We start from the raw sequence: 288358 nt of genomic DNA on the forward strand, positions 1-288358 counted from the left end.
TGAGGAAAATACTGTCTGTCCAATAAGAGTTGCTATATAAGAATTAAACAAGATAATGTGGATAAAATGCCAAGCACAATGTCTCCTCACTCAGAGTAGGCTCTCCAAAATTATGAGCTGGGTTCTCCACTTTATATCATACCTAATATCTAAGGCAAGTTTTTGTGAATAGCAGTCTGTTAAAATTTTTTCTTGTGTAAACCCCTCCCACATTGTACCAGGGTTGGTATGTATGACAGAAGTAATATGCCACTTCCAGATTAGGTTATAAAAGACACTGGGGGGAAATTTTTGTAAATAAAGGATACTTGCCCTGGCTATTGTGGCTCAGTTGGTTGGGTGCAGTTCCATGCACTGAAGGGTTGGTTCAATTCCAGGTCAAGTACAGGCCTGGGTTGCAGGCTTGATCCCTGGGAGGCATGCAGGAGGCAGCCAATCTATATTCTGCTTTCACATCAATATCTCTCTCTCTCTCTCAAAATCATCATCAACAACAAAAAACTTTAAATAAATAGATACTGGGGCTTTCATCTTGGGTATGTTTTTTGTGTATGTTCTGTCTCTCCCTCTCTTGGATCACTTGTCCTGGGGAAATCAGTTGCTGTGTTGTTAGCAGCCCTATGGAGAGCCCACATGGCAAGAAACCACAAGTGAATTTGAAAGCAAATCCTCCAGTCCATCAAGCCTCAGATGATTGTGGCCCAGCTGAGACTTTAATTACAGCCTAGTAAGACTCTGGGCCAAAATCACTCAGCTAAGCTACTCCTGGATTCCTGGCCCACAGACTGTAATGTAATGAATATTATTTTATTGCATTAATTTTAGGGTAATTTGTTAACCAGGAGTAGATATCTAACATAGTCTGAATCTCTTTATTTGCCAATTAGAGGCCCGGTGCACGAAATTCATGCACTGGGGGGTGTCCCTCAGCCCAGCCTGCACCCTCTCCAATCTGGGATCCCTCTTACAAACGGGCAATCGGACATCCCTCTCACAATCCAGGACTGCTGGCTCCCAACCATTCGCCTGCATGCCTGCCTGATTGCCCCTAACTGCTTCTGCCTGCCAGCCTGATCACCCCCTAACCACTCCCCTGCCAGCCTGATTGATGCCTAACTGTTCCCCTGACGACCCGAATGCCCCCAACTGTCCTCCCCTGCAGGCCTGGTCGCCCCTAACTGCCCTCCCCTGCTGGTCTGATTCCTCCCAACTGCCCTCCCCTGCCAGCCATCTTGTGTCCACATGGGGTCGGCCATCTTGTTAGAGTGACGGTCAATTTGCATATTACCTCTTTATTATATAGGATACTAGAAGCCACATATGTCTGGGGATGCTTTTGCATTACAATGGCAGAGTTGAATGATTGTTATGTTTTGTAGAAAATGTTTGTTGACTGTTGCTCTAAACTGAGGCCATAATGATCATTTTAATATTGCAATCTGAACACTCACTGCCCTACTTAATCTCTTACAATGACTTCCTGTTGCCCTTAGGACAAAGATCAAAATCCATAACATGGCTCAAGGACATGCATGATCTGATTCGAGCCTATCTTTCCTGCATCATATCCTGCCACAACCACCACACCCTTCCACTTTCAATTCTTCAACTGTACTGTACTTCTTTCAGTTTCTTTCTTTTTCTTTATTGGGGCAACACTGGGTAATAACATTATGTAATTTTCAGGTACACAATATTATAATTTGACATCTGTGTACTCTATCGCACGCTCCCCATCTGAAGTCGTTACCTTGTTAACATATACACTGAGTGGCCAGATTATTATGATCTCTGAACGCATAATAATCTGGCCACTTAGTGTGTGTGTGTGAGTGTGAGTGTGAGTGTGTGTGTGTGTGTGTGTGTGTATTAGAGGCCCGGTGCATGAATTCATGCATGGGTGGGGTCTGGCCAGCCCTGGCCAGGGGGAAGGAACATGGGTGGTTGGCCAGCCTGCCTACTGGCCGAACTCCTGGTCGAGGGGACAATTTGCATATTAGCCTTTTATTATATAGGATATACACAGAGTGGCCAGATTATTATGCATTCAGAGATCATAATAATCTGGCCACTCAGTGTATTTGACCCACTTAACCCACTTTGCCCTTCCCCACCCTCTTTTCCCTCTGTAACCACCAATCTGTTGTATCTATGAATTTGTTCTTGTCACTTTTTTTATATTCCATGAGTGAAAACATATGGTTTTGCCCTTTTCCATCTGACTTACTTCATTTAGCGTGATATTCTAAAGATCCATTCAGTTTCTGGAGTGTATCCTGCCTGCCCATTGGTTCCCATAGCCCTCTGCCTAATTTGCTGATAACATCCATTTACCTATAGAGTGCTGTTTTCCACTAGACTGCAGGGAGAAACACTAACATTCTGTCTTGTTCATTGTGGTATCCTCAGCATTTAGCTTAGCATCTGGCACACAGTAGGCACTTAATATTCCTTGCTCTCCCTTACCCTATTGAATTCTGTCAATTCTCTTCTGCTATTGTCCGCTGCTTTCTGTCTCCACCACAACTCCCCTAGTTGAGCCAACTATTATGTTGTGTCTGGATTCTTTCAATAGATACCGAGGCAAGTCTTCCCACTCTGGATTTTTCTCCACAGTGCAGCTGGACTAACTTTACTAAAATGCAAATGATCTAAAGAGTCTAAAACTCTTGGAAGACTTACAAAATCCTTTGTAATTTAGATTTTACTTCTCTCTCAAAAGCACCAATATTAGAGTCAAAATGATTCCCTTTCAGGTCTTTAACTACAGATTCTCTCACAACTCTGAATCTTACAAATGACTCTCTTCACCTGCCTAAAACAGTATTCCCCACATCTTCCCTTTCACCCAGGCATCTCCTACACAGTATTTGGGGAATATCTTTAGACATCTCTACCCCTGAAAGCCTCCTCACACTCCCAAGTCTGGTTAGAGGTGGCTTCTTTAGTACCCTATATTCATTCCATTGCCCCCAACACCCCCTACACACACCACTTGTAGAATTACACAAAAAGCTCTGTGAGAGAAGGGACTGTCTGGCTTCTTTTCCATTGTATTTCCAGTATTTACACAAGGCATGGCACACAGGAGACAAAAAAAAATTTACTAAATAAGTGAATTTTAATGCTGCAACACTAAAGCAATTTTCATAATTTTGAAAGAAAACTTTGAAAGCTTACATTAAATCTTGTGATTTATATTATACCCTTCAATTTATCCCACATGGACTCTACACTCCTTTCAACTAGCACCCCCAAATTTCTTACTACCTTACATTGTACCCACCTCTCAAATCCCCAAAACATGAATTTAGCAGTCTAATTTCTACCCTTTGGGTCCTAGACTGCTGGGCTCAGGGGCTTCATAAAGTCACAAAACCTTTCTAATTGGCTCCATTAAAATATGGCTTCTAACCCTACTGGACCCTCAATATGACTTCTGTGGTGCTTCTCCTTATTCCCAGCCTATTCTCTCCTACCATATGTCTAAACTTTTACCACTTACCTCAAGTCCCCAAATTATTCTACACTTGCTCACTCTCAACAGATGATCCTTACTCTGTCACCGAGGTAAGAGGGAAATGGATAAGATTCCTTTCCTTCCTCTAAACTTCCTTTTCTTTCTCTTGTCCCTATTCCTTCCTCTCAAGCTGAAGCATTTATCTGTGCTCTTGAACCTACTTCTCTGGCCTGCTCTTGAGCTCTGCCACATCAATCTTGGTATTGTCATATTTCATATTAACTTAACTCACTCGCGGTATCACTATGCTTCTTCATTGTGTTGCATCAGCTTGAGTGGAATCCACTCCACTGCTAGATTACTGCACACTAAGATGGTACAGCTCTTCAATACTTGATATACCTCATTATCAGGGGAGCCTAAAGTTGACAAATCGAGAAGTGATGATGTTGCCATCCTTCTGCCCACTCCAGCTCACCCCTGATGAGCTTGATCAAATCAGATCACAAAGATAAAAGAAAGGACTATGTGCTGTGAATGGGACTGAGACAGTAACAAGTCTTCTGCTCTCCCACTAATTCTCAAGTGTCAGGCATAACCCCAAGCTACAATAAATGTATCTTGTCTTGGTGATTCTAGTGGTTAAAACTATGTTGCATTGTTTTGGGTTTTGTTGTTGTCAACGTGACCTGAAATATGAGCCAAAAATGGGAACTTGAGAATTAGCAATGACAATTCTGGAGAGGACTCAAGAGACTCCTGGGCCACATCTCCTCTCGTGCTGTTGTTCCCTCCAAGCTTTCAGTGCTTCTATCAGCTTTTTTTCTAGATCAAAGAAATCAATAAATATCAAAACACATAAAGCAGAAAGGTTTGTAAACATAAATGGATTCCTAACTGGCTGGTGATGATTGGCTGGTGAGCTCCAAGATGGAGGGGTAGGGATGAGGACTGTCAATTCAAACAACACCACAGACCATTCAAAAAGACCATTATCACAAATCACTTCAGATTTCTGAAGTCCAGCTGGGAATTTTCAGAAAGCAAGGACCATAGCAGTGTTCCTCAGATCTGCACAACCATTTTCTTCTCCCCACTCCTTTCCAAAACACATACACTTAGCAAAGGCTTTGCATTAATTTTAACACAAGGATAGCAGAAATAGGAACTAGCTCTCAAAATAAAAAAGAAAAAAAAAAAACCTTTACACTTAAACTCTACCTTAAAGCAATTATTAGTTGTTATGCTTTCATCTTTTGAGCCGTGCTCACTTACATACATTATTGTCAATATCTTTGAAAAAACATGTAAACATTAAACATTTTAAGGACCTTTCACAAACCAAATGACAGTAGGTTTTTATTAACATATCTTACAATGTTGATTATTCCTAGGTTTATAATTTCTGCTTAATTATAAAGATTGATTTAGCTTCTACAGTAATGTACTGTATTTAAATGATCATTCATACAAGGTATCACACCAGTACATTTTTTGAATAATATACACACAGCACTCTAACTTGGACCTGTTATTTTTAAAAGTGAATTTATAAATGGTACTTAAAAAAGTTATGGGGGGGAAATTAAAGTTCTAGTTTAGCAGCATGCATGTATGAATTCAAGTACAATTTTCAACCAAGTGCTTTTTAAAAATTTATTGGTGACTAATTCACCAATATCAAAATAAACACTATCAAACCAAAATTTTAATGTTAAGGCTAATATTTTCACTTCACATCCATATGCACAACCATAAAACATTCCATTTTAAATATGTAGTAATCAAAGTCTGAATACATTATACCATGTATATATAGCATCAGAGTTTCAAACTGTAGAATTATTCAAGTTCATGAATCCTGAAACAGTATTTACTAGATGTAAATTAGCAGTTTTCTCTTCAACCACACTTACAAATGGTCTGGTATTCATAATGACTGATGCGAAAAAATATGACAGGCTGAACTTATGATACATTATTGTAAAAAGTAGCAATGAGTTGGAAAGGACAGCTATTTAGTTAAACAGAATCATTCTAATCTTTCAGAAAGTTATCTTAATATTTTGGAAATGTATATAAAAATAGCAAGCTATTTCCATGTATTTTATTGTAGAGCTATAGGTAATTTTTTGACTTTTTGAACACATTTGAGTATGTACTGTTCTGCTCTCTCTATTTTAACCAAGGCCATCATTTAATGTCCACTTGCATATTCTGTAATATCATGTCATTCATGATTTTTAGAAGCTAGGTCTGACTTTATTTTTATATTTTATCACTAGATTTTTTTTTAGGTTATTTTTATATGTAAAAATGTAATTGTATATAACAAGCCATGTTCAGTCCAAAGTATCTGGAATTGCTTGATAGCACTAAGTATGAAATAATCATCAACTTAATTATTTGGAAGAAAAAAAATGGCAGCAATATATAACATGCTTTTCTGTAACCTTCCATCTGTTCTAATAGAGTTTAGCTCAATCATTCCCATTCTGACTTAAAAACCCTACAAACATAAATTGCTTTTCACAACAGCATTTGAGAAGAATGCAGATGTGAGGCTCATTCATGAGGGTCCTCACCACTGAGCCCTTTCCTCCCCTTTTAGGAAACCAAGCAGAAATAGCAGTGATTACATTGCACAAATATATAGATGAACCGCTCGAGCTGAAAGGAAAGTTCCAAAACTATGCTTCATTTGTGGGGAAGTCTGAGCATTTCCAATCCAGTCATTTAAAAAAAAGTGTGGTTGGTAATAAAAGACGGGCATGAGCAGATTCAAAATCTGCCATGTGTATGCTCTTAAAACTGAATTTTATAGTCAAATCTATTTGTTACTACCTCCAGTAATTCAACCAACTGAAATGGAAAATTTTGATTTTAAGGACTCCCTCCCCCAAGCACTCATGTATCTCCCAAAATGTACTGTATTATATTAACAGCAGCTACCTACTTATTTTACAATTATTTCAATTATTTACCTGGGGAGAATATTTATGAAATTCCTGAGAATGAATTAAGTTTTCAGCAAAGCCTTAAACTTGAACAGATTCCTCACAATAAGAAAACATTTTAAAGTTCTACTATTAAACCAACTTTTACTATACAATATTTCACATAAATCATGTTTTACATTTTTTTTCTAATTACATACAGCAAAAATCTCAAATCAACACAAGAATGGTGAGGGGAAAAGATGCATTATGTTTAGCAGATGCAAATGAACACACAAATATAAAGAAGCAGTAAAACTTTAAATAAATCACACCCACTCTAAGTATCAATGAATCATTGATATGCATTGCTGGGAGAATCAGTTTTAAATAATTTTGTCAAATTGTGCTTCTTATTAATTGTAGATTTTTTAAATGACCACTAAAGAATGATTTAACTTGTAACTTATGTTCTCCAGATACTTTTTAAAATTATTATACCATTAATGTGATTACCAAGCACCTAATTTTGGAAAGGCTTCATAACGTATGTTTTCTTTATTTCCCTCAGCAAAAGCGTTAATCCCCCAAATTAAGTTAAAGCTTATTGTTGATAAATTCTTAATGAAAATGATAATATAATGCAGTGCTGAGGTGGTGAGTCAGAGCCCATTGTAGTGTGGACCCCATCTTTTATTGATGTGATCAAAAGTATGAGAGATCCACTGTTGTTCAAGAACTTTGTATCTTTCCTTACAAATGTAGAGAGGCTTGCCTCGCCTAGGGAAAAAAAGGGGAAAAGGTATTAAAAGTAATAAAATACAATAAAGATTTCATATGTATTTTTAAAAACAGAATTTTCATGGCAAAAATTTCACATAGTAATTTGGTTTATTTCATGTTTCCTTAGCAGGTTGATGAGGAAAATATCTCAAAAACTAGAAATAGCTCTAAATTAATGACTGTCAGAATTTCTTAATATAAAACTTCTATTATTACAAATCTAGAAATGGCACATTGTTCTTACCGGACCAAATGTCAGTGACACACCTGTGACACCCACACACTCACCTAAGATCCCGGTCTTCCTCTCCATGCGCGTCCAGGTACACTGAGCCCCACAGGCAGAAGCGGTGCCCACGGATGATGATGATCACCGACGCGTTGACCAGGAGGAAAATTCCCGTGCCAGCACCGCAGTTCTGAGAATGCTAAAAGATTAAAAATATATCAATAACTTCATAATCAAATGGACTTTACATAAGAAAATCAAGAATTCCTTAAGTAAATTTCTTCTAAATAAAACAGGCATGTTTTTAAATTTTTTAATAAGATTTTATCTAAGTTAAATTTACAATCTCATTTCTAACACTTCATTAATAATACATTAGGAGTAAGGATTATCTAGAAAAGCAATTAAAAGTCAATGCAGGGGTGGGGGGGACAATGGGGCAATTAGGACACATATGAAATTCCTTAATCAATAAAGAAAAAAAAATTAAAAAGTAAGCAGGCACACACACAAAAAAAAGCCAATGCAAACCTAATTCAGAGGTTAGCATCTACATTAGCATATATGACTGTGGTTTTGTTGCACAACATTCAAAAGTATGTATCAGTAAAGGATGGTAGGAGTAGGAAGAGGACGAAAATTGTACTTGTGAAAGGTTTTACTCAAAGCCTCAGGTGTTTTGTTTTGCTTTACCTTTTTACTGGGTTAAAAAGAAGAAAAACAAACAATAACAAAAAAGAACGAAATCTTTACATGTATTATTTCACTCAAAGCCTAAATTTTTAGAGCTGGCTTGACCATATATATGTATCTATATAGCACATATCCATGTGATATGAAATTTTGAGTTTTCATAAAATAGCTATTATTTACTAATGCTTACCAATACACATTCACAGTAACTTTGTTGCTTGCAGCAAAGTCCTTTCAGGCATACAAAAGTGCCACAAACAAGGCAAACAGCAGGATCTTTAGGAACCTTGGTGCAGACACTGCAGGTCTTTCTGTGGTAGTACTGAAAAATGGTATTATAATTCTCAGGCAACTGTAGTAGATGTGGTAACTTCCATCTTGACTCTTGGATAAGCAAGGCCTAAAACATTATCCAAAAATATTCATTAGTCCTATGTATTTAAGTCATTAACACAAAATACTTATTTTTTAAAATGATTTTTTTAAAGAATGGAAAATCTGTCTCCAAAAATGTGACTTATTTTCTTTATTAACACTCTTCTCATTTCCATTTTACAAATGACCAAAATAGTATTTCAAAAATTACCATTCTCTATTTTTAATGTTGTTTCTATTTAAAATATGATGCAAGGTTTAGATTAAGCACCCTAAAACACTTAAACTTGTTACTATTTTAAAAGAAAAATAGTAAATATAACTAAGCATGCATGAAAAGTATATCTAGATATACTTGTTTTATATATGCTTTTAAACAGTTATACATTTCTTAAAACCAAGTTTTGACCTTTCTTAGCTAAATAATTCATTGGCTTTTTCTTTAGGGAAAGTCACTCATTTCTATTTCAATACTTTTTAACCTAGAGCGGGGGGGGGGGGGGGGGAGAGAGAAAGATACCTTTTTTCTGTCAAGGCCATTTGGATATTTATAACATCATTCTCGGGCCATACCAAGCTATCAACTTAAAAATTAGCCTGCTATATTCTGTCAAACATTTAAGTAACTCACCCCTAATGCCTTGGCAGGGCCAGACCACCTGACTACTCTGGCCTTATACAGCCCAAGGGTCTGATGTTCCCCATCCCTGATCTAGATTATAAAGTACTGATCTCCTTCAAAGATGTAAAATCTTCTTATACCTCAAGCTAAGATATTTTGTATTCATAAGTGCTAGGGCTACAACTCTTCATAAATTTGCTTACTTTTTTTTTAAATGACAAATTAGTTCAATTTTCCTGCAGGATATACTTTATTGATTGTTTGCAGGGATATAAAAATATTGGTAACAGCACTCATTTTTTCTAGATGCTACTTCATTAACACAAATAAAATGTAGTATGAATCTATTACCTTAAGAAACCGTAAAGATGGCAGGCAACTCTTACGTTGATCATCTCACTTTATCTACAGCCATAATCCATCTAACTCAATGCAGTGGCTAAGTAGCTAATCTGGTGTTTATCAATAAGTTCATGGATAAAGTGACCATGGAAGCAAGAATAAGGACAATATATGGGCCTACATTATGCTATTTGCCTATACTCAGTGTCCAACCCTGGACTCCAAAAATTGTTATTCCATAATGGGCTGATTATATTGGAACTCTTCCATCAGTGGAAGGAGTGGCAGTTTGTCCTCACTGAACTTGATACTTAGCTAGATTAGGCTGTGAACTACCCAGTAACTCACACCACATGGCCTCTAATAAAAGAATCTTCTTCTATATAAGAGTGACTGTTCTCTCACAGCTGGAAATGCACAGATTAGGAAACCAGGGTTTCAAGGTGGTTGTGGCATCTTACATGATTTCATCTAAGAATTTGGTCTTTAATTTCTGCTTTCCTAAGGAAGCTGTGTACTATTCTCCATCAGATTCCACTGAATTAGAAAGTAAATGTCATCTAACCATTCTAGGTTACCCACACCACTAGGAGAAGAAAAAGAATGGCTCACAACACTGTCTGGAGGGACTGACCCTGACTTGCGGCTATCAAGAGCAGCCGAGATGCTAGTCAAAGGAGGTGAAAGAAGAAAGTCATGTATTTAACTATATATTAACTACAGATTTATGACTGGTTGTAACTTTTGCTTTCTGTGGCATACATTTTTGCAACAATTTTCATTCTTTTTCCCTTTCTCTTACTATTGAATTCAGGGTGAGTAGATGCTAATTAAAATTTTCTATTATTTTTTTTTAGGTTTAACAAATCTTTATTGTTCAGATTATTACAATTGTTTCTCTCCCCCCCCCCCACAGCTCCCCTCCACACGGTTCCCACCCCACCCTCTGTCCTTACACACACACCCCGCCACTGTCTTCATCCATAGGTGTACGATTTTTGTCCAGTCTCTTCCCACACCCCCCATACACCTTCCCCCGCCGAGAATTGTCAGTCCACTCCCTTTCTATGTCCCTGATTCTATTATATTCACCAGTTTATTCTGTTCATCAGATTTCTTATTCACTTGATTTTTAGATTCACTTGTTGATAGATATGTATTTGTTGTTCATAATTTTTATCTTTACCTTTTTCTTCTTCTTCCTCTTCTTAAAGAATAAATACCCTTCAGCATTTCATATAATACTGGTTTGGCGGTGATGAACTCCTTTAGCTTTTTCTTATCTGTGAAGCTCTTTACCTGACCTTCAATTCTGAATGATAGCTTTGCTGGGTAGAGAATTCTTGGTTGTAGGTTCTTACTATTCATCACTTTGAATATTTCTTGCCACTCCCTTCTCGCCTGCATAGTTTCTGTTGAGAAATCAGCTGACAATCATATGGGTGCTCCTTTGTAGGTAACTAACTGTTTTTCTCTTGCTGCTTTTAATATTCTCTCTTTATCTTTTGCTCTTGGCATTTTAATTATGAGGTGTCTTGATGTGGTCCTCTTTGGATTCCTCTTGTTTGGGGTTCTCTGCGCTTCCTGGACTTGTAAGTCTATTTCACCAGGTGGGGGAAGTTTTCTGTCATTATTTCTTCTAATAGGTTTTTAGTATCTTGCTCTCTCTCTTCTTCTGGCACCCCCATAATTTAGATGTTGGTATGCTTGAAGTTGTCCCAGAGGCTCCTTACACTATCTTCATATTTTTGGATTCTTTTTTCTTTTTGCTTTTCCAGTTGGGTGTTTTTTACTTCTTTGTATTTCAAATCTTTGACTTGATTCTTGCAATCCTCTAGTTCAGTGGTTGGCAAACTGTAGCTCGCGAGCCACATGCAGCTCGCGAGCCGCGGTTTGCCGCTTTGTTTACTAATGAGTTTGCTGACCACTGCTAGACTAAATGTTACCATGTAGTTGGAAGCTGTGAAGATTAGGCGATTGTGGCATATTGTGTGCAAAGAGGTAAAGGGTAGTATATGACAGTGGTCGGCAAACTCATTAGTCAACAGAATGGCAAACGGCAGCTTGCAAGCCGCATGTGGCTCACGAGCCGCAGTTTGCCGACCACTGCTCTAGTCTGCTGTTGGATCTCTGTATATTATTTTTTATTTCAGTCAGTGTACACTTAATTTCTAGTTGGTCCTTTTTCATATCCTCGAGGGTCTCACTAAATTTATCGGCCTTTTCTAGAAAATTCTTGAAAAACCTTGTAACTGTGGTTTTAAACTCTATATCCAGTCGTTTGCTTTCCTCCATTTCTTTCATTTGTGACCTGTTTTTTTGTCTCCACATTTTGGCTGCTTCCCTGAGTTGATAAGAGTGGCTTTGTGTGCTAGGTGCCCTATAGGGCCAGTGGCTCAGCCTCCCCAGTTACCTGAGGTGGACACTCTTGGTGCACCCCTTTGTGGAATGTGTGCACAGTCTTGTTGTAGTTAAGTCTTGATTGTTGTTGGTATCACTGGGAGGAATTGACCTCCAGGCTAATTGGCTGTGAGGATCAGCTGTGTCTACACTGGGAGAACTTCTGTGCTGGAGACACCCTTATGAGACAAGACTTGCAAAAGCCTCTGTGCTCAGCTTGGATGGGGCGGAGTCTCAGGGCAGAGCAGACAGCAATGGCTGACTGTCAGCTCTGCCCTAAGAGGCCCCTGGGTCTCAGTGTCCCATGGTAATCGCTGCAAGCACCTCTGAGAGAAAGCCGTACTTGAGTTTCGCCCGTTGCCAGACAGTCTAGTTTCTCCCCGAATGAGTCTGGGCCCCCAGAGTCTCGCCCGGAACTGGAGTTCAGAGCCATCAGGAGCTTTTGTCTCCCTTCCAGTTGAGAAAGCCAGCCACGTACTCAGTTGCCAGCCCTCTCCGCACATGCGCTTCAGTACCTCTGCCTTCTGAAGCTCCTCTGAGTCTCAGTGTGCTTTTCTCTTTCCTTCTAGTTGTAGAATTTCCACTCAGCCAGCCTTCCTGTGGTTCTGGATGATGTCCGTTTTGTCTTTTAGTTGTAGTTTTGAAATTGTTGTGCGAGGCAGCAGTTTAAGTGTTTACCTATGCCGCCATCTTGGTTTCTCTCCTAAAATTTTCTAGATGACTGGGGCATGAGTACAAAAAAATATCACAAAAGAAATGAACATTTGCCAGAGCCTCTAGATTCAGGGAGGCTGATGATATAACTATTGGATGTGATTTCAGGTTGCATATTTTGAGAAATGGTACATGCACCTGTGGTTGTATAGGTGATGCGACTGTTACTTCATTTTGAACACAGAAAGAGGTGAAACTCTAAGAATGAGAAGAAAGATGTCTATGTGCTGGGCAAGTAAGATGTGGAGGTAATGGGCTACCAGTGTTTTTTATTTCCATTTTTCTAACATCTTTATCTGCATTCTTATATTAATGTCATTACAAGTTCTTTTGGAACAAAAATAACCTCTTTTCCTGCTACAAACAAGTCTCATAGGGTTGCCCTCTCACAAGATACTGCCCAACACAGGGGAGTGCATATGATGCAAATTAGGCTAACCCAGGTCTCTCTCCCAGGAATCTGAATCTTCAGTGCACATGGAGGGAAGGAAAATGGTTGAGGCTGAGTCATCCAGAGGTAGAACTTCAGAGAAAACAGACCACAGGTTTGCAATCAAACTGTCTGTTTGAACTAAAGAATCTTAGGTGATGCATATTAGAAGCACTAACTCAGGCTATCTTTCTAGGGTACTGTTGTTGGACTATTTAGCTTCATTCACTGTTTATCTTTCTAAGTCCCTTTATTCAAATTTAAAATTCCTGGCAAAGAAAATCTGGTTGCCCTAGGGTCCCAGCCAGGGTTAGAGATAGAACAGAGTGAAGCAGGAACAGGAGGAGGGGTGCAGGTCAGATGGTGATGCATTCAAATAACCAGTAAAAATTCTGCATGAATAAGTACAGTCAGTCGACTGTTCTGACTCTAAAACAAATAATTACCACTATATTTTACAAAAAGATAAAGTATTTTTAAATGATAAATTCTTATTCTTCATCAATATCCACACCAATAATCATTCATCTAAAATGCAGGCCTGCTCTTATACTATCAAATAAGTTATTTTTATCTGTTGCTTAACCCATGGCTCATATGAAAACAAAAATTTTAAGTATGCTCATTACTTTTTCTCCTGTCCTGGTTGTACAATTAGACCCATCTCTTATTCCAAGTCATGCCTCATGGGTTTTCAGACATCAAAATATAACTTCAGATTCTAGCTACAAACTATGAATAAAAAAACTACTAGACAGAAAAAAAAAGATTTTTATATGTAAGATTTCAATTAACTTCATGAATTTCCCATTCCTTTAAAAAAAAAGGTATAAAATGATATATTATCTCTTCAAGGACTTTGACAAAAAATAGAAATGAGTAAAAGAGACATTTATTATTTATTATTCACTTCAATGTTTTAAAAATTAAGTATAATCAGACACTTCTATCTGAAATATTAACCTTTTTATTTTCCCTTTGATGTTAAAATTAAAATTCTAATTTTCCCTGAAATTTGGTTCCCTTTCATCAGTTCTATTTCAGCCAATGACATCCTACCACCACTTAATTGTTCCACAAATATTTATTAGGTCACTAGTCTATAGCAGGCACTTTATAGGAACTAGGGATTCAAGGATATACAAATAAATTTTGCTTTGTGGAGCCAAAATCAGACATAAAAGTTTTAAATTCTTCATTAGCCTCTTAAATATTAGCATATCACCTCTATGGCAAGTGAGCACTATTCCTTTTACATACCTTTCCTTGTTCTGCATGTCTTTCAGTAAATGAATTTATCTCAGAACACCACTGAGCTATAATATCAAATGCTGGAACTGGCCAATCCAGACAGGAGGCACTGATGAAGGGATGTTCTGTTTGGTAAAATGTTGGCAGAAGTCCCAGGCAGCTGGAAAGAACTGAAAATTCTTCTTCTTCCTTTTAGACATGGAATAGAAAATTCTCAAGACATTTCATCATGAACATTTCCCATCTTACCTTATAATAGAGAAACATGCAAATTGACCGCACCTCCGCTATGCCCACGATTGGCCGGCAGGAGGCTGGGGGCGGGACTCCGGGTGGCATATCCGCCATTGAGAAGTTCAAGATGGCAGTGCCAAGTGGCCAGGCCCATGCCGCTGCTCCCGGGGGTGCCTGGGGCGATCGGCACCCCGGGGGGGCGTGTCCGGGCCCCTCCCGCCCCTCCCAGGGGTCCCGGGGTTGATCATCCACCTGGGAGGGCGTGGCCCTGCCCCTCCCGCCCCTTCCAGGGGTCCCGGGGGGCGATCGGCCACCCGGGGGGGCGTGTCTGGGCCCCTCCCGTCCCTCCCTCCCCTCCCGTCCCTCCCTCCCCTCCCGGGGTCCTGGGGTTGATCGTCCACCTGGGAGGGCGTGGTCCTGCCCCTCCCGCCCCTCCCGGAGGTCCGGGGGTCGATCGGCCACCTGGGGGGGGCGTGGCCCGGCCCCTCCCACCCCTCCCGGGGGTCCCAGAGGCCGAGGCTTTCCGGGCCTTGGGCACCAGCGGGGAGCCTGCACCAATCGCAGGAAACCACTGGGGGTCGGCTCCTGTGATCAGTAGCAGGGACGCTGGGTGCGGCGAGCCCAAGGCCAGGAAAGCCTGGGGCGGAGGCTTTCCCGGCCTTGGGCACCAGTGGGCAGCCTGCACAGATCGCAGGAAACCACTGGGGGTCGGCTCCTGCGATCCTTAGCAAGGATGTTGGGTGCCGCCGAGCCCAAGGCCACCGCCCGGGGCCAAGCCCCAACCCTGAAAAAGGCAGAAGGCGGTGGCCACAGCCAAGGCCTGGGTCCCTGGTGCCGGCAGAAAACTGGTGCAGGCAGCCAGGTGAATGAAGGTCTATTGCACGAATCTTCGTGCAAACGGGCTACTAGTTATAGATATTTTAAGTGTCATTCTCATCAATTACTTTTGGATAGTAAGAAAACTTTCTTAACTAAAGAAAAGTACAGGGAGTAAAAGAAAAGAGAGAAAGGTCCCTGGCTGTTATATCCAAATATACTCTTAACTAGAGGCCTGGTGCATGAAATTCGTTCACAGGGGGAGGGTCCCCTCAGCCCAGCCTGCACCCTCTCCAATCTGGGACCCTGAGGGGGATGTCCGACTGCCGGTTTAGGCCCGATCCCCCTCTCACAATCCTGGACTGCTGGCTCCTAATTGCTCACCTGCCTGCCTGCCTGGTCACCCCTAACTGCCCCCCGCTGCCGGCCAGGTCGCCCCCAACTGCCCCCCCTGCCGGCCTGGGCACCCCTAACTGCCCCCCTCTGCCAGCCTAGTCGTACCCAACTGCCCCCCCCACCGGCCTAGTTGCCCCTCATTGCCCCCCCTGCCAGCCTAGTCACCCCCAACTGCCCCCCTGCTGGCCTGGTTGCCCCCAACTGCACCCCCACCACCGGCCTGGTTGCCCCTAACTGCCCCCCCGCCACAGGCCTGGTCGCCCCTCACAAACCCCCCTGCTGGCCTGGTCGCCCCACGTAGCCTGATGTTCAGTCATTTGGAGGTCCCTCACTAACCCCCCCTGCCAGCCTGGTCATAGGCAGCAATCTTCTGAGGGTGTGAGGGTTAATTTGCATATTACCTCTTTATTATATAGGATATTTCTCTCTGAAATTTAACTCCTAAGCACATAGCATCTGCTTCTTTTATACATTTATTTTCTAAACTAGAGGCCTGGTGCATGAAATTTGTGCACTGGAGTGTGGGGTCCCTCAGCCCGGTCTGTGCCCTCTCACAGTCCGGGACCTCTCGGGGGATGTCCACCTGCTGGCTTAGGCCTGATCCCCCAGCAGTCAGACATCCCTCTCACACTCTGGGGCTCTTGCAGTCCGGGACTCCTCGCTCATTACTGCCGTGAGCCCAGCTTCTGGCTGAGCAGTGCTCCCCCTATGGGAGCGCACTGACCACCAGGGGGCATCTCCTGCATCGAGTGTCTGCCCCCTAGTGGTCAGTGCACATCATAGCGACCGGTCGTTTTGCTGGTGGTTCTGCCATTCGGTCAATTTGCATATTAGGGTTTTATTATATAGGAATAGTATTGTCACATAACTGATGAGTACAGTTTATAGACCCGTATTTACTCTGAAAGCAAATGTTAATTTAGGACAAAAGCAAAGTGACTTTCAGTGTGGGGTGACCAGGCCGGCAGGGGGGCCATGTCAGTGTGGATGAAGAATAAGAGAAAAAGCATGGAATACACAAGAGGCAATGCTAAATAATTTGCATGTGAAACAAAGACAGTTTTAAAAGAAGGGAGGCCCTTGCTAGTGTTGCTCAATGGCTGAAGTGTTGACCCCCTGCACTGAAGGGTCTCAGGTTTGATCCTGTGCATGTGAGAGGCAACCAATTGATGTCTCTCTCTCTGTCTCTCTCTCTGTCTCTGTCTCTCTCTCTCTCTCTGTCTCTCTCTCTCTCTCTCTGTCTCTCTCTCTCTCCCTCTCTCATCCTCCCACCCTTCCACTCTCTCTAAAAAATCAACTGAAAAAATATTCTCTGGTGAAGATTAAGAAAAATAAATAAATAAATAAATAAATCTGCCAAAAACATTTTAATAAATAAATAAATAAAAATAGAAGTGAGTTTTAAAAAACTTCCGAGATCCAAGTGTCTGGCGATCTTGAAGCTCCACTCAGTAATAACAGAACCAGAGAAACAAGCCATCCAAGCACTCACATTTTGAAAGTTTATTTTTAAGGAGTTTGTTAGTCTTGTGAAAACCAAAGTATACTCCCTAATCCCTTTTTATTTAACTGAAAAAAACATTTCTGAGGCTAGTGTGTCTACTTTTCTCTGTCCATTGGATCAATTCCTATCATCCTTCAAATCCCCCAGCTCCCCAGAGAAGCCTCCCCTGACCCTTATTACTGAGACTTTACATTACCCAGTCCCATTCAGATAAAATTAATCCTTCCACACCTTGTAAACACTTCTCTTCTTGGATATTTGCTATTAGTTTAAAAATAAATTAGCCTTTCCTATAAAACTGTGGGAGTGGTTCCTGGGTGTAGGAGCTCTGTCTTGCCAGGGCTTGGCACATAATAGAAATTCAACCAGCATCTTTTTGCAAAAATGAACTAATTATCTAGATTAGGTACAAATTTGAAATATGGTACAAAGATAAAAAAAAAAAAAGCAAAATGATAAGCTAAAAAATGTTAATTTTTTAAATCTCTAGCAATAAGGCCACAAATCTCCCATTTATATAGCTATGCAAAGAGGGCATTTTAAAAAACTACTTTATTGAGGTATAACTTCTATAACCATAAAATGGACCAACCTTAAGTGTAGTTTGATGAATTTTAGTAAAAGTATAGTCATGCAACTACTGCTACCATAAAATTTTAGAACAATTCCACCCCCAAAAAATATTCCTTCTACCCCTATGCAATCAATTCCAGCCCCTTCTTTTGTGCCCGGCCTCTTTCAGCATAATATTTTGAGATTCATTTATGTTATAGCATGTATCAGTAGTCCATTCTTTCTTATTACTGAGTAGTATTCCACTATATGAGCATACCACATTTTGTTCACATGTTCACTTGTTGAAGGACTTCTGGGTTATTTTCAGTTTTTGACTACTATAAATTTGGCTGCTATGAACATTCATTTACAAGTATTTATGTGAACATATGCTTTCATATCTTTTGGTAGATAACTAGGAATAGAATCATTGTGTTATACAATTAAGTGAATGCTTAATATTTTAAAGAAACTGCCAGAATTTGACTATACCACTTTGCATTCCTACCAGCAATGAACGAGAGTTTCATGGAACTCTATCCAACTCCTTACCAACACTTGTAACATTAATTTGAACTCCTCTAATCAACAATGATGTTGAACACTTTGTCATGTACATATGGTCATTCATATATATTCTTATAAGAACAAATTTTGAGAACTTATACTGTATGATTTCAAGTCTTACTATTTTAAGTCTTTTTTCAAGATCATATCTGAAAGAAAGGTTCTTCTGCTAAAGTATGTGTGAAAACTCCTGCTGCAGTGTCATGGGACTGAAGGGAGGGGAGAGATTAAAGGAAGGTGTGATGAGGCATATCAAATTGTGCTGTAATCAGATGGTCCTTAGTAACATTTGAGGCTGCAGGATAGTATTGGTAGGCAGAAAAAGTAGATTTTGTGGGGTTAAGGAGTGAGTGAAGAGTAATGTAGGCAGCTGGTAATAGACCACAATTAGAAAGAGAAAGAACGAATGCAGATAAATGTCCTGGTTGGGCAGCCCCTTCCTCGTGCCCATGCTCACTAACATTAGTGCTAGGGATAACTTAAGTTAAAGGTATTTTGAGTAAAGCTGTACTTTTCAAGTGAGTTACTTGATTTGACAAGACCAAGACTCCACAGGTCTCTCACTCTATCCACTCTTTTAGTGACTACAAAATCGGTCTCAGACAACCCTGATGTATGGCTGGTTAAATCATCACCGTTTATTTTAGAAATATTTGTATTTTTGAAGTCACTTTGGCGACCCAGTGCCTGGATTGCTGTTAAAAAAGAAAAACCCCATAGCTTAATCCCTACTTTTTGTTTAAGGAAATTCTCCTAGATTATTGGTGCAATACAGTGATGTGAAGAATTTTTGAATATTTTTAATTTGTTCAATATCTTATAATCCTAAATACAAAGTTTTGGGGACAAATGTGTAGAGTTTAATCTCAAATCACTTCATAAAAACCAAAGCACACAAACTATGCAATGGCCAATTACATAGAAGAAAAGGAATAATTGACTTTTAAATTCTGATATATTTCAGGCTTCAAAGACCATAAATATAATAAATATCTTAATGGCCACATCAAATTCACTGAAAATGAATGGCAGATAATGCTAGAAACATAATCCTAAAAGCTAATTTGGTTTACTTACCTTCTGCTTTCCTATCCTGTCACTTTCTTGCCTACTCACATTGACTAACAGTTCTAAGAAATATATTAAACTAGTGATAACTCATTCATCCAAGTTTTAATATAAGTAGCTATAAATCGAACATTTTGTTGTTCTAAAATTACATAAACACTATCTTATCTTCAGATAACCAGCTTTCTGATCAACGTAACTTTTAAAGGATATTAAAAGCAATTAGTGATAAATATATCAATAGAGATAGTGATAACTATATCAATATGAAAACTATGATCCTGTTAAAGTATTGGGCATTTATTATCACTGATCTAATCCAAAACTACTCAAATATCAAATATTAGTAACATTATCATAAAAATGAATGATGGTAACAAATACAAAATACAATAACAATAAATATTCTAAATACTTATTCCTTTCAGTTAGACTAAAACAATGCACCCTGATCTCTATCCCAAATTATACCTGGCAGCTAGGTAAATCTTCCCCAAAAAGGTGATGCTGAAGAAGGCTGGTGATTCTGAGGAAAGGTAAGCAGAAGTCCTGTAAGTATTTTTCCATGGATTCAGAAGACCAAGCAGTAGGACTAACCTAAAGTTAAAAAAAGAAAACCTGAATAATTCATCCTATAATAGATATAGCTTTAAAAATTATATTCATAATGGCAACAAAATCTAAATTTTTAACTAAATAACCACTACATCTAACCTTAGAGAAAACATACCATTGCACACTCCTGAGCTCCTTCTTCATGGTATAACTTTCCTTTAGATAGTTCACTTATCACAAAGCTCAACAGCACTTTATAAGACTTTTCTGCATCACACGTATTCTAGAAAAAATTAAAATATTAGTTATCTCAGTTACTAAATTTACAAAAGGTTAACATTAAAAAGAACACTTTTTAAAGAGTGCAGCATAATTATGATTACACTAGAGGCCCAGTGGATGAATTCATGCACACTGAAAGGAAATTAATTAAAAGAAATATTTTAATATTGCTATTCACCCTTTCTCTATAATAGAAGTATCAACCAAATTCACGATTGACAATGACAGGTGGAAACACACATGTGCGATTGGCACCAGCGAGAGCTGTATCACGCATGCACAAGTCAACTTAGCCTTTTATAGATACAGAATAAACTTGCTTAATTAGACCTGCTTTCTGATGTTGCTAAACCTTTTCCAGCCCAGTGAAACACCCCAACTTCTCTTTCAGGTAATTGTCAGCAACATAGCAGTAAATATCAACACAAAGCAGATTATTATTGTAGATCACGCAGAGAGAACAAAGGGTAATATATTTAACTGCAGCCGTGTCTGACTATATTCTGCACAGTGAGAAAACCTGAAGTCATTTTCAAGGTCCACCATTCTTTACTTCTTTTCAGTTGGGTCAAGTTTCTAAGCTTTCTATATCTCCATTTCCAGGCTAATGAAAAGAAAATAGGATTCCACCGAGTCTCCTATCTACCTACTCCAGGATTTCTGTAAGGATCAAATGAGATGAGGCATGGGAAAACGCTTCACAGACATTTGGTTAAATTGTAAATGTTTCCACCTGGCTATAAAGCAAGTCGTGTTCCTGGGCTGAAGAAACTGCAAGGAGGCTAGTCACTAGGAAGAAAAAACCGGCGTTGCTATGTGACGTCATTACCCAGACGTCATTACCTATACATTTACACAATGGAGTACTACTCTGCTATAAAAAGGAAGAAAATTTTATGTTTTGCAACAGCATGGATAGACCTGGAGAACACTATACTAAGTAAAGTAGGCCAGACAAGTCAGAGAAAGACAAGTACCATGTCATTTCATTCATATGTGGAATTTAATGAACCAACTGAACAGACAAGCAAAATAGAGACAAAATTATAGAGAGCAAGCAGACAGCTCTGGTGTGTGTGGAAGGATGTTGGAGGCCGGGTGGAAGGACTGAGCAAAAAAAGAAAAAGAACTCATGAACATGGATAATAGTGTGATGACTCCGGGGGGAGCAAAAAGGGATAGAGGTGGAAGAGGACATGAGGGGAGGATAAATAGTGATGGGGGGAGCAAAGAAATCCTGGTATAAAATCTCTTTTAACAGATATTCCAAAGAAGAAAAGAAATATACTAACTGTAATGACCATTTTTCCAACACAACTGAACTTCCTTATCAAATTATCTCTATAATATTCTTTTGAAAAATATATATATTTATTGCTCTAGGGTAGATTCGATCTGCCAAAAATCTGTTTTCACTGGAATTATCATACCTGAGGATAAAGAATTATAGGGTGGGTTGAAATAAAAGAGGTTTAATGAAGAAAGAAAAGAAGGAAAGGGATGAGAAGAAAAGAAGTAAAGGAAGAAGGAAATGAAAAAAAAAAAAAGAAGGAATGAATGACACAGAAATCTAAGTAGGTACAGAAGTCACAATGATACATTTCATTACTTATACAGTTGTTGCTCTTATTTACTAGAGGCCTGGTGCACAAAATTCATGCACTTGGGGGGGTCACTCAGCCCACCCTGCTCCCTCTTGCAGTCCGGAAGCCCTTGGGGGATGTCCGACTGACAGCTTAGGCCCGCTCCCTATGGACATCCTTAGTGCTGCCAGGGAGGCAGGAGAGGCTCCCACCACCACCACTGCACTCGCCAGCCATGAGCCCAGCTTCTGGTTCAGCAGTGTTCCCCCTGTGGGAGCACACTGACCACCAGGGGGAAGCTCTTGCATTGGTCAGGATTGGGCCAAAACCGGCTCTCCAACATCCCCCAAGGGGTCCCGGATTGTGAGAGGACACAGGCCAGGCTAAGGGACCCCACCAGTGCACAATAGGGAACGGGGAGGGACGCGGGAAGTTGGCCAGCCTGGGAGGGACCACGGAAGGGTTCCAGGGCTTGTTGGCCCATCTTGCTCAGTCCTGATCAGTCGGACCCCAGCAGCGAGCTCACCTACCGGTCAGAGTGTCTGCCCTGGTGGTCAGTGCACGTCATAGGGGGTGGTTGAGTGGCCTTAGCACATAATTAGCATATTACACTTTGATTGGTTGAATGGACAATCGGACAACCAGCCACTAAGAATATTAGGCTTTTATTATATAGGATACTAGAGGCCTAGCGTGCAAAATCACACACAGTAGGCTGCCACTGCTCACAGCCCCACCCACCCACCCGCCACCCTGCCACACTCACAGCCCCGCCTACTCGCCCGTTGCTGCTCACCACCCCGCCCACCCACCCACCGCTGCTCGTCGCATTCACCGCCCCGTCCACCCGCCTGCCGCTGCTCACTGTACTTGCTGCCCCGCCCGCCCATCATCCGCTCCATCGCCCGCCTTGCTGCGATCGGAGCCTGTGGGCCACGGGGGAGGGACCGAGAGGTGCTCAATGTACCTCATTGTAACTAGTCATTTGGTCATCACAGACACTGGTTTTTTATATATATAGGTGCTACATATCTAAATGTTTAGATCAACTGCAGAAAAAGCTAATAACATAGCAAAACAACCTACAGAATAATTATAATGTTTGCTTTCATTCACTAAAGCCATTTATGTGGGTATAAACTTCTAATCTATATCTGATAAGAATCTAACTCATGTTAAAGGTTTTATTAAGTATTTTTAAATAGCTAATAATTATCAAGTCAAGAAAGAAAATTAATAGAAGTTACCTAAATTAGCTCATGTTCCTCCCATCATAGATTTACAATTGTCTAATGTTCTGTCATTAAGTTCTTATTTTTGCAGTTAGATTAATAGATTTAGACCCAAATTATATCAGAAAATGTTTTAAATACACAATTTTTCATTATTAGACAGTTTACTAAGAAAATATAGTTAAACAATGACATAGCATAAAAACTTAATATACTTGATTTGAATACTAACAATACAAATATCAGATTTGAGTGCATTCAGAAAACTGAAAGAATATTTAGAAAAAAAAGAAAGATAATTGCAGAATAAAAATTATCTAAGAATCAACTAAGAACAAGGAGAAAAAAATCATTGCAAGAAAAGACAAAAATCAATTTTGATAACTTGGAATAACAGAATTTTATAAAGAAAGGCACCGTTATAAATCATATATTCCAAATTCTCATTTACCTCTAAGAAAATTGAGATTCATTGAGTTATGTCTTGACTGAAAAAGTAATATATATCTCTATTTAGTGGTAGAAGCTTGGCCTAGTACTTAGGTTCAATGGCCATCCACCCATATCCCTAATTAAGACTAAAGAACTGTGTGATGATACTATACTAAATTTTTGTACACATAATCATGATTTGAGAGTAAACTGTGATAAAAGTGAAAGTTATGTTGAGTATATTTCATGTGTTTATAAATAGTCTTCTCTCCCCTTTGATATAAGTAGTTTAATCCTCACCTGAGGATATTTTTTCCATTGATTTTTTTAGAGAGAATGGGAGGTAGAGGAGGGGGAGAGAGAAGGAGGAAAGGAGGAAAGGAGGGAGGGAGGGAGGGAGGGAGGGAGGGAGGGAGGGAGGGAGGGAGGGAGGGAGGGAAGGAGGGAGAGAGAAGAGAGAGAGAGAGAGAGAGAGAGAGAGAGAGAGAGAGAGAGAGAGAGAGAGAGAGAGAAACATAAGAGAGACACAGCAACTGGTTGCCTCCCACTCAAGCCCCAACTGGAGCCTGGGATCGAATCTGCAACCAAGGTATGTGCCCTTGGCCGGGAATCGAATCCACAACCCTCAGCCCATAGGCCAATGCTCTAACCACTTAGCAACCAGCCAGGGCAAATAGATATGATTTTAACAGAAACTTTTCAATGAGGTATAAAAACCTTTTTAAGAGTTTATAAGCCTAACAAAGGTTTAATTTATACACCTATTCTTTTCTACTAATTTTCCTAAATAAATACTGAAGTAACTTTCTTATTTTAAACTATTTGTAAGCCAAACCACTCATTAACAGAGCACTTTGATTCTACAGTATTCTATTTGTTCTCAAGCCACTGAAATACTTTAATTAAATACATTTAACTAAATGTGCACAATTGTTCTAAATTGTTTACATAATTTTAACTAAAGAGATCTCCTTTAAATTTGCTAAGAACCTGTATATTCCAACATGGGGGGAAAAAGCAGTACTTAAAGAAGTATCATTAAGAAAAGGTTAGGATTATTTTTTAGGTTTAGTATATTTTATTTTTAAGCATATAAAGTATCTGAGAGGCAAACTTACAATCCCAATAGAACTAGAAAAAAAAAGCCTCAAACAAACTAGTAAGTACAGTAATTGAGTTACCTCAAATATAACAGTAGTATTTATATGCAATACATTTCCAATACACCTTTCACCTTAGGATTTTTAAGTTTAGAAATGATAAGTGAAAAGCCATCTTTGGATTGTGACTGGGGATAGGGATAAGAAGAAGAAAGATGACATAGAGTAAAATAGGTAAGTCTGCAGACATTGTGTTACTTCCTCACTGTGTTAACAAAATTTTTGTAACTTCTGTAAGTTTAAGGCTTATAGCAAAAGCAAAACAAAACTGCCCAAATATAAAGGGATAAAGGCCAAGGTTTAGAAACAGATGCAAAAGACCTCATTGTACAAGGGAAACATTTTCAACGTTTTTAGCCTGAATGTGTTACATTTCCAATTAAAATACTTTGTTAATAACTCATTTTGTCTTTAAAATATCTAATCTCATTCATTCATACCTCCAACATAAATGAGTTTTGTACTAAATGACAAATTCAGATAAGACACTAACCTTTTTGAGAGCTCCTGTATGTTTCCAGGCTGACCTATCTTCCTCATTGCATTTGACTGAAAGTGCCGCAAGAGCTTGTGTGTACAGTAGGGCAAAAAGCACCTTCACAATGCAGGTGAAATGGTCTACAAGAGAAAGAGAAGATTGTTATTTCTTTGGAATCTAGACATTTTATACTCAAGACTAGAGGCCCGGTGCACGAAATTCATGCACTTGGGCGGGTGGGGGGTGGTCCCTCAGCCCACATTGCAAGAGGGCGCAGGCCAGGTCGAGGGACCCCACCAGTGCATGATCGGGGCCGGGGAGGGATGCGGGAGGTTGGCCAGCAGGGGAAGGACTGCAGGAGGGCTCCAGGGCGTGTCCGGCCCATCTTGCTCAGCTGGACCCCATAGTGGACATCATAGTGAGCAATTGAGCGGCCTTAGCATATAATTAGCATATTACGCTTTGATTGGTTGACCGGACAACCAAATTACCGGACACTTAGCATATTGGGCTTTTATTATATAGGATAATTTCACAAATATATGCCTTTCCTTGCTGGTCCCGATCAGCTGGACCCCAGCAGCAAGCTAGCCTACTGGTCAGAGTGTTTGCCCCCTGGTGGTCAGTGCACATCATAGTGAGCAGTCGAGCGGCCTTAGCATATCATTAGCATATTACACTTTGATTGGTTGACCGGACAACCAGATGACCCAACACTTAGCACATTGAGCTTTTATTATATAGGATAATTTCACAAATATATGCCTTTCCTTGCATGTGTAATTGATTTTTGTTCAACATTTAAGTAGTTAATAAAATGAGATTATAATGTGGTGATATATTTTCTACTCAACAGATCTGAAATTATGCAATCAAAGTTCCTTTATTTATCCACTGAATATGTAAATGAAAGGCATTTAGCATAGTGGAAGGTGTGCTGTGTTTTAGAAGACCAGAGTGCTAATGCCACTCAACCTCAGAATAGCCGTGTAACCTTGGCAAATCCCCTACTAGACATCATGTACTTAACAATGTCTGGTAGTCTGAGTGCTTAAAACCAATACTTCATCTACTTCTAATATAATATAGATCTTGTAAAACCAATACTTCATCTACTTCTAATGTGATATAGATCTTGTAAATAATAACATAATATAATACAATATAGAACTTCTAAAATAAAAAAAAAAGAAATACCAATATTTTAGGTACTCTGAGTCTTAAAATTCAATGAAAACTATAACAATGCAAAAACAAGAGTAACCATAATGCAAGATGCTTGGTACATATTAGGTACTTAATAAATGGTAGCTTAATAATCATAATTAATACTTATAAACACCTAATAACAGAAAATTTCCTCAAATGTCTCATTCAATCCTCAGAACAGTCTCAACTGGACAACTAAGCTTCAAAAGGATGTGCCAGTGGTAACCAAGCTAATAAGCACACAGATCTGAACTTGAATCCACACACATCAATCAGATTCACTGTTCCTTCTATTATTTTATGCTGTTCAGTTGGTTGGGCATCATCCCATGCACCAAAAAGTTGCTGATTCGATTCCCCATCAGGTCACATGCCTGGTATTGTGGGCTGGATCTTCGTAGGGGGCATGCAAGAGAAAGCCAATAGATGTTCTGCTCTCATATCAGTTTCTCTTTCTCCCTTTCCCTTCCTCTCTAAAAATTAATAAAAATATTTTTTTTAAATCCCTAGCTGGTGTGACTCAGTTGATTGAGTGTCATTCCACACTTTCAGAGTGATTTCCCATGTCTTTACCTCATTATGGACTAAAAAGCTAAAAAGAATAGACCTAAAAGGGAAAAAGCAATTTTATTTCATTGTCATTTTCTTTATATATATATGATTTCTATTTACTAAAAATAAAAAAAACGTTATTTACCTCTAAATAATTCCACCAGATGAATGCTATATTTGTTGCTACAATTAGTAGAATATTCATTATATATACTATGTAATCTAAGAATCTGAATTATAAAGATATACCTTTGCGTAAGGGTTGTGGCATCATTAAAATCTGGATGAGCAAAAGGGATGTAACATCATGATAAAGAATTGGAACCTCAGGCTGTTGTTCTTCATTTCCCAGCCTAAAAGAAAATGCATAATCACTTTAGACAGTATTGTACATCTTTTCTTTCTAATTCATTTTCTATTTTACACATATGTCTATGGAACAGAAATCAAACTTTCATAAGCAACTGAGAAATCTCAAAAGAAAAAGCTAGGGGCCATAATTTTTGCCTAAAAAATAATCTTTTTTATCTTTTTTAGTCCTCACCCAAAGATAGGTTTCATTGACTTTAGAGAAAGGAGAGGGTGGGAATGGGGGGGGAGAGAGAGACAGAGACAGAGACAGAGAGAGAGAGAGACTGATAGGCTAGAGAAACATCAATAATCATTCAGAAATATTTAAAGAATAAGATACCAACAGAAAAAATGTACAGATGTCCTGAATATGTAATTCACAGATTATACACAAATGGCTAATAAATATGAAATATTTATATAAAGTTAACTTCACCAGAAGTTATATAAATTTCTATTACTTTGCGATTCCAATTTTTTTTTTTTTTAATTTCAGAAAGAGAAAGGGAGAGGAAGAGAGACAGAAACATCAATGATGAGAGAGACTCATTAATCAGTTACCTCCTGCATGCCCCCTACTGGGGACTGAGCCCAAAACCCCGAATGTGCCCTGACTAGGAATCAAATGCTCAACCACTGAGCCACACCAGTCGGGCATGAGGTCCCAATTTTTGTCTCTCAAATTATCCCCCAAGCCCTAGCCGGCTTGGCTCAGTGGATAGAGCATCAGCCTGCGGACCGAAGGGACCCAGGTTCAATTCCAGCCGAGGGCACATGCCTGGGTTGCAGGCTTGATCCCCAGTGGGGAGGGTGCAGGAGGCAGCCCATCAATGATTCTCTCTCATCATTGATGTTTCTATCACTCTCTTCTTCTCCCTTCCTCTCTGAAATCAAATTATCCCCCAAAATATTTTTAAGCACTAATATTCAAGATTGACAGAAATGATGACATTCTTAGATTAACAATTTAAGTTTATATAGGTACAATCTTCCTGAGAAGCAATGTTGCTCTGTACAACACAGTTCCTAACACTCGGTGAATATTTATCAAATAAATTACTTAAATAATCTAAAACATGTTATTTTATAGTTTCATGTTATTCTATAGTTCTAGGTTACATCTAACATGTCAAGAACTGCTTAACACATCATCTGATATTATGGTGGAAAGAGAAAAATTAAATAATTAACAATAGAAATGAATAAATAAATTAGGTACATCATTTAAAGAATTTTTAATGATAAGGGAATTTGGTTGTTATATATTAATTTTAAATTCTAAAACGGATATAGTATGAATCAAATAGTATTCTAAAATTTATAATACCCTATATAATAATGAGGTAATATGCAAATTGGCCGTCACTCCAACATACAAGATGGCTACCCCCATGTGGTCAAAGATGGCCCGCCCCCATGTGAACACAAGATGGCCACCACAAGATGGCCAGCAGGGAAGGGCAGTTGGGAGGAACCAGGCCTGCAAGGGAGGGCAGTTGGGGGCGATCAGGCCTGCAGGGGAGGGCAGTTGGGGGTATCAGGCCTGCAGAGGAGGGCAGTTGGGGGAAACCAGGCCTGAAGGGGAGGGCAGTTGGGGGGGACCCAGGCCTGCAGGGAAGGGCAGTTGGGGGGGACCAGGCCTGCAGGGGAGGGCAGATGGGGAGGGCCAGGCCAGCAGGGGAGGGCAGTTAGGGGTGACCAGGCTGGCAAGGGAGGGAAGTTAGGGGTGACCGGGCCAACAGGGAAGGTTAGTTGGGGGCAACCAGGCCTGCAGAGAGGGCAGTTGGGGGGCGACCAGGCTGGCAGGGGAGTGCATTAGGGGTACTGGGCCAGTAGGGGAGGTCAGTTAGGGGCGACCAGGCCGGCAGGGGAGGGCAGTTGGGGGCAACCAGGCCTGCAGGGGAGGACAGTTAGGGGCAACCAGGCTGGCAGGGGAGGGCAATTTGGGGTGACCAGGCCAGCAGGGGAGGGCAGTTAGGGGCAATCGGGCCAGCAGGGGAGCAGTTAGGCGTCAATCAGGCTGGCAGGGGAGTGGTTAGGGAGTGATCAAGGCAGGCAGGCGAGCGGTTGGGAGCCAGCAGTCCTGGATTGTGAGAGGGATCTCAGATTGGAGAGGGTGCAGGCTGGGCTGAGGGACACCCCCCACCACCACCGTGCACCAATTTCGTGCACCGGGCCTCTAATATATACATATAAAAAAAGAAAAGAAAAAATATCTCATAATGTTAATAGTATAAGAGGATATCTCAGAAAATATGATTGATTTATCCCTCTATTTGCTCTCATTTTTATGGTTGATGAGTTCATTAAACTGTAATAAACTATGTATAACACATAGTATATAAGATTCTAGATCATTTCATCCTCATCCTCAATATTTTTGTATGTTCTAAGTATTGTACAATAAATATAATTTTTATAATCAGAAAAAAATGTAAAAATAATAAACTGAAGCTTGTTGGCTACTAAGATAAAAACAATCATTCTGAGAACATAGAAATGGATCTTTCCTGGCACACAGTAGGCACATACTAAAAATGAATGAATGAATGAATGAATGAATGAATGAATTCACCCCACTGTCGAAAGAGAAGCATAGATTTTGACTGTGGTGTTTAATAATATCATTGTGATAACTATCCTTTAAATGCTTAATATTTTAAAATACATAATTATTTCTAATGGCCAAGAGACATATGAAAAATGCTCAAAGTCACTAATCATCAGGGAGATGTAAATTAAAACCATAATGAGGTATGACCTCACACCTGCCAGAATGGCTACCATCAACAAATCACAAACAAGTACTGTCAAGGATATAGAGCAAAGGGAACTCCAATACACTGCTGGTAGGAATGCAGATTGGTACAGCCACTGTGGAAAACAGTATGGAGTTTCCTTAAAAAATTAAAAGTGGAACTCCCATTTGACCCAGTGATCCCACTTCTAAGAATATATCCTAAGAATCCTGAAACACTAATCAGAAAGAATATATGCACCCTTATGTTCATAGCAGTACTATCTATAATAGCTAAGATCTGGCAATAGCCCAAGTGCCCATCAGTAGATGAGTGGATAAAAAAGCTGTGGTACATCTACACCAGGGAATACTATGCAGCAGTAGAAAATAAGGTGCTCTTACCCTTTGAGACAGTATGGAAGGACCTGGAGAATATTATGCTAAGCGAAATAAGCCAGTCAGAGAAAGACAAGTATCACGTAATCTCACTTATATGTGGAATCTAATGAACAAAATAAAACTCACGAACAAAATAGACCCAGAGACATGGAAGCATGCAACAGACTGACAAATCTCAGAGTGAAGAGGGGGAGGGGGTAAGAGATTAACTAAAGAACTTATATGAACATATGTATAACTCATAGACACACACAATTGTGCAGTGAAGACCTGGGGAGGGGAGGGGAGTGGGATGTAGGGGGACATCTGTAATACTTTCAACAAGAAAGATAATTTTTAAAAATATATAATTGTTTCTAACTCCTAAAGTTTTTAGCTAATCTTTAAAAAATCTAGATTATAAAAACTGTACACCACTATTAACTCTATAGATGATAAAAGAAAATGGGTGGGTTAGTGTTAATAGGCCTAATTTTCCCATTATTTTTTCTTAAACCAAATGATTGTCAATACAATAAAATTAAAAGGAAATAAGAAAATAATTTTCATGAGGATTACAGAAAAAGCATATATGAAATCTATATCATTAGACATAGAATTTGATGTTGAAGAAGTATTAAAAGTGAGAAAATAGGAAAAGATACTTCAATTCTTAAAAATCTAATATTATAGATATAAAACAGATGACATTATTAGTATTAAAACTTAGTGAACTAATGAACCATACTGGAAATTCCTCAGATCTGTAGGGTAACAAACAGTTAAGAAGTTAGGCCTCCAAAATCAGAAAGTTTTGGATTCAAATACCAGCTCTATTCCTTAAAAGCTGTATATCCCAAAAGAGTATGTTACTTAACTTTTCTAAGCCTCAGGTTCATCGTATGTAAAAACTGGGATAACAATGGTACCTAGTGTATAGCATTATGGTGATGATAAAATGAGATTATACACGCCACGTACAAAAATGCCTTACCATGAAATAAGCACTAGATAAGTGTTCACAGCATTTACTACTATCCTAATGGATGGGTATTTATCTTAGGGCTTAAAAAGAACACAACCCAGCAATCAATATTATGGAAAGCATAGTACCAATGTCTGTTCTTTCAATATATTTTTTAAAATCCTCATCTGAGGATATCCTTTCCATTAGTTTCTAGACAAATCAACAGCATGTGCCTCCTGATACAACACAGTAAAAAGAACACATTACTTCTGTGGTATTTCTGCCTAAAGTTTATAGCCTGAATCTAACTACAAGGAAATATTAGACAAAAAAATTGAGAAATTCTACAAAATAATTGGCCTAAGCCCTTCAAAAAAGAAGTCAGTGTCATAAAATACAAAGAAAAAGTCAGGAACAATTTCAGATTAAAGGAAACTAAAGAGACATGACAACTAAATACAAGCATGATTTTTGAATTGTCTTTGCATTGCATTTGCATTTCCCAGGATATTACTGAAACAACTAGCAAAATCTGAATAGGTTCTTTATGCGGTAAGGGTCAACATTGTTTCTCATATAGATAGTCAATTAACCAGCATCATTCACCATAAAGACTACGCTTCCCCCTCCTCAGAGCCATCTAGACTATAAATCCAATATCTAGTACAACAGAAGAAAGGTTTTTTAATATCACTATTTTGCAGCATCTAATGAAATATCAGATTTAGGCAAGAATCATCAGGGATTGCAAAAATCATTAGATGAAAGGCTGATGGGGAACTTTACAATGGAGGGATCAGACTTAGGCTACCTGAACCCACTGATCAATTCTGACATAAAAAGAGGCACAACCAACTATTGTGTGCGTCCATTTGAATGTTTTATCTGTATTTTTCAAAAACAATTTTAATTAACTTAATCTTTCAATAATACTTACTGCGAATTCATCTCTTCTAACTGAGTAAGCTTTCTCCAGGGATTAAACTCAGAATCAATGCTATAAAGCCGCATGTGCAAGGCTAATACATGGAACAGTTGATCTAAATAAATTAGAGAAAAGAGTTGATCTAAATAAATTAGAAAGTTTACAAAATTCTTCCAGAACAAAATTCAGACAAAATGTCTAATTCACAAAGAAATGTTTCCTATTCTTATAATTATAATTCACTAGGTTTAAGTACCAACTATTTCATGCTGTCTTTTAAGCTAAACTCTGAAATATATCTAAAATAATTTCAATTAGTGTCTGGACTGTCCTTATACTCAATCTTAGCAGGAATGGTTCCTTTTCCTCATCTGTCATAGACCTACTTTTCCTGGGCTTTATGCTACAGCTTTACAACATGTACTTCTCACTATTGTGGTCTCCTCCTAACCAAAATTTACTATTATCTTCATTACCCTACCCTGAATAATATGGACAATACAGCCATATAAATCAGTTAGGTGAAGTTTTTTCTTTACCTAATATTTTCCTCAAAGTCTTTTTTAGGTTGAATTTTGACTTTATCAATCATCTTTTGATTCAACCTAAAGAAAAAAATAACAATCCTGGTAGGTGTGGCTCAGTTGGTTGGAGCATCTTCCCATGCACTGATGGGTCTTGGGTTCGATTTCCAGTCAGGGCACATACCCAGGTTTCAAGTTCATGTTCATGAAAAATCTACTTAAAGTTCCCAATGACACTTCTCTCAACTATACCCTTACAAAAAGTATTAAAGAATCATGCCACTTTACAATATAAAGTATATTCATAAATAAAAGCAAACATATATAACTTTAATAGGTTTTAACACATATATCAAAATACAACATAAATGCCTTCCTTAATTAACAGTAGCTATATACTAGAGGAATCTATAGGCAATACTAATTGTCATTATGAAAAGATTTTCTTAAATGTACACAATGAAAAAATTATTTTAAAGAATTCAGTTCAAGAACAATTTTTTATAGCTGAGAATAACATTGTTTTAGAACCAATGTAAATCTGGTCAATTAGTATGACATTTATTTATTGAGTAATCACAGTACAGAAAGAGCTAAATATTCATATGATTTTTTTCTAAGTACAAGATTAATGATTTAAAGCATATAATCACTATTAAAATTGATTATATACAATATAAAAAGAATCTAAAAATACACCAAAAGATTACTTTGTCTGTATATGCTTTCAAAAAAGACATAAATAGAAAATTTTAGCATCATTTAATACTTACTTAAACAAGACCTTTTGCCAGCTGTGCTTGCACCCCCTGAACACAAATTGCCTCCTCGATGTATTAATTCAAGTTCCAAATTGGTTCTGTAAATAAAGCATTATAATATATCTCAGTCATTAGGCTGAAGCAATCTTTCTTAGTTTGTCTTATTAATATGACTGAGTCAACCTAAACAATAAAGTTCAACTTTATTACTTGCAAAAGTATAATCTATGCAATATCAGGTACAATTTTATTTCTGAAATAAAAAAGGGACAGCTTATTGTCCTTACTTATACAGTATATTCATATTTATAACTGCAAACCCGCACGTCACAGTATAATTGTTCAAAATTCCAAATGTTGGCAAATACTTAAAACTAGTCCATAAGGAAAATAAATACAAATGAATCTAAAGAAAGAATTTGTATTCCAACTGTTAGTCACTGAGTAGGTGGTTACTATCACACAACACACAAGGGCATACCAATTTTTCTATCAGAGAAATGGTTATCACTCATTGGAGCTTAGATGGTTCTAGAAATCAATACTAAGAAACAAAATCACTAACATAAAAGTGACTAGGAACAACATAATTAACAGCAGTCTCTTCTGTGGACATCTACAATTAGTTTTATTAAAATATATTGTGTAACTATTGATACTGCTAAACATCAGTAGTATTATTCATATAGACCTGAAATTATAAAATACTTAGCAATTATCAGCTTACAAAATAGCAATAATTAGTAAATTGACATTTCAAAAATCAAACTGATGCAGAATCTAAAGAGTCACTCAAAAATAGTAACAGTAAAATAGCAATTTTTGCCAAAATAATAAATAAAAATTCTGAGTCATAAACTATGTATTTTTACTTCAACAGTATTAATAATCTTAAATATACCTTTATTTGCCACAACTAAAACTGAATGAAGTTGTTTATATCCTAGACATGCATTTGACTCTAATAGTGAGCTATCCCCAGTCTTAAAAAAATAAAAAAAATTAGGCGGCCAAGTATCAAGCTTACTCTTTGCAAATGAATTCAAGAAAAAATATTATGCTATTTTATTTAAAACAAACCATTTTGAACTAGTTCTGATTGTATTTTTGAACACGAATGTTTTGAAATGTTATTTTCATATATTTACTTAGAAATGCAAACTTTAAAATATTAATATTCCTAAGTCTGTACATTTGCCACCCATTTCTAAAGGAATGCTTTAATCCTCTCTACTTGTTTAGGGTGAGGGGGCAAACGGGGGAAGGAAAGCAATTTAACATTGATAATGTTCCTGCTCAGAGCTCCATCTGGTTGCTGCTGATAAGGGAATCTGTGTGACAAGGAAATTTTCCACCCTTCAGGCGATTTGCATTGCTCACTGAACTTCTAAAAACCTACCAGCAAGGAAGCAGGGACAAGGATTTCATATTAGTGGACAGAAAGCGAGCGGAGACCAGCATGTTTTCCTTCATCAAGGGAACATAAATGAGATCAATACATTTTGTTTTCACAAATCTTCTGTTGCCTAATCTGTAGGAAAAAATTAATGGCTATATTCTCTTATAAAAACTAAGATTTCCTAGACAGTACTTTTAAAGAGCTAACCAGAAACATGAGCAATTCTTACATTTGAATGTCAGAACTAGAATGTCAACTTTGATTTCAGTGTAATTTGCAAAAATATTCATTAAAATATAAATACAGGAACAATTATGTTTATTCAACCATCAAATAAGATACTTTAAAAAATGACAAACATGTTACTAGGAATTTTATTTTAATGAATACTTGACAGAAAACTACTAAATGTAATTAATTATTTCAGATTATGGTAGGACAATCTCCTACACAACATTCTTTCTGAATTAAAAAAAACCCACAACAAATACTACCTACCTACCCAAAGGGTTAGTATCATGTAATAATTTGTAAAATTTAAAAATCAAAGTCAGAGGCCCTAATCATCAGCTTTTCCTTATTTCATTTATAACAAAATTTATCCTTTAATTTCAGACTTGTAAGAAAAGAGACACAAATGCATTTTGTTCCCCATGTCTAATCTTCCCTCACTGTTGAAAATCACCACACAATAGGGCTGGTAGCAGGAGTTTTCTGACCATTCCAACAATTTCTTCTTTGCTGCCCTCAGAAAATCTCCCAAGGCTTCACCATACAAATAAAATTAAAAACAAAAAGATACTCATTGTCCTATTAAAAAAAAATTTCTAAAACAATGATTAAGGGAAACAGTTTTACAGGCTAGTTACCCTCTAGAAATATTTTGTTTCTAAACATCAAAAAATTTAAGTTCCCCAAGAGCAAACAAAATTACATAATCAGCAGGAAGAAATTCAGTTCTGGAAAACAGGTTGTAGTCCATTCAAAATTACTAATGTCAAATAAATAAACTTGTAAGTTCTAATAAACTCTACATTTAAGAATCACAATGTTTGATTCAAAAGTAATTCAAATTAAGCTTACTTCTAAATATTTTACTTAAATATCTAAGCATTTTAGATATTAATATGTTAATGCCTACTTTATAGGCATAAAAATAATCATAATCTATAATCATAAGTATTTATGACATAAGGTTATATGCTAGGCATAAGATAATTATGAACAATCTGGTTGGTTTCCTACCTTGATAAAATTATATCCTATTCAAATAGGATATAAAATACTTTTTTCTTTCAATTCATGTTTTTGTTTTCTGAGTCATTTTGGTTTTTGTTTGGTTGGTTGTTTTCTTTTTAATGACTAAATAAAACTTTAGAGAAGGCATGCAATTTTTCTGTGAAAACTTGACAATGAACTAGGTAATTTTAACCAAAGGAAAATGAGGTTTTTAAGGATTATATACTTTCTCTTTCAGAATCTTTATTTTGCAGCTTTAGAGTTTATCATTAAAGATCAGAGAAGGGTGGGAAGAGGGAAGAGTATATTTTCTCTACATATATACCCTTATTAGTAAATAACATTTGACATTTGTTCCTGCTTCTCTATAAAAGAGAAAAACTGAAACTTGTGTATTTTAAAAGTCTCCTGAATTAGCAAGCTTTATTCTGTAAGTTATTTATATATTTAATATTTAAACCACAAATAGGAATCTAAAATTTCCACTAAACTAAATGTAAATCAAATTATTGGATTTATCATACTATAGAAAAATTCCATATAGATGGAATTTTCATGCCCATTCAAACAGGATTTTCTTATAAGTCAAATCAAAGGCATAATAATCAACATGTGTGTGTGTGTGTGTGTGTGTGTGTGTGTGTGTGTGTGAGAGAGAGAGAGAGAGAGAGAGAGAGAGAGAGAGAGAGAGAGAGAATATGTATGTTTGCATAATGACAATTCGGTCAACACATATACCAACCACCGTAATACCATAACGTTATAATGGAGCTAAAAGAAATTCCTATCACCTAGTGATGTCATAGTCCTCCTAACATCATAGCACAACACATTACTCACATGTTTGTGGTGATGCTAGTGTGAACAAATCTGCCGAGTTGCCAATCGTATAAAAGCATAACACATACAATTATGGATAGTACATAATACTTGACAATGATAAATGACTATGTTACTAGTTTATGTATTTACTACATTTTTATCATTATTTTAGAGTGTACTCTTTATAAAATGTGTTACACTGGTAGCCACCTCATATATCTCATGTTCATCGCATCTGTTTATTGCATTATTTTCCTGTGATTGATTTAATCTTGTGTTTGTTTGTACAGTAACATGCTGTACAGGCTTATAGCCTGGAAGCAATAGCTATATCAAGGAGTCTCGGTGTGTAGAGGAGGCTATGCCATCTAGGTTTGTTAAGTACATTCTATAATCTTTGCACAACAACAAAATTGCCTATCAACACATTTTTCAGAACATATGCCTATCATTAAGTAGCACAGGACTACCTATGTGTACACACACACACACACACACACCATAACTGAGTTGGTCTACATTCATCCCAATCTTCTATAGCATTATTACCACAATATAGTACAGGAGTTTTATAAAACCTTGAAACCATGGAAAATTAAATTATATTCAATTTAGTTTTCACATAAAGCATATTTTACTGCAAGTATGCAATTGGTTACTCTCCAGAGACAAATGTTAAATTAACTATTATAGCTTCCCCCAAAGCATTCTGGATAAATAATAATAGTCAGGAATGTGCAGGCTAGAAAGTTACTTCCCAGTCCATTAGATCCTTTTACATCAATCTGTGTCCAGCATTTGCATTCTTAAACCAAAGACTAACGTTTCCTTATCTTGAGCTCTAACTTGCTTGCAGCAATTTTCCTGAATCTGGTTCCATTTTTCCTGGGTTCTAAAGACTACATATAATTCATTTATCCTTTTGTTATCTTCTGGTCCAGGAATGGGTCAAAGACAATGGCCATGATAAACTGCATGCATGTATGACCTAAAAAAAGCTGAATGTAGGACAAGAAAAAGGAGGATTGGAACCGAAAGAACACTAGACCGAGACTCAAGAGACCAGAGTTCTAGTCCTACTCCTGCCACTAATTTGCTGCATGACTTCCAGTCACATTTTCTCTCTAAATGTTGCCTATGACAACACTACTTGGACAAAATATGAAGCTTCTAGAGATATCCAGGGGTCTACAAATCAGTTCTGGCAAAGCGAGTTTACAAGTTCCTAATTTGCCCAGTTTCTTCCCTATTTCCTTCTTTTATGGTTCTCTGTTTTCATTCTATTAAGTTTTCTAAAATTCCTATTTGGAACTATTTCTTAGGCAATGAACATCTACTCAGTCGATTAGACTAATCCTACCTAATCTGAAAGATGAGAGTTATTTGCCTCTGTTTTCTTAAGACCGCTGCTAGCTACTAATAGAGACTTAGGATCTGCCTGATCTCATGCTTCTCTCCCTCACCTGTTTTTCAAAACCAACCATTGTCTTCTAGGATATTATTAGATCTTCCACTAGTTTAGAACAAACAAAATAAGTTTTTCTTACTGTTCTTATTTTTTTAAATAAATACTGTTCAACATGTTACAATGTTTTAATTCTCAATATTTTAACAACTTGAATAGTGATTTCTTAACACCACCTTTTATATATAATACTCATATGCGTTGAGGTAGATATCTGCCTCAAAATGTTAACATATCCCACATATCCTATAATGCTTAATAACACTTATCTCAATATTTCACTAAAATAAACTCTTCAGAAAATGAAGGAAAAGTATACGTTTATAGTCCTTCTAGGAGATTCTAAAATTAGCCATAATTTCAACAAGCATTAAAAAAAATCCTTTCTTCAAATAAATATGACAAAAAATGAAATAAATCCAACTAAAAATAATAAGTAAATATAAAAGTATATATTGCATATACCTACCTAGCAACAGAATACATAAAGAGAAAATCATTGTCTGGTGAGCCTGGGGTCTTGCTATAGTCTCTATATTTCTTCTGAGTAGTATTTTTTATATCTTTCATTACAGATTCCATTTCTTTACTTAAGTTAGTTTCAGACTGTAAAAAATACAAACAAAAATATAAAGTTTATTTATATTCATTTTCTCTAATAATAGTCTAATACTATTATTTATTATATGAACACACTAGAAAATTAAAGTTAAAAAGTACATTAACTATCTATTATAAATGTATGTAGTATACAAAGATAAAACAGATCAAGAAATATTTTCTCTTATTTTAGGGATATTTTATCCTAATTCTATGTTGTGACTGGTAACCCAACCACACAAACTATATTCTAAACAAATGAGTGGATGTCATTAAAATAATATTTTAGAACAGTTCCCATGTTTATCAAAAACCTGATTTTCATTTTCAAAGACTAATATTGATGCCCCTTACTTTAAGCATACTATAAACACACACAAATTTAGAAGTACCAAAGGAAAAAATCACAAAGACTCTAAAATTAGTCTTCAACTGAGAAAAGGAACTGCTAGGAGATGATTCTGAGTAGCTTTAAACTATGAATTTCTGTTTCAAAAGTTTTCATAAGTTTACTGCAAAAACCAGCCATAGCTGTCACTTCTCTCAAGAACTATGTAATAGCCCAGGCCAATGTGGCCCAGTTGGTTGGAGCGTCATCCTGTTCACCAAAAGGTTGCAGGTTCAATTCCCAATGCGGGCACATACTTAGGTTGCAGGTTCGATCCTGGTGGGGCGCGCACGGAAGGCAACTGATCGATGTTTCTCCCTCTCTCTCCCACATATCCTAAAATCAATAAAAACATATCCTCAGCTGAGGATTAACTTTTTTTAAAAAGAACCATATCACAAACCTATAATAAGGTGAAATATTTAAGAGTTTAAATCAAATAAATAAATCCTACTGGATAGGATAAAAGATGGTTCACTTAGAACAAATCACACAGTAAAATAGATCTGACTTATGGTGAATTCAATCAAGTATACAATATTTCATCTCTTTAATATGCATACACACACAAGTGTCTATGTAAATCTATAATTACACATATATAAAGTGTGTGTGTATGTGTGTGTGTGTGTGTGTGTGTGTCTACATATATCTTAATCCTAAAATACCTAATGGGCATAATTTTAAATGATTAGACTGTGCTTAACATTGCAAGATACATAGACATAATTTACTTATTTGGGTGGCTTTGTTTTTAAATATTTCAATATCTTAAAAAAGTTTAACCGTATCTAAGCTTATAGGATTTCATGATCTGGAAGACATATATTAAAACTATAACAATTTAGACTAAGGAAAAGTATAGCCTTTGCTAATAACTTGTTCTATTATTCTCATTTTTATTTTTAATAACTACAAATAAGAGAAAAACTTCTAAAAGCAATTTCTATTAAATATATAAAGGCTCAGAATAATTTAAAAACAAAACAAATATAAAAGCTAAAAAGCAGAGCTGAGTTAACCAGGATATTTCTGCCTTACACTGATGCTTACTGGGAAAGCTCCCGGCCGTCCCTGCAGCTCCTCCACTTCCTTTATGAGATCTTGTATGCTTTTGTTACTAGGACGTTGCCAAAGGTTATTTTCCATATTGCTTCCAGGATAACAAGGAAGAACACTGTTCGCAAACTGCCTGCAGAGAGGACAGGTGAATTCTCCTTTGTCCACTGAGAACCCCTGAAGAACCTGGTCATTCTAAAAGATGAAATAAACATACAAATGTATGATGCACACCTTTATATAAAACAAAATTACACCACTACATTTTATAGTAAATAAATGAAACATACAAAATAAGACTTCTCTAATATATGCCATAAAAACATCAACAAAAATCTCTCATTTAACTGTTGAAGCTTATCAAATCACCTCTCACATCATGGCAATCATGCAATAGTTGCCATTACCAATAAACTCCTTAAGTACCCTACTCTTCTCTCAGATTTGAAACATTTAAATAATGACAAAAATTACTCTGAAATGTGGATTTAAGATAAAGAATAACTGAAAAAGCAGGCCACATTAAAGTGGATCACCTTCTTCTTACTCCTTGCCCTGCTTTCATAATCTGTAACTGACTACTGAGAAGATTTTCCAAGTGCCATGTAGGTAAGATAGACAGCTTTTGAGCATAAATTCAGCCAAAAAAAATGTGATGTGTCTTGTGTCTTAACTGCTGAAGACAACTGACTGGACTTTACACAGTAGATCTGTTTAGGTTTCATGGATAGGAAAAAGATCTAGAGTATTCAGAACGTAAGTGTGATAGGAGGGGAATTAACTCCTTCCTTCGGATGTTTCTGATAGAAAGAGGAGGGAAAAATAGAATTTTTGAAGCAAAGACACATAATGCACATATGCCTAGGAGGAAGCTCTTGCTCGAGAGACTGCAATACATGCTAACTAACCAGAGGACTTAGGACAGAAATTCAGGCTGATATATTCGTTCCTTTCTTTTGCCTGACACCATCCCACTTCTATTTTGTTCTTGTAGGCCATTGCTGTTGTGTAGTCCTAACTGTTATATATCTTTTCCCAGTAGTCTCTCTCTTATTCTGTTAACTAGCATAATGCTTTATCTCAAAATATGTTTTTAATACATCATGTATATGTATGAATACTACAATATGACCATTATTACTAATAAGACAAAAATAATGAGAAAACAGGATTAAGAAAAACAAAATAAATTTATTTGCCTATAGTTAATAAGGTAGTTAATGACAATGTCAGGATGAACTTAGATTTCCCCACTCTTAATTTAGTGCTAATTTCACTACACTAGGTTCTATCATGTGTCAAGTGATGGCATAAAGAGTTAAGATACATCTTCACTTAAGATACAAACAATTTAAAAGCAAACAGAAACAGCTAGATTATAATAATAATGTGATAAATGCAACAAAGAAGGCTTTCCAGAGAAGACTTGTGAGCTAAGTTTTAAAGATACAAAAAAGAGTATACTACAAGGTTGGGGCAAGGGACCTGATCACTGAAGGACATTCTGTGATAAGCTTCCCTATATCCTTAATTTTAAAAAATGGTAGGTCTACCTCCTTACCATGACTGAAACTCAATTCTTTCCTAAAGCCTCCCCAGAAGTCCTCTTAATTAGGCCCTGCTCATTCTCCTACATCCCTCACATCTCAGAATCCTTCTCATCTCGTGATGGCTCGAGATAATTATTCTTGCATTCTCCTGTCTTTGTGGCTCATGTCATTTAACAATACCATTCTTTCCTTCCCTTTTACTGGTCTCCATTGCCTTCATTAACATGAGGATTTTGGTACCTAGATCAGCTTTCCTCATCACTCCAAGTCCTACCATCCTCCTATGCAACTTCATTGTGTGTATGTGGACAACCCATCTTACTTATATCTGAGTCCTTCAACTACTTGGCCTAATCGGCTCCTATGGCTTTGACCTCCACTCTAACACCAGTACCTGTTACCATGACCACATCCTTGTTCTGTAATGGCCCAAAATTATCCATATCTGAAAATACTAAATTCATACGTCTTACTTTCTGACTGCCAACTCCTGTCTCCTTTAGTTCCTCTTTTTTTGTTCCAGTTTATCAGGCCATTCCTATCCTGCCCATCACACCATGATCTGCCACTTCAAAAACTCTCAAGTCAATACTCCTCATTCCCTCCATATGTCTTTTCATCACACATACCTAACACAACATTCATACAAAATTAATTCAATGTATGACTTCTCTAATTCTGCATCAAACTAAATGCTGTTAGGGAAAACTGAAATAATTTCTTCCACAATTTCCAATTTCAGCAGAACCCTGAATACTGCATGGCAATCTTGCTCCAACATCCTATGAAGCACTCTCTCACCCAATTCCAAAGTGGTTTTTCAAAACCACCTCTTCACTTGTAACGTCCCTTCACCTACCCCAGCTTTGTCCCCTGTACTCTAGGCACATAAAGCCATACCTCCTGACTTAGAAAGAAGAGAGTTATGGCAGCTTCTTCAGCTTCCTGACTTCTCCCACCCCAAATATGGAACTAATGAATCCTATCAGTCCTTCCATCCACTTTCTTCCTTTATCCTCTTTGCTAATATCTCCTAATCACACTACTGTCAGTATGATCTACCTAATGTGAGATTATTCCCAATCACAATCTTTCAATTATCACCATTATCTTTCACCTTGATTCCTTACTCTCTTATGCTGCACATGCAATCTCTCAGAAGACCATATATATTCTTTCTATATATATCTATTATATATTCTATATATATTTCAAATATCTAACCTCTTCTCCATCTCAACTGCCATGACCAAGCCCAAGCAGCCATCATTTCTTGCCTCCTAAATGATATCACCACATATTTTCTAACTCTCCTGCAATCCTACAACAATCCTCTGCAAACACAACTACCACAATAAACTTTCTGAGCATGTCATATCTCTGCTTAAGAGTCTTTAATGGCTTTAATGTATCTCTGGAAGGAATCTGTCTAGAGTCCAAAATCCTTACATGGACCTTTACTATATGACCCCTGACTACTTCTCCCATCTTATCTCTCATCACTCAAGAACCTTACTTCATCAAATGTTCTAGCACTTTGGCAGATGTTCCAATAAGACCCTATATACACTTCATAATACTTAGCACATATATTGCAACTGTTTATTTCTGTCTCACACAATGTATAGTAAACTCCTTGAGAGAAACTGTGTCTTATTCACTGTTGCATCCCAAAAATCTATCACAGTATCTGGAACACTACAGGCTTTGAATAAATATTTGTTGAATGAACAATTGAATAAAGAGGTATGAAAAAGGCATAATGTACTTACAGAGCTATTAATTAGCTTATTAGTGCTGAATTAATGGAAGATAAAGCTAAAGCAAAAGGCAAGCCTAGATCATGGAGTGCCTTGAATGCCATTCAGAGAAGAATAAACTTTATCCCATCAAGAATAAGTCAGTAAAGGATCTTTAAGCCATATGTCATCAAATTTACATTTTAGAAAGATCAATATAGTGATTAAAGTAGACTTGGAGTAAGGAAATTGATAAGAAAGCAAATGCAATAGTCACTAGATGAAGGCATATACAAAAAAGTAGAAGTGGGAACAATAAAGACAGAATAAAGTCAAATGAGATTTTAGAAGGCAGAATCAACAGAAATTGGTAATGACTGAATGTGAGAGATAAGGAATATGAAAGGAAAAAAAGAAATCCACTGCTTCTGAGTTAGGAATCTGGGAATAGACCTATCTAGCTTTTAAGAAGTTAAGCTGAGAGAAAGATAAAGACTACAGCGACATGCCCAGCCGGTGTGGCTCAGTGGTTGAGCATTGACCTATGAACCAGGAGGTCATGGTTCATTTCCTGGTCAGGACACATGCCCAGGTTGCGGGCTCGATCCCCAGGAGGGGGCGTGCAGGAGGCAGCCAATCAATGATTCTCTCTCATCATTGATGTTTCTTTCTCTCTCTCCTTCTCCCTTCCTCTCTGAAATCAATAAAAATTTTAAAAAGACTACAGCTACAGGAAAATACAAGGTCAAGGGAAGAAATTTTAAATAGCAGACTTTGGTGTCCTTATTAACTGAAAAGAAGGGACAGACCAGGCAAAAAAACTAAAGATACAGAAGAAAAAGAGAATACTTACTGATAAACCAAAGCCCCTGTGGTAAAGGGGAGAAAGGAATACTACAGCATAAAAAGAAAGATTATTCCTGAACAGAAGGAGAAATACTACCTCAAAGAGTAGAAAAGAAAGAATTGGTTGGGATGCAATTCATTCATCAAGGAATATACCTAAAAGCAAGGTAGGAAGCTAAAGTAGTATGTGACAGAGAACCACTGTTTTTGGTGAGAGGAAGAGACAGTTTAATGAAGGGAAAGGGACCTTGGGACTTAAGTGGGATAAGGGAGGCAAAGGTTTGGAATAGCTGCTGAGGAAACCAGGAGAGGAAACTGATTAAAGACAAGTAAATGAAGTGTAAGTGGTATTTACAGTCCATGACTTTAGTCCAGCAATTTTTAACCTTTTTCATCTTATGGCACACATAAACTAATTACTGAAATTCTGAGGCACACCAAAAAATATATTGTTGTTTTTGTGCCAATCTGACAGGAAAAAAAAAAAATAGTTATACTTTTGATTCATTCATACCAGACGGCTATTGTTGTGTTGGGTGTTGTCACTTTTTTATTTGATAACTAAGGGAAAAGAGGTGCCCTGACTAAAATTTTTATGGCACACCAGTTGAAATTCACTGCTCTAGTCTAAGGCACTATTATAGAAAACCACAAATTTATGGAGATGCCAGTTTACTTAGCTTTATTACTTTTCTAGCAGGGCTAGTTGCCTGGGTCTATGATCAAAGGAGGCAGATTAAACAACGGCTATTAAGAGTAGAACAGGCAAAGTATAAGTAAGTGAGGGTAGGTAAGAGCTAATGCACCAGGAAAAAATGCACAAGGGTTAAAGGACTAGAGATCTTGATGCCAAAAGCAAAACATAATAGTAAGAGTGAAAATAAGAGAATTTGAAAAATAATCAAATGATATGGTGGGATAATAAAGCTTAATATTTCAGAACTAGAATAGCAAAGTCTAAAATTACAGCCATGTCCTGGCCTGTGTGGCTCAGTGGTTGAGCGTCAACCTAGGAACCAGGAAGTCATGGTTCGATTCCCAATCAAGGCACATGCCCAGGTTGTGGCCTCGATCCCCAGCAGGGGATGTGCAGGAGGCAGCCAATCGATGATTCTCTCTCATCATTGGTGTTTCTCCTTCTTCCTTCCTTTCTCTCTAAAATGAATAACATTTTTAAAAAATAAAATAAAATTACAGCCTTGGACGTCAGCTACTAAAAAAAAATCCCTAAAGTGAAAATGAAGAAACTGTGAGTATAGATTGTTCACATGATGATCAAAATCACCCCAGATGAATTGGGATGTATATGCTGTAAAGATATTTAATATGGGGAAAGATACATACACCTTTAAAATTTATTCAATTAACTTACCCGTAATGATTCCATATAAGATTTATGACAATCTATATGTAATGTGTGTCCACAGGTTTGTACATAAACACCTCCTTCCCAGCCAATTGATACTGCCAAGAGACAAGAACTCTTAAAAAAAGAAAGACAAAATACAATTAATTTTAAAGAAGTATAGACATATTTAAATATATCCACAGAAACCTCTGAATGATTTCATATTCGAACTTAGCATTCTGATTTGGTGACTAAATAGATTGTGGAGCTTTTAAACCCAGAGGAAAAGGAAGAATAACTTTGTATTTTTGTGATAAAGCAATACCAGACTTGACAGCCCGAAGGCAATATCTTTAAACTAGAAACACCATAAAGATTTAGCTTCCACTAGATCCCGGGTCCGGGCGAGGCCATGTGCCCCTGGATCCGGGTGAGGCTGGGTCCCAGGCCCGGGAGAGGCCATGTGCCCCTGGGTCCGGGTGAGGCCACACGACCCTGGGTCTGGGAGAGGCCCTGCGCCCCTGGGTCCGGGCGAGGCCGTGTGCCCCTGGATCCGGGTGAGGCTGGGTCCTGGGTCCGGGTGAGGCCATGGGCCCCTGGATCCGGGTGAGGCCACGCGACCCTGGGTCTGGGAGAGGCCCCGCGCCCCTGGGTCCGGGTGAGGCCACGTGCCCCTGGGTCCAGGGGAAGCTAGATCCCGGGTCCGGGTGAGGCCACGTGCCCCTGGGTCCAGGGGAAGCTAGATCCCGGGTCCGGGCGAGGCCGTGTGCCCCTGGATCCGGGTGAGGCTGGGTCCCAGGCCCGGGAAAGGCCATGCGCCCCTGGGTCCGGGTGAGGCCATGAGCCCCTGGGTCCAGGTGAAGCTGAATCCTGGGTCTGGGCGAGGCCGTGTGCCCCTGGATCCGGGTGAGGCTGGGTCCTGGGTCCGGGTGAGGCCGTGGGCCCCTGGATCCGGGTGAGCCTGGGTCCCGGGTCCGGGTGAGGCCGTGGGCCCCTGGATCCTGGTGAGGCCACGCGACCCTGGGTCTGGGAGAGGCCACGCGCCCCTGGGTCCGGGTGAGGCCACGTGCCCCTGGGTCCGGGGGAAGCTAGATCCCGGGTCCGGGCGAGGCTGTGTGCCCCTGGATCTGGGTGAGGCTGGGTCCCAGGCCCGGGAGAGGCCACACACCCCTGGGTCCGGGTGAGGCCATGCGCCCCTGGGTCCAGGTGAAGCTGAATCCTGGGTCTGGGCGAGGCCGTGTGCCCCTGGATCCGGGTGAGGCTGGGTCCTGGGTCCGGGTGAGGCCGTGGGCCCCTGGATCCGGGTGAGGCCACGCGACCCTGGGTCCGGGTGAGGCCACATGCCCCTGGGTCTGGGTGAAGCCGTGCCCCTGGGTCCGGCCGAGGCCAAACCAGAGGGAGTCGGACCTGCATTACCACCATTTGTCCACCATCCAGAGCTGAGGGGTCAGTGCCGACATGTACTCATAAGGAATGGTGGACATTGATATTGGGTCTCAAAAGAACTGTTGGTCCAGAAAGAAACTCACTATAGACTGATTGATTTGCCTGTCAGCATAACTATTATTGCTCGTCTCACATTCAGTTCTTATAAGTATATCTCTAGTGACACATGATTTCGCTCATCTAGGGGAAATGATGAACAACATAGACTGATGAACAACAACAGAACCAGAAACAAGGAGGCATCGATCGGACTATCGGGCCTCAGAGGGAGGATAGGGAAGGGTGGGGGGAGGGGGGAGAGATCAACCAAAGGTCTTGTGTGCATGCATATGAGCCTAACCAATGGTTAAGTTCAACAGGGGGTTGGGGCATCCGTGGGGAGGGGTGTGGGATGGGAATGGGGGGATGAGGACAAATATGTGACACCTTAATCAATGAAGAAATTAAAAAAAAAACACTTTAAAGAAATAAAGGATGTGTGTTAAAAAAAAAAAAGATTTAGCTTCCAAATATCTATGCTCATATGAAAAATAATGATCAATTAGCCTTTCTCCACCCCATAAAATATAAGCTCTCACTATTATATTATAGTTCAGTGTAAACTATACTACTATTGATGATCTTAATCGTTTTATATGGTACTTAATCTGTGATTGCCATTAACAACTTCGCTCTTAAAGGGTCTACTTCCCTCTGACTTCCATAATGTGACTCTCTTGGTTTTTACTCCCAATCCTTTAACCATTTGGTTTAGGTTCCTTTAAGTCTCTTCTTTCTTCCCCTGCCCCTTCAAAGTTTATATTCCTCAAGATTCTATTCTTAGTGCTTACTCTCTACTCATTACAACTATTCTCCCTAAGTGATTTAATCAGTAAATTCACCTACCCTCCAAGCTAAATCTCTTGCCTGACTGACAGATACAAATAGTTAGCTGCCAACCAGAAATCTCCAGTTTGACATCCCTCATATAACATAAAATTAATGTGTCAAAAACTTGTCATTTTCTCAATTACTCTTCCTTTTCCTGTGGGTTTAAAAGCTCCACAATCTATTTAGTCACCAAATCAGAAAGCTAAAGAGTTACTCTACATCACACCCTTTCCTTCACACCACAGTTTTAATTCCCAAATCATATGAATTCTGTCTTCTAAATAACTCATGACTTCGACCTGACTTCTTCATTCTCACTGTAACATTCAAGTCTGTGCATTTGTTGGGGGGGGGGGGGGGGCGGTATTCTTATATAAAGTTTTCTTATATAAAGTTTTGTAATTGGTCTTCTTGACTCCGATTTCTTCTCTCCATGATGCATCCCCCACATATCTCTCCAAAGTACAAATATGGTCATAAGAATAACCCCAAAAAAGTGTCTTAATATTTACAAGGGTTTAATATAATACACAATAAAGAAGGCAAACCGATTATATAAGCCAACTACATACTCATTTGAAATTTGTTTTTAAAGTTAATTGCTTCTATCTCCTTTTTCTCTTACATCTTCAACTTCTTCTCTGCTAATTCCTTCCATTCAACCTATAAACAGGCTTAGACTTTTCCACCTAAAATAATTTTGAGTTTTCATTTCCCCTCTGACAAATGGTACTTACTGGACAATGAACTTGAGTTCACCCCTCTACAGTCTGTAGTAAATAGATGGCCAAGCCAGAGCAATATAAGATCTAACATGAGTTACAGCATATGATGAAAGCTTTGAGACCCATAAAAACTCTTTTTATATTAGAAATTTATACATTATAATGTAAGATGACCAAATAAACTTTAACAACAGTAAACAAAGTTCCAATATTAAATCGAGACTCTTCATGAGCATCTGAAAGTGGAAAATTACAGTGCAAAATGTCTTCACAGCCAATTTAAATATATGTGCAGCAGCACAAATCAAATACTATTCACAGCAGGTGAGCTGGCTTCTACTGTTACAAATCAGAAAAATAGCCGGAGATCTGTTCATCTCTGTTTTATTATTTGGAGCCACTTGAAGTAGAAGCAGATTTTGATATTAGATCCTTTTAGAACTAGAGGCCCGGTGCACGGATTCGTGCACCGGTGGGGTGGTCCCTCAGCCTGGCCTGTGGGAATCGGGCTGAAACCAGCTCTCTGGCATCCCCAGAGGGGTCCCAGATTGTGAGAGGGCGCAGGCCAGGCGGAAGGACCCCACCAGTGCACAATCGGGCCTGAGGAAGGAACTGTGGGAGGGTTCCAGGGCGTGTCCAGCCTGTCTTGCCCAGTCCTGATCAGGGCCAATCAGGGCCGTCTCACCCAGTCCCAATTGGGGCCAATCGGACCGGCCAGTCGGGGAGGGACCATGGGAGGTTGGCCAGCCAGGGAGGGACCACAGGAGGGCTCAAGGGCATGTCCGGACCATCTCGCTCAGTCCCAATCGGCTGGACCCAAGCAGCAAACTAACCTAGTCGGAGTGTCTGCCCCCTGGTGGTCAGTGCACATCATAGTGACTGGTCAAATGGTAGAACAGTTGGACACTTAGCATATTAGGCTTTTATTATATAGGACTAGAGGCCCAGTGCACGAATTCGTGCACTGGTGGGGTCCAGCTGGCCCGCCCCCGATGGCCCATCGGGGGCGGGCCGGCTGGGGTGGGGGGCCGATCAGGGGCGGGCCCGGCCAGGGCGAGGGGCTGCCGGCCCGGCCCCACCCCAATCGTGATTGGAATGCCCGCTGTGGGACGGGGGTGGCTAGGGTGAGGAGCCGCAGGCATTCCAGTCGTTCTGCTGTTCAGTCAACTTGCATATTACCCTTTTATTATATAGGACAATTGATAGTCAGTTAATAAACAAGCTGCTTCTTTGACCATGTATTATAAAAATATAATTAATCTTCCTTTTTAATAAAAGCAATTGGCTGAAAATACTAAGTCATTTGTTAATGTAACTGTTAGTTGTCTTATTTGAATCTGCTATAGTGTGGAAAAAAGGCAGGAAAACATTTACTAATATGAGATTAATATTTTAGGAAGACTTCAATGATGTGTCCACCACTGTGGTAAGTGCTTATCATTCAATTTTCATGACCTCAATATTTATTAAAACCTCCCACAGTAAGTGGTAGTATCTTTTTACAAATAAGGAATACAAAAGTTACTAAGATCACTCAGTTATAAATGGTAGTAGAGCCCGAGTTCAAACCCAAGTATATCTGACTCCAAAGCTCAGGTTCTTCCCCTATATAAACACTTCCAATTTCAACACTTCAGTTTCAATAGTAATTGTACTGTCTTACATGACCAAAATTCTACACATCAACTCTATAAACTGCATGCATTTGATCTGAAGAGAGCAGACTCTACACAGTTTAATTCTATAATCAATATCAATGCCCACTGATAGTAACTCTTCTCTTCTACCAAAATCTGATACTCTGCTGAAATAATACAGTAAGAAATCCAGTAAGCATCTACAACACACATAGCATGTGCTAGCCCCTCAGGAAACTATAAAACTAATATAAGAAATGGCCCTAGCCCTAGCTGGTTTGGCTCAGTGGATAGAGCATCGGCCTGTGGACTGAGGGGTCCCAGGTTCGATTCCGGCCAAGGACACATGCCTGGGTTGTGGGCTCCATCCCCAGTGTGGGGTGTGCAGGAGTCAGCCAATCAATGATTCTCTCTCATCATTGATGTTTCTATCTCTCTCTCCCTCTCCCTTCCTCTCTGAAATCAATAAAAATATATTAAAAAAAGAAAAAGAAATGGCCCTAGACCTCCAGAGGCATGGTCGAGGGATCATGCCATATACACATAAAATAACCATTGTATAAGTACACAAAAGTATTAACATAGGAATAAAATCTCACAGTCACTAACAGAAACATAACAGATATTCAGTCCAGTTCATATTTCAGAACCTATTCGTTAAAAATTTTTTTTTGCCCTGGCCAGGTAGCTCTGTTGGCTGGAGCTTTGTCCCAAAGTGCTAAGGTTGTGTTTTTGCTCTCTGGTCAGGGCACATACAAGAAACAACCAATGAATGCATAAATAAGTGGAACAACAAATTGATATTTCTCTCTCCCTTCTCCTTTCTCTCTAAAATCAATAAAAATTGTTATATAATTTTAAAAATTTAAAAAATAGTTTTTTTTCTGGAAATGAAGTAACTATTCTGGCTGCAAAAAGGAGATACCCTACTTTTTCTCTTCTTTATTAGATCTCCCCTTCCCTCAAAATTATTTTGCTATTAGGTCTGGATTGTATTTTGAGTAAATCAAGTCATTTTTCTGTTTGGCTTTAGGATATATCTGCAACCATTTACTCTAAAGTGATTCAAAATTATAAAACCAAAACCAAGATAATGTCAAGAAAATAAAATCTAAATAAAGGTGGTAGTAAATTTCTGCAACAGCAGAACTTAGCACAATTTCATCATTTTCTTCAAAAAAAAAGATACGTATTCATCTGTGATTAATAAAGTTATATGTTTATATACACATGGTAAAAATTTCAAAGAATAAAGAAAAAATGTGTGAAAGTGTGTGTTTATATCTTTTTCCAAATAATGATAATTTCATTTTAAAGCCTCAAAACACAGTCCCCATTACCTAATCCAAACTACCTTGTAAAGCTTAACACATGAGACCTCCTAAATGGGCTAGTTTGAGTATTAAAAACACTTTATATTTATACTGACCTTTATTATTTGTAAAGTGATCTAAAGTATTTTCTAACCTGGTGAGTTAAAAATTGCTGCATAAACGATCATTATGAGCCCTATTTTACAGATGAGAAAACTGAGTGTTTATTTGGCCAAGTTCACATTAAGAAATGGCAGAATCAGGACCAAACCCATTTTTCTGATCTGGGACTCATTCTACACTAGACAAGATCTCCCTAATTAGAGCCATCTGCTTCTCCAGAATCCACCAGAAACCTTCTCCTCAGACCAGACCATTGAACCACACTCTACTCTGACTCTTATCATTAGGTCAGTTACTATTTATTCTCATTAAGCATTTTGTGTTCTACCCATCCTACTAGTTTCTTCCATTTAATCCAGTGCATTATGGACCGACAAGAAAAAATTATATTTGGAAATCTATTAAGATAATCATCTCATATAGTTAAATAAAAATAATGCTTCACTTCACATTTTAAGCAATTTATTATCATATATGTACTTAAATCAAGAAGCAATATCCAAAACACAACAGGTGAAAGGAAACCCCATTTGGTAATCCAGTCAGGAAATGCTAAAAATGGTACCAAAAATGAAATTTTATAAAGAAATTAATGCTGTTGCTATTAAATAAATAAAGCTGGTCTTCCAAGGCTTGTGACAGCTGAGTGCTATAGCATCTATGTGCAAAGAGCTAGAAAAAAAATCTACCAAGTTCACGAGAAACCATAGAAACCATCTATTAACCCTGCCCCTACTTTACATTTAAACAGCATCATAATGGGATTTTATTGTATACTAGAGGCCCAGTGCATGAAATTCGTGCACGGGTGGGGTCCCTAGCAACAGCCGGCAGGGACACCTCCCTTCCCCCAGCCGCCTGCCACCACCACCACCAGCCCCACCCCTGGTCGAACTCCCAGTCAAGGGGACAATTTGCATATTAGGCTTTTATTATATAGGATCTTTAAGTGAAAGTAAAAAAGGAGACAAAAACCTTCATAAAAATATTCATGCCATATCTAAAAGTTTTTATAGTTAATACTTATGATTCCATTGTATTAAATTTGTACAACTCCCAATAAATAACATTTAAAACAAAGATATAACATTTATAACCTAAAATATTCACTTATTAACAGATTTCCATTTCTTTACTATTCACATATTAATTTTTTCTAATAAAGTTCCAGATTCTAAATCAGAATGACGTGTTAGAAAAATATACATAAAACTCTGGAGTGAAATAACTATGAATTTTGCAGACAAAAATACTAGTAGATTAAAAGGGTACTCACATCCTTAAAATAACGCTGTAATAATGAAAGCCTCACATCATGAACAGCTGCACATGTATCCCAAGGGTAAATCTGTTCCTCTTCAGTGATAGGCAACTTTTTTGGCTCAGTGTTGTCATGGCATTGCCCCAAAACTATATTAACAACAGAGATAAGAGCTCATTAAATGACCAATATATAGAGCTGATTCACCATAAGAGCCAAGTTATTTACAACCAGCTGACTAATTTTTGCACTATTATACCCTTAAAAAAATATTCTAGTGTTCTTCTAGAGAGTAAATAAAACTCCAAATATGCCAATATTTAATTTTTAAATTAGCAGTGAAATATGGGTATGAACTCTGGATGGATGAATGGACCAATGGATTGATCGAAGGATCAATAGATGAATGGACTGATAGAGGATGAATGGTTTCCAAAGTCTGTCCATTGAAAAAGTCTAGAAATTATGACACTCCAGTAACAAACTTTATTTCTAAATACACTATCTCTCATGAAAAGGAAACAGAGACCCTTGGAGAAAAACCTGAGTCCAAGGTTGGGAAAAAGTTCAAGAAAAGCCTGGAATTTTGTGTAATAAAGAGCAAGGGTTAGCACTGACCAAGCAGCTCAGTTGGTTGAGTGTCATCCTGTACACCAAAAAATTGCAAGTTAGATTCCCAGTCAGAGCACATACCTAGGTTGTGAGTTCGATCCCTGATTGGGGCACATACGTGAGGTAAATGATTGATGTTTCCCTCTCACATCGATGTTTTTCTCTCTTTCATTCTCTCTCTTTCATTCTCTCTCTCTCTCTCTCTCTCTCTCTCTCTTTCAAATCAATGAAAACATATCCTCGGGTGAGGATTAAAAAAAAAAAAAGAGCAAGGAGTAATTCAAACAATGAGGGGGCAGTCATGAGGATCTAAAGGAGTTCTGACTGGTCAAATTTGAGAAAAATTTAAGTACTGAAAAGAATAATAATGGAAACAGATAACACACTCATTGATTCAGATGAGGAATCAAGTAAAAGGGTAAATTACTAGTGCCTCATCATATAGATTACCGACCACCTTAACCAAGTGATTCAACTTCACTGGCATCACCAATAATAGGACAAGCTGTCGCTATGAGCCTCATTCTATAGAACTAATTAGATTCATCAAAACTTTTTAAAGGTTTGGAGAAACTGTCCTAGATTAAAGTAGACTAACAGGAAATGACAATGAAATGCAATGCATAATCTTGGTTCTTGGATCAAGAAAAAGACTTTGCTCTAAAAATATTACTGGGACAATTGAGAGAATTTTAACATAGAATATTAGATGTTATTAATATCAAATTTCTTGGATGTGATGATACTGTGGTTATAGTAAAAATATCCTTGTTCTTAGGAGATACTGTCTGAAGTATTTAGGAATGAAATGTCATGATCTATGCCATTTTCTTCTGAAGAGAGAAAGAGGAAAAGAGAGTAAATAAGAGAGGGAAAGAAGGAAAGAAAAATAAATATGACAATATGTTAATTACTGGTGAGTATAAGTAAAAGGTATCCAACTTTTTTGTAGATATAAAACTTTTCAAAATGCAAACTTGGGAAGAGGTATATGGCAAAAGGAGAAAAACAAATACTAGGATTTTATAATTGTAAAAGCACAAAAAAGGGGAGTGGGGATATAAACATACAGTGCCATACATTATAAGACTGATAAGCATGGGAAGAGCCATTCTTAGGGAAGGTAAATTAGCCATAACACTCACTGTGGGCCCCAAGTTTTGGAGAGTAGTGGCAAAAAGAAGAGACAGAAGCAAGTAAATGCTAACAACTAAAATATGGTTATCCATGATGTGTGCACTACGGTATTGGTTTGCTAGGATTTTACTTTTGTGTCAGAGTAATGCTGGGCTCCTAGAATAAGTTAGGAAGTGTTCCCTCCTTTTTTTTCTTTTTCTTTTGACAAGTTTGAGAAGAATTGGTGTTATTTAAATATTTGGTAGAACAACCACAGAATCTATCAGGTCCTGGGCTTTTATTTGTTGAGATGTTATTGATTATAGATTCAATCTCATATTTAAGGTCTGTCAAATTTTCTATTTCTTCTTTTTTTAACTATTTTTTTTAATTGTCTAAAAGTTTTACATATGTCTCCTTTTTCCCCAATTGACCCCCTCCCCCACCTTCTATTTCTTCTTGAATCAGTTTTGGTAGTTTGAACTTATTCATTTCATAGGACATCAAATTTATTAACAAAATTATTCATAATATTCTCTTATAGTCTTTTTTATTTGTGTGTCCTTTTTTTCTTGGTCACTCTGGCTACAAAATTTGTCAATTTTGATATTTTCAAGAATGATTCTCTCTAGTGTTTTCCTTTTCTCTATTTCATTTATCTTTGCTCTAGTCTTTATTTATTCCTATCTGCTAGCTTTGCAGTCAGCTTGTTCCTATTTTTCTAGTTCCTAAAGTGTAAAGTTACGTTACTGATTTGAGATCTTTTTTTGATGGAAGCATTTGCAGCTAAAAATTTCCCTCTGTGCACTGTTTTCACCGCCCACATAAGTTTTGGTATGTTGTGTTTTCATTTTCATTTGTTTCAAAGTACCTTCTAATTCTTCTTTGGCCCACTGGTTGTTTAAGAATGTGTTATTTAATTTACACATATTTGTAAACTTTCCAATTTTCCTGCTGTTATTGATTTCTACTTTCATTCCATGTGGTCAGAGATGATACTTTGGATGATTTCAACCTTTTTAAATGTATTGAGACTGTTTCATGGCTAACCCATGGTCTATCTTGGAGAATGTTCCATGTACAATTGAGAAAACTGTATTCTACTATTGTTAGAAAGAGTATTCCATACAAGTGGGTGTTTTTTTGTTTGTTTGTTTGTTTAATTGTTTTATAGTGTTGCTTAAGTGTTTTATTTCTTTTATGATATTCTGTCTAGCTGTTCTATCTATTATTGAAAATGGGAGATTAAAATCTCCAACTATCATTACAAAACTACTAGTGGCCTGGTGCACAGATTCGTGCACATTGAAAGGAAATTAATTAGAAGAAATATTTTAATATTGCTATTCGCCCTTTCTCTATAAGAGAAGTGTCAACCAAATTCACGATTGACAATGACAGATCGAAACACACACGTGCAATTGGCACCAGTGATAGCTTTATATGTATCACGCATGTGCAAGTAAACTTGGCCTTTTATATATATAGAATAAACTTGCTTAATTAGACCTGCTTTCTGATGTAGCTAAACCTTTCCCAGCCCAGCAAAGCACCCCAACTTCTCTTTCAGGTAATTGTCAGCAACACAGCAATAAATATCAACATGAAGCAGATTATTATTGTAGATCATGCAGGGAGAACAAAGGGTAAAATATTTAACTGCAGCAGTGTTTGACTATATTCTGCACAGTGAGAAAACCTGAGGTCATTTTCAAGATCCATAATTTCTTATTTCTTTTCAGTCGGGTCAAGTTTCTAAACTTTCTAAATCTCCATTTTCCGGCTAATGAAAAGAAAATAGGATTCCACTAAGTCTCCTATCTACCTACTCTAGGACTTCTGTGAGGATCAAATGAGATGAGGCATGGGAAAACGCTTCACAAACATTTAGTTAAAGTGTAAAATATTTGCACCTGGCTATAAAGCAAGTTGTGTTCCTGGGCTGAAGAAACTGCAAGGAGGCTAGTCACTAGGGAGAGGAAGCCGGGCGTTGCTACGTGATGTCATTACCCGGCATCCACAGCCACCGTTTCCGGGCTAGGCTGGGCTGTGGGCCGCATTTTACACCATGGGGTCCCAGCAGCGTTGGCTGTGATTTGGTGGGCTATCGCTCCAGGGTGGTGACAGGGCCTGTATCCCACTTGAGAAAAGCTGAGTGTTGCTTTGTCGGCGCCAGGACCAGGCTGACATTTCTCTGTAAATGGCCAGTGTGTATCTTGGCAGCTCCTGCGTTGAGCATCTGCCCCATGGTGGTCAGTGCGCGTCATAGTGACTGGTTGGATGGTGGGAGGGACACTTAGCATATTAGCCTTTTATATATATAGATTTCTCCCTCTAATTCTATATTTGCTTCATATATTTTGAGCCTCTACTATTTGATGTATATATATTTATAAATGTTTTATCTTCTAACCCTAACCATAACCCTACCTCAAAATACTTCATTATGGGAGAGAATAGAGAACATTCAGACAAATCCTTAAAAAATACAAAATTTGTTTTGTTAACTATAGATTGGCAAACATATCTGTCAGTGGCTGTTTCAAAAATGACACCTTCTAGTAGCTCAAGATATAAGGGCAAAGCTACCTGAATATGCCTTATGCAATTAAAATAATTAAGCTGACAGCCTGGACAGTGTGGCTCAGTTGGTTGGAGCATCATCCCGTGCACCAGAAGGTCAAGGATTTGATTCCAGTTGGGGTGCATATGGGAGGCAGCCAATTGATCTATCTCTTACATCGATGTTTCTCTCCCTCACTCTCTTTCTTTTTCTCTCTTCTCCTTCCTTCCTCTCTTAAAAAAAATCAATATATAAGTTGACAATATTTCTGGTGTTAAAATGCTTCCAGATTTTAGAAAAATTAACTTGCCAAGAACACTAAACTCAGCTATTAGCCACCTAGCATTGGTAATACACCATATCATTTTAAGGAAAAAGACTGTAACATATAAAGAGATCTCTCTGTTAAAAAGTTCTTCCAACACTCACGTCCAGCAAGGTCAGATAAAACCAGATTAAGAATCTTTGCTATACAATTCTAAATCGACCCTTGCTATGTAGATCTATAATTATATCTAGACAAAGGTATAACTTCCATTCAATACAGATATTTATTAATCTGTTGTATATACTTTATCTCTAAAATATTCCCACGGAAAAAGTACTTTGATTTTACCTGAGGATGCTTGTAACAGAACAACCAATCCTGTAGGTCGGTCTTCAGAGGAAGGGCCACTCTGTCCACAAATAACACAGTCATATACTGCCTCAGAAACTTGTGGTTCTGCTGTGGCGATCTCCATAGGAATATCATTCTCAGGAGAATCTGAAAAGAAAAATCTCTCTTCAATGAAAATGTGGGGAAAAACTTAGTTGAAATGATTTTGAGCTTCAATACCAATAGAGGTATATTGTAATAAAATTATGGAAAAATACCTTGCTAAAATAAAATGTTTACTCAGAAAAAGACAAAATATTACAAGAGTTGATATAATGAAAGACTTTAAATAATATGTGATTAAATACTTCTGAAAATGTATCATTCATAAACAAAATTGAAAGGAAAAACACAGAGGCAAAGACATTTATATTAAAAACACCTTTAAGATATTATAATTTAAGAAAATTGTTTTAATTTTCTTTGAGGCACCTCAGTAAGAAAATTTATTGACATCTCAGCTCTTGGGGAAAAATGGCAATATTTACTAGGAGATAAAAGAGAAACCAACTATTCCTCCTTTATTTTAAATTCTAGTGATTATATCTTGGCAATAATAATTATCAATATGTTTATTTACGTACGGAAATCATTTAGATATGACCATACATATTAATAAAGCAGAACTACTATAAAAAATAACAGTAATCCTTTGGTGATATGATGTTAACAACAAGAAATAAAATACTGATTATAATTTTCCAATAAACTCTTAAATTCACAAAGATCAGTGATATTGGCAAAAAATAATGAGTAGAGGGGATTGGAAAGACCAGGAAAGCAGAAGTGATTTATGACTTCTTTAAAAGATGAAGGTATATCTAAATAAATATGTAAAAATTCATGACAGAAATAGAAAAGGAAAGATATCAAGCCCTAACTGGTTTGGCTCAGTGGATAGAGCGTCGGCCTACAGACTGAAAGGTCCCAAGTTTGATTCCAGTCAAGGCATGTACCTTGGTTGCGGGCACATCCCCAGTGGGGGGTGTGCAGGAGGCAGCTGATCGATGTTTCTTTCTCATTGATGTTTCTAACTCTCTATCCCTCTCCCTTCCTCTCTGTAAAAATCAATGAAATATATTTTTTTAAAAAAGAAATATATCAAGTTCAGGTAGGTTTAATAAGAATTCATGCAGATAAACATGTATCTGATAGTTATTGAAAGTAACTGAGAAGAAAAGGGCCAAAATAAAGCTTTGAATAATGCCCAGTATTAGTGAAAAATAAAAAAGAAGCCAATAAAGAAATCAGAGAAAAAACAATAATACATAAATAGAATGAAAATGGCAGCGTAGTTAAACACTGGTACTCACTGCCTCCCACAACCACATCAAAATTACAACTAAAATACAGAACAACCATCATTCAGAACCATCTGAAATCTGGCTGAAGGGAAGTCCTATAACTGGAGAAGTAAAGAAGAAAGCACATTGAGACTGGGGGGGGGGGGGGGGGCAGAGGCACAGAATGGGCTAGTCCGACACCCATACCTGGCATTTCTTTAGTCAGGAGGGATATCTCTAAGGCTTCCTGTGAGAAGCAGGGGTCCTGACCCTACACCAGACCCCCAGCCCAGGTTCCAGAACTGGGAAGAAAAGTCCCCATAACTTTGGATTGTAAAAGCCAGTGACAATTGTGGCTAAGTGACACGGAGGCTGTTGGAGTCCCAGGTGTTCCTCTTGAAGGGAATGCACACAAAATTACATGGTCCCACTTCCTCTGAGCTCCAGCGCTGGGTAGCAGCATTGGGGGAATCCAGGAACATACAGGGAAGAACTGGACTGTTTGGCATCAGGGCAGGAACCCAGGGATGGTTTTCTCCCAGAGAGGAGTGCTCACAGGGGTCAATGTTCCTGTGCTTTGATCTCCACAGTCACAGAGCTAACTGGCAGCCATATCTGAGTTTTCATCAGCATGGTCCCCACTGTTCCCTCTGCCCTGGTGATTCTCTGAGACCCCGACCCATTCAATTGCAGCCCCACTCAAGCTGTTTGCAGCTGTTTTTCCATATGAATGGCCTGTCCTGGCATAGGCTTCAGACTTTCCTAAACAAGCAGCAGCTTGCCCCAGCATGCCCCAAACCTAATCAATAAGAGGTCCAATACCGGGCACTAGCACCAGTCTGCCTTGCTTCACAGCTGGGCTTTGCCTGGGAACTTTTTAGCCCAATACAAATAGCACCCATCTGCAGAGATCTTTGTAGCTCCTGTTGGGTGGCCCCAGAGTCAGTGCACCCAGTAGACAGCTTCAGAACATACCAGATTACAACTATACACATCCACAAGTGACACGCTCAAGGGGCAGACTCAGTGAGACCCAAAGCCCCACTGAAGCAAGTCCTACTCCATAGAGATGTCTCCTGCACAGCAGAACTTCCATTGTAGACACAGTTGGTCTTTACAGCCAACTGACCTAGAGGTCATTCCTCCCAGTGATGACAACAGCAATCAAGGCTCAACTACAATAAGACTGTGCACACAGTCCACACAGGAGTGCACCTAGAGTGCCCAGCTCAGGTAACAAGGAAGACTAAGCCACTCGGTCCTACAGGACACCTATTACACAATGCCACTTTACCAATTCCAGGAGACATAACAACTCTACCTAATACACAGAAACAAACACAGGGAAGCAGCTAAAATGTGGAAACAAAGAAATATGTTACAAATGAAAGAAATGGAAGCAAGCAAACTACTGGATACAGAGTTCAAAACAATGGTTATAAGGTTATTCAAGGATCTTAAAGAGGGCTTCAAGGGACTTAATGAGAACTTCAAGGAACTTAGTGAGACTTTAAAGGATCTTAGTGAGAATGTCAAAAACATGAAAAAGGACCTGTCAGAAATTAAGCATACTACACTAACTGAAATAATGAATAATTTACAGGGATTCAACAACAGAGTAGAGGATTCAGAGAATCAAATCAATGATTTGGAAAATGAGGAAACAAAAAGCCCAATCAGAAGAGCAAAGAGAAAAAAGAGTCCAAAAAATTGAAGATGATGTAAGGAACCTCTGGGACAACTTCAAGCATACCAACATTCGCATTATAGGGGTGCCAAAAGGAGAAGAGAGAGACCAAGATATTGAAAACCCATTTGAAGAAATAATGACTGAAAACTTCCCCTACCTGGTGAAAGAAATAGACTTACAAGTCCAGGAAGTACAGAGAACCCCAAACAAGAGGAACCCAAAGAGGACTACAACAAGACACATCATAATTAAAATGCCAAAGGCAAAAGACAAAGAGAGAATCTTAAAAGCAGCAAGAGAAAAACAGTTAGTTACCTACAAGGAAACACCCATATGGCTGTCAGTTGATATCTCAACAGAAACTTTGCAGGACAGTAGGGAGTGGCAAGAAATATTCAAAGTGATGAATAGCAAGGACCTACAACCAAGATTACTCTACCCAGCAAAGCTATCATTTAGAATTGAAGGTCAGATATAGAGCTTCACAGATAAGAAAAAGCTAAAGGAGCTAATCACCACCAAACCCGTATTATATGAAATGCTGAAGGGTATTCTTTAAGAAGAGAGAAGAGAGAGAAAGAAGGACATTGAAAAAATGGCGGCAGAGTAGGAGGATGCTGCACGGACATGCTCCCAGGAACAAGCTGGAATTACAACTGAAATATGGAAAGGCTTCTTAAATAATCAATGGAAAACTCACAGGAGAGAATCCTGATACCCGAGGACCGAAGGTGGAGACCACATAGAGACTGGTAGGAGGGGCAGAGGAGCAAAAGGGCTGGCCAGGCACCCACAGACGGCAACTGAATCCCGGAGAGATATCTTAGCTGTTCGGGGGTGCCACTAAGAACTCTGGGATCTAATCCTGAAGTTGGGCTCCCCAGCAGAGAGCACCAAACTGAGAAAAGTACCCACATAATATCTAGATGTGAAAAGCAGTGGGGTGCTGTCTGCCAGGGAGTGGCAGCTGAAAGTTTGGGCACCCTTTTAAAGGGCCAACACACAAAAATGCCCTTGTGCTCTGGCAGAGGGAGGGTGAAGTAGAGTGGAGCTGTGAGAGCAGAACCCAGGACTGGGGACTTGGGGGCTAGAACTCAGAAGGCAGACACCCCAAGTTTCCTGGGATGAGTTATTCCCTCACACAGCAGAGGACATCTTTCCCACACAGACATCTGCCTTGCCTGGAGGGAAGACAGTCGACACACCCTATTGGAAAACACCTTACCCTGAGGCCAATTAAGAGATTAAAAGTAATAATTAGCCTCCAGGCAGAAGCAACCACCCCACACTGTTGAAAAAACTCTCGCCACACATGAGGAGGATTGCCTGGTGGCAATTCAAGTCAGAATCCTATTCATCTGTAGACAGAGGCAGTCTCTGGAGGCTTTGAGTCTTTGCCTGATCCAATTTGTCAGAAACAGCCTTTAACACTGTTCTGCACTAAAGATTGAGAGGTGTAGAGCAGGCATCCTCAAACTACAGCCCGCGGGCCACATACGGGTGTTTTTGCTGTTTTTTTACTTCAAAATAAGATATGTGCAGTGTGCATAGGAATTTGTTCGTAGTTTTTTTTAAACTATAGTCTGGCCCTCCAACGGTCTGAGGTACAGTGAACTGGCCCCTGTTTAAAAAGTTTGAGGACCCCTGGTGTAGAGGATCTACCTAATACATAGTCACAAACCCAAAATAAGGAAACAAAGAAACAACCCCCAAATGAAAGAACTAGCAAATTCTCCAGAAGAAGCAAAGGTAAGAAATTATCCGAAACAGAGTTCAGAGTAATGATGTTAAAAATGCTCAACAGCATAAAAAAATATATAGTAACTATGAAAAAAGAACAGTGAGATAAAGAATGACATAACACAAATAAAGAACACATTGGAAGGAATACACAGCAGATTGGGGAAGCTGAGGATCAAATCAGTGAATATGAAGACAGAGTTGAAAATATCACTCAATTAGAGAACCAAAAAGAAAAAAACAATTAAAAAACAGAAGGACAGCTTAAGGGAGCTGTGGGACAATGTGAAACGTAACAATATTAGAATAGCAGGTGTGCCAGAAGAGGCAGAAAGGGAGAAAGGAATAGAGAAGGTGTTTGAAGAAATAATGGTAGAAAACTTCCCTAACTTGGTAAAGGAAAAAGTCACACAAGTTCAGGAGGCACAGAGAACCCCAAGCAAGAAGAACCCAAACAGGCCCACGCCCAGACACATCATAATTAAAATGCCAAAAATTAAAGACAAAGAGAATTTTAAAGGCAGCAAGAGAAAAGAAAACTGTTACCTACAAAGGAGTTCCCATAAGGCTGACACCTGATTTCTCATCAGAAACTCTACAGGCCAGAAGGGAATGGCATGAAGTACTCACGGTAAAGGAAAGGAAGGATCTGAGACCAAGATTACTATATCCAGCAAGGCTATCATTCAAAATAGACAGTCAAATAAAGAGCTTCTCAGACAAAAAAAAAAAAAAAAAAAAAGGCCAAAGGAGTTCTTTTTTTTTTTTTAAATATATTTTATTGATTTTTTTTACAGAGAGGAAGAGAGAGGGATAGAGAGTTAGAAACATCGATGAGAGAGAAACATCGATCAGCTGCCTCTTGCACACCCCCTACTGGGGATGTGCCCGCAACCAAGGTACATGCCCTTGACCGGAATCGAACCTGGGACCCTTGAGTCCGCAGGCCGACGCTCTATCCACTGAGCCAAACCAGTTTCAGCCAAAGGAGTTCTTTACCACCAAGCCAGCATTACAAGAAATACTAAAGGGGCTGCTAAGGGATTGCTGAAAAGAAGAAACAGAGAGAGAAACCTAGCCATACAGAATTTAAATGGCTATAAATAAGTACCTCTCAATAATAACCCTAAATGTAAATGGATTAAATGCTCCAATCAAAATGTGCAGCGTAGCTGAATGGATACAAAAACATGACCCAACTATATGCTGTCTACAAGAGACCCACCTCAAAACAAAAGACACACACAGGATGAAAGTGAAGGGATAGAAAAAAAATTTTCCATGCAAATGCAAAAGAAAAAAAAGCTGGAGTAGCAATACTCACATACGACAAATCAGACTTTAAAAGCATCATGCTAAGCAAAATAAGCCAGTTGGAGAAAGATAACTTTCAATGATCTCACTCATTTGTGGAATATAATGAACAACATAAACTGATGAACAAAAATAGAGCCAGAGGGATAAAAATATTCTAGAATATAGAAGTAATCCTGTTCTTTGCAGATTTTTAATATTTCCTACAACTTTTGTGATATCATACAATGTTAGTACAGTTTTGGTAATATATTTATACTTAAAAATCCTTTTTTTCTGAAATAGTAATGTTTATTGCATGTAATATTATTATATGTAAGATCATTTTTCTTGAATAATTGGTGTTTATTGTATGTAACATTTAAAATCATTTTTCTTGAGCTATTAATGTTTACTGCATGTAACATTATTATATTTAAGATCATTTTTCTTGAAATATTAAGATTTATTGCATGTAACATTATATTTAAAATTGTTTTTCTTGAAATAAAAAAACTGAAAAAAGAAAAATATGAACAATAAAATGGCAATAAATACATATCTATCAACAATTGATTCTAAAAATCAAAATAAATGAACAAGGTATCCAATGAACAAAATAAACTGATGAATAAAATAGAATCAGAGGCAGAAACATGGAACAGACTGACAAATCTCAGAGGAAAGGGGTGAGAGGGTGCGGGAAAAAAATTAACCAAAGATCTTATATGCATGCTAGAGGCCTGATGCACGAAATTCGTGCAAGAGTAGGCCTTCCATCCCCCGGCTGCTGGCACCGGCTTCCCTCTGGCAACCGGGGCCCAGGCTTCCCTCGCAGCCCCGACTTCATCCAGAAGGACGTCCAGAAGGACATCTGGTCTAATTACCATATTACATTTGTATTATTATAGATATGCATTACCTGTGGACACAGACAATAGGTTGGTGAATGCTAGGGATAGGGCAGGAACCGGGTGGAGGGGGGCAATAAGGGAAAAAGGGGAAACATCTGTAATACTCTCAACAATAAAGATTTTTAAAAATACATAAATAGAACCAGAGAGCTCAATGTCTATGAAAATGAGATTAATGAATCACAATAAAGAGATTTTAAAAGAAAGTACCAAAGGCCATTAAGCTTTGACATGTGATTACTGTTTCTTAGGAAGAACTTTTTAGCACAGAAAAGAGGGGATGTGTTTGACTGTTCTCAAGTTCAAAGGAGAATAAGAAATACCTGACTTAAAGTGACATGAAATAATTCAGTCTCGCATTAAGTGCCAAAGAAATAGAATTTCTTGAACTCTACCTCACACACAAAGATAGCTTTCCTTTTTTTTTCTTTTCTTTTTTTTATGTTGTGGTATAATCCAGTTGGACCTTCAAATAAGTCCTAATACCAAAATGCTATATCAAAGAAGCTGCTACATTTCATTTTATAAACTTTTAAAAAGTAGGGCTTCACTTTGCTAAATGCATGAAAATAAAACATATGACCATCACTTTCATGCATAGTAATTTTTATTTTAATTCTGACATTAATAATTACAGATACTAATGTCCTTTTTTATTTTTCTTCAAGAAAATAAAAAGATCCTGTTTTATTTCTTTAAAAAAGAGGAAAATCACTACTTCTGTTTATTATTGGTAATTTATTATTGACTAGAGGCCCAGTGCACGAAATTCATGCACTGGTAGGGTCTCTAGAGGCCGCTGGCCACCTGCTGCCTCCGCCAGCTGGGACCTCCCTCCCTTTCCCTGGCCAGCCTCGCCCCCTGGTCAAACTCCAGTCGAACTCCCCGTGGAGGGGACGATTTGCATACTACTCTTTTATTATATAGGATTCTCTCATTCTGATACATTTGTAACACAGATTCTCTTCTACATTCTGAATTCTATCCTGGAACAATGACTTTAAATTTGCATACATTTAGAGTCACTCTGTTGTTAAGTTCTATAGGTTTTGACAAATGCATAGTGTTATGTATCCAACTTTTTATAGCATCATTCAGAATAATTTCACTACTCTAAAAAAATACCCTGTGTTTCACCTATTTAGCCCACCACCACACCCAACCCTGGCAACCACTGATTTGTTTACTGTCTCTATGGTTTTGCCTTTTCCAAAATGTTACATAATTAGAAACATACAGTAGGTAGCCAGGCTAGTTTCACTAAGCAATATGTATTTAAGATTCATCCATGTCTTGCATGGTTTGGTAGCTAATTCCCTTTTATTGCTGAATAGTATTCTATTGCATGAATGTACCACAGTTTGTTTATTCATCTACTGAAGAATATCTTGGCTACTTCCAATTTTGAGTAATTATGAATAAAGCTTCTATAATCATTCATGTGTAGATTTTTTTACAGACATAAATTTTTACATTAGTTGGGAGCATACCTAGGAGCATAATGGCTGAATCATATCATAAAACTAAGTTTAGCCTTGTAGGAAAATGTCAAATCCTAAACCAAAAAATTTCAAGAGAAAGAACTTTTTGTACTTTTAACTGGCAACACATGGGGGGAAAACCTGAGTTAATGTCAGATTGATATCCCTTTCACTGGATCTTTTTAAATTAACAGTTAATAGGTATTGAAAGTATATAAACACTTATCTTCACAGAGTGGCTATGAATGAAAGAGTAGATATACAGGGTGGGGCAAAAGTAGGTTTACAGTTGTTCATATGAAAAATAATACAATAATTAATAAATAACAATACTAGAATAAACTGTGAAATGACATATAAGGAAACCAATTTTTACCATAGGCCAATCGATATAAACAGGTGTTAAGGTCCTATAGAATCTCATCAATGTTATAATGAAATGACACTGAACAAAATGAGTTATTTGAGGACCTGCTGTATAATAATCCCTTTTAACTGTGTGAAAATCAATGTAGAAAGAGGTTAATTAAATTACTCCAGGCAACTGAGGAGCTGAAATATGAAAGTAGGCAACAAGTTCCAGAGTCCATACTCATAACCACTGCACTATGCTACCTCTCCAATGAAGTACAGCCTTTAAAAATTATAGTTGCTAAGAGTTTAAAAAATAATATAGATATTTTTACACTAAAATGTTGAGTAAAAAGGCATGATACAAAATTGTTACTATACAGTATCACCAGTAATATACATGTTTTTTAGATGGTAGGATTAAGGATAATGTTTGTCCTTTCTTTATGCTTAAAATGAATTATGTCTAGGGTCAGAAAATAATTTTCAAAATAAATTCTTTATATTTGGAACTCAATTCAGTTGCATTTCAATCATCTCTATCTGATAAAACTTTAATGGATCAAGGTTATAATTTAATATCTTGTATCTTAATAATTTTACACCTTGATAGCTAGTCAAAATAAATAAGGAGGGGTCCTAGCCATTTTTTCTCAATGGTTAGAGTGTCAGCCCACAGACTGAAGGCTCTCAGGTTCGATTTTGGTCAAGGGCACGTACTTTGGTTACAAGCTTCATCCCCCGCCCAGTAAGAGCACGTGTGGGAGGCAACCAATCAATTTCTCTCTCTCACATCTATGTTTCTCTCTCTCTATGTCTGGGTCTCTCCCCGTCCCTTCCACTCTCTCTAAAAATCAATGGAAAAAAATATCCTGGGATGAGGATTAACAAAAAACAAACAAACAAACAAATAAGGGGCATTAGTGAGCAGGAGAAAAAAGTGGAAGGAAATGCAGAGGTGAGTCTCTTCATACAGGAAACTTGATAACTTACAGAAAGGCATTAAACATCAAACTAGTTAAGAGTAGTAATCACAGAGCAGAAATCTGTTGCATTCAGAGAGAAAAGCTTTTGTCCTTAACTTTTTATCAAATAAAATTACTTGATTAGAGGATTTGAAAAGTACTGTGTCTTATAAATTTGAAATATTCTGTATGCTGTGTTACTAGACTAAAAATCTTAGGAAAACATTCCTCATACACAAAGATAAAGGCAAAATAAGAAAGAAGCAACCACAGAATGTTTAAATTCCTGCAACATGGATAGGAAATAAGGCAAGAAGACGAAAGGAATTCTGACAAATGAAGCAGAGGATTGGACTAAGACTAAACTGTATCTGTACTACTGCCAGGTAGTAATTCAGGTGGAGAAATGCAACTTGGCAATTTTTATCTTGGGCAATGGATGAAAACAGAGTCTCAAATGGGTTTTCGGGGTCAAAGAGATCTCTATGGGAAGGAAGTGAATTCTAAATCAAAGGAATATACAAATCTGAATGGTCCAGGATCCCACTGGCATGGCACTGAACAACATAAATAAACCAAGTGCTCAGGAATCTTTATTACCTCACCTGTCGCCACTGCAGCATGCAAGAACCGGGACTGGGATCATTATCCTGATGACTTCTGTGAATTGCCTTTGTTTGCTAGCAATCATGTCTGCCTGATCCCTCAATTGTTCTTCCTGTGCCCTGGCTACTGCCAAAAAAGGTCATACCTTCCAAAAAGTAGTAAGATTTAGGAGAGCGAGTCAATAATTTGCAGACTAACAACAAGTCAAAGTTATGATCTTGATTATAACTGGTCCCTAAGCATTGTTTATCAATCTTTATACTTAGCCTTGGTGAGCAACATCTTCCACTCTCCTCCAACTATTCCAAACTTCTGGTGGCATTCTTTCTACTCAGCAGATCCCACATTTTATTTAACCCTGAAAACTAAAGCAACCAAGTGATCACCTAAACTTCCCATTTCCTTTACCCCAATGAAACTTACCTCTAACTCCATCCAACCTTTCCTCCTTTCCTCCAGTCTCCTCAGAAAATGAGGTGGCCATTCTCCTATTCAACACTACCTAACTGCCTCTGGGTGCTTTGCTTAATCAATTCCTCAGAAAACTGTTTTTGCTTTATCTCACTTGAGACTGGGAAGCAATAGATAAAAATAATTTCTAAAAATATTATTAACATTCCTTAGTTCTTAAACTTGCAGACAAATAAACCAAACCGCACATCAAATTGGTTATAGGACTGCTCTCAAGTGACTTCAGAACACAGAACTTTGACTCTACAACCTTAGAGGAATATATTGAAAGACAAGATGAGCCTGGCCGGCATGGCTCAGTGGTTGAGCATCGACCTATGAACCAAGAGGTCACAGTTCGATTCCTGGTCAGGGCACATGCCCAGGTTGCGGGCTCAATTTCCAGTGTGGGGCGTGCAGGAGGCAGCCAGTCAATGATTCTCTCTCATCATTGATGTTGCTATCTCTCTCTCCCTCTCCCTTCCTCTCTGAAATCAATAAAAATATGTTTAAAAAAATGATATGTAAATAAATTTTTTAAGCTTTATTCAAATAATTTCATTATTTAACATAATATCGAGGTTTTTATTTTGAAGTCATTGTCTTTGTAGGAAAAAGTAATTTTCTTATATATAATATGTTGTGGTTGAGTAGGAGAATATGCTTAATCCTAGGGCATGCATGCTGTAATATTTAGGAGTAAAGTGATATGATATCTAGAATTTACTTCATTAATAGAGAGACAGAAAACAAGGAGGTGCAAGAAGAAAGAAAAATGTTAACTAAATGAAGGTTACATTGGAATTTATAATAGTATTTCTGTATGTTGAAATTTATCTTAGGAAAAAACTGCAGATGCAAATTATCTCATTTTGGTTTAAAAACAAACAAAAAAAAAAACCTGTACTAGTAAGGATACAGCTAAGTTAGGAAATCTGGTAGCAAAAAAATGTATTATTTTCTTAATTTTAATTATATGTGTTTTCTAAGATTCTATAACAATTCAATGCTTTTATATCAGAAATTTTAACTTCATACTAATTACAATAATTAGTAAGTATCTAATTCAAGATTGCAAACTAAACATAGTCTTTTGTTGTTCATTCCTTCTAAAAGAACACTGAAATAAAAGTAAAGAAGAAATATTCCTACAAGAATATAGAAAAAGGATAGAGTTGTGAAAGAGAATTAAACCAACCAACAAATAAGAGATGTCAATAAAATTTCTGAACAATTGGAGGAGATGGAGAACTGCTGACAGGTGAAAGAAAGCTATAAAAGCTGCAACCACTTGTGCATTATGAGAAAGTTACAGAAATGATCTATCCCTTAAAAAGTCCATCTAGGCTTAGAATCAGCCGGTGATCTGACAATAAGGATCGTAAGTATGAAGTGATTATGAAAATATTATAATTAATTGAAAGACTATATACAGAACTCACTACTCAGCACTCAAATCCCTCCTCAACCTTGACTGAACAGAGCATTCAGGTGTCTTGGCATTTATCTCAGAAGAAAAAAAAGGGAAGGAGGGAAGGAGGGAGAGACTATCTTTCTCTAAAGAAACTGAACAAGTTGCTTGGAGAACAATGGAGTTTCTAGTGAGTGGCCAGATTATTAAGATCTCTGAACACATAATAATCAGGCCACTCAGTGTGTGTGTGTGTGTGTGTGTGTGTGTGTGTGTGTGTGTGTGTGTGTGTTAGAGGCCCGGTGCATAAATTCGTGCATGGGTGGGGTCCGGCCAGCCTGGCCAGGGGGAGGGCACATGGGCGGTTGGCCGGCCTGCCTGCTGGTCAAATTCCTGGTTGAGGGGACAATTTGCATATTAGCCTTTTATTATATAGGATATACACTGAGGGGCCAGATTATTATGCATTCAGAGATCATAATAATCTGGCCACTCAGTGTATGTGGACCCAAACCAACCAGTGTGCCATCCTCCCACTCAAATCTAAGTCTGACAGTCAACACATCTCACCCACATACACAAACTAGACAGAATAATAAGGATCAGCCCTAGCCAGTTTGGCTCAGTGAATAGAGCATCAGCCTGTGGACTGAAGGGTCCTAGGTTCAATTCCGATCAAGAGCACGTACTTCGGTTGCAGGCTCAATCCCTGGCCCTGGTCAGGAAGCGCATACTGAGGCAACCAATCAATGTGTCTTTCTCACATTGATGTTTCTCTCTCTGTGTCTCTCCCTCTCCTTTCCACTCTCTAAAAATCAATGGAAAAATATCCTAGGGTGAGGATTAAAAAAAAAAAAAAAAAAAAAGCAAACAAACAAACAAACAAAAAAAATTAGCTACCTAGACCATCTTTCCAGGACAAGCAAGTAATATCAGGCAAGTGAGGAAAATTAGCAACATGAAAGACTAACAAATATTTTAAGTAATTCAGAGAGAAGAGAGACATCTAATACATTTAGAAAAATATGAGAAAAAATATCTATAGACAAAATAAGAACAAGATGCTAGAAAGAAGAAATCTCTAAGCATGTAAAGCAAAAGAACGCATGAGATAAAAGATAAAATATTAAAAGATCCAATATCCAACTAGTAGGACTCCCACAAAAAGAGAAGAAAGAAAATATGAGGAAAAAAATATTGTAATAGTTCCCTATTGCTGTTTAACAAATTACCCCAATATTCAGTGGCTTACACCAATATTTATTATCTCACACAGTTTCTGAGGATCAGGAATCTAGGAGCAGCTTAGCAAGATGGTTCTGCCTTGAGTTCTGTCATAAGAATGTTATCCAAAAAAAACAGCTAGGCTGTACCCATCTCAAGGCTTAACTGGGGCTGGAAGTTCCACATCTAAGCTCACTCACATGACTATTGGCCAGAGGCCTCAGTCACTCACCACACAGTCCTCTCCATAGAGTTGTTCACAATATGGCAGCTGGCTTTCCCCAGAATGAGTAATCCAAAAGAGAAAGCGATCAAGACAGAAGTCACAGTGTCTTTTAAAACCTAACCTCAGAAATGACATATCATCACTTCTAGCATAGTCCAATGGTCAAGTATACCAATTCTGGTGCAATTTGGGAGAAGAGTGCACAGGGCATAAATATCAGGAGGCATGGATCATTGAGGGTCACTTTGGAGGATGACTGTTAAACTACTTATCAAGAAAATAATAGGAAAAATTTTTCTCAGGGCTTCAGAGATAAAAATCTTCAGATTAAAAGGCCATTAAGTACTAAAGAGAATAAAAAAAGATCTACCTAGATACAAATCATAAAATCTCATATCTCTAAGAATCAGACAATTGTAAAAGTGTCACAAAAAAGGGGGGGGGGTCGGAATGTTCAACTACAAAAAAAATAAAAACAAAACTACCACCAGACTTCTCATCAAATACTATCTAGTAAAGAGGAAATATGCAAATTGACTGTCATACCATAACAAGATGTCTGCGCCCACAGTGGAGGCCGAGTTCCCGTAATGAGCCTTAATGAGAAATCAGCAGGGACCTGAGACTACATGGCGCTGGGCTGGGGCAGAGGACCTGAGGCTGTGCCCCCTGCCTGATGCCAGGCCGGGGAACCTCAGGCCATGCCCCCCGCCCCGGTGCCAGGCTGGGGGACCTCAGGCTGCACCCACCACCTGGCAGGGCTTGATGGGGGACCCCAGGCCGTGCCCCCACCCAGCAGGGTTTGACGGGGGACCTCAGGCTCCGTTTCCTGCCCAGCGGAGCTTGATGGGGGACCTCAGGCTGCATCCCCCGCCCGGCGGAGCTTGATGGGGGACTTCAGGCTGTGCCCCCTGCCTGGCAGGGCTTGACGGGGGACCTCAGGCCATGCCCCCTGCCCCTGCTCCAGGCTGGGGGACCTCAGGCCGCAACCCCCACCTGGCAGGGCTTGACGGGGGACCTCAGGCCGCAACCCCCACCTGGCAGGGCTTGACGGGGGACCTCAGGCCATGCCCCTTGCCCCTGCTCCAGGCTGGGGGACCTCAGGCCGCAACCCCCACCTGGCAGGGCTTGACAGGGGACCTCAGGCCGCATCCCCCACCTGGCGGAGCTTGATGGGGGACCTCAAGGTGCACCCCCCACCCCCCGCCCCGGCCCGGGCCGGGGGACCTCAGGCCATGCTCCCCCCTGGCGGGACTTGACGGGGGACTTCAAGGCACCCCCCCTCACCAGGGCCGGGGGACCTCAGGCCACACCCCCCACCCGGCAGGGCTTGATGGGGGTGTGGCCGGCTGGGTCTGGATCTAGCCCAATGGGGATGGGGCCAGCCAAGTCTGGGTCTCATTGGATTTCGAGGTGCACATGGGTGGGCAGGGACTTGACTCTGGGTCCTGCAGCACACCCCAGACTCTGACAGGAGGAAGACTTTCATATACATTTTACTAATTGTATCTTTCATCTCTGACACTTCTATTATAGAGAAAGGGCAAATAGCAATATTAAAATATTTCCTCTAATTAATTCCCTTTTAACGTGCATGAATTTCATGCACTGGGTCACTGGTTAATAATAAAAAGACACGGGAGTATTGCCTTAACAGTTGTGACAGAAAATGTGTATCAACCTAGAACTCTACATTCATCCAAGTGAATAATCAAGCATGAGAGCAAATTCAGGTCCCATCCAGAAATATAAAGAATTAGAAAGAATAGTCTCCACACAAGCATTATTAGGAATATACTTGAGGCTACACTCCAATAAAACAAGACCAAAATAAGAGATAAGTAAGGTAAGATGCAGGAAACTCTAGATCAACCCTACAAGAGGAAAATTCCAAGGCAATGGCTATACAGGATGCCTACAAAGCAAATGGACCAGACTGGAACAGAATAACAGAAAAAGGACAATATCACTGAGTAGTAGAATAATATAGATGTCATAAAGATACATTAATTAAGAAAAAAGTGTAGTTCAAAACCTCACGAAAAACAAAAAACAATGTAACAAAGTAATAGCCCAAATAGAAATGAGTAAAAGGTGGTATGGTTTTAGCCAGGGGTCCTCAAACTTTTTAAACAGGGAGCCAGTTCACTGTCCCTCAGACCGTTGGAGGGCCGGACTATAGTTAAAAAAAAACTATGAACAAATTCCTATGCACACTGCACATATCTTATTTTGAAGTAAAAAAACAAAATGGCAAAAACACCCGCATGTGGCCCGCGGGCCATAGTTTGAGGACGCCTGGTTTTAGCAGTTGAGAGAGCTATAAGAAAAGAGGCTATATACTAAACACAGTTTCCTTAAAGTGGTCCAGGTGTCAGACCACTGGACTCAAAAAAAGTAAATGTATCCTAGCACACTACTTAGTTAGCCCTGTACTCAACAACATTCAAAAAGCCATATTAATTGATTTTAGCTTTTAGAGTCAAGCTTTAGATGAAAGACTTGATTGCAAATGTAAAACAAAATTTCAGCAACCTTGACAATTTAAAGGTAAACAAGTAACTACCCTGGCCGGTGTGGTTCAGTTGGTTGGGCATCATCCCATGCACCAGAAGGTCGCAGGTTCAATTTCCAGTAAGGGCACATGCCAGGGTTGCAGACTAGATCCCCAGTAGGGGGCATGCAGGAGGCAGCCGATCCATGTTTCTCTCACATGGATGTTTATCTTTCTCCCTCTCCCTTCCTCTCTCTCTAATAATCAATTTTTTAAAATATTTTTTTAAAAAGTAAACAAGTAACTGTTAAAAGGTGGAAGACAGAGATGAGAAAAATAAAGATAGGGGTGCTTATTAGTTCATTTTATATAAAGGAGTATGAAGAAACTGGTTATAGATATAATAATTAATAGGTATTATAATTATATTTAATATGTAAAAAACATAAAATATAATTATCAATATTTGGAAAGAAATAAAAGAAGAGCTGGAGAAAGGGAATGTAGTGTCAATAAACTAAATTCTTATCTATCATGTAAGGAAGCCAACAAATATTAAGTTAATCCAAAATACAGAATTTAAATATTCTTTACATCAAAGTTATATCCTGAACATAAACTCCACTATTGGTGGTTTAGAAGATACTATGCTACATCTGGACTGACCCCCTCTCCACACCTTTTCATGACTATGTATACTTTTGTGCACAAAAGTGCATGAGAATGTATATGCACATGTGACTGCACATATGTATATGCATTTCAACTAAATGCCTGACCTATTTTCTTTCAGCATTTTTGTCTAAAAACATCACTGGAATGCAAGAAGTAGTCAGGGAAGGAAATATCCAGGTTAATGAAAGACTGAGATTAATTGAGATATAATATATTTCTCCAATGTTTGTAAAAGATTACTCCAACCAACCTATCATCATACAGGAAAATGGCATTGACTCTCATTGTAAAAATGCAAATGAAGTGAGAGGTGTACCTAATTTCAAGTAATGCTGAAGGGTGGCAGAAGGAGGAAGCACTACATGTATCTAAAACTGTTTTAAGGATCTTGGGATAATTTCACTCACACACACACACACACAAAAAAAATCAGAATAACTAAATGCATTATGGTGAACCTCACAAATCTAAAAGAAAATTTAACAGAAGAGAACAGTGGGAAGAAACTATTGCTACCATCAGGAAGAACTTTCTAATTGCAGCTATTCAACAACAGAATGTACTTCCTATAATAAAAGTCTGATCTTCCATCACTCCATTTTTAAGTAAAGAAAAGAAATAATCTCTCTATAATGTTTAAAACTTATGGAAGATTAGACTAAATAGTCCCCAAAATAATAACTGTAATTATGAAGTTCTAAATTAATAAATTTTGACTTACCAACATCCATTGCAGTTTCCATAAAGCTTTTTTGTCGTGAAGCAAACTCTGCAAGCAATTTTTGCTGCCTCTCTCTAGCCTTTTGTCGCCTAGATTAAACAGAAATAAAGTGATAAGTACCAGACATGCTAAGACTTATTTGCTATCTTTCAGGAGTATATAATGTATGAAAAGGCCTTTGTACAGTTAACAGCAACATGAACTTGGGATCTAATGATTTTTAACTCAAACAAAATGTTAATTTTCTTATTTGAAAAGCTGTATTGTGATTATATAAGAACAAGAGGCCCGGTGCACGAAATTGGTGCACACGGGGTGGAGGGGTGTCCCTCAACCCAGCCTGCACCCTCTCCAATCTGGGACCGCTCGAGGGATGTCCGACTGCCCGTTTAGGCCCGATCCAGGTCTGCTGGCTCCCAACTGCTTGCCGCCTGCCTTCCTGATTGCCCCTAACCGCTTCTGCCTGCCAGCCTGATCACCCCCTAACCACTCCCCTGTCAGCCTGATTGATGCCTAACTGCTCCCTGGCCAGCCTGTTTGCCACTAACTGCCCTCCCCTGCATGCCTGGTCACCCCTAACTGCCCTCACCTGCAGGCCTGGTCACCCCTAACTGCCCTCCCCTGCAGGCCTGGTCTCCCCCAACTGCTCTCCCCTGCAGGCCTGGGTCCCCCAACTGCCCTTCCCTGCAGGCCCAGTCACCCCCAACTTCCCTCCTCTGCCCACCTGGTCACCCCTAACTGCCCTCCCCTGCAGGCTTGATCACCCCCAACTGTCCTCCCCTGCAGGCCTGGTCCCTCCCAACTGCCCTCCCCTGCTGGCCTGATCACCCACAACTGCCCTCCCTTGCAGACCTGGTCCCTCCAAACTGCCCTCCCCTGCTGGCCATCTTGTGGCAGCCATCTTGTGTCCACATGGGGGCAGTCATCTTTGACCACATGGGGGCAGCCAGCTTGTGTGTTGGAGTGATGGTCAATTTACATATTATTCTTTTATTAGATAGGATAGAGGCCTGGTGCACGGATGGGGGCCGGCTGGTTTGCCCTGAAGGGTGTCCCGGATCAGGGTGGGGGTTCCCTTGGGGCATGGGGTGGCCTGGGTGAGAGGCCTGTGGTGGTTTGCAGGCTGGCCACGCCCCCCCAGCGACCCAAGCGGAGGCCCTGGTATCTGGGATTTATTTACTTCTATAATTGAAACTTTGTAGCCTTGAGTGGAGCCAAGTCTCTTGCTCGCTCCGTGGCCGCAGCCATTTTTGTTGGGATTTATCTTCTATAATTGAAACTTTGTAGCCTTGAGTAGAGTCCAAGGTGTGCGGAAAGCTTGGCTTCCTCCATTGCCGGGGAAACCCAAGCCTCCTGTTTGCTCCGTGGCTGCAGCCATCTTGGTTGGGTTAATTTGCATACTCACTCCTGATTGGCTGGTGGGTGTGGCTTGTGGGTATAGCAGAGGTACAGTCAATTTGCATATTACTCTTTTATTAGATAGAAAATGCCCTTATGTCTAGAAAATACACACTAAAGTATTTCAGGGTAAAGCAATTTACTCTGAAATAGTCCAGGAAGTTCTTGTATTTCTGTAAGTTTAAGATTTCTTTAAAATAAAAAGGTTTGAAAAATTAAATCCATCCTCAAAAGACAAAAATTTGTCACCACAGAACAAGTGGAAACAAACAAAAATATGCTATAGTTGCTCACAGCATTCTAAGAGACCTCCACAAGTGCTATAGGTAACAATAGCCTTGACAGGATACATGCTTAGTCTTGTATAGCACTATTTTGTAAATTTATAAGTTTTAGTATGTTTTTTTAATTAAAACAGTTATTGCACTTTACAGCTCACCTTTAAACATGTACATGTACATTTAGAATATATTCCATAAGAGAATATTTCAAAAAACAAATCCATATATCAAACATAAGAAAGCCTCAAATGTAACTGCTTGGCACTAGAATTAAAATGCATTTCTATTCTGCCACAATCACATGCGCCTGGAAGACTAAGCTCTACATAATTATTGCTGTCACCTTGATTTTAGCCTTGTTAAACTGAGCTGAGAACCCAGTCACACTATGTCTAGACTTGGACATACAGAAACAGTGAGTAAATAAATGGGTATTTGCTAAAAAAAAAAAAAAGCATATCTATACTAGCTTCCTATAATTTCCGGGGGTGGGGTCATTGTTATTTTTCCCTTTCATTGTTAGTTTTTCTTAATGTAGGTTATTCTTTTCTAAAATTGGGCACAGATATGAATAAAGACATAAACAAGTTCTGGCAGATTCAGTACAACTCAAGCATTTTCCATTATTACCCCAGAGGTGGAGACAATGAGATTGCATAATGTTACCACCATCTAAGGTTTCCTATTAACTCCTGTTTTCTATGGAGTTAATCTATTATGAAAGTGATGCCAAATTTGTCTATAGATCAGGTACTTGGGAATGGATCATCATTAAATGCTTGTGAACTATTCTGCCCTTATTATGAAACTTAATCCCAAAGCCAAAATAAACTGAGAAAAGATAATGTGAGAAGCATAGTGAGATTCAAATAGATTCATCTTAATTCTTAGCTGTCTGCTATAGAAATAGTTTCAAGTCTTTATCAATACCATCACCACTCAAAGGAAATAAAGCCCATTACAAAGAAAGTCTTAGAATTTTTTTAGAATATCATTTATTACAACAGTATTAGAGCTTTTGTAAAAATAGCATCTGAACTATGTACTCCAGTATCATGTCTATTGAGTAATAATCACAAAATCTTTTTAACCAAATAAAACAAACTTTGACTCACTGGATGTTTATCTTCCTTTAAAAAAAAAAAAAAAAAAAACACACATTATGCTATAACCAAATAAAAAAATCATCAATTTAGAAGAGAATAACAAAAATAAAAATTTAACTCATTTTGACCTTATGATTTTATCAGATCTATTAAATTCTAGGAAGTTACTAATTCAAAATTAATGAACTGTCATCTAAATTGTTATTTATAACGATCTATAATAATAAAAGCATAATATGCTAATTAGACCACATGTCCTTCCGGACGAAGCTGGGGCTGCAAGGGAAGCCCAGGTCCTGGGTGCCAGAAAGGAAGCTGGTGCCAGCAGCTGGGGGAAGGAAGACCTACTCTTGCATGAATTTCGTGCATCAGGCCTCTAGTTCCTATTATAAAGTACTAATAGAGGCCAGGTGCACGATTCGTGCATGGAGGTGTGTGTCCCTCAGCCCAGCCTGCAACCTCTCCAATCTGGGATCCCTCAAGGGATGTCCGACTGCCAGTTTAGGCCCGCTCCCAATGCTCACCTGCCTGCCTTCCTGATTACCCCTAACCACTTCTGCCTGCCAGCCTGATCACCCACTAACCACTCCCCTGCCAGCCTGATTGATGCCTAACTGCTCCCCTGCCAGCCCAATTGCCCCTAACTGCCCTCCCCTGCCGACCTGGTCACCCCTAACTGCCCTCCCCTGCCGGCCTGGTCCCCCAAACTGCCCTCCCCTGCAGGCCTGGTCCCCCCAACTGCCCTCCCCTGCAGGCCTGGGTCCCCCCAAACTGTCCTCCCCTGCAGGCCTGTGTCCCCCCCCAACTGCCCTTCCCTGCAGGCCCGGTCGCCCCCAACTTCCCTACTCTGCTGGCCTGGTCACCCCTAACTGCCCTCCCCTGCAGGCTTGATCACCCCCAACTTCCCTCCCTTGCAGGCCTGGTCCCCCCCAACTGCTCTCCCCTGCAGGCCTGGGTCCTCCCCAACTGCCCTTCCCTGCAGGCCCGGTCACCCCCAACTGCCCTCCTCTGCAGGCCTGGTCACCCCTAACTGCCCTCCCCTGCAGGCTTGATCGCCCCCAACTGCCCTCACTTGCAGGCCTGGTCCCTCCCAACTGTCCTCCCCTGCTGGCCATATTGTGGCGGCCATCTTGTGTCCGCATAGGGGCAGCCATCTTGTGTCTTGAAGTGATGGTCAATTTGCATATTACTCTTTTATTAGATAGGATGAGAAATCTGGACTTTCCTAAATTCATAATATACCAAAACCTTTTATGTATACTTATAACAAATTATCTGTAATGAAATCATATCAGCAATAAAGTACAACTACATATGTGACTAAAATTGCTCCTGATACAGTTACCCAAGATGACTTCCTAACTATAAGGTCAAATGGAACAGTCAATCTTCTCTGAACTTTTGCAGCACTTAACAATATTGAGAAGTTTCTTCCTTCCTGAACCTCCTCATGCCTTCTCTAATGCCACTCTCTGAAGTTCTCCTCCTATTCTACTCTAGCCATCCCTTTTCAGTTTTGTGGATACTCCTTCCTCAGTCACTCCCTTTAATGTTTTCTCCTTGAGTCCTATATTAAGTGTTCTCTTACTGTACACACTCTTCCATATATAAGGCTTTAATTATTACTATGTGCCCAAATCTGTAGCTATAACTCAGAATTCTCCCCTACATGTCAAATTTACTTGACTAGACATCTTCACCTGGATGTCCCCCTTAAACTCAGTAATGGACAAAACTGAGCACATCAATTTTACTGTTAAGCCTGAGCCTCCTCCTATCCTCCCTTATCTTGGTAAAAAGGAAAATCATCCAAGAAAGATTTTTTTAAATTTTATAAATATCAGGATTTAACAGCAAATTAAAAGCAATCTAAAGTTCCAAAAGCTAGAGCCATAAGTATGTTTTAAAACATTCCTTGTTTAATAATCAGTGATCACACATTGAAAAGAGTGGAAAGGACCAAAAGGAACTAAAATAGTCCGATTTTTATTTTGAGATATATTTAAAATATATTTTTTAAATTTTCTGTTCTCATTTAAAGTTAAATTGATAAAAGTTTTTGAAAACAGCAGGAGAATTATTAGATTCCCATGGTAATTACAGCAGTAGCAATTTTCCACAGGGGCCTACAAGTTTAAGGCAGTAATTTAATGCTGGGGTCAGAAACCTTGTTTTCTCAACACCAACTAACTCAAGCATACTACACACACAAGCACCAACTACGTTTGGTTCCATTTATCTTACAAAGCATTAAGCTATGATTATAGATACTAAACACCCAGGTCCTCAGATAGCCAATAAGGGAAGCTATATCAAATCTTGAACTGTGCCATTCATGTTAAAAACAGTAAAAATAATAAATTACCTTTCTTCTTTGTCCAATGTTTTCTTCTCTGCTGCAGTGACTTTTCTGGGTGGTACAGGAGGGGTCACTTTTCTACATATCTCTTCAATGATACGTTTGTTCATTCTGCTTTGCAATGCAGCTTTTAGTAAAATTCTTTCTACTGCAGTTATACCATCTCCATGACTATATTTAGGAATTTCTGGTTGGATCAAAATTTCTATGTCATCAAGCCAAGGAGGATAGTAGGAGTTTTGTTTTCCTGAGAGTTTGTGGTGAAGTTTAATTAGCAAAGACAATATGCTTTCTTTAATTTCCAAAATGGCTGTAGTTAACTGTGGAGCTGAACCAGGAGCAGACCATTTACTTGACGTTTTAGGACGAACCACTTGATTTGCTTCATTGCTGCTACGATTGATGATCTCCTGAAACTTCTTTCTACGCTCTGCTACTAAGCTGAAAACTTGGGCTGTACCAGAATTCTACCATTAAAAAACAAAAAGAAAGAAATCAAAGAAGTTATTCAGTGTCAAGTTTAAAAACATATTAGTACTACATTTTCCAAGGGGAATGTTTAAAGTTTCATGCAGATATGTTTCAATAGATTTTCTTTTTAAGAAATCTGACTCTTCACCTTTCTTTCCTAAATATACTTAGACCCACTCAATCTGAAAATAACAATGAAGAGGAGAAAGGAGATAATCCAAGATAACACTTCTTTTGCAACCTCCTAAATCTATCTATCTACCAGAGAAAATAGACAAAGCTTGAGTAGTATCTATAGTCATATTAAAGAGGAATCATAAATTAAGTTCCTCATCAGTTTATAAAAAGAAAAGCTGTTCTACCCAACATTCATCAAGAATACCATATTTGCCCTAGCTAGTTTGGCTCACTGGATAGAGCATCAGTGCAAACTGAAGTGTCCCAGGTTCAATTCTGGTCAAGGGCACAGACCTTGGCTGCAGGCTTAATCCCCTGACCACACCAGGCTGTCACCCCACAGGCACATGCAGGTGACAACCAATGTGTTTCTCTCACATCAATGTTTCTATGTTTCTCCCCCTCCCTTCCACTCTCTCTAAAAATCATTGGAGCCCGGCCAGCATAGCTCAGTGGTTCAGCATCAATTTATAAACCAAAAGGTCACAGTTTGATTCCCAATCAGGGTACATGCCCAGGTTGCAGGCTCGATCCCCAGTGTGGGGCGTACAGGAGGCAGCCGATCAATGATTTTCTCTCATCATTGATGTTTGTATCTCTCTCCCTCTACCTTACTCTCTAAAATCAATCAAAATATATTTTTAAAAAATAAAAATCAATGGAAAAATATCCTCAGGTGAGGATTTAAAAAAAAAAAATACAATACTATACTAATTTCTAAAAAACTGTCATATTTTCCAGTGGAGAAAATTATAAATTAATTTTTTCTACATTAATAAATATGAACTGCTAATTAATTTAATTTTTAAGGAACTTCAAACATTTAAAAATTATTTCTAACATATATGCTTAAAGTTATTAATATGAAATATAAAGATGAAAAATCAAATTGATCTGCTTCATATTTGATATCACTATAATTTGTTATTTGAACAAATTTTTAAAAACCATTTTTCTCAATGTATTGTCTAAATAGCCTTTACACTAAAGCTGTCAAACTGCATTAGAGCTCTTAGAAATCATTTTTAATTAAGATACACATCAGTTTAATACATTTCATTAATTTTTTAAGCAAGAACTTGACAGGCCCCCGACCCAGGCTGGGGATTGAGCCTGCAAGCAAGGTATGTGCCCTTGACTGGGAATCGAACCCGCAACCCTTTGGTCCTTAGGCTTATGCTCTAACCACTGAACAACTTGGCGAGGGACAAGTTGTTTTTCAAAGTAATCTCTACCAGCATAAGAGGCAAAAGCTGCCTCTTATAAAGATTCCAATTTTTTTTTTTTGAGAGGAATAGAGAGTTAGAAACATCAATGAGAGGGAAACATCGATCAGCTGCCTCCTGCACACCCCCTACTGCGGATGTGCCCGCAACCAAGGTACATGCCCTTGACTGGAATCGAACCTGGGACCCTTGAGTCTGTAGGCCGATGCTCTATCCACTGAGCCAAACCGGTTAGGGCAAGATTCCAATATTTTAATAAAAACTCTTTATGATGTTCACAGCAAGAACATGTTGTTAAAGTCAAAGAAATCTCCTACCACAGGACTCTACTATGAGAAATGTCTGATTCAATGTTCCCTACTCACAAAAATATAGATTGTAGGCATTAGGTGTTTAAGTTTAGTTATTTGACATGTCACTGCAATATATTTCATTTCTGCTTTTTAAAAATTAATTAAGCTACATGCAATGAGAGCTGATTTCCAAAATGAATCCAAATACACAATATATGGAGTTTAAAATTTGAGAGCTTATTTTATCAAAGTTAATTAATTGCCATAATAAAAATATTATAAATGGGCATGCTGCCGGCAATTAAACATTAAATTTATTTTGATTTAGGAAACATTTATTTTTAAGTTGTTAGTAACAATGCTAAATGTAAACAGACCCAAATGTGCTGCTTATAATTGATGTAAAATACTACTAATACTACCAAGAAAAACCCACTATTAAACACTCAGTATTATTTTTTTAAGTTCAATAATACAAATTTCCTTTAAAATTATACCTAAATCACTATATTAAAAACACACACGTATACATTAAAGAAACACCTATTTAAATTTAACCATATTAATTAAACATACATATACACACACAAATACTTCAGTGTTTATCCACATTTCCGGTTAAAGCCATATTGCTAGTTAATGCAAATATTACATACATCTACCTCTCTTTGAAGAACTTTAGGCCTTCGTGAACTCTGGCAGATTAAAGGAAAAAGAGAGGTGAGGCAGAAGCTGCTTAGATATATCAGAGAAAATAAAAGACAATTTATAGTCACCTACAACCACATTTATTTTTCTTTTGGATATCACAAGATGACCTAAACAAGGTATCTGCCCGAACATAACAAAGCCTTTCCTTTTTTCCTTTCTCCCTTCCACACTTACTTGTAAAGAACCCAAGCTATCAGAGCTGGTACTTGCAGGTGAGTCTCTCTTCACTTCAGGAGCAGTCTCTGGAACTCTCACTCTAACATAGTTTATAAAGTGTCGCATATTGGCTACTAAATTACTGCCAGGAAACCAACTGTCATGACAACGTTCTGGTCCACACACTGATGCCTAAAACATAAATATAATGAGTATCAAGTCAGGTCTAAGGTACAAGGGAGATGTAACAAGCCCAAATAATCATCCTGTCTGTCATATTCATAAATCCTCATAGCCTCATCCACAAATTATAAAGTGCTAATAAAACCAAATTCAAACACAAAATACAAGAATAAATTTTTTAATACTAAGATAGGTAAATTCAAAGGAAGTCAGCTAAATTTCTCCTGAAAAGTATATTTTAAATCTGAAAATACTTAACAGTACAGAACATTTTTCATCGCTCATTAGTATAGCCAAATAATAGTAATATGGAATAATTGTAGAAGAAAGTGTGAAAAATCAACTAAAAGTCTGACCTAGTCTTATAGAGGAATCTTTATGATCCTTTAATATCTATGGGAGAATATATGTTGATTCAACTGCCTAGTCGTTTTATTTGTTGTTGTTTTTTTGCTGTTGTGTTGTATTTTGTCTTTTTGAAGGAAGGGAATGAGGATGTCTTATATTTTAAAATCAATTTGTAGAAACAATTGCTTTTATGGAATGATACTTCTAAAGTCCTGAAAGATCTTAACTTGTATACTTAAGTACTTTAAACATTCTTTATAATAAAAGGCTAATATGCAAATCGACCGAACAGTGGAACAACTGGTCACTATGACGCGCACTGACCACCAGGGGGCAGACGCTCAATGCAGGAGCTGCCCCCTGGTGGTCAATGTGCTCCCACGGGGAAGTGCCACTCACCAGAAGCCAGGTTCACAGCTGGCGAGCGCAGCGGTGGTGGCCAGAGCCTCTCTCGCCTCCATGGCAGCACTAAGAATGTCCAACTGCCGGCTCAGACCCACTCCCCGGCGGGGCCTAAGCCATCAGTCAGACATCCCCTGAGGGCTCCCAGACTGTGGGAGGGTGCAGGCAGGGCTGAGGGATCCCCCACCCCCTGAGTGTAAGAATTTCATGTACCAGGCCTCTAGTTCTCCCATAAAACACTATTCACTTCATTAACTTAAAATCTTAACCCCAAAAATTTGCTTCTCAAAAATAATCCCTAATCAAATTATTAGATTTTCTAGACTGAAATGATTATTACCAGTAATCAATGTTATTACCATTACACCAAAAATTCATTAACTACTTTTCTCAGATCTACAGATTATGAATTTACCAATTTCAAATTCAATAATTCTACAAGTAGAGTGTAATGTATCAGTGGAAATGCTAAAAACCCCTGAATTTAAAGGTCAAAAACAGCCTTTTCCAGTAGTTAAGATCATATATAAGAAGATGATTTCATAAATACATTTCAAGATGACATATTACTTGTTATAAACTTTAATGTCTAAAAATATACGAAACTACTTACCTCTTCATCTGATTCCTCATCAGCTGAATTTTCAAGTCCTAATTCAATCAGATATAAAACCATGCAGAGTACATGTTCTGACAGATTTTGATGATCCATTAAAATCTTTAAAAAGGGGGAAAATGCCTCATAATTACTTTTTTCCCACAAAATATAATACATTTAAATATCCAAAAACATTTTAATGTCATAGATTTAAAAAATAAACACATATATAAGTATATACATGTAATAAAGCTACATCTTGAGAAAAGACAAACTAAACCAAAAATATAAGTTCCCTTGCAAGATCACATAGTATTTTAAGCAATATCTAAAAATAAGAGTTCACTGAGTTACTAAAGGTTACCACATTAAACAGTCCACTAAATCCATAATTATAAATATACTAGTATCTGAAAAAATAATTTAACGAGAATATTTTACATCCTAATTTGCTGACACTCTTCTACTGATGACAAGGATATCAGAGCAGCAGTAGAAGTGGGTTGAAGGCTGGGAGGCAATAGAGGTCACCCTTTTAATCTGCTACCTTATAGAGAGGAAACCAAAGCTCAGCCACACATTCAGTTTGTGTAAGCAAACCTAGAACACAGATTTCAGACTCCCAAAGATTGTCTACCATTACTACACTGCCTCCTCTTCATAAATAAATTATTACTAAATTCAAATAAATTTTGGCTTGAAATCCTGTGACATTCTATCTTACAGCTTCAATTTCATAGCTAAGAAAAAATCATTTTATTAGATACTGCAGAAAAATTAACATGACTTTTATGGGGAATTTTATTAACATGTTCTATATTAATGTTTGTTAACAAACATGGCAGGAGAAAAAATGTTTTACTGACATTGGTTTTTAGAAAGTTGACTCACCAATGCAATGTCAATTAGAAAAGTTTTTTCTATGATCATTAAATTAAGAAAAGTTATTATAAAGTTCAGACTTTAAAAAATTTGTTCCTAATAACCTTATAACAACTAAAACACTGCCTTTCTATTTTTTATAAAATACTATTTTTACAGTAAGCAAATAAAAGGTTGAAAAATATAAATTGAGAGAACATAAATCATTCACAGTAAGACTTTAATTTTTAAATCATAAAATTACTGACTTACTACTTATTAATTATAACGGTGCTCAGATTCACCATCTGAACTAGTTATTTAACCTCTAAAACTCAAAAATCATACCTGAAAAATAAAAATAACAACTGTAACTCATAAATTTTTTGCTAGAATTAAACAAAGTAATGTATATAAGTACATATAAAGCATTTGAAACAACATCTAGCACTAAGTAAACATTCAAAAATGTCTGTTATTTGTAAAATAAATACAAATCATTTTAGTAAGGAAAAAATATTTTACTTTTTTAATGAAGAAAACAAAAATTTAAATCCTTTTACTGAATAATCCTCTTGGAAATTAATAAAAATAAACCATTTAAGATATTTTGAAACACATGTCTAAAATTTTAACAGGAATAAATTGAAAAATTGCTCAGGTAGAGTTGAAAAGAAGGGAGAGATACAAAAATCTAAAAGGATTAATCCATTACTAGTACATAGCAAATATTAATTAAAAAATCTAGTGTCTATTTAACTAAGTTTAATATATATTTTCTTAAGTTATTAATAAATGTGTATGTAGTCATTGGAAATTTGCATAACAAATATGCTTATTTTTCTTTTTATGCCTTTTAATTTTTCAAATTCTAATTAGGAAGAACAGTAGTTTTTCTTCGTATCTAATTATATGTTTATTATGTCTATAGTTACTTTGTAACTGTCTACAGTAATTTTACCTATATAACATGAGTATAGTTCTTTTGTCTTTCATCTCTTATCCAGATTAAAGCATAAATATGCCTGTTTTATATGCATACATATACTCCACAATATTATGCATACAATTTTTTTAGTACACTATTTTTACATACATACAATTATGCATACAATTTTTTTAGTACACTATTAATGTTAGCCAAATAAAAAAGTCAGTTTATGTGAGAAGAGCCAAGAATAAAACAAATTCAAGGTAAGAAGAAAGTAAAAATATCATCTTTTGAGTTTCTAAGGTCTTTAACAAAAGCAAAACCTTAATGTGTCATATAGGAACCCATTCACATCCCCCCATGTCACATTCCTGATAAGAGTTAAAAAAACCAAGAGAACAACCTTAAACACAGGGTGACTGGCCCCATTGGCTGTCATCTTAGTTTTGTCATTTTAGTGGCTACTGGTGGTGGTTTGGTCCCTGTTGTTCATTCCTTCAACAGATGCTGAGGTGGAAACTAGATACTAATAAAAAGTACATCCCTGTAGAGGCTTTCAGGGGGCACAGTAGTGGAGGATAGAACACAGAGCTCCTGTTGTTCATTCCAATCTTCCTGTAATCTCACCATATTTCACTTCTTATTCTACAGAAGCCATCTATAAATATTCCTAATCTGAAACTGGATAACATAAATAGTTTCCCACAAAGAATGGTATAGTTATTCCATTATTTTTAACTTAGAACGCATAAATATGTGATTACAACATACCCTCATACATCTTAAATGTATAAATACAGTTTGCTTTATAAATGGTACTTTTACGTAAATATTATCCTTTAGCACTTCTATTTGAAAATTATGGAAATAAATTCTAATCGGAATCTTTCTATTCAAATCACTACTGTACCTTGTAAAGCAGAGTGAATAGCACAATATGTAAAGTTTTACAGTGCAATAGTCTCATGAGACCTTTATAGCTGGGATGGAGTGGTGTCCTTTTCTTATAGGGAGGCCAAGGATTTCCAGGGAATTTTCCATTCTGTTTTAAACTGTAAAAATAAAACAAAACTAAAATTAGATGATAGACTCAAGATTAAACTGTAATATAAACTGTGATTTATTGTCATTAATTTTTGTCACATTACCTATGCAGTACTTTTTTTTTTAATCCCCACCCGAGGATATTTTTCCAAATATTGTCTACCATTTTTAGAGAGAGTGGAAGACAGAGGAAAAGACAGAGAGAAATATTGATGTGATAGAAATACATTGATTGGTTGCCTCCTGCACGACCTAACCAGGGCCCAGGCCGAGGAGGAGCCTGGAACAGAGGTACGTGCCCTTCACCAGAATCAAACATAGGACTCTTTGGTCAGCAAGCTGACACTTTCCACTGAGCCAAACAGGCTAGGGCTATGCAGTACTATTTTTAATCAAATTGCTTAAAATTTTTAAATAGGGCCTTGCCAGCGTTGCTTAGTGATTAGAACGCCATCCTGTGCACCAAGGGGACGTGGGTTCCATTCCTGGTCAGGGCACAAACCCAGATTGCAGGTTCAATCCCTGGTCAGGGCACAGGTGGACGGGAGGCAACTGATTGATGTTTCTCACATCAATGTCTATCTATCTATCTATCTATCTATCTATCTATCTATCTCTCCCACCCCCATCCCTGCCTCTCTCCCTCTCTCCCTCCTTCCTTTTCTTCCTCCCTTCCTCTCTCAATGAAAAAATACATATCCTCAGATGAGGATTGAAAAAACCAAATGAACATTATTATTGCCTTCTATATTGGATAAAAATGAGTGGAGAGAGCTAAAACTAAAGAGAAATATGAATAGGAAAATGTTAACAAAGGAAAATAAATGGAAAGAATACAAAGTAAAGAACTAGGCAAACAAATTTCCAGTTGTGCCCTGGCCAGGTAGCTCCGTTGGTTTGAACATCGTCCCCAAACGCCAAGGTTGTGGGTTCAATCTCCCTTCGGGGCACATACAAGGATCAACCAATGAATGCATAAATAAGTGGAACAACAAATCAATGTATTTCTCTCCCTCTCTCTTTCTAAAAAAAAAAAACAAAAAAAATCAATAAAAATATATTTTTTAAAATTTCCAATTGTAATAACTGAACAAAATAGATAAGCTAAAAATTCCCCAATACAGTTTGGAAAGCTGAATAAAACATAAAATATAACCTTTTGAAGGCATATTTGAAGCACAAAAGAGAAAGTAGAGTTCTCCAAGGTAACAGGGGGAAAAATTAACAACAAGCACTAACACTGTGTTTGCCAATGGTTTTCAAGGTGTTTGAGATCTTAAGGTGTTGAACTCACACAAGGCTAAGAGACGGAACTGAGATCCCACATAAAGCTGAGACCTGAAAAGCTTTACCCTCAATGAAAGGATAACTTACAATGAAAAATAAGAAAGTTTGTCTCTTCTGTGATGGAAAAATAACAGACTCCCAGGAAGATAATAATCATGAACTTATATGAACTAACAGCAGACTCAAAACACAAAAGGCAAAATCTGAGAGAATTACACAAAGAAACTGACAAATCCACATCCTTAATAAAGGATATTAACATACTTCTAACAGAAAGCCCAATAAAAATAAATTGGTAAGGATTTTAAAGATTTTTAACAACACAATTAACAATCTTGACCCAAAGACAAATAAAGAACATCCATTAATTAGAGAGTACACATAATTTTAACTAATTTTAGAAAGTTTATAAAAATTGAAAAACCAGTAAGATACAAAGTAAATCTCAACAAATACAAAAAGAACTAATATACAGATCACAATCACTTACCACAAAGCAAATAAAACTAGAAATCAAAGATAACCCCAAACCCCAAACATATAGATCTAAACCAGGTTTCTCAACCTTAACACTAGTGACATTTGGAACCAGGTAATTCTTTGTTTGGGGCACAGACCTAGCATCTACTAGATGTCAGTAACAACCCTCCCAGTCTTCAGACAATGCCAAGTGTCTGTGAAGGACAAAAATCATCCCAGGTTGAGAACCACAGGTCTAAATGAGCTCAATTAAAAGTCTATGTGAAAAATAAAAGATGCAATTCTGTTTGCTTCACAGAGGGCCTACCATATAACAAGCATTCCATAAAGGTGTATTGTTAAATAAAATTTTCCCTTTAAAATTGATTACAAGGCTTTGAAAGTTTCAGCCCAATCCTAGTCCAAATTTCTATTTATTACAATGTAAAAGAGAATAAAATTTACTATTCGTTTAATTCTTATCTAATACTCAAATGACCAGCCACCACCACTGCCTCCTGAAAAAAAGGCAGAACCATTTAAAACAACAGTATTTAGAAAGGCCACATTAGGTTTTTCCATGCAAATGCTATCTCCCACCCATCTTTCATTTTTCAATGTGAACCACTCAAATTTATTTATTCAACAAATATATTCTGATGCCTACTATGTGCCAGCACTGAAAGAGTTATTGAAGATGTAAAAGAGATATACAGACAAAAGTATCCTCCCTCAAGGAACTAACAGTACAGTAAAAGCATACAAATGTAAAACTTTAGACAATAAAAGAAAATTTGTAAAGAAAAAAAAAGCATACAAGCAAATAGTTATAAAACCACATGATAAGCATAGACAGAAACTGCTAAGAAAGCAGAAAAAGGGGAACCTCAGATTATCCCCCTAATGATTTTAGAGAAAAATAGGGAGAAATGCTGATGAGTAAACCAGGTTTTGTTTTTGTTTTATTTTTGGGGGGTTGTATGGTAAAATTTGGCACCAAAATTTTCTTCAAATATATCTGTGATGGATCTTAAATTCAACATATCTCTATTATTACAAAGTCTGGCAAAAGAGAAGTTTCAGTTATACCTAATACATTTATACTTTGATAGTTATCTGGACACATACTTTTTTCAAAATTAAATCAATTTAAACTTGTTTTTTAAATGTTTACCTTAAGCTTTAGAAAAGCAAAAATAAAATATGATGTTCAAAAATATAATACTATGTAATTATTGCGGTTTAAAAATAAGTGGAATTAATACATTTAAAATAATCTACAACATACAAAATTGAATGCATTAAAAAGATATCCTTCAAAACTTTATTTTCTGCAATCATCAATATTTTAAACTACTTTAAATACTTACAAGTAAAATTCATTTTATTTTGGCTATTTCCCCAGTTAATAGCAATATTACCACACTTTTTGATACCCATCATCTCTGATGTCAGACAATTTTATTCTCTTAACTTGTGCCTCCTCTAGTGGTTTAAAAGTAGAACAACACAAAACAATCTGAATTCCACTCGTTTTATGTTTTATAAAATTTATTTTTATCATATTAAAATCAGATTTTGGATCAAGATCTTGAGAACATAAATCTCAGCCATATTATTTTTTTAATCTAAAAATATTTTCTCCTTTAAGGACTGAGAACATACTTTAATTAGAGCATATCACATTTGTGTTATAATTGAAATGTTTCTATATAAATACAAAATGTCCATTATTACACTAATCAATATAACGAACTTACAATGCTGTATATCTGTCCATTGCAGACTGCACGTCTCTACGGTAAACTGTTCGAAGAATGACCATGACGGGGTCAAACTCCTGATCCCAGACTTCAGCTATTATTCAAAAGAAAGTAGAAACAAAACACTGACTTCATAGGAAAAAGCCAATCTCTAATTATTAATTATATTTAAGTATGTTTTAAATTTAAAAGATGGGAGAGTTTAATTCGATATATTTGCTTTAATAAGCTTGATGTCATGAATAATTTCATTATTATGAAAGTTCTCAAGTTCACCAAGAACTAGTGAGCAAAAGTTTTTATATGATACCTCACCATAAAAATTTAGTTCACTGGATATTTTTTGTAAATTGTCAACTAGAAAGTGAGAAACACAATGCATTAACATCTTTCCAAAGTTGTCATGGTAATGACATACTGAAATTGATCTCCTTACCTTCTCTATAATTAGGAACCACTATCCTATGTATGATGGTACACAAGATGATTTTAAGTATTAACTGTACAAACCTTTTTATTTTAATAATTATATTAACGTGTATTAGAAAAATGTAATTATAAATAAAACCTGTGATCTCACTAATAATCATGCATAGAATGAGGCAAAGTTTTAAAAAAGTGAATCCATTTAAGAAAATACAGTATACTATGTATATAATAATGGAAATGATATTTAGATGTGGCAAAATCTACACCATGGAATAATAATTCTAGAAACTGCTACCTCTTTACTAAATTAAGCTTTTTCCCTTCTCAGTCTCTAAAGCAGAATTCTCAACATTTAAAAACACAGTAAGAAGCTTAAGATTCTTCCTACATATCTACTATAATTTCAACTTTCTGGCATAAGAAACTTTCAACAGTTGTCCCTATTTTCTTTTTCTTTTTTCTTTATTGATTAAGGTATTACATATGTGTCCTTATTCCCCCATTGGCCCCCTCCCCCCACATCATCCCCCTGGTGTCTGTGTCCATTGGTTAGACTTATATGCATGCATAAAAGTCCTTTGGTTGATCGCTCTCCCTTCCCCCCACCCTCCCCTATCTTCCCTCTGAGGTTTGAGGGTCTGATCGATGCTTCTCTGTCTCTGGATCTGTTTTTGTTCATCAGTTTATGTTGTTCATTATATTCCACAAATCAGTGAGATCATGTGATATTTATCTTTCTCTGACTGGCTTATTTCGCTTAGCATAATGCTCTCCAGTTCCATCCATGCTGTTGCAAATGGTAAGAATTCCTTCTTTTTTACAGCAGCGGAGTATTCCATTGAGTAGATGTACCAAAGTTTTTTAATCCACTCATCTGCTAATGGGCACTTAGGCTGTTTCCAAATCCTAGCTATGGTAAATTGTGCTGCTATGAACATAGGGGTGCATATATCCTTTCTGATTGGTGTTTCTGTTTTATTAGGATATACTCCTAGAAGTGGTATTACTGGGTCAAATGGGACATGCTATTCGTCTTAAATTATCTTAAGTATGATCTAAGATCCTTAAGATAGTCCTTCACAAAGACTTTTGCTACTGTTTCTATTATCATTTATTGTCCTTCACTTTTAACTCTATTAATTTGTAAAATTAAAATGCCAATCCTTTTATTAGAATTATGAAACCATAGCAATGGAAGAAAACCTTAGAGCTTAACTAGTCCAGGAGGCTTCAAACAGTGTTCCACTGGAGCTGAATTTCCAGAGGCTTAACAGGGGCCACTTTGGAGCAAGGAGGTGCCAAAACAGACAAGAAGCTATATGTCCACTACTCACACACACTTTTACAAGAGTCGGGCTGCTTTTAGCAGGTCTGTATAGCAGATTTACTTAAGGCTTAGTTCCCCAAAATTATAAAAAGGTTTATTTAATCACTTTTGAAAACCTTAAAAACCATTCATTTTGCAAATAAGTCAAATCCAAAGATAAATTCATTTTCTCAACATCACACAACTAGCTAATACAATTCAGTACTATGTTTGAATATGATACCCAATTTCTTGACTCTAATCTTCAAATACCCAGTGCTCCATCTCAGTGTCTAAAACTTTATTGTGTATGCCAATCATCTTGTAGAGCTTGTTAAAAAAGCATACTCCCAGAATCCATCCCTTGCGATCTTAATGAGAGCAGATTTGGTTTTCAATAAGGACCACAAGTGAGTCTGACAGAGGCAATCCTCACTGCACACTGTAATAAGCACTGCACTATACAAGAACACCACTCCCCTTGGAAGCTCACCTAAATTTTAGATACAAAATGCTCTCTGCAACAAAGAAAAACTTTTCCTTTAATGGAATATATCCCAACCAGAAACTTGGGATTGTTCTTTGTAAACTCCCTAAAAAATCCCACACAATAAGGCTTATTCTGCTGTTTTGCCAAACACAGTACATGCTATTTACAACTTCAAAGTGGGCATCAGTTTTTCATTTAGAAAACGAGTATTGAGGGGGTCATGAAGCATGTAACTGTTACTTCTTTCAAAATTTTGCCTTATATTAGTGAAAATGTGAAAGTGAAAAAGAAAAGACTGTGAATCAAGACTTCACCTACTTCTGGCTCTTATCAAATAAATCCCGGGGGAAATCTTAGAAAATCAACCATTTAAGGAAAGGATTCTATGTTTTCAAAATGTAAGAAAATGTTTCAGTATTCTATATAGATTTTAATTTTACCTGCTTCAAATTAAAATGTGGGAGGTGAGAACTATTTCCAAATCAAATTTTGAGAGCAAATATAGTCAAAATGTTTTAGGTATATATTTTGTTTTATAATTTGTGGTTTATTTACAGTTCGTTCACTTATAAAAATGGACTAGATACAGTTCATATATAAAGTTCCTTTTATAATTCAGAATCATCTAAAAAGCTTTATTATAATATAAAAACCATAGATTTGTAAATAAATAATAGCAATATCACTGTATACCATAAAGGACAAACATACATCTATTAGAAAGTTGAAGAAAAACCCCAAAAGCAGAATAAATAAAAGGCAAAACATTTGTTTTCAGTATACACAACTTACCTTCAGGAAAACTGATATTTAAAAGAATATTTATGTATATATAAACGTACCTTTAGGAGTATACATGCCTTGTTGCATAGAACCTCCAGGTTCAAAAACAGGAGCCTTAAAATCAGCTACAGCTGATAAAACTGATTCAAAGCTATAACTGCCTGGAATAATGCCACTTTTGGGATTTGGATTTTCTGGAATATGATGTATGTGTCAAGAAAAAAAAATTCATGACTAAAAGCCAGCTTTATAATCTTACCAAGGTACCCCGGTTTCTAACTGCTTTTGTTAAAAAGGCAGAATTGTCTGTAATATATGAAGTTGGCCACAAGAGGGCTATATAATTCAATAACTAATTATAATTGTGAATTTTAAAAATATTTTTAATCTGGAAGCCTACTAATAAAGTATATGCTGAAGTAGTCCCCAAGTATATTTCCCCAAAACAAATTAATCAAATTTCAGAAGAGGAAAAATAAAACTCTAAAAAAATTAATTTATATTTTCATCATTTTGAAATGTGTGCTTTCCCTTAGAAAATCAAAGAGAGCAGACTAAAAATTAACCAAGATTTTTATGAGTAAAGGTTGTTTTTCCAAAAACACAAAATGTCATCCTCCAAGTGAAAAGAAAAAGATGCTAAGCAAATTTTTAAAAGAAGGAAACCAGAAAACCACACACTCCCACTGGTTTCACATTAAAGTGTACAATTCTTTTAAATTCAAAATTTCTAAAATGCTTTTGCTCTGTTACAGCACTGATACACAGTATATAATTGTTAAAAAAATTTCTAAAACATCAAATGGATGCTGCTTATGAAAATCTTCAAGGTTATCAAACAGGAATTCCAATAGGAGTCATTTCACAAAACTGTAGCAAATTATTCCAAACATATTCACAATATATAAAATAATTTAGTCAAACATTTACAAGAAAAATATTTATCACAAAATAAAATGATGATCTTGGTCTAAGATTTTGTAACAGTAACAAAAAATAACATATCCATGTATGCTCAGTCCTACACAAGGAACCATAAGTTTTCAAAGTTGTAGACAATAGTCCTTGCCCTTAAAAACCTCTTGGTTTAATCGTAAACTCGAAGAAAAAGTCCTTAGAATGTTTAAAACCCTGGTAATAATAAGTATAAGGTAAATCTCTAAATTTTAACCAGAATTCCAGCCAGGCTGTAAGATAAAGTACTCGCTGCCTTTTACAAGGTGTCCAGCTTTCTTTCACAAATGCTGTCCTAGAAGGTCATACATATCCTCAGGTGCCCAGAGTCATCAGTCCTGAGGTCTAACGGAGGCCTAACAAGAGCTCACTGAGAGACCTAGTCGGTTTGGCTCAGTGGATAGAGCGTCAGCCTGCAGACTGAAGGGTCCCAGGTTCAATTCTGGTCAAGGGCATATGCCCGGGTTGCAGGCTCGATCCCCAGTAGGGGGTGTGCAGGAGGCAGCCGGTCAATGATTCTCTCTCATGATTAATGTTTCTATCGCTCTTTCCCTTTCCATTCCTCTCTGATATCAATAAAAAATATATGTTTTAAAAAAAGAGCTCCTTGGGAGGTGACAATTAGAGGCAAACACATCTGTCACTAGCCCTGAACACACAATTGAACAAACATTTGGAGTTATTTTTTCCATACTATTTTCAAATTAAAAAATAAATTTTAGTCAAAAAAGTGATATATCTTTAATCCATAAAAATTACTTATTATTTAGATCCTGCAACTATTAGTAAATTAAACTTTTAAAAGGATATGAGGTCCAGCAATGAACTATGTGTCCTGTCATTCATACACAGCTGGGCTACCATCTCTGCCCTAAGAATCTCATCATCAGACATTCCTAAAATAATTAAAAACAGAATTTATAAATCTGAATTAGCAAATTATAAAGAAACAACTTACCACACATTTTATTAAGCTGTTTTACCAAAAATAAGATGCTTTAAAAATTAAAGAGCAAAGAATGCAATGCCCCAAATATAACTGCATAACTACCTGCTGTTTGCAGTTCCCTTAAATTAAGGATTTTAACATATTAAGTTTGAAACACTGTTTAAATATGTCCACATCCCTTTCTTTTTTTCCACAAGCCAATTATTAACACTGGGAGGGAGAGGAAAGGGAAGAGAATATTTAATACCCAAGTATTAGTATCACTGCTTTTTACCTAAATGTAAACGAAGACTCAAAAGAATCACAAGAAATGTAAGAGCGCCTTCTAACATCGACCTCTCATGTTCTGCATCAAGTACTGTGTTTTGATGTTGCGACGCCATTGTCAACAAATCCACTACTTTAAATCTATGAGAAATATTTGAGACAAATTTTTGAATGTTAAAACAAAATTAACTTACATTTCAAATACTTCCTAATACCTGTCGCATAAAAGTATGCTTACCTTTCAAAGACAGATGAAATAAAATAATCTGGGTCAAGTCTAGAAGCACAAACCTTTAAAAGACAACAAAAAAAAATCTGTTTTATTTCTCCATATTCAATTTTACTTCTTATATCAATCACGTTGGGTGTGTTTAATTTTTTGCATCTATGATGTTTTGAAATCTTAGGGAGACCTTACAGATCCAGCAAGAAACTACCCAGATACTCTCAAGGAGAGCTAATTCCTAAAGATAGTAAATAACTCACTTGAGAGCCAGTCTCTTACATGCAAATCGATCACCCCCTTTATCTAACTCACATACAACAGGCCAATATGCCCCCTACAGTAAATCAATCCAGGACCAAGTACCAGATAGCCAGGGACAGTCCCTATGCCGCAAAAACCCACCAAAATTATTCAAACTAGCCAGTTCTAAAGTGTTTCCCCTGCCCTGACTTGCCTTTCCTATGGAAACACCAATAAAAGAGAGAGAGAGAGCGTTCTACTCTTCAATTTCCCCCTCTGCCTGCTTCCACCTCCTGCACAAATCTAACGCTTCCTCTGTGGTCCTGCATGGTGTGGCATGGCCCCTTCTCTTGGGAAATGTAGCGAACAAATTCTTCTTTCATAGCAATGACCTCTCTGTGTTGTCACTTAGTCATATGAATAAATTAGAATCCTGTGGGTACAAATGAGACATTTCTAATCTAAAGTACAACATCTATTATCAAGGTGGCTTACCTGTAATAGGTAAATGTCAGGATCAATCATGGAATTACAGAAATGAGATTGAACATAGGTCATGGCTTGTCCTTTGATTTGCAGACCATTTCTTACCCACATATTGCTATGGATTTCAGCAAGACTTGCCTAGTAAAATAAAAATTACGTAAATTGGACAAAGAAGTCATCTAAATTCAATCTTTATAAAATATGTTATATTGAAAAATCACTTCAAAATATTTTATAACTTAACTAGAGGCCCAATGCACGAAGATTCGTGCAAGAATGGGCCTTCCTTCCCCTGGCTGCCAGCACCGCCTTCACTATGGCCCGGAGCCGCCTTTCCGCCTTCGCACGCTGCCCAGAGGCCCAGAGCTGCTGGGGTGGTGTGAAACGCCTGGGTTGACGCAAGCATCCCGCCCCACCCCCCCCCCGCCTGTGTATGCAAATTAACACACCATATTTGGTGTGTTAATTTGCATGTTCACTCCTGATTGGCTGGTGGGTTTTGCAAAGATATGGTCAATTTGCATCTTTCTCTTTTATTAGTGTAGATCACAGTATGAGCCTGACATTCTGTCCAATGTTAGTTTAAGACATTCAATTCAAATATGTACTTTAAATTTTTTAAATGCTTTATGTGGTCTCTTTTGTTGGAATTGTATATGTGAGTTTGTTTTATAAAAGTTAGTGATGGCTTCTAGATATATTTACAGTAATATTCACTGAAATTTTCATAAGAAATCTGAGAAATATTTGAGACTAATTTAACGTTTAATTCTTTCCTCCTCAAAAGAAAAAGCCTTATATAATGCTTAAAGAATACAGGAATGAGCATAAAACAAAGCTAAGTGTTCAAAGTCAATAAATATAAGCTATATCTTTAATTCATCCTAACTCAACTTGCAATCCAAACTAGCCAACTTCCAAATAACTGGCAGATAAAACAGGATCAGATTAGAACCAATTTTCTTACTATATTAATATTTAATTCTTCATGTGTTTATGTTCTGTATCAATTAAAACTTAGTATAGTCATAACTTCATCTCTTATTTGTTCCTCAACCCAAGAGTTAAAGTTTAATAATAATTAACAAATCTAAAATTGCCAGAAAAGCAAATTGAAGTGCAAGTCTCTTAATGTACATAAATTAAAGGTTGGACCACAAAATTATAGTGTTAGAACTGAAAGAAACCACAGAGCTTATATAGGCTGATTCTCCTCTCTTTTATGTCCTCTCACTTTACAAACGAGGAAACTAAGAATCAAGTAGGTGAATTACCCCAAACAACATGGATAATAAAATAGTGATGCTACCAAGGCTATAATCCATTAGGTCTACTGACTCCCCAAAACAGTGCTATAAACTTCCCCTACAAATAAATATAGTGAAAATAATTCCTGAGAAAACTATACTAAATGTAAATCTCATAAAAGCAAAAATTCCTAAATACAACCTGGCAAAAATATGAAAACTAAGTTTAATTTTTTTAAATCTTTATTGTTGAAAGTATTACATACATCCTCTTGTTCCCCCATTGACTCCTTCTAGCCCACCCTTGCCTCCTCCCCCTGCCACAGTAAAATGCTTTTCAAACATTTTGGCTACTAAAACAATGATAATGGCATACAAATAAAATAAAGGAAGAATCATTTAACCAAAGAATTCAATCAAAATGCTTTAAGAGCCTGAATACGTACTTGAATTTGGAGTGGATGAATCATTAGTTTCATTAACATTTCCTGATCTGGTAAAACAGAATCCAAATCTAGTTCTTGACATTTCACAGCCTAAAAAATATGATTAAAAAGTTACTAATTGAATATTTATTTTCTAATATTAAAAAAAAGAATTGTTTAATGACGATCTTACCTTACTCAGAAACATAGCATAGTAACGATGTAGTGGCAGATGAAAAGTGACTTGGTTGGGAGCTGGCTGGAATAAACAAAGAAAATCCACAAGTCAAAGAATGTTTTACAGAAGTTCAAAGAAGATTTTAAAATGTTAAAACCACATTTTCACCTTGACTTATTCCTATACTTTTAATCAAGATTTAAAATTTTAGAAGTACAGCTTTAAAAAACACATAAAATAGATAAAACTATTCTATTTTAAACACCTAAATATAAGTTCCTGAAGGCAAAAATTGTATACTACTCAACTCTGAATCCTCTGAAGCCTCTAGCACAGAACAAGAAATGGGAGAGATGTCCCTTTACAATAGGCCACTTGGGAATCTTCAAATGCATGCATACCAAACACATAATAGTAACATGAACAACAACTGCAGCTTACCAACATTGAGCACTCATCATGTGCCAGTCCCCACTTTATTCACATTACCCCATTTAATACTCATAAAAATCCTATGGAGTAGGAACTATTAATAGTCTCATTTTATAAAAAGGGAAATTCAAGCTTAGAAAACATAAGTAACTTCATAACAAGTAGAAGAAGTTATTCTGGACTCCACTGTTATATTCAGAGTGGTAAGAGCCTCTGACTATAGTCCTAAATTGAGTACAGGTGAAATGCTTGCCTAGGTTCCTTCATGAGCTAAGTGAGACGTTCCCCATATCAGTGCTGAACACACAGCCTCCATAATTTAGCTTAGTACCACATATCTTAAGGACTTTGGGCAACCTTGTGACTATTATAGAATTTATATTTTAAATCTGTGAATCCCATGGGTCACACTATCACTATAGGGCAAAAGTACACAACAGCTGTCTTTTTTAAACAAATAAAAAAATTAAAAATTTTAAAAAAATGTGTTTTTAATGCTTTTATAAATTTTAGTAAAGTTTTTTCATGTTAAAAAATATTATCCAGAACATTCAGATAATAATGCTAATGTAGTATCAGTATAGAATTATAAAGAACTCCAATATGTCACATCCGTGAAAGTTTTTTTCAAAAATATGAAAATAGCATCCTCCTCATTATGTGAATAAAAGTCTATAAATTAGTCTAATAAATAAAAGTTTGCCTTCCATAAAAAGGAAGAAATTTCTGACACATACACATTTAAGCACAGGGTAAAATATCATGCCCTTCTCTAGGAAATAAACAAACATTAAGTAATGCACTGTGGAACCTCCTAGATGTCAAAGAACTGGTGTCCCACTTCTTCCTTTTTAAAACTTAATGATATTATTCACTCTGACTTCTTTCCCTTGTCCTATGAAAAGGTATTCATTATTTTCAGTGTTAAATGTAATCTAACAGTTCTTTTCTTAAATGCTTTTACATATATCAAAAATGTACATACCTCATCTACAAAGTTAATTGCATCAAACCAGTCTTGAAGAGCTTCAAGGCAATATCTAACAACATTTCGAGTATATTCTTGGGTTTCCTAAAAAAATAAGTTATACAGCATATATATATGTGTACTTTCAACTTCAAATTATATGCAATACATAAAACCAAGTTATATGCATTGTATATATAATGGAAAAATATTTTTTTCAAAACAAGTACATCTGTCATTTCAAGAAATCATCCTTTCACAAGCAAATACTAACAAACAATGACAATTATAAAAATTAAAGAACACAATCTGCTACCTGCTATATAATATATTCCTTTAAATTAATCAAAGCTGAAATAGATTTATATAATATAAACCAGATTCCATTTTAAGACATCCCAAAAATATTATAAATTCTTTAATCTTACTGTTTAATAGGTACAGAGTTTCTTTTGGGGGATGATAAAATGTTTTGGAAATGGATAGTGATCATGCTTGCACAACATTGTAAATGTACTTAATGTCACTGAATTAGGCACCTAAAAACGGTTAAAGAGGTAAAATTTATGTTATATATATTTTACTACAATAAAAAACAACAAAAATAAAAAAGGAAGAATATATGACTACTGTAAGTAACCTATAAATATATTTGTTTGCAACAGAATTTAGAAGAAAAAAGGAAAAGTATGTGCCACTAATGTTTTATGGAGAAATGGATCCAGTGAAATAGGTATCTATTAAGTTAAATGGGAAAATAAATGATGATAGCCTTTGCAAAAATAAACTGGGCAAAGAATTTGAATAGACATTTACATGAGAAGATGCTCAACATTACCAGTCATTAGAAAAATACAAATCAAAGCCATAGTAAGATACCATCCACATAAACTAGGATAGCTATAATTTTTAAATGTAAAATAAAAAGTGTTGGCAATGATAGAAACTGAAACTCTCATACATTGCTGGTGGGTATGTAAAATGCCCAAGAGAATTAAAAGCATATATATTTACACAAAAACTTGTATACAAATGTTTACAGAAACAATATTCATAGTAGCCACACACAAAAAGGAATCAATTCAAGAATGGACAAGTAAAATCTATGTGATGGAATACTATTCAGCCATAAAAAGAAATGAAGTACTGATTAATATATGCTGTAACACAGCTGAACCATGAAAACATTACTAAGTGAAAGAAGCCAGACAGAAAAGACCAAATATTGTATGATTCCATTTATATGAAATGTCCAAATAGATAAATTCAAGCAGAAGGGAGATCAGTGGTTTCCAGAAGATGAGAAGAGGTTGGAATTGGGAGGTATGAAGGAGGGAGGGGAAGGTGATAAAAATGTTCTGAAATTAGTGGCAATGGTTGCACAACTTTGTGAATATACTATAAACTACTGAACGTTCACTTTAAAAAGGTTAAAATGGTAAATTTTATGTTATGTGAATTTTAAATATATCATATATGTAAATATCTTTTTACATATGTAAATTATTCTGGGCCTCTAAAGAAAGCTAAGTCTCACATTCATTGTTGACTTCTCCTTCATCCTGCTCAGTCTCCATGTCCTGTTAATTCTTCCTTGATATTATTATCTCATAAATTCACTCCTATTTCCACCTATTTCTGCTACCATCCAAACCAAATATCACTTATCTCGTTTCCTTACCAATAGTCACTCTGTTCTAATCTATTCCATTTATAAAGATTTATCTTTATAAAAATATTATTTTAAAGCACATTCTATTCCCCATCTCTTACAGGAAAAAAAATCTAATGGCACTTATAAATTATAATAAATAATCTGTCATAACCAAACTAACTGGTAGATAATTCATGACTAAAGAAATTTTAAAAACCAAATGTTCTCCTACTTTATCAAGGGTTTGGACAATGGAGTACCATTATTCCTTCTCAACAATAATGTAAACTGACACAATCCCTTTGGAGAATAATTTAAAAAGTGGATATCAAGACTCTTTTAAAAAGTGGCCAGTTTATTCCATTCCTAAATACAGCATATTTAATAATCTGTTCAGATCATCTCTCTCCCATCTCCCCACCACTAACACACCCACTCAAAAAAAATTTAGTATGCATGCTAACTACTTGTTAGTTTATTATCTTTGGCAATTTACTTAAATTGTATGAGTCTCTGTTTCTCCATATGTAAAAATGGGAATTAATACTACTTACTTCCTACAACTGTTATGAAGAAGAAAATGAAATAATGTATGTAAAATGCTCTGTGTAAAAAAATAAATAAATAAACAAAATGCTCTGTGTCATAGTCCAGCACTACTTCTGACAAGCATTTAAGTGTCCCAGAGACAAGGCCAGACACTTCAGTCAAGTATGCAGTAACCCAAAGTTGCCACTAGGTGGAGATTTTATAACTTGTTTGTTCTGTTCAAAAAGCAAAAATTAATAATATTCTAGAAATGAGCCATCCTTTATCCATTCTATCATTATTAAACAATCTAGTAACTACTGTTTTAACTAGCTCTTACCATTTTCAACAACCAAACAGAATTCAGGGCAACCATACAAAGTAAGCTATCAGGTGAAGTTCCCATTTTGATTGCTAATCTTTTAGTTTTCCATTTTCTAATTAGAGAAAACAAACACAAAGAAATAGCTTTTGTTCCCGCTTAAATAATAGTCTTTCTTCTAGTTTACATTTCTAAAACCTGATAACACTGCTGCTAAAGACATTCTTGCTTAAGAGACAATTATAATAAAGTGGTAAAGAGCACTGGTTGTGAAATCAAATGAATTTGTTTTCAAACTCAGCTTTCACTTGTAGTTTTGTGAACTTGGACAAGTTATTTAACCTATGAAAGAAAGGGATGAGACTATTTACTTCATAAGAGATCATATGCGGATTAAATAAGAATATAATCTAAAGAATACAGTGTAAAGAACAATGTCTGACAAACTGTAAGTGCTCCAGAGAGCATCTTATCTAGGACCAAGACACTACTGTCTCAGATACTACCAGGATAATATGAGCTTGCTTTCTCTCTGTTCTCTCACTTCATAGATTAAGGGAAATGTAGCACATTGCAATCCTGACCTTCAAAGCTAAAAAAAAAAATCAAAATAAACTACTGCCCGGTAGGCGTGGCTCAGTGGTTGAGCGTCAACCTACTCAAAGTTCATACTACTCAAAGCATTCTATAGATTCAATGCTATCCTTATTAAAATATCAATGGCATATTTCACAGATCTAGAATAAATACTCCAAAAATTTATATGGAACCAAAAAAGACTACAAATAGCCACAACAAACTTAGCTACTGTAATCGAAACAGCCTGGTACTGGAACAAGAACAGATCAATGGATCAGAACAGAGAACCCAGAAATCGACTCAAGCAATTATTCTCAATTAATATTTGACAATGGAGGCAAAGGCATACAATGGAGTAAAGAAAGTCTCTTCAATAAATGGTGTTGGGAAAATCAGATAGGTACATGCAAAAAAAATAAACTAGACCACCGACTTATACCGTACACAAGAATAAACTCAAAATGAATAAAAGAATTATATGTAAGTTGTGAAACCATAAAAATCCTAGAAGAAACCATAGGCAGCAAAATCTCAGACATCTCCCATAACAATATGTTTACAGATACATCTCCTAGGGCAAGGGAAACAAAAGAGAAAATAACCAAATGGAACTACATCAAAATATAAAGCTTCTCCACAGCAAAAGAAACCATCAACAAAATGAAAAGGGAGCCCACTGTATGGGAAAATATATTTGCCAATGATATATCTGATAAGGGATTAATTTCCAAAATATGTAAGGAACTCATACAACTTGACAAAAGGAAGAAAAACAATCTAATTAAAAATTTGACAAAGCACCTCGCCTAAGTGGACAAGAGATATGAAAAAAAATGCTTAAGGCTACTAATCATCAGAAAGATACAAATTAAAACAACTATGAGATATCACCTCACAGCTGTCAGAATGGCTACCATCAACAAATCAACAAGTGACAAGTGCTGGTGAGGACATGGAGAAAAGGGAACCCTCGTGCACTGCTGGTGGGAATGCAGACTGGTGCAGCCACTGTGGAGTTTCCTCAAAAAATTAAATATGGAACTGCTATTTGACCAGTGATTCCACTTCTAGTAGGATATCCTACTCAGAAAGAATATATGCACTCCTATGTTCACAGCAGCCCAATTTACAATAGCTAAGATCTGGAAACTGTCCAAATGCCCACCAGTAGATGAGTGAATAAAAAAATTGTGGTATATCTACACCATGGAATACAACACAGCTGAAAAAAGGGATTTGTTACACTTGGAGATAGCATGGAGGGACCTAGAGAGTATTATGCTACGCAAAATAAGTCAGATAAAGTATCACATGGTTTCACTCATATGTGAAATCTAACAAACAAAATAAATGGATGAACAATATAGATCCAGAGACACTGAAGCATGGAACAGACTGATAAATCTCAGAGGAAAGGCAGGGGTGGGTTGGTGGGCAGGTGGGAAGAGATTAACCAAAGAACGTATAATGCATATATGCATAACATATGGACACAGACAATAGTGTGGTGATGGCCTAGGGGGGTGGGTCCTGGGTGAGGGGGTATTACAGATGTAATGGAGAAAAGGAGGGACATCTGTAACACTTTCAATAATGAAGATAAAATTTTTTGAAAAAAGGAAGGATCAGGGAGGAAAAAAATAAATGGAGGCTGGAAGCAGTAAGCTACATTGGGAGAGAGGGTCAGAAGAAGCAGTGCAGAAAATGAGTCCTCCCACAGATCTCACATGTTGTAAAGAAACAAAACAGCATGGAAACATGTTTCTATTCAGCCAAGTGGAATAGAATAAAGATTATTAAGAGATTGGTGAGACAGCTGCATCACATGAGGAACCCTCAACATCAAAGAATGAATATGAAGAAAGCAGAGATGAACTGAAGGGGAAAAAAGCTCCCGGTCCAGGTAAACTTCTACCAACAGTTTCCTCCAAATTCCCAGACTACTATGTGTGGGTCCCACCTCAAGGTCAAAGTGGAGGTGACGGAACCCATCTTAATAACCCATCTTAATAACAAGTATGGCTACTGATTACTTCAGAATCCTAAAGGAAAACCTTGTGGACCATGTGACATGGGACATTTAAAATAACATATCAAGCTGAATGTGCAGAGAAGGTGTTCAGAAGATCATTTATAAAATTTGGTGACTGTCCTTTTCTTTTATACTGAATTTGGCTTCCTGAATTTATCTACCTACCTGATTCTCTTGAATTTGGTATTTATGTTTAAAAGTGTTTATGTATGTATATAAAAATAAACCATACATTTAAAGAATTAGTAAAGTAGGAGACATGACTGTTAAATTTTTTAAAAAGAACATTGCATGCTGGGGAATGGTAATCCAATGAAGGCAAGTAGGTAGGAAGATGAATTAAGAGAAACAAGTTGAGGGCAAATTGTGTAGAGTCTTAAATGCCTCTATAGAAAACTCAAACATTATCCTGGAGACAGATGAGAAGTTGAGTAATTTTTAAGCAGAGAAGAGATACAGAACTTAGAAAAGTAACTTAAGTATTGGGATAGATTATAAAAGGAAGAATCAGAGGCAGAAATTGCCTTAACAACCCAGATTTTTTAAATATACAGAAATGAATTAAGACAGAGGAAAGAAGTGGGAGGGAGATATTTCTGGAATGGAAAAGAGAATTCGTGGCATCGTATACAGGTTAAACAAGGCTGGTACAGCAATGGGAGAAGATTTATATATTAGCTAATTGCATCATTTAAGATACCATTAAGTAACATAAAGGATGCAGTATGAACAGATGATTTTAGAAGTTAGTTAGGGACCTGAGAAAACATGGACCTATAAGGAGATCTATCTACATGAGTAGCCAGAGCTGTTGGAAATTTGAACCTAGCAGGACAGCAATCAAGTTGTGAGTCATCTGCATTTAGAAAATAGCTGAAGTCATGAGCGAAAATATAAATCTGCTTAAAGAATCACATACACCTAAAGAGTATATGGAAGAGAGCCTCATAATAACACTGTGAAGAAGTTCAGGCTTTGCTGTCCTTCGTTTTGCTTTTTTAAAAATAAGGATAAAGACTGAGACTGCGAAGTTCAAATAGTTTAAAATGAGCAGGCCAAGTCACCTACACAGAAAGAGGCAGAGCCCAACCGGAATCCAGAGTTTCAAAATATTTCTGCTATAAAATCTTGTCCAGCATGCTTATTGGTACAGGCTAGCAGGCTGGACTTCCTGGTATCCATATAGCAAAATCTTAATCAAGTTCTTAGTTTAAGGATCAGGGAATTCCATTTTTCTAGATTATCCAAGGATTCTGCAGTCCCATCAAACCAATACTTCAAAATACAAAGTAAAATACGTATTTGTATAGAAAGACATAAATACACACAATTACAAATAAGCTTTTTCTTATCCAATTAAAAGAATTTATGTTGCTGCTATGTTACCTTTAGATTTTGTTTATAAAAAACTGGAATTTGTATAAAATGTATGCTGATTTTGTGCTTGGAATCTTAAAAGTGTAAACTTTATTGATAACTATCCTCATCCCTTGAAAGACAAGAAAAATCAGGCAACTAACTGATAATGGGTAAAATGAAACAATAAAGATGAGTGTAGAGATTTATATTCACAACAAGGGAAGGCTGGAAAGATCTGGTAATATAAATGAAGTCCAGCCTGCCTAAGAAAAATAGTTACTGTCTCAAGTCAGCTTTCATAGAGGTGAGTTCAGAACTAAACATTGCAACCTTATTATACACATGTATACAAATAAATGTTTTCACATCTTTTTTCTTAATTAATTATTGTAAAGGTATTTAGAGAAATTAACAAAAATTAACATACCCTCACTTTACAATGTGATAAAAGCCCCCACATTGGCTGTGCACAGGCCTCAAGTTCAGCAGCAAAGGCAGCATAGTAGGTCTGAGACTCAAATTCCACATGCTCATTTAGTTCTCGCTTGTTTAAGTTCATACCTTACAAAAATTAAAACAGATATAAACCTTATTAATGAAAATAAAATTTCCTATTAAAAATCAAATAAAATACTTCCTAGTACCAAACATATTCTAATATACACACAAATAGCAATATGTATAGAAATAAGTAAATTATTAAAAATACAACAATCTAGTCCTTTTGGAATTCTTTACAATCTAGATTTTCTTATAAATACTTTGCAAATTATCTCTTATATAACATAATTGAATGTATTAAATTAAAAAGTCAAAATTATTTTAATTGATGACAGTTGAAATTTTTATGAAAGCATTATGAATCTTCTTAGAAAATAGAAACTTCCAGAATAATGGTTTAAAATCCTAAAAAAAATTACATTCTTATTCTCCTGTTTTCTTTTTAATATTTTGACATTTTTTAACTCTGATGTATCTTCATGAATACTTTATTAAAGTATTTACAAATATCAATTAATTAAAATGAGACACTTCACATGTAACCCAAATAATGTGCTATTATCTTTTAATTAGTAGTTGATAGCTCCACATTAGGCATTTGATAAACTAAAGAAATTAACAAAAAAACAAAATTCATACCTTGAAAGAAAGATACAAAGTTCATCCATGTAACTAACAGACCATGGTCCTCCAAAAATTTCTTAGCCACACTTTGATGAGAAAGAATATTAATAAAATCACTGACAAGAGGCCAATAAGTGTTATTCTTCAGTAATGCTTCTCCACAGTTCACTACCACATGTAAACTATTTTCTTCATCTAAAACAAACACACACAGCCCAAAAATAAGTTTAAAAAAAAACTTTACAAGGATACAGATTATACACTTTAGATTCAGAGACATCTAAATTCAAACCTAGTTTGCCATTTAATATCTATATGGCTTTAAGCATGTTAGACTCTGAATCAATTTCCACATCTGTAAAATGGAAAAAGACACTATCTTAAGGGAATTAAATGAAATGTTAACATAATACTTATCACATTATTATAATAATATTTACCATATGTCCAACATATTATATGATACTGAGTTAACTATGTTTTTTTTAATATATTTTATTGATTTTTTACAGAGAGGAAGGGAGAGGGACAGAGAGCTAGAAACATCGATGAGAGAGAAACATCGACCAGCTGCCTCCTGCACACCCCCCACCGGGGATGTGCCCGCAACCAATGTACATGCCCTTGACCGGAATCGAACCCGGGACCCTTCAGTCCGCAGACCGATGCTCTATCCACTGAGCCAAACCGGTTTCGGCTGAGTTAACTATGTTTATAAAAGCATATTATTTTCTTGATTCCAATGATATAATGCAATATTTCAGTCCAAATCAATAAATATTTTTATTCCTAGATTAATCTCATTCCATCTTAGCTATCAAAACTGTGATTTAAACCATATATTTAATTACTTTCTACTCAAAGAATATGTAAATATAATTACTTAGCAAAAACAGTATTTCAAAAATGAAAGAACAGAAAACACACATAAACTTTAGCCTTAAAAAAGTCCTCAAAAACATTTTTTAGTTTCAGTTTTTAAATTTTATTTTTTATTTGAGAGAGAGAGAAAAAAGGAGGGAAGGAAGGAGGCAGACAGAGAGAGACATTGATTTGTTGTTTATGCATTCATTGGTTGCTTCTTGTAGGTGCCCAGACCAGAGATTGAACCCACAACCTTGGCATATCGGAATGATGCTATAACCAATTGATCTACTAGGCCAGGGCAAAATCCTCAAAATTTAAATACATTGTTGGGGAGGCAGTATGCTTATACAAAATCATTGTTTTTTTTCTTTACAAAATCTTTACTAATAGAATTTATCACATAAATGCATTAGCTCTCTTAACCAATTCCAATTAAACTGATTCACTGGACAAACAAGCCCCCCAATCCCACTGTAAAATATCTTAATAACCATAATTTACAGAATGCTTGGTATAAAAACCTAGCATAAAAGCCAAGTATGTATATGCTTATCCAGAGTCAGTTTTTGTTTCTGTTCGTGTAAATTGTTGTTTTTATTATAATTAGAAAACTTTAATTAAAAGTATATAAACTGATGGAATATGAAAGCATAGAGAGAAACACTACAAAAACTGGATCATAAGCTTTTAAGAGACAATAAAGGTGCCTGAGAAAATGCTAAAAAATCTTGGAGGGAAAAAAAATCATAAAAGCCTAGAAAGATTTTTAAATGTAGTGAAGCCACTAAGATCTAATGTTCCTATTCTACTTTAAGGAAACTGAAACTGAAAATCACAGATGATGCTTTACAGATGTGATATATATAAGAAAGACGAAAAAACTCCGGGGTCAAGAAACAATACCCTAAAAGTGCTTTGCCCAAAATGAAAAGACTGGAGAAGGAGCATGCATTTCTGTGTTTTAGGTTAAAATGCATTGTTTAAGATAATGTATCTTTTTGTTGTTAATCCTCACCCGAGGATATTTTCCCATTGATTTTTTTTTCTTTTTTTTTGAAAGAATGGAAGGGAGGGTGAAAGACAGAGAGAGAAACACTGATGGGAGAAGACACATGGATTGGTTGCCTCCTGGACCGGGATGGGGGATCGCACCTACAAACAAGATACATGCCCCTGACCAGAATCGAACCCAGGACCCTTCAGTCCAAGGGCCAACCTTCTATCCACTGAGCCAAACTGGCCAGGGCAGTATGTATCATTTTTAATGATTCCTCACTTTAACCAACTTTTTCAACTAACCACCTACTTGTCAAACTCATAAGTGAGGAGGGCTTCTACTGAACCTCTTAATTTCCATACATTAAATTTGGGTTTCAGTCTATAAAATTATTTTTCCTACTCTTGATGGTTAATATGAATTCTTGCTTTCTTTTAGCAAGATTTATACCTGTTTTAATTTTTGCAAGGTATGAACTTAAACAAATAAGAACTAAATGAGCATGTGGAATTTGAGTCTCAACTATGATGCCTTTACGGCTGAACTTGAGGCAAGTAAGGGGACTCTTATCACACTGAAATTTAACTATATATAAGAACAGGACCCACAAAGTGAAGTATACTCTCTTTTAGTGCTTCTCAATAGGATGAGAGAAGGTATAACTGAATGAGGAAGAGGGAGTAAGGGACTTTCTATAAATAACCCACACCTGAGATTCAGAAAAGCCCTCTGACTGACAACTACTGCCACTGTAGTTGTGAGCCATTGATATTAATGGGAGAGTGCTTAGGGATGCTGGGATTTTAATATATTTAAACATTGATCACTGTTCTATTTCATTAAAAACAGAGGATAAACAGAATATAATTCCTCAAAGTCACTATTTTTCTTGACACTACTTTAAATATTAATCTTGTGACAAACACCTTAGAATCTTTAATGAAATAAAATGATTAGTACTTCAATTTTTACCTGCGTACTTTTGTCACTAGAGAGTAATGATTCAATGTTAAATGGGAGTCATTCATGAACAACTAGTAGCCCGTTTGCACGAAGATTCGTGCAATAGACCTTCATTCACCTGGCTGCCTGCACCAGTTTTCTGCCGGCACCAGGGACCCAGGCCTTGGCTGTGGCCACCGCCTTCTGCCTTTTTCAGGGTCGGGCCTTGGCCCCGGGCGGTGGCCTTGGGCTTGGCGGCACCCAACATCCTTGCTAAGGATCGAAGGAGCCGACCCCCAGTGGTTTCCTGCGATCCGTGCAGGCTGCCCACTGGTGCCCAAGGCCGGGAAAGCCTCCGCCCCAGGCTTTCCTGGCCTTGGGCTCGCCGCACCCAGTGTCCCTGCTACCGATCACAGGAGCCGACCCCCAGTGGTTTCCTGGGATCGGTGCAGGCTCCCCGCTGGTGCCCAAGGCCCGGAAAGCCTCGGCCCTGGGACCCCCGGGAGCGGCAGGAGGGGCCGGGCCACGCCCCCCCAGGTGGCCGATCGACCCCCGGACCCCCTGGTGGCCGATCGCCTCCAGAACCCCCGGGAGGGGCGGGAGGGGCGGGAGGGGCCGGCCACGCCCCCCTAGGTGGCCGATCGCCCCAGGCACCCCCCCGGGAGCGGCGGCATGGGTCTGGCCACGCCCCCCGGGGTGGCGATGGGCCCGGCCACGCCCCCCGGGGTGCCGATCGCCTCAGGCACCCACGGGAGCGGCGGCATGGGTCTGGCCACGCCCCCCCGGGGTGGCGATGGGCCCGGCCATGCCCCCCGGGGTGCCGATCGCCCCAGGCACCCCCGGGAGCGGCGGTATGGGTCCGGCCACGCCCCCCTGGGGTGCCGATGGCCCCAGGCACCCCCGGGAGCGGCGGCATGGGCCCGGCCACTGGGCACCGCCATCTTGAACTTCTCAACGGGCGGATATGCCACCCGGAGTCCCGCCCCCAGCCTCCTGCCGGCCCAATCGTGGGCATAGCGGAGGTGCGGTCAATTTGCATGTTTCTCTATTATAAGGTAAGATTATTTATTGAGCACCTACTGAGGACCAGGTAGTCTATTAAGCTCTGAGATTAAAGTGGTAAATAGATCAAGACTTTTATAGTCTCACCCAGCCAGTGTGGTTCAGTGGTTGAGCATCGACCTACGAACTAGGAAGTCACAGATTCTCAGTCAGGGCACATGCCTGGGCTGCGGGCTAGATCCCCAGTAGTGGTGTGCAAGAGGCAGCCGATGAATGATTCTCATCATTGATGTTTCTATCTCTTTCTCCCTCTCCCTTCCTCTCCAAAATCAATAAAAATATATTTTAAAATTAAACAAAGACTTATATAGTCTCTCTTTTCACTGAGATTAAGATCTAAGAAGATAGTGTGTATGATAGAGATTATAACAAGAAAAGTACAGGAAGTCATAAGAACAAATAAAACTAGCCTACAATTCAGGAAAAGACTCTCCTGAGGAAGAGATATTTAAACTGAGATATACAGAATTAGGATTAGCCAAAGAAATTAGGGATGGAGAAGGAAATGGTGTTCTAAGTAGACAAAGCTGTAAAAAAATAAAAAGAGGCCCAGCTGGCATGGCTCAGTGGTTGAGCATCGAGCTATGAACCAGGAGGGCATGGTTAGTTTCCCAGTCCGAGCACATGCCTGAGTTGTAGGCTTTGTCCCCGGTGTGGGGCATGCAGGAGACAGCCAATCAATGATTCTCTCTCATCACTGATATTTATATAACTCTCTCCCACTCCCTTCCTCTCTGAAACCAATAAAAAATTATTTTTTAAAAAAGATAAAATCACTGAGACAAAGAATAGGTGGCAGAAATGAGGCTAGAGACCCTTATTAATCAGCTTCAGGAGTTTGAAGTTCATGTAAAGAGAATGGCAAGCCACTGGAGAGTGGCAAGATGGTAAGAAAGGGGACATGATAAGATGTGTAGCGTGGAGAGTAACTAAAGAATGGCAGTGATAACTAGTGGTAGAGGCCTAGAGATAACAATCGTTTGAACTATGGTGGTGACATGAAGATACAGAGACAAAGAGAAGTGGCTGTTTTAAGATGTTTAGACTATACTACCAAGTCGCTAATATCACCAAGGAGCAACAAGAACTCAGAAATGACTCCTAGTTTTTTAGGTGGGGCAGCTGTGTAGATGATTATGCAATGGTACCAAAACATAAATTTGTGTACCCATACACACACACATATACACATACATACATACACACACAAGATAACAGAAATGAAGCAGGCTTGATAGAGAGATAATGAGTTTTTGGTGTGGACATAATATGTTTGAGGTACTTATAGACACTGAAAGAATATAATTCAATAAAGTTTGATATGAAGGACAGAAGATCAAACTGGGATTTCTAGCAACTACAGATATTCCTATTGTTATGCAACACATGGTTTTAAGTCCCATTTTATACAGATTGATTTATAAGGCAAACTGTAAAATTTCAGGAATATGAAAAGTTATGAATTATGTTTGGGATAGTACAGTGGTATGGTATAAAAATGAATACAACAAAATAAAAATGTAATGTAGGAGTCACTAGCAGATGCTCTTTCCCTTTTTTTATTTTTTATTTTTTTTTTTTATTGATTGATTTTAGAGAGAGAAAGGATAGAAAAGAGACAGACAGAGAATCATTGATGTGCCCTGTCCAGAAATCAAACCCAAAACCTTGGTGTATGGGGACGACACTCTAACCAACTGAACCACCAGCCAAGGCAAGGCTTTCCCTGTTTTTTAAAAATATATCTTCTTATTGACTGTTAGAGAGAGAGGAAGGGAGGGGAAGAAGCATAAATATCAATGTGAAAGGGAGACACTGATCAGCTGCCTCCTGCCCACCCTGCCCCGAATCAAACCAGCAACATTTCAGTGCACGGGATGGCGCCACACCAGACAGGGCGAGGCTTTTTCCTTTAAATCTTCAGCTATTGCTGTGGTCATTGAATCTCATTGTGTCAGCTATTTACTAATAGTGTAGACAAAACTTTCAAATATTGTCTCGAGACAATTTATGCAAAGGCTAGATGGAGACTGTTAAAAAAATTAAAAAGAAAGTACAGAGATCTTGTTGTAATATCTGTGGCTAGTTATATTTAATATATTTAAAGCTCATTCCAATACTACTCATGCAAAAATAAGAATAACTTATGGCCAAAACCGGTTTGGCTCAGTGGATAGAGCGTCGGCCTGCAGACTGAAAGGTTCCAGGTTCGATTCTGGTCAAGGGCATGTACCTTGGTTGCGGGCACATCCCCAGTGGGGGGTGTGCAGGAGGCAGCTGATCGATGTTTCTCTCTCATCGATGTTTCTAACTCTCTATCTCTCTCCCTTCCTCTCTGTAAAAAATCAATAAAATATTTTTTTAAAAAAAGAATAACTTATGATGCTTTTATAAAACTAGTAAATATGTACTATGAAATGCTATGCTATTTTTAAAAGTAAAAAAAACAGCATAGCAGCTAAAGATAATTTTAGACCTGGGCTTAGAAATAGTGTAATTTACTACTAGAAAAAATACATTTGTATTTAAAGATCTTAGAAAAGTTACCTATAACTATTTAGCTTCTAGAACATTCAACTTGTGCAAGAATTTCCAGGACAGACCAATTTCCAGCACTAGAAGGGAAGTATATATAGAAAACAAATAAGACCATGCAATATGATTTCACAAAATATAGGGGAAATGAGAAGAGCAGAGACATCAGGACCAAGTGCCAAGAAACACCAACATCAATATGACAAGTAGAAAAGAGTATTGGGCCACAAAAAGAGCAGAAAATCAACAGTGGAAAACGTTACTGAAAATCAAACAAGATAAGGTCCAAAGAGTGGCCACTGGTTTCTTCATCATGTCCAGGAGTGGGGAACATCTGGCCCTTGGAAGTCATTTGGTCTGGCTCTGCCAAGGCATGAGTGGTGAGTTAATTAAATGTTTGACCAAATATAGCAGGCTAATTTTTTTAAAAATATATTTTATTTGATTTTTTTTTTACAGAGAGGAAGGGAGAGGGATAGAGAGCCAGAAACATCAATGAGAGAGAAACATTGATCAGCTGTCTCCTGCACAACCCCCCACTGGGTATGTGTCCGTAACCAAGGCACACGCCCTTGACCGGAATCGAACCTGGGACCCTTCAGTCCACAGGCCGACACTCTATCCACTGAGCCAAACTGGTTAGGGCTAGCAGGCTAATTTTTAAGTTGATAATGCTGCATGGCCCAAGAACGATGTTATAAATATCCAACCAAATGGCCCTTGGCAGAAATAAGATACCCCACCCCTGATGTAGGCCATAGAAAGGGATACAGTGTAATTTATTAGATAAATTGGGACTCTTTTGAGACTAGAAGATATTGTATTAATAACTATATCAGAACAACAGGCATAATTTGGGGCTGTTTGGGGAACATATGATATGTGGCTACTGGAGTCGTTGACAATTTTAGAAAGAAAAACAGAATGATGGAAGCAGACACTAGATTGAGGTGGGTTATTGAGTGATTAGAGATAACAAAACAAATTTAAAAACTCTCTCTGGAAAGTTGCCTATGGAAAAAAAATGGAAGGCAGACGCATATACATCTTCTTCCCAAATATTCTTCTTTGTAGACCAAATAAAACCATATAGTGTAAGCACAGCAGAATCATTTAAGTCAACAAAATAGACTCCAGATTCTTTTCAAAAGAGCATACTTCTAAATTTAAAAAGTTTTCTAGTTTATAAATTAAAAATACTATTTTTAAAAGGCCTTTTCCAAAATAAAAGAGCAATATGTATAGTTAAATCTCTAAGAAATAAAAGGTCGTCTTACATGAAGATAGAAAAACTATAACACAAAGTGGATTTTAAATTTTCCTTTAAAGAAGTAAAGAGGTATATTGCTTAATGTATAAAATGTATTATTCTCCCACTATACCTACAATGGGAAACCAGTCCCACAGTGGGCAAAAGTATGAGTTTTGAAGTCAAACACCCAGCTGTACCACTTTATAGCTGTAAAATTATAAATTATTGATTTAACTCCCTAAGCCATAATTGCCTCATCTATAAAATGGAGAAAGCAATATCTATAATACACATAAAGTACTAAGAAAAGAGCATAACATACGAGTGCTCAAAAGATAGTAGCTATCATAATTATTAGCTAGCTATTATTACACATAAAGCATGTGCCCCGCACTGAGCATATATCAATTTTCAGGCTATGGTATCACATCTGAAAACAGACAGTAAGAGCTGATATGCAGAAGGAGGCAACAGTGGAACAAACCAAAGTCCTAACTACAGAAAATGGGAAGGTCCTAAGATTTAATCTGAAGTACTGGTTGTTATTTTAAAGGTTAACTCCAGGTGCCAACAAGAGAAGACACAGTCTTATCAATGTTGGCCTGGCTGTGTCATGGTGAAGAACAAAGATTCTGAATCAGAGGATATGAATTCTGAATCTTGGCTCTGTCATTTACTAGCTATATACTCTATGGCATCATTCGCCATAGAGTATACAGCTTAACTTCACTAAGCCTCAATTTACTCATCTTTAAAGTGGGGATAGTAACAATGTCCATCTCAGAGAGTTGTTCAGAAGTTTAATTAAAACAACATAAAATAGTATTCACACAGTGCCTAGTACATAGCAAACACTCAAATAATATCCATTATTACAGGGAGGTAAAGTCAAGATGAAAGACTACAGAGAAATGAGAATGTGATAAGGTCCTAGAAATATACGGCAATTTGAGACTCCTGGGCACAAAATAAGAAAATCAAAGATCTCACTATGGCAGCACAGAAAAGTCAAGATTTATTCAACTTTTACATTATAAAAAGTATAGGTATAGTAAAATGTCTGAGGCTGGTAGTAAAAATTTTATGATTAAAAAAAGGAACATATCTAATTAGGAAATGTTTAAATTATAGTAAAGCCATATGATATTAATACCTGCAACCATTAAAACACATATTCTTTTTTTTTTTTTAATATATTTTTAATTGATTTTTTTACAGAGAGGAAGGGAGAGGGATAGAGAGCTAGAAACATCGATGAGAGAGAAACATCGATCAGCTGCCTCCTGCACACTCCCTACTGGGTATGTGCCCGCAACCAAGGTACATGCCCTTGACCAGAATCGAACCTGGGACCCTTGAGTCCGCAGGCCGACGCTCCATCCACTGAGCCAAACCAGTTAGGGCTAAAACACATATTCTTGACATGTACACTATGATAACATATTTTAAGTATGTATGTATATATACATATAAATATACTAGAGGCCCAGTGCATGAAATTCGTGCATGGGCAGGGGGGTGTCCCTCAGCCCAGCCTGCACCCTCTCCAATCTGGGATCCCTCTCACAATCCAGGACTGCTGGCTCCCAACTGCTCGCCTGCCTGCCTTCCTGATTGCCCCTAACCGCTTCTGCCTGCCAGCCTGATCACCCCCTAACCACTCCCCTGCCAGCCTGATTGATGCCTAACTGCTCCCCTGCCAGCCTGATTGCCCCTAACTGCCCTCCCCTGCCAGCCTGGTCACCCCTAACTGCCCTCACCTGCAGGCCTGGTCACCCCTAACTGCCCTCACCTGCAGGCCTGGTCACCCCTAACTGCCCTCCCCTGAAGGCCTGGTCACCCCTAACTGCCCTCCCCTGAAGGCCTGGTCACCCCTAACTGTCCTCCCCTGCAGGCCTGGTCCCCCCAACTGCTCTCCCCTGCAGGCCTGGGTCCCCCCCAACTGCCCTTCCCTGCAGGCCCGGTCACCCCCAACTTCCCTCCTCTGCCAGCCTGGTTACCCCTAACTGCCCTCCCCTGCAGGCTTGATCGCCCCCAACTGCCCTCCCTTGCAGGCCTGGTCCGCCCTTAACTGCTCTCCCCTCCTGGCCTGATTGCCCACAACTGCCCTCCCTTGCAGGCCAGGTCCCTCCCAACTGCCCTCCCCTGCTGGCCTGATAGCCCACAACTACCCTCCCTTGCAGGCCTGGTCCCTCCCAAATGCCCTCCCCTGCTGGCCAGCTTGTGGCAGCCATCTTTGACCACATGGGGGCAGCCATTTTGTGTGTTGGAGTGATGGTCAATTTGCATATTACTCTTTTATTAGATAGGATTATCATGCAAAATGACAGAAAATATCCCAAAATGTTAACAAGATATTTGTGAATAACAAAACTACAGGTGATTTTAGGAGGCCAATGCCTTATCCATTAGGTGACTGGGGTTTCTAAATTACAGGTGATTTTAAAGTTTTATTTTAAATGTTAATGAAAATTTTCCAAAAATTTCTTTTACAAATACGTACTATTTTATAATATTTTGAAAGCTATTTTTAAACATAAAAGGAAGTTTTAAGAGTAGGTATACACAGTATACTAATAAAACTAGTGAAAATAATTCTGAGTTTACCTTGTAGCTCACTTTTAATAAGGCAACTTTCCATCATGTATAATAGCACAGTGACCATAATATCCAGCAGCTGACATTCTTCTGTTACCTGTCTTGCTAGCTCCTCATTGCTGAACAACTGAACACTAATATGAACAATTCTGTTAGACATCGTGTCTGATTCATGACTTTTTTTCAGTGTTTTCATAATAAAAGCATAATGCTGAACAAAAGTTTTTGTAAAAGCAACCTGTAAATGTTTTAAATAGAAAAAAAAAACACACATTAGTTTAACTTTGACTTTTATTACACATTTTCCAACATATTATATTAATCATATTAAACTATTTTAGTTTGTGATGATGTCCAAGGTAATTGAAAAAATAATTTCAATGATGACAGCAGACTTAAATCATATTTCCCCATTTTTTGAAACATTAGCAAAATATTTTGATGGTTAAAAAAATTAATAGGCATTTTAAATTATTAAAATTTTAAAGCAATTACAAATACCATAGTTTAAAATACAAATTCTCACTATGCTCATAAATAAATCAATTTATTATCAAAGTATTTCTCTTTGTTCTGTGCTACCTACTTTAAAAATAAAATCTAAAGTCTCAGCTAAAAACTATCACAGGTTTCATGTAACTTAACAAGTGAGTCATTGTGATTACTCCAAAAGAAATATCTTCTCCTATTTGTTTGGAAAGCTGACCACTAATCTGACTAAATATTCTTTCTGTGTAACATGTACATTTATTTCCTCTGTTATTTTCCTAAGCAGTTATAAAGTCACCAAACAATGGCATTATTAAAGTGTTACTCCTAAAGAGGCCTTATTTCCTAAGCCATAAAAAGAACTACAGTATGATGCATTTCCTTTTTCATACACTAGGCTATGTCACTTTGCCATAACTATACAGTGATAACAGGTGGGTCCAGACACCCTGGGACTAGAGACTTCATCTACCTACATGAGTACATTAGTCAATAACTGTTCTGTATTTAACTTTATGGCAGGCAGCTACTAATGCCATGTTTTCCCATACCTAACCCCACAATCTAAATTCAATTGGCCCCATTACACATACTCATAGCATCTGTACCTCTCCTTCAAAGAATTTGTAACAACATATTTATTTGAGCAATTGTTTTTATGTTTGTCACCCAGCATTCCCTTTGGATCAAGTTCTATGCAGAAAGGCAACCCTTAGGAATTCTGTTTAACAGTGGTGCTTTGCCACAGATCTTTGATACTATGCTTCTTCTGCAGACCCTATGCTCTTTCACAGTGTTATATCAGTCCTCAGAGCTACAATACAATAAGCCACAGCTGAGAAATACATTTTTAAAAGTTAGTAGAGAAAGGGCAAAGAATAGGGAGCAAAGTTCAGAAAGGAAGTGGGGGAAATGTATATACCTTATACTCTTGATCTGGAAGCATATTGAGTAAGAAAGTTACCATCTTCTGGGGGAATTCATATTTTATAGTCCAAAACAATAGTTCTTCTAGGAAACTTTTATGTTTCAAAACATCCATTATGGATTGATCTATGTAAAAAAAAAATTATCATCTAATGATTTAAGTTTCTCATTTCATTTAAACCTTACTATAATTAATAACCCATCAACCCCAAACATAGAAACCCACACCTGAAACCTATATGTACGTTCATGTTGACCAATGTCAACCCAATAAATTTAAATTAATTAAATAATTAACTAGTTAGATGGTAATGATGGTTTTAAGCTAAAAACGTACTATTAAGGACATAAAGTCCAAATCTAATTTTTTTAATTTTTAAAAAGAGAGGGGAAATCTTTACAAATTCAATATTTCTTCAAAATTATCCTTCATAAAAGAAATACTCATTTCAACAGAAAGAATAATTACTAATGCATTGCTTATTATAATATACAGAAGCATTTACTTTTTTCTAGTAAAAATATACCAGGCAAAGTATAAAGAGTGTTAAATATGCTTACTTGCACTAGACTCAAGAGTTCCTCTTCATGTATACAATGCCCCTTTCTAATAAAAGTATTCAAAGGGGGATAAAATTATCTACTGGAAAGCCTATTTCTAAAACCAACTGCCACTCCTTGAAGGCTAAGGCTGTCTTGCTAATCTCTGAATCCTTGCCATACTTAGTCAACAGAAACATCTCAACATGTATATGATGAACCAATATGTTTAATACTTTAGCTATCTCTTTCACTTTCTCCAATTTTCCCCCTAAAAATGAACTAATTCTGACTATTAATCTCTGTTGGAGCAAATGATCTTGGGCTACTGCTCTGAATCATAATCTCTATATAAGGGCATCAAACGGATATAGCAAATATCAACTGTGAGTAGACTAGTTCAGTGATGGTGCTTAAGCAGGAACTGGAACTAGATGACAGATTTGAAGAAAACAGTATCACATGCACCAAAATATGCAGGTACAGCCATAACTACATTACAGTTCAAGTTGTCTTGCAGGATAACTTTGTAGAGTTTTTTTAATTAACCCGACCCAATTTTACAGTTTTCTATTGTTGAGTAAGTGTTCATACCACATCTCCCTCAGGTAATGAGTCTACCCCAACTCAGATGTATCTCAAGGACTCAGGTAAAAAATGGACAACTCGAGTAAGTCAAAGGGCCATATGGGTTTCTATTTTTTCAGGCATCACAGCTTCTCTGCTGCACCAGGGAGAAGGGAAGCATGATTGTACTAGTATGTTTGCATCCTGGACTGCAGACCAAATTTCACGCCCTTTGCTAGTAGCCCACAAGTTAAATGCAGCAGCCTAAGTAACTAAGAACACTTACAAAACGAGCCTAAACTAAAACTACCCGCTTGCTCCACCTTTCCAAGCAGTCCTAAATATTCCACAAGATATACTTAATCAGCACCAGAAATAAGAAGCTTCTTTTCATCAAAATATTATTTTAACCTCTGAAGACTCTAAGAGACCATATTAACCCAGACAATAGACCATGTTAAACTTTTGATCATGGCAAAAATCCAAAGTACAGGCTGTCAACTAGAAACCAGTACTCAATTGCCTAGCCAGTGTTGCTCAGTAGTTGAGCATCACCCCATGCACCAAGACGTCACTAGTTTGATTCCCGGTCAGGGCACATATATTTATTCATATTCTCTCTTTCACCATCTCTACCTTATTTGTCATTTTTCACTTTAAAATGCATACACCAGACTATAAAAAGATGTAATCCAAATTAAAACTGTACACCTAAAACACTGGCTCCAAATCAAAGAATTAATGAAATGACTTCTATTTTTCTGGCTCAAAAAAGATAATAAACATTTTATTTTAAAAAACATATAACAAAATCCCAATAGTAAGGGTTTTGCTTGCTTTTGAGGTCCCCCACAATCACCCCCTTAAAAACAGTTTCTCCATTATTCGACAAATATAATTAAATAAGTCTCTTTTCAAACATACTTCAGATGTCAATACGGATAGCCAATCAAGTGTTCTTAGTGATTAAGCATTTAGAAGCTTTTTATATAAGTTAAAAATAAAATATAAATACCTTTGGTGCTACTGCTTAGTTTGACCCTCTTTCTCTTGCCCAGACCTTGACTTCCATCCTGATCCTCCTGGAGGAAAACAGAATTAGCATTATAATAATGCTATTCATGAATTTATATATTTTACATAAATATATGTATGTTTATAAATGATTAAATATAATATAGTCATGCTTACATATTATTAATCAACACATTTTACTTTTCTGTCTTTGCTGTAATATCTTTTAATACTGCTAATTTTGATTAAATTATATAATGAAAATCCTTAGTATTAAAATATAAGTGCTCTTAAACTTAATCTTTCTTCTAATGCAAAATGCCAAAATAAAAATTTTCCTAACCTTATAAACATCATTTCATATGAACAAAGAAGCTGAAGGGGGAGTCAAGCTGATTGGCATAGGAAGAAAGGAGAGAAGAGGCAGAGGGCTAAAACAATCAATAAAGAAAAAGGCTTTGAAGAGTCTAAGACAAACAAAAGTCATAATCTGCACCTGGGGAAATCATTTGGATGCCCAGGAAAACATCTTGGAGTGGTTTGAGGCAGTCTCAAGGGATGGTACACTGCACCACAGCAACAGAGTGGGAAGCTAGGGAGTTGAGACAACGCAAAGGGAGGAGGAACAGAGGAAGCAGCCTGCCGATGGTGAAACCAAGGTGTGGCTAGGAGTGTGCATCGTAGGGAGGGAGCCCTGGGCACAGGTGCACATTTCTAATTTTCTTTAAATGTTGCTGAAAAGGCTCTTGCTATCTTTGTAGCTGAATTCAGGAGTTCTTCCCCTCCAGCTAAATGTTATAATTCCACTCCATTTTTCCAGCTTTCCTAAACTAGGAAATTACATATGAATTCAAAACTTCTATGCTATACTATCATTTTCCTATTTTCCAAACATATATGAGCCAACTGGTATTATAAGGACATGTATGGTAGCATTTTGGCATATAGTCTGTTGTGCTAACAATGGAGTTGGTGGCATATTAGAATGTAATACAAATTCCCAGATTTCTCAAGTAGAGCCCAGCAAATATTGAAAGCAGAAAAGTAGTCTCGGATTCATGCTGCTGCTGTTCTATCTACTATTATAGCTTCCTTGGCCTACACACCACAGTCTTAACTTCTGGTTTCTATCAAGTCCAGCATCAGTCCTCAGCGCCAGTCTGGGGTTTTCCAGAGCTACATTCCACATTTACTGAGCACTTTAATACGCCCTCCCTGTTAATCCCCACCCTTGCCAAGGCCTCCATTATAATCTACTGGGCAGCAGGATTGACAAACTACTACTCCTCCTCTGCCACCCTCACCCTTGCCATTGGAGAAACTCAACCAGAATGAAACTTGGAGCCTTAAAAGACAGAAAACAGATACAGGAATGTAAAATCAGCCTGGCCAGTGTGGCTCAGTTGGTTGGGCGTCATTCTGTGCACCCAATGGTTGCTGGCTCGATTCCCAGTCAGGGCACACGGTCAGGCTGTGGGCTTAATCCCCAGTGGGGGACGCGCAGGAGGCAGCTGATCGATGTTTCACTTTCACATCAATATTTCTCTCTCCCTCTCCTTTCCTCTCTCTCTCTCTCTAAATATCAATTTTTTAAAATCTTTTTAAGAAAAGAAAATAATGTTAAATCATGCCACAGGATCCAGGGGATCCCAAAGTTTGAGATTTTAGCTAATAGACATTTATTCTGAAACTGTTCTCCCAGCCCTGAGAAAAAAGACAAATTTGGAAAAACTATGTTATATCCCAGGTTAGGATTGCTTAATTATTTCTTTTTTAAAAATATATTTTTATTTTTTTATTATTTTTTTAATATATTTTATTGATTTTTCACAGAGAGAAAGGGAGATGGATAGAGAGCCAGAAACATCGATGAGAGAGATACATCAACCAGCTGCCTCCTGCACACGCCCCACCGGGGATGTGCCCGCAGTCAATGTACATGCCCTTGACCGGAATCGAACCTGGGACCCCTCAGTCCGCAGACCGACGCTCTATCCACTGAGCCAAACCGGTTTCGGCAAATATATTTTTATTGATTTCAGAGAGGAAGGGAGAGGAGAGATAGAAACATCAATGATGAGAATCATTGATCAGCTGCCTCCTGCACGCCCCCTACTGGGCATCGAGTCTGCAACCCAGGCATGTGCCCTGACTGGGAATTGGACCATGACCTCCTGGTTCATAGGTTAATGCTCAACCACTGAGCCACGCCACTGGGCAGCTTCATTATTTCAAATATAAACTTCCTATGAAAAGAATATCCTTGATCAAGCAGTAGTCTTGGAAATACAAAGTTATATTAATTTCCCAGTCTTATAGTCTAAAAGACAAGTAAAATTAGTCAGGCAAAGGAGGGGAACATCATTCCAAAAAAAGAAGACAGCATAAGCAAAGGTGCAATAACAAAAGTTCATAAACATAGACCAGTGAGGTAGGCTGGACAACATAATACACATCAGCCAAAGCAAGAAAAGGAGATTATCTCCATCTAAACTGGTGGGAAAATAGGTACTCTTATACACTGTTGGTAGCATTATACAATAGTACAATTTTCCTGAATGGCAATTTGTCAATATACTTGTCATAAGTCTTTAAAGTGTATTTATCATTGGAACAGAAATTCCAGTTCTAGAAATTTATCCTAGAGAAATAATCTGACAAGTAAATAGGAACTATATGTATAAGTATTCATCACATTTTATTTATAGCAGGGGAAAAAAGTCTTTGGCTTCCAACAACAAGGTACACAGTAAATAAATTATAGCATACTTTGTATCCTTTGAAGAAAAACAACGCTAGAGTTCTGAATTCACTTTGACCAGAGAGATGTTCAAAAACTATTATAAATGAGAAAAGGATCTCATATGTAGAATAGCATATGGAATATAAAACCATTTAAGTATTGGTAATATCTATATATATAAAAGCCTAAGCGGCCAGAACACTGGAACAACCAGTCACTATGATGCGCACTGACCACCAGGGGGCAGACTCTCAATGCAGGAGCTGCCCCCTGGTGGTCAGTGCGCTCCCACAGCCAACCTCCTGTGGCCAGCCAACCTCCCCTGGTCCCCCCCTGTGGCTGGCCAACCTCCCGTGGTCCCTCCCCCCGTCCGGCAGGCCCTGGCCAGCGGCCGGCAGCCGGCAGGAAGGCCCTGGCTAGCAGCTGGCAGCCGGCAGGAAGGCCCCAGCCAGCAGTCAGCAGGAAGGCCCTAGCTGGCAGCTGGCAGGAAGGCCCTGGACAGCAGCTGGCAGCCGAAAGGAAGGCCCCGGCTGGCAGCCAGAATGCCCCAATAGGCCCTGATCACCGGCCAGGCCTACGGACCCCACACGTGCACAAATTTCATGCACCAGGCCTCTAGTACACTAATAAAATCTGTTACTAGTAAAGCATACTCCTTGTTATAAATGTTCAAAAACACCATTAGTGAAAAAGGCAGAATGCAGAATAGCACATATACATGAAACCCTTAAAATATACTATATATGGGGTGGTTAAAAGTGAGTTCACAGTTGTTGGTATGAAAATAATACAATAATTAATAAATAATAATATAAGAATAAATTGTTTGTGTACTTACAACTGTAAGCCTGCTTTGCCCACCCCAGTATAAAAATGTTAGAATAGAGGTGTCTTACAGTTAAGACACCTCTAAGTGATAATAATAATAGGTAATCCTCGCTAATAAAATGGTAATATGCAAATTAACCATCACTCCGCTACATAAGCCACGCCCACCAGCCAATCAGGGTGAGTATGCAAATTAACCCCAATCCAAGATGGCTACAGCCACAGAGAGCAAGGTTTCCCAGGTAACAGAGCAAGCCAAGCTTTCCATAGCCGTTGCAGGCCTAAGCCTCCACTCAAGCTACAAAGTTTCAATTATAGAAGGTAAACAAATTCAAACAAATGGCAACAGAATGGAGCTTGAGAGAGCAGGCCAGGGTTGCCAGCGGCAACAGGGGAAGCAAAGCTTTCTGCACACCCTGGCCGGGCTCACCCACTTAAGGCTACAAAGTTTCAATTGTAGAAGGTGAATTAACTGCCACAGAAATGGCTGCCGCCCCAGGCTACAAAGTTTCAATTGTAGAAGGAAAATAAATTCCAGATACCAGGGCCTCCACTTAGGTTGCCAGGGGGCGTGGCTGGCCTGCAAACCACCACAGGCCCCTCGCTCAGGCCGCCCCACACCCCAAGGGAACCCCCACCCTTATCTGTAACACCCTTCAGGGCAAACCAGCTGGCCCCCACCCGTGCACCAGGCCTCTATCCTATCTAATAAAAGAGTAATATACAGATTGATCATCACTGCAACACACAATATAGCTGCCCCCATGTGGTCAAAGATCCTGCCCCCATGTGGACACAAGATGGCCAGCAGGAGAGGGCAGTTGGGAGGCACCCGGCCTGCAAGGGAGGGCAGTTGTGAGGGACCAGGCCTGCAAGGGAGGGCAGTTGAGAGGGACCAGGCTTGCAAGGGAGGGCAATTGGAGGTGATCAACCCTGCAGGAGAGGGCAGTTAGGGGTGACCAGGCTGGCAGAGGAGGGAAGTTGGGGGCAAACAGGCTGGCAGGGGAGCAGTTAAGCATCAACCAGGCTGGCAGCGGAGTGGTTAGGGGGTGATCAGGCTGGCAGGCAGAAGCGGTTAGGGGCAATCAGGAAGGCAGGCAGGCAAGCAGTTGGGAGCCAGCAGTCCTGGATTGTGAGAGGGATGTCCGACTGCCCGTTTAGGCCCGAATTTCGTGCACCGGGCTTCTAGTTTTATTATATTTTTGTTAATGTCTATTTTCTCTTTACTCTATAATGAATATGGTCTAAGTTAATTTTTTAATAGTCTATTAATTTTTAGAGAGAGAAAGGTGAGGGAGAGATAGAAACACCAATGTGAGAGCACAACATCAATCAGGTGCCTCCAGCATGCTCCCCAACAGGGGATCAAGCCCACAAGCCAGGCATGTGCCCTTGACTGGGAACTGAACCAGCAACTTCCTGGTGCACAGAACAATGCCCAACAAACTGAGTCACACTAGTATTTTAAATACTAGTTCAGATTTCCAATCCTAATTGCAATAACCGGCCCAACATAATGGGCTACTGTGCTATTTATTACAACTCCATCACTAACTAGAAGAAATTCACTAGCCTGAGTGAATCAGTTAATTCTATGGAATTCAGCTTCCTCTTCCATAAATAGATTAAGCAAGACAGACTTTAAGGTCACTTTTAGTTTTAATATTTTTAATGTTTATAACCTTTAAATTGCCTCCTCCTAATTCTCATTTTTGCTTTGTTATAAGATTTTTCTTTTTCTAACTCAAGATATAAAAGTCAGAAAGCAAAGACTTTGTAGTATATAAATCAATAAAACAAATGAATGTTTTTGTTTTATAATAAAAACTAGAAGCCCGGTGCACGAAATTCGTGCACGGCGGGGGGTTGTCCCTCAACCCAGCCTGTACCCTCTCCAATCTGGGACTCCTGGAGGGATGTCCGACTGCCCGTTTAGGCCCGATCCTGGTGGGATCGGGCCTAAACGGGCAGTCGGACATCCCTCTCACAATCCAGGACTGCTGGCTCCCAACTGCTTGCCTGCCTGCCTTCCTGATTGCCCCTAACCGCTTCTGCCTGCCAGCCTGATCACCCCCTAACCACTCCGCTGCCAGCCTGGTTGATGCTTAACTGCTCCCCTGCCAGCCTGTTTGCCCCCAACTTCCCTCCTCTGCCAGCCTGGTCACCCCTAACTGCCCTCTCCTGCAGGGTTGATCACCTCCAATTGCCCTCCCTTGCAAGCCTGGTCCCTCTCAACTGCCCTCCCTTGCAGGCCTGGTCCCTCACAACTGCCCTCTCCTGCTGGCCATCTTGTGGTGGCCATCTTGTGTCCACATGGGGGCAGGATCTTTGACCACATGGGGGCAGCTATATTGTGTGTTGCAGTGATGATCAATCTGTATATTACTCTTTTATTAGATAAGATAGAGGCCTGGTGCACGGGTGGGGGCCAGCTGGTTTGTCCTGAAGGGTGTCCCAGATCAGGGTGGGGTTCCCTTGGGGCGTGGGGTGGCCTGAGCGAGGGGCCTGTGGTGGTTTGCAGGCCGGCCACGCCCCCTGGCAACCTAAGTGGAGGCCCTGGTATCTGGGATTTATTTTCCTTCTACAATTGAAACTTTGTAGCCTGGAGCAGAGCCAAGCCTGCTGTTCCCTCCGGGGCGGCAGCCATCTCTGTGGCAGTTAATTCACCTTCTACAGTTGAAACTTTGTTGCCTTAAGCGGGTGAGCCCGGCCAGGGTGTGCTTTAAAGCTTTGCTTCCCCTGTTGCCGCCGGCAACCCTGGCCTGCTCTCTCAAGCTCCATTCTGTTGCCATTTGTTTGAATTTGTTTACCTTCTATAATTGAAACTTTGTAGCTTGAGTGGAGGCTTAGGCCTGCAACGGCTATGGAAAGCTTGGCTTGCTCTGTTACCTGGGAAACCTTGCTTTCTGTGGCTGTAGCCATCTTGGTTTGGGTTAATTTGCATACTCGCCCTGATTGGCTGGTGGGCGTGGCTTGGCTGGTGGGCATGGCTTATGTAGCGGAGTGATGGTTAATTTGCATATTACCAATTTATTAGAGAAGATTATGATCACAATCTTAAAACGGAAAATTTCCTGACTTTATCACTAAAACTCTTCTATGATTGCCCTGGGTAGTGATCTTATCTCTATACTTTTCCAAACTTTTCACTTTAAATATTTGTGTGTGACTTTTATAATAAGGAAGAAATACAATCTATAAAAATTCCAAATATACATACCCTGTAGCCTAGCAATTCCATAACTTAGAAAACTATATGCACATCTGCACAAAAATAAATGTAAGCATTATCTTCAAATAAAAAACTGAAAATTAAGAAAATGATTGGATAAACTGCACAATACTATATACCAGTAATAAAGAGTATTGACAAAGATGGATTAACACAATACATTATAGTGGAAATAACAGGACACAAAATAGTGTAACCTTTTTTATTTACTCACACACACTATACATTTCTATAAGCACATAGTTATTTCACTACAACAGAAAATGGTCTGTCAAGGTCAGCCAAACTATTAACTGTAACCCAAAGGTGATTTTTATTTTATCTGAATTGTCTGGCAAAGCAACTACCATGTATTCACTTGTGCATTATTTAGTTAATTTTAATGTAATTTTTAAATATAAACTTCATTACTTTTAAACCATGCTTTAGTAAACCAATTCCTCTGAAAAGATGAGCAGAAATACCTACAATATGACCCATAAGAGTTCAAAAATTCTAATACTTGAACCCTTTCTACACATAAAGGACTAGGACAGAAAACATTTATCAAGTGCCTAATTTGTGTTGGTCCATGATAGGTACTTTACATATGTTATCCCATAACTAAAAGTTTGATTATAAAATGTGATCTAGGGATCAAATATGATTTAGGGATTAAACTACTTTTAAATATTTAAGGTAAATATACATTACATGCTCTAAAATTACATTTTCTCAGCTATCACAAAAATAGTGCATTATGAGGATAGGTGTTGAAATGAAGTATTTTAAAGTTATCACCATCAAAAAATATTTACTATGATATTCACACTGAGCCAGAATCATAATTAAGGAGCAAATGATTATATATATATATCACAGAAGTTAAATAATCTAAGAGGAATGAAGAGAGAAGAAAGGACTTAAAGAAGGACAGATGAGAAGTAATGGTGATGAACAAAAACCACATTTCAAATCCTCTGATATTGCTGTAGGAATTACTTCCAGAAGAGATTTAAAAGCCTCCTTTACCCATGCACACAAAAGGATCTCCTTTTAGCATCTATACTAATAAAAGGGTAATATGCTAATTAGACTGGGAGACCTTCCGGGAGACCTTCCGGACAAAGCCATGGTGGCAGGGCCGAGGCAGAAGTGATTAGGGGCAATCAGGCCAGGAGGGGAGGGCAGTTGGGGGTGATCAGGCCGGCAGAGGGGAAGGCAGTTGGGGGCAAGCAGGCCGGCCACTTGGGGGTGAGCAGGCAGGCAGTAGGGGGGCAGTTGGGGGCAATCAGGCTGGCAGGGGGGGGGGCAGTTGGGGGCAATCAGGCCAGTGGGGGGGAGGGGCAGTTGGGGGCAAGCAGGCCAGCAGGCAGAGTGGTTAGGGACGAGCAGGCAGGCAGGCAGGTGAGCAGTCAGGAGCCAGTAGTCCTGGATTGCGAGAGGGATGTCCGACTGCCGGTTTATTGGAGAGGGTGCAGGCCGGGCTGAGGGACACCCCCACCCCACCCCACACCCCATGCACGAATTTTGTGCACCAGGCCACTAGTTCTATCATAAAATATGGCATTGTTGTGATGCAATTATGTACTACTAAAGGCCTAATGCATGAAATTCGTGCACTCGGGGGGCGGTCCCTCAGCCCGGCCTGTGTCCTCTTGCGTCCAGGACCCCTCGGGGGATGTCCGACTGATGGCTTAGTACACTCAGCCTAAGCCAGCAGTCGCAGTCGGACTATCCTTAGCGCTGCTGCGGAGGCGGGAGAGGCTTCCACCACCGCCACTGTGCTCACCAGCTGTGAGCCCAGCTACTGGCTGAACTGTGCTCCCCCTGTGGGAGTGCACTGACCACCAGGGGGCAGCTCCTGCGTTGAGCATCTGCCCCTGGTGGTCAGTGCATGTCATAGCCACCAGCTGTTCCGCTGTTGATTTGCATATTAGCCTTTTATTATATAGGATTAAAGTCTCCACTGGCAATTTAAAAGCTAATCTGGAGAGCTTAGACCAAGACAAAAATAAATGTTACTTCTTTCCTAGACACAGAAGAAAATATCTGTGTTGAAAATCAGCTTTTCACATGCCTAGAAATCAAATCCAATTCATGTAAATAAAGTAGAATTGTTAGCAAGGCTGTTGGATGCATAATGCTAGGTATGCTAAAATAATATGAAGATTTTAATCAACAATATAAATACAAACATAAAATTATAGATTTTTCAAGATTATATCAAGATATTTAGATTATTTTAATAAAGTGCTCTGTAACATCAATAAACCATTTCATTATGTAATAGTTTTCTAAAGTTTCTACTGGCAATAGATACAAGTAGAAACTCCTTTCCTATCTGCCTGGCTTTAGTCAAGGAAGTGCACATGCACCCATTCATATTCAACTAAGTATTCTCAGATCTTACCTTTTGAGAAGCCATTCCACCTCACCACAACAGTAATGTTATAAAGAACTTACTAGAAATATTTATTATATTAATAAGCACTATTAAAATTGAATTTTCAAATTGACATTCTATTTTCCTGTACATTGCTTTTTAAAATAATCCTTGACATATTAGGTGTAACTTAGTTATGTGATTAGAAAAGCAGTTACATTTCATATTCTTTTAATAAGTTACTCTAGACTTCTCTAAATTTCTTAAGACAATTTCATTGTACTTATAACAGCAATTTGGATAAATTTTGGGATACCTTCCTAGGAGAAATCTCTATCTCTATCTCCCACTTCTAAACTATTAAAAGAGAAATTAATTATAAACAAATAAAAATCTAGTTGTAGTAATACTTGTTCTGTCACTAAGTAATTATATGATCGTGGCTAAGTTATTCCATTCTGAGCATCAGTGTCCTTGTCTACATAATTAAGAATTTAAACTAGATAATATCCACAAATCTGTACAGTTTTAAAACTTTTTAAATTCTATTTTTAAAAAGTTTTAAATTGTAAATCTCACCTCATCTGAAGAATCTAGTTGTCCCAATGTCCCTGTTGCACCTGCAAAACCTTTGAAAAGGAAAAGAAAAGTTGCCCTTCATAGTTGTTACATAATGCTTTACTTGCTACATCACAATATCAAAAGCTAACTTTTGTTATATTAAGACACCTCATTCTAACAGTTATCTTGGCAAAGTTCAACATTTATCTTTAATAAATTTGGACCTAATACTTTATATACTTTATATACTTTATACTTTCAATAGGAAATCCCAGTGAAAACACAAATATAATCATCACAAATGGTATTTCAAAAGTATCCCTATTTTTTCCCCTTTTTATTAAATTTATTTGGGTGACACTGGTTAACAAAATTATATAGGTTTCAGGTGCACAATTCTACAACCCATCATCTGTACACTGTATTGTGTGTTCATCACCCCAAGTCAAGTCTTCATCCATCACCATTTATCATCCCCCTTCTCCACACAACTCCCTTCCCTCTAGCAATCACCACACTGTTGTCCCTGTCCAGAAGTTTTTTCCTTTTTGCTCAATTTCTCCACACCCCCAAAACCCCACCCCCAACCTTTTTAGTTTTAAACTATGGTTTACTAAAATTCTGGGCTACTCTTAAATATAACAATTGCTACATTTTTTTACTAGTTAGAAAATCTTTAAACTTTTATTACTTTCCTTACGAAGAATGACACATTATTTAAATTTCTCCAATAATGAGTAAAGTTGGAAGGGGGTTATTTTGTTTGTTTTAATACAGGAAAGTTATCATTATCCAAATTACATATTTAGACAAACCTTGAACTGCCAGAGTGCTAGTGCCAGCAGATGGCTCCTGAATACCATATACAAGTTTATCCTCAGGATAAGTAAGTCCAGAGCTCTTCAAAGCTATAAGGTACTTTTCGTGACTTTTCTTTGCACAAGTATTTTCTCCAAGACCTAATATTTAAAACAAATTTAAAATAGGATTAAAATATTCCATTTGAAATATAAGTACAGTCAACTCAGTCACTAATATATATATTATATATCTATAAATAGGTGAATATGCTATTGAAGGGAGAACCCTAGAATGAATTATATAAAATAGTTTCACACCTTTTTCTACTCATGTTTGACATTAACAATCCCAGAATGTACAGCACATGTAACAAATAATGAAACCTACTAAGTAATTGAACATCTAAAATATGCCAGAGATTATATATAAGGCACAGAGGGGGCAAAGATTAATAAGGCATGATTCCTGCCTTCAACAAATTAGTGGTAGAGAAAGACAGATAATATGGTAAAAGACAATTATGTAGCAGACTTCATCATTTGGTTTGATAACCTGTGTTCTAATACTGTGCAACCAACTTACCCAAAGCAGAGTACTTAGGACAGGCTTCCTGGAGAAGATAATCCCTGGGTAAAATTTTAAAATATTACAACTGAAATTACTGTTAACTCCTGTTTTATTATCATATTTAAGGTATTAAAAGTATAATTTCTACAGAAGTATCAGTTAAAACTAATTTATTCCAAAAAATACTGAAAAGTTTAGGTTCTAGAATTGAACAATCCTAAAACTTTCACTTTAGCATTTCAGCTTATTAATTACTGCCAATTTTTCTATTGTTTTGCTTTTAACCTTTTGCACTCAGATGTCGAGATTAAAATTACTCTTTGAATGTATCAATAATCCTATCTAATAAAAGAGTTATATGCAGATTGACCATCACTCCAAAACACAAGATGGCTGCCCCCATGTGGACACAAGATGGCCGCCACAAGATGGCCAGCAGGGGAGGGCAGTTGGGAGGGACCAGGCCTGCAAGGGAGGGCAGTTGGGGGTGACCAAGTTGGCAGAGGAGGGAAGTTGGGGGCAAACAGGCTGGCAGGGGAGCAGTTAGGCATCAATCAGGCTGGCAGGGGAGTGGTTAGGGGATGATCAGGCTGGCAGGCAGAAGCGGTTAGGGGCAATCAGGAAGGCAGGCAGGTGAGCAGTTGGGAGCCAGCAGTCCTGGATTGTGAGAGGGATGTCCGACTGCCCGTTTAGGCCCGATCGGGATCGGGCCTAAACGGGCAGTCGGACATCCCTCGAGGGGTCCCAGATTGGAGAGGGTGCAGGCTGGGCTGAGGGACACCCCCCCTTGCACGAATTTCGTGCACCGGGCCTCTAGTTTGAAATATAAAAAAATCCAAATAAATAAGTTTGTATGAAAAGAAACTCCAGTTTTTTATTCTACTGCCGCGCTTTGTAAAATCTGGGGTATTTAAAAAATTAAATCCTGAGTAGAATAAAGGAATCGAGAAAAAAGCGAGTGCAAAGGGTTAATATATTATGGAAGATGAATAATAGTAAAAGAAAACACTAATATTTAAGAATTCCTTAAAAGAAAAAAATCATTATCTGTCTGAAAGCCAAATTACCATGGCATTTGCCACCTCTTTAGGCAGACTGTGTATCTTAACCTTTTGCACTCGGATGTCAAGTGTGACTCGACACGATTAGCATTAGAATAAAGGAATCGAGAAAAAAACAAGCGAGTGCAAAGGGTTAAATTAAGATCTCAGCCTCTCTGATTATAAAAAGGTATAAATGTGTTTCTTTAGTATTTGCTGAGTTTTATTTCCTCTCTTTACTAGCTTCAATAACTGCAATAGAACAGTTTTATTTTGTTTTTTAAATCTCTGTCCAATCTCTCTGAGCTGGTATAAAAAAAAAAAAACTCCAACACAGACTAAATAGATAGGAATTAAAAACAACCATAATTAGTTTGCAAAGAATAAAGAACTTGTAGTGTTCTATGTAAGAAATGACTAAATGTCTCCTCAGTAATAAAAGACACATATTTATCTCAATAAGATAGATTTGTAATACCTTTTAGTTAACAAAATATATTTCATCAATCTCTCACAAGCCTGAAAAAAAAGTGAATATATAAAATCTTACATGGTCCATGAGCATCTACCTAATGTAGAACAAGCCTAATACAGTAGCCTTTCTTTGTACCACTATCCCCATAACATTCATTTCATTTCAACTACACTAGCCTTTTTTATTCCTTTTTTAAAAATAAGCTCATTTTCACCCATAAATATTCCCACATGTACATTGTATTGTGATATTCTTTATATTTATCCTGTTTGGGGTTCATTAAACATCTTGTATCAATAAGTCTATATTTCTTCATCTAATTTGGGGAATTGTAGTCATGATTTCTCCAAATGTTTTTTAATGCCCCCATTCTCACTCACCTGTCGTGATATTTGGTCATCTGATTTTAATAGGTCCTTGAGGCTCTGTTGTGTTTTCGGTTTTCTAGGTTAAATAATCTATTGATGTGTCTTCAAATTCACTAAGTCTTTCTACCTTGTCTAATCTACTGCTAAGCCCATCCAGTAAATTTGTCAATTAAGTTCTTGCACTCTACAGTAATTTTCAGTTCTAGAATTTTATTATTTATAGTTCTTTGCTAAGATTCCTTATCTCTTCGATCATAATTATTTGAACAGGTTTTTCTTTAATTTCTTAAACATCCTATCTAATAAAAGAGTAATATGCAAATTGACTGTCACTCCAACACACAAGATGCCCTACCCCATGTTGTCAAAGATGGCTGCCCCCATGTGGACACAAGATGGCCACCACAAGATAGCCAGCAGGGGAGGGCAGTTGGGAGGGACCAGGCCTGCAAGGGAGGGAAGTTGTGGGCGATCAGGCCAGCAGGAGAGGGTAGTTGGGGGTGACCAGGCCTGCAAGAGAGGGCAGTTGGGAGCGATCAGGCCAGCAGGGGAGGGCAGTTGGGAAGGACCAGGCCTGCAAGGGAGGGCAGTTGGGGGCGACCAAGCCTGCAGGGGAGGGCAGTTAGGGATGACCAGGCCAGCAGAGGAGGGAAGTTGGGGGTGACCAGGCCTGCAGGGAAGGGCAGTTGGGGGGGACCCAGACCTGCAGGGGAGGGAAGTTGGGGGTGACCAGGCCTGCAGGGAAGGGCAGTTGGGGGGACTAGGCCTGCAGGGAAGGGCAGTTGGGGGTGACCAGGCCAGCAGGGGAGGGCAGTTAGGGGCAATCAGGCTGGCAGGGGAGCAGTTAGACATCAATCAGGCTGGCAGGGGAGTGGTTAGGGGGTGATCAGGCTGGCAGGCAGAAGTGGTTAGGGGCAATCAGGAAGGCAGGCAGGTGAGCGTTTGGGAGCCAGCAGTCCTGGATTGTGAGAGGAATGTCCGACTGCCCGTTTAGGCCCGATCCTGCCTAAACGGGCAGTCGGACATCCCTCGAGGGGTCCCAGATTGAAGAGGGTGCAGGCTGGGCTGAGGGACACACACACACACCATGCACGAATTTTGTATTTATAATAACTTCTTTAATGTCTACCTGCTAAATCCAATAACTGGGCTATTTCAAGTTAGTTTCTACTGACTGTTTTGATAACATATTGAACATTGTTTAAAAAAAAAAGAATAGTTTATTGATTTTTTTTTTTTAGAGAGCGAGAGAGAAACATGATGTAAGAGTGCAACAGCGATGGGCTGCTACCTCCTGCACACCCTTTATTGGGGATGGAGCCTCAACCCGAGCCTGTGATCTTGACTGGAAATCGAACTGGCAACTTCCTCATACATAGAATGATGCCCAACCAACTGAGCCACACCGGTCAGGGTGATTTTGGACATTCTAATGACACATTATACAAGATTCTGGATTCTGTTATCTTCCTATGAAGAGTATTCATTTTATTTTAGAAGACAGTTCAATTAATAGCCTGATCATGGATGTGAGGGCGATCTGGCTGCGATATCTGTCACCCCATTGATCGCCAGGATTGATCCGGCTGATCTGGCTGGCTAGGCGGGTGTCCCCCTCCTCCCTCACCATCCATGTGCGTCCCTCCCAAAGCTGCACACTTGAAGAGGACGACCTTCCCCCCAGAGAGAGGACCCGTCCTCAGTCAAGGGTATAGGAGTAGCTGCGCTCCCCTGCTAGAACCTCCAGACAAGCTCTCAATTAATAGCCTGATCACCTAGAACTCATGAAGGTTTGGTTTAACACTTTTGTAAAGAACAGATCTGTGGAAAGCCTAAGTTTCTCTATATGTCCTCTGAGCTGACAGAATAATCTCCATATTCTATCTTCCTTGCAGATACTGTTCAGGGTTTTAGGCTTCATTAAGGCTGACCTAGACCAGCCCTTACTCTAAGGTTTGGCCTTCTGTCTCAGCTAGATGTCTGAGGTATTAACAAACTCCAATGTCTCCCAATACTACTTAACCAGTTTTATGCTGTTTATAGCATAAGGGATGGACCAATAGTCAGAGAGGAAAATGTCCTCTACCTGAAATCTAATCCTATCCATTACCACCCAACTCCTCTCACCCTTTGTGAAGCTTCCTCACCTTCCCCATCAGTGAAATCGCTCTCTCTTTAGTATACACTTGTCCTACCCTTTCATAGCATTTACTACAATTTATCATTAGTCTGAGGGTTTTATTAATGTCATCTCACTCACTATACTATAAGCTTTATAAGGGTACAAACAGGATTATCAGGTTTATTAATTACCTTCTCTACCCAAGCTCTAATACCTAGCCCAAAGCCAAACCACACGGTGAGTACTTAAGTATTTGTTGAAGAAATAAATATATCCGACTATCTCTAAATAACACATGATTAACAATAAACATGGAAATTATACCAAGAAACAAGACAAACTTCAATTTTCAAAACATGCTATTTATGAACCAGCATAAAGAATGCCATTTAAAATATTTATAACAAGATTTTTAAAGAATTGATATATTTATTGTACTATAAATTTGAACTAAACGAAAGGTATAGAAACTAAAATATTTTATATAACAGTATAGTATACTATGTAAAAAACATACTCAACAATTCCAAGTTTTAGAACTTAAACTCTACATTATTATAAAACCCTAAACAACCCAAAAGTTTAGAATACCAAAGATGAAAACATAAAATGGTGATTGTTATCGTTGGAAGAAAGGAAGAAAGAATATAGTTATGATTATGTCACATCAAAAATTAACACCCTAGCCAGTTTTGCTCAGTGGATACAGCGTCGGCCTGCAGACCAAAGGGTCCCAGGTTCGATGCCAGTCAAGGGCATGTACTTGGTTGCAGGCTCCTCCCTAGACTGGGCCCTGGTCAGGGATCCTGCAGGAGGCAACCAATCGATGTGTTTCTCTCACATCGATGTTTCTCTCGGTCTTTCCCTCTCTCTTCCACTCTTCCTAAAAATCAATGGAAAAATATCCTGAGGTGAGGATTAACAAAAACAAACAAAAATGTTAAGAGACCTGGGTTCTAGTCCCAACTTCAAAATAAATTAGTTGTAAGGTCTTAAACTAGTCATTTAATTTTTAGGGGGCTTCATTTCTTCATCCATAAAATCAGATATTCTTAATAACATCCAGCTTTATGAAAAAAATCTACATTTTACTTTTAAGTTCTAAAATACACAATTTCTATTAATTATAGCAATATAAGCAAACGTTAATATTCTTCTACTCTAACACTTTACTCACCAGAAGTCAGATCTTTGTAGTTCTGTTGGTTTGTCAAAACCTGAGTAAGAACAGACCGCATTGCTCCTCCCATTTTAGTTAGATCTTCTAAAAAGGAAATCTGAGGTTCCAAAAGCTGAAGAACTTTGTTAAGGTCTTTTTCTGAAGGTACATCAGCTGCTAAAGAAAACAAATAAAACATTATAATTAACTTTCTTTAAAATAGATAAAAATAATATTTTATTCATTTAAAGTTATAGTGACTTAGATGACAGTATTTTATAATCAAAAAGGTTAATATAAAAACTGTGTGGAAATTAGGCATCCACTAAGCACTCAGCCTAGGGTAGACTTGGTCGGGTATTTGGTCCTATAAGAAAAGGTTAACGAGGAAAAAGACACCATAGGTATTATTTAATTTGTGTAAGAAGCATTCAATTTGAGGGCTCTATACTTCCAGATACATAAATGTAATCATAAGATCATTTCAAAATTACATAGTATTTAAGAAAAAAATAAAACAAGACCAAAATCAAATACATTGTACAAAATTATGTCAGTTCTAAATTTAAACCTGTGTAGCTAATAACACATCCTCTATCATATTCCGAAAATACAGACCTGTGTTAGCTGGAGGTCAAAGCAACTAACATGAAAAATAACTGTTTTCAGAAACATGAATGTTTTTACTAAAACAATTTAAAAATACCAGGCAATATATGCCTAGTAGAGATAGAGGAAGAAAAGGAAAACTTGCATAGTAACTGAAAAAGAATATTTACGAGGAAAAGAAAACAAATGCTTTAGAGAAACTGAGGTCTAAAAGAAAGAAGTGAATAGAGAGATTTAGAGCTTAGCTATCTACACTAATAAAAGAAATATGCAAATTGACTATCACTTCACGACGCCCACCAGCCAATCAGGAGTGAATACGCAAATTAACCCGACAAAGATGGTGGGTTAATTTGCATACACAGGCGCCGAGCGGCCAGGGGCAGGGCAGCTGCTTGCGCGCTCAGGGTCCCGGAACGACTCCCGGCCACTCTGGGCCTACACACGCAGGCACCGAGCAGCCAGGGGCAGAGCAGGAATGCAGCAGATGTTCCCACCCTGCGGCCACTGCGCAGGCGCCAGCACCAAGCGGCCTGGGTCCCGGGGACAGGCGTCCTTGGGAGCCAGACCGCTCTGAGCCTGTAGGTCCGCACATAGGCCCGGAGTGGCCGGGGGCGGGGTGGGAACATCCCCGGGACCCAGGCGCTCCAAGCCGGCGCATGCGCAAGCGGCCAGGGGTGGGGCGGAAACGTCCCCCGCAGCAAGCAAGCAGACAGCAGACTGCGGGGCCCTGCTTGGCCCTGGCCGTGGCAGCAAGGGGCAAGCAGTCCCCCGCAGTGAGTGAGCAGACAACAGGGCCCTGCTTGCCCCTGGCCATGGCAGCGAGGGGCAAGCAGTCCCCCGCAGGGCCCCCATAGAGAGCAGACAGCAGGGCCCTGCTTGCTCCTGGCCCTGGCGGCAAAGGACAAACAGGCCCCCACAGAGAGCAGACACCAGGGCCTGCGGTGGCGTCAAGCAGGCAGGTCCGCAGAGAGCAGAGAACCACAGGAGCAGGCCTAAGCCATCAGTAGGACATCCCCTGAGGGATCCCAGATTGGAGAGGGTGCAGGTCACTGAGGGACCCAGTCACCCCCCCCCCCGCCCCCGTACACGAATTTCGTGCACCGGGCCCCTAGTAATTGGTTAAAAGAAGAATGCATATAAGGGAGCTAACAGGGTCTGATGTGCCCAGAAAATGGGACATCAATTTCATTGATTAATTCAGCATCTACTCCATCATAGGCACTGAGAAGCAAAACTAAATTAAGACATAGTTACTAACCTCATGGAACTCACACCTAGTTCAAAGATAATCTGTGAATGAAATTCTAGACAATTATGAGTCCTGAGACCCAAACCAAAAGCCTTACATTCTCAATAGAAAATTAATAGTATATGTTATTCATCTTTATAATCTGCCCCAATGACTTATACAGTTAACATAGTAAATATTTAATTAACTTTGATTTTTGGTTCCTAAGAGCTCTAACACAAGTCTGACATTGGTCTGAGGATTGTAGGGTGAAATGAAAATGGAATTCAAAGCAACTGTAAAACCACAAGATCTCTGAACTTCCATTACCACAGATTAGATAATTTCAAGTCCTTTCTTTAATTGTAAAGTCTTTTTTTTTCACAGACACAAGAAATTTATGCTAAGCCTAATTAGTTATTTAGAGAGGAAAACATCATAAATCTAAGTTCATAAAGTTTATCTTAAGACAAAAAAGTGCTTCCATTCATTCCTTTATATTTTCAATAATGGTAACAGATAATTATCAAAGTTATGTATCTACGTTATCTACCTTTTATAACTGCTAAATGTCACCATAGGAAAAAATAAATATAATGTACTTGTTTGAAGTATTCTGTGATTGTGAGAAATCATACAGAAGGCAAGTTCAATAACCCAGATGGTCTCTGGTTCGTTCATTCCAAAGACAGAGTAGTTTGGAACTAAATCAAAATAATATTTCTTCCTGTATTTTACAACACATACACTGAGAAGAGTAGAAGTATTTAACAAAGGATTGTATAATTTGCTAAAAATGTAAACATAAGAAAGTGTTTGCTCACAATGAAGAAAACATGATAGCTTTAGGAATAATAAAGCTGCCATGTGATATTCACACTTTAAGGATGGGGGAGATACAGAAAATAAAAATGTGTGCCATAGTTTCAAATTAAATCTAAGATTATTTATAGCATTAAATAACTTAAAACCTCCACAAGTAATGCAAAATGCCATCCCTTATATAACAAAAATGCAATATCATTAGAAAAGTAAAAAGCAACAAAAAATTAATAAATTTGTTTTACATCACTAGTGAATATTTGTAATCCACAATGTCAGACTAACTTTAACAGATAATAGCTAAATCCAAATATTTAACTAAAGTATATTAAGAAAGACTATGAATAAATCTTAAAAGGTAAAAAGAATATCTATAATTTGCATGTTTCTTTTCTCTTTTTAACACTATCATGTTGCTTATACCCCATACATTCTTACCAGCCATTTGACTCTCATAATATATGGAGAGGAACAAAAATATATAGACCCCTACAAAAAAGGGGGGAGGAGGGCAAAGCTATAGACAGATAGCTATAGATATTGGTGAAAGAGTAGTTTAATCTTCTAAAAATCTAAGTTAAATTCAAACTTTTCTGGGACTTCTTAATTCTGCTCTATCACAATATAACTACAAATAAAGTCACTTTAACCCTATAAAATGATTATTTCCTCATATGCAAAAGGCCAATAAATTTTATCAAAAACATATTTGATCTCAGGAACACAGAGTGCCAAACTGTGCCAACTACAAGGTTATTGAATTAATATTTAGTGTGTTTTTACTTAATATTTCACAGTATCCTATAAAAAATATTGCAAAAATATGATATCCGAAAAAAACTCACCTGTTATTAATGCTAAACTTTGTTATCTGGAACTTAAAAAGAGTACTAACAAAGAAGAAATTAAACATACCTGGCTCATTATAGCCTTCTCTTAAGTACTGAATGAGACAAAAAATAAATCTTGGAAGCACAAATTCAGACATCATCAGTAAGTCTTTGGGGACACAAGGGATATTTGAACTTGATTTAATTTGATGTCTTCTGCAAAACCTGTAATATGAAAAAAAAAATTAATAGTGATGTCTTATCTGCCAAGAGTATAGTACTTCTATTTACAATATCCATAAATGGAAGGCAAGCCAATATCAAAGCCAATGTATTCTTCCTTTATAATTTGTAAGGCATGGAGTTAAAAGAATATATAGTTTTAATAAGTCTTTAAATTAAAAATGCCACTGAGGGATATTTCTTCCTAATTAAAGACCATACTAATTAAGTTCCCACTAGAATACAAAAAGAAAATCTCATTACAGGATTTATATTTTTAACTGCAATTTATTACTTCTATCCTTTATAAACCACTAAGTATAAATTAATCATTTCCCAAGAATTTGCATTCCTTAACTCAACTATTTCTAACTTTTTGCATTAACGAATAAGCGATACAAAATGTTGAAGTTTATTTTTAAAGTTTATACACTTGAGTATGTGCATTTCAATTTTTATTTATACTTATTTTAAAGCATGACTGGTATACTTGAGCAAAAATGAAGAAAACTTCATTCATAATCCAATAATCACAATTAAGGTATTTTGTGACTAAACACAAAATAACCACACTAAACATATTAAATGCCTAGAAATAATCTTAAGAAGGGTGTAGAAACTATTTTAGTTGAAAAATATAAAAGATCTGAATAGAGAAAACTACATAAACAAATGGGAAATCCAATTTTTTTAAAGTCTGTTCCACCAAACTTAATACCATTAGATTTAAATCCCAATGGGACTAATTACAAACTAATTGTAAAATTCAAATAGAAGAACATGTGTGAAAAAAAATCAGTACAAATGAAAAAAATATTGATAGTGAACTAGACCTTAAAAACACAGTACAAAGCTATTATAATTAAAAATCTGTGGTAATGTGATAACATCAATGGACCACAATGGAGTCTAGAATCATGCTATGTAAATTTGCAAATTTAACATAATAAATGTGGCATCTCAATTCAGTGGGGAGACAACAAATAAAGTGCTTTAGGACAACTAATTATTTAAATGCAGAATGTAAATTTGATTTTTCTTATACCATAAGCAAAATATATTCCATACAGATCAAAATCAAATGTGAAAAAAGTTACCAGGAAGAAAATAAACATATTCCCCTAAATAATCTCAATGTCTTGAAACAAAACCCATAAAATATAACAATTAACTACATAAATCAAAAGCTTCTATGCAGAAGACAATTACAAACTGGAAAAAATATTTACAACATGTAAAAAAGATTAATATATATGATCTATAACTCTCAAAAATAAATAAGAAAAAGAAAACAATTTGATAGAAAGGCCATGTATGATTCACAAAAGAAGTACTGAAGAGCCAACAAACATGTGAAAAGATGCTCAAGTTCCCTAATAATCAAAGCAATGACTCAATCAGCAAATAAAACAATGAATAGCCTCCCTTTTTGCATTCATGTGACTGAAAACAAAATTAGGGTAATTCTGTACATGTTGCTTCATAAAATGCTTTATGTAAATAAAACAAGTATACTATTTATTTTGTTTAAAAAAATAATCAAAGCAATGAATTTCATTAAAATAAAATATGAGTGCCCTAGCTGGTTTGGATCAGTGGATATAGTGTCCCCCTAGCCCACGAACTGAAGGGTCCAGGTTCGATTCTGTACCTAGGTTTTAGCTTACTGGAGGCAATCATCTCTCTCTGTCTCTCTCCCTTCCTTCCACTCTGTGTGTGTGTGTGTGTGTGTGTGTGTGTGTGTGTATGTATATATATATATATATATGTATATATATATATACCCTCGAATGAGGACTAACAAAAATTAAAAATAAATAAAAATGACCACAATAAATAAATAAATAAATAAATAAATAAATAAATAAATATGAGTAACTAGAAAATGACCATTTTGTGATACCTACTGAAATATTTGACCCATGCTATGAAGCCACTAGAGGAAGGCTTGAGGGGAAATTTTTCACTTAGAGATCAGACTGTTAAATCCTTACCAATCTGTATGATCAGAAGTGAAAAAAATTAGGCTCTGTGATGCTTGTAAAACACACAGCACTGATTTCAAGCACCATTTATGAAGTGTTCTTACCAAACAAGATGAATTTGAATGACATCACAACTCTAGAACTAACCTCCATTTATAAAGAAACAAAGAGATAAAGGAACAAGTTAAATGGCACCACAAAAGCAAACAGACAAATCATGAATGTAGAACATTATACAGGACTTCGCTAGGGGTTATGGGCCCACATTCAGTGTGCAAATGATGTTTTATTTAGTTGTACATTTGAAGCCTGTATGGTTTTATGAACCAATGTCACCCCAATAAATTCAATAATTAATAAATAAATCCTATATAATAAAAGCCTAATATGCTAAGTGTCCGGTCATCCGCTAATGATATAAGGTTGCTCAACCGCTCACTATGACATGCACTGACCACCAGGAGGCATATAGTCAACCGGTCAATCAGTCATTATGATGTGCACCAACCACAGGAGGCAGACGCTCCGACTGGTAGGTTATCTTGCTGCTGGGGTCCGGCCGATCAGGACTGAGCAGGACGAGCTGGACACGCCCTGGAGCCCTTCTGCAGTCCCTCCCCGGCTGGCCAACCTCCCACATCCCTCTGCAGCTCCGATCGTGCACCAGTGGGGTCCCTCGGCCTGGCCTGTGCCCTCTCACAATCTGGGACCCCTCAGGGGATGTCAGAGAGCCAGTTTCGGCCCAACGGTGGAACAACCAGTCGATATGATGCTCAATGCAGGAGCTGCCCCCTGGTGGTCAGTGTGCTCCCACAGGGGGAGTGCAGCTCAGCCAGAAGCCAGGCTCATGGCTGGCGAGCGCAGCGGCAGTGACAGGAGCCTCTCCCGCCCCCGCGGCAGAGCTAAGGATGTCCAACTAATGGCTTAGGCTCCCAGACTGCGAGAGGGCATGGGCTGGGCTGAGGGACACCCCCCACCCTCCCGAGTGCACAGATTTTGTGCACCGGGCCTCTAGTAAATAAATAAAAATACAAAAAAGGACATACAGGATAACTGACTCAGTTTCTGCAACCTGTCAAGGTCAGAAGTAAAAAGGAGGCAGAAGGACCACTGTAGGGTAATATAGAACTGAGAGACCCAATAGCCACATGTACTATGTAAACTGATTCTAAAAAAAAAACTTGAAAAGGCATTTTTCAGACAACTGGAAAGCCTGATTATGAACTGGGTACTAGTTCAACAGGTAATTTTATTAGATGTGATAATAACATTGTGTTTACATGTTAATGGATATTTGATAATATTAAGGAATTATTTTGTGTAGGTGTGATAATGGCAGCATTGTGGTTATCATTGAAAAGTTTTGTCTTTTAGATATATCTATATAAATATTTACATATGGAATGGTATAATGTATGGGATTGGCCTCAAAATACTCTGGTCAGGAGAAGGGAAGTAGGTAAAAGTATAATAAGACCAGCTATGAATTGTTAACTGTTAAAACTGAGAGATGGGTAGATGACATTTCTTTATGTTATGCTAATTAAACAGAATGTGGGCCATGTCAAAGCCACTAAATACTCTTTTCAGATTTTTAAGGCATCAAGTCAAAAGAATGTAGTTTTAATTGGTTTTTAAATAAATGCCACCAAGAGTTTTTTCCTAATAAAAGGTCATACTAGTTGGGTTCAAGCTCATTGCTTTTATATGTGTTTGAAATTTTCTGGGCTAAAAAGAATTTTTTACAGAAAGGAAATATTCATTTTTTAAAAGATGAATACTGAAGCATGTCAGTGTGAAATAGCAATGTTTGGGATTTGCTTCAATACACTTCAGCAAAAGGTATCGGGGATGGATGAAGTGAAGTAAAAAAAAAGACTTCAGGAAAAAAAAAGGACAAATAAAGCAAATGTGGCAAAAATCTTAATAAATGTTGAGTTCAGTGAAGGTATATGGAAGTTCAATGTTCTGTTGTCCTTACCTTTGTGTATGTTTGAAAATTCTAATGACACAAAAATATTTTTTCATCTTGCAGATTAGGAAAGAATCACTTTACTAATTCATTGTTGGAAAGCATGGGCAGACATTTTTGTTACCATACACAAGGAAGTATAAATAGATCCAGTTTCTGGTGACATTTTCATAATATCTATTAAAATTTTAAATGTTCATAACCCTAGATTTGCATTTTTATTTCTAGAAATTTATTATACAAAAATATTCCTAAATTTGCAGGACTACAAGGTGAGGCAAAAGTAGGTTTACAGTTGTGAGTCCATGAAACAGTTTATTTTTATATTATCACTTGTTAATTACTGTATTATTTTTCATAAGAACAACTATAAACCTACTTTGCCCCAGCCTATATATCCACAAAGAAGTTCACTATACCACAGTTTGCAATGCAAAAAAGTTAGAAACAACTCATGTGTTTAGTAATAGAATAAAGGTTAACTAAATTATGGTAGATCTGTGGTAAACAGACATGAGCAGAGCAAGGAGAATGGGCCAGGTACTGAAGGTTACCAGGGAGACTAGCAACTGGGAAAACAAGGACCTCTCCTCAGGGTAACCTTTCCTCCCCTAGTATATGCATGGTCATGAAGTTTAGACCCCCTGACCTTTCATATTGCTGGTCTTGCAGGTTTGACTCTCCCTATGACCTTTCCTCCTCTGGCCTTTGCTAGTTGTACAAGTGAGACCCCCTGAGGGGGGGAATGAACAAGAGGACCAGAGAATAGCTATTAAGCATTAAGCCCCCAGGACAATGAGGTTCTGACCCGAATCCCATACATCTGGGTCTCAGCTGTGTTTCAGCTCCAGGCCGGAAAAAGCATCAAAACCAGACAAGCAATGCCATGGCTGACATCAGGACCAGCAGCATTAACTATGACCTCCCTGACCTGATGCCAACCAATCAGTAGAGACCACAGCTGGAAGGACACACCTGGAAAGCTGATGAATATTCTACTGGGATCCTCCCCTGAGACCTTCAGATAAAAATCCTCAAGAAGCCCTGGCTGGTTTGGCTCAGTGGATAGAGCATCGGCCCACGGATTGAAGGGTCCCGGGTTCGGTTCTGGTCAAGGGCACATGCCCAGGTTGCAGGCTTGATCCCCAGTGCGGGGGGGAGGGAGGATTATTAATGTTTCTATCTCTCTCTCCCTCTCCCTTCCTCTCTGAAATCAATAAAAAAAAAAAAAATTTTAATCCTCAAGGACTCAACGCAGATCTCTCTATAGAGAACTCCCACGCCTTTCCCCACCTCCTTCTTCAATCCCCTTCCTCCAGGCGAGGTATTCTTGTCTCTCTCCTTTTGAGCTCCAAGGGCCCCTCTTTTGCCTTTGTAACTTGCTTCCTGAGCCCATTTCTTCTACATCTGTGACTTTCTAAATAAATTTTCTCTTATAGTTTGAGTCTAGACTCTTAATTCTTTCTTAGCCAGAACTCAAGTACCCAAGGTTGTTGAACCAGGTCCAGTCTGACTCCACCGGTCTAACACCTGGTACCATTTCACCCCACCAACAGATCCATAAAATACTTTGCATTTGTTTAAAAGAATGGGATAGATTGATAAAGATAAAAATAGAATCATGCCAAAGATAAAGTGAGAAAATAATTTCATAGCAGTACAAATAATCTCTTTCATATATAAAATTTTACAGGAAGAATAGGCAAGAAAATGTTGGCATATGTAAGAAGAAAAATATTTAGAAAATGTATACCAAATTTGGTGTAAATTACCTGGGAGTGATATGGCATACTTTTATTTTCTACATTAATTCTACCTATAATTTTGAATTTTGTATAACAAACATATCTAGAGAGAACCGAGATGGCGGCATAGGTAAACACCTGTACTTGCTGCCTCCCACAACCACATCAAAATTACAACTAAAATACATAACAACTATCATCCAGAACCGCGGGAAAGCTGGCTGAGTGGAAGTACCACAACTAGAGAGGTAAAGAAGAAAGCGCTTGAGACTGGTAGGAGATGCGGAGGCGAGGAATGGGCTGACACCCAGATGTGGCACTTTTTTAATTGGAGGGAGATACAAGCTCCTGCTTGCTCTGAGCTCCAGTGCCGGGTGAGACTCGGGGGGACTCAGACACATACATGGAGAAACTGGACTGTCTGGCATCGGGGCAGGAACTTGGGGGCAGCTTTCTTCCAGATGGAGGTGCTCACAAGGTTCATTGTTCCTGTGCTGCGACCTCCCCATTGCAGGGCTGACTGGCAGCCATTACTGTTTGCTCTGCCCTGAAGATTCCCTGAGACACTGCCCTACCCAATTTACAACCCCACGCAAGCTGTGCACAGTGGTTTTTCCATTTGAATGGCCTGTCCTTTCTCAGCCTAAAACCTGTCAAACAAGCTACAGCTGGGTCAGGGAGCCCCAAAGCTATCTAAAGAAGGCCCAAGGCACCCTGACTGGTTTGGCTCAGTGGGTAGATCGTTGACCTGGGGACTGAAGGGTCTCAGGTTCGATTCTGGTCAAGAGCACATGCTCTGGTTGCTCACTTGATCCCCAGTAGGGGGCGTGCAGGAGGCAGGAGGCTGCAGGAGGCAGCTGATCAATGATTCTCTATCATCACTGGTGTTTCTATCTCTCCCTCTCCCTTCCTCTCTGAAATCAATAAAAATATATTTTTTAAAAAATAAAAATTAAAAATAAAGAAGGCCCAAGGCTGCACGAGCACCAGCCTGCCTTGCTTCACAGCTGGGCCTCATCTGGGCACTTCCAAACCCCAAACAAAGAAGAGGAATCTACATATCTCTCTGTAGCTCCTGCTGGGTGGCTCCAGGCAGTGGCTGACTTTGCACTTCCTTGGAGATCCAAGAGCCAGTGTACCCAGTGGTCAGTGCGAGACCATACCAGATTATAACTCTTCACATCCATAAGTGACACACTCAAGGAGCAGACTCAGTGAGCACCAAATCCCCACTGAAGCAAGTCCTGCTCCATAGGGGTGTCTCCTGCACAGCAGCTCCTCCATTGTAGACACAGCTGGTCCCCACAGCCAATTGGCCTGGAGGTCAATTCCTCCCAGTGATACCAACAGCAACCAAGGCTCAACTACAACAAGACTGTGCACACAGCCCACAAAGGGGTGCACCAAGAGTGTCCACCTCAGGTGACTGGGGAGGCTGAGCCACTGGGCCCTATAGGACACCTACTACACAAGGCCACTCTATCAACTCAAGGAGACTTAGCAACTACCCAATACATAGAAACAAACACAGTGAAGCAGCCAAAATGCAAAGACAAAGAAACATGTCACAAATGAAAGAATGGAAGAAAGCAAAATACTGGATATAGAGTTTAAAACCACAGTTATAAGGTTACTCAAGAATCTTCTACAAACCTCCGAGGAACTTAGTGAGACCTTCAAGGATCTTAGTGAGAATGCCCAAAAAAATGGAAAAGGACCAGTCAGAAATTAAGCCTACACTGACTAAAATAAAAAATAATATACAGAGATTCAATAGTAGACTAGAGGATCCCAAGAATCAAGTCAAAGATTTGAAATATGAGGAAGCAAAAAACACCCAACCAGAAGAGGAAAAGAAAAAATAATTCAAAAATATGAAGATAGTGTAAGGAGCCTCTGGGACAACTTCAAGCGTACCAACATCCGAATTATGGGGGTGCCAGAAGAAGAGAGAGAGCAAGATATTGAAAACCTATTTGAAGAAATCATGATAGAAAACTTCCCCTACCTGGTGAAAGAAATAGACTTACAAGTCCAGGAAGCACAGAGAACCCCAAACAAGAGGAATCCAAAGAGGACCACACCAAGACACATCATAATTAAAATGCCAAGGGCAAAAGACAAAGAGAGAATCTTAAAATCAGCAAGAGAAAAACAGTTAGTTACCTACAAGGGAGTACCCATATGACTGTCAGCTGATTTCTCAACAGAAACTAAGCAGGCCAGACGGGAGTGGCAAGAAATATTCAAAGTGATGAATAGCAAGAACCTACAACCAAGATTACTCTACCCAGCAAAGCTATCATTTAGAATTGAAGGTCAGATAAAGAGCTTCACAGATAAGAAAAAGCTAAAGGAGTTCATCACAACCAAACCCATATTATATGAAATGCTGAAGGGTACTCTTTAAGAAGAGGAAGAAGAAGAAAAAGGTAAAGATAAAAAATTATGAACAACAAAGTGACAACAAATACATATCTATCAACAAGTGAATCTAAAAATCAAATGAATAAAAAATCTGATGAACAGAATAAACTAGTGAATGTAATAGAATCAGGGGCATGGAAATGGAGTGGACTAACAATTCTCGGGGGGAAGGGGGTGTGGGAAGGGTACAGGAAGAGACTGGATAAAGAGCTTATATGCATGTATGCAGTACCTATGGACGCAGACAGTGGGGTGGCGAGGGCCTGGGGTGGGATGGGAACTGGGTGGAGGGGAGCTATGGGGGGGGGGGGGAGGGAGAGGGACATCTGTAATAATCTGAACAATAAAGATTTAAAAAAACATATCTATAACTTTGTGATCAAAAGGAAAAATTTTGTACCAAGAACAAGTAAGTGATTAAGTATACTATTCGTTTGGTTTTAGTTCCAAAATTTAAAGCATTAATTCTTAACCTCTTTTGGTTCATGGACCCCTTTGAGAATCTAATGAAAGTCATAGCTCTTTCTTAAGAAATATATATACACATATAAAAATAAACCATTCAGAGGATTCAAACCTGCTGAAGTCTATCTACTTTTAAGGCAGAACTTCTAATTGTTAGGTCCAGTAAATTACAGGGAAGAGAGATGTTATTTCCTCAGTCCTCAAGGCAGACAGAAGGGCAGGGACTGAGTAGCCTCTTCAGTTGCCTCAGTGTCCCATCCAAACATTTCCACATCTACCATATTATGAAAAAGGTTAGTAACTATTATCCCTTAAGGTCCAAACCTTTATTTAAAAGGAAATTTTAATTTAAGAACCTCTTTCAGCTGGACATACAAAATCTAAGTAAAATCAAGAAAACTTCTTAAATGACACCATTTTTAATTTAAGAGCCTTTAAAAGATAAAAAAGAACCTGGCCTCTGTGACAGCTTAGAGAACCAATGGTTATCTAAGATAATTTAATTAAAGCACCTATAAACATAAGTGTAAAGGAGAGAAAACAGATGAAAGGAAAGCCAGAATAGAAGAATGAGAAAACACACTGGGCCGAAAGACTGAAGGATGCAATGTAAGGCTCAACAGCTTTGAAAAGCAAGAGAGAAAGAGGATTAAATAAAGGAGGGCACAGAAAGCTCTCTTAGATACTCGGTGCAGGAAAGAAATCAATTCAAAAGAGCTACTGGGAAGAAAGTAAAGAACAATTTGAATAGAGTGTCAAGTGGCTTCAAGGAGTAAAATTTCAACCTGGAACTAAGCCCAAGGGACAGTAATAATGGTCTAAGCAACCTTTGGACCGGCGTTAAAGGAGTGTATCAGATGGCTGTAGACTTAACAAATTAATAGCCGAAAGACTAAAGAACCAAGCTCTATGAGCCCATTTAAATGATGTAAGACTGTCCAACATGGATGGAACATATTATAAGATCTATAAACAGAATTGGTCTTTGTATTTCAGGCTGAGCAGAGTATGGGAACTAAGACATCTTACATAGCAAGTATTCCATAAAGACTTGATGAAACAAAGACTTAATGTAATAGAACACCAAAAAATTATTTCAAGGGTGTCTAATTAAATAACAAGGAACCCATTTAATAATCCCAGGTTTCAAATATGCTTTGAAGAACCACTATTACACCTGACACTTAGACCCTAGGAGCATAGGGGCCTTGCTCTCATGGAGCTAATTTTCTATTGGGTGGGGAGAGGAGTAGAGGACAGAGAGAGAAACAAAAAATTAAATATGAATAATAAGCTCTATGAAAATTTAACATGATTTATAGAGTGCATCCATTAGGCTCCGTTAAATCAGATTTGTCAGGGAAGGCTTTTCTAAAGAGGTGATATATGCAGGCTACAGGCCAAATGACACGCACGAGCTAGCCTAGGTATACAAAAAGCTCTGCAGAGAATACTGTCAAGAGGCCTGACAAATGCAAGTGTATATATTCAGGTACTAGTGATCTCTCCCCCAGTGAACAGGAGAAGAGCTTTCTAGACAACTAGAATGGCTCCAAAGAAAAAATGAGGCAGGAAGTAATGTGTTCATATTAGCAGTTCACAGATACTTTTTTCAAGGAACGCAATGGTTTTTAATGATTAAGAAGGTTAAATATTCCTTAGTGAAGTAGGATGTTATGGCAATAATGGAATGGCCCAATGGAATGATATAAAGAGACTAAAGGCCCAGTGCACGAAATTCATGCATGGCCAGGGGGGGAGGGTGTCCCTCATCTCAGCCTGCACCCTTTCCAATCTGGGATCTCTCTCACAATCCAGGACTGCTGGCTCCCAAATGCTCGCCTGCCAGTCTGCCTGATTGCCCCTAACCACTTCTGCCGGCCAGCCTGATCACCCCCTAACCACTCCCCTGCCAGCCTGATAGACACCTAACTGCTCCCCTGCCAGCCCGATTGCCCCTAACTGCCCTCCCCTGCCAGCTTGGTCACCCCTAACTGCCCTCCCCTGCTGGCCTGGTCGCTCCAAACTGACCTCCCCTGCTGTCCTGGTTGCTCCCAACTGCCCTCCCCTGCTGGCCCAGTCACCCCTAACTTCCCTCCCTTGCCAGCCTGGCCATCCCTAACTGCCCTCCCCTGCCAGCCCGATTGCCCCTAACTGCCCTCCCCTACCGGCCTGGTCACCCCTAACTGCCCTCCCCTGCCGGCCTGGTCGCCCCCTAACTGTCCTCCCCTGAAGGCCGGGTCGCCCTCAAACTGCCCTCCCTTGCCAGCCTGGTTGCCCTTAACTGCCCTCCCCTGCCAGCCTGGTCACCCCAACTGCCCTCTCCTGCAGGCCTGGTCCCCCCCCCCCCCCGCAACTTCCCTCCCCTGCAGGCCTGGTCACCCTCAACTGCCCTCCCCTGCAGGCCTGGTGCCCCCCAACTGCCCTCCCCTGCCGGCCTGGTCACCCCTAACTGCCCTCCCCTGCTGGCCTGGTCGCCCCCTAACTGTCCTCCCCTGAAGGCCGGGTCACCCTCAAACTGCCCTCCCCTGCCAGCCTGGTCACCCCAACTGCCCTCCCCTGCAGGCCTGGTCACCCCAACTGCCCTCCCCTGCAGGCCTGGTCCCCGCCCCCAGCAACTTCCCTCCCCTGCAGGCCTGGTCACCCCCAACTGCCCTCCCCTGCAGGCCTGGTGCCCCCCAACTGCCCTCCCCTGCAGGCCTGGTTGCCCCTAACTGCCCTCCCCTGCCAGCCTGGTTGCCCCTAACTTCCCTCCCCTGCAGGCCTGGTCGCCCCTAACTGTCCTCCCCTGTAGGCCTGGTTGCCCCCAATTGCCCTCCCCTGCTGGCCCAGTCACCCCTAACTTCCCTCCCTTGCCAGCCTGGCCATCCCTAACTGCCCTCCCCTGCCAGCCCGATTGCCCCTAACTGCCCTCCCCTACCGGCCTGGTCACCCCTAACTGCCCTCCCCTGCCGGCCTGGTCGCCCCCTAACTGTCCTCCCCTGAAGGCCGGGTCGCCCTCAAACTGCCCTCCCTTGCCAGCCTGGTTGCCCTTAACTGCCCTCCCCTGCCAGCCTGGTCACCCCAACTGCCCTCCCCTGCAGGCCTGGTCCCCCCCCCCCGCAACTTCCCTCCCCTGCAGGCCTGGTCACCCTCAACTGCCCTCCCCTGCAGGCCTGGTGCCCCCCAACTGCCCTCCCCTGCCGGCCTGGTCACCCCTAACTGCCCTCCCCTGCTGGCCTGGTCGCCCCCTAACTGTCCTCCCCTGAAGGCCGGGTCACCCTCAAACTGCCCTCCCCTGCCAGCCTGGTCACCCCAACTGCCCTCCCCTGCAGGCCTGGTCACCCCAACTGCCCTCCCCTGCAGGCCTGGTCCCCGCCCCCAGCAACTTCCCTCCCCTGCAGGCCTGGTCACCCCCAACTGCCCTCCCCTGCAGGCCTGGTGCCCCCCAACTGCCCTCCCCTGCAGGCCTGGTTGCCCCTAACTGCCCTCCCCTGCCAGCCTGGTTGCCCCTAACTTCCCTCCCCTGCAGGCCTGGTCGCCCCTAACTGTCCTCCCCTGTAGGCCTGGTTGCCCCCAATTGCCCTCCCCTGCTGGCCTGCTCACCCCTAACTTTCCTCTTTTGCCAGCCTGGTCATCACTAACTGCCCTCCCCTGCCAGCCCGATTGCCCCTAACTGTCCTCCCCTGCCGGCCTGGTCACCCCTAACTGCCTTCTCCTGCTTGCTTGGTCGCCCCCAACTGCCCTCCCCTGCAGGCCAGGTTGCCCCAACTGCCTTCCCCTGCTGGCCTAGTCATCCCTAACTGCCCTCCCCTGCTGGCCTGGTCACCCCTAACTGCCCTCCCTGCAGTCCTGGTTCCCCCCCAACTGGTCGAACTCCTGGTCGAGGGGACATCTTGTGTATTGGAGTGACGGTCAATTTGCATATTACCTCTTTATTATATAGGATGATAAAATGAGCTTATCAAATTTTATTTTACTTCAAGCTTTTTTGATTTCTAGAGAGAATGGAAGAGAGGCAGGAGGGGGAGAGAGAGAGAGAAACATGGACGTGAGAGAGACACATCAATTGGTGGCCTCCCACATGCGCCTCCACCAGAGCCAGGGAACCTGCAATGAAGGTACATGTCCTTGTCCAGGAACCCTTCAGTCCTTGGGCTAATACTCTAACCACTGAGCAACCGGCCAGGGTTTACCTCAAGCTTTTAAAACGTTTCATTGAAGAACAACTGTTAGAAAATTGCAGCTTAGTAAAATATCACAAACCAAAGTTAAATGACTAAAAGCAGAATTCTTGGACTCTAAGAGAAAGAAAGGGAATAGGATAGGAGAGGAGCAAAGGGACAGAGGATTCTGAAGTCTGCAAATTACGGAATCTTTAAAAGGAGTAGGAGTACAAGGAGAAGCCAATTCAAATAACCATATGCTTCAAAAATTAGACAAGTATCTGAGATAAGCTCCCCTAAAAATTTGCCTTTGGTGTGCACATCCCATTCCCAACTTAGCACATATTACACATATATACACTACTTTGCATACAATTTAAAATAATAACAGAGATCCCTAGAGAGTTGCCCCAAACTAAAAGACCCTAAAAATAATCTGTTCACTTAATTTTACAGAAGGGACAATCTTAGAAACACTAAATGACAAACCTATCTGATAAAATTGTTTTAAAACTCCTGAAATAGCTAATGGACACAGACAATAGTGTGGTAAAGACACAGGGTGGGGCAGGACTGGATGGATGGGGGCAAAAGGAAGGAAAACGAGGAACATCTGTAATACTGTCAACAATAACAAGAGAAAAAGAAAAAGAAAGAATAATAATAAACTCCTGAAGATCACAAAAGGCATACCATAAAAATACACGTTATCAACCTAAACTAATCTATAAATTTAATATGAACCTCAGTAAAAATGCCAATAAGGAATAAACAAGGTGGTTGTAAAGTTTGTATGGAAAAGTAACAATAGCTAAGAAAATTCTGAAAAATTAGAGTTATAAAGTTAAAGTAGCTTTACCAGATATTAAAACTTACTATAAAATTTAAATAATCAAAACAGTGTATCCAGCCTTTAGGGAGCTTACATTCTAGAGGTTAGAGATACACATCTATGATAATAAAAGCATAATATGCTAACTAGACCAGATGTCCTTCCAGACGACCTTCTGGACGAAGCCGCGGCGGCAGGGGCTGAGGCAGAGGCGGCTGCCACGGCCAACCAAGGCAGAGCAGCTGCTACAGCAGCGGGGGGCCAAGCCCCTTGCACTAATTTCGTGCATCGGGCCTCCAGTTAATGATAAATACAATTAAATAAACTATAGAATAAAGAAAGAAGGAGACAGGTCATAAATTCAGTTCCAAATTCGACAATATATAGTCTTGTGCCTCCACAAAAAAAGTCACCAAATGACAAAGAAAGACAGTGAGAGAGGAAGAAAGAAACAAAGAAACTAAAAAACAGTCAGAAAACAACAAAATGGCAAGAGTAAATCTTTACCTATCAATAAATACTTTGAATGTAAATGGATTAAATTCTCCAATCTAAAGATATACACTGAGTGGCCAGATTATTATGATCTCTGAATGCATAATAATCTGGCCACTCAGTGTGTGTGTGTGTGTGTGTGTGTGTGTATTAGAGGCCCGGTGCATGAATTCGTGCATGGGTGGGGTCCGGCCAGCCTGGCCAGGGGGAGGGGGGACATGGGCGGTTGGCCGGCCTGCTTGCTGGTCGAACTCCTGGTCGAGGGGACAATTTGCATATTAGCCTTTTATTATATAAGATATACACTGATAGTACCCGGGTCCGGGTGAGGCCGTGTGTCCCTGGATCCGGGTGAGGCTGGGTCCCGGGTCCGGGTGAGGCCACGCGCCCCTGGATCCGGGTGAGGCCATGTGACCCTGGGTCTGGGAGAGGCCACGCGCCCCTGGGTCCGGGGGAAGCTAGATCCCGGGTCCAGGCGAGGCCATGTGCCCCTGGATCTGGGTGAGGCTGGGTCCCGGGCCCGGGAGAGGCCACGCGCCCCTGGGTCCGGGTGAGGCCATGCTCCCCTGGGTCCGGGTGAAGCTGAATCCTGGGTCCGGGTGAGGCCACGCGCCCCTGGGTCCGGGGGAAGCTAGATCCCGGGTCCGGGTGAGGCCGTGTGCCCCTGGATCCGGGTGAGGCTGGGTCCCGGGCCCGGGTGAGGCCACGTGCCCCTGGGTCCGGGTAAGGCCACGCGCCCCTGGGTCCGGGTGAAGCTGGATCCCGGGTCCGGGTGAGGCCACGCACACCTAGGTCCGGGTGAGGCCACGTGCCCCTGGGTCTGGGAGAGGCCACGCGCCCCTGGGTCCGGGTGAGGCTACGCGCCCCTGGGTCTGGGTGATGCTAGATCCCGGGTCCGGGTGAGGCCGTGTGCCCCTGGATCCGGGTGAGGCTGGGTCCCGGGTCCGGGTGAGGCCACGCGACCCTGGGTCTAGGAGAGGCCACGCGCCCCTGGGTCTGGGTGAGGCCACGCGCCCCTGGGTCCGGGTGAAGCTGGATCCCGGGTCCGGGTGAGGCCGTGTGCCCCTGGATCAGGGTGAGGCTGGGTCCCGGGTCCGGGTGAAGCCACGCGCCCCTGGGTCCGGGTGAGGCCGCGCACCCCCTGGGTCCGGGTGAGGCCACATGCCCCTGGGTCCGGGTGAAGCCGTGCCCCTGGGTCCGGCCGAGACCAAACCAGAGGGAGTCGGACCTGCATTACCACCATTTGTCCACCATCCAGAGCTGAAAAGTCAGTGCCGACATGTACACATAAGGAACTGGTGGACATTGATATTGGGTCTCAAAAGAACTGTTGGTCCAGAAAGAAACTCACTACAGACTGATTCATTTGCCTGTCAGCATAACTATTATTGCTCGTCTCATATTCAGTTCTTATAAGTATATCTCTAGTGACACATGATTTCGCTCATCTAGGGGAAATGATGAACAACATAGACTGATGAACAACAACAGAACCAGAAACAAGGAGGCATCGATCGGACTATCGGGCCTCAGAGGGAGGATAGGGGAGGGTGGGGGGAGGGGGGAGAGATCAACCAAAGGTCTTGTGTGCATGCATATGAGCCTAACCAATGGTTAAGTTCAACAGGGGGTTGGGGCATCCGTGGGGAGGGGTGTGGGATGGGAATGGGGGGATGAGGACAAATATGTGACACCTTAATCAATAAAGAAATTTAAAAAAAAAAGGTGATAGGAATAAAGAAGCACAAATTTCCAGTTATAAAAATAGTCACGGGGAAATAAAGCACAGCATAGGAAATATAATCAATGATATTATCATAACTATTCATGATGCCAAATGAATATGAGACTTCTTAGTGTGATCACTTTGTAAGATATAAATATGTAATCACAATATTGTATGGCAACTGTAATTGAAAAATTTAAAAAGAAAGTGGTATATAAAAATAAAAAATAGATGGGGAGGAACCAAGATGGCGGCATAGTTAAACAACTAATCTGCTGCCTCACACAACAATTTCAAAAATACAACTAAAAGACAAAACGTCTACCACCCAGAACCACGGGAAAGCTGGCTGAGTGGAAGATTTACAACTAAGGAGAGAAAGGAGCACAAACACTGAAAAGCTGAGGTACGGAGGCGCGCGAATCAGGCTGGCGGTGGGCGACTGGGCGCGCTGCTTTTTTTTCAACCCGAAGGGAGACAAGCTCCCAATCACTCTGAAATCCAGTTTCTGGGGACACGTGGGGGACCCAGACACCTACGGGGAGAAGCTGGACTCTCGGCCATCGGGTCGGAAAGTGAGAGTGACTTTTTTGCAGAGGTGTGCCCAGCAATCATTGTTTTACTGCGCTGGAGTGCGGGGCGCAGGGACTTGGAAACGTGGAAAGGCAGAGATGGCTGACGCCAGCCATTGCCGTTGGCCACGCCCCAGCCTAGTGACACCCTGAGACCCAGCCCCGCCCTGAGACCCGCCCCGCACATTCTACAAACCCGCCCAGGCTCCACACAGCGGCTTTTGCATATAAATGGCCTGTTCTGTGGCAGCTCAACCAAATTAACTGCAGCTCCAGTCAGACTGCTCCAAAACCACCCAAGCAAAGGAGGAGAAAACTAGTTCTTGCTGTAGCTCCTGCTGGGGGACACACAGTACACAAGGGTACACCAAGAGTGTCCACCTCAAGTAACTGGGAGGCTGACCCATTGAACCAATAGGACATCTAGTACACAAAACTACCCTACCAATTCAGGGAAGCAGAGAAAATGAGGAGGCAAGGAAACAGATCACAAACCAAAGAAATGGAGGAGAACAAGCGACTGGACATAGAGTTCAAAACCACGGTTATAAGGTTTTTCAAGAATTTCATGGAAAAGGCCGATAAATTCAATGAGACCCTCGAGGATATGAAAAAAGACCAACTAGAAATTAAACATACACTGACTGAGATAAAAAATATTATACAGAGACCCAACAGCAGACTAGAGGATCGCAAGAATCAACTCAAAGATTTGGAATACAAAGAGGCCAAGGACACTCCTCCAGAGAAGCATGAAGAGAAGAGAATTCAAAAAGTTGAAGATAGTGTAAGAAGCCTCTGGGACCACTTCAAGCGAACCAACATCAGAATTATGGGGGTACCAGAAGAAGAGAAAGAGCAAGATGCTGAAAATCTATTTGAAGAAATAATGACTGAAAACTTCCCCCACCTGATGAAAGAAATAGACTTACAAGTCCAGGAAGCGCACAGAACCCCAAACAAAAGGAATCCAAAGAGGACCACACCAAGACACATCATAATTAAAATGCCAAGGGCAAAAGACAAAGAGAGAATCTTACAAGCAGCAAGAGAAAAACAGTTAGTTACCTACAAGGGAGCTCCCATACGATTATCAGCTAATTTCTCAACAGAAACCATGCAGGCCAGACGGGAGTGGCAAGAAATATTCAAAGTGGTGAATAGCAGGAACCTACAACCAAGACTACTCTACCCAGCAAAGTTATCATTCAGAATCGAAGGTCAGATAAAGAGCTTCACAGATAAGAAAAAGCTAAAGGAGTTCATCACCACCAAACCAGTATTATATGAAATGCTGAAAGGTATTCTTTAAAAAGAGGAAAAAGAAGAAGAAAGATAAAAATTATGAACAACAAATACATATCTATGAACAAGTGAATCTAAAAGTCAAGTGAATTAAAAATCTGAGGAACAGAATAAACTGGTGAACTTAATAGAATCAGAGGCATAGAATGGGAGTGGATTGATAATTCTCAGGAGGAAAGGGGTGTCTGTGTGGGGAGTATGGGAAGAGACTGGACAAAAAATCACACACCTATGGATAAGGACAGCGGGGGGGGAGGTAAGGGTAGAGGGGGGGTGGGAACTGGGTGGTGGGGAGATATGGGGGGAAAAAGGAGAAACAATTGTAATCTGAACAATAAAGATTCATTAAAAAATAAATAAATAAATAAATAAATCTCAAAAAAAAAATAATAAAAGGCTAAAAATAAAAAATAAAATAAAATAAAACCTGGCAGTTCAAAAAAAAGATATACACTGAGTGGTGGCCAGATTATTATGCTTTCAGAGATCATAATAACCTGGCCACTCAGTGTAGAGCAGCTGAATGAATAAAAAATACAGTAAGATCCAATGATATTCTGCCTACAAGAGATTCTCTTTAATTTTATGGACATGGATAGGCTGAAAGTGAAGGGATGGAAAAAAATATTCCAAGCAAATGTAACCAAAAGAGAGCAGGAGTGGCTATACTTATATCAGACATAATAGACTTTAATTCAAAAATGGTGACATGCCCTGACTGGTTTGGCTCAGGGGATAGAGTGTCGGCCTGCAGACAGAAAGGTCCCAGGTTCGATTCCGGTCAAGGGCATGTACCTTGGTGGCGGGCACATCCCCAGTGGGAAATGTGCAGGAGGCAGCTGATCGGTGTTTCTCTCTCATCGATGTTTCTAACTATTCCTCTCCCTTCCTCTCGTAAAAAATCAATAAAATATTTTTTTTAAATAGTGACAAGAGACAAGGAAAGATATTACATTATGATAAAGGGGTCAATTCATCAAGAAGATATAACAATTTTAAATATTTATACATTCAACATCAGAGCGCCTAAATAAATAAAATAAATACTAACACAACTGGAAGGAGAAATAAACATTAATACAAAATCATAGGGGACTACAATATACCACTCTCAACAATGATATCCAAAAAGAATATTAATAAGGAAACAGCAATTTGAAACAACACTACAGATCAAATGAACCTAACAGACATTTACAGAACATTTCAGCCAAAAGAATATACATTAGTCTCAAGAGTGAAACAGGACATTCTCAAAGAAAGATCATATGTAAGGCCATAAAACAAGTCTTTAAAAGGTCAAGAAATCCTTTCCCCAGCAGCTGGTAAGGTGCTCGGTCCTTCCAAAGAAGCTAAGACTGTGCTGGGGTGAGACCCTCACTTCACCCAGCGATTAGCACCACTCCTGACAGCACTCGCCCACACCAGGGTCTTGGAACTCGCCTGCATCTACTCAGCCCTTATCCAGCAGTGACAGTGATGGATGATAAGATCAATGCTCTCATTAAAGCAGCTGGTGTAAATGTTGAACCTTTCTGGCCAGGCTTGTTAACAAAGGCTCTGACCAATGTCAACATTGGGAGTCTCATCTGCAATGTAGGGCCTGGTGGACCTGCCCCAGCAACTCGTGCTATACCAGCAGGCGATCCTGCCCCCTCCACCACTGCTGCCTCCGCTGAGGAGAAGAAGGTGGAAGCAAAGAAAGAAGAATATGAGGAGTATAATGATGACATGGGTTTTGATCTTTTTGACTAAACCTCTTTTGTAACACACTGAATAAAAAGCTGAATTCTGTGTGTTTTTTTTAAAAAAATAGGTCAAGAAGATTGAAATTATATCAGACATCTAACCTGAAACCACAGGTTATTAAACTATAAATCAATAAAAAGAGGAAAACTGGAATACTCACAAATATGTGGAAATTAACACACCCCTAAACCAATGGGTCAAAGAAGAAATCAAAAGGAAAATTTAAAAATATCTTAAAGCAATACAAACCAAAGCCTATGGGATGAAGTAAAAGACATTCTAAAAGGAAAATTTGTATCATTCATAAAGTTCTACATTAAAAAATAAAAAGATCTCAAATGAACACCCTAACTTGATACAGTAAGGAACTAGAAAAAGAAGAAAAAAATAAGCCCAAATTACCAATAGGATGGAAAAAATAGAGCAAAAATAAAGAAAGAGAAAAGATCAATAAAACTAGGAGTTGATTTTTTTTTAAAGACAAATCCTTAGCTAGACTAGATAAGAGGAAAAGCAAGATGATTCGATTAATAAAATTATAAATTAAAGAGGAGAAATTACAACTGATACCACAGAAATACAAAGAATCGTAAGAGACTACTATGAACTATCATACGCCAACAAACTGGATAACCTAGAACCATGGTCGGCAAATTGCGGCTTGCGAGCCACGTGAGGCTCTTTGGCCCCTTGAGTGTGGCTCTTCCACAAAATACCACAGCCTGGGCGAGTCTATTTTGAAGAAGTGGCGTTAGGACAAGTTTAAAAAATTTGGCTCTCAAAAGAAATTTCAATTGTTGTACTGTTGATATTTGGCTCTGTTGACTAATGAGTTTGCCGACCACTGACCTAGAAGAAATAGGTAAACTCCTCAAACAAACCATCTAATATGAATGAATGAATGAATGAATGAATGAAATTAAAAACCCCAAACAGACCAATAACAAGTAAGGAAAAGTAAATCAGTAATCAAAAAAATCTCAAACAAGAAAAGGCCAGGACCAGATGACTTCACTGATGAATTTCATAAAACACTTAAAGAAGAATTAACTCTAATCCTTCTCACACTCTTTCAAAATATTGAAGAGGAGGAAATGCTGCTTATGTTGATACCAAAGCAATACAAGGACACTAGAGGAAAAGAATATTACAGGCCAACATCCCTGATAAATATTAATGCAAAAATTCTCAAAAAAAAATGCTAACAAACAAAATTAAACAACACATTAAAAGATCATGTAAGTTTATCCCTGGTTCAACATACAGAAATCTATCAATGTAACACACCAGATTAACAAAAGGAAGGATAAAATTTATAAGATAATCTTAAAAGTTGCAGAAAAATCATTTGGCAAATTCAACATCCAATCATGGTTTTAAAAAAAATTATCAGCAACTGGGGACAGAGGGAATGTACCTCAACATAATAAAGGCCATATATGACAAGCCACAGCTAAAATCATACTTAATATTGAAAAACTGAAAGCTTCTCTTCTAAGATTAGAAAGAAGACTTGGGTGCCCTATCTCCCCACTTCTATTCAGGATAGCACTGGAAATCCTTGCCAGAGTAACTAGGGAAGAAAAAGAAATAAAAGGTATCCAAATTAGAAAGGAAAAAGTAAAACTGTCTTTGCTTACGAGATGACATTATATCAGAAAATCTTAAAAACTATACCAAAAATCTGTTAGAACTAATATTGAAAAAATCAACATCAAAATTCAACTGCATTTTTATATACTAACTAGAGGCCTGGTGCACAGATTTGTACACTGGTGGGTTTCCTCAGCCTGGCCTGCGCCCTCTTGCAATCTGGGACCCCTCGGAGGATGTCAGACTGCCGGTTTCGGCCCGATCCCCGCAGGCCAGGCGGAGGGACCCCACCAGTGCACAGGGCCTCTAGTATGCATATAAGATCTTTGGTTAATCTCTTCTCATCCTCCCTCTCCCCTTCCCTCTGAGATTCATCAAGCTGTTCCATGTTTCCATGCCTGTGCGTTGAGCGTCTGCCCCCTGGTGGTCAGTGCGCATCATAGCTACCAAACAGTCAAATGGTCGCTTAGGCTTTTACATAGATAATGAACTACCTGAAAGAGAAATTAAGAAAAAAATACAATTTACAATAGCATTAAAAATAATAAAATACATAAAAATAATTTTAACCAAGGAGGTGAAAGATCTATGCATTGAAGACTATAAAATACTGATGAAAGAAGACACAAATAAATGGAAAGATATCCTGTGTTCATGGATGTTAAGATCTCCATACTACCCAAAGCAACCTACAAATTCAATGCAATCCCTAGCAAAATTCCAACAGCATTTTTCACAGAAATATATAAAAAAAAAACCACTAAAGTTCACATGAAACCACAAAAACCCTAAAGAGCCAAAGCAATCTTGAGAAAGAACAAAGTTAGAGGCATCGTACTTCCGAATTTCAAACTATATCAGAAAGTGATTGTAATCAAAACAGAATGGCATTGGTTTTAAAAAAAGACAAATTAATGGGGCAGAACAGAAACCTCAGAAATAAGCTCAGGCATATACAGTCAACTAATATTCAACAAGAAAGCCAAGAATACACAATGAAGAAAGGATAATCTCTTCAATAAATGGTGATGGGAAAACCTGACATTCACATACAAAGGAATGAAATTGGATCACTATCTTATACCACTCATAAAGTTAACACAAGTTGGATTAAAAACTTAAATACCACAAACCATAAACTCCCAGAAAAAAACATAGGGAAAAAGCTCCTTGATGTATGCCTTGGCAATGATTTTTTAGATATGACATAAAAAAATACAAGCAAAAATAAACAAATGGTACTACATCAAACTAAAAAGTTTCTACACAGCAAAATAATCAATCAATGAAATTAAAAGTAACCTAAGGAATGAGAGGAAATATTTGCAAATCATTTGTCTGATAAGGGGTTGATATCCAAACTATATAAAAAACTCATACAACTCAACAGCAAAAAAACCCACAAAACTCTAATTTTAAAATGGACAGAGGACCTGATTTCTCTCTCTCTCTCTTTCTCATACACACACACACACAAAGCTGACCCTTGAACAATACAAGAGTTAGTGATGTTGACTCCCTGCACAGTAAAAAATATGCATAACTTTGCCTCCCCAAAAATTTAACTACTAATAGCCTATTGTTGACTGCAAGCCTTACCAATAACATAATCAATTAACACATATTTTATGTGTTATATTATTATATACTGTACTCTTACAATAAAGTCAGATCAAGAAAATATTATTAACAAAATCATAGGAAGAAAAAATACATTTACAATATTTATTGAAAAAAATTCCCATATATTTGGACCTGTGCAGTTCAAACCTATGTTGTTCAAGGTTCATGTGTGTTTGTGTGTGTGTGAATATCATTCAGCCATAAAAAAAGAAGAAAATCCTGCCATTTGTGACAACATCCATGAACCTGGAGGGCATTATTATGCTAAGTGAAACAAGTCAAACAGAGAAAAATGAATACTGTATGATTTCACTTATATGTGGAAATCTGAAAAAGTTGAATTCATAGAAACAGAGTAGAATGGTGGTTTTCAGCGGCTGCAGGGTGAGGAAAATGAGGAGTTATAGTGAACATAGGGTACAAACTTTCAGTTATAAGATGAGTAATTTGGGGGACAGAAGAGGGCTGGAATGGGGGAAAAGGAAGACCTATGTAATACTTTCAACAATAAAGATTTTTTTTAAAGATGAGTAATTTGTGGGGATCCAATGTACAGTATGGTGACTAGTTAACAATACTGTGTTGTATAGTTGAAATTTACTGAAAAAAATTTACTGAGGAAAGAAGGTAACCATGTGAGGTGGGGGTGTGTTAAATAACCTTATTGTGGTTGGTATTCATTTTATAATATACACATATATCAAATCATCATATTATATACCTTAAATTTATACAGTTTCATTTGTCAATTATACCTCAATAAAGCTAAGGGGAAAATCAGGCTGCATGGTCCTTCTAATTAAATTCAATGACAATGAGAAATTTTCTTAGTTTAAGAATCTATTATAGCCCAGCTAGCGTGGGTCAGTAGTGAGCCATCAACCTATGAACCCGGGTTCACAGTTCAATTCCCTGTCAGGGTATATTCTCAGGTTGAGGGCTCGATCCCCAGTGTGGGGCGTGCAGGAGGCAGCCGATCAATGATTGATTCTCTCCATCATTGATGTTTCTATCTCTCTCCTTCTCCCCTTCCTCTCTCAAATCAATAAAAAAAAACAAAATTCTTTTTAAAGGATCTATTATAGCCAGGCCGGTATGGTTCAGGCGTTTTGCGTCAACCTATGAACCAAGAGGTCATTGGTTCGATTTCCAGTCAGGGCACATGCCGGGGTTGTGGGCTTGATCCCCAGTAGGGGCGTGCAAGAGGCAGCCAGTCGATGTTTCTCATCAATGTTTCTATCTCTCTCTCCTTCTCCCTTCCTCTCTCTCTAAAAATCAATTTTTAAAAAAAAATTTAATGTAAAAAGAAGATACTCTATTACATATAGTATTTTAATACAAGCATTAAGGCTGAACCTTTCTAACCACTTTCTAATCTCATAGCTCTTTTTAGTTTAAAAAACTCTTCATCACCTTGAGATTTTACATTACCTTAAATACATTTCATATTAGAATTCAGGTAATATCACATACTTATCAATATTTAGTTATCTACTAGAGGCCCGATGCACAAAAGTCGTGCAAGGGGCTCGGCTCCCGCCACCACGGCAGCGGCGGCTGCCTCTGCCTTGGCCTTCTCTGCCTCGGCCTCCGCCGTGACTTCGTCCGGAAGGTCGTCCAGAAGGATGTCCAGTCTAATTAGCATATTATGCTTTAATTATTATAGATTACTTAAAGTAGATACTGGTGCATATTTTACTAAAATAGTTTAAACTGTGCATATACATTTTATACACACTTTCTTAAGTATATAAATTTGATAACATAAAAACACTTAAGATACACTAATACAGAAACTCAGAATCTGAGTTAAAAACCCTTCTCAATATTACTCCAAATAAACTTATTAGAAAGTACCACTGTCCTTTTTCTCAATGAGAAGGGTTAACTAGTGTTAAAGTTCTGGTTTATAAAAACCTAAACGTCTTTTCTTTCAGAGTACCTAATTACAAGAGAGTAATATGAGTAAATAATGAAAAATATTAACAAAACTATAACACATTACAATAACAATTTTAGAGATAAAGAACACCTACCTTATAGGTTTGTTTCTATTTTTTTTAATGAACTATATAAAAGTATCCTTGTTTTTATTTTTTTATTTTTTAAATTGATTTCAGAGAGGAAGGAAGAGGGAAAGATAGATAGAAACATCCACAATGAGAGAGACTCATGGATTGGCTGCCTCCTCCAAGTCCCCCACTGGGGATCAAGCCCACAACCCGGGTATGTGCCTTTGACCGGAATCAAACCTGGGACCTTTCAGTTCACAGGCCAATGCTCTATCCACTGAGCCAAACTGGACAGGGCAGTATCCCTGTTTTTTAAAATTTCACTTTACACCACTTAACTTTAATGTAACTGTTTTTGCTAACCAAAAGAAATACAAAAAGAATTTTTGCTCTTACAAAAAAAATCAAAAAGCAAAAACAGTGTTTAATGTTTGTTTTGCAGTGAGCTGTGGTAGAGCCATTCAGAAAAATAGAAGGCACGTAAAGGTGTTGATAAAAAAATATACTTCCTATTGTTGCATTCACATGTAAGCAGTCCGAATAACCAAGTGATATTTTTCTGAATACACGAGTAGATATATTAGTCCTTTTGCTGAAAAATACCTTAAAGAAACTAACCTCGATAATAGGTGTTTTCTGGTAGTAAGTGTGCTGATCACCCACCTGGCATTACCAAGTATGGTGGTAACATTTATGTTGTGTTCTTACTGCTGAATACAATACACTTGCTGCCACCATGTGACCAAAGGCTAAAAGCACAATTAGGGCTAATCATATGAAAAATGCGATGTGTTTTATTGTAAGTGCCATTGACAGAAAGGGCAACTCTGAAGCATCTTTACGAGAGATCTGGAAAGTGTACAATATAAAATTGGCAATCACCCACCTTGGGGATGCTCTCAATGGGCTACCAGTCTGAATGAGAAATGCATTTGGAAGAAACTGTCACAAAGCAATGAACAATTTTTTAAATATGTTTTATTTATTTTAGAGAGAGGAATAGAGAGGGAGAGAGACAAATATCGATCAGCTGCCTCTTGCACTTCCCCTACCAGGGATCAAGACTGTAACCCAGGCATGTGCCCTGGCCAGGAATCAAAACGGCAACCTCTTGGTGCATGAAGTGATGCTCAAGCCTAAGAAACCTAAAACACCAATCAGAAAGAATGTATGGCCCTAACCGGTTTGGCTCAGTGGATGGAGCGTCGGCCTGCGGACTCAAGGGTCCCAGGTTCGATTCTGGTCAAGGGCATGTACCTTGGTTGCGGGCACATACCCAGTGGGGAGTGTGCAGGAGGCAGCTGATCGATGTTTCTCTCTCATCGATGTTTCTAACTCTCTATCCTTCTCCCTTCCTCTCTGTAAAAAATCAATAAAATATATTTTTTTTAAAAAAGAAAGAAAGAAAGAATGTATGCACACCTATGTTCATAGCAGCACAATTTACAATAGCTAAGATGTGGCAACAGTCCAAATGTCTGTCAGTAGATGAACGGATAAAAAAGCTGTGGTAGCCCTAACCCGTTTGGCTCAGTGGATAGAGTGTCAGCCTGCGGACTGAAAGGTCCCAGGTTCAATTCCAGTCAAGGGCATGTACCTTGGTTGTGGGCACATCCCCAGTAGGGGGTGTGCAGGAGGTAGCTGATCGATGTTTCCCTCTCATCAATGTTTCTACCTCTCTATCCCTCTCCCTTCCTCTCTGTAAAAAATCAATAAAATAGATTTTTAAAAAATAAAAAAAGCTGTGGTACATTTACACCATGGAAGATTATGCAGCAGTAAAAAAGAAGGATCTCCTACCCTTTGAGACAGCATGGAGGGACCTGAAGAGTATTATGCTAAGCGAAATAAGCCAGTCAGAGGAAGACAAGGATCTCACTCATATGTGGAATCTAATGAACAAAATAAACTGATGAACAAAATAGATCCAGAGATATAGAAGCATGGAACAGATTGTAGAATCTCAGAGGGAGGGCGGGGTAGGGTGGGAAGAGATCAACCAAATAACTTGTATGCATATATGCATAACCCATGGACACAGACAATAGGGTGGTGGAAGTCTGGGGCAGGGGACAGGGGTGGGTTATAAGGTGTCAATTGGAGAAAAAAGGGGACATATGTAATACTTTGAACAATAAAGTTTTTTTTAATGAAGGGTGGGTTTGTGGAAGCTAATAACAATGATGTTGGCTCTGGCCCGTGTGCTCAATGGTTAGAGCGTCAGCTCATGCACTAAAGGTTTGAATTGCGGTCAAGGGCGCGTACCTGGGTTGCAGGTTCAGTCCCCAACCCCTGGTAAGGCATGTGCGGGGAAAAAACCAATTGATGTGTGTCTCTCATCAATGTTTCTCTCTCTTTATCTTTCTCTCTCCCTCCCTCCCTCCCTCCTCCCTTTCCTTTTCCTTCCCTTCCTCCTCCTCTTCTTTCCTCCTTTCCACTCTCTCTAAAAATCAATGGGCAAAAAATATCCTCGGGTAGGAGTAACAAACAAAAACTAAAAAAAAAATGATGTTGAAAAGGTTTTGGCATCCCATGACCAACAACTTACAGATTAAAAACTAATGCAATTGCAAGAGGAAAGGATATGAACCAAAAGCTAATGCAATAGCGAATGGCCCGAAAATGAAGTCATCCAGGAACTGAAGGTGAAGCACTTGCATGAGATTTTCACTATGAATGACCATGCTGCAATGACTACAGAAAAGTATGACTTTAATTTTGAAAGGGCATGTAGGTTTAGGACAGGTTTGCAGGATGTTTTGAGCCTACAAAGAATTGTATGATAGAAAAATGTGTCATGCTAAGCAGACAAGCATATTGTAGTCTATCAAGCCTTCCACATCAGCGACAGCAACTAACCTTGGACCTCAACTTTCAATATTAAGAAAAGCAGACATAATCTGCCTGCCCTGATGATTCAGACAATGATGAGATGTTAACAGATGACCCTCTGCCTCTCTCTTCTACACCTACCTCCCACTACCCCAACCTCCATCAACTCTGCCTAATACAGCATCATCACCACCTCTCACTTTCCAGTGTGCTCGCTGTCTTCCCGAATCTAGTAAGGCAAACTATACCATACATACATTATTTGTACTTTATATAAGCTGTGTACTTATATCATTCCTGTTTTTAATACTGTTGGTGTTATTTTAGGTGTGTATTATCTGGTATGATTGGGTAGGTTATTTGGGGGATGTAAGAATACTCAAAAAATTTCCATATAAATTAATGGTAATTGCTTTTTCACTTTGTACCATTTCTGCTTACAGAAGATTTCATAGAAATACTCTATTTTCTCATAGCAGGAAAAACCTGTACTCAGGGGACCTTTCAACCAGAATTTTTTAAATATATTTTTATTTATTATAGAGAGAGAGGAAGGGAAAGGGAGAGAGAGAGAAACATCAATAGGCTGCTGCACCCAACCAGGGATCAAACCTGCAACCTGAGCATGTGCCCTGACCAGAATCGAACCAGCAACCCTTCGGTGCATGAGACATCGCTCAACCAAGTCACACTGGCCAGAACACAACCAGAATTATTTACCAGACTTCTCCTTTTCTTCTCTTTCTCATTCTCTCCTATGCATATATACATACTAGTGGCCCGATGCACAAATGAAGATTCATGCAAGAATGGCCCTTCGTTCCCCTGGCTGCTGACACTGCCTTCGCTCTGGTCGGAGCAGACTTTCCGCTCCGGCCTGGAGCCGCTTTTCTGCCTTCCCACGCTGCCCAGAGGCCAGGAGCAGCTGGGGTGGTGCAGAATGCCTGCGTCGTCGTCATGGCGATGCCACAAGCGTCCCACCCCCGGCCGCTCGGTGCCTGTGTATGCAAATTAACCCACCATCTTTGTTGGGTTAATTTGCATACTCACTCCTGATTGGCTGGTGGGTGTCATGAAGGTACGGTCAATTACCATGTTACTCTTTTATTAGGTAGATACACATGAACAACACGCATAAATTCATGCAGATTTCAAAGAGAAACTAAGTCCCTTTATAGGGAAAAAGAAAATGTACTCACATTTTAAGAACCAGCACATCTCTGTAAACTACCTGACAAAAAGACACTGCTCATTGCTATAATAACCCTGATCTATTATAATGAGGCATTGCTTAACAAAATGGAAAGTCCTCAGAAACTGTCTCCTGCCCAGGTTTGCTAATAATCTTAATTAGTTGGGAAAGAATATTGCGGGAAGCCACCCACTGCTGATACTATCATAAGAGTGCATCAAGGAACGTGGAAGGCCGATGGACCTTGGGCATTAGCAGGCTGAAGCTAAGCACCGATTGTTCCGTGTTGAGATAGTGGTGGCTCGAAGCAATTTCCTGACCTAATAGCCTCAAAGTAAATGTTTACTGGACCTTACTGATCTTTACTGATCTTTATTGACCTTAGACATGGTCTGTCTGCTACCTGTTTGCCGTGCTTTACTGAGGGCAAGATGTGTATCTAAAACTGAATAAAAAGCAGATAAGGCCAGGTTTTGGTGTGCCTCTCTAAGACAGAGGTCTCCACCTGGCCCCCCATACGTTCTAAATTCATATTTCTTTTATGGTATTTTCATTTGTGCATCGGCCCCTCCTTCAGGTCCTGAACCCTAGCCATGCAGGTTGCAGCACAATATGCATTTTTAGGTTAAAAAAAAAAACACAAAAAAAATGGTTCTATTATATAAGTCCACAATGTTTTTCTTATAGGCCAGATAGTACATATTTTAGGCTTTGAGAGGCAAACAGTCTCTGTAGCAACTACTCAAGTCTGTCTGTCGAGTGAAAGCAACCATGAACAATATAAATAAATGAGTGTGATTTGTTCCAATAAAACTTTATTTATAAAACCAAGCAGCCAATTCTTGCACATTAATGTTAACTCCATCTTCGACAAGGATCCAAGTGATGTATAACCATAGAATTGAAAATGTAAAAGTCTACCTAATCTATTAATTACATTAATCCATGTTCTATTAATCAATGAGGCCATTGCTCTTAGATTATGAGGAAAGTATTTAAAATACAGAGATCTCAACCACTGCTTCAAAAATCTAAGGTGTATCTCAACTACAAAATGAAGAGTTGGTAGTAAATGATCTTCAGGGTGCATTCTACCATTAAAATTCTATGTGCACGTTTACAAATAAGCAGCCTAAGGGCTGGAAAGATTAAATCACATTGCCTTGTCACCATAAATAATTGCCAGAAAAAGTAACTATACAAATTACAGACAAATATTAGTACCTTTGAAAAGGTGTTAATCAGTAAGCAAAAGAGTGGTTCACATTTCAAAACAATATTTATTCCACAGACTCCAATTCAAAAGATCTGGATCCCAGCTATGTTAGTGATAACATTGAATAAGACCCTTAAATGTAAAATAGAAAACTAGCAAGATGATGGGTGTTAATAAAACAATACAAAGAATTACAATAAATGTGAATGGTCTAAGCATACCAATTAAAAGACAGAGATTGCCTGATTGGATTGAAAAAAGCAAAAATGCTTTTTTCTTTTTTTTAAATATAACGGACATAGACTATTATATTAGTTTCAGGTATACAACATAATGATTTGATATCTATATATAGTGGGAAATGACCACTTTATAAATCTAGTTAAATGCACTTTAAACATAAACATATAAAGATATACTTAAGGTAAAAGTAAAAGGATGGAAACAGATATACCATGCAAATTCTAACTTACAAACGTCAGACGAACCTTAGAAATAACAAGCTGAAACTTGTATGCATGCATATAAGCATAACCAATGGACACAAGACACTGGGAGGGGAGTGAGGGCATGTGCTGGCGGGGTAGGGGAGGCTGGGGGAAGGTCAATGGGGGGGAAAAAAGACATATGTACTACTATTTGTAATACTTTAAACAATAAAATAAAATTTAAAAAAAGAAATAAAAATTAAAAAAAGAAACCTGCCCAGTCAAGTGTTGCTCAGTGGTTGAGCATCAACCCATGAATCAAGAGGTCCCTGGTTCAATTTCCAGTCAGGGCACATGCCTGGGTTGCTGGCTCCATTCCCAGCAGGAGGTATGCAGGAGGCAGCCCGTCAATGTCTCTCTCATCAATGTTTCTCTATATATATCCTTCTCCCTTATTTTCTCTATAAAATCAATAAAAAGATATTTTTTAAAAATTAAAAAACCTGACACTACATGTTTTCAGGCAAATCTTACCATGAAAGCAAATGAGGGTAGACTTTTAACAGGTGTGGACCCCTTCTCTAAAAGGAGACAGTACTCTCCCAAAATCTGGTTCACATGTAATCCATGTAAATATATATACACTGTGGGACAGAGCCAGCTCCATCCTGAAAAGATGACTTCATTTATTTTTTTTATTGTTGACAGTGTTACAGGTGTCTCTTTTCAATGTCTTATAACTTTCTGAGTATAGGTCTTCTATCTTAATGGTTAAATTTATTCCAAGGTATTTTTTATTGATATTTTAGAGAGAGGAAGTGAGGAGGGAGAGAGGGAAAAAGAGAGTGAGTGAGAAACATGGATCAATTACCTCCCACACGTGCCCCAACCAGGGATCGAACCCACAACCTGGGTATGTGCCCTGACTGGGAATCGAACCCACCACCTTTCAGTGCACCTGACGACACTCCAACCAACTGAGCCACACTGGCCAGGGCTCCAAAGTATTTTTTAATGCAAATGTAAATGGGATTGTTTTCTTAGTTTCCCTTTCTGATAGTTCATTGTTAGTGTACAAATATACAATAAGTTCTGGGCATTTATTTTGTATCCTGCTACTTTACTGAATTTATTTATCAGTTCCAGTAGTTTTCTGGTGGAATCTTTAAGGTTCTCTCTATATAGTTTCATGTCATCTGCAAATAAAGACAGTTTTACTTCTTCCTTTCCAATTCGAATGCCTTTTATTTCTTTTTATTGTCTGATTACTCTGCCTAGAAATTCAAATACCATGTTGAATAAAAGTGTTGAAAGTGGATATCCGTGTCTTGTTCCTGACCTTAAGGAAAACTATTTTAGTTTTTCACCATTAAGTATGATGTTAGATGTTGGTTTGTTACATATGTTGCTTATTATGTTCAGGTATGTTCCCTCTATTCCTACTTTGCTAAGAGATTTGATCATAAATGGATGTTGGATTTTGTAAAATGCTTACTCTGCATCTATTGATATGATCATATGATTTTTATCTTACATTTTGTCTATGTCAGTGATGGGCAACCTTCTGAGCTTGGTGTGTCAAACTTCGCCAAAAAACTGAGCATAACTCGGGTAGTGTGTCACTTTGAGGAAAAAACATTATTTCGCAAATGTTTCATCCTCAGGAGCAGCAAATGTTTCATCCTCGGCATGCGGCCGCCTCAGCGGCCGCGTGTCATCAGAAATGGCTACACGTGTCAGTGCTGACACGCGTGTGTGTCATAGGTTCGCCATCACTGGTCTATATGGTGTATCATGTTAATGGATTTGTGAATACTGAACCAATCTTGCATCCCAATAAACCTACTTGATCATAGTGTATAATCTTTTTGATGTGTTGCTGAATTCAGTTTGCTAATATTTTGTTGAGGACTTTTGCATTTATCATCATCAGAGATATTGGCCTACATTTCACTTTTTTCTAAATGTCTCTGTCGGGTCTGGAATCAGCATAGTGTTGGTCTTGTAAAATGCGCTTGGGAGCATTCCTTCCTCTTTAATTTTCTGGAACATTTTGAGAAGGGTAGGTGTTAGTTCTTCTTTGAATGTTTGCTAAAATTGACCTGTGAAGCTATCTGGTCCAGGACTTTTATTTGATGGGACGTTGTTGTTTTTTTCAATTTTATTAGTAGTTACTAGAGGCCTGGTACACAAAATTCGTGCACGGAGGGGGGGGGGGTCCCCCTCAACCCAGCCTGCACCCTCTCCAATCCAGATCACTCAGGGGATGTCAATTGGGCCTAAACTGGCAGTCAGACATTCCTCTCAAAATCTGGGACCACTGGCTCCTAACTGCTCACCCCCCTGCCTGCCTGATCACCCCTAACTGCCCCCCCTGATGGCCTGATCACCCTCAACTGCCCCCCCCCCCCCCCCCGCCAGCCTGGTCACCCCACGCAGCCTACTGCTCAGTCGTTTGGTTGGACCTCACTAACCCTCCTGCCGGCCTGGTCGCCCCACGCAGCCTGTTCAGTCGTCCATTCAGTTGTTTCAGTTGCGACTGTCACTTAGGCTTTTATATATATAAATTGGTCAGTCTGCTCATATTTTCTGACTAGAGGCCTGGTGCATGGATTCATGCACTGGTGGGGCCCCTTGGCCTGGCCTGCAGGTATCGGGCCAAAACCAGCTCTCTGACATACCCCGAGGGGTCCCAGATTGCGAGAGGGCGGTTCTCGGGTGACATACCCTAGAATCGGGCTCTCTCCTCTCTGGTTCTGGGTGCATCACATGAGAACCGCAGCTACCAAGTCACAGCAGCTCGGTAGCTCCTGCATCGAGTGTCTACCCCATGGTGGTCATTGCGTGTCATAGCTACCGGTCAGACAATCAAACGGTCGGACAGTCACTTACGCTTTTATATATATAGACTAGAGGCCCAACGAAATTGTGCGTGATTAGGGTCCCTAGGCCTAGCCTGGCCTCTGTCGCTGGCCTCTGCCACCCTGCGAGGCTACGTGAAGCTCCCTGCCCCAGGATGCTCCTCAATGCTCGCAGCCCCTCAACTGCTCCATGAGGCTCCCCCCGCCCCACGACTGCTCCGCAAGGCTCCTCCTGCCCCGCCACTGCTCCGCGAAACTCCCCCCACCCCGCGACTGCTCCATGAGGCTCCCCCCGCCCCGCAACTGCTCCGCAAAACTCCCCCCACCCCGCGACTGCTCCATGAGGCTCCCCCCCGCCCCGCAACTGCTCCGCAAAACTCCCCCCCGCCCCGCCACTGCTCCGCAAAACTCCCCCCACCCCGCGACTGCTCCACAAAACTCCCCCCACCCCGCGACTGCTCCGCAAAACTCTCCCCGCCCCACCACTGCTCTGCAAGGCTCCCCCCACCCCACGACTGCTCTGCAAGGCTCCCCCCACCCCACGACTGCTCCGCAAAACTCCCCCCACCCCACCACTGCTCTGCAAGGCTCCCCCCACCCCACGACTGCTCTGCGAAACTCCCCCACCCCACGGCTGCTCCACAAAACTCGCTGCCGCCCCACGAAGCAGCCCACCGCCACCACCGCCCCTCAACAGTCCCCAGTCCTGCCTGCCGCCACCTCCCCCCTCATGGCCAGCAGCTTGGGCGCCAGGGGAGGAGGGAGGACCAAGAGGTGCTCCATGCACTTCATGGTGACCAGTCGTCCATTCGGTCGTGATGGCACCTGGCTCTTTATATATTAGGATTCTTCTCAATTCACTCTTAGCAGATTGTATGTTTCTAGAAATTTATCCATTTCTTCCAGGTTATCCAATTTCTGGCATATAATTGTTCATAATATTTTCTTTAATACTTTGTATTTCTGTGATGTCAGTTGTCACTTCTCTTTCATTTCTGATTTTATTTATTTTGGTCCTCTCTCTAATTTTCTTGATGAGTCTAGCTAAAGGTTTATCAATTTTGTTTATCTTTTCAAAGTACCAACTCTTGGTTTCATTGACCTTTTGTATTTTTTTTTTTACTGCATTTCATTTTTTTTCCACTCTGACCTTTATTTTTTCCTTTCTTCTATTCACTTTGGGCTTTGTTTGTTCTTTATATAATTACTTTAGGTATAGGTATAAATTGTTTGAGATTTTCTTGTTTCTTAAGATAGGCCTATATTGCTATGAATTTCCCACTTAGAACTGCTTTTCAGCCATTATCTTCATTTTCATATACCTCAGGTATCTTTTGATTGCTTCCTTGATCTTGCTGTTAACCCATTCATTGTTTAGTAGCATATTATTTAGCCTCCATGCATTTGTGTTTTTTTCAGTTTTCTTCTTCTAATTGATTTCTAGTTTCATCTATTGTGATTGGAGAAGATTCCTGATATGATATCAATCTTCTTAAATTTGTTGAGACTTTTTTGTGGCCTAACCTGGAATCTATCTGGAAAATGTTCTATGTGCACATGAAAGAATATATATACTGCTACTTTGGGGTCAACTGTTCTAAAAAAAGATCAGTTAAATCCATCCTGTCTGTGTTACTTAAGGTCACTATTTAATTGTTGATTTTGTCTGGAGGACCTATCCACTGATGTCAGTGAAAGTTTCCTACTATGACTGCATTACTATCCATCTCTCCCTTTATGAATATCAATATTTGCTTTATATATTTAAGTGCTCCTATACTGAATGCAAAAATGTTTACAAGAGTTACATCCCCTTGTTGGAATGATCCCTTTATCATTATGAAATGTCCTTCATTGTGTCTTGCTATAGCCTTTGTTTTAAAATCTATTTTGTCTGATATAAGTACTGCTTTTCCAGCTTTATTTTTTCTTTCCATTTTCATGAATTATATTTTCCATCCCTTTACTGTCAGTCTCTGTGTGTCTTACAATCTAAAGTGGATCTCTGGTAGGCAGAATATGTAGGGCCTTGTTTCTTATCCATGCAGCCACCCTATGTCTTTTGATTGAAGCATTTAATCCATCTACACTTAAAATAATTATTGATAGGTATGTAGTTATTGCCATTTTAGTATTCACATTTATTTTCTTCTCCTACTTCTTAAAATAATCCCTTTAACATTTCTTATAATACTGGTTTGGTGGTGATGATGTCCTTTAGCTTGCTCTTTTCTCACTAGTTCTTTTTTTCTCCTTCAATTCTAAATGATAGCCTTCTAGATACATTAATTTTGGTTTTAGGTCCTTGCTTTCCATCACTTTGAATATTTCATGCCAATCCCTTCTGGCATGCAGTTTCTGTTAAGAAATTAGCTGAGAGTCTTATGGCAGTTCCCTTGCAGGTATCTAACTATTTGCTGCTTTTAAGATTCTCTCTGTGTCTTCACCTTTTGCATTTTAATTATGATGTGTCTTGGTGTGAGTCTCTTTGGGTTCATCTTGTTTGGGACTCTCTGTGCTTCCTAGACTTATATGACTATTTACATCAACAGGTTAGGAAAGTTTTCCATCATTATTTCTTCAAATAAATTTTCAATCCCTTGCTCTTTCTCTTCTCCCTCTAGTACCACTGAGATGTAAATGTTGGTATGCTTGATGTTGTCCCAGATGTACCTTAAACTATCTTTATTTTTTAATTCTTTTTTCTTTTTGCTGTTCTAATTAGGTGTTTCACATTTCCTTGTCTTCCAAATCCCTGATTCAATATTCTGCTTTATCTAATCTACTGCTGACTCCCTCTAACATACTTTTTATTCAGTTCTTGTATTCTTCATACTGACTGGTTCTTTTATGTTTTCTATATCAACTTTTTTTAATTACTTTTTTCAATATCTCTATTTTTTAATTTAAATTCTTTATTGTTTAAAGTGTTACATATGTCTTCTTTATCCCCCATTGATGTCTCCCCAGCCACTCCCACCCCCCAGCACATACCCTTACCGCCCTACTATCTGTGTCCATGCATGCATACAAGTCCTTTGGTTGATCTCATACCGCCCTCTCCTGGTCCCCCGCCCACCCTCTCTTGCTTTCCCTCTGAAGTTTGACAGTCTGTTTGATGCTTCTGTGTCTCTGGATCTATTTTTGTTCATTATATTCCACAAATGAGTGAGATCATGTGATATTTATCTTTCTCCAACTGGCTTATTTCACTTAGGATAATGCTCTCCAGGTCCATCCACGCTGTTGAGAATGGTAAGAGTTCTTTCTTTTTTTTTACAGCAGCGTAGTATTACATTGTGTAGATGTACCACAGTGTGTTTTGTTGTTGTTATTGTTGTTATTTATTGTCTAAAGTTTTACATATGTCTCCTTTTTCCCCGATTGACCACCTCCCCAGCCATTCCCACCCCGGGCAAGGCCCCACCGCCCCAGTGTCTGTGTCCATTGGTTGTGCTAATATACATGCATACAAGTCCTTTGGTTGCTCTCTAACCACCCCTCCTCCCCTGCCATTTGTCTCTGGATCTATTCTTGTTCATCAAATTATGTTGATCATTATATCCCACATATGAGTAAGATCATGTGATATTTATCTTTCTCAGACTGGCTTATTTCGCTTAGCATAATGCTCTCCAGTTCCATTCATGCTGTTGGAAATGGTAAAAGTTCCTTCTTTTTTACAGCAGCGTAGTATTCCATTGTGTAGATGTACCACAGTTTTTTAATCCACTCATCTGCTGATGGGCACTTAGGTTGTTTCCAATCTTAGCTATTGTAAATTGTGCTGCTATGAACATAGGGGTGCATATATCCTTTATGATTGGTGTTTCTGGTTTCTTGGGATATAGTCCTAGAAGTATCACAGTTTTTTAATCCACTCATCTGCAGATGCGCACTTAGGCTATTTCCAAATCTTAGCTATTGTAAATTGTGCTGCTATGAACATAAGGGTGCATATATCCTTTCTGATTGGTGTTTCTGGTTTCTTGGGATATAGTCCTAGAAGTATCACAGTTTTCTGATCCAGTCATCTGCTGATGGGCACTTAGGCTGTTTCCAAATCTTAGCTATTTTAAATTGTGCTGCTATGAACATAGGGGTGCATATATCCTTTCTGATTGGTGTTTCTGATTTCTTGGGATATATTCCTAGGAGTGGGATTACTGGGTCCAAAAAAAATCACCTAACTTTTAATATATTTTTATTGATTTCAGAGAGGAAGGGAGAGGGAGAGAGAGACAGAAACATCAATGATGAGAGAGACTCATTGATCAGCTGACTTCTGCACATCCCCCTACCAGGCATTGAGCTGGCAACCCAGGCATGTCTCCTGTACAGGCATCAAATCATGACCTCTTGGTTCATAGGTCAATGCTCAATCACTAAGCCACACCACTCAGGCTCAATTTTTTTTTAATCCTCATCAGAGGATATGTTTTTATTTATTTTTAGAGAGGAAGTGAGAGAGAAACATCAATCGATTGCCTCTCATAAATGCCCACATTTACTAAGCACCTGCTAAGTGCAAGAGACTATGCTGGCCTCTGATTAATAATAGGAAGATGAGGTTCCTATTTTTTTTTAATATATTTTATTGATTTTTTACAGAGAGGAAGAGAGAGGGATAGAGAGTCAGAAACATCGATGAGAGAGAAACATCTATCAGCTGCCTCCTGCACACCCCCTACTGGGGATGTGCCCGCAACCAAGGTACATGCCCTTGACTGGAATCAAACCTGGGACCCTTGAGTCCGAAGGCCGATGCTCTATCCACTGAGCCAAACCGGTTTTGGCAGAGGTTCCTATTTTTTAAGGAGCTTAGAATCTGTGAGGAAGAACCAGCAAGGAGGCAAAAATATCTATCATACAGGATAGAACACGAAAATGGCCATCCTCTGCAGCAAAATTTGAGAACTAAATGCTTAAAATTCCAATTTCTAGTTACCACTAGAACCCCAAACCAATCAGAAATTATTTTTCACTACTTTTTGTTTTTAGCTCATCCATCTATAAACCATTTCTGACAATGACTGCACCTATTCATTAGTGGCAAAACTATAATGTTATACATACAATTATTAATATACTAGGGGCCCGGTGCACAAAAAAATTCATGCACGGTGGGGAGGGGCAGGGGGGGCAGTTCCCTCAGCCCAGCCTGCACCCTCTCCAATTGGGGACCCCTTGGGGGATGTCCGACCGCCGGTTTAGGCCCGATCCCTGTGGGACTGCTGGCTTGCAATCTGGGACTGCTGGCTTCTAACCACTTACCTGCCTGCCTGCCTGATGCCCCTAACTGCCCTCCCCTGCCAGCCTGATCTCGCCCCCAACTGCCTCTGCCTGCCTGATCACCCCTAACTGCCCTCTCCTTCCAGCCTGATCTCACCCCCAATGGCCCTCCCCTGTTGGCCTGATCTCACCCCCAACTGCCCTCCCCTGCTGGCCTGATCTCACCCCCAACTGCCCTCCCCTGCTGGCCTGATCTCGTCCCCAACTGCCCTCCCCGGCCGGCCTGATCTCACCCCCAATGGCCCTCCCCTGCCAGCCTCGTTGCCCCTAACTGCCCTCACCTGCCAGCCTGATCTTGCCTCCAACTGCCCTCCCCTGCCATCCTGATCACCTCTAACTGCCTCTGCCTTGGCCCCCACCACCATGGCTTTGTCTGGAAGGAAGTCAGACATCCAGAAGATGGACGGTAGACCCGGTCTAATTAGCATATTACCCTTTTAGTAGTATAGATAGATTATATAGGATAGGATTGCTTAAATGGGGGGGGAGCCTTTTTCAGCAGGAGGAGATGCTCTTGGCAGACAAAAACACATAATCCCTATATCTGGACTGACAGCCAGCTATATGCACTATGCTACCAAACCGGTCATGAAAAAATTGAACCGCTTTCTTACACCTTACACCAAACAGCTGTTGCCCTTAAAACACCTCCTCAGCCCCTACTTTAGGTTCTGCCTTCACAGTTCACCCAGATTAGGTTCTGATTGGTCAGTTTCTATGCCAATCAGCGTCAAAAGCTCCGCCTCCTAGGCAGCCATTGGCAACTTGCACTTTACCCAGATTTGATTCTGATTGGTCAGTTTCTTTGCCAGTCAGCGTCTCTGGGCCTATCTCTGGGCCTGATCAAAGAGTCGGGGCTGATCAGCAGCCTCCCAGGAGGCCTGGAGAGAAACAGAGGTGTGGCTGCTGGTGAAGTCGGGAGAGAAAGAGCGAGGCAACGGCTGATCAACAGCAGCCACGGAGGCTAGGGATCAGACCCTGCCTCTCTCTCTGCAGGCCTCTCTCTGGGCCTGATCCACAGCCCCCTGGCAGTCAGTGCTGGGTCGCTGCGCTGGCACGGGCTGCAGTCAGTGCTGGGTCGCCACAGCAACCCAGCACTGACTTCCGATGTTCGGTGGAGCCTTGGTCGTTACAGACCCTGGCTCTTTATATATTAGGATAGTTTCCATAGCCTTTGTGATCTCATCCCACAAATGAATTCCCAGTTGTTTTCTTCCTTTGCTTTGTATACCTGTTAATATCACCACATTTATTATATCAATACTACTAATCAAAAAATAACTAAATCTTCCCCCCATATTGATATAATTACAAGTTTGAAAATTAAATAGTAATACAAGTTGTGATGAATCCAAGATTCTTCCCCATCTCCAATCATATCCACAAAAGTCAGACACTTGGAAAAAGGATTAAAGCATAGCAGGATTTCTTCTCTTTTACTAAGAACACAGATACAGAGAAAGGTGGAATCCTTCCTTAAAATTTACTGAACAATGGAATTTACAAATTTCTAGAGGAGCTAGAATAACAAACCCCAAATCAATACATCTCCAATCTTTAGCAACCTAAAAGATTTTTAAGAAACTTCAAAAACTGAGGAAAGTTAAATATATTCTGTCCATGCCAGGGTAATGCAGCTATGCCCAGCAGGAACACTGGTATAATTTGTTTATGGTTTCCAATTCTAAAAAAGTTCCAGATGCAGCTTTTAACCTGCATTGTGAGCCAACATCACAGTCTCTTGAGGAAGTAGATTAGGTGTGTAGCCCAGAAGAATTACTCTGTTCAACCCAACGAGTTGTAGAAATTTCAAAATAATCATATAGCCACAATGCTATTTATTGTTGACTCTTGCCCTTTATGAAATTAAACATAGAAATTGATGGTACCTACAGGCACTAGTTCATAATAAATCTTTAAATTCTATATATTAATACATAGAGGGTTGCCAGATGGTAAGAATAAGTATCTATGAGATGTCAGTAAAGGTAAATGCTATAAGATTAGTATGTATACTATCTACAGCCCAGATGCCCTAAACCTGTATGAGTACCTTCAAAGAAACTCACTGACATAGTTCCATTCCTACACTGAAGCATCATAATTAGAAATCAGATTTGCTTTTCACCCACATCAACCTGATAATTACCACTGTGTTCCAAAACTCAGAGAAGAATCAATGTTATTTCTTAGTTTCATTTTTTAGAGGATCTCCTAAATACTTAAACTAGTCTGAGAAGTAAAAGTGACTAAATATCAGTAAAGAATTATTTCAACTCCTTCCTCTATGTTTTGAAATGCCTCTAATACAAAGAAAAAAATGTTAGTTTAAGAAGAAAAAGGCACAATAGAATGGAATATTTAAAACAAAACAAAAAACAGTATTAAATGGAAGTACGAATAAGAATGTCATTTGTAGAGACAGTAGAGAGAAGTGTTGAGTGGTCAGGCTCCAGAGTCAGCATGTCTAATTTAGTGCTTGTGTAATCCTGGGCAAGTTTTTTAAAACTCTGTGCCCCACTTTCCTTTTCTATGCAATGGGGATAATAACAGTAATAATCTCAGAACTGTTGAAAATTAAATGAGTTAAATCATGTAAAGCAATTAATATTTTTGTTGTTGTTGTCATTGTTATATATTTTATTGATTTCAGAGACGAAGGGAGAGGGATAGAGAGATAGAAACATCAATGATGAGAAAGAATCATTGATCAGCTGCTGCCTGCACGCCCCATACTGGGGATAGAGCCCACAACCCTGACCAGAAATCTAACCGTGACCTCCTGGTTCATAGGTCAATGCTCAACCACTAAGCTACACCAGCCCGGCAAGCAGTTAATATTTGACCACTGTTTTCCAAATAGGTGGATAAAAGTCCAAACTTTAATAACACTGTTGATAAGGCTGTTAGAAAACAAGGAGTCTCATTCCCTGCTTAGTACTAAGCCTTATGGAGGGCAATTTGGAAATCCGACTTTTGAGAATTTATTCCATTGATATTCTTGCACAGGTCTGAAAAGACAGGTATAACAGGTTTTATATCTCATAACGGAAAACAAATATCCATCAAAAGTGATGATTAAACAAAGTATGGCAACTTCATGACATGGAACACTATATAGCAGTTTTGTTTTTTTAAACAGACTGGCATGGAAAGACCTCTTAAGTCTTTTCATAAGTGAAAAATGCAAGATGTGTAGAACAATGCATATGCCATGTTATGTTTTGCATAAAAAAGACTAAAAATCAAAACACATATTCATCATTGTTGGTTTTTGCACTGAGAAACTAACAATGGTGGGACAAAACTGGGCAGATGGAAGACAAGATGGGAGGGACACTTCAAACTGTTTATGTTCGGGCTTTTTTATTTTTTTAGCTATATGAATATTTTACCTATTCAAATATTAATTTTAAAAACTATTTTTTTAATGTTAGTACTTGGTGATGGGGGAACATGAAAAGATAAACCAAAATAACTTATATGCATAGCACATGGACAATAGGGTGGTAAAGACCTGGGGGCGTAGGTAGGGGCTGGAAGGAGGGAAGGGGCAGGAGGGGAAGGGGGGAATGGGAGACATCTGTAATACTATCAACAATAATATACATATGAAAAAATGAATGTCAGTCTTATACTTTATGCTCTTGAATGTTAGCTGCAATTATTACTGGGGTTTTTTTTCCAAATATATATATTTTTTATTTCAGAGAGGAAGGGAGAGGGAGAGAGAGATAGAAACATCAATGATGAGAGAGATCGTTGATCGAGGTGCAGCCAATCGAGCCCACAACCCGGGCATGTGCCCTTGACTGGAATCGAACCTGGGACCCTTCAGTCCTCAGGCCAACACTCTATACACTGAGCCAAACCAGCTAGGGCTATTACTGTTGTTATTAATAACACTAGTAGTAGTAGTAGCAATCTCAAAAAACCTTTCCTTTTTTTATTTATTTTTATTGATTTTAGAGAGAAAGGGAGAGGAAGAGAGAAATAGAAACATCAATGATGGGAGCGAATCATTGATCAGCTGCATCCTGCATGTCTCACACTGGGGATCAAGCCTGCAACCCAGGCATGTGCCCTGACCGAGAATCAAACCATAACCTCCTAGTTTATAAGTCGATGCTCAACCACTGAGCCACACTAGATAGGTATCTAATTTTTTTAATCCTCACATGAGGCTATGCTTTTCATTGATTCTAGAGAGAGAGTAGGAAGAGGGGGAAGGAGGGAGAGAGAGGGAGAGAGGGGCCGGGGGAGGGAGGGAGGGAGGGAGGGAGGGAGGGAGAGAGAGAGAGAGAGAGAGAGAGAGAGAGAGAGAGAGAGAAACATCAGTTGCCTCAAGCCTACCAGAGATAGAACTGCAACCTGGGTATTGCCCTTACCAAGAATCAAACCGGTGACCCTTCAGGGCATGGATGACACTCTAACCATTGAACCATTGGCCAGGGCTCAAAATACCTCCTTTCTAAAGTCTTTTTCTTACTCTCTCTGCACAGAAGCCTCCTCTAACTCCTGAACTATTTAAGGAATTTATCATTTTCTATTCTACTGTAGGTGGCTTAAGTCTTATTCATGTTTAATATCCCAGGAACCTTGCTTTAGTGGATACAAACATTCTGGAGAAACAGTTACCTACAAGTACTCCAAAGAAGAAAATAGTGACCATTTCTAAAGGGATTATATACTCTATGAGACCTAAAATTTGAAAAACTTGAATAACTAGATTTGCTAACATTCTTTCAACTACTGCCCAACTAAAATTTCCTCTCAGTCACAACGTTTTTCCTTAAACATGGGAATCACGTCCCAAGCCAAGACACTACATGTACCAACTCTTTAACTCACTGCAGTCTCTGAAATTCCAAATCCCAACACCCTGGTACATCCCTCCTATTGAAAAAAGCATGTGTTGAGTGTCTCCTTTTAGAAAGATGGCACGTATTAAACGGTGAATAAGGTGCCCTTTTAACTGGAGAAGAGCTAACATCTGATTTCTAATTTGCTCAGTGTTTTGCTTGTTCTTCTGGTATGGAGGGTATTCTATAACTGACCGCTCAGGAGCCCAGTTCTAGATGTCATTCCAGCACACCAAATACCCCACTGACAGCTCAACAGTCGCTTTCCATACAGGCCCCTCCCATTCGCTCCTCCCTCAACCCCCAAGAGCTCCCGAGCTCCTTCGCACAGACACACACTGACAGTTCAGAAGACCTTTTCCCTACGCTGTCCTCCCCTGCGGCTGCAAGACCACCTCCCCGCCTCTCAGCATCCCGCGATCCAATTCGGTCCAAGTACCCCTCCCGGCCAAACCCAATCGCATCATCATTTCTTCCCAAGAAGCACGCAGCTTTACACAGCCTTTCCCACCAAGTGCACAATTGACAGCTCGACACCAGATGCCCCAAGTATCCTTTTCCTCCTCCTGCCCCACGCACAGGCTCTTTTCTCGCTATCACTCAGTCGCCCTGGCTTCCCCCAACATTCACAGCCCGTTCCTTCAGCACGCTCTCCGCTCTCGCCCCTCCATCTCACCCCCCTCTCCGCCGCTGACAGCTCAGACACCTCCATCCCCGGGTGCCTGCACCCTCCCCTGCTCCCTTCCCTTCACAGCTCAGGATCGGCTCCCCACGTTCCCATTCCCGGTCTCCCAAAACCCAGGCCTGGACCTCCCGCTGCGCCCCACGCCCCGGGGGAGGGCTCCACTCACCCGCTCTCCCGCATCACGTTGCTGTCCCCGCAATCACAGGCGCCCCCGGCCTGGCTGCGGAACATGTTGAAGTCGTGTCCAGTGTGGTCGCCCTGGTGGAAGCACTCGGCGCACAGCGACATGCAAGGGGAGATGCCGCACGTCCGGCAGCGGTAGGCCACGAAGTTGGCCGTCCAGACCAGGCCGCAGAGCGCCGCAGGGTCGTAGGCCCGCACCGCCGCGCAGAACTCCTCGTAGCCGCCGCCGCCCGCCAGAAGGCACTTACACCACTCCAGGGCCTCCTCCTCGGCCGCCCCCGGGCCGCCGCCGCCGCCCGCCGCCGCCTCCTCGCTGTCCGCAGCCACGGCCAGCGGCCGCTCGGCGCTCAGCACCCGCTCCAGCAGCGCCTGCAGCTCCTCGGCGCCCGCCCTGTTGTCCGGGCGGCTCAGGGCCGCCTTCAGGTGCGCGGCGGTGGCCGCCTTGTCCAGCGCCAGCCCGGGAGCAGGCAGCTCGGGCTGGGGCGGCTGTGGCCCCCCGACGGCCGCCGCGGCCGCCGCCGCCATGATGAGAGCTCAGAATTTGGAGAGCCCAGGGCTGGCGGCTCCTCCCGGGAGGGTGGGGGAATTGACTGCTGCGATGGCTCGGCCGCCCAACTCTCGCGATACCCGGGAGCTGCCGCGCACCTTCGTCCCAGCTCCAGCACACGCCCCCGCAGACTGCGGTGCTGGTGCGGTCTGCACACGCCGCATCTCGCCTGGGGTGCTGCTGCATCCACTTCCCACCGCCTCTTGGCTCTCCAAGTTAAGAGCAACTGAAATATTTCATATGAAAATTCTTTAATATGAAAAATCTTTAATGTGGACAATGTTTGTTTGTTTTTAATGTGCCTACATATAGGAATTATACGCAGCATCTTTCAGATGCGTTTTAAGCATCTGCATTTCGTTTTGCGATATAAATTCCCACTGTCAAATCCATAACTAATATGTCAATGGCAAATGGACACAGAAAAGGTGCTCAGCACCATTAGTCGTTAAGGAAATGCAAATTAAAACTATGAGATAGCGCTATACACACCCACTAGAATGGCAATGATCAACAAGACAGACAATAACAAATGTAAGCAAGGATGTGGAGAAGCAGGCCCCTCCACATCAGACTTTCATCCCTCATACTTCACAGATGGGAATGTAAAATAGTACAGCATGTGGGAAAAGTTTGACAGTTAGCTTGACATTTACCACAGAGCCCTTCAATTCCACTCCTAGGAATCTACCCAAGATAATTTACAACATATATCCACACAAAGACTTAAAGGTAAATATAGTAGCCAAAAAAAACTGGAAGCAATCCAAAAGTCTAACAATTCGTAAATGGATAAACAAAATATGGTATATTCATATAATGGTATACTACTTAACAATAAAAAGGCATGAAATATGTGCTATAACATGAATGAACTTCAAAAACCTTATGTCAATAAAAGAAGTCAGATACCCCCCAAATTTATATTGTATGATTCCATTTACATGAACTGTTCAGAAAAGGCAAATCTGTAGAGACAGAAAGTAGATTAGCAATCTATGGGAAGGTAAGAACAGAAAGTGACAGCAAATAGGTACTAAGGGTCTTCATAGAATGATAGAAATGTTCTAAATTTGGATTGTGGTGATGGTTGCACAACTATGTAAAATTTACTCAAAATCCTTGCGTTCTACTTTAAAAGCAGGTGGATTTTATGGTATGAAAATATACCTCAATAAAACAGTTAATGATCATAATCAGTAGTAGTACTCATTGTTTGAGATGAATAACAAGTTTCTGTCCAGATAGAAACTATTTTACTGCTTTAGCTTTCAAAATCAATATGACAGGCTCTCAAATCTTTGGTTCTCCTAAAGTGTCTGGGGCTTCTATCATTTGGATCCAGGAAGTCTGACATTTTTCCCTTTCAATGCATTAGCGTAATATAACAATTTTTCTTCTAAATTACCTCTCAAATAACAGTGCTGTGTAATGGGGAATTCCTACAACGATCATATTTCCATGAGGGAAAGCCAGATTGAAATTTAGCTGAAAACTCAGTACTCACTTCAATGTTATACCTCATAAGATTTCATTTAAGTGTGCTACTATTACTCTACTGAAGACATTGAATAAATAATGCAATATGCTGCAGTTACTGAAAGCTAAAAATAGTATCTAAAAAAACTGTGCTCTTATGTATTTCATCTTAATGCAAAGAAAAATCTAGTAATACTTATAAATGGGCTTTTCAAATTAAAATAAACCACACAGATCAGTTAAAAGCTATAAATAAGTGATAGATAACATCATCACTTCCAAATTTAAAGTAGATACCTTCAACAGAGAATTTTAAAAATAATGTAAATACTTCAAAATTGTTTTTGTATTAATGAAGATTTTCTTAGTTGCAAGTGATAAAAACCCAACTTGAACTAGCTGAAGCCAAAAAGAGGACCATATTAGGTCACACAGTAAACAACGGAGGGAAGGGGGAAATGAACCTGGATGTGTATCCATCTTTGTTTTCGGTGAGCATCCGCTCTGTTGTCTTCTGTGCATGGGCCTCCTCCAACCCCAGCTCTAGGCCATATCCCACTTCACAACAAAGAAAAAGGGTCTCTTCTCTGCCAGATCCACTTCAAACCCTGGATGGCCCATGCCATCCTTACCATCAGAAGTAGAGGAGGCCATACCTGCTGGGGACATAAATATACACAATGCTTAGAACATTAATTTCTCAATTTCTACCTGGCCTCCAAATACACACAAGACCTTCTCTACATACACAGCAAATTTGCCAGTTCTAATGGCAAATGTTGAAATTTCACATGATAAGAAACATTGTGCCTACTATGTACAGGAATTCCTACAAGTGAGAACATTGAAGATTCACAACCATCCTGAGAGGCACTTCTCATTATCCCCATTTTACAAATAGCAGTGATACTGTGCATTTCACAGCCTTCAAACCATAAGAACAAACCCTGGTAGAAAAACCATTCATTGTTCCTGAGTGTGCCTGTCTTTCTCCTTCCTTCCTTCCTTCCTTCCTTCCTTCCTTCCTTCCTTCCTTCCTTCCTTCCTTCCTTCCTACCTTAATAGCTACCTTGCAACTATACTTACTGCCAGTCTCTCATTTGTTTAATATTGAAGCAAAGACATTTTAGTAATTTTGTCAAGTTGTGCTTTAGAAATATTTTGGAGGAAAAAAGCATGACAGTGCATTAAGTGTTTGACCTATTTTAGCTCCTCTACAGGAGCAACTTTTCCAAGGTTGTGAATGCTTGACAACTCCCTGGGGTCTTTTTTTATTATCATTCAATACCATTACAAGTTGTCCTACTTTTCTTTTCCTCCGTTCTTTTTTTTTTAATCCAAGGAAAGTTTCCTTCTCTGCATCCCTACTAAAGACCAGAAGATTTTTACCCACTGCCCTATTCATACAGCAAATTAATTCAATAAATGTTTGTTGAGCTCCTACTAATTACTGTGAACAAAACACATGGTCCATGGCATGGCTTAGCATGACACAAACCTAGGGAACACCATTCACATACAATGCTCCTTACACTAAGCTTACACACTGATGGAAGCATATTATATATTGTAACCTAATCTACAAATACAGTATTATTGTCGTTACAATTATTATTACTTATAATCTGGGAGTGGGGAAAAAAACAAAGTACTAACCACAAAATAAAGACTAACAAAATGAGTTAACTTAAAATTTCTATTTATTAAAAGAAACAGTTAAGAGTTACAAACTTTCACCCACAGCCAGCATTATACTCAATGGGCAAAAACTATGAGCATTTCCCTTAAGATCAGGAACAAGACAGGATGTCTACTTTCACCACACTTATTCAACATAGAACTGGAAGTCCTAGCCACAGCAATCAGACAAGAAGAAGAAATAAAAAGGCATCCAAGTTGGAAAGTAAGAAGTAAAACTGTCATTATTTGCAGATGGCATGATATTGTATATAGAGATCTCTAAAGATTACACCAAAAACTATTAGAACTGATAAATGAGTTCAGTAAAGTAGGATACAAAATAATGAAATCAGTTGCATTTTTATACACCAATAATGAACTATCAGAAAAGGAAACTAAAAAGAACAATCCCATTTACAACTGCTTCAAAAAGAATAAAATAGCCTGGCCAGTGTGACTCAGTGGTTGAGCATCGACCTATGAACCAAGAGGACAAGGTTCAATTCCCAGTCAGGGCACATGACCGGGTTGCATGCTCAGTCCCCAGTAGAGGGCATGCAGGAGGCAGCCAATCAATGATTCTCTCTCACCACGGATGTTTCTATCTCTCCCTCTCCCTTCCTCTCTGAAATCAATAAAAATTTATTTTTTTTAAAGAAAGTAAAAAGACAACCCACAGAATGGGAGAAAATATTTACAGACTACTAGTATATAACTGCTAAGGATCAAGTATGTAGAATATACAAAGAACTCTTACAACTCAACAATAAAAACATGAATAACCCAATTTTGAAATAAGCAAAGGGTTTGGATTGTTATTTATCCAAAGAAGCTATAGAAATTATCAAGAAGCATATTTTAAAATGTTCATCAGGGAAATGTAAATCAAACCACAATTAATTGCTACTTCATACCTGATAGGATGGCTATAATTTAAAAAATGAAAAATAAGTGTTGGTGAGGATATGGAGAACTAGGTTACAGGAACTTGGTCAGACATTGCTTATAGGAAGCTAAAATGATGCCACATGAAGGATCTTTGTGGTGATGGAAATACTGTGTCTTGACTGTATCTGTCAATATCCTGGTTGTGATACTATAGTTTTGCAGTGTTATTATTGGGGAAAACTGAGTAAAAAATATACAGAATCTCTACATGTTATTTCTTATGATTGTATATGAATTTACAGTTATCTAAAAATAAAAATTTTAAATCAACTTTTAAAAGGAAAAAATGTTTTCAACCGCAGATAGGTTTGTTTTCTTTCCATATATCCGGCTACTTTCAATCATCCATTTGATTCAAACTCCTTACCCCAACCACCTCCCTCTCAACAAATACCAACAAAAACTATTGGGCATTTGTTATGTGACAAAGAACTTTATGTACTAACTTTATGGGTAAGAACTTTTTAAAAAATATATGTTTTATTGATTTTTTACAGAGGGGAAGGGAGAGGAATAGAGAGTTAGAAACATCGATGAGAGAGAAACATCGATCAGCTGCCTCCTGCACACCCCCCACTGGGGATGTGCCCGCAACCAAGGTACATACCCTTGATCAGAATCAAACCTGGAACCCTTCAGTCCACAGGCCGACGCTCTTTCCACTGAGCCAAACCGATTAGGGCTAGAACGTTTATGTATTAACTTATTTAATCCTCACAACAGATAACTTTGAATTCTACTTTTCACAGGAAACAGCATCCTCAGACTCCACTTCCTCAACTTTATTCTCAACCATCCATATATATACATTATTATTTTCACAATAAATATATATATATATAATTTTATATATATATATATATATATATATATATATATATATATATATATATATATGTATTTCAGAGAGGAAGGGAGAGGGAGAGAGAGAGAAACATCAATGATGAGAGAGAATCATTGATCAGCTGCCTCCTGCACGGCCCCTACTGGGGATCAAGCCCACAACCCGCGCATGTGCTCTTGACTGGAATTGAACCCCGGAGTCTCCAGTCAGCAGGCCGAGGCTCTATTCACTGAGACAAACCAGCTAGGGCCGTGGTCGGCAAACTGCGGCTCGCGAGCCACATGCGGCTCTTTGGCCCCTTGAGTGTGGCTCTTCCACAAAATACCACGGCCTGGGCGAGTCTATTTTGAAGAAGTGGCGTTAGTAGAAGTTTAAGTTTAAAAAATTTGGCTCTCAAAAGAAATTTCAATCGCTGTACTGTTGATATTTGCCTCTGTTGACTAATGAGTTTGCCGACCACTGAGCTAGGGCATCCGCCCACACCTCTTTTTCTTCCTTTAATAATGAAAAGAAGGGTCCATTTCGAAGATTAAAGGCAATCCTTTCACTTAAGCACAGAATCTACTTCTCAGGATCCTAACTCCATCCAATATCCTCTTTCTTGTATATTGAATCCCTGCCTTTCTATTAGCTTTAACCTGTTCGAAAGCTTCCCCTAAGCAAATCCATCAACAATTCTCACTCCCCTTTTCGTAGCCACATTTCTTAATACTTGTTCACATTTACTCTTTCTACTTCCGAACCTTTCATTCAGTTCAAAATCCACTACAAATTGATTTCTGCTCTACTCTATGAAAGCCTGACCTCTTTCCAGCATTTCACACTACTACCTATTTCTTTATTTAAACTCTCTCTTCTTTGGGCTTCTCTGACATCCCTACCCTGTGAGAGTTGAGGTAAGTGACACGGGTGACCTAAAAAGAGGGAAACAAAGTTATAATAAATAGGGCATGCTCGTGACCAAGGAGGCAAAGGTGAGCAGATGGCTGCTTTTTGAGAGGGGAGTGTGGGAGACTGAGGGCAGAAAGGGCTACACTAGGCATTAAAACAAAGTGACCGTGACTTTCACCCTCTTTTCCCCATCATTTTCCTCATCATTTTCACCCTCTTTGTTCCCTATCCTTTGAGTGTAACAGGCGGGGGGCAGGGGAGGGGGGGGGGGGGTGGAACCCGGCTGGGGCGCTGCGAGAAGGGCGCAAGTGGAGGTGGATGAAGACTGAGTCGCCGGCGGAACCCGTGAGCCAGGCCGCGGTTGCAGCTCGGAGCGAGCACTGGGACGAACGCGAGTGCGCTTGGTTAGCGGCGCTTCCGGCCCCAGCCCTGGCGCTAGCAACCTCTTGAAATACCCCGACACGGTGCGTGAAACCCGGGCTGGAGCCGCCGCTGATCGAGGATCCTGAGATCGGCGCGGGATACCCTGTAGGCAGGCTGCTCAGAGGCTGGCGGAAGACTCCGCTCGGCGATTGCGCCGGGAGGAGACGCACGCGGCCTGGGCCGGTGTGTCCTTACAGTCAGTGGTCCCCTGCCGGGCCCCTCGGCCCGCGGCGCTGATAAATGGGCGGGGGCTTGGGGGCTTGGGGGCACGGGAAATTCAGGTTAAACTAATTTCTCTGCAGATCCGGTGCCGTTAAAGCCTGAGAATCCACACTTTTTTTAAAAAATGAAGAAATTAAGACTTAAAGAACTAGAGAGTCGCCTGCAACAAGTGGATGCATTCGAAAAGCCCAAGTTACTTCTAGAACAGTATCCCACCAGGCCGCACATTGCAGGTAGGGCGGCTGGTGACCGCGCCTTTGCTTCGCGGGTAGGTTAGTCCTGTCTGTCTACTCACTCCATAATGAAATGAGAACAGTTATTTACATACAAAGAACGTCCAGAGGAAATCTGCTGAAAGATTACATATCACATTAGAGAGGACTTCCTTGACACCACAGCTAAAGACACCCCACACACAGACACACACGTTGTCATTTTACTGTTTGGGTTTTGCATGCCTTTAATACTGTCAGACATCTTTTGAATGTGTTTGTTTCTCTCATTACACTATAAACTCCTTAAGGGCAAAGAATTGGTCTTTTTCACACAGTTCCCAGTGCATGAAGAGTTTCAGATACTAGTTAGGAGCTCAGTAAATATTTGTAAAATAGGGATCAATTTCCTTTTGCAAGGAATTGTCAGCACAGATTCTATGCTATACTCTGTCCTAGAAATGAATACTAGAGCTGGCTAGCTGAAGGGCTTTTAACAAATCCAGAATAGGTGCTATTTAAATATGAGGATGCATTTCAATTTTAAAAATGGACTGAGTGAGAATCAGTAGTGTTGCTTGATCTGAGAGACTGATACCAGTAATACAGGAGAGAATACAGGAAAAACCATTCATATTTAGTAAATGTATTGTCAAAGTCATTAGTGAGTCTTAAGAAAATTAATTTGTTGGCAACACCTGCAAGGAGGAAACTCATACAGCTCCAACATAGTTCTGTTTCTAAGCTGCCAGTGAATGTTAAGGAACTTAACTCCAACATACTGTCATAATTTCAACCAAATATTAAGACCAGTTTACTCAATTTAGATAATGACTTATTTAATATCTCAGGTTATAGGGTTTCTAAGTGGAATTCGGCTTTTTAAAAGACCAGTTGTAACATGCACATGGATGTGCTAATTCTTTACCAGCTCCAAAGTCACTAACACCTGCAGCTATAATCAGGACAGCACAGTCAGCCTGAGATGTCCCATAATTGTATTTTTGATAAAACTATTGGATCCTGGGGCATCAGTGATGGTCGGTCAGTAATCCTTGTAGGGCTCATATATCCAAAGGGAGATATGATTGATCTTACTCATGAGTAACCTTCAGCATATACCAGACCTTTGTGTATTTGAAATATCCCTTTCCAATCTCAGTAGCTTCTGCTCTACAGCTCAATAGTTCTATCATGTCTTATTAGTAGATTATGAATATATGTCTGTAGATCATAAATATGTGTCTGAATATGTGAATCTAAAAGCTATATTGTGGGTTTAGTTTTTTCCTTTCCCATTCTAGTTTAAGCTTATGGTACCTAGTGACAAATTTATTGCAAAAAAGTTCTGTGCCATTTTAATGTTAATGCTGTGGTTCCTGGACTTACAGATTTCACAAATCAGTAAAATTTCAAAATAATTTTGGACATCGATATAGGGTTGCCAAATTTATATATTAACAAGGGAAGATATTTTTAAAACTTATTTACTCTTCCCATCCTTTCATAAAAATATTTCAACATCAAAGTTAACTGACATATGTGTGTGGATGGCAATGTTTTGAACAGGTTGGGGGGGGGCGGAAACATTGACCTTATTTTTCTCATTTACCTCAAAGTTTTGTCATTCTTGGCATTGTCAGCAGAGACTAATTTTGGGGAACCACTGGTATGGGTTTTATTTTATTTTGTGGGACCTTGTATTACATACCAAGTTTTATGTCTTACATTCTGGGGTACCATTTGGGGGAGGACTAGATAATGAAAGACAAATTGTTTTAACGAGTCATTTGCACAAATTGGATTTTGGTCATCAACTTGCTTCTTCTCTAATGTTTTTTGATCTTTTAGCATGTATGCTCTATACAATTCATAATACATATGATGACATTGAAAATAAAGTGGTTGCAGATCTAGGATGTGGTTGTGGAGTACTCAGCATCGGAACTGCAATGTTAGGAGCAGGGTAGGTCCAGTATATATTATTTGGTATGGGGTGGCTTTAATAAGCATAAATATGATCAACTGGTTATATTTATGGGACTCTATAGAATGAAGTGAGGGGGTTGAGAATCTGATAATGAGTTCATTTTGAATGAGCAGAACAAACTAAAAAAAAAAAAAAAAACAGAACAAAACAGTAACACCAGCAGGCAGATGTCTCCCTTGTATACAAACCTGAGTTTCCAACCCCTGCCAGATTGGGAAATCATGCTGTTGAAAGGTAACACTCACTCACTCTTTGCCAGTTGAGTTAAAAAGGTTATGGTTTTTATTGTTATTGTTTTAACTTGGAAGCCATAAATAGTCGGTCTTTGTCTATGTTTTGTATTTACAGATTGTGTGTTGGATTTGACATAGATGAAGATGCATTGGAAATATTTAATAGGAATGTGGAAGAGTTCGAGTTAACAAATGTCGACATGGTTCAATGTGATGTGTTGTGCTCATTATCTAACAGAATGTCCAAGTCGTTTGATACAGTAATTATGAATCCTCCTTTTGGAACCAAAAATAATAAAGGTTAGTAACAAAACTCAGGTATATTGGTTTTAAAAACCAGTTGCTCATTGATTGTTCAGGTTAAGTGATTTTATCACTCTACAGTAAATATACCAATCTCTTATTTATAGTTATTACAATTTCAATTTGTTTAATGCATGGATAGGGAATTGAATTTTTCAATCTTTGTTTTCACAAATTTGTATTAAATGAAAAAAATATTTTTATACTCCATCTGGTTTCAATAATGATTTACCTGCCTTTTATGAATGATTATCCTATCTAATAATAGACAAATATGCAAATTGACCACACCTCCAACACACCCACAAGCCACATCCACCATCCAATCAGAGCAAGCATGCAAATTAACCCAAACCAAGATGGCTACAGCCACAGAGAGCAAGGTTTCCTAGGTAACAGAGGAAGCCAAGCTTTCTGCCTGCCCTGGCCAGGCCTAAGCCTCCACTCAAGCTACAAAGTTTCAATTATAGAAGGTAAACAAATTCAAACAAATGGCGGCAGAATGGAGCTTGAGAGAGCAGGCCAGGGTTGCCGCCGGCAACAGGGGAAGCAAAGCTTTCCGCACACCCTGGCCGGGCCCACCCGCTTAAGGCAACAAAGTTTCAATTATAACCCCAACACAAAGGGCTGCTGGCCTCGGAGGGAGCCCCAGGCTTGGCTCCGCTCCAGGCTACAAAGTTTCAATTGTAGAATGTAAATAAATTCCAGATACCAGGGCCTCTGCTTGGGTTGCCAGGGGGCGTGGCCAGCCTGCAAACCACCACAGGCCCCTCGCTCAGGCCGCCCCACGCCCCAAGGGAACCCCCACCTGATCCGGGACACCCTTCAGGGCAAACCAGCTGGCCCCCACCCCTGTACCAGGCCTCTATCCTATCTAATAAAAGAGTAATCTGCAGATTATTCATCACTGCAACACACAATATAGCTGCCCCCATGTGGTCAAAGATCCTGCCCCCATGTGGACACAAGATGGCCAGCAGGAGACGGCAGTTGGGAGGCACCCGGCCTGCAAGAGAGGGCAGTTGAGAGGGACCAAGCCTGCAAGGGAGGGCAGTTGGAGGTGATCAACCCTGCAGGAGAGGGCAGTCAGGGGTGACCAGGCCGGCAGAGGAGGGAAGTTGGGGGCAAACAGGCTGGCAGCAGAGTGGTTAGGGGGTGATCAGACTGGCAGGCAGAAGCGGTTAGGGGCAATCAGGAAGGCAGGCAAGCAAGCAGTTGGGAGTCAGCAGTCCTGGATTGTGAGAGGGATGTCTGACTGCCCGTTTAGGCCCGATCCCACCAGGGTCGGGCCTAAACGGGCAGTCAGACATCCCTTGAGGGGTCCCATATTGGCGAGGGTACAGGCTGGGCTGAGGGACAACCCCCCTCCGTGCACGAATTTCATGCACCGGGCCTCTAGTGAATCCTATAAAGTATTTTATACTTTTAGAACCTCCTTTTTTTTTTTTTTTTTTTTGGTTAATCCTGGAGGATATTTTTTCCATTGATTTTAGAGAGAATGGAAGGGAGGGGGGGGAGAAAGATCAATGTGAGACTCGTATCAAATGGTTGCCTCTCCCACGCACCCCAGCCTGGGTGTGGAACCTGCAACCCAGGTATATGCCCTTGACTGGAATAGAACTCGAGACTCTTCTATTCTTGGGCCGACGCTCTAACCACTAAAGCATGCCATCCAAGGCTAGAACCTTTCTTTTGTTTGTTTTAGTATATATTTTTATTTATTTCAGAGAGGAATGGAGAGGGGGAGAGAGAGAGAAACATCAATGATGAGAGAGAATCACTGATCAGCTGCCTCCTGCACACCCTACTGGGGAGCGAACCTGCAGTCGCAGGCCGACGCTCTATCCACTGAGCCAAATCAGCTAGGGCTAGAACCTCTTTTTATACCTTAACACACCCAAGGATTTCATCATGTGTCCATCAGTAACAGTGACTCACTGTAGCTTTGTGTGAATGCTGTGTGCAAGGAGGGTAGGAAATCAGTAAGAGGAAAAGACATGCATAGTTTTAAAAAGTCCTCCTTGCACCCCCCCACCTGATTCTAATTACTACTCTATTCCTTTCTCCCCTCTTTGAAAGTTATTAATTTGGAATATGATACTAAATTTTTTTCTTTATCCTTATTCAAATATGACATTATACTTCTGGTTTTATTCTATCAACTTATATTTGGATATTTTACTTATTTGTACCCTTTTTGCAGAATTTGAAGTGGCTATTTTTATATTTACTACTACCTGGTATTCATTTAATCTTCTATTTTGATAACAGGTATATAATTTAAATTGGAGCTTTTTCTACTGTTAACAGGAACAGATATGGCATTTCTAAAGACTGCTTTGGAAATGGCAAGAACAGCAGTATATTCTTTACACAAATCCTCAACGAGAGAAGTAAGTTCAAATCATCATGATATTCTTTTTTTTTTTTTTTTAATATATTTTATTGATTTTTTTACAGAGAGGAAGGGAGAGGGATAGTTAGAAACATCAATGAGAGAGAAACACCGATCAGCTGCCTCCTGCACACACCCCACTGGGGATGTGCCTGCAACCAAGGTACATGCCCTTGACCGGAATCGAACCTGGGACCCTTCAGTCCACAGGCCAACGCTCTATCCACTGAGCCAAACTGGTTTCGGCCTGTCATTTACTTTTGAAATCATGAGTGTTGTAAGGATTTGCTGTGAAATTTACTGGTAAATAAATCTAAATACTAGACAAAACCTGGGCATGTGCTCCAACTGGGAATTGAACTGTGACCTCCTGGTCCCTAAGTCAATGCTCAACCACTGAGCAATACTGGCCAGACAAGTCTATATTTATTATACAGAAATTCTAGATCTCAAAAATGGGAAAATATACCAAAACTAGGAATATTTATTTTTTTTTTTATTTTTTTTTTTTTATATATTTTATTGATTTTTTACAGAGAGAAAGGGAGAGAGATAGAGAGTTAGAAACATCGATGAGAGAGAAACATCGACCAGCTGCCTCCTGCACACACCCCACTGGGGATGTGCCCGCAACCAACGTACATGCCCTTGACCGGAATCGAACCTGGGACCTTTCAGTCCGCAGGCTGACGCTCTATCCACTGAGCCAAACCGGTTTTGGCGGAATATTTATTAAATTCAAGAAAAAACTACATATACAAACACAGTGTCGGTATTGTTTATAATGAAAATGTTTCCCTAAAATTTAGGGAAAGTTAAATAGTTTATCAACCAGCTTAATCATACTATCAACATGAATAAAATGCTTATACAAAATGTTAAGCCCTTAACCGGTTTGGCTCAGTGGAAAGAGCGTCGGCCTGCGGACTGAAGGGTCCCAGGTTCAATTCCGGTCAAGGGCATGTACCTTGGTTGCGGGCACAACCCCAGTAGGTGGTGTGCAGGAGGCAGCTGATCGATGTTTCTCTCTCATCGATGTTTCTAACTCTCTATCCCTCTCCCTTCCTCTCTGTAAAAAGTTAATAAAATATATTTAAAAAATGTTAATAGCTCTAGATTTCTAGTATTTCTAGCAAATTCTGCACATAATTTATTTAGGGGATTATGGGCAACTTTTTTTCCATTTAGGTTGAAATTTGTGTATATTGTTTTTAAAAATTCATAAAGCAGTTTTTATAACAAATTAATCAAAAATTTTATGAAGTAGCTCAAGAATTTTAGACCTATAAGTAGTTAATATTTAGTACTTACTGTGTGCCAGGACAGTTCAAAGCACTTTTCATATTCCTCAACAATCAGATGAGACATACCATTATTATCCTCATTTAACAGATGAAGAAACTGAGGCACAAAAAGAATGAGTAGCTCAGGGTTACAAAGCTGGTAAGTAGCAGAGCAGCAGTTCAGTTGCAGGCTGTCTGGTTCCAGAGACCATGTTCTTTTCTACTATCCCATACTGCCACTGACCACGTACATAGATCTCTGTTGAATGGTTTCCAGGATAGTTATATATATTGATGAAATAATGCTGCAGAAACCATGGCTACATTGTACACTTTGATGTATTTCTGAAATAACTGCTTTGTGACTTGTATTTTATTTAAATATGTACTTTGGCTTAGATGGTTAAATATATTGAAATGGCTTGGTTTATTTTCTAAACATGATCCATTCAGTTGAAAAAATTTAAGGATCTAAATTCTAATGAAGTTTTAAAAGCTTGAATTTTTTGAAAACTTAATACCAAGTATTAGTAAAAAGCAATTTAAAAATATTTACAAATCAGTTCACATTAACATGTTATTATGTTCAGCATATTCAAAAGAAAGCTGCAGAATGGAAAATCAAGATAGACATCATTGCAGGTAAGAGTTTTTAAGTTTCTCATAAAACAAATCTAAATCCTATCTAAGAAAGCCAAAATGCATTAGCCAAACCAGAATTTTTATACAGGTGCTGAGAAGGTACTGTAAATCACATTTTTTAGTGTTGCAAATGGAGTAAAGGGGGGGTATCAATGTTTGTCTAAGACTGTCCCAATTTATGGTATTGCATTTTACTGAAAACTTCTAAGAGTACCCAAGTATTTGGTCACTCCAGGCTCAGACCCTTTATAGCTTCATAGTGACTGAAAAGCTTGGGTTGAGTTGGTCAGACCTCAGTTTGAAATCCATTCATGGAAAATACCACCAGATTATGCCTGGATCACCTGTCTCTTGTTTGTTTTTTTTTAAACCATTGCTGCCCTTTTTTATAAAATATACAGTGTTTATTTCAGAGAAGGGAGAGAGATAGAAACATCAATGATGAGAGAGAATCATTGATCAGCTGCCTCCTGCACACCCCCCTACTGGGGATTGAGCCTGCAACCCAGGCATGTGTCCTTGCCTGGAATCGAACCCGGGACCCTTCAGTCCGCAGGCCAATGCCCTATCCACTGAGCCAAACCAGCTAGGGCTGGATCACCTGTATTTCAATTTTCTAATTGCCCCTGAAGTCAAATAACATGCAGCTTTTTTTTTAGTAGGGGATAGAATATAATCATCCACACTGAGTAAATCATGCTTGGTACATTTTTATTAGTAAACTGAATATTCACAAACATTAAAATAGGGAAAGCATACAACTAGAAGCTAACTGTAATCCAAATAATTTTGAAAAGTCTGAAATAAGAGTACAATAAGGGGAAATGTTTTTACACGATAATAAACTATGAACTAGGACGGTGGTGGTAACCATATAACTAGATCTATTACTGTTCTTAATATAATGTGTAAAAGGTCAGTCTTTCTATTATATTCAGTATTGTCATTCCTTATGTAGTTTAAGTTATTAGAATATGCAACATGGAACACCTTAGAACAATTCCAGTATAATACCAAACCAGAGCCTTGCTACTCCAAATGTAGTTTTAGATCATCACCATTGACATCCCTCGGGAGCTTGTTAGACTTGCAGAATTTCAGGCTCCACTCAGATCTACTGAATTATAACTTGCACCTCAATTCACATTAAAATTTGAGAGCTGTGACCTAGAGTTAGAATTTATGTTGTAAAATATGAAGGGGTAGGTAGATTCATTGCCATCACTCTAAAATGGATTAGTAATAAGTTTGGAGGACCTACATTATCCTTATAAAGGAAGAATATGAAAAAAATTGGTTTTCATTTGAGAGCATAGTGGGAAAATAATGGCTACTTACTACCATTACTAAAATCCAGACAATAAAATTTTAAAATAAGCATACTTATGAGATTGCTAGCTATTGATTAGGAAACTAAAAATAGGAAGGTACTATCCTATCATTTTCATAGGATATACTTTTGTCCACTTGTAATGCTTCTAAACTCTTCCCTATAACCTCAAATTTTGGTATAAATTACCAAAATAGCAGAAATGCCAAACTCAACTTGCCATGGGTAACCTTGGGGATATATCATGGCAGTCCTTGGATACCAAGTTAAAGTGACAGGTCTAAAATCTTCAGTTTACCAGCATTTAGTGCTTTCTTAATTCGTGGGGGTTTTTTTTTAGTCAAGGGTGGTAAATGCTTAGAAATATAGTTTTTATCCTTAGGTGGCTTTTTTTTGTCTTTTTTTTAACAGAGCTGAGATATGACCTGCCAGCATCATACAAATTTCATAAAAAGAAATCAGTAAGTCTCTTGAACTTTACAATAAGTAATTAATTCTTATGTTATCAAGTTGCCTGAGTAAATACAAGAAAGCCAGCCTGGGAGACAGATTATGGAACAGCCTATAATCAACAGCCAATACTCTGGTTTAAGATAAATTATTTCTCAAATACTTTGGGCAAAAAAAGAAAAAATAAACTTAAGTTTTTGCTCTTTTTATATAGTATATATTTTATTCATTTGTACTAATACATTCTCATATTACAAAGGCAATTTAGTACAAGAATCTTTCTTTTGATATTTGAATCATCTGAATAACATACAACTGTACATTAAAAAAAATCCTCATTTGGATAACAAAAAGACAAGCTAAACAATAAAAAAATTTTCCTTTCTTACAGGTAGACATTGAAGTGGACCTAATTCGGTTTTCTTTTTAAAAGCCTCCAAAGACAAATGCAGCTAAAAACCTAATTAAAATGAATACAAAATTTGTTTACTAAACTACTGGTCTCCGGCACCATTTTCTGTTTTCTGCTGTTTTGATGCAGGTTCTTCTTTGTCTGTTTCTTCTCTTGCTCTTTTTACTGGTCCTATACAATAACAGAATTAATTTTTGTTAAGTTCATTGTAAGGTTTACTCTATTTTAGTAAGGAACACAATTACCAATGAGAAAAGGCTTTTCTTGTAGTACACACCTTCTGCTCTCTAACCTTAACTTCCAAACACCCTTGTTATGATGTTTGGAACAGCACAACCAGGGTAAATTGCAATCCAACAATGCCACTCAGACAGAAACTGAATAACCACATCACTATTCTCTCCCACAAATAATTTCTCATGTAAGTACCAAAGGACTTAGAAAAACTTACCAGATGCACCATTTTCATCATGTTCATCATCACTATCAAATTTAGTTTTCTTGCCCTGGAACTGTACTTTTCCTTTAGCAGACCCAGTCTGGGCAACTTTATTTCCCTTTCCTTTTCCTTTAAATCTGCGACCTAGAGAGACAATTGAGAAATCAGTAAAGAAATGTTTTAAATATCCTGTCACTGTCTTTGAACACCTATTATACTTTTTACTCAAGCAAATAAGTAAATATCCAAACTCAGAAAAAAATCAGAACTAATAACCTTTTGACTTCCATTTGTTTAGGGATTCTTGTTGATCGTCTATGATTTTTTTCAATGCTTCTTTTTCCACATCTCCATCTAGTACTTCCCATGTCACTTCTTTGTTCCTTAATTGAAGGTTACCATTATTTGCATCTTTGGCTTTATCCAGTGCTTCCTTAGCTTTTTCTTTAAATAGAATTATTCCCTACACCAAAGACAAAAAGCCACACCCTTAAGTTTTTAGTCTCACAGTTAATACCTTCAAAGTAATTTTTCCTAGCCTGCAAAATCTTCCATGCCATTACCAGTTTCAATGAATTTTAGTGAACATCAAGAAGGAAGATACTACAAAACTTGCAGTCACTGATCCAACAATTATTTACAGCATAACAGAAAATATCAGCTATCACCCGGCCAATATGGCTCAGTGGTTGAGAGTAGACTCATGCACCAGATCACTGGTTCAATTCCCGGTCAGGGCACTTGCCCAGGTTGCAGGCTCCATCCCCAGTAGGGGGCGTGCAGGAGGCAGCCGATCAATATTTCTACCTCTTTCCCCATTCCCTTTTCTCTAAAAATCAATAAAAATATTTTTTTAAATACAAAATACAGATATCACATGGAGTCAAAGCAATAACAAAATGGACAATTAGTTAAAGAGAAACTATTTGCATAAACAATGAAAATTTGCTTTCTCTCTACTAATTATTTCATCTAAAAGGTAAATTTCTGTGGATTTTTCAACATTGGCATAAAGCATATGAATGAATGTTTCCAAACCTCTTTTGCTCCTCTGACAAAGTCTATCCATTTTATTTCACCATGATTTGAGAAAAGGATGTGCAAATCTTCTCTACAGGTCTGATCATCTAGGTCCCCTGAAAATTTCAACAAGCAGCCAATCTTTTCTTCCAGAGATTTCTATAAAAACATACAAGGAAATAAGTTTCTTAAAAGCAAACACAAATCAAAAATAGCTTACACCACTCTATACCTATACAAGGAAAAGACTAGAAACTAAAATGCTATTTTTAAGTACTTTAATAGTTGGTACATTTCATCCTTTGTTCTACAATGGCTTTTGATTTAACTACTTTCTCCAACAAGTAAAATTTAATTAGTTATATGTTTTAGTTATATTAGCCTGTTTACTAAATCACCTCTGGATAAATAATAATTTTAGCCAATAGTACTTTAGTGTAATGACTACAGACTTGCTTACATATTTTCTGGAAAGTCCTCAGATCTTTTATTTTCATAACTTTAAATTCTTAGATATCAGTAACATATACTTACCATTTCAGCATTTTCTGCTAACTTTCGTTTTTCTTCTTGCTCTCTACAAATAAAAATATAATTAGAATTTTCCATTTTCTATATGAGAAAATTAAATCACGGTGAAGATAACCTTGATCATGATCACTAAACTTAACCAAAGCCAGTCCTTAGAATTTCTGATTGTCTAATACTAGCACATACAATGTGGCCCCAGATTATCAAGGCAGTTTAAGACCCCAATGTTTCATGAGGAAAAGGTTAAGTAAGCCTATTGCTACTCATTTCAATGCTCATCAGCAGCCCCATTTCCCAGAACCACTATCTACCTTGGTAAAGATTTAAGAAATTAAAATGTTCTATTAACTCTATTTACTTACTTTTTAGCTCGTAATTTAGCTTCCACTTTATTTTGCTTTCTTTCTTCATTTTTCTTTGCAAAGTAATCTTCCCTAAAGGACACAAAATATAGAGGCTAAATTCATGAGAACAAAGATTTCAAATTATTTTGAATTATTTAAGACATGGTATAAAGAATGTTACATTTTTTTCTATCAACATAATTACCTAAAAATTCAAAGAAAGTTATTACTCTTGTATTTTTTTAAATAACAGATTTACTAAGAAGTAATTCACATGCCATAAAATTCACCATTTTAAAGTGTATAATTCAATGCCTTTTAATATATTCAGATTGTACAACCATCACTATTATCTAATTTCAAAACATTTTCATGACCCCAGAAAGAAATTCCATATCCATTAACAATCTCATATTGGTTTTCATTTATCATTCATGTATTTTTTAAGTATATTTTTTATTGATTTCAGAGAGGAAGGGAGAGATAGAAACATCAACGAATCATCAATTGGCTGCCTCCTACACACCCCACACTGGGGACGGAGTCGGCAACCCAGGCATGTGCCCCTGACCGGAATCAAACCCAGGACCCTTCAGTCCACAGGTTGACGCTCTATCTACTGAGCCAAACCAACTAGGGCTCATTCATGTATTTTTTTAAAAAGTAAACTAGAAGTTATGTAAGTTTCAGAGTTTTCTTAGTGTTCGTTTCACAAAAGGAGAAAATTCTAAAACCCCTCCCTGGACCCAAGAATAAGAACAATTATAAAAATCACATTAAAAAATATTTGTTGAGGGGCCCTGGCCGGGTGGCTCCGTTGGAGCGTCGTCCTATATACCAAAGGATAGTGGGTTCAATTCCTATCAGGGAAAATACCTAAGTTTTAGGTTCGATCCCTGGTCAGGGCACATATGGGAGGCAACCCACAGATGCTCTCTCTCACATCAATGTCCACGCTCCCCCAGTCTAATCAGTAAAAACATATCCTCGGCCCCTAATTATAGATACTTCTCTCAATCTGCCTCCCAGTGTTTACGAGAGTTCAAACTGTACAATACTGTTCAAAATTGAATATTATTAGGTGTCAGTTCTTTATTCTGCTCACTGTGATACTACAGAGAAATTATTCTTCATTACTGCTCAGCAAAATCATCGTATATGCTTAATCAGCACTTACATTATTTTTTCCAGTTTCCTTGCATTATAGTGTCTCTGTCACTGATTTTTAAGAGCTTGTTTATGACTAACGATGTTAAGCATTTCTCATGCATTGCAAATGAAATACCATGTTTTTTGTTATTATTTTACTCTGGTGTTTTACTTTTTTGTTGTATCAAACTTGTGTATTAAATATAATCATGTTCTGTTTAAAAACAAACATACCCTCGGGTGAAGACTAAAAAACACTTGAGAGTGTAACACTGAGCATGATTCATCACAGTGCATCTCTAAGTCCAGTTTAGTACACAGCATATTTAGAATACTATGTTGTAGAGAGCGCCTGGGAAGGCACATGAGCTGATTGGTGGCCGAGTCCAGTGGCGTCGGCAGAGCCACGTCCTAGAAACATACCTTGCCAGAGGCAGGTATGTTGTTGGCCTAACCTTTAGCTCAGGTGCCAGGGGGTGGGTTTCGTTATCCAAGTTCAGCCAGACGCCAGGAATGGATGCAATTATCCGGGCTCAGCCAGGAGTGACAATGACAAAGAAGCCACATGAATGAAGAATTGCAGCTTGATCCTTAACCATGATTTCACATAATTTCCTTTGTCCTAAACCAGTGATGGCGAACCTCTGACACGCGTGTCAGTGCCATTTCTGATGACACGTGGCCGCTGAGGCGGCCGCATGCGGAGGATGAAACATTTATGTTATTTAAACTATAAACATCGCGAAATAATGTTTTTTCCTCAAAGGGACACACTACCCAAGTTATGCTCAGTTTTTTGGCGAAGTTTGACACACCAAGCTCAAAAGGTTGCCCATCACTGTCCTAAACTCTAGTAAAACTTCCTGGTATTATGCTGTATCTAATAAACGCGCTGCACCAGCTCTGGGTCATTGTCTCTCCATCAGAGGGCAGCGTTCCACCTGGTCCCAGCTTTCCCTAGTGTTCGGGTCTATCTCTTTCTTTTTCTCAATCCCCCGTCGCCACTACTCAGGACTCATCCGCTCTCTAGCCATGCTGGTTGCGGTAAGGAGAGAAAACTTATACTACTATATAATGCAAAAGTAGGAGATTATGGTCCTCCATCTAAATTTATCATGCAAATGCTCTGGTTTGTCCAAGCTTTTAGACACACACATTAAAAAATGTGATCCAAATATCTATTACATAATCCTTTGTACTATATAAAATACAAGCATATAGACTGAGAACAGATAAAAATTGTACAGTGATTTATTCTCTAACACCAAAAGCCCAAATTTTAGTATCCAGTCTGATTATAAATTTTAGATGCAAAGTCCTAAAACTTAGCCTTGTTTACTAATTGCTAACAGAGAAAAGGTATTAATAAACATTTCTATGTATTTTCAAAGGATTAAGTTTCCACTAAACAAATTTCAAGCATTTCTCAAAGAATCCTATGGATACCAAAACTACTGGACTTATAGAGGATGTTATTCCATATTCCTTACCCCAGTGTGTCAATTCCACATAAATAAGTGGCCAGAAGAAACATCCGCAAAAAGACTTACTTGAAAAGTATTAGCAGATCTGTGTCTTTGTATTTTTGTCCAGGTGTCTCCACAAACTTTTTAGCAGATTCAATGCTATCAAACACAGCAAATATTGATCCCTTTTAAAAGGGGAAGAAAGATTTTTTTTTTTTTAGTTATGTCCCATATATTTTTTCAACTAGAAAAAGTCTGTTACATCATACAACCATACCTTAAATGCTTTATGCAAAGTTCTTCTCATCTGAATATTTAGTACTTGACCTTTATCTTCTAACCATTCTTTTATGTCATCAAGGGTTGCATCAGTAGGGAAGCCTTTCTGTGAGTAGCAAGAAATGTACAAATGACTTCTCAGGTAAACAATTAGCCAGAAATTCTGAATCCTTTTGTCTTGAAATGAAGCCAAGATATCCATCCATCCCTCCCTCTCTCAAATGTTTGACAGCTCTGGTTAAGAGTTATTGCTATCCAGTACAGTAAGAGTGACTCTTTTATCTGGGATTCAATTCAAAATAATCCAGTTGTAGAAAAAATAATCCAGTTGTAGAAAAAATAATCCAGTTGAAACAGGGACAGGACAAGATTCATCAGGTGTTAATTGTACATTATATATCCAATCTACTTTTGTATGTCTGAAATTTTCCAGAATAAAAAATACTTAAAAATTAATATACTAAAAAAAATTGCTATCAAGTTTAGCTGATGACAAATAAGAATAGGTGATATACACTGGGTGTTTATATGGTAAATATTTTACCCAAGAGTATATGGGTTTTTCATTTGATTCTCACAATACTTCTATAAGGTAAAAATATTATCCCCATTTATAAAGATAAGGCTTAAAGAGATTAAGAACATAAAGTAGGTGGTGAGGGACATATAATAAGTAGTGAAGCTATGATTGCTGAGCCCTTATTCTCACCAACTCTACCATCCATTCTTTCTAAATAAATAAGTTATAATTAAGTGCATTAAAGGCCCACTTACAATATAAACAGATCTGTTTTTTACATCATTTTTATACTCATCAGTCACTTCAGGGAGAGGTTTGTTTGGAGATCTTCTGATTTTGGTTTTATCTTCACTTATTTCCATGAGTTCTGCCTTTGATTTGCTCAATGCTTCTACTATTACATTAAAGTCTGTTGTTAGACGGTTTAACCTGAAGAATATGTATAAAAACACTGTAAGACTTAGTACTAGCACTTGTTAACAGAAAATCTAAAGATGGTTTTTAAAAGGTTTTTACCTATTAAATTTTATCATTATTTCCAAAGGTACCCAGCCTTCATCCAGTTTGATTTGTTCCTTTAAAAATTTGTCCCGTGGCAAATTGAAATCACCAAAATAATACTGCAAGATAATTACAATATATTTCAGGTCATTGTAAAATATTGACTCCAACTCTGGAGGGTTTTATTTAAATTACTGTCACATCACTAAGTAATATTCTTTAAAAATACACGTCATGCCCTGGCCAGTATTGTTCGTTTGGTTGCACGTCGCCCCATGCACCAAAAGGTCGCCAGTTCTATTCCCAGTCAGGGCACGTGTCTGGGTTTCAGGCTTGACCCCCAGTGGGGGGTGCAGGAGGCAGCCAATCAATGTTTCTCTTTCTCTCTCCCCTCCTCATTCTTCCTTTCTCTCTAAAATCAATAAAAACATATTTTAAAAAATACATGTCAGAACTTATGCGGCAATAAATATTTCCTCCTAAAGATATCAGAATTAAATATTTATAATACAAATTTAACAAAAAGGTAAAACTAAAACTTGATTAAACAATGTAATTAACAGATATGTCAACAACAAATAAAAATATACCTAAGGATTTAGTATATAAAAAAACCTCTTGCTTCAAATCAGTGTGGAAAAAATAAATTTAAAACCTGGAATAAACTGGTTAATCACTCCAATTTTTAAAAGTTAAAAGTGTATATCTAATTTAAGCATAGAAGCACCCTTTCTCAGTAAAAAAAAAAAGGAAAAACTATACATGAAAAGGTCCAAGTGTGACTACTTGGGATGACAAAAATAAGACAAACACAGAAGTCTGTTAATAATTCTTAGGAATCAAGGGGGAAGAAAAAACTCCAGAAAACACTGATAGAAAAATGAATAAAGGACATTTAAAAAATCACTAAAACTAAACATGTACTATAAGCCTAAGTTCAATTCATTATTAATCAAAGAAATATAAATTAATGAAATAGCATTTTTCACCTGACAAATTGGCCGGAATTCTAAAAACAAGTATACTTAGTATTGGTCTGAGTACTGAGAAATGGTCATGCAGGCAGAGATGTAAATTGGCCTTAATTATTGAAAGTTTTTTAAAAATGTGTATAACCCTTAAATCAGTAAACATGTTTAATTTATATATAAAGATATCATGATAAAACTGTTATAGCTAAAATATTGGAAATACCCTACATATCAAATAGAGAATTGGGTATATTGTATCCCATGTTTGGTGGAGGAAAGGGAAGGAAATAAAAACTATGTTAGTGTCAGCACTGACCAAAGTGTAAAAGTGTATTCATTGGGCTTTAACCTTGATTACCTCAGGAGGTGGGATCTGAGAGGTGACAGGTTATAGAAGGGACATCATTAACGTTTTCTATGTGCATCTTGTTATTACTCTAAATATTAAAACTGAATAATTTATAATTTTCTTCACAAGAAATTAGTACAAAATATTGCAATATAGGAAATTTTAAATGACAAAGTAAAACTTTTTAAAAAACAGTTCTGAGAATTGCCAAAAACACACCAAGTAATATGAAGTTTTTCAGTAAAAACATAAAATATAAACTAAGACATTACCCACAGCAGCCATTATTTTAAAGCTTCAACTTGTCAATACAAGACAAAAAAAAATGCTAACTGGACTTCGCAAACAAATATTCTGTTAAAAGTTACAACAGCTGAGAACTACTTGGGCAGGAAAAACAAGGAAGATCTTCAAAGATATCAAGTGCTATTTAACAGGGAAGGTACTTCACAAAGAATTATGTTACCTTATTAAGTGCCAGGCACTCTGCTATATGTTTTACATTTTATTAAATGTAACCCTCACAGCCACCTTATGAGGAAGGTACTATTATCCTCACTTTATAGACTAGGAAACTAAAGAAAAAAGGTAAGTAACATTAGTCTACAATGTTATCTTTTGAAATGTCTTGTCGTCTTTGAGTTTCATAAACTGGCTCCACCAATATAAAACAGTTGTATTATTATATGTACAACTAATCCCAAGAATCAAAGACAAGCCAAGTATTGAATAATGGGTCAATATATAACCGAAATTAAATGTTCTTTCTGTATTTGTTAAGAGGCCCTAAATTTCCTTTCAAAGAGCTTGTTCTCACAGTTGAATAGTACAAGGACCATACCTCAATTTGATGACAGATTTTGGCCTCCAGGGCAGCCATTTTTTCATCACCATTTTCAGCCATTGTGGCTACCTGTAAATTTTTTCAAATTGGTATTATTGTTATTTTTTTAGCATAAAACTCAAGATCAGAAAAAAATGTTTTAAAGTTATCAATATCCCATTGTTTTCTTTAAAAAGAAATCAATAATTTTTAGTTTCTCTACTCAATTCTCAAATCTCAACAAAAGAAAACTTTGGAATAAGTGATGGAAAAGTGAAAAGGTGCACACCCCTCTCAGTAAATCACTGCTCCCTCTTCTGTAACAAAGCAAGCGGTTATCTTCATTATGGATCTCAGTCCCACTTGTTTGGTGTGGGTCAAATTTCTTTTAAAATCAGTCACAGATGACTGACTGAAATCTTTATCAGCCAAGATTAAGTATCATAACTTTAGGGGGGGGGGAATTCACATATTATTGCCAGGGTCCAATTAGATGCTGTACATTAAAGAAGCCTATGAAGTGACAACTTGAAAGCCTGCAGACACTGAAACAAGGATAAGCTGGGATACAGTATGCCTACTCATTCTCTAATGTATTTATTGGCTACCCAGATTTCTGCTTAGGAGTGCAGGAAGAATGAGGCTGAGGTTGATTTGCTAGGAACACAAAACCACGTCTCCTCACTTCAAGTTACTGGCCTCCGGTGCTCTATGAAACCACCCAGGCATCCACGTTGTACACAAGTACACAGGACCTCATCGAGAGTATCTGCCGTTAGCTGACTCCCTCGCTGGTACACCTCTGGGAGGCCTCGCGTAGACACTGGAATTACTACACAATGAACTGGACGGAGGCACTCTGGAAGCTCTTGCCGTAGGGATTTCTATATGGTGCACATCCCACTACCAAGTCTGCTCAACCATACACGCTGGATTGCCGACCACAATCTACATTCCTAAGTTTTTACCATGATGTAGGGCCCCTTGGAAAACAAAGGGGGAGATAAAGGACTCTACAAGACTTCCCGGCCTACCCAATTCTGGAACTTGGCTCCATCCTAGTCTTTCCCAGAATGTAAAACACGATGTGAGACATTAGCCACAGTGAACATTTCGCACAGACGCCTTGACGTGAGTGAATGAAGAAGACCCTATAGGAAGCCGAGAGGTTCGCCAGGGGAACACCCACAGCCCCGATTCTCGGGCCTCCACTCGGCCCCACGGCATCCAAGGAGCCCTGCGGAGTTCCGCCGCGCCGACCTCCCCGGAGACTCACATGGGTGGCCCCAAACGTCCGCCCGAGGCGCCACCGCAAGGCGGCCAAGATGGGAAACTTCCAAGGCGCAGAGGGGATGCGGGCAGCTTCTGTCCAAAGGCCCCGCCAGGGACCCGTCCCAAAGCAGCCCTGGCTCGCGTGCGCAGAACCCCAGGCTCCAGCATTCCCCTCAGGGGCCCCTCTCCCCTCCCGGGCCAGCGCGCCGCCTCCGGCCGCGGCCCACGCGGCCCAGGACCCGAACCTGAGGAAGGAGAGACGCCGAGGCGGCCAGCATGAGGCAGCAAAGACAGGGAACGCGCCGCGGTGCTCCACGCAACGCAGGGCCTTTTGTTCCTCCTCCTCGTTAGCCCCGGAAGTTGCTCACCTTTAAGGTCCCGGTCCCGCAGAGCCGGGCCACAGGATCGCTGAGAACGCCTCGCCTCCGCCGCGTCGCCTCTTCTAACGCGCGCGCAAAGAAGATGGGGACTGTCCCGGCAGCCCTTGCGCCCGAGTGCGAGTGGCCACGGCCGCGCGGCCTCGGGAGCGCAGAGGCTGGCGGGGCGCCGGCGCCGCGTGATGACGCGTGGTAGTCCCGCCCCTACTCCTCTGCCCTCCCCAAGAAGTTGGGTTGCTGTGTCCGGCAGAGTGATAGAGGATGTTAGCGTAAATATTTGTTTTTAAGTGTTTGGGGGTTTTGTTTATTTGTTTTTTAGAGAGAGAGGAAAAAACATTATTTGTTGTTCCATTGATAGCATTTATGCATTCATTGGTTGCTTCTTGTATGTGCCTGGGATTCAAACCCAGAAACCTTGGCGTATCAGATGCCCAACTGAGCTACCTGGCCAGGGCAGTACAGTCATTTTAGAAAGCAACTTGGTAATACCTGCTAAAGTTTAAAATGTGTATAGCAGGTGACCCAAAATCCACTCCTAATAATATATTCTAGGAAATTTTTCACATCTGTGCACAAGAAAACATGCTCAAGAATATTTATAGAAATGTTGTATAAATGCAAAAAAAAAGGGGGGGAATTAACTAAATGTCCACCAAAAAAGAACAGGTAACTAAGTTGTGGTGTAATTAAATAATGAAATAATAAACAATACTCTGCCCTGGCCAGTATGGCTCAGTTGGTTGGGCATCCTCCCCTGCACCCAAAAAAAAAAAAAAGCTTTTCCCCAACCGGGGCTGGTGATTGAACCTGCAACGAGGTATGTGCCCTTGACTGACAATAGAACCTGTGACCCCTCTAACCACTAAGCACACTGGCCAGGGCAAGACTCTGAGCTTTTTTAAAAAATTATTTTTATTTTTTAATGTTTTTTATCAATTTTAGAGAGAGAGCAAGGGAGAGGGAGAGAGAGATAGAAACATCCGTGAGAGAGAAACATCAATTGACTGCCTACTGCATGCCCCATACAGGGGATCAAGCCTGCAATCCAAGCATGTGCCCTCACTGGGAGTTGAACTGGTGACCTCTTGGTTCATAGGTCGATGCTCATCCACTGAGCCACAGTGGCTGAGCAAGACACTGAGCTTTTTACCTGAATATATGGCTACCTATCTTTGCATCAGCCTATGATAGGATTGTAAGGACTTTACATGCTATTGTAAGGACTTTAACTCAGAATGAAATATAGGGATGGGCAAAAGTAGGTTTACAGTTGTTCATTGGCAAGACATGCAGTTATGATTTACAATAGCTTTATTAACTTAAAAGAATAAACCCTATTTCCTATACTTACAACTGTAAACTTACTTTTGCCCACCCCTATAGGTATCATCATGAGATTTGAACAGAAGAGTGATAGGATCACAGTGTCTTATGGATTATATTGTTAGTATTGTCAACAGGGATTTACCTGTTCATCAGGAAAAAAGCACAAGGCAAGGTGTCTCTCCAATCAAAAAACTGGCTGCAGCCCTAGCCGATTTGGCTCAGTGGATACAGCGTCAGCCTGCGGACTGAAGGGTCCTGGGTTCAATTCCGATCAAGGGCACATGCCTGGATTGCAGGCTTGATCCCCAATAGGGGGTGTGCAGAAGGCAGTCAATCAATGATTCTCTCTCATCATTAATGTTTCTATCTCTTTCTCCCTCTTCCTTCCTCTCTAAAATCAATAAAAATATGTTTTTAAAAAACAATTATTAAAAAAAAAAAACTGACTGCAAACTCTCCCCCAAGGCCAGAACTAAAGCTGCTTTACAAGTTGAGGAGACTAGGACACTGGACAACTGCCTGGGTAGGTCTCCACTTCCTCATATTAAATTCTTCTAAATGTTTGGTTTTTACAGACAAAGAATGGGAAAGATAGGGATGGAATCTGATGAGAAAGTTCCCGATCCTGGACTTATGAGTCAGGATGCTGTGCTACTTCCACAGCTGGTTTTTAATATACTTTTGCAGATGTTTTCTCATAAAACTTTGAGCTTCCTCATTGAAAAAGTATTTCAAAGCTTCAGCTCATCCATTGCTATGGCCAAGAACATCCTTATTTATAACTTATGGAATAAACACACAGAGGTCCACAGATGTCACTATGGAAAGATGCCCAGTTAGAACTACTTTTCAAAACAGTACATGTATGCAAGATGAAAAACTCAACTAGGGAATACAAAGTCACAAAACGCACTTGAAAACTAAAGCTGTGTCCAGCTAAGAGAAAAATGGTAATTTAAATTGGGCACAATTTTGATTTAAATTTTCCAACCATTTCATAAACCAGGTGTTTGGATTTTGGTGAGCTTGGACCAATGGGGCTTCTGAACAGTGTGCATTCCTGCCCCACACCTTCTTAGAGAAGTTTCTTCTTGTTCAAAGAGATAAAGGTTATAAATTCCTTCACCTTGCCTTCTTAACTTCTTTTAAAAGCAGAGATAAGAAAGATAACATATTTTTAAATCAATAACTTTGGGTTTCTATATTTACTTAAAAACACTAGAAAATAGTTTTATGTGTCTTTTGTGTGCATTGGACATCCTAAGATGTTGACAAGGGGAAAATGTTATCTTGAAGAGTCCTCCTATGAGAGCTTGGCTCTCATCGGAGAATAAATGCCCTGTGATAGAAATTGGAGTATAGGAAAGCAGAAGAAAAGCTCTATGACTTTTTCAAAGACCTTCAAAAAATTATGGAGAACAAAATCCTGTAAAACTTCCCCTTTTTTTTTTATTTCCTAAAATTCCTTACCATTCTTTCTCCCATATGACTAAAAACCCAAGTCCCAGTAAGACAGGTTAGTAAGAAACTAGAAAAATTCCCTGGCAAGTGTAATAAGAAAACTGAGACAAATGACTGAACAATTAGCTGGAATAGCTGAGCAATTAATAGTCTGCTGATGAATCATAAGACGGTCGTCCCTAACCAAAGACATCTAAGAGCAGGTGGTTTAAATCACCTTAGAAAGGGAGAAAGATAAAACACATACACACACATACACATACACATACACATACACACACACACAGACTAATCCACAATAGAGGTGAAACTAAGCAGAGAATAACCCTAAATTTCATTACACACTAATTTTATTTTTTAAACTTATTTCAAAGAACTTTTTATTTATTTATATTTTAAAATTGATTTTAGAGAGGAATGGGGACAGAGAGAGAGAGAGATGATAGAGGTAGAGATAGAGGTAGAGATAGAGATAGAGATAGAGATAGAGATAGAGATAGAGAAACATCAATCAACTGTCTCCTGCACATCCCTTCTGGGGGATGAAGCTGAAACCCAGGCATGTGCCATAACTGGGAATCAATCTGGTGACCTTTTGGTGCCTGGGATGATGCTAAACCAACTGAGCCGGGGCGGGGCGTACATGCTCATTTTAATACATCAGCATACTAAAGGACACACCCAGAAATCTACTAACTATTCTGTTGAGATCCTCCCCTGGGATGTCTCCTAAAATTCCTGCTGGTAGAAAATAGATAAAACCCACAGGATAAAGGACATCAGTGTGTGCTGTTCCTTGAGCACGCCCGTACCCCCTTTCCTCAGGTGTGTACTTTGCTTCTTCTATCCTAAGCTCTTAGTGTCGGATGAGACTTGCACCCAGGGGAGCAAGTGGTAGCAGCAACTCATCCGAGCTTACCTCCTGATCCTGTCTCCAGGGGTCCTTCCTCTGCCTCAGTCCCACGCTTTAATAAACTTACTCTCACTTTCACTTAAGCTTGTGTATTGAAATTTTCCCAGCGCAAGTCAAGAACCTGGAGGTCGAGAAAGGTCTGGACCATGCCGGGGCAGGGCCAACCCTGGTGTGGGCGCAGCCCAGTAACACCAGCTGGTAGTTTGTCAGTTTTAGCCCCACTTTCTCTTTTGCTTTCTGTTCGGAATTTGGAAGAATTCCAAAAGTATTGAAAATTCATACCTAAACTGCATATTCTGAGACTGGGACGTGTCTGTGGGAGAGAGGGGTGGGATAAAGCAAATGAGTTATAACGTGCTAATCTGTTTTCATAGGTGACTTTGAGAAGCAGAATACTTTCTGTGGGCAAAGAGGCCAGACATGTTGGGATAGAGGAAGTTGGGTCAACACCCTGACAATTTACCACTTCCCTGACAATTCCAGGATCTTAGAAAGTTTTAACTTTAATTACCCTTCCGCCTTTGTATTATTGTTGTGTATTTTAGTTTCAGCCTTGAGATTTAATAGCAATAAATATCCCTAGAGCCCAGATAAAGGTCTTAAAATACCATTTCTCACTAACAGACATCCTAGCTGCTTGGAGAAATGGCTGATTCCAGGTGTGGGGACTAAAAAAGATATTTTTTTTCTCTCATCTTTTAAATTCTTTTGGCTGGGATAACAAATTAACAGAGACAGATTAACAGGAGAAAATCAAAGCTTAATACATGTGCATGGGGAATTCATATAATATGCCTGAAATTTTCAAAGACAGTAAGGCAACATTGTGTATTTAAAAAAAACATTTTCGGACAAAGAAGAAAGAAGGGGAGGCGGAGTATTAGATTTCAGAAGTGAGAATGGGTGATATTCAGGTAGTTGAGGAGGAAGGGAACATAGATGGCAGGAGAATTGTCGTTAGGCAACTCAGAAACAATGGGACACAGGGCATCTAGGTAACTGGCCCAGCCTGAAGCCCTCTTGTTTTCTATACTTACTTCAAATTAGGCCAAGGTAAACATCCTAAGATTTCCTTCCTGGAGTAGGCCTTTCCATCTGAATCTCTTACGCAGAAAGGGAAGGGTCCAAGGTTCTTTCCGAATCTCTTGTTTCTGAATAAACAGCTTAAAATCAATATCCCAAAAGGCAAAACTTTTGGTCCTCTTCACAGGTTTGAGGCAGGAAATGAACAAAAAAAGTATAAAAAGCAATCTGTAGTGCCTTCTGATATGGCTGTAGTTAGCCCAGTTATTAATTAACTGGAAAGGAACATAGGGAAGGCCGAATATTAGAGGCATCCCCAGTAAAGTCTGGGTGACATAGGGAAGGTACTGGTCGGTGACAGCTGGGAACAGGTCATTGGCCAGGATGGTATGGCCACTGCATGGGCGAGAAATCTGAGATACATCAACAAAGGCGTCCCCTCTCTTGCCCCTGAGCCTGACTCCTGCCTTCCAGGGCTCCCACGCACTCGTCCACAGCCCACAGCCATGTGGACCCCACACACAACGGACTGATGGAATGAAACTAGCATGATGTCACATTGGAGCCAGCTCCACCATGGAATGGAAACTCTGGACACTGGCTTTGCTTTTAGCTCTGCTGAATCCCCAGGTGCACTTCTTCCAGGACTGGTTTAAGGGAAATGAGACTTTTGAAACCCAGAGATGTAACTTCACGCAAATAAAGCTTTCTGCCACATCTCATCCTCCTACAAGGGCCTCCGGAAATTCTTATTCCAGTGGTACCCCAAGAACCTCACTCCTACTGGTAAAGGAGGGCAATCCACACAATTATCTGATAACATTTCCACTGGCTCAAGATAGAGGAAACTGAGCATCAATAAGAGTAGCTGCAATATGCCATAACCGGTTTGGCTCAGTGGATAGAGCGTGGGCCTGCGGACTGAAAGGTCCCAGGTTCGATTCCGGTCAAGGGCATGTACCTTGGTTGCGGGCACATCCCCGGTAGGGGGTGTGCAGGAGGTAGCTGGTCGATGTTTCTAGCTCTCTATCCCTCTCCCTTCCTCTCTGTAAGAAATCAATAAAATGAAAAAAAAGAAAAAAGAAGTCAATAAAATGTAAAAAACAAAACAAAACAAAAAACCAGTGTTTGCCTTCCCACAGCAACAGCCCGCATGCAATTATAGTAAAATATTTTTTGTTCATACTACAGTGATTTGGAAATTGGGATAATTCTGACAGAAATGTTTGCCTTCTAATCCTTTCTTGTGTGCACAAATCAACAGCAAAAAAGAATTTTACAGAAAATAGGAGCTGCAAATTAAACACCTCAGATCACAAACTATTTTCAATATCCTTCCAACACCTCAGAATGCCTTTCTGTAAAAATACTCAATACCATCATCCTTCCAAAAAGTATGCTGGATGCACAAGTGAAATGCTAGACCTTGAGAATACTAAGAAGAATAAGATGTGATCCATGATCTCAAAACTAGCTAAGAGACATACTTATGCATATATAAATGATGTATCCTTTAAATGTGACAATGGGAGTTTACTGTGGCTGAAACAGTCAGGAAAAAATCCCCAGAGGTTGGACTTGAATCAGAATTTTATAGGACCTACACAAGTTAAAAGCAGGGGAGCCCTGGCTGGTGTGGCTTAGTTGGTTGAGCATCGTCCAGTGCACTGGGAGTCACTGGTTAGATTTTAGTGGGGGCACATATCCCAGTTGCGGGCTGGATCCCCAGTAGGGGGCGTGCAAGAGGAAGCCAATTGATGTTTCTCTTTCCCTCTCCCTTCCTTTCTCTCTAAAATCAATAAAAAACATTATTTATTTAAAAAGAATGTTCTTTAAAATAAATAAATAAAAAGAGGGAAAAGTGAGTGCAACTGTTCGCATCTATTCCATAAAACAGATCTCTAAGCATGAGTAGGCAACGTATTGGTCCGGCATTAACTGCTAAATGTTCTTGAGAGCAATAAAATAGTCTGTAATTCAGTTACAGACTGAAAGAGTCTATAATTCAGTTATTTCACTAATTCAGACTATCCTTCAACTCAACTGGCCCAAATTCAAGCAGTTTACCACATATAGTGCTTTATTTATTTTTATTGAAAATACAGTCATATTAAAGAACAACATTTAAATAAATTAAAAATCATTCCGTATCACCCTACACTAACACAATGAATTTCAGTTTTGCAAATTACCTTCCACATGCATAAAGATTTTACAAAATCACAATCATAGTGTGCATATTTTACACTGTGCTTACTTACTTACTATTTTATAGACACGTCCATATTTCTACAGTCTCCCAAATAGTTATTTTAATAGCAGTATAACATTTCACTGTTTTTATTAGCCCATTTTCTTCTTTAACATGTAGATTATTTCCAATTTTTTGCTATTATAAGTAATACAGACATAAACATCTTCATGCATTTGCCTTTTTCTGGTTTGTTTGTTTTGTTTTTATATTATTCTTATGGCTCTTTCTATGTAGTACCAGATTGCAATCCAAAAGGTTGAATCTATTTATTTTATTTATTAAATATATTTCTTTATTGATTTCAGAGAGGATGGGAGAGAGAGAGAGATAGAAACATCAATGATGAGAGAGAATCATGATTGGCTGCCTCCTGCACATCCCCTACTGGGAATCGAGCCTGCAAACTGGGCATGTGCTCTTGGCCAGAATCAAACCTGGGACCCTTCAGTCCACAGGCCAATGCTCTATCCACTGAGCCAAACCGGCCAGGGCATTGTATCTATTTAAATGCCATCTAAAGTAAATGCATTTAAACAGTTTCTTTCTAAAATTAAAAAACAAAGAAGTGTTAAGTAATTTTAAACTTCTGTATTTAAAATTAAAAATAACTTGTCTCTTTTTAAAAAAATGAAGGGTGTGGATAGATGGTCTAACAGATTACTAAAAGTTTAGATGAGTTAACTAAAGCAATGTTTCCCAACCTTTCTCAAGTTATAGCACACATGGACAGTTATAGAAAATGGACAAAGGTGTTGCTGGCCCAGAAATTGCAGCCACCCAGGCCACTTATGGCTGCCCCAAGGGCTATGAGGATCCATATCTAGGCACACGTATGACCCAAAGTGCCAGTGTGCATGGGTTGGGAACCTCTAATTGAGGAGAGGTTCTAGTTAGTGGCAGAAATGGGAAATAGATGCAAACTTCTCATCAAGGTATTTTCTACTATATCACAACTGTTCTGCATGCTTTCTGGCTCTAAAATTCAATTTTATATGCAGACGTGTCTGTACTTAATAATAAAGAGGATTTTCTAACATGTTTAAACAAAAGATACCTAATCTAGTGATTCATATCAAAGCTGAATATTAAAAACAGTTCTTACCATCAGAAAATGTTTGACTATTTTCTTTGCAATTTTTCAGATTTGCCATTCTTTTAAATTTAGTTTGTAAACTCTCAACAGTAATTATCTTTTGCACAGTATCTTGTATATCTGTTAGTCAGTAAATAAAGAATAACAATGAATTATACACACAACAAAGGAAAAAAAACTAAACTTAAAGTAAGACCACATTCTAAATAATTCTAAAGGTGTTAAAAAAAACTTTTGTAAAGTGTTGATTTTGTAGAGGTAGAGAAGATTCCCTCCTTAAATTTCAAATTCCCTACTAGCTAAATAGAACCTTAATGTATACTGTCAATTACATTAGAGGGTCATAAGAGACATTTCATTCCAAAGAATGATTCTGTCCTGCACCCAGTGTTCATGCTACCAGGATAAAAAATTTACTACAAAGGCATTTCACCTTTTACCAAGTGTCCAATATTCCATACCACCTTTGAAAATCAGAGATTATAGATGCTAACCCCATTGCTTCAACTGCAAATATACATTAGATTTCTCTTGATCATTCATCACTGGGTTGGGGTATAGAGTTGGTGTTAGAAATGAAAATTTACTTATTATGTACCAGGCCACAACAACAAACAAGGAACTCCAAACTCTGCATTTTTTCTTACAACACCCCAAAACAGTGATTACTTGGTCATTTCTACAAATCCAATCAGACATTATACACACAAACACATCCGTGGGACCGCATGGCACTTGGAAGATTACCCACGATTTCCCACTTATTAAGGTCTGGATCATACTTTTCAATGCTCTGAAGATACGTTCCCTTTGAGTAGGAATATCCCCCAGTGACATAGATACATCCATTCATGATGACGGCACCACACTCCATCCTTCTTTCCATCATGGGAGCTATCTCTCTCCACTCATTTTGTTCAGGGTCATAGCATTCCGTGATTGTAGTTTGTCCGCCAACTAGATAGAGCTTACTTTCAAATGGAACTGAACACAATCCATATTCTATTAAAAAGAAGAAAGCAAATTTTTATTAGGATAACAAACAAAAGAGATACCTTAGGGTGGTGATGTAATGATCCTTTAGAACTATGCGTACAACCATAGAGTAGTCGTGACATTTTGACTCCAGCGCACACTACCACAACGCTGGGCCATAAAATCCATTCCCTTTCACCTGCCATGCTCTCTCAGGCCATCTTTCACTGCCTTTGCAGGATGCCAGGGAAGAAATTATTCTCAGACCGCTACCCTTCTGGGAATGTTGCAGCACAGACACCTTTTATTCTACACCTATGTGTAGAGTCCCTCTGACATGAAGACGTTCTACGTAACTGGTGTAAGTTCCTTCAGGTCTTAGCTGCCATCCCTGTAACCAGTGGCAGGCAATCTGTAGTATCTGTTGCCATAGCTGCCACACAGATTACCTTGCTTGTCAAGTCTCACAGCGCTGGTCAAGTTAAGGCAGAGAAAGATAAATATCACATGATCTCACTTATTTATGGAATATAATGAACAACATAAACTGATGAACAAAAACAGATCCAGAGAAAGAGAAACATCGATCAGACCGTCAAACCTCAGAAGGAAGGTAGGGGGGGGGGGGGTAAGAGGGAGAGATCAACCAAAGGACTTGTATGCATGCATATTAGCCTAACCAATGGACACAGACAACAGGGGGGGTGAGGGCATGAGTGGGGGAGGGTTGGGGGGGTCATGGAGGGATAAGGACACATATGTAATACCTTAATCAATAAAGAAATTTTTTAAAAATGCATAAAAGACCAAAAAAATTTAGAAAAACATACAACCAGATTAGTGGGGGAACTACAGTCTATCATCTTAAGAAGCTGTAGAAGGTGATCAAAGGTAGAGGCTGCTGTGTGAGGTCTGGGTCCTAAGGCTCAGAGTTTGCCTTTCAGGCTGTTTGAATTTTTCCCATTATTTATCTCCCCCTCTACACCCAAACCTGCTGGCTCCTCAAAGCACCAGGGTCTTTTGCCACTGCATTTCCTCTTCCTTCTTACCATGCTGTGACCGGGCGAGGCGAGTACGGCACTGGGTATGAACGGTAGAAAGGCTCCCACTCTGACTGACTCTTTCTCAGTTTTGTGACTCAGGCGCCTTCCTGGCCTTACCCTAGTCCCAGCCCAGTGTTTCTTCCACGCCCCCATTGCTAACATCACTACTGGCCTGTGCGTTCCTTCTTCGGGAATATCAACCATAAAATTACATTTAAATACTCCTAGCTGCAGACCTTAAGGAAGAGCAGGATTTGTCAGTGGCCCTAACACTATAGAAAGTAAATGAAAATTTACTTCATTTATTTGCCACTGTTTGCCATTACTGAGTTGTTCCTTCCGCCTGGAAGTCTCTTCTTTTTTCCAGGTCATTCCACAGCTGCCACCGTCTTATCATTGAGGTCTCATCCTATTGTCATCTCCTCAGAGGGACCTTCTCTGTCCATGTAACCTGAAGTGGTCAGCTAGGCATCTCTACCACATTACCCTGTTTTAATTCTCTCCATAGCACTTTTCATGATCTGGTGTGTGACTTGCTTACTGGCTCCCTGCCCTCTGCTCCATTTCCAGTTGGAGAATGGCAAGTGTATGGACCCAATAAATGTTTGTTGGATCAATGGATAAATTGTACCTTTTGCCCTCTGTGCCTAAATATGCCCTCTCGTGATTTTGTGAAAGAAAAGCTTTATAAGCCTCTCTTCAGAAAGAGAGAATGTTGAGATAAAAAAATGTGATTTCCCCATTAAGAATGAAAGACAAATTCTTATCAGTTAAGTTCTTGCTATCTAGGTTTTAAAGGCTAAAGAAGACTCAGAAGATGGGCATTTTTGCTTTGAGTCCACGTTCTGTTGTTGTCAAGTTTCTGACAAGTAAATAAGAATTCTCCTACCTCTGAAAAACCCATTTGTTCCTTTCCAGTTATATACACATAGAATTTTTATTGGATTTAGTTGTTTAAAATATTTGTGAAACATTGTTTATATAAATTACTAGAAGCCCAGTGCATGAAATTCGTGCACAGGGAGGGTCCCTAGGCCTGACCAGCGATCAGGGCCGATCAGGTTCCCCGCCTCCCTGCCTCCCCCTTCCCTCACTCCCTCAGTGCCCTGCTGCCACCGCTGGTCGCCTGCCATGTTCCGCACCGCCCCCTGGTGGTCAGTTCACGTCATAGCGAGTGATTGAACTCCTGGTCTCCTGGTCAAACTCCCGAGGGGACAATTTGCATATTAGCCTTTTATTATATAGGAGGATATGAATCATTCCATTAAATGGTTATTGTGAAAATTCATGATGATGCAAAAATTTTATGAGTTGATGTAAGTGATTCAACAATAAGCTCACGAGGTTTTTCTTAAATTATTCAAAGTTTACCAAAAAACCCTCAATTTGTGGTTTGTATATTAAGAGAGATACCTTGCCTAGCTGGCATGGTTCAGTGGTTGAGCATCGACCTATGAACTAGGAGGTCACAGTTCAACTCCTGGTCAGGGCACATGCCTGGGTTTCGGGCTCCATCCCGTGTGGGGCATGCAGCGGGCAGCCAATCAATGCTCTCTCATCGTTGATGTTCCTGTCTCTCTCTCCCTCTCCCTGCCTCTCTGAAATCAATAAAAATATATTTTAAAAAGTAAAGAAAGATATCTCAATCTTCCTGTAGCAATAAATATATTTAAAATAAAGTGATTCCTGCCCTAGCTGGTTTGGCTCAGTGGATAGAGAGTCAGCCTTTGGATCCAAGGGTCCGGGTTTCAATTCTGGTCAAGGGCGTGTACCTCAGTTACAGGCCCAGGCCCTCTCTCTTCCACTCTCTCTCAAAACCAATGGAAAAAAATATCCTCGGGTGAAGATTAAAAAATAAATAACATAAAGTGATTCCTGATAATTTTTCCCATTACCCAAATACAACATGAAGTTCTATTACATTGATGGAAACTCTTTCCTCTTCAGCTGTAACTGCCTTGTTTCTTGTTGGTCACTCTATGAAGTAACTGGGGCCAAGGGGCTGAATCTTGTTTATTGTGCTCCTAGCACTGAAAGTAGCATACAGAAAGCACTCAGCAAATATCTGTTAGACAAATGAATAAATGAACCATTTCAAACCAAGCATGGGAATAGTGCCATTTGTCACAGCTCCGAGTTTACACACAAATATTCACAACAAATTCATGGCAGTCTGCATTAGGTATTACATGAGTGAAATGAAAAACCCATGCAGGATTCAGAGACAACCACAATATTTTCATGTATGAAATATTCATTGAAATGATTTCAATTTTTTTTTCCTAAGCAGATGTGAGGAATGTTATAAATTTGACATTGACCCTGGAATGACTGTCAACTCCTTTCTCTCCCTCATTTCCTGTATCTAATCAGTCAAGAAAGCAATCACTCTTCTGACTAAAAAGACCTATAAAGTTTTTCTAATATAATGTCCTTATTTTATTGGAAAGTAAGAACAAAGAGCTTAAGCTGTTACTCTGGAGAGCCAGGAGAGAGCTCTCTTCCCACAGGACACAGCCATCCACAGGTTTTTCTCCTTTATCACTTGCAGCTGCTTCGCTGTTCTTCATGCACTCTTCTTCCTCAACTCACCCCTTAACTAATGCTGTTTCCAAGGTTCTGCCCGTAGCTGTACTGTTGGTCCCACCCTCCCAAGACATCTCATTCATCCCCACACCCATAGCCATCACCTCCGAGTAAACAACTCCCAGATCTATATTTAGCTGCATTCTTTCTCCTGAGTTGCAGAACCGAGATTCCGATTGCTTTCTGCACAGCTCCTCTGGTTATCCAACTCATTTTTCACATTCAGCTACAAAACTGAGCTCGTTATCTCTCCACTTCTCCCTTCCTATTGGCTGTTCCCTCAATCCTCTCCATCCTCCTAGTCAACCAGCCAGAGACCCTGGAATGACTGTCAACTACTTTCTCTCCCTCATTTCCTGTATCTAATCAGTCAAGACAGCAATCACTACCAATTCAAGCAATGTCGAATCTATAACATTCCTCATATCTGCCCATTTTCTACTCCACCACTTCAGGCTTCCAGCATTTCCTACCTGGTTTACTACCAATAGTTTTAGTAGGCCTCACTGCTGTCTTCCTCCCAATCTATTCTAAAAGGAGCTCTCTTCTTAAAATTAGAACTCATCACACCTCATTCTTTTGCTCTGACACCTTTGACAGTTCTCCATTTTTAAATTTGCCTGGCTCATATTTCTTCCTGACAGCAATCACTGTGGCCAAGTAGTGGTTGTTGCCTTTAGATGAGGCTTGTATGCTCTGTGGCATCAGTCTCTCCAGGAAAGGAGAGCCATCCAAAGTCCAATGTAAATCAAAACTTTACAAATTGGATTATAAGTTCCCCCTGATTTATACTGTAATTTAGTATTTATTCATAATTGATTTTTCAATTTGTCATGGCTTTTCACACCTTGGCTTAAGTCTCACTGACTTTTAGATTTTTTTCAAGCAGTGAACAAGTTATATGTAATTAGAACATGCTATGGGATATTTATTTTTCAAAGAACCCTTTTATGAAATATGTATTATTGATAATGTAAATAACTATCCTCTAGTTTGTTAATCTGACTTTTCATATGTTGGATTTTCTTTGTAAAGCTAAATCAGAGTAATAGCTAACTCATAAGGTTAACAGGAGGAACAAACGAGATAACAGTGTAGTTGTGAAGAGCATGGTGTTCCCAGGCAGATTGCCTGGATTAAAACCTCATCTCTAATAAGCACTAGCTGGCTGACCTTGGGCAATTTATTTACTGCGTGCCTCAGAAAATAGAGATAATAATAGCACCTAGCTCACAAGATTGTGGTAAGGTTTACAGGGATGAATACATGTAAACCTATTGGAATAGTTAGTGCCTGGCACATTCTTACTGAATAAATGTTAGCTACTACTCAATATGAGCTGTTATTATTATTTTCCATTATAACTTCACTAGAGACCCGGTGCATGAAAATTCATGCACTGGAGGGGGGTCCCTCAGCCCGGCCTGCCCCCTCTCACAGTCTGAGAGCCTTCAGTGGTGGGAGGCGACCAGGCGATCAGGGGAAGGCGACACCCCCATCACGCCTCTGCTGCTGCCACTGCCGGCAGCATAAGCCTTGGCCGGCCCTGGTTACCTGAGCCTCGGGCAGCCCTGGGTGGCTTGGAAGCTGCCATCCGAGGCTTGCCTGAGCCTTGGGCCGTCTCTGGGCAGCTGGGCAGCCGCCATCCAAGGCTTGCCTGCGTCTCGGCCGGCCCTGCTTGCCTGAGCCTCAGTCAGTGGGGGGTGCAGGAGGACCCAAGGCCCCCGGTGGGGCTGAGGGGACTCCGGCAGCAGGTGCACAGAGCAGCTGGCCCCGGCTGAGGAATGGAGGATACTCTCAACGACATGAGTTATAACTTCCAATTTGTTGGACACCACAGTCAGGCTTCAGCTTCGGGGGAGGCAGGAAGAGAAGGATGGGCAGCTCGTTGGAGGAGCCTTGGCGAGCTGTCAGTCAGTTGGGGGTGCAGGAGGACGCGAGGCCTCCAGTGGGGCTGAAGGGACTCCGGCAGAGAGCAGCTGGCCCCGCCCCCGCTGTGGGTGCCGCCATCTTTGTGACAGCATGATGGTCAATTTGCATATTGCCTCTTTATAATATAGGATTGGTCATATGGAAAGTGGTGGGAGTCTGCGATAATACATATGGGCTACTAGGAAACAGTCTCTCCATTCAATGACTCTTCAGATCCAGGACAGCCTGAAGCTGAAGTGTCCTCTTATGCACTCTTATATGGAGATGTAGCACCTGAGTCAGGTGTGCTCTACCTGAACTGTGAGATGACATATGTGACCTGAGGGTATTAGTAGCTGCAGTGGTCAAAAGCAGGAGAGCCGGCTCCCTTACGGAGAGGCAGATTGCTTAGCAGTTATAGCAATCTGTCTGAACTGAATCCTCGCCTATCACTTCCAAACTGTGCGTCCTTGGCAACGTTACCTATTTCTAAGCCTCCACTTCCAAAAACGTAACAGGGGTAAACAATACCTTACTAACAGGGTTGTAGTTAGAATTTAAGGTAATATTACACGCAAAGTATTTAGTTAATACCTGGCCTGTGACAAGTGCTCAAGGTTAGCTGTTACTCTTCCTCTCAGATGGTTCCAGCTTGTGAATTTCAGTTACGCTTCCCAGTAACCCACATGGAAGCCTGATGCTATGTGGAAAATGACTCAAAGTAGTATGGTGATTTGGTGATATAAATCTTTCCTAACGAAAAACTTAAACACAAGGCATAACTGTAACAGGACATAGCTTATGCTTTCCCCAAGTTCTTCAAAGACACAAGTCAGAGAACAAAAGACACCAAAGAAAGCAGGCCATTCCTTGTGGGCAGACAACATGTCCCCTTTATGACTGTTAAAGTAAGGCCAACAGAAGGCTCTCCACATTGTAGGGGGGAGTGCTTAACAGTTATTGAAACCCAGGAAGAGTACGCTTCTAAAAGAAGAAAACATCTCCTGCCGAACTGAATCACTACGTACCCTTCCCAACTATTTGATAGACTAGTGCCTTTTATCTGTCTATAAAAATTATGTTTTATATAAAAATGCATGAAAATGAAAGAAAGCACATAAGGAATAGAAAACAAAAAAGAATCTAAGTGAAAAAAAATTTTTCAAATATACTTTTATTGATTTCAGAGAGGAAGCTAGAGGGAGAAAGAGAGGGACACATCAATGATGAGAATCACTGATTGGCTGCCTCCTGCATGCCCCCTACTGGGGGTCGAGCCTGCAACCCGGACATGTGCCCTTGTCCGGAATCAAACCCGGGACCCTTCAGTTGGCAGGCCGATGCTCTATCTACTGAGCCAAACCAGCTAGGGCTGAAAATTTTTTTTTTTAAAGAAACTCCTTTTAATCACAGAGGCTTAAAATGTATGTTGTGTGATGACATGAGGGGAAGTATTTGTAGACATGATCTAATCTGAATAATCTAAACTGTGATTATTGTTACATGGACACATATGAATATTTTGAGCCTTTTAATTAAACCCATGTGTAGTCTCCTATAAATTTAGCGTTTTCCTATTTCCAGCCCATTTTTAGCCATCTCTCACACTGACAGGCTGTGTCATGACATACACTATGAAGACAGCGTTTCGTTACCTGGGTGGGGACCAGAAGTGATGAGGCTCCATTCGTTGATATCCGAATTGTAGCTCTGGACCTTGTCATAGGTGCAGCTCCCTCTGTAGCCACAGTGGCCACCAATGACGTAGATAACTTCATGTAGGACACAGGCAGTAGCATTTCCCACACCTGTGTGTTAATTAGAATCACATCTTCAGATTGATCTTTCCTTCTGCTTTGCAATGAATATTGTATTGTCTTTGTTATTATGGATAGTAGATATAAGGCACTGTCCTAGGTGCTCTGAGGGATAGAAGAATGAAAAAGAAAGGCTCCTGCCCAGACAGCGTGTCTCAGTGGTGGAGCGTCGACCTATGAACCAGGGGGTCACGGTTCGATTCCTGGTCAGGGCACATGCCTGGGTGTTGCAGGCTCGATCCCCGGTGTGGGGCGTGCAGGAGGCAGCCGATCGATGATTCTCTCTCATCATTGAAGTTTCTATCTCCCTCTCCCTCTTCCTTCCTCTCTGAAATCAATAAAAATATTAAAAAAAAATAAAAAGCAAGGCTCCTTGTACTCTTTTAAAAGAGGGTGCGACATTTACTCAACTAGAACACAGGGTACAGAACTACTACTGTGGATGTGCAAAACAAAAAGATATTACTTTTGACTAGGAAATCATGGCAGGAGGTGGCAAAATCTGACTTGGGCCTTAGTAGGTAGGACTTTGGCAGGCAGAGGTGAGAGGAAGCCACTCTGAGTGAGGGCAAGGCAAGTGCAAAGGCTTACTGGACAATTCAAGTAGTTGTTTTGATTCTGCCACCCTGGAAGGGACGGTGACACACCTGGGGTTGACCTGTGGGAATTAAAGCTGGCAGAGTAAGTTGGAGCCACGTGGCAAAGAATCCTGACGCCCAATTCAAAAATTTGCACTTGATTCAACAGGATTTTGTTGTTGTAGTTAAGCCTCACCCGATGATATTTCTCCATTGATTTTTTTTTAGGGAGAGTGGAAGAGAGAGAGAAAGACAGAGAGAATCATTGATGTGAGAGAAACACATCAATTGGTTGCCTCCTGCACGAGCCCTGACCAGGGCCCGGGCTGGGGAGGAGCCTGGAACCAAGGTACGTGCCCTTGACCAGAATCGAACCCGGGACCCTTTGGTCCGAAAGCTCTATCCACTCTGCCAAACCAGCTAAGGCGATTCAACAGGATTTTAAAAGTTTTTAAACAAAGGAAAGGAGGGACTACAGCATAGAAGGATAGAATTAGTCCATGTTGAGGGCCTGAATTAGAAGTGGTCTTGGTATAGACTCTATACTATAGAGCAGTGGTCGGCAAACTCATTAGTCAACAGAGCCAAATATCAACAGTACAACAATTGAAATTTCCTTTGAGAGCCGAAAACCAACTTCTGCGCATGGGCCACGAAGTTTCAATCGCACTGTACGTGCGCGCCCGCACGTGGTATTTTGTGGAAGAGCCACACTCAAGGGACCACACTCGCGAGCCGCAGTTTGCCGACCACTGCTATAGCGGAAGGTGCACAGAGGCAAGAGACAAAGGTAAAACAGAAGGGCCTTGATGACTGAGTTGAAGACAAGACGAATTCTGAGGTCCTGAGCTCAGAAAACTGGGAAACGCTGATGCCACAGAAAAATGAGAAAGAGAAAATGGTTTCAGCAGGGGAACCAGAAGAGAGAAAGAATGATGATGAGGCTCATTTTAGTTGAAATGTCAGCTTAGTCTTTCAACCAACTTTTATTTAGCATGTTACATGGTGGGTGCAGTTCAGGCTCCTTGTTCATTTCTACTCCAAAACAAAAGTGAGTTTATTTCTTTAACATGTTTTTATTGATTTTTAGAGAGAGAGGAAGGGAGAAGGTTAGAGAGATAAAAACATCAATGAGAGAGAAAACCTCATTGATCAGCTGCCTCCTGTACTCCCCCCACACCCCCTCCCAATGGGGATGGAGCCTGCAACCCAGTATGTGCCCTGACTGGGAATACAACTAGTGACCTCTTGATTCCTGGGTTGATGTTCAACCACTGAGCCACTCCAGCTGGGCCAAAAGTGAGTTCATAAGCAGGGCAGTTATGATGAGAGGGGTAAAAGTTAGGAGTTCCTAAAAAGCCATCTCTTTATTTCTTTGTACCTCCCTCAACCAAAAAAGGAAATTAATTTGAAATTTGACTCTACCCAATTTAAGGTCTCATTCCCAGGGAAAGAAGGTAGTTCACTTCAAGACTACAAAATAAAATAAACTGGGGGGAAATGTTATCCTTTCTACATAAGAATGGGAAACTAAAAGTTCAGCAGAGTCTGAGCATCAGAACTAGCCAAAACTGCACATAACTGACAAAGTGTTACCCTTCCCTGGGATGACGAGGTATAACCAGGAATCAAACCTTCCAGGTAAAAGCATAAAACTTTGACATTTCAAACCCAGCTGGTAGGTGAGGGAGGACTTTTGCATATGAGGCTTAAGCTGTCAAAAACACATTCAGCTTTCTTTCATGATGGGTACACCATTGCCGCATTTTATTTTCAGCAAGCGTTGCTTCAAAAGTTTTAACAAAATTTCAGTAAAGTAATAGGTTTCTGTCCTCAAAGCAATACACTGTAAACTACAAAATCACTGAAACTTATCATTAAGAAGCAGAGGCAGCCAAACTGGTGTGGCTCCGTGGTTGAGCACCGACCTATGAACCAGGAGGTCTAGGCTCAATTCCTGTCAGGGCACATGCCCGGGTTGCGGGTTCGATCCCCAATGGGGGGGCAGCTGATCAATGATTCTTTCTCAACATTGGTGTTTCTATCCCTCTCTCCCTCTCCCTTCCTCTCTCTGAAATCAACAAAAACATTTTTCTTGGAAGAAAAGAAACAGGCAGAAATGTATCTAGGTTTACAATAGCTGCTAACATATTTGCAGTGCCCTTATTTCTTTTGTAAACGAGGAGTCAGACAGGATATTTGGAATCACCTTGGAGAGGGGACTGAAAATCTGTAAGTGAGGGTCATGCTCAGGTAGAGTCAAACATCAGCGCAGCAATAGCAGTGGGCTTTAAACCACCTTCTTCCACCCTACCAACCACTGCTGCACCTTTGGGAAGGAGAGTGGTCAGGATTTAATATGAAAAGTAATTCTGCCCCATCAAAGCTGACATGTTCTTCTATAATGACGTTCATGAGTACAATGCCTAATGCTGCTAAGTGCTTCCCATGCATGAGTTCATTTAATCCTCTCAAAACTCTAAACTAAGCAATGTCACTCCCATTGTACAGATGGCAATTTGCCCAAGCTCACCAGCAAATGAGTGGAAAGTTGGGATTTGGGCTCAGGCAGTTCCATTTCAGAAGCAGTGTGCCTGATCACAAGACTATTTTGCCTCTCAGGCTTCCTGCTTGTCATCCAAGGATCATACCAGGTCAGATTCCCACACCAGGTCAGATTCCCACACCCTCATCAGTGTTAAAAAAAGAAACAGAAAGGCCTGGGAAGAAACATTTGGAATAAAATGACACAAATTTGGTAACCAACCACCAATTGTTTTTGTGCAACTCCCCAGCACCAAAAAATAAATGTAATTAAGATTCCAGTGTAACTTTTTTCCGGTGGGAGGGAAGGAGAGCAAGGCTAACCTAGTACCAAACAGCAGAAAATAGTGTTTATCAGACAGACATGGAGACTCAGCAGCGTGCCTGGCTCTGTGTGCCACAGGAGGGATCTGCCTCTCTCTTTAACACTGTGAGACAAGACTTGAATAAAAAAAAAAAGCAGAGGCTCCACAAAGAAGTGCTGGAGAGGATGTGGAGAAAAGGGAACCCTTGTGCACTGTTAGTGGGAATGCAGACTGGCACAGCCACTGTGGAAAACCGTATGGAGTTTCCTCAAAGAATTAAAAATGGATCTGCCTTTTGACCCAGGGATCCCCCCTCTAGGAATATATCCAAAGAAACCTGAAACACTTAATTCGAGAGAATATATGCAGCTCTATGTTCATAACAGCATTATTTACAATAGCCAAGATCTGGAAACAGCCCAAGTGTCCCAAAGCTGTGGTACCTTTACACACTGGAATACTATTAGGCCATACAAAAAAGAAAGAAAATCTTACCTTTTGTGACAGCATGAATGAACCTGAAGATTATAATGCTAAGTGAAATAAGCCAGTCAAAGAAAGACAAATACCATATGGTCTCACTAATATGTGGAATCTAATGAACAAAATAAACTGGGGAACAAAACAGAAACAGACACAAGGATATATGAAACAGACTAACAGCTGTCAGAGGGGAGGGAATTATTTGGGGGGAGGGGGTGCTGGATGAAAGAAGGTGAAGGAATCAAGCAAAAAATCAAACATACAAACAAAACATACATATATAACACACAGATACAGATAGCAGTGTGGTGACTGCCAGAGGAAAGGGCAGTGGGGAGTGAGTGGAGGTGGGCAAAGAGGGGGAGAATGGGGACAGAAAGAGACTTTGCTTGGGATGATGGGACCACAATGCCATGTGCAGATGATGTTTTGTTGACTTGTACACTTTTCTGAAACCTATATGGTTCTGTGAACCAATGTCACCCCAATAAATTCCTTTAAAAAAAAAAAAAAGCAGAGGCTATATCTAGTTTCTGAGAGACTGTAATTTGTTATATCCTTCAGGGACCAAAACTTTCAAGGTTTTAATGAAAGATCACCCTGGCTGGTGTGGCTTAGTGGGTTGAGCATTGTCCCACGTACCCAAAGGTCACCAGTTCCATTCCCACTCAGGGCATGTGCCCTCGTTGCCAGCTGGATCCCCAGTAGGGGGTGGGCAGGAGGCAGCTAATCAATGATTCTCTCTCATCATTGATGTTTCTATCTTTCTCTCTCTCTCTCCCTTCCTCTCAGAAATCAATAAAAATATATTTAAAAATAAGAAAATAAAAAATACGAGCAGAATAAAAAAAGGGTTCAATTTCAAGAGCAATCCAATATAAATAAATAAGCACAAACTAATAAAACTACCCTGCTTTCTCTATGTAGCCTTTGCCTTAAATGTAAATTCTTTTTTTTAAAATATATTTTTATTGACTTTTTACAGAGAGGAAAGGAGAGGGATAGAGAGTTAGAAACATCGATGAGAGAGAAACATTGATCAGCTGCCTTCTGCACACCCCCCCACTGGGGATGTGCCCGCAACCAAGGTACATGCCCTTGACCGGAATCGAACCTGGGACCTTTCAGTCAGAAGGCCGATGCTCTATCCACTGAGCCAAACCGGTTTGGGCAAATGTAAATTCTTAATACTTGAGTGAGATCTAGTCTCAACACAGGTAGTAGCATCAGAAGAATGAATTACATTGGTTTCTAATAAAAAGATGTCTTTTCTAGCCTGAGTATTTTAAAAACATAAATCTCAGACAAGTTGGGGACTGCCATTCTATGTTTTTACTTGGAACATTCTGCACGACATTATTTGTATAATCCACTCTAGTGCCTAGATAGCATTCCAAAGCAAATTCTTTTTTAAGTTATTTGCAAGAGAAGCCAGACTGTTGGCCTAACCTTAAACACCCAAAAAAAATACAGAATAAGCGTCACCTGCACTTACCTTTAATCATGTTTGCGATGGGAACCCACTTCTCCTTTAATGGGTCATAGAACTCGGCCTCTTCCGCCGGAGCCCCTTTTCTGTACCCGCCTAAAGCATAGACACAGCCACCCAAGGTGACGGCACAGTGGTAATACCTGGCATGGAGCATTGGCAAGCCTTCCGTCCACTCATCGCTTTCACTGTTGTAGATCCACACTGTGTCAAGAGCTTCTATGTTATCTGTCCTGTAACCCCCCGTTACGTAAATGTTGGGGCCCAAACAGGTGACACCATAGCTCTCCCTCGTATAGTCTGGAATCTCTGCTCCCTGAATCCAAACATTCGTCAAAGGATCCCATATGTGAACCTCTGATAAAGGGTGCCAGTAATAGCCTCCGATGATATACATGGTGGCTGTGGACCTCTGGGAAATCTCCTTATGCAGGGGATTCAAAGCGTTGTATATGAGAGACCGTATCTTATTTTCCGTTAGTAGGCAGCTTCTTTGGAGGCCTAACGCTGTTTTTAAATACACTGCATCTATATCTATGTTGATATAGCTTAGTAGGTTATACAGGCAGTCGATTCGATTTTCCACATCATAAGCAGTCCACTTAATAACCGGCTCTATGATGGCTTCTTCTTTCCAAACACTGAGGTTCTTTCTGGACAAGATGAAGAGCAACTTTTCAAAGCTGATTTCCAGAAATTCTTCTTGTTGCCATACTTCCTTAAACCTCGAACACAGAATTCTTTGAGATTCCTTCTCTAGCTCTGGACACACGTGAAATTCTGCAAAGGAGTGCATCCCAATACAGTTATCAATATCCAGGTGCCTCACCAAAAACTGCTCACAGGCTTTCTTCACGGAAAGGAACTGCAGCAGATCCGCGGCTTCCAGCAGGCTCTGAACATTTCTTGTCGTTATTTCAATTTGGGAAGTGTACGCGTAATTTACGAGACCTTCCAAAATATCATGGTGGATGCCAAAGATCTTTATTTTATTTTTAAATTTTTCTTTCATGTCAGCTGTGAACATTGCCTTAAAATAATTGCTGCAAGCAGCCAAAACAGCTCGGTGACAGTGGAAGATGATGCCTGACGGACACTGAAGGGTGATATCAGTAAATAATCCATCCACGTAAAATGTTCTGAATGCATCCAGAAAGTCCACTGGATGCGCTGAGTCCTTAAAAAGGTAAATGTAATCTTCTTGTCCTTTTAGAGCCATGGCTGCAATAAATATGAAACAATAAATGTGTTTTCAATTTTGCATGGTACCTCAAATAACCAGTACTAAACATTCCAATCATTGGAATGATTGATTAGCGCCAAATAGAACCCAAAACTCAACATTCTAAATGCAAAATGTGGATGGACTATTTCGTAATTTAGATGATGGTCAATTTAAATGCAGGGTAGCTCGGAGCCTGAAATGAAGCCCCCGGACTTTTCAATAGTTCTTTCTAGAAAAAAAAGTATTTTTTTTCCCTATCCCAATTACACAGTCTCCATCTGTCCGGAGCAGGCGCTCCGAGAGACATCCCACTCTCGGCAAACCAAGTGCCCGAGGGGTCACCCCATTCCACCGAGAGGGGCCGGCCTCGGTTCGATCCCCATTCAACCGTTTTCGCTTTCACGTCGCTTCGAGACGCCAAGCGAGGGAGGATGGAAAGACAATGGGGCCCGAGCTCTTGGAAAAGGGCAACCCTGCGCCTCCCCGGGGGAAGGCAGGGGATCCCGGAGAGCGGCGCGCCCGCCCCGCGGCGCCGCAGGGGCTTCCGCACCCCGCGCCCGGGCCCGCTTCCCGCCCGCGCCCGCCCCGCCCCGGCCCGGCGCGGGGACTCCCAGGGCGCCGCCCGCCGCTCGTCGGGCCGGGTGCCCGGGTCCCTCGGCCCGGGTCCCTCGCAGGTGTGGGGCGGCGCGGCGGGCGGCCCCGCGCTCAGCCGGCCCGGCGCCCGCGCGGCCATTGTCTCCGCGCCGCCGCCGCCGCCGCGGGCTCCGGAGGCGGCGCGGCCTCGCCCGCCCGCGCTCGGCCCGCTCTCCGCCCGCCCGCTGGCCTCGGGCGGCGGGCCCGCTCCGCACCTACCTCCGGCGGCGGCTCCGGGACGGGTGCTGGCCCGCGGGCTAGCGGCGAGCGGGGGCGGGGGCGCCGCCGGACCCTCTGACCATCTTTGGAAGCGGCGCGGCGGAGGCCGCCTGCTAGTGCAGCTCCAGCCCACAAACGGCGCCTGTTTTGGTGCCCCGGCTGCTCCCCGCCTCCCGCCGAACAGCCCCCCGCCGGCCTGGGAACTCCCGAGCGGCGGGGCTGAGCCCCTCCCGGCGGGCCCCCCGCAGCAGGTGGGACGGCTTCCCCGGGACGGCGCGGGGCCGGGAGCCCTGCCCTCTGCGGGGGTCTGTCTCTCAAGCACATGGACCCCCGAGCATTTTCCCTCTAGACAAACTCTGAGTCCGGTCCTGAGTTAGCACCTGTGGGGGCTGGACGGGGGTGCCCTTCACCCTTCCTTCAGTACCTCTCGCCAGGCCCGGGGTGGAGGAGAAGGGAGAGAATGCAGCAAAACGTAAGGTCTGGTATTGAGGTTGTCTTCAAAATGCCAGGAGGAGCTGCGGCTCTCCCACCAACGCCCCCCCCCCCCCCCCCCGGCCCCCAGCAGCGCACTCTGGAGGGAGCCCCTGGGGTTGATTTGCGCACCAGGGGTTAACCTGGAAGCTTTGACATGGACTGGGGGCAGCCAGGGCCAAGGATTCAGGTTACCGTGTTGAGAGCAGAGGACTCACCAGTCTTCCTCCTGGTGATAGCCAGTCCAATCACCTAAGGATGTCCATGTGCTACACCAGAAAGTTCATTTTCTGATCCAACCAAAGCCAATATCAAATATTTTCATGTATCATTCACTTATTTGTAGGATTTCCTTGAGTGCCTGATAGGGCTAGGCACTGGTACTAGAAGGGTGAATGCAGCTATCACAGAGATTAGAGTCTAGCCTTCTTAAGGGAAGGAGGCTTGGATGAAAGGAACCCCAGAGACCCAGTGTCTCTCTCTCTCTCAGTGTCCTGAAAGACAGAACATACAAATGGACAATGGCCAGACTGTATGTGACGACAGAACTCCAAAGGACATAAGCAGTCCAGGAAGCCAAATCACAACCTCTGCAGCAATTGGACCAGAACAGGCAGGACTGGTCACGACTGCCAACTTCCCTATTTTTACCCCTACTTCCAACTCAGGACCACCAGAGAAAGCCAAATAGACTCCCTAAACCAATGACATAAAATACCCCCTGTTTCTAGTAGCCCGTCCAGATTGCCCAGGCCAGCAATCTCCAATCAGAGCAGACCTGAGACCTTCCTTTTTTTTTTTTATCACTCTTATGTAAAGCTTTCCCATTCCCATCCCTGTCTGAGCCTCTGCCAAGAGCAAGTGTGGGTGACTGACTCTTGCTATAGCAAGATCTGAAAAAAAAAAAAAGGCTGTTCGTTCTCATTTAGGGGGTTTTAGCATAATTCCACATGTCAGACCATCTCAACTGAATTATGCGGGATGCTGGTTATGCAGCATCCTCAGACTTCACAGGGATGGGGACCTAGGAATCTGCATTCTAATCAAGGGCATCATGTGATTCTTCTTTTGCAGTTAGAAGAATGTATGCTGGACCCAAAATGGAAGAAAAATGAAAGATTTAAAATCCCAACAAATGGTAAACAGTTTAGTAGAGAAAAAAGGTAAATGAGCTTTAGTTTCAGGCTTCAATTTCATCTCTGCCATTTATCTAACATGTAACTTTAAACAAGTTACTAACCTTCTCTGATCCTTCGTTTTCTGATCTGTAAAACACACACAAGAACATAACATAAGGTTATTGGAAAGATAAAATTAAAAATATGAAAGCACTTAGGATGTGGCATATAAATGTTAGTTAGCTATTATAATGAAAGGATATTTAAAACCTCAATTTGGAAATTAGCATCTTATTAACATTTCTTCAAAAAATTATGAACTTTGTAGTTAATGGTAATTATAGACAGTTTGTCTTTCATTTACTGATGATATTGTCACTCAAGGACACGAATGTGACTGATTGAAGATCCGTCATCCTTTCCATGTTTGTCACTGAAGTGTGGAGATGGCTGTTAGTGGCTAGGATGATAAGGTTCATGTGCAGAAATTATTATAGGCTCTGGCTAATTCAGATTAGGAACTTCTAGAATCATAGCTGCATGTGAGAAATGATTCTTTTTGTTAATTTTTTAAATTTATTGATTTCAGAGAGGGAGAGACAGATAGAAATATGAATGATGAGAGATATTGATCAGCTGCCTCCTGCACACCCCCTACTGGGGATGGAGCCCACACCTGGGCATGTGCCCTTGGCCAGAATCAAACCTGGACCCTTTAGTCCACAGGCCGACGCTCTATCCATGAGCCAAACTAGCTAGGGCATAAATGATTCTTGAATAGCAGAATTTACTCTTTCCATTGAGCAGAGTTATTTCAGATTGCTGCATAGATTAAGTAAAACATTTGCTTCCATTGCCTAATGTTCCCTAGTTGTGAATTATTGCTTCATAATGTATATCAACTATATGTCAATTATATGTCAATTTAAAAAAGAGCAGAAAAAGTGTATATCATGCCGAAACCGGTTTGGCTCAGTGGATAGAGCGTCGGTCTGCGGACTGGAAGGTTCCAGGTTCGATTCCGGTCAAGGGCATGTACATTGGTTGCCGGCACATCTCCTGGTGGGGGATGTGCAGGAGGCAGCTGGTCGATGTCTCTCTCATCGATGTTTCTGGCTCTCTATCCCTCTCCCTTCCTCTCTGTGAAAAATCAATAAAATATATATTTTTTAAAAAAGTGTATATCAGTATACATTAGACTGCTTCAACTTGCCAAGAGGAACAGGTCCTGCAGGGTATTGCCCGCAGTTCCTCTTTCCCACATGCTTTATCAAAGAGACCATTGCAAACACTAATACAGTTGATGCACTCAGAACATATAATTAGCAACCATATGTTAAATAAATTAATGACACTGTTCAAGAAAACATGTGCCACCTGTGAATCCAAGTCTTAAAGAGATAAAGAGCCACCCTGGGGATGAAGCATAAACAACTCTTGGCAGATACCAAGCTTGGCATGGAGTTAGATGCCATTTGACATCACACTTTGCTTTTCAAAAGACTCCTGGTTTCTAGAAATAACAATTTTATTTATTTGTTTATTGCTTTTACCTTATTAGTACATCTTCCCACTAAGTATTGCCGTGTCATTAAATGTTTGATACGCCAACTGTGATATGATTATCGATGTGTGAAAATGGCAGTTTTCTACAGGAAATTTTGTGTACTTTGTTTGCACACTGGGTTCAACAAGTTGCTGTTAAGTAAAAAATAGTGGGTATAATTTATATGGCCACAACATAGAGCTCTGTAGGTCATGCATGGCACAATTCATTCCACTCAAGTTGAGTGCAATGTGAACAATGTGCTGGTTGTACAGTACACAACCAAAATAGGTATATGTGGCTGCCCGGAAGTTGATGTGTCTTAGAAAAGTCTTTTTGGCATGCTTCCCAAAAAATGAGAAAGTAAACATTCTTTTATTTTTATTTTATTTAAACAAATTTTTAAAAAATATATTTTTAAAATTGATTTCAGAGAGGAAAGAAGAGGGAGAGAGAGACAGAAACATCAATGATGAGAGAGAATCATTGACCAGCTGTCTCCTGCAAGCCCCCGACTGGGGATCGAGTCCACAACCCAGGCATGTGCCCTTGACCAGAATTGAACCTGGGACCTTTCAGTTCGCAGGCCGACACTCTATCCACTGAGCCAAACCGGTGGATAGAGTAGGGTAGGGCAAAACAAATTTTTAATTACACTTGACATTCAGTATTATTTTACATATGGCACCATGCATAGTTATTACAATATCATTGGCTATATTTCCTATGCTGTATTCTACATTCCTGTGACTATTTAGTAACTATCAATATGAACTTCTTAATCCCTTCACCCTTTTCAGCCAGCCCCCAACTCCCTGTCCCTCTGGTAACCATCAGTTTGCTCTCTGTATCTATGAGTCTGTTTCTGTTTTGTTCATGTATTTTATTCTTTAGAGTCCACATATAAGTGAAATAATATGGCATTTGTTTTTCTCTGTTTGACTTATTTCATTTAGCATGATACTTTATAGGTCCATCCATGTTGTTGCAAATGATAAGATTTATGGCCGAATACTATTCCGTTGTATGTATGTACCATTTCTGCTTTATCTAATTGTCTATCAAGGGGCACTTGGGTTGCTTCCATATCTTGGCTATTGTAAATAATTCTACAATATGCCCTGGCCGGTTTGGCTCAGTGGATAGAGCGTCGGCCTGCGGACTCAGGGGTCCCGGGTTCGATTCCGGTCAAGGGCATGTACCTTGGTTGCAGGCACATCCCCAGTGGGGGGTGTGCAGGAGGCAGCTGATTGATGTTTCTCTCTCATTAATGTTTCTAACTCTCTATCCCTCTCCCTTCCTCTCTGTAAGAAACCAATAAAATATATTTTAAAAAATAATTCTACAATAAAAATAGGGGTGCATTTATCTTTTCAAATTAGTGTTTTGGATTTCTTCAGATAAACACCCAGAAGTGGAAGTGCTCGGTCATAATTTTACATTTTTTAGGAACCTTCTTATCATTTTACATAGTAGTAGCACCAATTTGCAATTTCACCAACAGTGCATGAGGGTTCTCTTTCCTCCACATCTTCTCCAACACTTGTCTGTGGATTTATTGGTGATAGCCATTCTGAAAGGTGATTGTGATAACTCATTGTGGTTTTAATTTGCATTTCTCTAATGATTAGTGACCTTGAGCATCTTTTCATATTTCTGTTGGCCATCTGCATGTACTCTTTGGAAAAGTGTCTATTTAGATCCTCTTGCACATTTTTCAATTGGATTGTTTTTTGGTGCTGAGTTGTATGAGTTTTTTATAAATTTTGGATACTAATTCCTTATTGGATGCATCATTGGCGAATATCTTCTTCCATTCAATGCACTGTCTTTTCATTTTGTTGATGGTTTTCTGTTTTCTTTTTGTTTTGTTTGTTTGTTGTTGTTGTTGATGGTTTTCTTTGTTGTAAAAAAACTTTGTTTGATGTAGTCCCATTTGTTTATTTTTTCTTTAGTTTCCCTTGCCCAGAGGAGTTATATAAAAAAAAAATACTACTAAGAGCAATGTTTTCTTCTAGGAATTTTATAGTTTTGGGTATTACATTTAGGTCTACTGGTATAATCCATTTTGAGGTTTGTTTTTGTTTTTAACATGGTGTAAGAAGGTGATCTAATTTCATTTGTTGCATGTATCTGTTCAATTTTCTCAACACCATTTATTGAATATACTGTCTTTACCCCATTGTGTGTTCTTACCTCCTTTGTCATATGTTAATTGGCCATATAGGCAGGGGTTTATTTCTGAGATCTCTGTTGTTTCATTTATTTATGTGTCTGTGTTTTATGCCAGTACCTTGCTGTTTTGATTAGTATAGTTTGTAGTATAGTTTCAAATCAGGTAGCATGATACCTCCAACTTTGTTCTTCTTTCTCAAGATTGCTGTGGCTATTTGGGATCTTTTGTGGTTTCATATAAATTACTGGATTATTTTTTCTAGTTCTGTGAAAAATGCCATTGGTATTTTGATGGGGATTGCATTGGATTTATAGATTTGGAGAGATGCAAAGGACTTGGTAGAGCTCTGCAGGTAAAAGGAATAATGTGGCAGTGAGGACGGCAGATTCATGAGGCAGCTGGCCTAATGAAGTAAGTAAAGGAGAGTGATGTGAAGAAAGTGGTGTTTGGGCCCTGTCCATATATCCAGAAAAAATCAAACTCAATTGATTAGCTTTGAAACCTATCCATATATTAGCCAAAACCCACTTACAAAGTTTTATTCCAATATTCCCCACTTTCACCCCTTAACTTGCTGCCTCATCACTACCTCATAAATCTGCTGTCCTCATGCCCACATTATTCCCTTTACCTGGGAAGCTCTACCAAGTCCTTTCCATCTCTCTAAATTCTTTCCATCATTTAAGGTGTGGATCACAAACCACTTTTCTCAAAAAGCTTCTCTTATATTTCAGTTAATCAATTGAATGAATACAAAACACATTGCTGTCTGGTCATCTAGTCTTTCCTTGACCTAAGTACTTTCTGTTTGTGCTGATTACTAAGCTGCTCTATGAAGCATACTTTGGTATTTATACATTACATATGTACATTTCCCACTGCCTCTTCAATCAAATTGTAAGTTCTTTGAAGGGGACATCATTCTTTGTAAGACATAGACCTACACTTCTTATCCTTCCACAGGTTTCTGTTTTATTTGTGTGTGGGGGGGAGGGGTTTGCTCTTAGTAGGAACCCAAAAAGTATTTGTTGAATGAAGTATTTTAGTTCTTAAAATTGTGCAATAAGATCTTTCTCTGGATTCAAATGTGAAGAGGCTAAGTCGTTAATACATCCCTGAAAGAATATACTTAAATATTGAACTGAGAATAAAATATTGCTTGACCAGGTTGTGAAGAAAACATGTAACAAAATCCAGAATATAAATGTAGATTGATATAATAAATGTGAATTAGCAAGTTTTCCATTTTGGACTAATTATAAAATCTTATGTGGCAAATAGTAGTTTAATTGTCAATATTTTTTACTAGTTGTTTAGATATATAAAAAGACAAACTAATATTTTACTAAGTGATGTCTTCCATAAATGGGAGTTTCTAAGAATTTCTGTGTTGGGAAACATCTATGTTAGTATTTTGTTTCCATATGAACCGTCATCACAAAGACATCATCAGTCTGTATGGCATAAACAAGTAGGATAGATTTAGCTTTTGGCCTGGAATATATTTATAAGCCTTTATAAAGCATATCAAAACATCTGTCTACAACAGAACTATCACACTGTCTACCTAAAAAAGAAACCCAACAGAGTGCACAAGATGACAGTATTAGGTACAACAATTTAGTCAATTCCCTACAACTGGTCTCATCTGAAGATGTGCTGTGGGGTTATTAGGTCAGTAAAGGACTCCTCCTCTCATATCTGATAATAGGAAGAGTGAAGTGGCTATAAATTCCAGTCCCACTCACACTATTAATAGAGCTACTCTATCCTGTATGGTGCCTGCCTGCAGTTGCCCTATTGCTATATCAGCCATCTCTTGAAGCTATTTATGAGACCATAAAGGAAAATTTACTCTAACATGCCTTTATAGCTAGTATAAACCAGGAGCTAAAAAAGTCAAATGTTGTACAAGTAAATAAGGATGTGGGCATATCAGATAACATTCTTAAAAAGTAGAATAAAGATGTAATTATAACTTGTACTACAAAAGATTATACTTGCACTACTACAAAAGCAGATTTAATCTAAAGGATGTGTGCCACAATCACATAACACCTGGGTGGAAAAGAAACTTAATATGTATCTAACATAGGAAGGATGTGATTAAGTTAGGCATCAAAAATATTAAACAATCAGATGGTGTTGCTGTGCTGTGACAAGGCTGTGGACTTGGTGATAAGGAATTTTTTAAAATATATTTTATTGATTTTTTTTACAGAGAGGAAGGGAGAGGGATAGAGAGTTAGAAACATCGATGAGAGAGAAATATCGATCAGCTGCCTCCTGCACACCCCGCACTGGGGATGTGCCTGCAACCAAGGTACATGCATGCCCTTGACTGGAATCAAACCTGGGACCCTTCAGTCCATAGGCCGACGCTCTATCCACTGAGCCAAACCGGATAGGGCAGGAATTTTTTATATGGGGAAAATATTTTGGATCTATGGCTTTAAGAGTAGCAGTATTTAGTATGTACAATTGCTATATCTTTATTTGATCCACATTTTCACTGTGCTCTGGGCCTTACAAATTATATAATCAGCCCTATCTCAGCTGCTCAGCTCTGGACCATTCACTGGCAGATGGTTGTGGGCTATGCTCTATCTCTCAGGAAGTTTGCTTTATTTAAATTTGTTTTTCTTCTTAAAAAAGCACAGTCATATTATAAAAATTAGAAAAACAGGTTAGCAAAAAAATTAAATCATCCTCAAAACTCTGTAAGGCAGAGACATTTTAACTAGCATCTCTTCATACATCATAATGTTTGGTGTCTAGTCAGAGAATAAAAAATGATTCATTACTTTATGGTATAATATAAATTGTCAAGCATCTATATATATATAAAGCCAGCGACTGGAATGCCTTGACCCAACCAGAACAACCAGTCACTATGACACCCACTGCGGCCAGCGAACCGGCTGATCAGGGGGTGGGGCCAGCCAGCCAACCTCCCACAGCCTTTCCCCCTGGGTGGCCCCCCCCCCAATGGGCCCCCACCACCCTGATTGGCCCACAGCTCCTCCCCTCTGCCAGCTCCACCCCTGATTGGCCCACACACACACACCAATTGGGGGGAAGGCCAATCGCCTTTGGCCCCTCCCCCAACTGGCCAGGCCCTGATTGGTCCCAATAGGGGCAGGCTGGCCGGCCAGCCTCCCTCGGGATCCTCCTCCCAACAGGCCCAGCCTCGATCAGTTCCGATTGGGGCCGAGCCAGCCGGACCCCACCCGTGCACAAGTTTGTGCACTGGGCCTCTAGCGTAAGTTATAAAAAAGATGTGCATGTGAAAAGTACACTATTCCCTGAGAGATGGTATTAGCTATTGTATTAACTTTCCATTGCTATATAACAAATTACCACAAATATAGCATTTTAAAACAACACAAATATATTATCTCACAGTTTCTGCGGGTCAGAAATCTGAACATAGTGTGACTGGGTTCTCTGCTCAGGGTCTCACAGGCTGAAATCAAGCTGTCAGCCTGAGCTGTGTTCTTCATCTAGGTCCTCTTTCAAGCTCACATGGCTATTGGTAGAATTCATTTCCTTGCAGAATTATAGGATTCAAGTGTCTGTTTCTTTGCTGGCTGTCAAGCCGGGGCTGTTCTTGGCTCCTCCAAGCTGTCCACATTACTTACTACATGCCTCCCTCCATTTTTAAATCCACAATGGCATGTAGAGTCTTCATGTGCTGTGAATCACTGACTTCCTCTTCTGCTACCAGCTAGAACAACTCTCTGCTTTTAAAGGGCTCATGTGCTTAGGTCAGGTCTACCCCCATAATCTCCCTACTATAAAACAACCTAATCACAGTAGTAAAATACATCAAGTTCACAGTACTGGGGATTACCCATGGCAAGTATACCAGGGAGTGGGAAATCTCAGGGGCCATTTTAGATTCTGCCCACCAAGATAGGAGGTTCCTCCTTCTCTATCCAATCTTATTATGACTTTAATATTTAAGTCTTCTTCAATTAACAATGAACTCTAATATATCTATTTTATAAGCTCACATTTCAGTATAGTAAAAAATATACATAAGGAAGTTGCTTGTCATTGGGGGAAACATTAGGATTCTTTTGTTTATAAAGGACATATTTTAGAGAACAAGAATCTTACATTTTAATAAGCCTAGTTAGTGTGTATCAATATATTTGTTTCATACAACCTAATGAATAATAACCCACATGTTCAATTTAGATGTTTATATTTAAAAATAAAGATTAAGCCCGGCTGGTGTAGCTCTGTGATTAAGCGTTGACTCATGAACCAGGAGGTCGTGGTTCAATTCTGCGGGGGGGGGGGGGGGGGGGGGTTGGGGAAGGACATGCAGGAGGCTGCCAATCAATGATTCTCTCTCATCACTGATGTTTCTATCTCTCTCTTTCTCTCCCTTCCTCTCTGAAATAAAAATAAATAAATAAATAAATAGATAGATAGATAGATAGATAGATAGATAAAATAAAGATTAAGACCAGATTATCTAGAAATAATCAAAATAAGATTTAGGCCCTAGCTGGTTTGGCTCAGTGGATAGAGCGTCGGCCTGTGCGGACGGAAGGGTCCTGGGTTTGATTCCGGTCAGGGGCACATGCCCGGGTTTCGGCCTTGATCCCTAGTAGGGGGCATGCAGGAGGCAGCCGATCAATGATTCCCTCTCATCATTGATGTTTCTATCTCTCTATTTTTCTCCCTTCCTCTCTGAAGTCAATAAAAATATATTTTAAAAATAAGATTTAGAAAATATTAACACAATGATGCAAACAATATTTTTACAAATATGACAATATTAATATCCTCCATATATGAAGTACTAGAAAAAGAGATAAGAACATAAGACCCTACAGATAAATGAGACAAGGACATACCAAACATTAAAAAAACAACAACATGGAAATAGAAGTGACTTAGTTTATTGCTTTTTAGAGAGGGAGAAGAAACATCCCACTCGCACCCCACCAGGGATTGAGCCCACAACCCGGGGGAGTGCCCTGACCAGGAATCGAAGCAGCAAACTTTTGGTGGATGGGACGATGCCCAACCAACTGAGCAACACCAGCCAGGGTTTATTATATCTACACATACTTTGACTCCCTCTTCAAAAAGGAAGTCTAATTTCCCTCTCTTTGAGCATGGGCTTGACTTGGTGCTCTCTTTTAACAAATAGAATATGGCAGAAGTAATGGTATGCGACTTCTACGAGGAGGTCACAAAAGGCATAGTAGTTTTCTCTTTGTACTCTCTCTTGGATAGCAGCTCACTTGGCAGGAAACCATGGCTTTAGGACACTCGAGCAGCTCTTTGGAGAGGCCCACGTGGCTGGAAATTAAGGCCTCCTGCCAACAACCAACAATAAAATGAGACTTTGTGATAACAACCAATGAGTAACTGAGGCCTCCTGCCAAAAGGCAGGCGAGTGAGCCATTTTGCAAGCAGAGCCTAAGCCCTAGTCAAGCTTTCATATGAATACTGCCTAGCACATATCTTGACTCATTTCAGATCCTGAGCCAGAACCCAGTTAAGTGCTCTGAAATTCCTGACCCATAGAACTTGTGAGATAATTAACACTTAGTTTTAAGCTGTTAAAATTTTTTAAGCTGTTAGATTTTGAGGTGATTTACTCTGCATCAAAGTAATAGTCAACTACCAAAGCTTACTCAAGAAAAACTACACAACCTGAATAGCCCTATATCTATGAAAGATATTGAATTAGTAGTTAAAACCCTTCCAAGAAAAAATCCAGGCCTAGATGGCTTTATTATTGAATTCTTCCCAATATTTAAGAAATAGTACCAGCAATTAGTTTAATGGTTGCTCCTTTCAATGTCTCTTTGGTTTGTTTTTTTCTGGCAACTTTAGGCTTTTTCCATCTTTGGTTAGCAGCAGTTTTACAATGATGTGATTTCATGTGGTTTTCTTTTGATTCTGTTTAGGGTTCATAACGAATCTTGATTCTGTGGTTTGATGTTTTTCATTGATTTTGTGAAATTTTCAGTCATTATCTCTTAATATACTGCTTTTTTTCTTTGTCCTTTCTTTCTGGATACTGATTTACTATGTTAGATCTCACTGTATATTCTATGTCACAGATATTTTGGTAACTTCTGTATTTTCATTATTTTGTCTCTCTCTGCATCATTCTGGATATTTTCTTCTAACTTACGTTCATTCACTAATTCTCTCTTCTACTATGCCTGTTCTGTTGTCAAATCCATCCATCGATTCTAATTTCAGCCATGGTAATTTTCAGCTCTAGTATTTCCATATATTTTTTTTTAAATATAGCTTTCAATTCTTTGCCCAAGCTCTCCTCAGTTTGTGTCTGAAAACTGCAATATCTGGATATCCCGCAGATCTGTTTAAATGGAAGCTTCTGTTGGTATTCATTGTTTCGTGGTGTGGCTTTTTATTGTGTCCTACTGTGTACTTGCAAAACTTTATAGACTTATTTTGAGGCTTACTGCATCAATTTTCTATTGCTGCATAACAGTATCACCACAAACTAAGTGTCTTAAAACAATACACATTTATTAGCTTAGGTCCTATGGGTGAGGAGTCCAAGCACAGCTCAGCTGGGGACTCCGTTTCAGGGTTTCACATATCTGCAATCAAAGTGTCAGCTGTGGTCTCAGCTGAGGTTCCACTGGGAAAGGATCCACTTTCAAGCTCACATGGTGGCAGCATATAGTTCCTTGCAGACTGCTGGACCAAGAACCTACTTCTTTTTTTTTTTTTTCCATTAGTTTATTTATTTATTTATTTTTTTATTAAGGTATTATATTTGTACATATCTTACCATTGCCCCCCCCAACCCCACACCCATACATGCCCTCACCCCCCAGAGTTTTGTGTCCATTGGTTATGCTTATATGCTTGCATTCAAGTCCTTCGGTTGATCTCTTATCTCCCCCACCTCTCCCTAACCTTCCCCCTATAATTTGACATTGTGTTTGATGCTTTACTGTCTCTGTATCTATATGTTTGTTCATCAGTTTATAATGTTCTTTATTATCCATAAATGAGTGAGATCATGTGGTATTTTTCTTTCATTGACTGGCTTATTTCACTTAGCATAATGTTCTCCAATTCCATCCAGGTTGCTGCAAATGATGATAATTCCTTCTTTTTTATGGCAGCATAGTATTCCATTGTGTAGATGTACCACAGTTTTCTGATCCAGTCATCTGCTGACGGGCACCTAGGTTGTTTCCAAATCTTAGCTATTGTAAATTGTGCTGCTATGAACATAGGGGTGCATATATCCTTTCTGATTGGTGTTTCTAGTTTCTTCAGATATATTCCCAGGAGTGGGATTACTGGGTCAAATGGGAGTTCCATTTTCAGTTTTTTGAGGAAACTCCATGAGGACCTACTTCTTGCTAACTGTTGGCCAGAGGCCATCCTCAGTTGTTTTTCATGTGGCCCCCTCCAAAGGCCAGTTCATCACATGGCAGCTTGCTTCAAAGTCAACAAGGGAGAGTTCAATAAGATGGGCATTAGAATATGATATAATCACGTATACATAATCACATAGAACTCATTATCTTTGTGGTATCCTATTGATTAGAAGGAGGTCATATTTCCCCCCTCTCCACACACAAACAAGGCATACCAGTTACAGGGATTGTGGGGGTCCACTTTGGAGTCTGTCCACATACCTAGGATGTTAACATCCTTTTGAGAGAATTTAAATTTGTTTCTGCCAAGCACCTGGGAGCTCTAAAAAAAAATCTTAGATACTCTCAATCCAATTTCAGGAACTAAGAATATTCAAAGCTAAGCTGCCATCCCTGGGTAGGTATGCTTATTTCTGGATCATTCTTACTCCAAATGGGAAATTCTTACTTATTTTGGAATTGTTACTCAAAGGGGAAAGGTTTATCACTGCAAGCCTCTTCCACCTGGTAGCATAATATTGTCAAAATAACCACTCAGCATCTCAGACAATAATTACAGAATTAGCCAACACTTCTAGGAAAAAGCAGCTCACCTACTTGGGTTTCTGTGTTTTGGTAGCAATTGTTCATTGTTATCAGCTCTCTCAAAGCTTTAAGCAGACATTTTAAAATTTTTGTTTAGCTATCAGCTTTTCTAGATGTGTTCTTTAGAAAATCTGGTCCAAATTACTTGATCTACCATTATAATAAATAAAAGTCTTTCTTTTTTTAATACCATAATTTGTAATTTGTTACTGGCCTCGACATATCCTATATAATAAAGAGGCAATATGCAAATTGACCCTCATGCCATAACACAAGATGGCCACCACAAGATGGCCGGCAGGGGAGGGTAGTTGTGGGCGATCAGGCCAGCAGGGGAGGGCAGTTGGAGGGACCAGGCCTGCAGGGAGGGCAGTTAGGGGCAACCAGGCTGGCAGGGGAGGGCAGTTAGGGGCAACCAGGTCAGGAGAGGGCAGATAGGGGCAACCAGGCTGGCAGGGGAAGGCTGTTGAGGAGGACCAGGACTGCAGGGCAGGGCAGTTGGGGGGGACCAGGCCTGCAGGAGAGGCCAGTTGGGGGGGACCGGGCTGGCAGGGGAGAGCAGTTGGAAGCAACCGGGCCTGCTGGGGAGGGCAGTTGGGGGCAACTGGGCCTCCTGGGGAGGGCAGTTGGGGGCAACCGGGCTGGCAGGGGAGTATAGCTGGGGGCAACCGGGCCTGCAGGGGAGGGCAGTTAGGGGCAACCAGGCCGGCAGGGGAGGGCAGTTAGGCGTTGATCAGGCTGGCAGGGGAGTGGTTAGGGGGTGACCAGGCTGGCAGGCAGAAGCAGTTAGGGGCAATCAGGCAGGCAGGCAGGCAGGCAGGCAGGCGAGTGGTTGGGAGCCAGCAGTCCTGGATTGTGAGAGGGATGTCTGACTGACGGTTTAGGCCTGATCCCTGTGGGCCGGCAGTTGGACATCCCCCGAGAGGGTGCAGACTGGGCTGCGGGACACCCTCCCCCACCCCAGTGCATGTATTTCGTGCACCAGGCCTCTAGTAGAGAAATAATATTCTGTAAGAATAAATGTGTTTAAATGTAATCTAACCTGTTAAAGATCTATTTTTTCAACCTGAAAGAATGAATTACAACCTACCCATTTCCCCCCATTAAATTATATTGAGCTTTTCTATTTCTGGAGCTTTCCATGGTGGAAAAGCAAAATTCTAATATTTTACACAATGGATATATATGCCTAAAACACAAGAGCCTAGAAATTACCATGAAATTATAAACCTTTTTACATCACTTGCTATTTTGCTAACATTCTACATGAATCAGTATCTTAAATATTGAGTATTTCTACAAATTACATATTATATCACTCAAGACTAGACAGTAGAAATAATACATTGATTAAACCAGTATACTGGAGTTACAGTTGTGATACTAAGTTTAAAATATTTGAGAAACATTCATTTGTATTTAATTTTAAAAGGAAAGTCTGGAATTGATGAAAACTTGGGTAATAGATACTGCATCCCTACCTTTAAAATACACTAATTTGGGTGCTTGCTAGTTTGGCTCAGTGGATAGAGTATCAGCCTGCAGACTGAAGGGTCTGGGGTTTGATTCCCACCAAGGGTACATGTCCAGGTTGCGGGCACATGTCCAGGTTGCGGGCACATGTCCAGGTTGCAGGCTCGACCCCCAGTAGGGGGTGTGCAGGAGGCAGCCAATCAATGATTTCCTCTGATCATTGATGTTTCTATCTTTCTCTTCCTCTCCCTTCCTCTCTGAAATCAATAAAAATATATTTTAAAAAAATAAAATACACTGATTTGGGAATAAACACTATATATATTTGGGCTATGTGAATAAAACAACAGGTTTAAATATCTAAGAAAGTAAAATATATGACTATTCTCTCTGAAGAGAATAATCTATCAACCACCTTTGGTAGTGACCACTAGTTGCACTTACCTTAATTCTATACTCCTCTTTTTTCCACTGTTTTCCAGGAATATGGCCATCTGGAATAAAAACTACATTTTTCATCCTTCCTTGCAATTAGGTGGGGGCATTGTGACTGAGTTTTGGGCAATCCAATTTAAATGAGTATGCAACTCACTGCCTTCCTTCTTGCTGGCCATAGAATGTTGATATGAGGGTTGGAGCTTGAATAACAATCTTATATCATGAGTTGGTAGCCAAGTGCTGAAATTGGTAGAGCAAAATAGCAGCCTTAAGAGATACTTACCTCTGTAATTCTTTAAGTGAGAGGGAAAAAATCTTTTTTTTTTAAACCACTGGCATTTGGGATTTTAGTTTTATGCTGTTGTACCCCATCTTAACTGGTACACATTTCAATTGTTGGCATATTACTCCTTTATTAGAACTTGCAAATGAGAAATTATTTCAACACCCGAAGACCAAACTACAACACAAGATTCCATAGGCTCAAGATTTTGAGACATTCTGGAAAGAGTTTTCTGTAAGGTATATCCTTTCCGTGGCATGGCAACATCGTTTTTCTTTAAAAAGGTTATTGGGCAAAGATCATTTCCACCATCACCTATATAAACAATCTGTGTATAATTCACTCCTTGTTGTAACTGTTTATCTACAAATTCTACCAGAACTACATTTTTGCAAAGGTTTTTGGGGCACCTATTGCAAGAATGAGCGTGATAATTTTCCACAGTGAGATGACCACTGCCATCAAAAGCTGCTGGATTTGTAAACACTTTATCAAACACATCATGAAAATTGGTAGCTTCTAAGACCCAATTAATGAAGACAGAATTTGAATCTGAAATAATGATGCAATCAAATTTGTCCTTGTTCTTCCTTATGAAGTTTAAAAGCTCCACCATTCCTGGAGTGAAAGGCATTGATGTCATTGTTCTTTTCATTTCATCTTCTCTTACACCTTCCTCTCCCAAATACTTAAAGACTCTGCCCATAAATTCTGTCCAAAATCCTTTTTTATAAGAATCCTGTAGTTCATTAGGAAGCTTTTTCTCTGGGGCACATTGCACAATCCAGGTGTCACTATTGTCATCTATGATTGTATTGTCAAAGTCAAAAACCAGCAAAATTTTCATGGTTCCAAAACAGATTTAGGTTACCCTGAAAAAGAAGAAATATTATTCCCTAAATACTCTGTTTTACATATATAGCTATTATTTAACAAACATTACTGAGCATTAAACATAGGGTGAATCTGCTAAAACATAGGGTGAAAATAAACAAATTAAAATAATTAAGCTTTTTAGGACCACCATTTAAGCATATTTGCCTAAGAAGCAAAGATCATATTTGAGTATTTTAAGTGAATGAAAAACAGAATATCTAAAAAGGATATCCACGGTATTATTATGATCCTGTGGGGATTATTTCTTGACCATTTAGAATTAAGCTAGTGAGAGAAGTAATGAAACAATTATTCTCTTACAGTCTTATTTAGAAATGTTTAAAAATAATACAGAAAAATGTATGCTAATTAGTCATTTTTACCATCACAGCCAAACTTATTAGTTTAAAATATCTCTATATATAAAAGGCTAATATGCAAACTGTCCCCTAGGGAGTTCGAGCGGGAGTTCAATCACTCACTATGACGGGCGCTGACCACCAGGGGGCAGCACGGAATGAAGGAGAGCCCTGGGGCCGGCAGCTGGGGAAGGCTCTGGCCGGCAGCCTGAAGGCCCGGATTGGCCCTGATTGCTGGTCAGGCCTAGGGACCCTACCCATGTGTGAATTACATGCACCGGGCCTCTAATTTACAATAATCTTCATATTAAACAATAGGTCTCTGTGTACTAACCAAAATTCAGACAAAACTTATAACACTAAATCTTTCAAACTTTAAATACTTTTTTAAAAAAGTGTTTAGAGTGACTGTACATTCTACCCCACATGGACATGAAGTGTTTTTGCTTTGAGCTCTGGTCACAGTTGTACAAAACAAATGACTAGTTTTAGATTTTCCAGTAAGACATTACTTAGTGCCTATCATGTTTAGCATAAAAAGCATTAACAGTCCTGGCTGGTGTGGCTCGGTTGGTTGGGCACTGTCCCCTGCACCGAAAGGTTGCTGGTTCAATTCCCGATTAGGGCATATGCTTGGGTTGCTGGCTCGATCCCTCATAGGGGACGTGCAGGAGGCAGCCAATCTATGTTTCACTCACATTAATGTTTCTTTAAAAAAAAAAAAAAAAGCATTAACAAAGAAATATGACACATGGTCCTAGCCTCAGAGTCTACAATCTAGTTGAGAATACACAGCACATCTAAAACAATTAGAGATTAGCACAAAACAGTATATCATTAAGTATTAAATTGCACAGCACAGAAATATTTCTACCGTACAGGAAAGAGAGCAAGATCATTGAGTTTGTAATGGGTAGAGATAAGAGAGAAAGATAAAGGGTTGCATAGTGAGCAAACCAGTAGGACAGGAGAAGAGGGTTCACATCACTAATTGGTAGGAAATTTGCTTAAAAATAGTTCTTATTTCTGATTAATAGCTTCTAGTAGGTGGTGAGTTCTCTTGTAATGTTGGGGAATGATAAAAGCACACTGCTTTCATTGAAGTTGTCTGGCCTATAATCTTGTAGCATTTTCAATGCACAGTCTACTTTCATTCACTTCAACTTGATATAAGAAGATTGGATTTCCAAGGGCCAATCAGCTATTTCTCCTACTCGATGAAGTATACCTCAAGTTGGTTATTGTATGTTGGCCTGTGTAATGGTGATTAATAGCAAACAGAAAGAAAAGTGTTTAGCTTGAAATCAATTTCTAATATCAATGCCAATGTTAAAACTAAATGGTTACAGTACTTGAAATTCTAACCAAATTACTTGGAGTGGAGGTTAGTTTAGTTCTTCTAAACTAGTAGTAACTTTTGTTAACAATTTTTACGTTTATTTATTTACTTATTTATTTCAGAGAGAAGGGAAAGGGGTAAAGAGAGAGAGACAGTGAAAGCCAGGGAGAGGGAGAGAGACATCAATGTGAGAGAGAAACATCAATTGGTTGCCTCCTGTATGCGCCCTGACCAGTGATCGAACCCACAACCTAGGTATATGCCCTGACCAGAGTGCCAAATAATCTGGACATACTTGAGTAATCACATTACTTATGATATGACAATTACTTAAATATTTTACTTTAAAAGATAATATAGGTCAACTCTACATCTCAAGAGAAAAGAATAAATTGGTTAACAGATGGTATGAATGTATATTATCATGTAAAAATAATAATTATACAGATTACCCAAATAAAAACTATAATTAGTATGTACAGACCATTTAAAAAAAAGAGTAATATTTTTAGTGAGATCACCATATACCACTTAACTAAGAACTTCATAATTATCTCATGTAACTATCATAACCCTATTAAATAGGAATTATCCTCACCTTAAAGATATATAAACTAGTGCTTAAGTATTAGATAGGTTGGTTAAGTATTAGTTAAATGGCAGAGCTAGAATTTTTACTCAGGTCTGCTTGACTTCAAAGTTCATGCTTTTAAGAACCACACTAGTGTCTAAGAAATAGAATACAGTATTTAAAGATTATTGATCAGTTTAAAAATAAAATACTAAGGTAATTTTAACAAAAAGAGGTTTAATTATATGAAAACACTTGTTAAAGTACACACTACCTATAATAATACCTCTGTGATCTACTTCATAACCATTCTGAGGTTTTAGCAAGAAATTCTACAAAAAAGCCGAAACCGGTTTGGCTCAGTGGATAGAGCGTCGGCCTGCGGACTGAAAGGTCCCAGGTTCGATTCCGGTCAAGGGCATGTACCTTGGTTGCGGGCACATCCCCAGTAGGGGTTGTGCAAGAGGCAGCTGATCGATGTTTCTCTCTCACTGATGTTTCTAACTCTCTATCCCTCTCTCTTCCTCTCTGTGAAAAATCAATAAAATATATTAAAAAAAAAAAAAAAGAAATTCTACAAAAAAAAGTGAAGAACCCCACAAATAAAAAAGAGACAAATAAAAATGGAAAACATGTTATTAACCAATGTTATCCCAATAAATTTAATTTAAAAAAAAAAAGGAAAACCTGGCATTTAACCACATGTATTCTCTGGTTTATTACAATAGATAGCCAGCAGCCCAGGCTGGCGTGGCTCAGTGGTTCAGCATCAACCTATGAAACAGGAGGTCCTGGTTCAATTCCTTGTCTGGGCACACGCCCAGGTTGTGGGCTCGATCCCCAGTAGGGGGCATGCAGGAGTGCAGGAAGCAGCCAATCAATGATTCTCTCTCATCATTGATGCTTCTCTCTCTCTCCCACTTTCTCTCTGAAATCAATAAAAAATATATATATTAAAAAAAAATAGATAGCCAGCTGGTGAAACAGAGTAGAGGTCATTAGAGTAAGTATTCAATGTCTCTCAATTTTGAATATCTGGAGAATAATTAATCTAGATGGTATCTCCTGTTGTGTGAATTTAGATATATACAGGGTGAGGCAAAAGTAGGTTTACAGTTGTTTGTATGAAAAATAACACAATAATTAATCAATAATACTACAAGAATGAACACTGTGTAGACCTACTTCTGCCCTACCCTGTGATATCCTGAGACTCTGTATCCTTGAATCTTCAAATGCCTAATTTAGCTGCCTCTGACTGGCTCCCAGAGATTTAAGTGCAGAATTAACTTTCGAAGAGAAACAATGTAATAAATAACATTAAGGCATAGTTGACAATTACATTAGGACTGTACCTAGGCATATTTTAAATTAAATATGATTTTTAAGCATTCTAAATTTAATTAAATTTTTTTTCAAGTATAACTCATTGTTGGTTAAACATTTCCTCAAGCCTAGATTTAATTAGCTACAAGTTACTAAAATTCCTGAACTATTGACCTAAAAATACTAAGATATATCATGAGCCTGAAGTTAATATAGTGCCACCACTATTAATTTCTATCTAAAAGTGAGCTTTTCTTAATTTCATATATTTTTGTATTCATTTTTTTCACCACTCAACATAAACCTTTATTAAAAATACTTACCCAACTAAGTATTTCTAAGACAATTATTCTTATTTCAGCATAGAGTCATAGTCATGACAATCTTCAGTTTCCAACACCAGCCCGTTTCTAACCAACATTATTCCTACTCTATATGAGGTAACAAAGTCTTCTGGTTTGGAGCAAAGGAACAAAGACTTCTTAACTCCTAAAAGTAATAAAAGCTTATTTAAGATATTTTAAAATTTGTTTTCTAATGTTGCTATTTTTCCTTACATCAGAAAAGCACCTATTGGCAACAGGAAAAACAAAATCTTGTTTAAACATAAACCTTAAATGCAAAACAAAATGTTATGTAAATATAAGTTTTTACCTGGTGGATACAATCACAAGTATTACACTGATTATGTTGAGAATTACAAATTCCACTTTTTCTTTTTATTTGTTAAATAACAGACAAATACTACATTCTGTTGTCAATAAACATTCAAAGATTCAGCATACTTGAAATAAAAGTCTCAAAAATTAAGGATATGCACAAAGATTCAATTTTAAGTATGTGAACCTATGCCCTAACTGGTTTGGCTCAGTGGATAGAGCATCGGACTGCAGACTGAAGGGTCCCAGGTTCCATTCCGGTCAAGGGCATGTACCTTGGTTGCAGGCACATCCCCAGTAGGGGGTGTGCAGGAGGCAGCTGATCGATGTTTCTCTCTCATCGATGTTTCTAACTCTCTATCCCCCTCCCATCCTCTCTGTAAAAAATCAACAAAATATATATATTTTTTAAAAGAATGTGAATCTATTTTGAAACCAATTTGTTAAAATTCCCAAAATAGTTATTAACTATTCTCCCCCAAAGCTGGAGCAGTATATATATTTTGTATATCTGCAATGTTTCCATAGTCTAACAATAACCTATGTGCTTTTAACTAATGGAAACTAGAAACCACATAGACATGCAAGAATTGAGGACTGGTTAAATAAGGCATGTAGCCTGGAACTGCTTATTGTTCAATATAATAAAGATTTGGGTTCCTCCACCTAACTCCATGTGCAGGTGACTTCTGACTCTGGGACTGGGGTCAAATTGTTGATATTCTGACTACGGCTCCTGCTGTAATTCATCTCTGACTGAGGGGCCTGCAGCTTCTACAAAACTGTGGCAGGCTAAGTTGTTAGCGTGCAAGTAGGGTAGAATCTCTTTCCCCGTTCCTGACATTTTAAAAACTGTGCTTAAAAAAAAAAACAACAAAGAACAAAACCAAATATTTTATTAATCCCTTTCATACTTACCAGCATTCTTATGGTGGAACATCCGATAGAAAACCTGAAGAAAAACAGTACAACTATGTCAGAACGTTAGTGATTAAATACGTTACTCCTTCCACTTTGAACAACTCCGACTTGGTGCCTAGTAAGCACGCGTTGTAGCCCACAAGCTTGTCAGGAAAATCATTTGTTCCTCGACGTGTTAGAAAAGTATCTTTTGAAACCAAGCCCGCATCCACTCTTAACAGATTTTGGTGTCCTTCGAGGTCTGGTTGATCCTCCAAATACATTCAATTAACTGTCTTTACCAAGCAACTTAAATACACTAAAGGTCCCAATATGGATGTTCTGAGACAACATCCAAGTTTTAAGATTCTTTTTTAAAAAAATATATTTTATTGATATTTTTACAGGGAGGAAGGGAGAGGGATAGAGAGTTAGAAACATCGATGAGAGAGAAACATCGATCAGCTGCCTCCTGCACACCCCCGACTGGGGATGTGCCCACAACCAAGGTACATGCCCTTGACCGGAATCGAACCTGGGACCCTTGAGTCCGCAGGCCGACGCTCTATCCACTGAGCCAAACCGGTTTCGGCCCAAGTTTTAAGATTCTTATGTTTAAAAAACTAAGCCCCATCTGGCCCGAATTACGCCTTAGAAACCAAAGTATTTAAACATCGATTTTCTGTCAATGAGCCCCTGGGTTTCTATAGCTCCGGGAGAGCGCTGCCCTTCCCCGCCCGCGCGCGAGGAGCCCCGCGGGCCGCACACACCCAGCCTGGGCCCCGCTCCCCACCCACCTGCCGGGGCCGCCGGGAAGGCAGGGCAGGGACCTAGGAGGGGTCGTCCCGCGGAGGCACGTGATGGATGAGGATGCGGCACCAGCCGGGGCCCCCAGATCTCCTCGCGGGCCCAGCACAGGAGTCGGCAGCTGTGCTGGCCTCCGCCCTGCTCCCGCGGAGTGTCCCCGCGCCTGTCCGTGGGGGCGCCCCACTCGAGCACCTGCCTTTGCTTCACGCGCAGGCGCAGCCGGTGCTCTCCGGCCCCACTGCCGGCAGCGGCAGGTTCCCGGCTCTTCAGCGGCAGCTGCCGTCACTTCCGGCGGCGTTGCTAAGCAACTGCGCGGCATTTCCAAACACTAGAGACTGCAGCGCCCCGCCGCGCAGTCGCCTTTCCGAGTCTGAAAGCAACATGGGCACCTCGGCTGAGACGCTGGTGCGGTTCGGAAGGCGCTCTGGACAGGCGAAGGGATGCACGGGTGAGCTAAACTGGCCCGCGCTGGCCCGGGGATTGTTTCCGACCCCCCAGACACGGGGGGAGAGGCGAGGGTGACCGGTGAGGGGGCCTAGTCCAGGTGAAGTGGACTCCCAAGTCAAAAGCAGCGTGGGGTTCTATGTAAATTAGACAGTTTTGCCCTCAGATGAATTGGTAGGTGGGAAATTTTACATAAATAGCCCGACCGGTGTGGCTCAGTGGTTGAGCATGGACCCATGTACCAGGACGTCCAGGTCAGGGCACATGCCGGTTTCCGCCTGGATCCCCAGTAGGGGGCGTGCAGGAAGCAGCGGATCAACGATTCTCATCCTTGATGTTTCTATCCCTCTTCCTCTCCCTTCATCTCTCTGAAATCAATGAAAACATTTGAAAAGAAAAAGTTTACATAAATAGAGGTGGAGAAAAAAGAAGTAGGCTGACCCAATTGATCTGTGTGGTTGCAGTTCCAAGAGTCTGGAGTTTACCTTACTCAGAGCTCACCAGGTATGTTTGTTAAAGAAATCAGTGCCACCCTAGCCGGTTTGGCTCAATGGATAGAACATTGGCCTGCGGACTAAAGGACCCGGTTGATTCCAGTCATTGGCACATGCCCAGGTTGCAGGCTCAATCCCCATAAGGGGGCGTGCAGGAGGCAGCTGATCAATGATTCTCTCTCATCATTGATGTTTCTGTCTCTCCCTCTCCCTTCCTTTCTGAAATATATATATATATATATATATATATATATATATATATATATATATATATTTAAAATCAGTGCCATTTTTTAAACTTCACAGCTGGCTGAGATAGTGATGATAGTTGAGTACAAACAAGATGACCAAGAAACTTATGCTCTGGAATTAGTGGTGATGTTTGCACAGCTTTGTGAATAGACTAAAAATCACTGAATGTTACCCTTTACAATGGTGAGTTTTATGATATGTGAAATATATCTCAATTAAAAAAGGTTTTGTAAACCACGGAAAGTGTGTCAACGATGACAGGCTCATGGACTGATTTTAGATACCCGTAGGTCACTTGCCACTGCTTTTGTCCCCTCTCTACTCCATGAGTCTGTCTATTCATATTCTTCCTGTGTCCATCTCTTTTGTCTTGTTCCTTCTTTCAACTGTGGCCTGTTTAATTTCTGGAACAGCCACTACTAGCATTGTGTGAGAGCCACTGTGAGGAAGGAATCTTGGAAATAAGAGTGCCCTTAGAGGAGTGAACTGTACATCAATCCAGTGAATTAGAGCATGGATGTGTGAGATCATCTGTAGCTCTGCTATCAATCAGAGCTCCTTATCCTCAGAGAGATGGGGGAACTGTCCCAACCTCAGTGGCCTGAAAGTCAAAAAACGTTCCCAGATTTCCTGTGGGTTCTCTCATTTCTTTATGCTTGCCCATTTCTACTGCTTTTGTTCTCTTGGTTCTCTTCTTGAGTCAGAGTCCATGAAAAGATCTTGAATAAGCCCTAGCTGGTTGTTCAGTGGTTAGAGTGTTGGACCGCCGACTGAAGAAGGGTCGTGGGTTTGACATTCCGGTCAAGGGCACGTACCTTGGTTGTGGATTCAATCCCTGGCCACCAATTGGATGTGTCTCTTTCACTCGATGTTTCTCTCTCTGTGTCTCTCCCCCTCTCTTCTCTCTCTCTAAAATCAATGGGGAAAAATATCCTTGGGTGAGGATTAACAACAGCAACAACAAAAGATCTTGAATAAAACATCTCATGAGTGCAGTTACTCTACTGAAGATTTGGGATGTCACCGAGGAGGGATCACATTGTGCACCACACAGCTTCTGACAGGCAGCTCTCCTTCCACTGCTTCCAGGGCCTGGTCACCACTGCCTGCAGGAACTCCAGGCTTCAGGTCTGATTGAGCTGATTGATCTAGCGGTATAATGAGATCCTCATTGTCCCAGGTGCTTCCTTGGTTTCCACTTTGTGGTTCACAGTAACAGCTTCCTATAAGGCTGCTTCCTTGTGTGGTCCTAGGATGGGTGCCTATCTGGCCTTCATGCTTCCTCATTCATATCTAGCTTGAGAGTCACTCTCAGATGTCTTTACCAGAAGAACAAGAACGAAGTTTACTAAAAGTCTCAAATAAACCTCTTCTTCTATTTTTTTATTTATTATAGAAATAATTATTGGCAAGTGAGATGCAAGTATTCTTAAACTAATGAGGCCCATCCTGGGGACTGTAGCCAGTTCTCCAAATTACATTGCTGGTACTCAATTAGGAAGGGGTTGGATAGAGTCAATTATAATGTCTACAACTCCAATAGTGAACATTCCCAAAGTTATCCATTTATAAACTCCTACGTGGTTAAATTGAAAAATGCTTTTATAACAACCTGTTGGGTAGGTATTATTGATCTCAACTTTAAAGATGGTGATACCAAGACTCCAAGAAGTTAAATGACTTGCCCAGGTTTACACACCAAGGAAATGACTAAACAAGGACTCAAATCTGTGTCGTTTGATTTCAAGGTGTTGTATCTTTCCATTTAATCCCAGTTGCTCTTAAGATAACAAGAATACAATTATCATTTCAAACAATTTCTAGATATACCAATATAAAAATGTCTGAGAGAAAAATACCACACTCTTCTTGAAAGTTTTTAATATTCATTTTTAACACTTTACTAGAAATAAAGAACTCTAACGAAGATCAAGTTCTCTATCCGCCTCTTCTACCTAGCAAAGTAGATCTCCGGCAGGTCACCATAATTCCACACAATGATTGGGAAAGGATTCGAGATAGCATTGATGGTTTAACAAGAAAAGCAGCATGCATTCGAGCAGAAAGAAAGGCAAAGAAAGAAATGCATCTCCGATCCCAAGAAGTGGTAAAACATTGGGCTCGTACGTATGCAGTAAGTATTAACCACCCAGGGGTACACAAGCACTGAAGGCTTACATTTTTTCTTAGCATTCTTATAAATATTTTTACATATAGCCCTAGCCAGTTTTGCTCAGTGGATAGAGCGTTGGCCTGTGGACGGAAGGGTCCCGGGTTTGATTCTGGTCAAGGGTACATGCCCAGGGTTGTGGGCTCGATCCCCAGTAGGGGTTGTGCAGGAGGCAGCCAATCAATGATTCTCTGTCATCATTGATGATTCTATCTCTCTCTCCCTCTCCCTTCCTCTCTGAAATCAATAAACATATATTTAAAAAATATATATTTTTACCTATAAAATATAAAAATGCATTGAGACACATTTTCAACACCTTTATTTAGGTGTAAGTGACATACAATATATTGGACATATTTAAAATTTACAATTTGGTAAGTTTTGGCATATAGACCCCTGACACCATCATTATAATTAAGACAATGAACATATTCATCACCCCAGAAAAGTTTATTCATAGCCCATTTTACTCCCTCTCACTCTTTCCCCCCACTTTGTCTCCTGTCTCTAGGCAACTACTGACCTGCTTTCTATTATAAATTTCACTCAACATGAAATATTTTCATGTTGTTGTATCAATTATTCATTCACTGTTATTGCTAAGTGGTGTTCCCATGTGTGGATATATACCACAGTTTGTTTATCTGTTCAATTGTTGATATTTGAGTTGTTTCCAGGCTCCTATAAATAATGCTGCTGCCCTAGCTGGTTTGGCTCAGTGGGTAGAGCTTCGGCCTGCAGACTGAAGGGTCCCTGGTTCAATTCCAGTCAAGGGCACATGCCTGGGTTACGGGCTAGATCCCCAGTAGGGGGCGTGCAGCAGGCAGCCGATCAATGATTCTCTCTCATCATTGATGTTTCTCCTCTCCCTTCTTCTCTGAAATCAATAAAAATATATTTTAAAAAATAAAGCTGCTTATGAACATTCATGTGTAAGTGTATGGATATATGCTTTCATTTCTCTTGGGTAAATATCTTGGTGTAGAATAGCTGAATCATATGATAGATGTATGCTTATATATTATTATGTAAATATATGAAGGAACTTTGAAGTAAACACAAAATACTAATATTAGTGGTTGTCTTAGAGATTGCAGATGTAAATTAGGATTGGAGGGAGAGTTTCACTGTATACAATTATATTATTTTGGGGTTTTCAACCATATAACTGTGTTACCTACCTAAAAATTTCAATTAAAAATTAACTCATGAGTGTAACTTCATGTTTTATTTATTAATGATAAATGCAAATACAATAAAGACTAATAATGAAAGTTCAAATGATCACATTACAATGTTCAATTTTGTAAAATTTAATTGAAAAATGAAAACAGATGACTGCTTTGATCTTTTTTGAAGGGGATAAAAGAACAAAAACTTAAAGCCAAAAAGAAGCGTGATGAAGAACTAGAGGCAGAAAGACAAATTCTTGATTTGGAAGAAGCAATATACAAACAAGGAGAAAGAAAAAAAGCCATTGAACATGCAAAGCAATATCAATTTTACCAGACAGAAAGAGTGAAAAACTTTCATGTACTACTTGGATTTTCTTGTATTTTTGTAATACATACTTAACATATTTATACACATTAGACTTTATTTTCTTAAAATACTGTAATTTTTTTTGTAGTCAGGACTTCTTCTTAGTAGAGCGATGAAAGAACGTGATGCCCAGATTGAATCCCAAAAGAGTAGAATAAAATCTGATAAAAAATGGGAGGAACAACTGAAACTCAACATTGAAAAAGCTGTTAAGGAAGAACAAGAAAAAGCACAAAAACAACGCAGAGATAGAATAGCTCTTGCCAATGATCATTTAAAACAGTATGTATATATAAATTACCTTGTTTGTACCTTCCTCTTTTTCTCATGATGGATATAGCTTTTTTTCCTGATTATAAAAGTAATACATGCTAAAATACCTACTAGGTAGAAAAAAAATACAGGGAAAGAGGGTAAAAATCATTATTACTCCCTTACCCAGAGATAATATATCGTCACTATAATGCTGCAGAACAAACAACCACACCGTCTAGTAGCATTCACCAATAAACATTTATTTCTCATGTATCTGGGGGTTGGTTGGGCGTGGCTGGAAGCTTTTGTTCAAACTGTAGGACTGGCTGGGTTTGCTTGTTGTGGGCAAGGCTCTGATCTGCTCCATGTGTATTCATTCTGAAGTCCTCGATGAAGGGCCAGCAGTCACCTGTGGGAAGCTTTTCTTACCGCATTGACAGAGATGCAAAAGAATGAGCACAAGCTTGCCAGAACATGGCTAAACCCAAAGTCAAAGGTCAAGGAAACACATGGCCTACCATGAGTCTAAAGGAAGTCATATGGCTCGGCCTAACCACATTGGAACAGAGAAATAGACTCCATGGAAATGGGGAGTGAGAGAGAGAGCCTTTTTTAATAATCTAATCCACCACAATAAGCTGTTTTTGTTTGGGTATATAGCCATAGAGACCTTTTTTGATGGTGGTGGTGGAGGTGGGTGGATTCATTGAGGTGTAATTTACATTTAGTAATAATTGACTTTTTAAAAGCATACCAGAGCTGTATACCTCACCCAAATCTGGACACAGAATACTTCCATCTCCCCAAATGGGTTTCTTCATGCCCCTTTGCACTGAATTCTATCCCCCACCCTCCACCCCTGGAAGTCATTGATCTAGTGATGCAACCAATTTTTCTGATCATATATACCCACATTTTATAAAATAAAATTGGATCAACTACCATTTTATTTAATGTGTTTTTTTTTTCATTTACCAATATGTGATGAGCTCTTGCTATGTCAGTAAATTGAAATCAAACCTGATCTCTTTTTTGAAAGTATATATATGGGCAGGGGTGCAATTTGTATATAATTTTACTTACTTTTCTAAATAGCTGATACACGTAAATAGGAAAAGGCACAAAGGGGATTCAGAAAAAGTCTCTTCTGTGTCCACCAGCCACTTTGTTTCTCCAATGTGAGACTTACCAGTTTCTTTATACTGTAGTTTAAATGTGTATAAATTGTATAAATACATAAAAAACTTTAAACAATACTGTATTGGTAGACTTTATAGAATTATAAAATACAGTTAAACAAAATTAAAAATAAAAATCACTAGAAACTTGATGATCCAGAGTAGGCACTATTAACATTTGGGTATGTTTGTCTATTCTTAAAAATTATTTTTGCAAATAATAAATGCATATATGCTTATTTAAATACAAGCTATACAGCGAAATTTGGAGTAAAATTTGAAAGCTCATCTTCATATCCATCCTATTGAATGTCTGTCTCTTTAAGTCTCATTTTCCTCTTCCTAAATAGCCATTATAAAAAGTTTTATACCTATCCCTTCAGAATGTTTTATTGAAGTTACTAATACTTATTATATATAGCACATATTTAAGTGTGAATATATTTTTTAACTTGGATGTTATACAATATATTTTTCTGTGACTTCATTTTTTCACTCAACAATATACCTTGAATAGCTTTATGCAAGAATATATGGATCATCTTTTAAAATATTATATACTAAGCATGTACCATTATTTATCCTATATAATAAAAGCCCAGCAACCGAATGGCGAAACAACCAGACCAACCAATTGACCAGTCGCTATGACACACACTGACCACCAGGGGGCAGATGCTCAAACACAGAGGGCAGGTCCACAGCCGCTCAGCTGACTGAGATGAGCAGAGCTCCCACAGTGGGCCCATCCCCGCAGGCCACGCCCCCCACCAGTGCACGAATCCCGTGCACTGGGCCTCTAGTTTAACTATAATTATTATTGAGGGAAATGTGGGTGTCCCCTATTTCTAACAATGTTACAGATCATCCTTAGCATATATCTTTTATAACTTTTGTGCAAAGATGTATTTATGTAGGGTAGATTTCTTGAAATGGACTTGGATTTTACATCTGGAGAGTGACTGCCAAATTGCCCTTTGAGAGGCTTCAGTGCATTCATCAATGATGTCTGACACCCTTTATACTATAATCAATATGGGTACTGTTTTCGGCAAAAAGTTGTATCTTTTAATTTACATTTCTAGTAATTTTAGTGAGACAGAACATTTTTTCATGTGTAAATGTCCATTTGTTTGGGTTTTTATGATCATGAATTGGTTATCCCATTGTTCTCTTGTGTAGGTTGTTTCATATTGGTATGTATGTTTGTCATTGATTAAAAACTGATTAATAAGGAGTTTTATATATATTGATATTCTAATTTATTAGTCATTGCAGATTTTGTCATCTTTCTGAATGGTTTTTAGTAGTTAGATATTTATTTTTATGTGTTCAAATCTCTCTTTTTGTTATTATGATTTTATTTTTGTATATATATTTATTGCTCAGAATCACAAATGTCTAAGTGACATAGACATCAATTCTCAGGATGTATGTGTTGCCAGATTGTATTCTTCAGTTATTTTAACCCTTAGTAAAAAGAGAAGAGTAACTTTTGGATTTATTGTAATTTTTTTCCTTTGGCAATGTAGAGATCCAAGGGTTTGTGCAAGTTATGGACAAAGCCGTTGGCAAAGGGAGGCAAATATTTGGCCAGTGAATCACCTTTGAGACATTTCTCTTTTTATGTTGGCTGTTGCAGCTCAGAGATAATTATCAGTAGCAGATTAATCTCCAGCAAGCTACCTGGCAAGTGCTAACACCTTCACAGGCCATCTGCCCCGAGTAGCCTTTGCAGGTAGGCTGTGTTTGGGCCACAGGATCACCTTTCCAAGTGATCTTGGGCAACAGGTTAGAGGTTCAAGCAGGTTTAGGATTTGCTTTAGTTGTTTCTTTGGCTTATTTTCATGTAGTCTAGGTGTTTGTCAGGCTCCGAGATAAGCACAAATTCCTTCACAGTGGTGGACTCTGTCTTTGTGGATGGTGGCCAAGTATTACCTTCTTCACTTTACTCTTCACTGACATATTTTTTCCCCAGAAATCTCTTGAAAATTCAGGTATCTGAGTAAGACCTTGTTGTAGCTTCTAGTAGTGATGTAGAATTTCCTTCATTCCATTGCTTGCATTGAGGGGAATTAGGAGGAAAACGTTTTGTCTTTTTTAATTTAATAAATCTTTATTGTTCAGATTATTATAATTGTTCCTTTTTTTACCCCATAGTTCCCCTCCATCCAGTTCTCACCCCACCCTCTGCCCTTACCCCCCCTCCCCCACTGTCCTCATCCATAGTTGTACGATTTTTGTCCAGGTTCTTCCCTCACCCCCCCCCACCTCTTTTCCCCCGAGAATTGTCAGTCCACTCCCTTTCTATGCCCCTGATTCTATTATATTCACCAGTTTATTCTGTTCATCAGATTTTTTTATTCACTTGATTTTTAGATTCACTTGTTCATAGATATGCATTTGTTGTTCATAATTTTTATCTTTACTTTTTTCTTCTTCTTCCTCTTCTTAAAGAATACCTTTCAGCATTTCATATAATACTGGTTTGGTGGTGATGAACTCCTTTAGCTTTTTCTTATCTGTGAAGCTCTTTATCTGCCCTTCAATTCTGAATGATAGCTTTGCTAGGTAGAGTAATCTTTGTAGGTTCTTGTTATTCATCACTTTTAATATTTCTTGCCACTCCAATCTGGTCTGCATAGTTTCTGTTGAGAAATCAGCTGACAGTCGTATGGTGTTCCCTTGTAGGTAACTAACTGTTTTTCTCTTGCTGCTTTTAATATTCTCTCTTTGTCTTTTGCTCTTGTCATTTTAATTATGATGTGTCTTGGTGTGGTCCTCTTTGGATTCCTTTTGTTTGGGGTTCTCTGCACTTCCTGGACTTGTAAGTCTATTTCTTTCACCAGGTGGGGGAAGTTTTCTGTCATTATTTCTTCAAATAGGTTTTCAGTATCTTCCTCTCTCTCTTCTTCTGGCACCCCCATAATTCTGATGTTGGTACGCTTGAAGTTGTCCCAGAGGCTCCTTACACTATCTTCGTATTTTTGGATTCTTTTTTCTTTTTTCTTTTCCCGTTGAGTGTTTTTTGCTTCTTTGTATTTCAAATCTTTGACTTGATTCTTGTGATCCTCTAGTCTGCTGTTAGATCTCTGTATAATATTTTTTATTTCCGTCAGTGTATGCTTAATTTCTAGTTGGTCCTTTTTCATATCCTCGAGGGTCTCACTAAATTTATCAGCCTTTTCTAGAAAATTCTTATAACTGTGGGTTTGAACTCTATATCCAGTCATTTGCTTTCCTCCATTTCTTTCATTTGTAACCTGTTTCTTTGTCTCTGCATTTTGATTGCTTCCCTGAGTTGATAGAGTAGCTTTGTGTGCTAGGTGTCCTATAGGGCCCAGTGGCTCAGCCTCCCCAGTTACCTGAGGTGGACACTCTTGGTGCACCCATTTGTGGGCTGTGTGCACAGTCTTGTTGTAGTTAAAGCCTTGATTGTTGTTGGTATCACTGGGAGGAATTGACCTCCAGGCCAATTGGCTGTGAGGATCAGCTGTGTCTACGATGGGAGAACTTCTATGCTGGAGACACCCTTATGAGACAAGACCTGCAAAAGCCTATGTGCTCAGCTTGGATGGGGCGGAGTCTCAGGGTGGAGCAGACAGCATTGGTTTCCCATCAGCCCTGCCCTAAGAGGCCCCTGTGTCCCAGTGTTCTGTGGTAATCGCTGCAAGCACCTCTGAGAGAAAGCCGCCCTTGAGTTCTGCCTGCTTCCAGACAGTACATTTCTCCCCGAATGAGTCTGGGTCCCCAGAGTCTTGCCCAGAACTGGAGTTCAGTGCAGTCGGGAGCTTTTGTCTCCCTTCTGGTTGAGAAAGCCAGCCGCGTACTCAGTTGCCCACCCTCTCCGCATGCACACGCCTCGGTACCTCTGCCTTCTGCAGTTCCTCTGAGTCTCAGTGTGCTTTTCTCTTTCCTGACAGTCCAGTTTCACCCCGTATGAGTCTGGGTCCCCAGAGTCTCGCCCGAAACTGGAATTCAGCTCAGTCAGGAGCTTTTGTCTCCCTTCCAGTTGAGAGAGCCAGCTGTGCACTCAGTTGCCAGTCCTCTCCGTGCGCGTCTCAGTACCTCGTCCTCCTGCAGCTTCTCTGAGTCTCAGTGTGCTTTTCTCTTTCCTTCTAGTTGTAGAATTTCCACTCAGCCAGCCTTCCTGTGGTTCTGGATGATGTCCGTTTTGTCTTTTAGTTGTAGTTTTGAAATTGTTGTGCAAGGCAGCAGTTTAGGTGTTTACCTATGCCACCATCTTGGTTTCTCCACAGGAGGAAAACGTTTGACACATGAGTTTGGGTTGCCAATTTGGCTCCAGAGACTTACATCTTAAATTTATTAAGAAAATTCAATTCTGCCCTAACTCTTTTGGCTCAGTGGATAGAGCGTCGACCTGCGGACTGAAAGGTCCCAGATTTGATTCCGGTCAAAGGCATGTACCTTGGTTGTGGGCACATCCCCAGTAGGAGGTGTGTAGGAGGCAGCTGATCGATGTTTCTCTCTCATTGATGTTTCTAACTCTCTATCCCTCTCCCTTCCTCTCTGTAAAATATCAATAAAATATATTTAAAAAAAGGAAATTCAATTCTATAATTGAATACAACAGAGGAAAATGTAAATCTATTATTATAGATGTTTTTTAAATAAATGAATTTACCAATTACCACTAAGTTGTGATTATTATATCTCTAGCATAGGCAACTGAAAAGAAGGTGGTACTATTCACCAAGATAAGAACAAGAGACCAAAAGGATCAGTTTAGAAGAGGAGGAGGATGAATTTGTCTTAGACATAGTGAATGTATAGTCAGGTGGTGATGCCTAGGGGATTGTTTCTATAAAAATCACATGTGTGAATTGTATTAGAATCAGACCTCATATTTGATGTTTGACTGCTGATTTCTTTGTAGGCCTCACCCTCCCTTCCCCTGTGGCCCTACATTTGAAAAGGCTGATAAGAAGGCCCCTGGACTTCTCTTTCCTTTGGCACCAGCAGAGAATTTATATCTCCTGTGCATAGGAACTTTTCCCCAGTCCCACCCATTAGTCTGGGGGAAGGCCCAAATCTACTCCCTTTGCTATGCCCAAGTCATTCCAGGCCTACTTGTGCCTGGACAGCTCTCCCAATAGTTTCTTGTGTGAGTAATACCTTCTCTCAACTTCTCTTGATGCGTGGAATATCATCTGAACCGAATTTTGGGTAGGAGCCCCTAATGCTTTTATAGGAGGACAACACAACATCTATAGAAGCTCAAGTCAGATCTGGGCTAGACAAATAGATTTGGGGCCTTCAGGATGTGAATCAGAAATTTCATGACAAATTGTACTCTGATTATTAGGTAGAGGCTGCCCAGTGCATTGGGTTGGGAAGGTCCAAGACTCAGCAGTAAAGAGCTTTGCATTGCCGAAACCGGTTTGGCTCAGTGGATAGAGCGTCGGTCTGCGGACTCAAGGGTCCCAGGTTCGATTCCGGTCAAGGGCATGTACCTTGGTTGCGGGCACATCCCCAGTAGGGGGTGTGCAAGAGGCAGCTGATCGATGTTTCTGGCTCTCTATCCCTCTGTAAAAAATCAATAAAATGTATTAAAAAAAAAAGAGCTTTGCATTGATTATTGGTGTCTGCTGTGGACATGGGTGTTGGAAGTAAAGATCTGAATGTTATGTCTTTCTTCCCTGAACTAGAGGATCTCAGATTTCATTCAATACCTTTGCATTAAGTTAAATTAATGGCAGGTAGTTGAGTAGCCTACCCAAACTAAGATAAAAGTCTTTATTGACAGGTAATTCAATATTATTTAATAGTTACATATTATTTATATAATTCACTGACAATATTTACCTCTTCACTTACCCTAGATATATTTTTGTTCTTACTCAAATTTCTATGTGAAAACAATGCATTATTCAATACAAGCATAGGTATAATGTTGGTGATTCCCAGATTGGCTAATGAATGTTAAAATTGCAAAATTTTTTATATCATGTTGTTTTTCCTTAAAGTAGCAATTTTAAAACTTCATTTCTCAAAATTGGGTACATCTATTTTTATAATGTCCTTTAAATCTTTATTGTTAACTTGTGAGTTTGCTTCTAAGAGCCTGAGAAAATATTTAATAGTTCTAACAACCTAAACAAACAAGTGAATAAAAATTTGAAAACTTAGTTTTTTTTAGGGCAATCATAGACCTGGTTTAACTGTGGCCAGCAGGGACTTTTTTCTTAGCTCCTTCTAAAGAGGAGCTATGACTCCAAAGTATTTACTCTGTGCAGATGAATCAACTAGGCATCTCCTGTCCTAAATTGGCTTAATAATACCACAGGGAACTTATTGCTCTTTTAACTGCATAGTCCTCCATGGCACAGGGGAAGGGAACTTTCCCCTCCCGGGAGCTAAGGGAGGAGACTCCAAGAAAAAGAAAAGTTTTTGATTAGGCACATGTGACAGAAAGGTTTATTCCTCAGTCTTTTGGTCCACGTAAGTAGGTTGTGACTCTATCCTGTGCCTACCTGTTCAGGAATTAAAAAACAAAACTAGAGACAGCAGATAGTGGCCCTGGAGCAGCCTGCACATTGTTGATTGGCTGACAGGCAGACGTTTCGGGCCTCGGCTGTCTTGCAGGCGTGTGGAGGAATGATGACCAGAGGAGGGCACTCAGAGCCTGCGATAAACTGATGAGGGAATCTCCTGTAGTGACAGTGGTGGGTCTTGGGAGCCAATCGTCCTGACCCGGTCTCTGCAGTGAGGAGGCTCTTAGGGATCTCTGAAGAACTCAGACATTAAGCCCTTTGACCGAACCAGCATTTGGTAGCTTCCCACTCAGAAGGTAAGCTGGTCAATGCTGGCTACGGGAGGGATGACAACCACCGTGGCCAGATGGATGAGGAAACCTTCGTTTCTCTCCTCCCATCAAACCCCATCCCCTGGGTGGCTAGACCCGTACGTAGGTAGCATGTCTAGTGCTGAAACTGAGAAGCGCTAGGGATTAGCGATTTTTCTGAAAAATAATGTCACATTCCACCATACAGTCCTTCAGTGAACTGGTTCTTCCTAAAGGAAAGGCATATTTGAAATCCTAGTGTGGGAATTAATTTGGATGAAGAATGAAACAAATGTCAAAGGAAGGGAAATATTGGTAATTCTGAGCTAACCATTTTGGATTTGGTTTTAACTACCGCTCTTTATATATGTCTTGTCCCCCTCCTCCCTAAAAAATCCACAAGTTCTTTCTTACAGTCTCAAATCATCCCAGATTACAATATAATTAATTTATTTAAAATATAACATTTTTTTGTGTTTTTTTTTTTTAGAATAAAGGAACATGAAGAGGAAGAAGAAAGGAGGAGAAAATCTGAAGAAAATGACGCTGAGGAAATAAAGCGACAGAATATATTATATGAAATAGAAATGAAAAAAAAAACTAGAAAAGAAAAATAAAGAGATAAATGAAAGGAGGAAACTGTTTTTTGTAAGTTGAAAATACAGCATCTTTTCTAAATATGTACAAAGTCCAATGACTACATTTTAATATATTTTTTGTAAATAATAGTGGATTAAAAACAAGTTGCTATTAAATTGGGTTTCTAAGTGTATTGGGGAGAGCTATACTTGCTATGGTTTTTATGTGGATGTGCTCTCATGCAAGAACAAGAAATAAGAGAATGAAGATTTTTTTTCATAGGTAGGTATCTTTACATATATATATATACTATATATATACTGTATATACATAAATATATATATTAATTTCAGAGAGGAAGGGAAAGGGAGAGAGATAGAAACATCAATGATGCGAGAGAATCATTGATCGGCTGCCTCCTGCACACCCCTACTAGGGATCAAGCCCACAACCCGGGTATGTGCCTTTGACCAGAATTGAACCCGGAACCCTTCAATCTGCAGGCTGACACTCTATCCACTGAGCCAAACCGGCTAGGGTGGATGTGTGTTTTTTCTGACTATTGAATTATTTTAGTTACATATTTTTAAAGAAATGAACTACTTAAAATGAAATGCAGAACAGCATAAAGAAGATGTGAAAGTCACCTATAATCTCATAACCCAAAGATAACTAACATTTGATACATTTCTTTCAGTTATATATACATTATAAACTTTGTATTTATATATTTGCTAAATATGCTACTTAGTGTTTATATTCTGTTTTCCCCTTAGTCATCAATTGTATTATTTGTATTCTTCCTGTGTCACTGAAAGTATAATTTATTTAACCATTTTTCTTTCTTTTTTTCATTCATGTATTATTCCACAATCAAAATAAATCATAACTTAAAAATCATAACGTTTTTAAAAGGTAAAGGAGACTTTGTGTCACAGTTTCATTAATAAAACAGACAATGGTCTAAAATGCAACACTAAACAAGTGTTCTATTCCCATGGTGGAATAAATACATAATAATTACACATAAAATTTTACTAAAGATCTGGGATGAGGCAAATAACCCTTTGAAACAAACTGCCCCATGAATAGAGGCATGCTGCAAATAATTTCTATTAACATTTTACTGCAAGATGGAAATTCCCCAAGGTAACTACAGACACAATACTTCATTTCATGTACCTGGCCTTGGCTTTTGTCTTCCTTCCTCAGACATATCCAAATCCAGAAAGGTTTCTGCACCCCATGCTCAAAAAGGCTACCATGAGTCCCCAAGGACCTGAGCCCAGACCGCAGTTAATGAGTCTGTATGCAGCCTTCATCCAGAACCTCCAGGGAAATCCAGAGCCCAAACTCTTAGAGCAGCAGCATTTCTCTGAGCAATAGTTTTAACTGTCAAATGAGCTCTGACAGGCAATGTGCATTTCATAAACAAACCAAAATATTGTCTTATTCTCTTTTTTTCTTGCAAAATGTTTAGTAGACCATTCAAATAAAAAAAATTTTTTTTTACAGAAACAAAAATTCAAAGGGTTTATGCCGAAAAGCAAACCAGTCCTTTGCAGCCTAATTCATTCATGTCTGGGCTGTGAAGCCATGTAGAGGGCGATGAGGCAGTAGGTGGTCCCTCCCAACGTCAGTGCCATGGCGGTCCGGTAAAGCATTTGGTCAGACAGGCCTCGTTTCAGGTGGATGGGCACACCATCAGATTTCTGGAAAAACTTCTGTAGCTCTGGAACTTTGTTTTTCCCAGCATAATCATATGTAGGATAATCGGGAGTCAGTTTAGTTGGTGTGGCAAATATGATAGGCGGTGCTTCTGTGGAAACCACAGGCTTTAATCCCTGCGGGTTATAGGCATGGGAAGCCCATGCTCCCACCAAATTCTGCGTGAAACCCCTAAACTTGTAGGACATGACGCCCAGTGTCCCGCTACTCGCAGCCGCTGCCCGCGTGACCGCCACAAGGAAGGCCAACCATTTTTCCATTATTGAATAGTATTTGAGGTTGTTTCCAACTTGTCACCATTATAAATAACTTTGAGATAAAATGCATGGTACATAAAACTTAGTGCATATTTCTGATATTCTTTTGGGATAAATTTCCAAGAAAGAAATAACTGGATCAGAAGCTGTGACCATTTTATAGGTTCTCGTTAGATATTTATATGTTGAAAGATATTTTTCTTGATAGGCTAACACAGAACTTTTTCTCTAAGGAACATATGAATGATAAAAATATCATCAAAGCCGTAGAACAGCAGCAGCAAGAGGAAGAAGATGAAAAGATTAGAAAATTTATCAAAACAAAAAAGCGTCTTACACAAATGAGGAAAGAAAAAGAAGCTGAAACACACAGGTAAGCTTTTAAAATAACTCACATAATTAATAAAGTACTACCTGAAATTATTTTGTTATAAATGAGAAGTTGTGATATGAGAGTAGCCTTTAGGAATAAAGGCCTCATTATTTTATGGATGACTCGAGCATTTGTGTCACAATGACTTCAGTTTGGGGCATGTGAGTTGGGGTTTCTCTGGAATATTAAGGAGGCTGGGAATACTGGAAATCTCTGCTCTGGAGGGGTATGAGCTGGAGATGGCTGTGTGAGGCATTGCTGTATATGCGGTTGTTAGAACTGTAGACACAGGTGGCCTCACCTAAGGTGAATAGGTAAGAAATGAAGGTGGCATAGTCCTTAGGACAAATGCAGAAAGAAGGTAAGGTGAAGACCACAGAATAGTTTCTAGAGATTGGAGGAAAACCAGAGAAACAGCAAAGGAGGAGAGTTTCAGTTAAAAAAAAAAAAAGGCAATCTTTAGTGTTAGATCAATAAAGGTATTAAATGAGATTTTTAAAATTGTCTCTTAGATTTAGAGGTCAGTTTAGTGAGGAGTTTGGGATGAGGCGAGAGGAGAGTGGGTAGCCAGCTACAGTACATCGTGTTTCTGTCTAGATCGTGCTTTTCTCTGATGGCTTTACATCACACTTAGAGTCTTTACTATGGCCGCTAGGGCTCCACACCTGTCCTAATTCCCAACTGCCTCCAGCCTCACCTCAGACCTGGTCTCTCACAGTTCTCTCCTTCCTTTCCTCTTCCTCGCTCACAGGGGACCTCTCCTGTACCCTCTCTGGGGAATGCTCACCTCTCTTACCTCTTCAGATCATTACTCAAATATTGCCTTCTCATTGAGGCTTTCTCTGTCCACCTTAAAATTACAACCCCCGCCCCCCCCCCCCCCATTGCTATCCCTTTAATTGCTCTTGTTTTCCTGGTTGCATGATCTAGCACTATTTTAATTATTTATTGTTTGCTGTCCCTCTACCCCAGCTATAGCAAAAGCTCCATGAGGGCAGAGACTTTTAATGTTTTTGTTTATTGTTAGTCTCCAGCACTTGGAATAGTGCCTGGCATATAGTAGGCAATCAATAAAAGTGTTTAAAATATTGTTTTGAGCCTAGATGAAATGTCACCTTTTCCATGAAGCCTTTATTTTTTCTCTTATTTTCGTTTTCATTTGCTCATATCATTTTCTAGCTTTCTCATGGCATTTGTATAGTCGCCCTTTGTATAGTTACTCATGCAAATGTCTTTTCTCCACTTTAAATTGTAACTACCTTGGGATAGGCACTGTGTTCTTTCTCATAATTTCTCCCACATTGCTTTGCAAATTCACTTACTAATTTAGTGAATTTGTCATATCTAAATTTAAAAGTATTTTTGGCCCAATATCCTAAATAAAAATGCCCCAATCCTTTATTTTTTATATATTTAAAATATATATATATATATATATATATATATATATATATATATATATATATATATATATATATATATATATTTCAGAGGGAATAGGAGAGGGAGAGAGAGAGATAGAAACATCAGTGATGAAAGAGAGTCATTGACCGGCTGTCTCCTGCATGACCCACACTGGGGATCGAGCCTGCAACCCAGGCACATGCCCTGATCAGGAATCGAACCGTGATCTTCTGGTTCATAGGTTGACGCTCAACCACTGCACCACACTGGCTGGGCCCCAATCCTTTATTTTCTTCCTTTCTTCCTTTCTTTCTTTCTTTCTTTCTTTCTTTCTTTCTTTCTTTCGGGGGGGTGTTGTATTTTGGGGGGGGACCCAAATCCTTTAAAAAATAAGGCATAGTTTTGCAGATAATAAGAGGAAGAATTTATTCAGAATTTGATAACTTTTACTAGATATTTTTGGTATTTTATTTGAAGAAAGGCCTTTGATTTATTTTATAACCTAAGCCTCCAATGTTAGAGTAAACAGAGTAATATAGTATTTAAAAATATTTTTCATTCTGGAGAATTTTAACACTTTGTTTCCTATAAATACGTACACATATACAAGATCGTATTATATGCATTACTCCCTTTGGATTTTTAGAATACAACAGTATTCTAATATAATAGTATTTGATCTGGTAACTGAGATAAGCCTCTAAGCGACTAACAGAAGGTAGTGTATACAGCGTGGGTATGCTGGACAAAGGGATGGTTCATGTCCCAGGTGAGATGGCGTGAGATTTCATCACACTACTCAGAATGGTGTGAAATTTAAAACATAAAAATTGTTTATTTCTGGAATTGTTCATTGAATATTTTTGGACTGAGGTTGACCACAGGAAACTGAAACCACAGAAAGCAGAACCACAGATAAGGGGGGACTACTGCATACTTGATTCTAAAAATGAAGTCTTAAAATAATTTCCATTTAAAACAATCAATATATATGCAAGGGGTAAAGGGGCTCCTTTTTGCCTTATAAAAGACTATAAAATATATGACTCTCCAAATTATACTGACTCCATAGCAGATCTGTTCATGAAGATTTGACATGATGGTTGCTTTGTTATAGGCTAATGGAGGAACGTAGAAAAAGAATAAATAACTTCCTGAGTGAAATAATAAAACAGAAACTTGACAATGAAGATATGATTCTTGCTAGAAATAGTGAAGAAGTTGAGGCTGAATGGGAAAAAAGAGAAAGAGAGAAAATTGAAAAAAATAAAGCAGAATTAAAAGCGATTGAAGAATATAGAGTCTTTGCGGTAAGCAATTCAATTTTGACAAATAAAAATTACACCAAAAAAAAAAGTAAGCCCTTCCCACTGTCCTGTCTACTCCCTCCGTATCACAGAAAAAAAAAAAAATATCAGAAATTTGAAAAATAATGTATGAATTATCTTCCTGTATTCCTGAAATCAGACCATGTTTACTTTCTAACAGAAGATAACATGACAATTACAAATATATATTTATAGATGCAGAGTAATAATCTCTTCTATCCGAGTTTGGTGAAATATGCCATTCGCATTTTAATAGGAATTGCACTGGGTAGTATGGACATTTTAATTACGTTAATTTTTCTAGTCCATGAACACGGTATATGCTTCCTCTGTGTCTTTCTTCAGTGTCCTATATTTTTCTCAGAACAGGTCTTTTATCTCCTTGGTTAAGTTTATTCCTAGGTACCTTATTTTTTGTTGTTGTTGCATTAGTATGAAATACAAAACATTTTATTCATTTGTATACTTTGAATTTGAATGTTTTCAAGACAAATCAAGTAAAAATTACCCTGTTGCATTTCTGTATTCCTTAATTCTTCAGAATTTATTTCCTATATGACTGTCATAATATTTAAATTGGATAATTTATAAACATTGTAGCAACTAATTTTTTTACCTACAAAGATTTTCCTACCTTGAGAAGATCTAGCTTTTTTTCTATTCCTATATTTTTTTAAACAAATATCATTCTATTTAAGTTTTCATTGTGTGTCCTGATATTTGTGAGATAAAATAAAACCAAAGTAAAATGTCCACATGGGAATGAGCCCAGGTGCATACAATTTTCTGCCCTTGCATTGCTCTGGGCTGACTTTCTGCTTGGAGCTTTCTGAATCCATGCCTTCTTTAGAGAGCAACGGTTGCTGAACATGGTTTCAGGGTTTTCCTTTACCTTTTAACATCTAGATGAAAAACAAAGAGGAAGAAGAAAGACAAAGAAAAATCGAGGATAAAGAACATTTGCTGGCTGTCATGAAAGCAGACCAGATTTTCTGGGAGCATGAAAAGGAGAAAAAACGCAAAAGTGATAAAGAACGTCTTGAAGTTCAAGATGCCCATATTCAGCAAATGGTAATTATTCCTAACTGTTTATACTTATTTAGTAATAACTATGTAATATAGAGTTCATGCAAGTTTTCTTTCCCAAGCAGATTTCTTTGACAAGAGAGATCAGCTGGTCATTATGACACAATAAAATATATAAGAAATGTGAAGAGTTAGGTTCTGTTTTTATCTGTATTGAAGTTCCCAAACTAGATTTATGTGTTTTGCACAAATATTTACCCTTCTTTAGTGTCCATAGGGCTTTAGTAATATTAAAGAAAACGTAGCTTATCAACTTTATTTTACTTTCCCCTCTTTATAACTCTCTATATATCCTCCTATATAATAAGAGGGTAATATGCAAATTGACCCTAATGGTGGAACAACCGGGAACAACTGGTCGCTATGACGCACACTAACCACCAGAGGGCAGACGCTCAATGCAGGAGCTGCCCCCTGGAGGTCAGTGCCGTTCAGCCAGAAGCCAGCTCATGGCTGGCCAGCGCAGCGGCAGTGTGGGAGTCTCTCCCGCCTCCGCAGTAGCTCTAAGAATGTCAACTGACAGCTTAGGCCCACTCCTCGCAGGGAGCAGGCCCTAGCCATTAGTCAGACATCCCCCGAGGGCTCCCGGGATGCCAGAGGGATGTCTGACTGCCAGCTTGGACATGATCCCCTGGGGAGTGGGCCTAAGCTGACAGGTGGACATCCCCCAAGGGGTTCTGGACTGCGAGAGGATGCAGGCCAGGCTGAGGGACACCCCCGAGTGCACGAATTTTCATGCACTGGGCCTCTAGTCTATACTAATAATAGAGGAATATGCAAATTGTCCAGGACGTTGTCACAGTAATGACTAAACAGCAGGCTGCGTGGGGCAACCAGGCCGGCATGGGGGTTAGTGAGGGACGACCAAATGACTGAACAGCAGGCTGTGTGGGGCAACCAGGCTGGCAGAGGGGTTAATGAGGGACGACCAAACGACTGAACAGCAGGCTGCATGGGGTGACCAGGCCGGCAGGGGAGTTAGTGAGAGATGACCAAATGACTGAACAGCAGGCTGCGTGGGGTGACCAGGCCAGCAGGGAGGGCAGTAGGGAGCAACCAGGCTGGTGGGAGGGGGGGGGACAGTTGGGAGCGACCAGGCCGGCAGGGGGGAAGTTGGGGGCAACCGGGCTGGCAGGAGGGGGGTAGTTGGGGGCGACCAGGCTGGCGGGGAGGCAGTTAGCCAGAGGGGTTAGGGGCAATCAGGCAGGCAGGCAGAGGCAGTTAGAGGCGATCAGGCAGGCAGGCAGGTGAGCAGTTAGGAGCCAGCAGTCCCAGATTGCGAGATGGATATCTGACTGCCGGTTTAGGCCAGATCCCGCTGCGGTATCGGGCCTAAACCGGTGGTCAGACATCCCCCAAGGGGTCCTGGATTGTGAGAGGGCGCAGGCCAGTCTGAGGGATCCCCACCCAGTGCACGAATTTCATGCACCGGGCCACTAGTATATATATAAAAGACTAAGCAACCGGCCAACCGGCCGACAGCTGGTAGGTATTATGCACACTAACCACCAGGGGGCATATGCTCAACACAGGAGCTGCTGAGTGACAGCAACTTTACAGAGTGCCCTCTTGCACTCTGGGACTCCTTGGGGGATGTCGGACTGCCGGTTTCGGCCCAATCCCCACAGGCCAGCCCGAGGAACCCCACCGCCAAAGGGACCTGGCTTACTCTGTAGACACTCTTTGAGCCCTGGCACCATCCCAGGTGCAGTTGGCCAGGGAGGGATGGTGGGAAGGTGGCTCCAGGGCGTGTTTGGCCCGTCTAGCCCAGTCCCGCCCCACTGGCCACCTTCTAATTAATTTCCTTTCAATGTGCACAAATTCGTGCACTGGGCCTCTAGTTACCCAGAAACTATATTGATTGGGATCTTACAGGTTTCACATGTGAAGTGAGTACCAGAAATTTTAGAACATGTATGAAGGAATCTAATTGTTAAATAAATAACAAAACTGTCCTTCAATCATTTGTAACTAAAAACTGTCTTACAAAATGGCTATATCAGTGGTCGGCAAACTCATTAGTCAACAGAGCCAAATATCAACAGTACAACGATTGAAATTTCTTTTGAGAGCTGAAAACTGACTTCTCTGCATGGGCCATGAAGTTTCAATCACACTGTACATGTGCACCCGCACGTGGTATTTTGTGGAGAGCCACACTCAAGGGGCCAAAGAGCCACATGTGGCTCGCAAGCCGCGGTTTGCCGATCACTGGGCTATACTATTTTCCATTTCTACCAGCAACATATATGAAGACAAGTTGCTCCATATCCTCACTAACACTTAGTACTATTCTTTGATTTTGACTATTATAGTGTAGTGATGTTTCATGGTGTTATTATGCATTTCCTTAATACTAAAAATATTGAACATTTTTTTATATTCTTAATTATATGAAGTGTCTATCTTTTGTTAATTATTTGATTGAATTGTTTGATTTCTTATTGAGTTTTAACTTGTTTTTTAATGTGGTAAAATATCCTATCTAATAAAAGAGTAATATGCAAATTGACCATCACTCCAACTCACAAGATGGCCACCACAAGATGGCCTGCAAGGGAGGGCAGTTGTGGGTGATCAGGCTGGCAGGGGAGGACAGTTGGGAGGGACCAGGCCTGCAAGGGAGGGCAGTTGGGGGCGATTAGGCCTGCAGGGGAGGGCAGTTAGGGGTGACCGGGACGGCAGAGGAGGGCAGTTGGGGGGGACCAGGCCTGCAGGGAGGGCAGTTAGGGGTGTCCAGGCCAGCAGGGGAGGGCAATTTGGAGGGACCAGGCCTGCAGGGGAGGGCAGTAGGGGGCAACCAGGCCTGCAGGGGAGGGTAGTTGGGGGGGACCAGGCCAGCAGGGGAGGGCAGTTGGGGGGAACCAGGCCGGAAGGGGAGGGCAGTTAGGGGTTACCAGGTCAGCAGGGGAGGGCAGTTGGGGGCGACCAGGCCTGAAGAGGAGGACAGTTAGGGGCAATTGGGCCAGCAGGGGAGCAGTTAGGTGTCGATCAGAAGGTGATTAGGTTGGCAGGCAGAAGCAATTAGGGGAAATCAGGCAGGCAGGCAGGCAGGCAGGCGTGCAGTTGGGAGCCAGCCGTCCTGGATTGTGAGAGGGATGTCCCAGATTGGAGAGGGTGCAGGCTGGGCTGAGGAACACATCCCCCGCCCCATGCATGAATTTCGTGCACCGGGCCTCTAGTATATAATATAAAATTTACCATTTTATCCATTAAACAGAACTCTCTATTCTCCCTTCCTCCCAGCCTCTGGTAACCACTGTTCTATTTTCTGTTTCTATGAATATGATTATTCCAGGTACCTTATATTAGTGCAATCATACAATATTTGTCCTTTTGGTATCTTATCTCACTTAGCATAATATCTTTAAGGTTCATCCATGTTGCCACGTGTCAGTTTCATTCTTTTGTTTTGTTTTGTTTTGGTTAATCCTCACCAGAGGATATTTTTCCATTGATTTTTTAGGGAAAGTGGAAGAGGGAGGGAAAGACAGAGAGAAACATCGATGTGAGAGAAACACATCGATTGGTTGCCTCCTAGGCATGGGTCAGGGTGGACCCTGCAACCAAGACATGTGCCCTTGATCGGAATCAAACCCAGGACCTTTTGGTCCATAGGCCAATGCTCTATCCACTGAGCTAAACCGGCTAGGGCTCAGTTTCATTCTTATTAATGCTGAATAACATTCCATTGTACATGTATTTTTGTTAAAAAATTGTACATGTATTTTTGTTAAACATTGTACATTTTGTTATCCATACATCCATCAATAGATTTGGGTTGTTTCCATCTTTTGGCTATTGCAAAGAATGCTTTTGTGCACATTGGTATACAAATATCTGTTTGAGTTTCTCCTTTCAGTTCTTTTGTTTATATACCCAGAAGTGGAATTGCTGGGTTACATGGTAATTCTATATTTAGTTATTTATTTAACAATTAGATTTCAAAGCAGCTATTATAAACATATCAAAAGAATTAAAGCAAATATAGGGAATCTAAATAGAAAAAGAGAAACTATTAAAAAGAACCAAATAAAAAGTATAGAGTTGGAAGTTCAATAATTGAAATAAAAATTTCATTAGATGAGTTCAATATCAGAATCAGTGAAGTTGAAGGTAGACCAATAGAAATTGTCCCATCTGAAGAACAGAAAGAAAAAGATAGATGAAAAATGAACAGAACATCAGAGATCTCTGGTATAATATCAAATGTCTCTTTATATGTGCAAATTGGACCCCTGAGGGGAAAAGGATAAAGAGAGAGATAGAAAAAATATTCGAAGAAATAATGGCCAAAAACTTCCCACATTTGGTAATATAACAGGTGGGGTCCCTTGGCCTGGCCTGCACCCTCTCGCAATCCGGGACCCCTCAGGGGATACTCAAGAGCCAGTTTGGGCCTGATTCTCGAAGGCTGGAATGTTGGTAAATTGGCTTATAAAATTATGAAATGTTGGTAAATTGGCTTTTGGTAGATAGCTTAGCATACTTATTCCACATAGCACCTGATCAACCTACATTGATAAATGTCACTTGTTCCAACTTCAAATTATTGGGAAACAAAGCATGTAGTTGGTTTAACTTAGCTCAGATATTCACTGCCAATTTCACCTTACATGAGTTCCTGTGGCACATGGTATATTGGGATGACTTAAGAGAGTGGGTTTGAGTGAGTTCCTTCAAAATAGTGGATGGGTAGGGACAGTGATTGGTATGCCTTCTACACCTACCTGCCAGAGTACACATTATTAAATGGTAGAAACCGGATTCTAAACTTGGTTATTAGATTTTATCTAAATTTCATGCCTTTAACTATTTTGCTGTATTGTTTGAAGATGTATCATCACATATGGCTATTAAGGTAAGTTTCATTGAGTCACGACTTCTGAGCATGATGATATTGTGAGATACATGGGAAAGTTTCTGAAATAAATTATAGTATATAGTTGTTAAGTCAGAACTTGTCAAATATCAATGAGTTTATAAAAGTATATCTACAACTTCTAATGCTATGTATATTTAGAAAATTGGTCTCATTTACCAATATGGAATTGTACTTTCTTTCCTTAATAGGCCAAAAATAAGTTTAATGCAAAACAAGCAAAAGAAGACCATCTAGAGTATTGCAGACTTACTGAAGAACTTATGGCTGGAAAGGAGAAACAATTTCAGGATTATGCCAGAGAAGTAATTAAATTTGAGTCTGAATCAACAAATAAACATATTTATCCTCTTGTAAAATCTGTACAGAGAGGACCTGGAGGTGGCCATGGACCAGTTCTTACGGACAGAGGTGGATTAAGACCTAGCTATCAGACAAATGATTTCACTGGAGTCCAGCTCCCTTCTTATAATTCGCAGGGATCAAAATATAATAATTTTCAAAAGTCTAAGAAAAGGCTAGGTTTTACATGGTAGGAAAAAGTTTAAGATTGAGAGACTAAATTGTAGCCAATACTATAAGCTCCAAATGTAAGTGAATTACTTGCTTATAATTTAATAAAGCTGCTCTTCATCTAAGTACAATTATGTTGGATCTTCACCATTGAAGGTTAATTCATTTTTGATAAAAATATATACACAAAATAAAATGTATAATTTTAGTCACTTAAAAATGTGTTCAGTGGCACTTATATTCATAATATTGTATAACCATTACAATTATCGAGTTCCAGACCTTTTCATTGCTCAAATGGAAACCCTGTACCTACTAAGCAGTCACTCCCCATCCCCTTCTCCATAGTCCCTGGCAAACACTAATCTGCTTTGTCTCTGAGGTTTTGCCTATTTGGTTATTTTATATAAATGGACTTATACTGTGGCCTTGTCTCAGACTTATTTAGCGTATTTCCAAGGTCTGTCTAATGTCCTACCTTCATCAGCACTTCATTCCTTCTTATAGCTGCATGGAAGTACTACTTTTCTCTTCAGAAAATTGTGTACCATTCAGTACTTAAATTTTAGTTTCAAATAACACTAATAATATGATTACCGAATGCAATTTATGGCTTCTTTGTGGTTTATTTTATAGTGTATCTCACTAGACGTGCAAATTGCCATGTTTTAAGGTCAGTTGAAATAATTCTTCTACATGTAGTTAGGCAGCCAACTTGATACAAGTTCAGTGTCTTTTTATGAATTGCATTCCCCTGCTCCTTTAGTTTTCTGACTGTGGTATAAGATGCACAATACAAATTTTACCATCTTAAACATTTTTAAGAGTACAGTTCAGTAGTATACTAGTATATTCACATTGTTGTGTAACCAATCTCCGGATCTTATCATCTTGCAAAACTGAAACTATATACCCATTAAACAACTCTCCATTTCCCCTCCCCTCAGCTCCTAGGACCTACCATTCATGTTTCTATGAATTTGACCACTTTAGATACCTCATTAAGTAGAATTTATTTCCATTAGCATAATGTTCTCAAGGTCATCTAATGTTGAAGCATGTGCCATAATTCCTTTCTTAAAACAATTATGAAATTAAATATATACACTAGAGGCCCAGTGCACGAATTTGTGCATGGGTGGGGGCTGATAGGGCTGGGTTGGCTGGGGACATTGGACATGGGAGGTTGGCTGGCTGACCCTGCCCCTGATTGGGGTGGGGGTCCTATCAGGGGTGGGGCTGGCCAGGGGGAGGGGCCACAGGCAGTTAGCAGGCTGGCCCTACCCCCAATCAGGGTGGGAGTGGGCTGTTTGGGGGTGGGGCCAGCTGGGGGGAGGGGCTGCAAGTAGTTGGCTCTGGTTGAACTCCAGGTCGAGGGAACAATCTGCACATTAGCCTTTTATTATATAGGATATCCTAAACTTACTTTATCTATTCCTTCATTAATGGACACTTTGGTTATTTTCATCTCTTGGCTGTGGTGAATAATGCGGTTATAAACACTGGTGTGCAAATCTCTGAGATAATCTTTAAATTCTTTTGGATATATGCTCAAAAATTGAATTGCTTTATGACAATTGTTTAAATTTTTCTGAAGAACCATCATACTGTTTGGACCATAAGCTTCACTTTACATTCCCACAACATTGCACCAGGGTGCACATCTTCACTAACATCCTACATAATAAAAGGGTAATATGTAAATTACCATCACTCCGCTACACCCACGATTGGGCCAGTGGGAGGCGCAGGGGGCGGGACTCAGGGTGGCCGATTGGGCCGGCGGGACGCTGAGCTCGCGTCGCCATGGCTGTGCTGCGGCACAGAAGGGGCCTCTGGGGCAGCGAGTCCACATCCTGCTGCGGACCATCAAAAGCGGGGGAGCTGGCTGGCTGTCTGCTCTGGCACCAGGCCTTTCGAAAGCCTCAGCCGCGCCGGAGGCTTTCGAAAGGCCTGGTGCACCAGCGGACAGCCAGCCAGCTCCCCCGCGATCGAAAGCGGGGAGCTGTGTGTCCACTCCAGCACCAGCGGACCCCCTGCCATCAAAAGTGGGGAGCAGGCTGCTAGCAGTGTCCGCGGAGCGTGCTAGGCTTTGCGGGGCAGTGGATATGGCCTGGATGGCAGGTTAGGCCTAGGGGACCCTACACATGCATGATTTAATCATGCACTGGGCCTCTAGTATTTTGATAATAGCCATCCTAACGGACATGAGGTGCTGTATCATTGTGGTTTTGATTTACAGTTCCAGTTTATCAGTTGTGAATTTACCAACATTGGAGAAATGTTATTTGAGTCCTTTTGAGTTTGTTCATCCATAGCTTTTTTGGTGGAGTTGTAGTTCTTTACATACTGTGGATAATATTAACCCCTTATCAGGTATGATTTGAAAAATTTTCTCCTCCATTTCCCAGACAAGTAGGTTACCTTTTCACTGTTGTCCTTTGCTTACTGTTTTTTAAAATAAGCAAATATGCGTATTTTCATTTAACTCTTGCATAAAACAATTTTTCTTTTTTCATTTATTATATCCTAGAGATCACAGTCCAGTATATAAAGACCCTCATTTCCCCCCACATGGCACAGTATTCTGTTGCATGTTTGTACCAGTTTACTCAACCAATGGCATACCAATAGATATGTATGATCTCGTCTTTGCTACTATAAATTCCTACAAATAACAGCTTTGTTTCATATTTTCATCAGTGTACTTTTGAAATAGATTTCTACAAACGGAAATGCTGAGTATAGGTGTAACTTACACAGATCATCATTCTCTCAGGGACCAAGTCTTATAGCAAAAATATTTGATGTCATGATCCTCTGGGAATCTGATGAAACTTATAGCTCCTTGAGCAGTAAGGTGTACTATTCCCCCCACCCCACCCCACACATTATGCACATAATTTCAGGACTTCCACACCATCCTCATAGGCTACACAGGGCAGTGACTCTTGCCCATACCCCAGATTGTGATTAAGCATATCTTGGACAAGGATGGCCACCTATACTTTAAAGAAACACAAAACCGCCGAAACCGGTTTGGCTCAGTGGATAGAGCGTCAGCCTGCGGGACTGAAAGGTCCCAGGTTCGATTCCGGTCAAGGGCATGTACCTTGGTTGTGGGCACGTCCCCAGTGGGGGGTGTGCAGGAGACAGCTGATCGATGTTTCTCTCTCATCGATGTTTCTAGCTCTCTATCCCTCTCCCTTCCTCTCTGTAAAAAATCAATAAAATATATTAAAAATAAATAAATAAAATATTAAAAAAAAAAAAGAAACACAAAACCAAAACGGTATAGATGATTCTGTAAGCAAAGCCATCATTCCAAATCATAACTTCAGGGCTTATGGATCCCATGTTAAACAAATCCTGCTAAGGGACTAATGTAGCTGAATATTAAAAAGAACACTGTATACAATGATTCCAAAATTGTGTGCCAAGGGGATCTAAGGGACTATAGTGAACTTGCAATGGCACAACTGGTAGGATATTTTAAAAACTTAAAGGTAAACAGTATTTGACATCTGTAAGACTCTACAGGTATTAATTGTTTAAGAAAGTTCAGTTTCAATATATTAGATATGCCATCCCTTTCGATGACATCCTATCTTTATAAACCTGGATGTTCAGCAGTTGCTGAGATAAAATGCAAGTAGCCATAATACTGCAGAAGGGTGATGGCATTCTATCTGATTCCAAGCTTTGAGTAGTGCAATGACTAAGTTGCACACCTC

General features: G+C 39.5%; 7 protein-coding genes and 1 pseudogene across 18 annotated transcripts; 3 read left to right on the forward strand and 5 right to left on the reverse strand.

Annotated features, from left to right (window-relative positions):
• Positions 1–2199: 2199 nt before the first annotated feature.
• On the reverse strand, positions 2200–187365 carry UBR3 (ubiquitin protein ligase E3 component n-recognin 3). The gene is given in 39 exon segments (XM_079782590.1): positions 2200–7176; positions 7468–7607; positions 8292–8501; positions 14245–14424; positions 19847–19972; positions 20106–20213; positions 25113–25237; positions 27108–27211; positions 32232–32334; positions 33517–33602; positions 38899–39035; positions 40459–40671; positions 45984–46094; positions 53350–53483; positions 58242–58391; positions 75808–75896; positions 80958–81418; positions 84004–84177; positions 85532–85636; positions 88219–88360; positions 91859–91955; positions 94929–95061; positions 96628–96719; positions 97047–97180; positions 97278–97330; positions 98001–98129; positions 99685–99774; positions 99857–99922; positions 101259–101345; positions 108142–108275; positions 108855–109034; positions 119102–119330; positions 120504–120634; positions 122631–122697; positions 132377–132426; positions 133174–133317; positions 138909–139067; positions 142468–142607; positions 186785–187365. Coding segments are annotated over 39 exon segments (5673 nt in total). The 5' UTR covers positions 187327–187365; the 3' UTR covers positions 2200–7058.
• On the forward strand, positions 146441–162991 carry LOC307106505 (large ribosomal subunit protein P1-like; annotated as a pseudogene). The gene is made up of 2 exons: positions 146441–146454; positions 161702–162991. The product of its transcript is annotated as a large ribosomal subunit protein P1-like (transcript).
• A 6238-nt stretch (positions 187366–193603) lies between the features above and the next one.
• On the forward strand, positions 193604–203148 carry METTL5 (methyltransferase 5, N6-adenosine). 4 transcript variants are annotated; one of them, XM_079781969.1, is made up of 8 exons: positions 193604–193654; positions 193916–194068; positions 195899–196013; positions 196386–196570; positions 198884–198966; positions 200842–200893; positions 202635–202684; positions 203065–203148. In XM_079781969.1, the coding sequence occupies exons 2-8, from the start codon at positions 193960–193962 to the stop codon at positions 203101–203103; spliced, it is 633 nt and encodes a 210-aa protein (XP_079638095.1). In that variant the 5' UTR covers positions 193604–193654; positions 193916–193959; the 3' UTR covers positions 203104–203148. The 4 variants fall into 4 exon arrangements, with proteins under 4 accessions (XP_079638095.1, XP_079638094.1, XP_079638093.1 ...); XM_079781968.1 differs by having other exon boundaries at positions 193613–193809; XM_079781967.1 differs by having other exon boundaries at positions 193613–193796.
• Positions 201588–213266, reverse strand: SSB (small RNA binding exonuclease protection factor La). Of its 4 annotated transcripts, none has more exons than XM_079781959.1 (12): positions 213118–213266; positions 211496–211567; positions 209350–209453; positions 209088–209262; positions 208312–208419; positions 208119–208219; positions 205438–205509; positions 205079–205121; positions 204563–204703; positions 203801–203987; positions 203537–203668; positions 201588–203256 (listed from the first exon to the last, which is right to left on the reverse strand). In XM_079781959.1, exons 2-12 carry the CDS (start codon positions 211556–211558, stop codon positions 203168–203170), a joined length of 1215 nt encoding a protein of 404 aa, XP_079638085.1. In that variant the 5' UTR covers positions 211559–211567; positions 213118–213266; the 3' UTR covers positions 201588–203167. The 4 variants fall into 4 exon arrangements, with proteins under 4 accessions (XP_079638085.1, XP_079638084.1, XP_079638086.1 ...); XM_079781958.1 differs by having other exon boundaries at positions 212995–213129; XM_079781960.1 differs by lacking the exon at positions 209350–209453.
• A 6584-nt stretch (positions 213267–219850) lies between these two features.
• Positions 219851–237458, reverse strand: KLHL23 (kelch like family member 23). Of its 2 annotated transcripts, none has more exons than XM_079783283.1 (4): positions 237429–237458; positions 234934–236148; positions 229367–229519; positions 219851–222198 (listed from the first exon to the last, which is right to left on the reverse strand). In XM_079783283.1, the coding sequence occupies exons 2-4, from the start codon at positions 236144–236146 to the stop codon at positions 221888–221890; spliced, it is 1677 nt and encodes a 558-aa protein (XP_079639409.1). In that variant the 5' UTR covers positions 236147–236148; positions 237429–237458; the 3' UTR covers positions 219851–221887. The 2 variants fall into 2 exon arrangements, with proteins under 2 accessions (XP_079639409.1, XP_079639408.1); XM_079783282.1 differs by lacking the exon at positions 237429–237458 and adding an exon at positions 237005–237180.
• A 14232-nt stretch (positions 237459–251690) lies between these two features.
• Positions 251691–259557, reverse strand: PHOSPHO2 (phosphatase, orphan 2). Of its 4 annotated transcripts, XM_079782490.1 has the most exons (4): positions 259322–259557; positions 258543–258576; positions 257289–257454; positions 251691–253366 (listed from the first exon to the last, which is right to left on the reverse strand). In XM_079782490.1, the coding sequence occupies exon 4, from the start codon at positions 253339–253341 to the stop codon at positions 252616–252618; it is 726 nt and encodes a 241-aa protein (XP_079638616.1). In that variant the 5' UTR covers positions 253342–253366; positions 257289–257454; positions 258543–258576; positions 259322–259557; the 3' UTR covers positions 251691–252615. The 4 variants fall into 4 exon arrangements, with proteins under 4 accessions (XP_079638616.1, XP_079638617.1, XP_079638618.1 ...); XM_079782491.1 differs by lacking the exon at positions 258543–258576; XM_079782492.1 differs by lacking the exon at positions 257289–257454.
• Positions 259558–259665: 108 nt separating this feature from the next.
• On the forward strand, positions 259666–286505 carry CFAP210 (cilia and flagella associated protein 210). The gene is given in 10 exon segments (XM_079782588.1): positions 259666–259779; positions 262429–262655; positions 264054–264227; positions 264325–264518; positions 272965–273064; positions 273066–273122; positions 275272–275411; positions 277933–278125; positions 279050–279214; positions 284303–286505. Coding segments are annotated over 10 exon segments (1662 nt in total). The 5' UTR covers positions 259666–259712; the 3' UTR covers positions 284648–286505.
• LOC307106255 (cytochrome c oxidase subunit 7A2-like, mitochondrial) lies at positions 274622–275019 on the reverse strand. Its single transcript, XM_079782589.1, has one exon. It carries the CDS (start codon positions 274967–274969, stop codon positions 274625–274627), a length of 345 nt encoding a protein of 114 aa, XP_079638715.1. The 5' UTR covers positions 274970–275019; the 3' UTR covers positions 274622–274624.
• Positions 286506–288358: the final 1853 nt, after the last annotated feature.

This window comes from Cnephaeus nilssonii, assembly GCF_951640355.1.
Source record: "Cnephaeus nilssonii genome assembly, chromosome: 10".
Taxonomy (NCBI): Eukaryota; Metazoa; Chordata; class Mammalia; order Chiroptera; family Vespertilionidae; genus Cnephaeus; species Cnephaeus nilssonii.

Excerpts from the sequence above, each read along its gene's own strand:
- METTL5 (XM_079781969.1), top strand. The coding sequence starts at position 193,960 with ATGAAGAAATTAAGACTTAAAGAACTAGAGAGTCGCCTGCAACAAGTG. Across the intron at positions 196,014-196,385 it reads ACTGCAATGTTAGGAGCAGG|ATTGTGTGTTGGATTTGACA; the intron begins GTAGGTCCAGTA and ends TTGTATTTACAG. Across the intron at positions 202,685-203,064 it reads AATTTCATAAAAAGAAATCA|GTAGACATTGAAGTGGACCT; the intron begins GTAAGTCTCTTG and ends CCTTTCTTACAG.
- LOC307106255 (XM_079782589.1), bottom strand. The coding sequence starts at position 274,969 with ATGTCCTACAAGTTTAGGGGTTTCACGCAGAATTTGGTGGGAGCATGG.
- PHOSPHO2 (XM_079782493.1), bottom strand. The coding sequence starts at position 253,341 with ATGAAAATTTTGCTGGTTTTTGACTTTGACAATACAATCATAGATGAC.
- SSB (XM_079781958.1), bottom strand. The coding sequence starts at position 213,027 with ATGCTGGCCGCCTCGGCGTCTCTCCTTCCTCAG. Across the intron at positions 209,454-211,495 it reads AAATCTGTCATCAAATTGAG|TATTATTTTGGTGATTTCAA; the intron begins GTATGGTCCTTG and ends ATTATCTTGCAG. Across the intron at positions 203,257-203,536 it reads TGATGAAAATGGTGCATCTG|GACCAGTAAAAAGAGCAAGA; the intron begins GTAAGTTTTTCT and ends GTTATTGTATAG.
- KLHL23 (XM_079783283.1), bottom strand. The coding sequence starts at position 236,146 with ATGGCTCTAAAAGGACAAGAAGATTACATTTACCTTTTTAAGGACTCA. Across the intron at positions 229,520-234,933 it reads CATCGCAAACATGATTAAAG|GTGTGGGAAATGCTACTGCC; the intron begins GTAAGTGCAGGT and ends ATTAACACACAG. Across the intron at positions 222,199-229,366 it reads CACTTCTGGTCCCCACCCAG|AATATGGATTGTGTTCAGTT; the intron begins GTAACGAAACGC and ends TCTTTTTAATAG.